The sequence below is a fragment of the Miniopterus natalensis genome, chromosome 18 (genome assembly GCF_054644295.1).
Source record: "Miniopterus natalensis isolate mMinNat1 chromosome 18, mMinNat1.hap1, whole genome shotgun sequence".
NCBI lineage: Eukaryota > Metazoa > Chordata > Mammalia > Chiroptera > Miniopteridae > Miniopterus > Miniopterus natalensis.
Window position 1 is genome coordinate 35,518,601 of NC_142098.1, and position 274,896 is coordinate 35,793,496.

Genomic DNA, 274,896 nt, shown 5'->3' on the forward strand with positions numbered 1-274,896 from the left:
CTTTGAGTCTCTGGGTCTCAGGGCCTTTCCCTGCCTTTGAGTTCCACTCTGCCTCCCACCCCTCTCTCTCTGTCCCTGTGTCTATGTTTCTGTATGTCTCTGTATGTCTCTGCCTCTGGGCATCTCTTTGTCTCTTTCCCTGCTTCTGTGTCCTCTGTGCTCCCTGCCCTCTCCCCTCTCCCCTCTCCCTTTTCTCTCTGTCTCTATCTCTGGATGTCTCTGGGTGTCTCTGAGAGTCTCTGGGCCTCAGGGTATCTTCCTGCCTTTGAGTCCCCCTCTGCTCCCTGCCCCCTCCTTTCCCCCCTCTGTCTCTTTCTGTATCTCTCTGTGTCTCTGTGTGTCTCTGGGGGTCTCTGGGGGTCTCTGGGCTTCTCCTTGTCTGGGTGCCCTCTTGTAATCCCGGCCCCTCTTCCCTCTCTGTCACTGTGTCCGTCTGTTTCAATGTATCTCTGAGTATCTCTGCGTCTCTCTGTCTCTGCGTATCTCTGTGTCTCTGTGGGTCTCGGGCCTCTCCCTGCCTCCGTGTCCCCTGCGCTCCCCGCCCTCTCCCTCTCCCTCGCTCCCCCCTCGCTCTCTCGCTCGCGCTCTCTCTCTCTGAGCATCCTTGGGCCCGGGGTTGCCATGGGGACAAGGTGGGAGCCGGGGATGGCGCGCGCCTGGGCTCGCGCCGGCAGCTCAGGCGAAGAGCAGCGGCCAGAGCAGCGCCAGCAGCAGGCAGCGAGCGGGCGCGGGAGCGGGAGCGGGAGCGGGGGTAGCGTTGGCGGCGGCGGCTCCTCCTCGGCCATCCCCTCGGAGCCGTGCAGCTGACGCGCATGGCGAAGACAGCGGCGCCTACCGATGGGAGCAGCGGTAAGGCAAGGCGGCGCGGCGCAGCCGGGCGGGCGGGCGGCGGGCAGCCTCCTCCTCTCCCCAGCTCGCCTGCGCGCCCGCTCGCCCGCCCTCCCTTCCTCCCTCTCCCCTCGCAGCCCCTGCCCGCCCGCGCCGCGCTCGCCCTTCCATTTAAAAATCTTTAAAACTTTGCATATTAATATCTGCGCTTTGCATAATCTGACCCGCGCTTTATTGATTGCAAGAAGCTTAATGCAGCCGGCTCGGCCTATTGCAGAGAGCTCTCCGGGCGGGAGCCGCGCGGGCGCCGCTCGCTCCGCACCGCGCTCCGGCTGCCCGCCGCCGCTGCGGCCCCGGCCTTCTCGGCTCCCGCCCGGCGCCCGGCGCCCGGGGTTTTGCCCCCTTGCTGGGTATTTTTATTATTTGGGGGTGAGGGGGTCGGCTTGCTGTCAATGGCAGCAAGGGAACCAAAGGAGAGATGTCGGGGGTGGGGGAGAAATAAGGACAGAGAGGAGAAGCGGGAGAGAAAACGGGGAGAAGGGGCGCGGAGGATGGGGAAGGGGAAGCGCAGAGCGGAGGCAGGAGGGAGAGGAGGGAGCCGTCGGCGGAGGACGGCACTGAAAGGACGCGGAGCGCGCGGAGACAGAAGAGAAAGGAGCGAGGCGAGGGGAGCGCAGACTAGAGAAAGAGCCGGCAGCCGGGAGCTGGCGAAGCAGACCAGGCGCTCGGCATTTTGTCGCTGCTGCCTCCCAGGCCAAAAAAATAATAATAATAATAAAGAAAAGGGGCAAGGAAAAAACAACAACCAACACTAAAAAGACGAAAACAAAACACATCGAAGCCTGGGCCACCATATACAAAAAAAGCGGGCGCAGAGAAGAGAGGCGAGGCGGCATCAGCTCAGGCTGGCTCCGCCGCTTCGGAGAGGCTCCCGGGGCTGGGCGGGATCCCCATTTTGGACCCTGCATTTTGGGAAGGGGCGACTGTGGAGAAAATGAAGCGAGAGGAGGGCAAGGCTGGTGCTAGTGCCGCCTGTTTTTTCCCCCCTTTCCTGGGGGGTGTGGGGGCCGGTTTAGTGCGATGATGGTGAGGATAATGGTTGGTGATGCTGTCTGAAGCTCCGAAGCAAGCAGGGTGCATGGGGGGGAGAGGTAAGAGGGTATAGGGAACTAGAAGGGGCTGAGGGTGTGGGAATGAGGGCCCAGAGAAAGAAACGGGGTGTCTTGGACTGTCGGAGGGTGGAAGATGGGGAGAAGGGGCAGCCGGGATGGGGCGCAGAGAGGCGGTGGCGTCTCTGGCAGCAGGAGAGGTGGACAGTGGAGCTCCAGGGTCCGGAGTGATGTTGGGGATCCAGGGCGCACCCCTCAGCTTTCTGGGCAAAGTCTGTAACTTGGGGGACCCCTCAGCGGCCTCCTTCCGCCTTTTTACTCCCGTCTCTTTTCTTCTTCTAGGCTCCCTTTTCTCCATCTCCTTGCCTGTTTCGTTTTCTCTCTGTTTTCCAGCTTTTCTGTCTCTTTCTGCTCTCAATAAAAGCTCCCCTGCCCCGGTTTTTCTTTTCTTTTTTTAAATATTCTTTCTCTTTACCCCTCCCTTTCTTTTTCTCTTTTCCCTTCCCCTTCCCCCTTCCTTTCATTCTCCCTCCTTGCCACTCATTTCCTCTGTGTTCCCATCCCTTCTGTCCCCTCCCTCAGTCCCATTTATTCATCACTTGGTAGCACTGGCCTTGAACAGTGTGCCAGGGAGAGGGGCTCCATGCAAAGACAAGAATCCCCTAAGTTCCATAAACCTAATCACTACTCCATACCTCAGTGTATTTCTACCCTCTTTTCTCTGCTGGGGCTTGGGTCTGCCCTTGGGGTTCTAGCACCACCCCCTATTTCCTCTGGCCTCCTAGAGGAGTCCTGCTGGCTGCTTACTGGGCCTGTGGGAGGGGGAGGGGAAGACCTTAAGTGAAGGCTCATGGCTATGGACTCAGCCCCACTGAGAAAGAAGGGTGTGGACAGAGAAGAAAATGACATGGATGGCTAGTGGGAAGTGAAAAGGGGAGGAAACTAGGGCTAGGGTCCACCTGAGAAGGTCCTCAGAGCTTTTGAGCCCCAGGTAAGTGATCCTAAGAGAAAGCCTCTGGCCTGCTGACCACTCCCCGCTTTATCCCTCCATCCTGAGGCCTGTGAAGTTGGGGAGCAGGTCTGGATTTAGAGAAAGACCCAGTGAGCCACTTAACTTGGTAGCTTTTAGTTTCTTGCCATACCGTCAGGAAAATTTGCCCCCCTCCCTCGGGGTACAGGGGAGAGTGCGCAGTGGGGGGCTGGTGTGCATAGAGCCCAACCATGGCAGCCATATGCATGTGCACAAGGCCTGTGTGAGTTGGGAGCGGTGTTCAGGACCGACTGACTGTGTGTAGGGCTTGGGTGCCTTGGCCGAATGAGGAGCCAAAGGCTTAGAGTCATGACGTGTGCTCAGCGGATGGCCGGGTACTGGGGTCCCCATTGTAAGCGACACGTTTGCAAGAAGGAGTTGGTGTGTGTATTTATACTGGACCTTCCGTTGTCTTGATGTTCACGGACTCCTCGCTGCGCGTACACTCGGCAGGCCCTCTCTGGCTCTGTGTGTGGCGGGCATCCACACGTGTACAGGTCTGTGTGCCACGTCTGGCATCGGTGGCGGGTGTGTGAATCTGGATGTGAAGCATGGTTAGAGTAGAGGCTCTGCCGTGCGTGCGTGTACTGGGTCTTGTGTGTGCCCATGAGGGTACACATTAAATAAAGTCACATATTGCAAGTACTGTTTCTGCATAGAGCTATTATTGTTTTTGTTAGGTGTCTCTGTGTATCCTGGGTCAGAGGGAGGTGGGCTTGTGTAGTGGGGTCTGGATGCAGTGATGAGAGATGTGCACAGAGGTCGCAGATGTATGGGTGGGCTTGGTAGCAGGCTTGCACAGCAACCTTGAAACTGGGTTCAAGGAAACAAAACTGGAAAAGATTCCCCCCTCCCTGAAGTCAGCCAGCCCAGGGAAACCTTCTGTGACTCTTCCATAGTAACATAGCGTCCTATGTCAGGACCACAGGCAGGATCTCCAGTTGCTAGTGACACAATTCTGTGTGTGCTCCCTGATTTCTGGATAATGCTGGACAGAGGCCCATTTGTTCCCATTGGAGAAGTCCAGATGCCCATCTCCCTTAGGCTGCTAGCCAACCCTCTGGCTGATTGCTATGCCATCTTTGGGGGCTTTGGTTGCCCTCACTTCCCTCTGCAAATCTTTGCAGGGAAAATGGAGGTGGCTGTGGCAGGGACCATGGTAGGGAAAGAATTCGGCCTCTGTGTGTGTGTGTGTGTGTGTGTGTGTGTGTGTGTGTGAGAGAGAGAGAGAGAGAGAGAGAGAGAAAGAGAGAGAGAGAGAGGAAGGGAGGAAAGGGGAGGGAGAGGGAGAGGTTAGACTATACATCCTAAACTGCCTGCTGGCCAGATTTTCTCCCAGTGGGTCCATCAGTGGCCACCCCAGGCCATCTTCAGTCTGGTTCTTACACACTGACTCCTTCCATGCAGGGGCCATAGGCCAGAACCCCCTCCCCACCAATGCGGCAACCAATCCAAGGGTCCCAACCTCTGTAACCCACTGGATAGAGCTTCGGAGAGTCCTGGTGCATAATCCCAGTGTGTGGGGGATGGCCCAGGAAATCGGGACAAATGGCCATGCCAGGGGCTGCTTGCACCTTAATGGGGGCAAGGGAGCAGTTTCCCTGTCTGGCATGTGCTGGTTAATTTCCAGGTTTTCTTTCAGGATTGAAATGGTTGAAATCGGTTGTGGAGAATTGTTGGAGGAGAGAGTGAGTGTGGGGTCTTCTTAGATTAGGGTCTGATTTTTCTTCTCAATAGATACCACTTGTCATTTTCCCCTTGGGTCCAACACCTCCTGATCTAATAATGATGAGGACTCCGACGCCCCTAACATCGGCCTAGCTCTTATAGCAGGCCTGATGTTGCCCCTTTCACAGATGAGGGTTTGAAGTCCACATGACTCTCCCAGCCCATAAGCCACCAAGCAGTGCTAGGGTCGAGGTCTTTGGACTCCTAGTACCGAGCCTGGTCTGTCCTCGGAGGTCTGCCCCTCTTTCCTTGGCTGTCCCAGCACCATTTCCTTTCTCTGGCTCTGCCCCTTCCTCCTCTTTTTCTCTGCCCCCTGAGATGCCCATCCACAGACCTGTCTTCCAGGACCTGTCAGGTGGATGGATGCCTTACGTGGCTCAGCAAGGGCTTCGAAGACCTGGATCTCACTTTGTATCCTGAAGGGAAAGCCACAAACGAGCCAGGTCGAGAGCTCACCGTGTCGGTGACATTTTGGAGTTGGGGCTGTTCAAAGACAGCGCTATGGATGAGCTTACATTCCCTCCAAAGCCTGCCGGGAAGCCTGGTTCTGTACAGCCCCTTCCCAGATGCAGGTGGTGGCCTCGAGAGGCAGGTGCACCGTCCTTCTCTTGCTCACAGCCCCACCTTCGAGAGATTATTGGAGCAGGCAGCTTTCCTAGCTCTGACACACTCAGAATGAGGCTGGAGGTGGTGGCCCCACATCCCAGGTCCCCGCATTCAATAGGTGTTTATTGAGTGGTGTGAGTCACTGAGCTCATGGAGTACAGTTTGTTCCCTGAGGTAATCAGGTGACAGTGGCATGAGCGCTCCCTACCTAAAAATTGTCAGGCACCAACCTCAGACTGGGAAGTGGATCCCATCCCAGCCTTAGACAAGTGTCCGAGCACAAAGGGAGCTTTGAGGTCACTGGGAATCCAGAGATGGAGGGAGGTGTGGGTTTAAACCGGCAAGTGGGTCTTTGAGGATGCTCAGGCCTTGAGGAAGGGGACAGGGAGGAGGGCAGAAAGATGGCCAAGCCCAGCAGGGAAGAAGCTGCCCAGGTAGGGGGTATGGCCCGAACAGAGGTGGGCACCGTGTGTCCTCGTAGAGCCTTTCTGTGGAGGCTCTGAGAAGTTTGGACTTGATCTGGCTGGGCCCCCGGGAGCTATCCCACGTGTGATCACTCACACACATGTGCATCTCATAACACTGCCTTGGGCAAGATGGACTAGTGTATGAGTGTGAGTGTGCGTGCGTGCAAGCACACGCAGAGCCCTGCACCCTGGCGTCCTCTCAGACAGTCTCCCTCGCAGAAACCAACAAGGGCTACCTTCACCCTTATTCCCGGGATCCTATACTGTTCAGGGCTGCGGCCCACACACTGAAGTGTGAGAGCAGGCTGGGGACCCTCCCCCACTGGGGTGCGGACTCATGTGGCATTCACAGACTTAATCCGCCGCAGTGAGGCCAGGGAGGCAGCATCTGTCACTTTCACAAACACAGGCAACGGAGTCGGAGAGACACAGTCCACTGGCTCACAACCGCTTGAGAAGCAGATGCCTGTACCGCACAGCCCCCTATGCCCAAGCCTTTCCTGGACCCCCACGCTGAGCCCACACCTATACACCTAGTCACCCCCTGCATCAAAGCACACACAAGTGTACTCACGCGCACACTCAGGTGAAGCACAGCCCGACATCCCAACTTCCTGTGTAGACAACCACACTCTCAGACTCTGACTGTAAGCACAGCTGCTGATATCCTAACCCCTTATTCATACACACACACACACACACACACACACACACACACACACACACACTCTTTTTGACTTAAAGCACAGCTGTAGCCATCCCACCAGCCAAACACATATGCCTACAAGAGGACTCCTACACTCACACACACACACACACACTCAAACACACAGACTCGCGATCCACCAGAACCACCGTGGTCAGCGGTCATTGAAAAATGACAGTCTGAGTAGTGTGCGGGGGTGAGGGTTGCCCTGAGGCATGGGCTGCAGGTCACACAGCAGGGGATATCGGACTCCCTTGAGGAGAGGGTCAGGCAGACCCTGAAAGGGCTTCATTGGTCTGGACGGTTCTGCCAGGTAAGGGGGATTCAACAAATGCAGGCCAGAGGCGGGAGCCAGTTAATGGCCGAGGCCGACGATGGCCGAGATGGCTGGTCAGCGAGGAGGGGAGGCTCGACAATTGATGTGACTCTGGGCTGGACAAATGATGGTGCATTTGGCTGGAGCTGGCTGGGGGGGCCTCGGGCCAGAGACCAGGCGGCCATTCTCGCCTCAGTAAGGAAAGGGCCAGTGCCGCTGTGGTGCAGCAGGGTGGGTTTCCCAGCTGGGCTCCACCACGTATCTTGCCTGGTGTGTGTGTGTCTTGGAGTCTTTGTATGTGTGTGTGTGTGTGCACATGTGTGTTTGCGTGCGCACACACACTTATCTGCAATTGTCAATGTGCAATTGACAATTCTACCTCTGTAGAACTTTGTGTCTTTGGGACTCTTGCTGTGCACCTCTGTGTGTCTTTGTGTGCGCTTGCGTGCGCACATGTGTGTGTGTATGTGTGTACATGCTCACCCATAAAGTGCTCAGGACCTTTCTCATTGGACCCTGTGCACCTTTGTGTCCAAGTGTGCATGTGTATATCGAGTGTATAGGGACCTTTCTTATTGTAAGATGCTATGCACTCTTGCGTGCTGGGTTTTTGTTTTTTTTTTTTTGCATTGAGGAGAAGGTTGGGGTGAGGGAAAAGGGATGGGTTTGGCTTTGGACTCCCAGCTCTCCATGCATCTGGTGGCCCACGAGGCTGTCTTTGTGCATCTGCTTGAGCCTCTCTCTGGGTATCGGCGGGCGTGGGCTTGTGTGCTTGCCTGCTCCAGAGTTTGTCCACAACAGCATCTCCCTCTGAACGTGGCTATGGGCAGGCTGGGCCAGACCAGATGAGGGGCCATCTCCCTGCATCTCATCATCTCTCTGGAGGGGGTCACACAATCCACGCTGGGCCTGGCTGGGACCCAGCAGCCCAGCACAGTGCAGGCCACCCCTCCTCCTCCTTCTCCCCCCCATGACCTTTGAGCACAGCAGCCCCAAATACATATTTATCAGAGGGGCTGTGGGGACCAGCCCCTCCCCCACCACTCCCCTCAGGGCCCAGGCTGCCTGGCTGCGGAGAAATTAACCTTGTGACACAGGAGCTTGCTGACACCCCGGCCCCCTCCCCATTCGCACAGCATATATGAGCATGGGTGGGTATATGAGAGAGAGACAGAATAGGTACTCACCAGACTGGGGAGGCAGCAGCAGCTAGGGGAAGAGAGACACACAGGTATACACGTGTTTATGTCACCCATCTCACACACACACACACGCACTCACACTCTCTCCCAACTACAGAAGCTACATAAGTCTGAACAGATACACAAAATTTGAAATAGATTTACATGTAGACATATACAGTGGTTCTGAAATAGACACACAGATTTTCAAACTCATGATAGACATGTGCACCGCGGGTCTTGAGACCCAGTACATGTACCTACAGTCAGAGATTCTCTGAGAAAACGTGGAGGAACTAAAGCCTGAAGATCCACACAGACATTTGTGCACGTATCTCCAGAGATGCTGAAATGAACACACCAGATGTGGAAACAGGGATAAGCACAGACTCACACACAAGCATGTATGTCCAGACGTCCACACATGCATATAGGTACTGAGACTCACAGGACAGAACAGATACCAAAACACCAGTATGCTCCTCATGTGGAGATTTTCTTTTCAACAAAAAAGATACAAAAAAGGTACAAATACTAAAACATGGCAGCACCCAGCCCACATGCCCATGCATGCACACGGGCCATGTTCAGAGGTCCCATGGGGAAGCCATACTGGAAGGGACAGAGCATCCCACTTACAGCAAAATGAAAATGAGTAGATGCTTAACTTTGAAAATGTTCACAGAATGAATTCACTCATCACACAGGGACTGAGCTCTGCATGCATCAGGCCCCATCTTAGAAGCTGGGAAACAGTGATTTACAGATGGACTTGGGCCTTGATCTCCGAGATCTGAACCAATAGGATGGGTGCTGATCAGACCTCAGCGAGTAGTTAGTTCTAAATGGCAGTAATATCTGGGAAGGAAAGGAACAAGGGGCTGTGGGAAGGTTTCATGGGACGACCCGGTTTAGATTGGTGGGTCAGGAGTAACACCTCTGAGGAAGTGACATTTAAGCTGAGTGTTAGACACAACACGCAGCTTGTTAAGTGTGCACACACACTCCTCCTAAAATTCACTGAGGCCACACAGGCATAGATAACGCAGGCCCAGATCCTCTGCCCCACCCTGCTGTGCCTCAGCACCCCTCTGGAGAACTCTTCTGGTGGGGAGTGGGATCTCCTTGGCTGGGCCCGACGTCTGGGGCTGGTGCCCCACTGAGCAGGGAGATCAAGCTGCCTGGGAGAGTCCAGGGGTTACGGCTGCATTGAGACAGTAACATGAGAAGGGCGGGCAGGGTCCAGAGGAAAAGGTGAGGCAGAGGGCTTTCCTAACAGAAGCACTTCCTATACACAGGCACGGAGGTGTGAACCAGTGTGGATGTCACTGGACCAGCAGGTGTGCTCAGGGAAGGGTGAGAGATGAGGTTTGACATCATGCGGAAGGGCCGTGAAGCACAGAGGGTTTTGAGGAGGGACTCCACAGGGCATGAGCTGGGCACTAAGTCAGGGGACCCTCAGAGTCTGGAGTGGAGGGGGGGCAGGAGGGATGGGGAGACTGCCCTGCCCATCTACTGTGGTAACCCTGGACAAGGCCTGGCCAGGGAGGGGGCGGACTGCCTTCCCCTTGCTCCCAGCCCCTTCTCTTGGCCACAGAACAGAACAGAGCAGGCTACAACTTGCCCCCATGTGGAGATTTGCTGGGAGCTGGACGTCAAGGGCTACTCTCCCCCTTAGTGACCACCGACATTCTATTATTTTCTGAGGCCTGTGGCCAGGCCTGAGCTGGATGCCAAGGTACAACGGTAAGCCAGACCCTTCCCTGCCCCAGAGGAGTCCCCAGTCTGGGCAGGCTGACCCTGACAAAGCCCTGTCAGGGACTACAAGGGTTTACTGAAGGCTTCTTGAGCTTATTCTAAGAAAATGAATGAGTCAGATGGCCCCACAGGGTGTGTGGGGAAGGAGTGAGGATGGAGCCTGGTTTTGGAAGATGAAACCAACCCTCATCTGCCACCGTGAGGAAGCCTGTCATTGCCCCATCACACTCAGGACATCTTCCTTACCCATAAGCCCTACATGAGCTGGTGCCCTCCTGCCTGTTCGACTTCTAGTCCTTTCCTCCTGCCTCCAAAAGTTTAGGCCACTCTGGCCTTCTTGCCCTTTCTCAAACACACCTTGTTCCTGCCTCAGGGCCTTTGTATCTGCTGTTTCCTTTGCCAGGAAAGCGTGTACCCTCATACTTCATTTGGGCTGCTGCTCAGCACCTACCTTCCCCGACAGGTCTTTCCTTACCTCTCAGTCTAAAGTAACGTCATCTTGTAACCTACCTCTTCACCTGCTCTATTTTCCTACTTAGCTCTTAAGTATATGTTCTTGTCTATTGCATCTCTTCCTCTACTAGAAAGTCAACACCATGAGGGCAGGGACTTTGCCTTGTTCATGGCTGTATCCCCAGTGCCTAGAACAGTGCTCAGCACACAGTAAGTGCTCAATGGGTCTTTGTCAGATGAACAGGAGCTGCCGGGTCCCCTGGCATCCTAGTTGCCCAATATAAAGGCAGAACTGGACATCTGCTGTGCTGTAAAGGGTGGAGGGATCTCACCTTCTGGGGACATCCTGTAGGGGCATCAGGCAAATCAGGCTACCTCCTGCCAGCGCCTTGAAGCAACCAGACTACAAACCCATCATCCAGGGTCTGTGTGCTCCCCTCTGACTCCGTCACAAAGCTCCCCTCACCCCAGCCAACTTATCCTGAACCCCCATAATCACATCTGCTCAGCCCTACTACTGCCTTTCCCCTCCTTCCCCCCAGCCATGAGGAAGGGAAGAGCCCAGGCTGTGGAGTCACACGCACCTGCTTGGAGTCCTGTCCTGGCTGTGTGGCCATGGGCAAATCACATCACCCCTTTTAAGCTTCAACATTTCTCCTCGGCAAGATAAGGTTTTGTGGGGATGAAGAGTGACCTCGTGTGTGATGATGATACTAATAATAACTGCTATTAATTGAGTACTTGCCAGGTGTTGGGCATTGGGCTGGGTGCTTGGAACTTTTTTTTTTCTTTTTCATTAAAAAGACATGGAGGGGGAACACCTGAGCATGGCGTGTCCCTAGAGTGTCAGGCCTGGGGCACGGTGCAGAGTCACAGAGGGGATGTAATCTGTACCATTCCAACATGTGCTTGCACACACGTGTACCTGTCGTACCGCACCGGTCAGGCAGTGGGGCTTGTGCTGTGCTCCGCCTGTCAGCAGACGCCCCCAGGGATAGTGTGGAGGCTCCTGAGGCAGCCACTTTCAGATGAGAGCCCAGCCCCAGCCGCCAAATCTGCTCACCCCTACTACTGCTTTTACTAACCCAGTGGGAACCTTCATCCGTCACATCTGGATTGTAGGGCCTGCACAGGGTCTAGCCTAGAACTGGTCTCAGGAAATACTTATTGACTGACTGATGAATGAATGAATGAACAAAAGAACATATTTAGCCAGGTGTTTTCATTGCATTTGCTCACACCAAGACATCACCAGGATGTGCTTTCTCCCTTCCCCTCCCCCTGCGCTCTCCCCCACCCCCTCACCCCCGAATCCTGCTCACATACAGCATTTATGGCTAATAAGCTTGATATCATTTCTATCATTCACTTGCCCCTTTCTATGTCAGGCCCCCTGCTAGGTTTGTTATAACTGTGGTTTTATTGATTCCTCACACCAGCACTGTGAGGCAGGTGCTATGATCTCCATTTTATGTTTGAGCAAACTGAGGCTCAGAGAGTAGGAACCACTTGCCCAGGGTCACACAGCAAGGCGGCAGCATAACTACTTTCTAACCACCGCAGAAGCAAAGTCATTAGTCCTCTGGCCTGCATGCACACTTGCTCTTGCAGTTTTTCCCCTTCCGGCAGTGGGATGGCAGGAGCCAGGAGCCCCAGCTTGGGTCCCAGCTCTGTCTCAACCAGTTGTGTGACTTTGAGAAAATCCTTTCCCTCCCTCTAGCTTGGCTTTCCCTCCAGCTGTTCTTCCTGTCTGCGAGCCCTCAGCCAAAGGCACAGAATTTGGCTTGGTCCTACCCTACCCTTTCTAATGGAGGAAACCAGAGCAGCAATGTTTCTCCACTTAGCACTTCAGATTCATTCACATTCCCAGGCACTGTACTCTGCTGGACTTGGACAGCTGGCTGGAAAAGGCTAAGGGGACAGAGAAAGGCCACTCATTGTGGGCCCACCAAGCACCTCTCCACAGGCCTGCCGCTGCAGGGTTTATTAGCCCCATTTTTTTGTAATTACAAACAAATGTTAACTGATGTGATATTGGTTCATTGTTTAAAAAGAAAAAGAAAATGCAGATATTCAAAGAGATAAGAAAAACCATGATAAATCAGTTAAATTTAAAAAAAAATTAACTTCTTGACGTCTAGCAGATAGCTTTGTAGATAGCTTTTTCTCAAACCGGAGTATGCCTGAAAATTTACCCAAAGAACGTATTAAAATTCAGGCGCCTGGGGCCAAACTCAGAATTCCGACTTCTGCTTTAAATTTTTTTTTCTTTGGGAAAAAAAATATGTGTGTGTGTGTTTCATAAAAATGGGATCATATACTACACGCCAGTTTATAACCTGCCTTTTTTTCTTCCTAACGATGAATTAGGAACATTGCTCCCTTGTCAATGGATGTGTTTCGAGCATATTTCCCACACCTTTGCAGTCCTTCTTTTGTGGTTGCTGTATCATCATTTACCGTACCAGACCCCTGTCATAGGACACCTAGCTGTTTTCTGGCATTCCTTGTTATAATTATTTCCAGTTAACAGATGAGGATACTGAGGCTCCAGGAAATCCCTCGCATGTGTGAAAAGCTAAGGCACCATCCAAAGGGATCTAGGGGTGGTGAGGGTGCTGGGGATGGTTCCCAGCCTCACTCAGGGAGGGACTGAGGGGCCCTAAGTGGAGGGAGGGGCTTGGGTAGAAGCCCCTGAAGTGAAGACCCCTGATCTGTCACAGGGGAAGCTGGTGCTTGAGGAGAGACAACCCTCTTCCAGGTCCCCAGACCCAGGCACGTTGTCAGCTTGAGCACTGCCCCATCAGGCTCCTTCAGCTCTCTCGCTGCCTCCCTCCCTGAGCCTACTTGCTGCCTGCTCCATCCTTGCCAGCTTATCAATAGGTTAAGTGGTCAGGTCAGGGATATTGACCATTTGATTAGGACCTTGTCAGATCAATCCCTGGCTCATCTCATGGGCCTCCTCCCCTGCGCGCACCCCCGCCTGCTCTTCTGTACCAGGGAGCAGGTGGCCTCGGAAGCCCCTGCCCTCCCCACACAGCACCCCAGAACCAGGAGCCCTTTGGCAAGTTCAGATAAAGTGAGAGCCAGCCTTGGGCTCATAATCTCCCGTCCTGGTCCTGCCAGGTCAGGAGCCCAGGATGCCATCTCCAGTTCTGCCCCTGCCTTACTCACCCTGCCCCCAGCCCCCCAGCTCTGTGGGGGCCCTTCCTGGTCCTCTGTCTAGGTGCCATGTTCCCGAACTCCCACCTTGCACCCCTCTCTCTTTCCTGCAGTCATTAGATCTTGTTTGTTTTGTACCCCATGCCCCTCAGAGTCCAGTCAGACAGATCTACCTCTCGGCTGTGTGACCTTGGGCAAGTGACTTCACGTCTCTGAGCCTCCATTTCCTCATCTGTATCTTGGGGATGATACTCACCAGATGGTTGTGAGGATTCTGTGAGATCACACCTGCAGAGCCACTAACCACACCCAGAGCTCAGGAAACACTGGACGTTCTCACCAAGGGCTACTCTGCTGAACTGATCCTAACCGATGTGGTTGTGAGGGCAGTCGCTCAGTCCATTTGTCCCTCAGTGGAGGTGTACGTGGGCAGCCTGTGTCTGTGTGGCCACGGGACACTGTCATTCTCAGGCCTGTCCTGGGCCCCAGCTCGGGGCCATTCCCTGATTGATGTTGGGGACCTCCAAAGGAGCTAGACCCCAGCCTATTCTCCTGGAGCCCACAGTCTGGCAGGCAAGTAGCAGATAGACCCTGGGACACAGCAAACCGTTGTAGCAGCTGTGAGGAGACCTGACGGGCCAGGTCCAAATGCTGAGCTTTCTTTCTTTCTCCAGTGACTATCACTGGTGAATCTTCCCCTTCTCTGTGGTGCAGCTGCAGGGAACGTAGATTTTGGCATTAGAGAAATCAGGGTCATGTCCAGGCTCCTCCTCTTTCTGTGCTAAGTCACTGTGGGCCAGCTGCTTCCCCTGCCTGTCCCTCAGAGTCCCCATCTGTGAAATGGGGAGAAGGCATCTTCTAAATAGCTTCCACTCCCACCTCCTGTCTCAGGCACTGCTGGCAAGACAGCTCCCAGCTGCCACTGAGCTGTCTTTCCCTGGAGAAGTTCTCTACTTGGGAGTGGGGTCTGTCAGAGAGCGAATGGGGACACGGGTCCAGGAAATGGGATGAGGAGAACTGGAGGCAGACGGTGGGGTGGTGCTGCCAGTGGGTATCACAGCTGAGGGGCAGAGGGCAGAGATGGGGAGGGGGGCCTGCTGGAGGGAAGAAGCCCCAGCACGGGCGCTGTCCCGGGGAAGACCCCAGCCCTAAGGCGCTGACTCCAGGCCCCTCAGAGGCTCGGGGATTCCCCGCCGCCCCGCCATCACTTACACCAATATTGACGGTTAATGCCGTGTCGCCACCGTGTTCAACACTCCGCGCGGCTAATTGTTTTGACTGGGAATCGGCAAGGCGATTAAACGCCATCGATTTTGCCCTGCGCGCTGCATCGATTTTTAAATTTCCTATTGATCCTGGCCCTAAATCTCCTTAACCAAGACCTCACCGTGGAGATGACAGCCGCTGATTAGCTCCGGGGAGGGGTGTGGGGGGGAAGACCCTGAGGGGGGAGAACCCCAGCTCCTTCCTCCCCCCAAGAACCAGGGGTCCTGGTCCCCTTCCAGCCCTGCAGATGGAGGCCCAGGTAGAGAGCCAGGCGTGGGGTGGAGTTGGGCGGACCCCTCGTTCTGTTATCTCTTGGTTCCTTCTCATTTGGGCTTCTCTCTGGTCCCCCTGCCTGTGGATCCCTCCATACCTTCTCTTTGTCCATCTGTGTCTCCCCATCTCTTCTCTTTCTCATCTATCTGTCCGACTTTCTGTCCATCCATTGGTTCGCCGCCTGTCGTCCGTCTGTCTCTTTGCTGTATTAGTCCAGTTTTTTCTCTTTCTCTTCTCTCCTCCTGAACTCCAGTCCTGCCTGTGTCTTCGGCTGGTCCTGGGTCTCACCTATGCTGCTGGATTTGCCATGAGATGGAAGAGTGGTCTGCCTAACCTCAGGGTCCATGGCCATTCTGCCCGTCCCCGTCTGACTTCCCTCCCGGGAGTGCACCCACAGGGACACAGAGATGTCAGTGTCTTGGCTTGTGACCTCGCCGACAGGGCTCTCCCTCTCCAAGCCACAGCTTGGGGTGTTGCTCACCGTTCACTCTTTAGTACTCACCTGGTGGGGATGTCTCCTGCAATCTTGTCTCGTCTGGAAGTCTGTCCTTATGCTGCAGCCCCTGTCCCTTCTCTGTACCCAGAGCAAGCAGGGCACGGGTGATCTTTGTGCAGGTTCAAGAGCTTTCCCAAGAAGACGACATTCTCAGAAGGCAGGACACCAGGGTTCAGGAGGAGGCACACAGGCCCAGGCTCTCTAACCAGCTCGGGCCCCGCCCAGGTGTACAGGATCCTCGGGAAGTCAGTCTCCCGGTAGCCTCACCTGCTGCATCTGCGAAGTGGGGATGCTACCAGCTGTCACTGCGCCTTCCTGCAGGGCTGTGGAGAGGCTCACAGACATTTTGTGGGGATAGCTCCCACCATGTCCTGTCCACCCCTCCGCCCTCTTTATCTTCTACACAGAGTACAGCGAGACCTTTCTAAAGGCAAACTGGACCGTGTGCCTCCCCCCAGGTGCTCGGACCAGGCTGTGCGGGGTGCAGTCCCTGCTGTCTCTTTGGCCCCATCCTTCCCACTTCTCCCGCTGAGCCCTGGGCAGGCGAAGGCCCGACATTCTGTTTCCTCCCAACCGCCCCTCTGCCTGACCAAAGTTGATTTGTCTGCCAGGCTGGGCTCGAGGGTTGCATCCCTCGGTCTTTCCTGGCCCCCTCTGAGACTTCTGCCACGCTCTCTGCCTTCCCCCAAGTGTTGGCACTGGCCCTTTATTCTGCCTCCCCAGCTTGCCCATGAGCCCCCGGAAGACAGGGCAGAGACCTTGTCTAATCCCTCACTGAACTCTCCACACTCGGTCCGGAGCCCGGCTCAGACAAGCCTCAGTATTTTGCTGATTAACTGAGTGAATAAATGAGTGAACAGATAGACAAGTCAGAAGCATCAGCTTGACTTTTATTTTCATCTCCCCACAGCTCGTAGGCACCTGATAATGAGTGACCCTTGAGACTTCTTCCTCATTTGATCTTCCCAGCATTCCTTTGAGATGCATAGTTTGTTAATGAATTAATTCCTTTACCCATCCATCCAGTCTGTCATCCATTAGACACTTATTGATACCCCGCTTTTGCTGGGCCTCTGCCAACAGCTAAAGCTGGGAGACACAGTCCCTGCCCTTGAAGGAGCTTCCAGTCTGATGGAAAAAGATGTTTCACAAGGGCAGGAGGCAGTATGCCCACTTATAAGATGGGAACACTGAGGCTCAGAGCCCAGGCATGATCGCCAGAGGCAGCAAGTGGGTATGAGGACCTGACTCCACATTCACCAACTGTGACCCCTGATGGTATAGCAGGAGTAGGGTCCCTCCACTTGAGGAGACGCTTCCTGAATTTGAAGGGTGCTGACGACCTTCTTCTTTCTCTCCAGGTTCTCAACTGGACCGGGTTGGTGGCCTGAATGTATTAACTTCGCTGCGTCTACCCAAGAGGTAAGGGCCATGGCCCAGAGCTCTGCGCCTTGCTGTGTTCTGGGTCTGTTTCCTCTCAGAAGCCCCTGATTCCCCATCCTAGTCCCTGCCGCATCCCAGAGGGTGCTGTCCTTCCTTTCTGCCTCTGCTCTCCATGAGGTTTTAATACTCTGGGCGTCTTGCGACTTTCTGGCCAAACCAGTGGTTCTGGGTGTTGGTGACTGTGAGGGTTTCTGCTGAGTGTCAGGGCTCAGTACGGTGTGGGGGAAGATAACCTGGTGGCTTAGATGACAGCTTGGGGTAAGACACACCCGTGTCTGGATCGCTTTTTTGTCCCTTCCTAAATGCAAGTGACTGGGGACTGTCTGAGCTTCCATTTCCTCATCTAGAAAAGGGAATAGTGATAGAAGCCACTTTACACTCTGTTCCTAGGACAGAAAGCTAATGAGGCCGTTCCAATTCCTGTCTGGGGCTAAATGCACCAGCTGTGCCCCACGCCAGCTGTGTGATCCTCAGTTTCCCCACCTGTCAAAGTAACAGCAGCCACCACCCAGGATGTGGGCATGAGAAGTAATTTTGTGAACGCATGTAGCCTCAGGAAGCGGGAGCTCAAGGTAGAGTTGGAAGCCCCCTGAACAAGTGAGGGTTGGTGAGACCCCTCCTTGGAGCCCACTGACCTCCCGTCCCCAGACATTGGTGGGTGTTCTCCAGCCGCTCAGCCCTGTTAGAGCAGTGGCTCTGGGCACCTACTCTGGTGTTTTCTCCACTCAGCTTGGTGAGGGCCCAGCAATGAGCATCATGAGTGGGGCCAGGACCCCTGGGGTGGGACTTCCATGCTGTGCTACCCCTATTCCAACCAGAGCAGCTTAACCCGCAGGCCTCAGGACCCCTGGGGAGTCCTCTGGCTGCCCTCATAGGCCTCTTACTCAGGCGTCCTAGCTGCACAAGGGGGTCACAGACTCACTCTAAGAAACAGGTAAAACTGTAGTCCAGAGTGTGCATCCTGATGCGGTGGGGACTGTGGAGGACTGAAAAATGCATGGGGCAGGGGCTGCTTTTCGGGTGTACTGACTGCCTCTTGCAGAGATGCAAGGGGACAAGGTTTCCCACTTGCGAGATTTTTTTATTTTCCCAAAGAAACCAGAAATCCAGACTTTTGTGTGAAATCTCCCAATTTTTAAATGTTGGCAACTAACAGAATTTCAAAAATCCACGTGTGGTCCAAACCACACATTTCTGGCAGTCTTTGGCCCATAGATTTCTAGTTTTAGTATAGACTTTCTCCAAGGAAAACACATCCCTACATCTACATGACTGTGTGCTCCAACCTCAGGATGCTCACAGGCCCCCGAAACTCATACATGGACCAGAGTCTGGGTACAGGTTGCCTGCTTTCTCCAGGGAACCAGACTGTAGCTTTCCCAGGAACTCGCACGTCCTCTGATACTCTTGACACTGAAAAGAGGGTCAGGGAGCTTCCAGGTTGCAGACTTTGTTTGAAGGCTAGAGGTTTTGAAGAATGCCTAAAAGTTGGCCTAAAGTAACAGAGGAGTTTAAAAGTAATTATGTTTCAGAGTTGGTGGAGGTAGCAGTAAGATCTATGATTTTAATTCTTTGTGGTCAAACAGGTGTTTGTTAAGTGTCCCAGTTTTCATAGACATATGAGTGACAGATTTGGTAACGTGCCCGAGAGCTGTTAAATCCTAATGAGGAAACTGGTAGTTGTCAGGGGGCACCTATGGGCCAGGGCCTCTTCTGGGCACTTTTCATTTAACCTTCACTGAAGCCCTGGAGAGAAGATGTTAGTCACCTGTTACAAGAGAGGGAAACTGAGGCACAGAGAGGGGTGGCAACTAACCTAAGGTTACTGAACAAGTAAGTAGTCTGAACTGGGGTCTGCCTGAACTTCAAGCTCTCTTCTTCCGCCTCAGCAAAACTCACCCCAAGTTTTGGGATCTCCTCGGGATGCCAAAGGAGCAAATTTTAAAAAAAATTCTCACCCAAGGATATATTTTTATTGATTTTATAGAGAAAGGAAGGGAGAAGGAATCGAACCCATGACCCTTCGGTGCACTGGACAATGCTCTAAACAACTGAGCCACACCTGCTAGGGCTGGGAGCAAATTTGATTTGGGGAAACACTTGGAATCTTACTTGGCGTCATCCTGATAAATCTAGCAATGAAGAGATTGGACAGTACAGGGGCGACTTGTTGCTCTTTTGGTAGAAACTAGAGACAAATCTACGACAGAGAGATGTTTGGTTGATAGAGTCTGAAAACTCACCTCGAAGGCCGTTGCCAGAATAGCTGAGTGGTTCCAGGGAAGGTTCATCTTGGCAGGCAGATGTGTTTGAAGGAGGCCACACTCTTTCAGGTCTATAATTTTGTTACAAACCACAACTGCCCCTCCCCCACCTTTCCTTTATAGCCACACTTGGAGAGCAAGTTATTCCCCAAATGTGAATGGAGCCCCGGTGGGAGCTGGAGCCTTAAACCCTGTCATGCATTATGTGTGTAGTGTCTCCCCACAGCTTCATGGTGAGGGGACTTCTCTATTTGTCCAATACGACCGCACCCAGCCTATGGCATAGTGTAAATGCTCAGTAGGCGGTTTGTTGAGTGAATAAGGGAACACACAGATGTACAAACTGTAGCTGCTCATTTATTGCTTCAGCCAACCTTTCCTGGGGTTTCTTGTGTGCCTCAATCTGGTGACAAAGAGGAGAGGCAACCTGTATGACCTCTGAGGGTCTCGGGCTGGTGGAGAGACAGGCACAAATGCTACGACTCCGAACTGGGGGGTTTGTAAGATACTGGGCCAGGGAGAAGTGGGATGTGATGGACCCGCCTGCGGGGCCTCAGCATTCTTTGGGGGGAGGAGGTGGTAAGGGGAGCTCCTGCAGGGTTAGGAGAAGCCTGGGAGTAAATGAGTGGGTCACTACTGGGGACCAAGGATGCTGGCCTGGCGTAGAGTCCCCATGACCAACATCCAAGGCCCTCCCAGTGCTGGACAGGAGCAGGGCTCTGTCTCTACCTTTTCTCACCCTCCCTTCTGTCCTTCCATCCTTCCTGGGGTCACAGGTGACCCAGACACAAGCCCAAGGGCATGCCTGGGTGCCCACACACAATGATTTGGAAGCAGGAGCTTAGCTGTGGATGACAGGCTTCCTTTGCTGTGTCTGGTGAGGTGACTTGGAGATAACCTAGGACTGCACAGGGAAGAGGGACATCTTGGGGGAGAGTAAGTGTGGTGGCGGAATGCTTCAGGACTGGCCTGTGGGGTAGTACAGGTGTTCTGCAGCAAGAACCAAGAAGCCAGCACGTGGGCTCAGGGACTTGCCCGGATCCTCCAGGTGTTAGCCACCCTTAGGATTGTGCTTTGGGCCTGGGCTTTGGTTACAGGAATAGGCTGTGCGCTGTTTGTTACAGATGTGGCTTGGGGGCGTGGAGTGGGCCAGGCGGGAGCTTCCGTGTGGGGACGGCTCCTTGGATGTCGCTGGCACGCTGTGGCTGTGGGATGGCCCACAGGGAGAGGCTGGGCGGCTGCAGGCATGTTGGCCGGGCTACAGGCAGTGGTGCTCCTCCCTGGAGTTAGGATGCAAGGGGCTGTTGCCGTTGAGGGTGCTGGGAGGTGGCAGGAGATCACTGGATTCCTTTGGCTGCCTTTGCCTTCCCTGGGTGGGTGCAGACAGCTGCCACCCACCCAGGACTGAGAGTGTCTGTCAGCCACGGGGTGGGGTGTCACACACGTGGAGGAGGGAACAGTATCTCAAGTCTCTTGGCAACTTCAGGGACTGATGGCTCCCTGGGGTCCGTGAGAGTACCAGAGTAAACGAAGGCAGCAGGGCCCACCGTCCTGGCAAACATGGAGCCCCAGGGGCCGAGGGCAGGCACTTGCTTGTGACTCCACGTAGAGGGCACTGGTAGGCAGAGGGCAGGCCACTGACTCTGACCCCACAGACGGACCCTATGAATGATGCGCCCACCCCTGCCCCAGCCTCGGCAGGCTGTCAGGCTCTGGTGGCCCTGCGGTGCCTCCGTGGTCTCCGCCTCTGGGTCCCTCCTCCTTTGCCTCGCCTGGGGCTACACTCGGTCCAATTCTCTTCTCCTTCGCTTGGGCTTCATCCGTGTCTTGGCCTCTCCCTTCCACCCTGGTTGCCTCCTTTTCCTCTGAGCTTGGATCTGTTTCCAGTCTTGCCTGGAGGATGTGTAGGGTCCACGTCTAGCTTTCTGCCTCCAGAGAGAATCACACAGAGACGTGGACCTGGTGGGGGCGAAGGGGGGCGAGGAAGAGAGAAAGGAAAAAAGGCTCTTGAGGGAAAAGCAAGAAAGGAGGTGTCCCCCCCATTCCAGTATGGCTTCTGAGGTTTGCGCACAGCCATCTGCCCTCCTCCTCGTGGGACACCTGAGAAAGGGGAGTCCAGAGATACACCAGAGAGGAGGAGAGTGGGAGCGAGAGACTCAGGGAGACACAGTGAACACCCCACGATGGACAAATTCCTGGAGAGAAGGAGCGACCCAGCTGAGCAGACAAAGAGACACGGGGATAGCAAAAAGTCCGCCGGGAAAGCGGAGCCGGAGACGCAGACAGTTAGAAAGGAGCAGAGTGCTGCGGGAGTGTGCCGGCGTGGGGGCGGGCAAGCTGCGGACGGATGGAAGCCGCTGGGCTTGGGCGGCCGGGCCAGGGCGAGAGGGAGCAGGGATGAGGAAGGTGGGCCTGTGGGGCAGGAAGGATGTGCCCCTGCCTGGCGTCTGGCGGCCGCGCCCCTCAGCAGGCCGCTGTGCGGGCAGAGTATAAGGAACTTGACCAGGGTGCCTCCCGCGCATCTGTGTGAGTGGAGGGAGAGGGTGCAGGGGTGAGGTAGGAGGCATGTACTGCTCCCACCTGCCCTTGTGATCCTGGGCCCAGTCTGCTCCGTCCCTCCCTGCTGCTGCCCAGGACCACCCCTGTCAGTCTATCTCCCCTCCCTGCCTCGGCTCACGGGGCCCAGAGGACCGTGGAAGGGCTTGGGCACCCCTGACTTCTGGCCTGGAGTGGGTGGGGAGAAGGCCCTGTGTGTGTGTGTGTGTGTGTGTGTGTGTGTGTGTCTCCCTCCAGTCCCTCTCTAGCTTTGCCATCTGAGACTCTCCTCCTCTGGCCGCATGTCCTTCAAGGCCCCTCTCACCAGCTGTCTCACTTCCCTTGTCTCCTCTCCCTGTCTCTCTGTCTCTCCACCTCCTCTCACTCTCCACGCGGTCTTTCAGCTCCTCTCTGTGTATCGCTCCTGGTTTCTCCCTATCTGCCTCTCGGCGCCTCCCCCCACCCCTTTCCCGGTTCTCCCTGGCCCTGGCCCCCATTCTCTCTTTATCTGCGCCTTCCCTGCGTGGCTCCATCACTGGCTGTTCGCTCCGTTGTGTTCCCGCTCTTTCTGTATCTTTCTGTCTCTCCGGCCTCCGCTTCTCTGTCTTTCCATCTGGTCCTCTCGTTTGTCCTTCCTCCGCTTTTTCTCTCCGCCTCTGCCTCCTGTGCCTGTCTCTTCTCGTCTCTTTCATCTTCTGTCTCTCCCCTCTGTCTCTCATACTCTCTGCGGGTCTCTACCTCATCCCTTGTCTCTCCGTGTCTCTGGCGTCCATCCCTGCCTCTGTGTGTCTCTCTCGCTCCCCCTCCCTTCCCCCCTTTTTTCTGTTTCTAACACCCACACTCACATCCTACCTCAGGAGTAATTGCTTTTGTCTGGGTTGGACTGGACTTGTGGTGGGGGGAGGGCGGGGGGAGCGGGTGGCGCTGGGGGGGTTGGGAGGGACGGAGGTCGCTTAGTGGAGTTGAGGTGGCGTCTGCCAAAGCAGGGGATGCTGGGGAGCAGAGGTCCAGCGGTGAGGGGGCAGGGGGAGGGGCCTGGGCCCATCCTGGTAGGGGTCTGGGCCTCTGGTTGGGGATGGAAGAGGCAAGCAGGCCCTTGCATGCGGATATGGAGGCGATATAGCAATAAAACGGGATAGCCAGCAACCTGTACTGCCTCAAAACCTCCCCCACCCAGAGACACCCCGCCAAACATCATCATGTGCACGGAGCCACCATGACACACACGGAAACACACCCAGAGCCTCCAGTCCACTCGTGGACACACTGGGCCATCGTCACACAGGGACACAGGGAGTCACGTAGACACACAGAAAGCACACGGATCTCTGACACTCGTAAAGGGAAAGGGTCTCTGATTGTGCAGGGACGACCACACCTACAGCTACCCACCAACACAGGCACAGAACCCACACACACGGACACATGGGGACTCACACCACAGTCCCCAGACCCTCGCAGAAACATCCAAGCTCAGACACACTCAGGTGGGGGCTGAACACACCAATACTCAGATTTCCTGGAACACGGGAACATGCGGCCACCTTGTTATCTGGGGACAGAGGTCATTGAAATGCTACTGGGACAGATGAATCTTCATACATTCAGACATTTGGGGACAACGAGAGTGGGGGAGCCACTCATGGAAGTACACGCAGGGCCACCCAGTCCCCTGATACACTCTCGCAGGCTGGTGGTCGCAGAGACATGACTCAATAGCTGAGCCATGCGGGGACACAGAGTCTCGGAGTTCCACAGCAGAGGCACACAGGGGGCGCACACACACCCTACACATATGGCACAGACAACCCTTTTCCTTGGAACCTCCTATCCTAAGCCTCACCCCCCCCCATACAGGCCAGGCTCTGGAGTGAGGCCAAGGCAGCTCTGCCCACGGAACCTCAAAGATGGAGCAGCCAGGGGCTCTGTGGGTGGGCAACAGGCTGCCTAGGGGCTGCCCCACTGTTCCTGGCATTCACTCACCCTAGCTTACTCCAATTCACCCCATCAGTTAGGTCTTCCCCTGCTCAGGGGCTCAGGACAGTGTCTCCCCAGCCCCCCAGGTACCCACTGCCCACCTCCCAGAGGTCCATCAGTCTCATACCTTCGAAGGGCCCCACCTCCCTGAGCTGCTCCCAACTGAGGGGATCCCTGCTTTGTCGCAGGGGACTGTCCCTCAATTTCTCCCAGCCCCCTCCCTGCCAGTGTGACCCCCATCCCCATCTATTCCCTGCCCACTGCCATACTCACCCCCTTCCTGGCTGTCCAAGCTCTCAGCTTCCCTAAGCTCTCCCGCTGTAGGGGGCGGTGATGGGGGTGGACCCTGGCCCCTCAGAGGCATGAGTAAGGGGTACCTGGGGGTGGGGGGCCTGGGTGCGGCTCCGGGAAAGGGAAGCAAGGCAAGCGGAGAGAGAGACGCAGAGGCAGGCAGGCAGCCAGCCGGCTTTATATCCCTGCCGTATTGATCCACCATGTCACAGCCCCGGTCGATAGCCAGCCGAGAAAGAGAGGGAGTGAGGGGAGGGGAGGTTTGGGGGAGGGCAGCGGGACCCCTATAGTCCTTGGCCCATCTGGGGCCTCCTTGGCAGGCTGTGGGGGCATACCCCAGCAGGCCCACCCCCCCAAAACAGGCCCATCACCATATCCTGCCCCTCTCCCTCTTGGCTGCGGCCCTCTCCCTGAGAACTGCTTTCGTAAAAGAATTTAAACACAGATTTGCCCATTTCTTTTTGTTTCTGGCGGTTCTTCATCCATTGTGGGCATGGGTGGGGGGCTCACAGCTGTTCACTGTCTCAGCTCCCCTCTGCCTTCCGCAGTTGGGCTGGGCAGGTAAGAGGCCTCGAGGCAGTGTTGTGTTGACTTAGGGACAGACATTAGTAGGAATCCTCCTGCTTTGCTGTGTGAGCCTGGGCGAGGGAGAGAACCTCTCTGAATGCCCTCTTCCCCAGTCATCGCTAGCCAGTTGCTCAGGAGGGATTGTTCACATCTGTTTCCTGCCCCCTCCAACTTGAGGTTCCAGCTTGAAGCTGTGCCACAGACAGACCACATTTAAAATCTTTCTCCTGTTCCCCTTACCCCAGTGGTCTGGGACAGAAAACTCAGCTTCCCCTTTCCTCAGCCTCCTCTTTCCTCTCCGCAGAACTTTCTACCACCTGTCCTCCCCCCATTTAAGCTTCCCTTGACCTGGGTGGGGAAGGGAGGATGTCTCCCTAGGTAGGAAGGGAGGAAAAGGGAGAGGCTCCTGGACCCGGCTGAGATCCCTGGCGCTGTGCTTCCATCCTGGATCCCAGCCCTGGCTCAGTCTCCTCTCTCTGAGCCTCAGTTTCCCTCCTACCCCCATCCAACCCTGGCCAAGCTCAAAGGTTCTGTGTGGCTCTGGGATCCACAGGGATTGATGCAGATGGGAGGCAAGGCTGTCCAGAGGGTGAGGGCAGGGCCAGAGGGGTGCCTGGTGCCCCTCCCTCAGCTGGGCTTGCCTGGGTCCCAGGTGTTCCCCCAACCCCCAACTCCCTGGGGCTTGGGTTCTTTGTCTGTCCAGATCCTCCTCCCCTTCCAGCCCAGCCTCAGAGAGGTTGAGGAATCACCTTAGCCTTGACCCCAGGGGGAGGGCAGAGGAGGGGCAGGCGGGCCCCACCCCCACCTCCTGCCCTTGGCCATCCCTACAACCCCTCTCCTCCCTGCTTTCTTGAGTACCAGGCTGCCCCCCCCACCTCCAGCTTCGGGACTGCTGTTCCCTTTGTTAGGAAGGGGGAGGGGAAAGAGAGCGGAGGGGACGTGCCTTGACCCTCGACCTCTCCCCTTCCCTCCTCCCATCTGGGTCCCCAGGGGCTCAGAGCCCCCTTGACGGACAGTTCTGACCATCAGCCAAATGGCTCTGGGAGTGAGCAGGGGCCAGGTAGGGGGGAGGGGAGGGAGGCCTGGCCAGGGCCCTGAGCCCATCAGAAGGAGGGTGTTTTACGGGTGTTTTTTGAGCAGCAGGGGGAGATAGGTACCCACGGGGGCAGGCCCTGGAGGAAGCCTGATTGCACTGGGGGATGTGGAGGCAAAGCGGGGCTCTACTCAGAGCTAGCAGCTCTGGGAGCCCTGTGGGTAGGGGCCTGGCCTGGGCAGACACCCCCCACCCCACCCAGCCTGCGGCATTGGGAGTGCAGTGAGTTTAAGAAAAAAAATTAAAAGAAAAAAAATAACAGGAGCAGGAGAAGCTGGGGGAAAAAATATATAAGAAAAAATATAATAAGAACTAAGCGGTGGCTGCAGGAGAGAGAAAGGGCAGGAGGCGGGGAGGGGGGCGCAGGGGGGAGGGCGGCTGGGCCCTGGTCGCTGCGGAGGCCCGGCCGCCGGCCTCTGCGCTGAGCCCTCCGCGTCCCCCCTGCCGGCCCCCTCCAGCCCCGATCGATCCAGTTTCTTGGCAATAAAGCATTTTTATTGTCAGCTGCCCTGAATGCCAAATGTGAGCCTGGTCCTGCTCCCCCCTCAAACCGCTTCCTTACCACCCCTCCCCCAGTCCTCCTCTACCCCCTCCTGCCACCCCCCACCGCAGCATCAGCACGGCCCATCACCAAGACCCCCTCCTCTTCTTCCTCATCTTGTCAGCCGCAGTCCCTCACACCCTCAATAATCCACCTAGCCCCCTTCCCAGCTAGGCCGCCGGGCACCCTCCCTAGCCCTAAATCTGCAGGGAGCAGAAAGGTGGGCTCTGGAGGAGTGGCCTTGGGGGGCACAGGGATGGACAGGAGGGTGCTTGGGTGGGCAGGCAGGGAGATGATGGCCACAGGTTGAGGGAGGCGTGGGCAGAAGTCAGGAGAGCAGAAGCTGTCTGCAGTGGCACAGGCTGGGGACAAGAACAGGTGGGGGAAGGCAGGCGGGCCTGTCTGGCCCCTGCCCTGTGATCAGCTGCAATCCTGCAGGGCCTGTCCTACCCCTTCCAACACTGAACTTGGGCCCCTGTCTTGGGGAGGCAGCCTGGGGCCCAGGAAAGAGAGAGGCTGGCGTTGGACGCCTCTTCCACTTACCCACCCATTTCAGGCCGGCCAGAGAAAGCCCCAAACTTCAGGGCCTGGGACACACCACTCAGTCCGCAGGACTGCTGGCGTAAGGGCCAGAGGAGAGGGTATTGGAAAGCAATTTACAGAGACCCTGGTGGCCCCACCTGGATTGCTCTTCTTCTCCCTCTTTCTCTTCCCTCTCTCTTTGTCTCTCCAATTTTCCCGTCTCTTTCTCTCCTTTTCTGCATCTTTCTGACTCTCTCTCTGTGGGACTCTCCTCTCTCCCCTATTGCTGCCTCCCCCTTCAGGAGTTTAAGAACCCCACAGGCTTCTCTGCTCTCCCCAATAGTCCCTGGCTCTTCATTCCCTACACCCCTCTTTTCCTTTCCTGCTACATCCTTTCTCCTCCGATCTCTCCTACCTGCTTGCCCCCCATGCCCTTGTCTTACTCCAGGGCTCTCTTGGTTTAGCCCCTCCTGCAGTTGTGAAAATAAACAGAGGCCCAGGTCCTGGAACCTGAGCAGGAAGTACAGAGAAAAGGTCTAAAGCCCCTCTTCTCTCTTCTCTGGGGGTGTCAGTGTCCAGAGGAGTTAGAACTCATCTACACCTGTAGAGAGAGCTGGGGAACTGGAGGCTGCAACCCGCCTGTGGGCCACAGGTGTGCTGTGTGGCTTTGCTCGACACACTTGCCTGCCCTGAGCCTCCGTTTTTCCCTGAAAAATGAGTTGCTCAGATGGCCTTATATCCTTCCCTGTAGGAAACCTGTGTCTTGAAGGGGCCACAATCCTCTCAGGTTCTAGGGGAGGGAGTGGGTGGCAGGGTCCTCCTTCTGGGGAAGGTAGTCACCCCTCCATCCAGGTGCTTTTATTACGGTGACATTTCAAGGCTGCAGACCTGCCCTGTCATCATTTCCTAGTGGCTTGGGATGGTGATGCTGGCGAAGCCTAGGATGCCAGACTGTCGTCTTGGGCTGGACAGGGGAGTGACCCAGCCAGGATCATGCTGTAGGGAGTAGGGAAGACAGATTCCCACCTCCATTGTCAGTTCTGGAAGGCAGGGGCCATGTCACTTATCCCTAGCTCAGTGTCTGACACACGGAGGTATCTGTGGAGGAAGAATCTATGCAATGGTTAGGCAGGAGGAACGAAACAGAGAGATGGCCGGAGATGGAGCAGGGCTGAGGGCCGGGGGGCAAGAAGCCGGAGTTCAGCCATCTCTGGGTTGAATCAATGGGAAATTAGGGGTACTTAGGAGGAGAAAGATTCAGGGATGACCCCAGGTCTCCTTTTCAGGCAGCCATTCTTCACCTAAGACTCAGTGACCCAGTCGACAAATCCCTGCATTGGTGCAGCACTCTCATTCCCTCCCACCAGGCCTCACAGCCACCTGGGTTTGGAAGGGGGGTAAGGAACTCTGTGCCAGATCCCTCTGGCACATGGGAAGATGAAGTCTGTGTTTAAAAAGTGGTGTATATGCCCTGGCCACTGTGGCTGAGTTGGTTGGAGTGTCATCGTGTATTGAAGGGTGGCAGGTTTGATCTCCGTGGGGGCACGTGTAGGAGGCAATGGATTGGTGTTTCTCCCTCTCTCTAAAATCAATTTTAAAAAAATTGTGCGAGGGGAAAAAGGTGGTGTATGCACATGCATACCTACCCACATGTCATGTGCTTGCTTGTGCCTAAAACAGTTCTTACCCTTTTCCGTCAGGGATTTTTTATGTACTACCTTCAGATAATAGTTTTGCAATTAGTAAAGGGCCTTCCTAACAGGAGAGAGAAAACTCCCTTTGGGCCATGCACTGGGACAGGGCTTGTGCGAAAGGGCCTGCCTGAGTGGGGCCAGCAGAGCCCTGGGATGGGGACAAGCTTGGCAGCGATTGAGATGTATGGGATTCTGGCTGAGGCCCAGGGAACCTGGGAAGAGTTGAGGGGTCTGAGGGTAGAGGGTGGAGAGATGGGGCAGGAGGGCAGCTTCCCACTTCCCTGCTTGACAGCTGGACGCAGACTTAGGAGTCCTTTCCACCTGGCTCCAGATGCCTGTCCTTGGAGAGGTCCTCTGATTGACCCTCTCCCCACTGGTCTCTTATCATCCGCCAAACCTGCCCCTTTGCTCATGCTGCTTCCTTGCGGGACTGCGTGCTGCCTGCTAGGCACTTGACCCGCGGGCTCTTGCTGAACCCCTGACCACCCTAGGTGGCAGGCATGATCATGATTCCCTTTGCAGATGGAGACACTGAGGCTCAGGGAAGGGAAGTGGCTTGCCCAAGGTCACCAGCCAGTGAGTGGCAGAGCCACGACTGACGTTCAGGCCCAAGTGACTCTGATTGGCTCTCTTCATTGGTCCAACCCATAAATGTTTATCAGGAGCTCACTGCTAGGGGTCAAGTTCTGCTTGGAGGTGCATGGGAAATGTGACTGCCTGGGTGAGGGGTTCAATCCCATCTCTGCCACGGACTTGCTGAGACACTGTGGGCAGGTGGCTTTTCCTCTTTGAGTCTCAATTTCCTTCTCTGGGTCATAGCCACCATCTCGCAGGAGTCAGTGAACAAGGAAATGCAAAATGTCCAGCAGGTAAGGTTACGTGACAGATGGCCATGCCCTTCTCCCTTGTTCTGTCTCTGACTCTTGCCCAACCTCTAAATTCCAAATCTTTTGAGCTTTTACATTTGACGAGCATTTTTTCCAAACCACTGTCAACATTCACTGTCTGCTTAGATTCTCACCACTACCCTGTGAGGGAGGAATTATTTTCTTGATTTTGCAGAAGTGGAAACTTAGGCTCAGAAGACTCGTCTTCTGCCTTGGGTGCTTGTCTCCATAAAGGATTCATTTAACTGACACATTCCACACGTCTGCTGAGTACCTGCTATGTGCTGGGCCCTGTGTTGGGCACTGGAGAAAAAGCAGTGGACAAAACTGGCACAGCCAGCTTCCATGGAGTTGAAAAACTGGAGGGGATGCAGATCTTTAAGTGTAAATGTTAATTAAATGCAAAGTCAGAAATTGTGATAAATTCCCCTAAAGTAGAGAAAAGAATAGGGAACCGACAGAGAGAGCTCAAGACATTTAAACTCAACTTTGAAAGATGAGTAGGATTTAACCAGGTAAAAGATGTTCTAGGCAGAGGGACAAGCACATGCAAAGGGCCTGGGGTGGGAAAGAGCTTGGTTTGAATGCTGCCTTTTCTTCAGGAGGCCAGGGAAGCCTCTGGGAGGCAGAGACCCAGGCTCTATCTATTTTATGTTCTCCACACAAACCTCAAGTTGCCTGGTGTTTTTGGCTCTGAGTTCACTGCCAGACAGAGGTCCTGCATGGAGGGGAATGTGACACTCTCCCATAGGAGACTCCTGTAAGAAGTGAGCTCTGAGCAAGGTGGTGCAGGGGGAGAGTGGGTCCCCTCACAGCCACCCCTCACAGAATGTCCCAAGGCACCAGGGACACTGTTCAGTGTGCATCCCAGCATTGCTGTGATTCAAGGTAGGTGACCAGAATGAAAACTCTTAGTGAATGGCTCATATTGGCAGGAGGCCATAACTGGGACAGGGATAGGAGACATGGATGTCTTAGATGGCAAGCTCAGGTTCAAGACCAGTGTTTCTTACCAAGCCAAAGGGAAGAGGTGGCAAGGGTCTGGGGCAGAGGCAGAGTGCATGGATGGCAACATGGACTTTGGATCCCAACTGCCTGGATGTGAATCCTGATTCCATCTGTGTGACTGCAGACAAATTATTCAACCTTGCTGAGCATCAGTTTCCTCATCTGTAAAATGTGAATGTTGACAATGATTCTCTCTTGCAGTGTTGGGAAGATTCCATGAGAAAAGGTGTAGAAAGTGTTTCTAACCAGTAGGTTCAGGGTTCCCCCTTTACTTGGAGCTTGGGCTTGGTTTGCAGGAATAAAAGCCAGCCTGAAAAAAGGGAGTGAGAGGTGGGGAGCAATAGGAGGTTATGTATTAGAGGCAGACAGAGGCCAGGCCCCATGGCAGGGTCGCAGGATGGTGGGTCAGGATTAGGAATCTGGAAGCTATCCTTAAGTACCCTGGACAGCGGCCTCAGCCCCGCAGAGCCCTTGCAGCCATGGGCGCACCCTACCGAACATGGACTTCTATTACGGTCTGCTTCTTGGCAGTGAATTGGGGGTGGGGTGGGGAGCAGATGATATTGCAATGCGTACAAATTGACCCTTGCCCACAGGAAGCACCATCATGTGGATGAGTCATAAATGTACAGTTTAATCAATCTTTATCGAGCGAACGTCAGTGTGATCACTCCCTAGGTCAGGATAAAGGAGGCAGTCAGCGCCCAGGAGCCCCACCCCTGTGTGTCCCTTCCCAAACACATTCCTGCCTCTCTCCCAGCTGGAAGCACGGCCGTCCTTACTTTGGGAGTAATCATTTCCTTGCTTTTTTCTTTGTGCTAGCCACCTGTGTGTCATGTAATATATTCCAATTTTAATTCAAAAAATGAATATAAGCTCATTATAAAAACCAAAACGATAATAGAGAAGGTTAAAATTCCCCTTTGAGTCTCCTCTGCTTTCCCACTCCTGGCCCCTCACCACCCACAGAAAATGTGTAGTGTTTTTGTCTGGGTTTTACATAAATGATATTAAGTTGTATAAATCATCCTACAACTTGCCTTTTCACTCAGCAGGTCTTAGAAAAGTTTCCATGTCCATATCCGTAGGTCTGTCTCATTTTCTTTTATGACCATATACTGACTATGAATATATTTATCTAGTCATTGTTCTGTTGTGATATCTAGGTTATTTGATGTTTCTCTGTTTCAAACTTTGATGTGGTGAACACTTTGTGAACTTTTTGAATTCCTTATGCATGGTGGCAAGTATTATATTTAATATTATGAAGTTCCTTCAGCCCATGTTACTACACAGATTTCACAGATGAGGTGCCTGAGGTTCAGAGTGGTAAAGTCACTTGTCCAAGGTCACAAAGCAAGGGAATGGAGGAACTAGTTCCCAAAGTCTTGTATGTCTGACTCCCAAACCAGTGCTTCTATATAGGTAATTACAGTCTATGGAACCAAAGTCCTCATTCAACAAACATTCCTGGAGCCCAGCAAACTCCACCCTGCCCTGAGGTCTTGCCCTGTGAGGACAGACTCATTGAGAAGTAATTACAATGCAGTAGGATGCTGCCTGGAGCTGTGGGAAGACTGGGGTCATTACTATTAATTGGGCCTCTGGTGGAGTCAGAGAAAGCTTGGGGGGGGGAGGAGAGGGGAGATTTGAGCAGAGTCTGTAGAGGTGGGTAGAATTTGGGCAACAAAGTAAGCATGAAGGACAGGCACATAAAGGAACCCAAGTGGAACAGAGGAAGAAGTGAGCTCTGAGGGCAACATGGTGAAAGGTTGGCAGGGGCCCATATCCACTTGACCTTGGAGAGCTAGCCTTGGACTTTGTCCTGTGGGCCATTGGAGCCTAGAGGGATTTATCCACTCAATGGATAGGGTTTGAGCACCTGCTGTGTGCTAGGTAGTGTTTTTAGATGTTGGGGATACAACAGTGAACAAGACGAAAGAGCACACCTGCTTTCAGAGCGCTTACATCTTAGAGGGAGAAAAAGGCAGTGAACCACGTCCACAGTAATTGAGTTCCAGAGGTTGCCTTGAAGAAAATGAAACTGGGTAATGAAGTGGAGAGTGATGAAGGGAGGGCCTCTCTGAGGAGGTGGCCTTCCAGCTGAGACTGGAAGAATCAGAAGAATGGGAAGAGATGGGAAACAGAATCCTAGGGGAAGGTCAGCAAGGGCAAAGGCCTCAAGGTGGGGACACACTTGGCTTCCCCCAGTGTGGCTGGCATGTGGTGCTCTTGTGGGGAAAAGTGAGGTCTTGCAGGACCTGGAGGCCATGGTGAGGAGATTGGGCTTGTCCTAGAGGCCACAGAAAGTTACCAGAGGGCCTCTGGACCAAGGACAAGGGCGCGTGCATTTCAGCCTTTGGACAGCTCCCTGTGCGGAAAGACACAGCGTGGTGGTCAGTGCTGGGCTGAAGTGGAGTGTGCAGCCTGGGGGCAGGTGCGGGCTCCTGGGCTGAGGGTGCAGCCTCATTAGGGAAGGGCCCAGGGTCCCAGTGGGTATGTGGTGAGGGATGCCAAGGACCCTGTTCTTGGAGGACCTACAGTCTGAGAGACACATACACGTCAAGATGAGGAGCGTGGAGCTCAGCACAGCAGTTAGCCTGTGCCTAGCAGGCTTTACTGTGAGAGACTCTAGGTCCACGCCAGCCTAGCTATGTGACCATGGGCCTCAGTTTCCTCATCTTTAAAATGGAGATAATATAAGTCCCTACTAAAAGGTGAGGGGTCGGTGGAACCCTGAGTACGCTCAGCCAGGCCCTCTTTAGACTAAGCCCACAATGCATTCTTTCTGTGTTTGTTCTCCAGCTAGTTCACCCATCTTGCCTGTTCTTGTTTCTTTCAAGCTGCAGAATGTTAGAGCTGGAAGAAGCCTTAGATTGCTCCTCCAGCCCCACCTCCCACTTATGGGTGGGGAAACTGAGACCCAGAGAGCACAGGGAGCTGGCACTAGGTCACCAGATGGCCAGTTTCAGAATGGGGATCTGGTTGGTCTTCTGACTTTTATGTTCTTTGAGCCATGTCACAATACTTCTCAATTTCTTCTTACTTGAGGTGAACTCCTGGAAATTCTGGTGGGTTTGGGAAATTGGTGGTGGTGGTGGGGATGCAATGAGGAGTGTTTGTGTCGATGCATTTATTAAGCACCTGCTGGCTTCCTGATGCGTACACCTTGCTGCTTCCGAGATGCCTCTTCCTGATCTTCCCCTTGGCACTGGCCCAAGTCTCTTTCCCAACCTGGTGCCCTTCTCACTGTCCATTGGTGATGTCCTCAGGTCCACCCAGCCCCCCCTGCCCAGCCACCCATGTGTAAGCTCACTAGAGTCCTGTAGACTCGCACTGGAATTTGTAGCCTCATTTGCATCCTCATGGCCCCTTCCTCCCCTAATGTCTGAGCCATTGTCCCAGCCTCCCCCCTGGTCATCCTGCCTGCAGATCCCCCACCAGCTGGTCCTCATGCCAGCCCCCATGGATCTCCTTTACACAGACTCTCCCTGCTTAAAAGCCGTCCACCTACAACATCAGATCCAACCTCAAGGCATGCAGGGTATCCTGCTGGGATATTTCTCATCCTGAGCTTGATCCCTCCTCCCCCGATCTTTCTATGGCAGGAAAGGCCCTCATTTTTTACTCTTCCCTCTTCCCCACATCCCACCTTCAGCCAGTCACCAATCCTGTTGGGTCTATTCTCAAAATTGCTTCTGGAGACACCTGCTCCTTTTCTACCCCCTCTGCCACCACCCTGGTCCCAGCCATCATCAGCTCTTATGTGGACATCACCCATTTCTTCATGGCTGACCTCCTTCATGCTCTGGCCCCTCCAGATTAGTCTCCCACAGCAGCCAGAATCATCCATGAAAACGTTCACAGAACCACGTCACTCACCAGCTTAAAACCGTCTCAGTTGTATCCCACTGTACTTACAGTAAAGGCCAAAATGCTTACCCTCACCTGCAAGGCCCTGTGGTCTAGCTCGCCTTCCTCTCCACCTCATCTCCCACGTCCTCTTTGTTCACTCTGGTCCAGCTAGATGTGCCTCCTTTTTGCTCCTGGAATTGCCATGTTGTTTGCTGCCTCAGGGCCATCACCTCCTCTGTTCCTATGGCCTGCATGCTCTTCCCCACACTTTGCCTTATGAATGGTCCAACTGCTGAGTAAGTGCTACCCTCCATCTTATCTCAGGTATGCTAATCCTGAAAGCACTTTTCCCAACCTGGAATTGCATATTTATGTGATGGCTTTTTAAAATTGTTCCCCCCCCCAAAAAAAGGCTGTAAGCCATCTGGGGGGGGGGGGGGAAGAAATTTCTGTTTTGCTTTTTCAAAAAATTTCAGCTTTACTGAAGTATAACTGATTGTTGTGCTTTTAACCACTGCATTCTCTGAGCTTAGCAACGGCCTGGCACATAATAGCGTTTATCGGATACTTACTGACTCAGTGATGGAATATCAGGGTATTTCATCAACTCCAGTCTTCCCCTTGGATCGTGAGCTCCTGAGGCAGGTTCAAGCTTGTCTCTGGGTCCTCAGCCTCCAGCCCAGGGCTTGTCACTAAGAGACACGTAGGAAATGTTTGAACTGAAGGAAATGGGGAACTGATGGGTTCCTTCAACAGAGAGAATCCAGTGCATTGCTGAGTATCAAAAATAGACTCTAAGGGCTGTGGGGGTTGGGCTGTGGGCTGTGAGGAGATTCTGGTGTCCCTGAGTGGACAGGGAATGGCTTTCTGCTGTCCACTGGAGGATAGGGAGCATTTCAAAGCTCTAAGGAGGCCCATGGAGGAGTAGAGAAAGAGCAAGCTATGAGGATAGGTTTAGTTTGAATACTGCTCCACCACTCACATGCTGTGTGACATGGGGCCAGTGACTTCACCTCTCTGAGATCCAATTCACCAGCAGAAAAGGGATGATAACAGACCTTATCTCCTGAGACTGTTGTGAAGGTTAGAAATAAAGTATTGGCTCAATTAGCACAGAACAGACTGTGCTGCTGCTACTGAAATGTTTCAAGTCCCTGGAGGCTGGGTGCTCCTAAGCAGAACATGGGGAGGATACTGCTTGACCTTGACTTAGGGCCACTGGAGAAGCCATTCTGAGGGCAGGCCCAAGGGTGAAGCAGGTGTACAAACAAGAAATGAAGGCTTGAGCCCAGAAGCCAGGAGGGTGGGGAAGAGGTGGGCAAGCAGTGCCCAGGGCGGGCCAGGCTGGGTTTGATTTGAGAGTATTGGAGGCCCATTGGAGGATTGCATGGCCATGTAGCAGGCAGGACCAGCGAGATATCCCTTTGTCTGTGTGTCTGTCTGCCACCCTCATCCTGTTTTCCCATGTGTTTAGGTCCCCAAGCCAGCTTTCCCTGTCCCCCCAGAGACTGCCCTGGCCTGAGCTCTGCTGAAGACAGATGTCCTGGGAGGTTGGTGTCAATGAGTCTTAGGCCGAGTTCATCTTCTAGCTCAGCCATCGACTCACAGCGTGGCCTGCAACCCAGTCTCCCTTTCTGTTGCCCAGCTGGGGGTCTGAGGGGCCTCTGAGCTCCCACACACTACTGGCCTACAGATTAGGCAGCAGTTACCGGGGAAAGACCCCTTGGGTCCCCACACAGCATTGAGACACAGCCAGGGACTCAGTGATGTTGCCAGACCACAGCAGCATCCAGAAAGAGGCTGGGGAACCGAGCTGCAGACAGGGTCCCCAGGGGCGGCTGAGAGGAAGAAGCCATGGCTGGGGGCCCTGAGGGGTGAAGAATCCTGCTCTGCTGTCCCCGGTGGGCTGGCTGCTCCCCCCACCACTCCCCGCCAGGCCCCCAGGGGACCTCGCTCTAATAATGTATTTGATCGACTCGCCGGCCGCGTACAAGCGATTATTGTCTTGTCGGGAGTCAAACGTATCGATCCGGTGAGAAATATGAGCGGAGCAATGGGGCCCGCGTGTCAGTTACCAGCCCTGCTGGCCCTGGGGAGCCCCCTGCGTCTCCTTTAATTACCGCTCAGCCCTGAGCCCAGCCTGGCCTCCCTGCGCGGCCTCCTGCCCAGACTCCCTGCACCCCCAGGGCCCCCCGCTGCTCCCCAGCTCCCATGCCCTACCTGTCTTGCTCAACATGGCTTGAGGCCTCTTCTCCAGCTGAGAGACCGCCATCCCCTGCCTGGTCCACCTCATTCCTGGCTGCCAGGCCCTACCCACCCAGTGTGCCCCAAGCTCTGCTCCCCTGCCCTCTTTCCTCTTTCAGGCAGGGGGACATCTCAAGCCCATTCTCCTTCCAGATTTCCTGAATTTCCTGACTCGGGAACTCAGTTCTGATCTGGCTGAGGCCATAATAGTGGAGCCAACGTGGGAGGCAAGTGGGGTGACTTCATCCCATGGGGGAGCACGGAAGGCTCTTCCCTGCTCTGTCCTCAGCTACAGGCCTGGGAGGGCAGCTCAGAAATGAGCGAAGCTTCTCTCCTTGCTCACCAGAAGGGGCTGACACCCGGTCATATCCAAAAGCTCACTCCACACATGGGCGATGGTGACTATGTCTGGGGTGGAGCATGGGTGTGGCTTGATGGGGTTTGGGCCCTCCATTGTGTCCTTATGACCCTCATTTCCAAATCTCCCAAAACATAAATCCTAAATCAAAACAAAGTGTGCTGGGCAAATGAGGCTTTAAGACAAGGCTCCAGTACCCCGCTGCCACTGGACTGCTGTCTGGCAGACCCTCATGTATAGAAATTCTGCATGAGAGATAGGGAGAGAGACAGAGACCAGAAGGCAGGAGGTCTGAGTTGGAGCCGGGATGATGCAGGGCAGTCTGGATTTCCTCAGTGAAATGGCCTTTACAACACGGGATGCTGTGGAGTATAGACAGCTGGAAACTGGCCCTTCTGTGTGTGCAGAGGTGAGGACTGCTGGTCATTCCCATCCGGTGGGCCTGCCTGCCTGCCTGGGCATGTTTGGGTGCGCAGGGCCCATGTGGCCCGAAGGGCACTCGTGAAGATCTGCTTGTGTGTTATATCCTGTATGAGTGTGCATGGGTGTGAGTGTGGGCGCACATGGCCAGGAGGCCTTCCTGGGCACACATGTATAGATATGTCCCTGTGCCATGTGTCAACGTGAGGGAGCAGAGGGGGTGTCTGAACAGGCGAATGGGCAGGGAGGGTTGGTTGTGGGGCCAGTGCAGAGTGTTCCTATGTGTCTGCGTGTGCACACGTGTGTGAAGTGCTGGGGTGCGTGTGTGTGTTGGGAGGGTGAGTCCAGGCTTCAGTGTGCGCGCATATTTTGGGGGGGTCCCCCAGCGTGGGGCGTAATGAGAACTGCAGGGCCCGGGGAAGGCAGGTGGGCTGTTTGGAGAAGCGAGGCAGCCCCGCAGCCTCAGACCTGGCACCGGCAGGAGGAAGAGGGCAGCTGCCTGGCCGCGCCTTTGTCTGCGCCGCCCTGCACCCGGGAGTCCTGCGCCTTTGTGTGACCCTCGCAGGTGTGCGCGCGGGGGCGGAGGAGGGGTGGGCGGGGAGGGGAGCCGAGGGAGGGGCTCCCTTCTCCGCAGCCGGCCCCGCCCTCCCGCCCATTGGCTGGGCGCTGCCGCCCTCTGGCGGGCGCGGAGGGAAGCGCTGGCCGGGAGCGCGGCGGCGCGGAGGGCCAGCCGGCAGCCTGGGGACCCGACGCTCCCCTCCAGGAGCCGCCTCAGGCGCCCGTATTTGCAGACTTCTTGCTGCTCCGGAGCAAAGTCCCGACCTGCCTCCTGCACTGCCACTGCCCATAGGCGCCGCTTCCTCTCAGTGGTGGCCCGGGACGCTTCACCTGCGGGCAGGCGCACGGCAGGGTACCCCCTCTCCACGGCCGCGCCGGAAACCCACCGCGAACGCCGCCTCCTGCTGCGCTTTTGGGCTCTGGGCTCTTGGGAAGGCCACCCCACCTCTCTGGTCCTCAGTCTTGTCTTCTGTAAAATGGGGCAAATAGTGATCGCCTCAAGAGATGACGCTTGTCAAGTGCGAGGTGCAGGGCGTGGCCTTGGAAAAGCCTCCCCCCCTCGCCCCCCAAATGACACTCCTAGCCAGTGTTTTAGTGATGTCCTTATGGGCCCACCTTCTCTCCCAGGCCCACTCGCCCTGCTCCAGATTTGCCCTGGAGGCAGCAGTGGGCTGGGGCAACTGTCGCAGGCCCCTCCTGGAGGTCCTGCCGTAGGAGTCAGCTCTTCCAACCTGCCCGTGCTCTGCCCGCTACCCCCACTTCCCCTACACACATGATTTGGGGTCCCTGCTGCAGGGGTGGGCCTTCCAGCCGGGGCATTTTCCCTTCCGAAGGGGGCGGACCCTGTGGTTTCCTCCCAGGGTGACTTCCGGCAGAGAGGACTTGGCCCCCAGAGAGGGCGGGGAGATGACACAGTTGTTCCCCCAGCCCTGTGGGGCGGGCAGCACGGTTCACTCCAGCATGGGGGCTCCAGGTAAGGGCCCGCGCCGCTGCCCAGAAATGTGGGCAACTCCTGGGCTTGTCCGGCTGTGCCCATCGCTGGCCTGCCCTGCCCCTCCTGCTTAGCTGTCTCCTCTGTCCTTTCGCCCTGTCCCTCAGCAGCTTCCCCCTTCCCACCCTGGCTCCCCACTCCCAGCCCCCTTTTCTTCTCCCCTCCCGCATCAGACACCTGGGGCTGCCGACCTCTTCTCCCCATCTCTGCCGCCTGGTCCTGAAGGCCCCGGGGGGAGGGACTCAACCCGGGGTTGGTAGGGGGCTCCTGTAAGGAGGACCGGTGGGTGGGCCATGAGTCGGGGCTGCGAACCTGTTGGAAGGCTGAGCGCCGTGCCGGCTTTAGAGTGTGTTTGCGTCTGTGTACCCTGTGTGTGAGGTCGCCGTGAGTCTCCTGAGTATGACTGTCGTGTGTCTGCGTTGAGGGAGCGTGGGGGGCTGCTGTGTGTGCCATTGTAAGGGTAGCCTTGGCAGTGATCTCTTGGCTCACTTCACTTCATTCGCCTCAGATGTCACCTCCTCAGGGAGGCCTTCCGTGACCTTCCCATCTGAACTGGCCACTCATCCTGCCATTCTCAGTCCCCTTGCCCTGCTTGTCTTTTCTTGATGGCACGTACCACTGCCTGAAAATTTATATGCTTGTGTGCTTAATAACTGCCCCCCCTCCCATGTCAGTCGGCTGAGTGAACACTGAGTGCCAGGCACCGTACAAGGAGTTTTGGGTTTGCTGTCTCATTTGATGTAGTGCTCTATCTCTGCATGATGATAGTTATCTCTCAGCAGTGCTGATGGGACAGTTAACTGAGCTAATATGTGCCAGTGCTTAACACGGTGCCCAGAACATGGCAAGCGTCAGTACTTCATGACTGTTTTATCTGTGGTCACATAGGTACGACTGTGGGTATGTGTCACATTTCTGGGGGACAGTGGGGATGAGTCTTGTTTGGTGTGTGCCATCCTGTGTGCATCAATGTATGTGACCCTCCATCAACATGTAGTTATTTGACAGCTCTGTGCTGGGTGTTGGAAATACAACCAGAAGGCAGCTTCAGCTCTGTCCTCCTGGAGTCCCCAGTCCAGTGGGAGAGACAGATGAGTCACCAGACAACAGAGGAGGCACAGGCAGGGGGCTCAGGGCTTGGAGGTGGAGGCACAGGGGGCTGTGGGAATCCAGAAGACTTGTCCAGTTTAGCCTGTGGGGGGTCAGGGAGGGCTTCCTGGAGGAGGGGATGTCTTGGCTGATATGTGAAGGATGAGTAGGTGTGAATAAGGTAAAAAGGTGAGGAGGAGACTGAAGTGGAAAGAAGACAGGATGGCATGTGGTTGCCTACTGAAGTGATCACACGCGCAACCATGCATGTGTGTGTGTGCATACTTTGTGCACACAGATCCAGGGCATCCACGTATGCAGGCTGTTTGCTCCCCCACTGACTCATCCCTGTCTGGGGTTGAATGAGGGCCTCATACATGCTAGGCACTGGATTACAACCTTGACTTGGGATTTCTCACTGAGTTTCCCTGCCTGGGAGGCCTGCCCTGGGTCCCCCCTCCCAATACATTATGTGGTTTGGGCAGGTCACTCACGATGCCTGGTCTTGTTGTTGTTGTTGTTAATCTTCATCCCAGGATACTTTTTCCATTGATCTTTTAGAGAGAGTGGAAGGCAAGGAGGGAGGGGGAGAAGAGGAGAGAGAGAGAAACATCTGTGTGAGAGAGACACATCAATTGGTTTCCTCCTGCACATGCCCTGACCGCGGCCGGGGATTAAACCTGCAACCCAGGTACGTGCCCTTGACTGGGAATCGAACCCGCAACCCTTTGGTCCGCCAGCCAATGCTCCAACCACTGAGCAACACTGGCCAGGGCTGCTTGGTCTTGGGCTGCACATCTGTGAACTGGGTTCAGGGGTCCGCCCTGGCCATCTCCCAGGATGAGGTGGCTCTGGACATGTGAGTGTGTGCATGTCTGTGTGTGCGTGTCTAGCTGAGTGACCTCGGTGTATCTGTGGATGTACATCTGTGTGTGAGTATATCTGTCTATGAGTGACTCTGGGGTGTGCGTGTGTGCACGTCTGTGTGTGCGTCTTAGTGACCTGGGGATATGTGTGCACATCTGTATCTAACTGCATTTCTGTCTGTGAGTGACTCTGGATGTGTGAGTGTGTACGTCTCTCGGTGTGACTGGGTGTGTGTGTGTGTAAGCAAGCGCAGGTGTGCATACTCATGTCTGGGTGTGCTTTGCATATCTGCCCATGTCACTGTGTCTGGGCCTCTGTCTTCATCTGCACACATTCCTGTCTGGGATCTGTGCACACCCATCCCTATGTGAGTTGCATGTCTCCATCATGTCTGGGACCCTGCCTGGCTGTGGCCCTGGTGTGCGTGCTGTGGCAGCTCTTGCCTGTTGTCAGCACAGTTGTGGGGCCACATCTCTTGTTGTGTCTGCCCATATCTCCATCCCTCCCTCCTGACAGCTCAGAAGTGTTCACTCCCTTGAGGCTGCCCAGGGACAGCTGTGGGGCTGTGGGGGTGTGAGGTGTGGTTCCTGAGGAGGCCCAGACTAGGCCAGCTGGGCGGGCAGAGGTTCCCGGCAGCGCAGATTCAGCCCAAAGGGGCTCCCAGGCCAAGCCTTGATTGAAGCAGTCTGTGGAGGCAGGGGACCCAGGGGACAAGCCAAGTGGGACCAAGAGGGGTGAGGGGCAGCCCTTGGGCCCTCTATATTTAGCCCCATTTTCGGTAAGTGCTAACGAGAAGCTGACCCAAGTCTGCTAAAACCGGCCGGGGGAAATGCAGAGGAGAAGTGAAAGTCGGGTGGGAGGGGCGAGGGAAGGGTGAGGAGAGGAGGGCAGCCAGAGTCCCAGGCCTGGGGCAATCGCCTGGGGCAAGCCTGCAAGTGGGTGTGAGGCCAGGGGCGTGGGCAGCCCTGGGTGGGTCTGACTCGAGGACGGGATGGTGGGAATCAAGGGGCCCTGCAGGGCTCTGCCTTGCTTTTCCCTGCCTGTTCTGTTCCGCTATAAACGTTCATAAATAAGCAACCAACTTTTCTGTGCGAAGGTGTCTTTGAGAGAGGCTTCAGAAGTTTCTAGGGGCGGGAGCACATTAGAATCGCAGGGACGGGGGCTTTTGAAAATCTGATATCCAGGCCGCCCCCTGTCCCAGTGAAATTGTGTCTGGGGTGGGAATAGCATTAGTATTTTTGTAGTTGAGAGAGAGGGGCGTGGGGCAGCCCTGCTGGGCCAGGTGCAGCCTGCCTGCAGGGTTGGTGGCTCAGTGCCCTCCAGTGTCCATTAGGTCATCCCGTGGCTTTGGGTTCATGGTGGAAATGGAGTCCCCTATTTGTCCTTGGCGGGGAAGGCCTGATGAGACCCTTTTCTCTGATGGGGCTCTGACGGAGGAGAAGAAGAGCTGGCGAGGCCTGGGCAAAGGGCAGCACTGGCCATTTTGCCATTTGGCCAGCCTGAGGAACAGTGGTGTGAGGCTGTGTGTGTGTGTGTGTGTGTGTGTGTGTTGGGGGGTGGGGTGGGATTAGGGAGAACAAAGGAAACAATGGTGGAAGTGTCCCCTCAGACCACTTTTGTCCCTCCAGCCACTATCCCTGCAGAGGGGCTGTTACCTTAAAGGTGTAGGTTGGAGTTGCTTAGGGATTGGGCGGAGGGTCGAGGTATCAGGTGACATCAGGAAGAAGGGCTCGTTTGGGACAGGATTGGGTCCTGGTCCCTGGGAGAGTCTTTCATGCATTTATTCATTACAAAGACACAGTCCCAGCCTGAGCCCACCTAAGAGACAAAGCTGCAGCGAGAGATGGTCAGAAATATTGATAACCTGTTCTTCTGAGATGGGTGATGCTAGTGATGAGTCTGGGCTTTAGGTCCATGCCCAGGTGGTCAGGGTATGTTAGGAGGCAGGGGCATCCCAGATGAGAGAAACAATGACCACCTGGGGAGTAAGGGAGGACCTCACAGAGGAGGTGACATGAGCTGGGGCCTTAAAGAGGAGCAGGAGCTTGCTGCTAGAAATGGAAAAGGTGGCCCCAGGTGGGAGAAGAGCAGAGGCAGAGGCCTGGAGGAGGAGATCTGGGCTTGGGACCACCCTCGTTCATTGGATCCACATGCCTAATGCTAGGCAGTGTCAGGCACCCTAAGATAAGTCAGACCTGCCCCTGAGGGGATCCTAGTTTAAGGGGGGGAGACATACTGGGGTCCAAATGGCTATAGCCTCTAAGACAGTGACAAGGGCAGATGCTGGGTCAGGGTGGAGGGAGCATGGGAGAGACATCTGTGAGTATCAGGGGTGGTGACTTCATAGAGGACGGAGCCTGTGCTGGGTCCTGAGGGATGAGTAGAAGGTCGCCAGTGGACAGAGTGGAGAACAGCATTCCAGGCAGAGGGACCGATCCGTGACAGTCTCAGGAAACATTAGTTAAATGGCAGAGAGACAGCAGCACAGAGGCAGAAACAAGGAAGAGACAGAGCTGCAGGGAGGGACAGTCAGAAACACTGGCAACCTGTTCTTCTGAGCTGGGTGATGCCAATGGTGAGTCAGATCCAACTTTGCATCCTGGTGTGGTGGGAAAGGACCGGGACACAGAGGGCCACGGCACTATGGGGTCGTGGCTAGGACAGTGGGAGGGCACAACTGTGGGAGGCCATATTCGTCTGCTAGGGCTGCTGTAACAAATAGCACAGCTGGGTGGCTTAAACAACAGAAATTAATTTTCTCAAAATTCTGGAAGCTGTAAGTCCAAGGTCAAGGTGTCAGTAAGCCTGGTTTCTTCTGAGACTTTTCCCTGTGTCTTCACTTTGTGTGTGTCTGTGTCCCAAACTCCTCTTCTCATAAGGACACCAGTCATATTGGATCAGGACCCACCTGACCCAATGACCTTTTTTTAACTTAATTACCTCTTTAAAGACCCTATCTCCAAATACAGTTGCATTCTGTGGTACTGGGGGGATAGGGCTTCAACATATAAATATTGGGGGACACAATGCAGCCCGTAGCAGAAGCTGAGGATGAGCATGGCCTCTCTGGGGTGGAGGTGAGGTCAGAGGCTGCCCTGGTCTGCGGCAGGAGGGGCATTCCCCAGCCAGGCGGGAGTAGGGAACCTTCAAGGTCTGGGCTTCCCATGAAGCAGAAGCCCCAAGCAGAAGGAGATGCCTGGTGTGGCTGCATGATGCATGAGTGGTTAGAGATGGCAGTGGAGGGTGGCAGGGGCCACACCCCAAAGGCCGGCCAAAGAGCCTGGGCTTTTCTTCGGGAGATGGTGAGCCAGGGAAGGGTTCAGGGCCAGGGTGTAGGAAGGATCTCCCTGGGGCACTGTGGACACTGGCTGAAGGGAGGGGACAGGACTGGGCGGGGTTTCAGGGATGCTAGGAGGGGCAGGATTTAAGGCTGTCTTAGGGTGAGATGTTGCCTAGAGCAAGGCCAAGGACTGGGTGATTTTGAGCCAGAATTAGACAGCACTCCTGCCTTTGGTGCCCCAGAGTCAGGAGCAGGGCCTCACCGCAGCTCCCTTTGCGTGAGTCTCAGGATCATCAACCACTCAATGCCCCATCCCTAGAGCCCAGAAACAGGGCCTGAGCTCCCGTACCATTCTGGGCTCCCGCTCCCCACCTCAGCCTCACCAGCCTATGCCTTAATGGAACTACATGCTGGTTTAGTCTGTTTTTGCTTTTAATTTTTCCCCTTTTTTTGTGTGAAAACTTAACTAACCTATAGCAAAGTACCCTGAATTTAAGTGTACAGCCTGATGATGAATTTTTACATGTGTATAAACTCATATTGACTACCAAGCAGATCACGATGCGAAACATTTCTAACCCCTGCAGCCTTCCTCATGCCCTTTCCCAGCTGGCACCCCCGAAAGGTACCCACCACCTGACCTTGATCATTTGATACCATCTCCCCTCTTTCTGAGCTTTGAGTAATTGGAGTCCTACTGTCTGTACACTTTTGTGCCTGATGTCCTCCCCTTGGCCTCAGGTCTGTGAGATCAGTGGTCTGTGATGCAGGAGTTCGTGCTTTTTCCCACTGTGGAGTATTTCCCTGTGTGGACATACCACAATTTGTTGATCCATTTCCCCGTGAAAGGGACCCATGAGTTACTTCCAGTTCAGGGCCTTTACTAAAGGCCTGCTGGGAACACGTGTGCCTGTGGGCATTGGTGGGCAGGATGCCGGGAGTGGGTGTGCGGTGGGGAAGGAGGGGGCACCTCTTAGCTTTCCTGACTTGTTCGTGTATCAATTTACACTCCCACCAGTAGTGTGGGACCTGCCTTCTTAATCAGGAATTTTAAACCCGAGCGGCAAAATTCCTCAGCTGCAAAATTCCTGGACTGTCTTTTTTTTCAGAGAGAGTGGAAGAGAGGGGGGTGGAGAGAGAGAGAGAGAGATACATCAATGTGAGAGAGACACGTCGATTGGTTGCCTCGGGCACGCTCCCCTACAGGGGCCAGAACAAACCTGCAACCAAGGTACGTGCCCTTGACCAGGAATCGAACCCTAGACCTTTGGTGTGCGGGCTGATGCTCTGTTCTAACCGCTGAGACCAGGGCAATTCCTGGACTTTTTTCAGTTGCTGAGGACGTCCCAGCTCTCTCTTTAGCTGGCCTTCTGAAATAATGGGCTCAGATCACACTGGAGTTGGACAGCTCCTTTGACAGGGTGGGATCACCGCGTAGGTGGGGATTTGGAGTAACCCGTGGGAGAGACATTTGGGTCATGATTAAGGTCTGAGGCCAAGTTGGGAATCGAGCCCAAATGAAGATCTTGGACTATCTGGATGGGAGTTGGGATCCAGGGTGGGTAAGGGGATTGAGAACGTGTCAGGCAGAAGCCTAGATTTGGGGGGGGAAAGTCCAAGACCAGGAAGGATTGGGCTGGAGTTGGTGTCAGGGTGAGCTTGGGCTGGGGTGACTGTTGGCAGTGAGGTGGGTGGAAGTCATGACTGGGGTCCATTAGCCTATATCAGTCCTGATTAAAAGCTGCACCCTGGAGTCACAAAGACTGGGGTCCAGTCAGGGCACCTCTGCCGTCTCACAGTGCTCTTGGGGAGGTGACATCCCCTCAGAGCCTCAGTTTCCTTCTCTGTGAAAGGGAGTAATATTAGCAACAATTTCTAACATGCGTTTGGAGTCACACCCAGCCCTATGCTTGGCACTGGTACGCACTCCACTTTCCACTGTCAGCATCAAAGCACTAAGAAGACAGGGCTGTCTCCATTGCACTGTGTCCCTGGTGCCAGCTTGCTGCCTGCCACCTCCCCTTGGTCACTGCCTTTCATTTCCAGGGTCGGTAGAACTATAGAAAGGAATTGTGTTTTAGGGGCCAGGTATCTCACTGGGATTTGGGCACGCAGTTGGAATTCAAGTCCCAGGAGAGGTCTAGGATTAGGTTTGAGGACAAGGTCAGAGCAGAGCCGGAAGGAGTTGGAGCTGGAGTTACTGAGATCAGAGCGGGGCTGCTACGCCTATGCACGGAATACACGAAGGGAGACCGGTGGGAGTGAGGTGTGGAGGGAAAGTAGTGGGCCGGGGGACCCGCTGGCGGTGGCTGAATCACACCCGGAGATCTTAAGACTCGTTCCTTTGGGGATGCTGCAGTCCTGTCACATCCCCCAGGCCCCGCTCAGAGTGGAAAACATGCCTCAGCTGAAACCTGGTGAGGCAGGACGGGCGCCTGGGCGGCACGCCTGAGCAGAAGCCCCGGGCTGAGTCTCTCCTTTGGAACATCACCCACCTCCTCCCAGGAAGCCGGGCAGCGAGGTCTTCTCACGACCACCGGCCACTGTCTACCTCCTGCCCTGCCCCATCGCCTCCCAGGGCCAACCCTCCCTGTGCACCTTCTGGAGGGTAGAAAGGATCAGTCAGGAGCCTCAAGGCCTGAAGGCCCTTCTCTTGTCCTCCCAGAGAAGGGCAGAGGCCCAGAACCAAGGGTGTGTCTCCGGAAAGAGACACTTGCAAGGTGGCAGAGGGTGGGGGGGGGAGGGGATTTGGGGAGAGGCTGGGGTGGTGCTGGAGGAAGGACTGAGAGCCTTCCTGGCTTCCCCTTCCTCACCCCACTTCCATCCCTCCTCTGTCCCCAGAAATAAGAATGTCTAAGCCCCTGGAGGCCGAGAAGCAAGGTCTGGACTCCCCGTCAGAGCACACAGGTGTGTGGGGAGGCAGAGGGTGGGCAGGGGGCAGGTGCGGTGGGGAGCTGCAGGGACAACTGGTGACAACTCACCTTTTCCCTCTCATTTCAGACACTGAAAGAAATGGACCAGACACTAACCACCAGGTTAGCAGGGAGTGGATGAGCGGAGGGGCGGGGAGGGGGAGAAGGGAGCAGCAGGGGGCTCTGTGGGGAAGGGACATGGTGTCAGAAGCTGCTTCATCTCACAGGTCCCATCCCCCCCCCAACTTTCTCTTCACAGAACCCCCAGAATAAGAGCTCCCCATTCTCCGTGTCCCCAACTGGCCCCAGCACCAAGGTAAGCACCTGTCAGAACAGCCAGGGCAGGAGGAAGGAAGGGGATGTCCTGTGAATGGTGGCAGTTGCTTTTGGGAGAGTGTCCCACAGGCCTGTCATGGGCCCAGGGCCTAAGGGGGCACCTAGCCCCGTACCTTGGTGACAAAGCTCCTCCCACCCCTTCTCACCCTTGGGCTCCCGCCCCAGGCCTGTGACTCACCCGGGCTCCTTCCCCTTCCCTGGGGGGTGGGGGTGGCCAGGGAAATCCCCCCCAGAGCCCCAGGGCGATGAACAACAGGAAGCCAAGGGCCCGCCCCCATCCCAACTTCCCTGACCGAACTGGGGCCTGCCCCACCCCATTTTCTGCCCCCCAACACACACTCAGGGGGTAGGGGACCAGGGGACATCAGACCCAGTGAAGATGGCTGGGGAATGAAGGGATGCTGGAGGAGAGGATGATGGGGAGGCCGAAAGTGGCCACCAGAGCAAATCCCAAATCCAGATGGGGCCCTGCTGCTGAGCACTGATGGGCTTCCTGGGGTGTCTGGGGCCCAGGTCTCCATCCTCCAGCCTGGTGGGGGCAGCCGGCAGGTCCAGAGTCCTAAAGGCAGCACGGGGGGGTTGGGGTAGGCAGGGCATGGGCAGGAATCTTGATCCTTACCAAAGGTGGCAGAGGGACTGGGTGAAAGGGCTGGGGACTGCTCTGTGACCATGGGAAAATCACTTCCCCCCTCTGGGCTTCTCAGTTTCCTCTTCTCTAACATGGGGGGAGGGGGACAGTCAGATCTGATGGCCTCGGAGGTCCCTTCCACAGCTAGCATGCCTTGATGCCACTTGGTGGGCAGGTGTGTGGTCCTGAGTGAGTTGGACAGGGCCCAGGGGACAAGGGCTCCCGCTTGGAGCTCCCTCTCTCTGATCTTGGTTTTGGCTTTGACCTGAGCCCTCAGAGCGTCCAACTCCTCCACACCCTCCTTCCTCAGCTGAATCTTTGCAGCCTCTCCTGGCCCCATGGCAGCCCTGTTTCTTCCTGGGGAAACCAGTGGGGCCCAGGGAAGGAAGGGTTCTCACTCCCTTTCCCAGGGAAAGCTCAAGGCCACCCCCGGCCTTGGCCTGTCCGCCCCTCCATCTCTCCTGTGCCAGGCTTTCTGCTACTGCATGCTCCCCTCACAATTTCAGACAAATCCACACACCACCGTGTACGATCATTTCCATCATACCTTTGTCAATTGGCTCAATTAAAAAAACAACACCAAAACATTTTATCTGGGGGAATGAGCAGATAAAAAAGTAGAGCATGACAAAAAGAACCCGAGCACCCGCCAGTCAGCCTCGACTCAGGAACCCGCTTGCTCTTTCAACAGCTGAAATAAATGTTTTTTAAAATGGAAATTTCACAAACGGAAAACCAAAATCACTTGCCATGGAAATAAATGCAATGATTATTAAAATGTACCCAGAGACTCTTGCCTGCCTAAGGGTCTGAGCCCCAGGCCTGCTCTCAGTTAGCAGGGGAGTGGCCAGCGCTGGGAGGTGTCCCACATCCTAGCACCTGACAGAGCCTCTCTTAGAGAACCAGAAGGAACGAAAGAGCTCTGCAGGAGGAGTGTTCTCGCCCTGCGCCAGGAGTGTCGATGTTGTTTTTTAAAACTTTTGATTGAAACATGACACACATACAGATCCTCAGTGTACAACTCTGGGTTTTCACAAACTGAGCAGCCGTGTCTCCAGCACCAAAGCCAGACGCAGAGCAGGACCCGACTCCCAGCAGCTTCTGGTTCCCCGCCGGGAATCCAGCCGCTGCCCTGACTTCTAATGCTCACTGTTGTTTCATGCTGCACCCTGTGCCCCTCAAACTTTCTCACATTTGCATCCCATACTTTGGGGCACGCCACTCACCTCTATTGTTTGCCCTTTTCCGGGCGTCTGTCTTTGCCACGGTCTGCATTCCAGATGCTACACCCGTGCCAAGCTGCAGTATCACCTTGCACAGTTTGCTTTTCCTACGCACCTTTTTTTTTTTTTTTTTTAGCAAAACGATGCTGGGACACTGGGCTGCAGGATGATCCCGAACGTCCCCTCTGGCCCCAAGAGAGTGATTCATCAAGCCATGCCTCCTCCCACCCCCACGTGTTCTTTACCAACAGACCCCCCAGGCGAGCCCACCAGTGTCTGGCTTTTTGTGTAGGAGAGGAAGGAGGCCAGGGCTACTTTATGCTGGTCTGCCCTACGTTTTTTGTTGTTGTTTTTGTTTTTTAAAAAAATATATCTTTATTGATTTCAGAGAGAGGAAGGGAGAGGGAGAGAGAGTGTTGAAACATCAATGATGAGAGAGTCGTCATTGATCGGCTGCCTCCTGCATGCCCCCATGCCCCCAACTGGGGATCGAGCCCGCATCCCTGGCATGTGCCCTGATGGGGAATGGAACAGCGATCTCCTGGATCTTAGGTCGATGCTCACATGCCTGGCTGTGTGGTGTTGTTTTTAATATGTTTTTATTGATTTCAGAGAGAGGAAGGGAGAGGGAGAGGGAGATAGAAACATCAATGATGAGAGAGAATCATTGATTGCCTGCCTCCTGCACACCCCCTACTGGGGATTGAGCCTGCATCCCCGACATGTGCCCCAGACCAGGAACCAAACCCTGACCTCCTGGTTCATAGGTCGATGCTCAACCACTGAGCCACACTGTCCGGGTTGCCCTACGTTTTTGATGCAAGATGCCTCCGCATCCTACAGAAAGATAAGGAGGAGCTGGGGGACTTGGGGGTGCAGGCTGACAGCTGGCAGCATCTGGGCCCACAAGCCTGCAGATGTGCTTTCCTTGTTCTGTAGCACTCTTGCTTTATATTTTAAAATCTGTGGCTGGCAGGAGCAGAGTAGGAGCCGGGTAGATCTCCCCTTTGGGCAGGCTGGTGGGCACAGTCTCTTCAGCCCACCTGACATTCTCTGCCCACTGCACCCATTTGTGCTGTCTGCCTGTTTCTGTTTGCATTTGAATTTGTGACCTATGTTCTAAAACAGTGAGGTTTTGTTTGTTTGTTTTTTACTATCCTAAGACCCTATCTTCCGATAAAATCTTACTCCATTGGACAAATAAGAGAGAGATGCACCTTTGGTTGAAGGAGATCAGGACTGTGAGACCCAGACCCCCTTATTTGAGGTTCCAGGGCCCCATAGTATCATCTCCCATTTTACAAATGGGGAAACTGACTCCCCAGAGGGGAAAGTGCTCCCCAAAGGTGGCCCTCTCCCGTAGGGAGTTTGGGTGCAGGGGTGTGGTAGCCCATCTGACTGATGAGGAAATGGGCCTGAGGGGTGGCCTGAGGCCTCGGTGAGTCAGTGCAGGTCTGGCCTCCATACCCTGTCCTGTCCTCCTGTGCCCTCCGGAGGCTGCTGTTGCCACACTCGTGCCCTCTCTTTGGTTCGCAGGTGGGCATTCTCTCTGGCCTCCACTTAACATTCTGGGGTCCCGGACCCTGCCTCTCTCCCCCCCAGATCAAGGCTGAAGACCCCAGTGGTGACTCAGCCCCAGCAGCACCCCCGCCCCCCCCAGCCGGCTCAGCCACATCTGCCCCAGGCCCAGCTCATGCTGACGGGCAGCCAGCTTGCTGGGGTAAGTACTTGGGAAGGACAGGGACAGGGTCACAGGCCGGTCACCTCCATCTGTTATAGGACCAGTGGCCCGGGTGTCCCTCCAGGGCCATGCCACTCTCTGTCATCTGCCTCTTGCCCTCCTCTGCCTCCTGGAAGACTGGTCCCCTAACCTGTTTGGCTCAGGCACTAACCCCTCTCTGCCTTCTCTGCTCCTCCCCGTGCCCCCTGCGTCCCGCTGTCCCGCCTGCCCCACAGCTCACGGCACTGATGCCAGCTCAGCAGCAGCTCCTCCTGCAGCAAGCGCAGGCCCAGCTCCTGGCCGCCGCCGTGCAGCAGTCCAATGCCGCCGCCGCCGCTGCTGCCGCCTCCTCCACCTCCTCCTCCTCTTCCTCCTCTTCCTCCTCTGCCTCCTCCGCGACCTCGCAGCCCCCAGCCTCCTCTGGGGGGGGCGACCTGCCACCGCCACAGCCTGCCAGCCAGCCCCCGGGGACCCCACAGCTCACCCTGTCCCAGCCCATCCAGCTCACAGCACAGGTAAGGGCAGCCAGGGAGCAAGGCCCCAGTGGACGCCCCTCAGGGGCTGACTGACCCTCGCGGACCATTCCCACCGCCAGCTACGTGCCAGGCAGTTCCCAGCAACCCTAGGAAGCTTTGGGGGATGCTGCCCCATCTCTCAGAGGGGCAAAGAGAGGCTCAGAGAAGGGGCATCCTCCACAGGACAAGTGCCTGGCCAAGCTGGCTCGCTCTTTCTTTCTTTCTTTCTTTCTTTCTTTCTTTCTTTCTTTCTTTCTTTCTTTCTTTCTTTCTTTCTTTCTTTCTTTCTTTCTTTCTTTCTTTCTTTCTTTCTTTCTCTCTCTCTCTCTCTCTCTCTCTCTCTCTCTCTCTCTCTCTCTTTCTTCTTTCTTTCTTTCTTTCTTCTCTCTCTCTCTCTCTCTCTCTCTCTCTCTCTCTCTCTCTCTCTCTCTCTCTCTCTCCTTTCAATATGTCTTTATTGATTTCAGAGAGAGGAAAGGAGAGGGAGAGAGAGAGGAACATCAATGATGAGAGAAAATCATTGATCAGTTGCCTCCTGCACGCCCCCCACTGCGGATCGAGCCCACAACCCAGGCATGTGCCCTGACTGGGAATCAAACTGTGATCTCCTGGATCCTAGGCCGATGCTCAACCTCTGAGCCATGCTCAGCTGGGCCCGTCCAAGCATTTTCTATGCATCTGGCTGAGGGGTCACAGCCACTTGGGAGGTTGGCATGTTATCCTCAATTTACAGCTGAGGAGACCAGGAGTCACCCCATGAATGGTACCTGTGTGGATGCAAAACGAAAGGCTGAGATCAGAATTAGGGCCTCATATGGTGTCCCTGGCTCAGCCAGTGAATCGCTCTTTCAGAAAAGGGGACTATGATCCTGAGGTAGGAAGTCCTGCATCCTTCCTCCCCATCCTGGAGACTTCTGGACAAATCCTGATTAGGGGCTGTGTCAGTTTCCTAGGGCTGCTGTAACAAAGTTCCACAAACTGGGTGGCTTAAAACAAGAGATTATTGTCTTAGATCAGAAGTCCAAAAGCAAAGTGTCGGCAGGGCTGCGCTCTCTCTAGTGGCTCCAGGGGAGACTCCCTCTTTGCTTCTTCTAGCTTCGGGGAGTGCAGAAATCCTTGTCTTGTAGATAGACTGCTCCAATCTCTTCCTCCGCCATTGTTTTTCTGTGGTGTCTCCCTCTGTATCCAAATTTCTCCATCTTATGAGGACACCAATCATCAGATGAGGGACCACCCCAATGACCTCACTTTAACTTGACTACATCTGCAAGGACTCTATTTTCAATAAGGTCAAGTTTACAGACACCAGGGGTTAGGACTTCCAACATATCTTTGGGGGACACAATTCAACCCATGACCGTCGCCAACAGATTTCCCATGAGGATAACCAGTGAGAGTAGAGTAGCTGGGCAGACTTGCCTTCTGCGAGGCCTACTCGCTCTGGCCCACCCACCCACATCTGCCCGCGCCACCCATCTATGCTATCTGCATGGTTTCCGTAAGCGTTTGAGCCTTCAGCCCGTGCTCCAAGGCGGTGAAGGTCCTGAGAAGTCCTACAGCAAGGAATCCTGTTTAACTTCCCTTAGCCCCGGGTTTTGCACAATGACTGCTCTGCAGGTGGCTTCCTCTCCCCACCCCCTTCACAGAACCCCTGGGCAGGTGCTGCTATGCCAGGGCGCTGTCCAGCCCACGAGGCTGTTCCCTTGACAGGGTTCTGCCTGTGCAAAGGGTTCTAGCACTAGTGACCAGCGCTCCCATTTGGGACTGTCCTTCACACCAAGCTGGTATCTGCCTCCTTAGAGCTTCCTGCCTCTGGGCCTGGTTCCCAGAGCCATCAGTGTCTACGGCTCCATAACGGTTTTTCAGACGTAGACTCCCAATGCTGGACTTGCCGGCAACCGTAACCAGAGCCTGTTTGGCACTGCCTTGGTTCCAGGCACTGTGCTAATGTGACCACCTTGAATCCACAAAGGCTCTGAGGGGCAAGTTGACGTGCCTGCCCCAGGTCGCACTGTGAGCATGAGTGGCAGAGTGGCCTAGGAATCCAGGGTTTTAACCACACAATCTGGGTCTGCCTTCAGCTGACCACGGGACATGTGTCCTGCCCCTCACCCCGGCCACCAGAGACCCCAGCAGCAGATGTTCCATTTCCTCGAAGCACAAATGGCCCTTCACAGAGCAACACCGAGGCTCAGGGCTCTGCACTAGGTCTTGAATCTTGGTGTCCCTGCTCTCGCTCTTCTTCCTACCTGGGAGTCGGCTTCCTCCCTTTCCCTGGACAGCTCCTCAGCATCCTCCAAGCCCCAGCTCCAGAGTCCACAGCTCCAGGAAGTCTCCCATGCTGTCCCTCCCTCCGGCTGGTCTGCTTTCCTGCCTCCTGCCTCCTCAGGGGACCTGCAGTCCAGACCCCTCTTTCTGCTCTCCAAGGCTGTGTCTCAGCATATGAGGAAGTATCTGTTGAAGGAACAAAGATGACAGGGAGGAGGAAGGACAGGGCAGCCTAGTGTAGACCCAGCCAGGCCATTATCCCCTGTGAGCAGCAGACACCCCTGTGTCCATACACCCCTAGAACCACGTCCCCCAGTCTCCCCGCGGACACCAGCAGCAGGCTGACCCCTGCCACCTGCCATCCCACCAGCCTGATTCTCAGGGTCTCCTGAAGCCCTTTCCTCTCCCTCCTCCCACCCCAGCTTCCCTCAGCTCTCATCTTCCCCTGTCTGTCTTCTGTGAGTGCAAAGCTAGGCCAGGTTTGTTTTCTGGGAGCTCTGTCGCCCATGATCTCTTCCTACAACAGACAAATGTGTATTCTGTTCTGCCAGTGTGTGGGCCTGGGCTGTGGCGGGGACCATGTTCCTCCTGCCCTGGCTGTCCACCGAGGTACGGCTGACCTGGCCCCTGGGTTTCACCTGTCTCCCATGTCCTGTGCCCTCCGATTCCACTCTCCATGCCTGCTCAGCTCTGTCCCAGGGTCATGTCACAGGCATATCCCACCTCCTGTGTCAGGCCCTGAGTGACTCAGACCCATCCTTTCCCTCGAGGTCTCCCAGTCTTATAGAGAAACAAACACACTGATGAACTATTAGGAAATGTTTTAGTTGAAAAATACTAGGAAAGTCAAAAGCACTCATAACCCTATCATTTAAAAGTTATAAAAAGTACGAAGGAAAGTCTCCGGTTTGTCCCTCTAATGCCAGCTTCCAAAGTAATGTTTTTTAAACCACTTGGCAGGAGCCCTCCCTGCGTTTTCTTAGTTTATACAGATAAAGGGACGATTATCACACCATTTTCTAACTTGTGTGTCCAGTGCTCGGCACAATGCTTGCCACCAAGAGGGCCACACATGTGTTTACTGAATCAATGAGGGATGTTTTGCTGCAGCTTTTCAATCAAGAGAGGGAAGACATCTCTCCAGGGGAGTCATTCAGAATGTCTGGGGTAGGAATAGGCATTGACTGAAAATTTACATTAACTGTTAAAACATCATTTTGTATTTGGAGAGTGAAAAAAAATCCCAATTTTTTAAATATGACCATGGCAAATAGAGCTTGACAAAACCTTTTAGGCTGGCAGGACTTAGTGAATAAAGGTTTCCCAGGGAAACCTACTGGGTGTGGTGGGAAAATAAAGGTGACCTATGTCTGAGAGAGTCAGGGAAGGCTTCCGGGAGGAGGTGATATCTGAACCAAGGTGGGACAAATAAGAGTTTACCAGGTGGATGAGCTAGAGAAAGGGGTTCCAGGCAGTGGGAACAGGGAATTCTAAGTGAGAGAGCAAGGTGGGCTCACAGACTTGGGAGGTGGGAACTAGTGTTGGAAGACAGTGAAAGATGAGCTGGGAGAGGGTGTCAGCCTGACCACCCCAGGCGACTGAGAAGAAAAGGGAATATTTGACTCGTATCACTGAAAAGGTCCAGCCTGTCCTCAGAGATAGGTTTCCCTTTTTGCTTTGGGGAGATCAAAATGGGTACCAGAACTTGTAGACTTGTAGCCACCCTGCCCAGGGAGGTAATACACCCAGTGGCCAGCTTTGAGTCTGTGCCCCTGACCCCTGAGAAGGTGGGGTTAGCCACACCTGGTCCAGGTGACCTAAGAGTGGGAGTGGGCAAGTACACATAAGGAAAAGATGGGTCCTATTGCTTGAAGAATGGGTAGTGGGTGCCAAGCCAGCCAAACCACCCACCTGGAGGGTGTTGTCAGTGCACCCACAGGCCCAGGAGCCAGGCCCACAGTTCTTGAGTTGGGATCTGCTAGGGCTTATCTGTCCTGGAATTTTAGCATGAGGCAGCATGGATGTGACACACAATGCACGTGCAGGTGGTTTTCCTCCCTGTGGAGTGGTTCTCTGTTCTGTCTCAATTGCTGCGACTGCCTGGGCTCCATGTGGCAGGGCCAACCTCTGGGGGACATTGGTGCATAGAAGAGTCCATGCTAGAGACAGGCCACCTCTGTTCACGCCACCACCCCTTTTAGAGCTTCTCCTAGTGACTGGAAAAATCGTAGTCATTTGTTCATTCAACTAACATTTATTGAGCACCATGTGTATGCCAGGTGCCCACTCATGGCCCAGAGGGGACAGCTATGAACAAGGCAGAGGTGGCTGCCCTTGAGGGCCTTATGTTCTAGTGGGGAGACAGATAGTAAACAATAAACAAACCAGCAAAACAAGACTGTTTTAGAGTAAGTGTAATGAAGAAAATGAAACTGGGTGGTGCCGTAGAGGAAGGAAGCCACTTTTAATAGGGTAGCCAGGAAAGGTTTCACTGAGAAGGTGGCCTCTGACAGCCGAGGCCTGAATGAGTCAGTTATGAAGAAGCCAAGGGGGAGAGCTTAGGAAAAAGCAAGTGCAAAGGTCCTGAGGCAGAAACCAGCTTGACTTGTTCTGGGCACAGAGGAAGTTGGTATGGTTAGAGCAAAGTGAGGGAGAGGAAGACAAGTAAGAGGTGAGGGGAAGGCAGGCAGGACCAGGTTTTGCAGGGCCTTGTAGGGCCCAATCAAGGGATTTGGAATGAATAATAAGTGTCATGGAAAACGGTTGGAGGTTTTTAAATAGGTGAGTGGCGTGACCCGATTGACCCTTGACAAAGCTCTCTCTTGATGCCGTGGGGAGAATGGACTATGAAGGACGGGAGTAGAAGCGAGGAGCCCAGTCCTTGCAGGCATCCAGGTGGGAGATGGGGGTGATGATAGGTGGCCAAGGGGGTGTGGATGAGATAGGTCAAGGGTGGCTCCTAGGACTTTGGCTTCAGCCCCTGTGTGGTGTTCAGGTGGTTTTCTGAGATGGCAAGTAGGGGGAAAGGGTTGTTTTGGAGGGCTGGGTAGGAAACCAGGAGTTTTGCTTTGGACGTGGTAGGGTGTGAAGAGCCTTAGTCATCCAAGGAGAGGCATCAAACAGGCAGATGGATATGTGAGGCTGGAGCTCAGCTAGAAGCTGTGAGTTGTCAGGAAGAAGATGGAATCCATAGCCAGATGGGTCTTCCACCCTCGAGAGCTCGTGGTCAGGTGGGGTGACGTGAGGGGATGACATGAGGGTGCAGGAGTAGCAAATGCTCGTGCTGGAGGAGTAGGTTGAGATTTCCAAAATGCTTTATGGATAATAATATTCCTCAGGCCTCAGAACCACCTGGTGGAGAGTTAGACGTTATTACCCCCATTCTGTAGATGAAGAAACTAAATCTCTGAGAGAGAAATGACTCAGTAATGATGACTGCCACGTGGGGAGGACCACGTAAGTGAACAGGGGTCAGCCTAAACATTCTCCCCATGTTGTCTCATTTAATTCCTTTAATGGGCCCCTGAGGTCAGAATTATTGAGGTGTCACCTGAGGAAATTGAGTCTTAAAGAGGGAAGGTGCCCACGGTCCTAGGTGTGTGAGGAACAGTCAGGTTTCGGGTTATCTCCAGAGCCCGGGTCTTTCCAGGTGCACCATCATCTTATCACTTAAGGTGGCTGCGGCCCAGAGAGAGTTGGCTTTCCCTGAAGTCACACAGCAAGAATCAGGCAAGAGGGCTGAGGTCAAGCCCCCAAGATTCTCAACTGGAAGGGACCCTTACACACCTCTAGTCTACTCTCTGCACTGTTCTGGGCAGATGGGGTGCAGTTTCACCCAGGTGGCCCTCAGGACAGGTGCTCACTGCCTTCCCAGGCAGCCCATCCACCACTGGGCAGACTGACACGAGCCTGTCCTCATTTGAACACAATCGATCACAACATAACTTATGTGGTGTCTAGAGCCCATCCCTTCCTGCCCTCCCCACTCTGGACTTAACTTGAGGCTGTCCATGTCTTAGAGCTAGTCATAATTCGTCAGATCAAGGGTGGCCAGTGAGTGTCCATGGACAAACAGCGTCCCATTGGTGGTGGCTGCCAGAGCAAGCGTGGAGACCTCTGACAGGCTGAGGGGAGTCTTCCCTGTGCGTGGGGGTGAGGCCCTGCACCTGGGCGGGGTACAGCTGGCTGCTCTGGGCCCAGGCCTCCCCTAGTTCCTTCCTCCCAGGTGGAACCAAGCCAGATGGGAAAATGAACAGTTATACTCCAGGTCACCCGTGTGTCATATAAACCGTATCTCAGTCTTTCTGCCCCCAATCTGTGGCCAACTGTAGCAAAGCATAGTCTGCCCCAAACAGCACTAGTCCTAGGTTTTACCTCCTTCATTCGCTGAACATTCCTTGGTGGCCTTTTGGGTGCCTGCACTGGGGTGGGGGTGACCGGAATACAGCAATAAGCAAGAATGAGTCTCTTCCCTTCTCGGCGTTCATGGGGTGTGTTTTGCTGTGTGCCAGTCTTTCTCACAGGTTAGGTCCTGAGCAGATGATACACTAAATATCCTGGCGGGGTCCCTTTCCACCACTGGCATCTCTGCGCTTCCTCTAGCTGCACCGCCTGAGTGGTGGTAATGCGTCTCCAAGTGGCTTCAGCTTGCATGCTGTTTCTAGATTGTGGAGAAATGGGGCCACCTACTGGCCAACCCCAGTCCTGAGCCAGCTCACTGCTCACCCAGAATCATCTTTCTCCTTGAATTCCTTTAGACAACAAACATTTAGTGAACGTTCCCCATGTCCAGGCACCTTTCTATGTGGGGGATACAGTGAGGAATAAGGGAGCCAAATCTGTGCCCTCATGGAGCCGGCACCCACTCTGGTTGGGGAGACAGGAAGCTGATAGTTGCTATGAAGGAAAGAAAAGAGTGTAATGGACTAGAGACTGACTGAGGGAAAGGAAGACTCCTTATCAGAGGGGTGGCCAGGGGAGGCCTCCCCGAGGAGGGGGTGTTTGATAGAGACTTGAGTGATGAGGAGGGGCCATTCATGTGCAGATCAAGAAGGGGAAGAAGGCACACAGCAACAGCTTGTGCAAAGGCCCTGAGGCAGGGACTTCTTTTTGGGTTCAGTAACAGGAAGGAGACCGGTGAGGCAGGATTAGAGTTAGAGAGTGAGAAAGTCATGGATGGCGAGGAAGGAGACACAAGCAGGGGGCCGGCTCGTGCAAGACCATGGCAACGAGTTAGATTATATTACAAATGTCATCAAACCCAAAGAAGGTTTTCTGGTTCAATTAATAATTTAGAACAGGAACCTGGATTCCACAGATCACCCCTCAAGGGGTCTGTGGATCGAATTCAAGTAGGTCCTTGAACTTGGAAAACGGTTATGTCTCAGTTTTCACTATCCTCTAACCAACAACATAGTATTTCCTTCTGTCATGAATATAGGCAGCAGACCACAGTGGCACAGCAGCACTTGGGCTTTGTCACCAATGGAATGCACAGCTGTTTCCATATCCTGTACAGTTGTCGCAGGTCTCTTAAAATACTGTTTCACTCACTATGGCTTTGAGATTACAGTAGTCATCAGACCTATTGCTTGATCTTAAATAATACTATGCCAACTAAAGAAGCCTATAGGTTACTATTATGACAATTCAAAATGCTTTTGATGACCGTATTTCAATATAATTGATTTCATTTGAAATCTTATATATTTTATCTTGTGCAATTTTTTTTTAATTCTAGGTTTTGTGAGACACCAAAGAATTCAGAGCACAAAAAGTTTAGAACTTTTGGGTGGGACTTGCAGTGGACTGGGAGGGGGAGGGGAGGGGGGAACCAAGGCTGACCTCCAAGTTTAGGGCTGAGTAGCTACGGTTAAGTTCTTCATTTGGACTCCTCACCGTGAGACCCACTGCAGATTGCACTTCATCTTCTCCATTCTTTTCCTCTTCCTGCCGATTCAGAAAGAAATCTGCAGACACCGCTCTTTCAGGCTTTAGGGGAGAAAGTGGGGTTTTTCGCTGAGTGTCAAGCTTGGGAAAGACAGGAGTCAAATATTTTAATCAATAAGCTAAGGGTTATAGGAAATCAAAAAAGTACTTGTAATAAGACTTTATTTCTGTTCTTATTTGATTCAATTCCGTGGGCATTTAATGGGGCTTACCAGGCCCTGTGAAGTTTTCAGGGGTGCAAGGACAATGAGACGTGCCTCTGCCCCTAGAGGTTCAGCCCAGCAGAGGAAAAGGGTCCACAGGCAAACGCAGTGCATCATGAGAAATGCAGAGTGGAGCAGGGTGGGTACAGTTTGGTGGGGTCTGACATTTATATGTACAATTTGCAGGGCCTTTTAGAGAAAAAGAAGACAAAATTATGAAACCAAAATTAGGTCCACGGTCCACTGTAAATGGGAGTGGGGGCTGAAGTCCGAAGCCCAAGCTTCCCTCATTCGTGGGAAGGGAGACAGCCATGCAGATTTTATTGATGGGGGGGCAGGGAGCGGGTCACAAAAGGGAAGGCAGAATGGACAGTTTCAAAGGATAAAGTGTTAGGACTCCAAACCCCTTCAGCCATAGTCTTGGATGATTAGCAGCAGGAGTGAGAAAGGTGAAAGGTTGGAGCACCCAGATACTCCATCCACTTCCCAAAGCACACAGAGAAAGCGGAGGCCTTCACAGGTGGACAGGGAGCAGCCTTGAATTGTGGCAAGATGAACGGTTGGAAAAGGAGAGATGCTGGGCAGAAGTGACTGTTCAACAGTTATGTCTTTAGCTGGACTAAGTAAAATGTTCAAAATCAAGAGGTGCAGAGGGTTTACAGTATTGTCAGTTCCTGGTGTAGTTTTCTAGATCTAACCCACGCACACCCAAGGAGAAACCTAGGTATAAGTTTTTAAAAATACAAACAGTAGCACATCATACCCACTGTTCTGCCTCTTGAGCTTTCTACTCAACAAGACATCTTGAAAATTGTTCCATATCAGGGCACAAAGAGCATCCTCATTATTTTTCATGACTGCATAATATTCGTTGCAAAGATCCACTCTAATGCACTCACTTGTCCCCTGCTGTTGCGCGCTCACCTCCACTCTTTTGCTGAAACACCACTTGCTGCTGGGACTATCCTTCTAGAGATGTTATTTTGCACAAGTGTGAGTATATCCCTAAAATAAATTCGTAGATGCGGAATGGCTGAGTTAAAAGGTATGTGCATTTGTGCCCTGGCCAGTGTGGCTCAGTCGGTTGGAGCGTTGTTCTGTACACCAAAAGGTCGTGGGTTCGATTCTTATCAGGGCACATAATACCCAGGTTGTGGATCTTCACTTTGTCTTCCTTCTGAGCGTGTCTGTCTTTGCGTCCAAATCTCCCCTTTTCATATGGAAACTAGTCATAGTGGGTTAGGGCCCACCCTAGTGACCTCATTTTAACTTGGTCATCTGCAAGGACCCTAACTCTAAGCAGGGTCACACTCTGGGGGTCTGGGGGTGGGGATTCCAACATATCCCCTTTCAGGGGGACACAGTTCAACCCACAGTAGTGCCAAAGATTGTGATTGTGCAATCTCCTCACCCGCTATGTGCTAGAAGTTCAGTCCATACATGATGCCATTTGCCTCGGAGTGTTTTAGAAGGAGGAAAGACTTGTTCTGATTTACATTTTTAAACAGTTCTATTTGTTCCCTGGGAATGTAAGACAAGGCAAATATTTCATTAAGGAAGAAAAAGTAAATAAAGAGTGAGCCCTCCTGGGACAGCCCAGTAGGACACTCCAGAAGCCTAGGGTTGAGACAAACCTCCCAGGTGCTCTTAGCTGAGGGATGCCAGTCAGAGATCCATGTGCCATCCCTCACTGCCTGGTGCCAGGCTACCCTGTGCAGCACCCCTTGGGGCTCAGGTGAGGTAGAGGGACTCAGGCTGTCTTTCTGTCCATCCCCTTCCCTGCCAGGACATACAGCAGCTCCTCCAGCTCCAGCAGTTGGTCCTTGTGCCGGGTCATCACCTTCAGCCACCTGCTCAGTTCCTGCTGCCGCAGGCCCAGCAGAGTCAGCCAGGTAAGGCCCCACCTGATGGCCTCCCTGCTGCCCCCACAGAAGTCCCCCTACTCCCTCACTTTGTGTGTCCCCCCTTGTCTTCCCAGGCCTGCTACCGACGCCAAATCTATTCCAGCTACCTCAGCAAACCCAGGGAGCTCTTCTGACCTCCCAGCCGCGGGCGGGGCTGCCCACACAGGTGAGTGTCCACCGAGTGCGTGAGGCAGGGACAGCTCCTTCTGGGAGTTTGCAGGCTGGGAGGCAATCTGCAGAGTTCCAGCAGTGAGAGGCCCCACGCAGGGCGGCAGAGTGCAGCCTTGATGGGAACTGGCAGCCCACTGTGAGGGGGAGGGGGCCTCTTGGGAGCAGGTGGAAGGGAACCTGCAGGAAGAGGCTGGAAGGCAGGGAGGGAGGGAAGGGGGACTGCCTAGCCATTACTGAGCCCCATCCTGGTCCTCCGTCCTGCATCCCACCCACCTGCCCACCCCACCAGGCCGTGACCCGCCCCACGCTGCCCGACCCGCACCTCTCGCACCCGCAGCCCCCCAAATGCTTGGAGCCACCATCCCACCCCGAGGAGCCCAGTGACCTGGAGGAGCTGGAGCAGTTTGCCCGCACCTTCAAGCAACGCCGCATCAAGCTGGGCTTCACGCAGGTCAGGGATCACCGGGAACCACAGTGGGGTGGGGGTGAGGGGGCCTGACGAGCTTGTGGACCCTTCGAAGTCAGAGCCATCTCGAGGGCGGGGCGAGGGGCGTGGTCACCTGATGGGTCGGGCCAGCCCAGTACTGAAAGCTCCACCCTGACCGCTGACTCTCCCTGCCCCAATGGCCCAGGGTGACGTGGGCCTGGCTATGGGCAAGCTCTATGGCAACGACTTCAGCCAGACGACTATCTCCCGCTTCGAGGCCCTCAACCTGAGCTTCAAGAACATGTGCAAACTCAAGCCCCTCCTAGAGAAGTGGCTCAACGACGCAGGTAGGACTGGGGTTCCTAGATGGGTGGCAGGCTCCCAGGTCGGGGGAGGCCCCCTCTCATGCCCCATCTCCTCTCCGGCACAGAGACTATGTCTGTGGACTCCAGCCTGCCTAGCCCCAACCAGCTGAGCAGCCCCAGCCTGGGTTTCGATGGGCTCCCTGGCCGGAGACGCAAGAAGAGGACCAGCATTGAGACAAACGTCCGCTTCGCCTTAGAGAAGAGTTTTCTAGCGGTGAGGCCCCTTCCTGGGCAGCGCTGAGGGCGGGTGGGAGAGGGGGGGCCCCCCGCTAATGAGCCCTCTGCCCGCAGAACCAGAAGCCTACCTCAGAGGAGATCCTGCTGATCGCAGAGCAGCTGCACATGGAGAAGGAAGTGATCCGCGTCTGGTTCTGCAACCGGCGCCAGAAGGAGAAACGCATCAACCCCTGCAGCGCGGCCCCCATGCTGCCCAGCCCGGGGAAGCCAGCCAGCTACAGCCCCCATCTGGTACCAGAGCCCGGGGGTGGGGCACAAAACTCTGCCACCTCCTTGCCCCTCAGCAGGCACCTTGTGTGAAGCACAATCTACCTGGTTGTCCACAGTGCCTAGAACAGAGGCAGGGAGACCTGGCACAGTACAAACACCCTTGCAGACAGGCTGTCACATGCATGGAGCACTGTCACACAGGGACAGTTTCCAGGGAACTGTGGTTTTATGTGGGGGATACAAGCACACACACATACCAACATGGCCAAACAGAGTTATCACAGGATGTAGTCACACAGGGATGGATACGGGTAAGAGATGCAGGCACCCTCCCCCACACACAGAGGCTCACAACCACACAGACACAGGCAGGACATTATTACACCCCTGGGTATGCACTCAGCTCTACAGCCTCATACATCCCCGTTGGGATCAGACACACTTGGACATCCCTTTGCTCCATCTAGAGTGGAAAGGGCTGTGACAGGACAGAGAGGAGCAAAGGGCCCAGAGGAGCACCCCCACCCATGATATGGAGAAAAGAGGGACCATCTGAGCTGGTCATGAAGGTCAAGAGAGAGTCAGCCAGTTACATGAAGGACAGGCAAAGGGACTTGGGTACACAGAGGCTTAGAAGCCAGAGTTTATCATGCCCAATTTGAGGAACTCCAGTAAATTTAGTGTGGTTGGAGCTGGAATGTATTGAATGAATGGGGGTAGGGTGGTAGAGGGTGGGCAGGGGCCAGACACCCAAGTTACATGCTGAGGAGCTTGAACTTGGGCAGCGTGAGGCTAAAGAGGAGTTTTGAGCTGGGGAGGGACAGGACACATTTAGAGTAAGGTTTCTGGGCTTATGGAAGGGTGAGACTAGAGGCAGGGAGGCCAAGGAGATGGGTGGATGTTCCCAGAAAATCAGGCCAAATAACATTCCAACACTCTGATGCAGAGACACAACTTACCCTCAGCCCCGCCCCCCCCCCCCCACACTTCAGACTTGCAACTGAGTAGTGTCAGAGGATAGGTGGGAGCCCCTCGATTGGTAATTACTGGTTCCTGCTGGTGGCTCAGGATCAGCTAGGGTACCGGTGAAGAAGGATGGTGGAAAGCACCTGGCACAGTACAAACAGCGTTGTACCCAGAGCCCCCCTTCCTCATTCTGGGGGCAAAGGAGTAGGCGTCATACCCATTGGGAGCACCACAGGGGTTGGTGGGAGACAGTGGCCTGACCATTGCCTTCTCTCCTCTCTCCCCAGGTCACACCCCAAGGGGGTGCCGGGACCTTGCCGATGTCCCAAGCTTCCAGCAGTCTGAGCACAACAGGTCAGGGAGGGCAGAAGATGGTAGGGGTGGAGTGGGGGGGGAGAACACAATGCAGGCCTGAGCCCAAGGGTCTCAAGTGGCTCAGGGTGTCCATGGGCCTCAAGGCTGAGCCTGGGGATGAGGGAGCAGGGAGAACAGAGGAGAGAGGGCAGATTCACCCCTCCTGGCCAGAGAAAAGCATGGGGTTGCTGAAAGGTGATGTACTTGGGTTCTGTTCCTGGCATTTATAAACTGTGTGAACTTCCAGAAGTGACTTTACCTCTCTGGGCCTCAGTTTTATAAAATTATCATGAATGTATAATACATGCAGAAGCTATATGCATGCATACAAACATACAAGTGTCACAAAGACACACACACACACTCTCTTTTGTACAAAGACCTCCTTTCTTGGGACAGGGCGTCATACACCATACATAAGAATACTATTTTTAAAAACCCACCATATTGCCCCTCCCCACATTAAGAAATAATAAGTGGAGGTTTAAAAAATAGTAAGGGTGTTGCCTGGCACTGTTCTAAATGCTTTATAAAGAATATTGACTCATTTAATCCTCACACTCATTTTACTATCCCCATTTCCCTGATGAGGGAACTGAAGGCCAGAGAGGTGAAGGCGCTTGCCCAAGGGCACAGGTGAGGCATGACAGAGCCAGGAATTGCTGCCTTGGCTGCCTGGCCTGAGTCTGGGCCCTGAGCCCTCTCAGCCTGCCAGCTCCTGAGCCAGTCAGCGCACAGCCGCACCCTCCATGCCTGACCCCTAGAGGGAGCCAAAGGGCTTTGTCTTCTGGGTGCCCCCTGTTCTTACCCCTATAAAAGGAGCCCTGGGATGAGGTTCAGGGCAGGGTACAGGGCATGGGCTCAGTGAGTGACCGCTGCTCTTACTTTGATGACTGTGATTGGCATCACCGTGGCAGAGCACGAAGAAACGGCCCCGGGAAGAGGAGGCAGGAGGCCTGAGTCGGCTCTGACTGAGGAGGTGCTGGGAGGCTGCGGCTGGAGGAGGCAGGCAGGAGTCGACCCAGGGGCCTGGGTGGAGGGCGAGTGGAAGTTGAAGTCTCCCTCTCTCTGTCTCTCTCTGGCAGTTACTACCTTATCCTCAGCTGTGGGGACGCTCCACCCCAGCCGGACAGCCGGAGGGGGTGGGGGCGGGGGCGGGGCCGCGCCCCCCCTCAATTCCATTCCTTCTGTCACTCCCCCACCCCCGGCCACCACCAACAGCACAAATCCCAGCCCTCAAGGCAGCCACTCGGCTATCGGCTTGTCGGGCCTGAACCCCAGCGCGGGGTAAGTGGGCAGCTGCAGGTGGGAAGACAGTGGGGAGAAGCAGGGTCGCTACTGCTTCCAGGGTGGGGAGCCGAGCCCCAGTTCTGCCGGCGGCCCTGACCCTGCTAATGCCCCTGCTTTGCCTCTTGCAGAAGCACAATGGTGGGGTTGAGCTCCGGGCTGAGTCCAGCCCTCATGAGCAACAACCCTTTGGCCACTATCCAAGGTGCGTGCTGCCTCATGTCACCCCCATGGTCACCAGCCCTGCCCTCAGGGGCCTTGGGCCCCTCCATTGCTGCTCCAGCCATGCCATCCTGCCCCTGCTCACTGCATTGCTCGCCTCTTCATACCCATCTCACCTTTGGGGAAGGTGTGAGGGCTGCTCATGGGGGTCAATGGGGCTGATGGGAAGACAGGGCACTGCGGGCAGGACGCTGGAAGGCGCCCGCAGCCCAGCCTCTCTCTCTCCCCGCCAGCCCTGGCCTCTGGTGGAACCCTGCCCCTTACCAGCCTTGACGGCAGCGGGAACCTGGTGCTGGGGGCAGCCGGTGCGGCCCCGGGGAGCCCCGGCCTGGTGACCTCGCCGCTCTTCTTGAACCACGCGGGGCTGCCCCTGCTCAGCGCCCCGCCCGGCGTGGGCCTGGTCTCGGCAGCGGCTGCGGCCGTGGCAGCCTCCATCTCCAGCAAGTCTCCTGGCCTCTCCTCCTCCTCCTCCTCCTCCTCCTCGTCCTCCACTTGCAGTGAGGCCGCAGCACAGACCCCTGGAGGCCCGGGGGGGCCGGAGGCAGGGTCCAAGCCCGAGTGAGGGCCCGCCAGGCCTCCCCTCCTACTCCCCTGACCTCCACTTTGGTCCCCGCCTAGAAGAGGGCGAGGAGGCCAGCAGTGGGGGCGTAGAAGGTCCTTGGAGCAGGAGTGACAAAGGAGGAAAGACCAAAAACATCAAACAACCAAAAAAAAAGAAAGAAAGAAAGAAGAGAAACCAACAAAAAAGAAAACCAAAAATAATCACAACAGAAACCAGCTGCCCCAAAGGAACCAGAGATGAAAACAAACAAAAAAACCAAAAACTCCCCAAAACCAAACAAACCAAAAACCAGTTGCAAGCCAGACCTCAGTGTGCTCACCCTCACAGCTAGGACACCAAATAAGAACCCCCAGCCAGGGGCCGAGAGACCTCGCAGGGCGGACCTCACCCTGAGCCCCAGGCTGGGGGGCTCACCTGCAACTTTGCCTCCCCCACTGGGAGCCAAAGAAGGAAAAAGAGAACTCGCCAGCCTCCCAGTCCCAGCCCCCAGCCCTGGGCCAGTGAAGACGGCACAGCCTGGGGCAGAGGGGTGGGCTCAGAACCACCCCCAAATGTTCTTTTCCAGAAGGTGAAAGAGAAAGGGCCTGAACAACCTTACACCAAATATTCAGTAGCTTCATCCAAAGGATGTACAGAATTTTTAGCGTTGAGCTCAACAGAATGTGTCCCTACCATGTGTCCCCCCCCAACCCCCAGCTCTCCCCATCCAGGCAGGGGGTCTCGCTTTAACCCCTCCCCCCCGCCCCCCGCCCCCAGCCAGGGGAGAGTGCAGGGGAAGGCCTGAGATGACTTTTCACCCCTGTACTTGCCCCTTTTCCCTTTGAAGGGTGGGCTAGGCCGTTTTTTTGCTAAGTTCTAGCTCTCACATGTCCCCCCACACCCGGTCACCCTCCTCTGCTCTGGGACCTCCCCCCTACCCAGCCCATGGGAAGGTGGAAGTTGCAGGCAAGAGGGCATCCGAGTTGTCTTTTTTTCCATCCTTGTCTGTCAGTTTCCCTGAAAAAAAAATTCATATTCCAGTGCCTATCCGTGGAATCCTTCACGTTCTTTGACATTGACCAGAAACCAAAAAGAGAACTCACTTCATGCCCCCCACCCCGTGCCCCTCTGATACTGGCCGATGCCTCTTCCTCCCCTCCCACACATGCAGACACACACGCACCCCAGTGGTGGGGTTCCTCGAGATGGCATCCCCATCAGGGTCCATGTGGCGGGGAGACAGTGCCATGACCTGTGGTCCCCATCTGAGAGGGCACTGTGGTGGCCACTGCTCCCATGAGACCTCCCTCTAGTCTTGGCTGGACCCTGTGTTTGCTCAGCCCTGGGCTCATCTCGATGACGGACAGAGGAGAGCTGCCGCTGGGAGCCACTTTGCCCTCCTGCTATTGTGGAGGCCAACAAAGTTTTGAACCAAAAACAAAAACAAAAAACCAAACAAACAATAAATTAAAACTAGAAAAAAGAATTTATATATATATATATTTAAGGGAAAGAAGACAAGGACTCTTCAAGTATAAGAAGGAGCCGCGAGGTGGAGCCAAGCCCTGCCCCAGTGGTCCAGGCCCTTGGTCCCCAAGGCGGATGGAAGGACGGATGCTTCTTTCTCTTCACAAATACCTCATGGACGTTGTCTTCGGGAAAGCCGGAGGTGGGCGGCTGGGGCAGGGCCTGTTCCTCAGCCAGGGAGGATGGAGGCGGGTGGGCAGGGCTGAGAGAGGGTGTCAGGGACTGGGGGAAAGAGCCCCATGCTCCCTGCCCCACCCCAATCAACTGAAAAAGCTTTAAAAACAAAACAGGAAAAAAGGAGTAAGAAGACAAAAAGAATGGACGAAGGAAAACTAACAAACTTTCGGGTGGTTTGATCCCTCCTTTGATTTCTTTCTCTATTCCATCTGTCCCCTCTCCTCTGTGTCCTTTCTCTCTGCTCCCCTCTGTCTCTCTCCCTCTTCCTTCCTTCTCTCACCTCTCTCAATCTCGTTCTTTCTGTGTCTCTCCTCAAACCAAAGTGTTGCTGTGAAGGACGAGAGCCATGGAAATCAGAGTGGCCCCGCCCCTCGCCGGGCAGAGCAGAGCAGAGCAGAGGGGGGACCCCAGGAGACAGTGCTGCTGGACACTCCGAAGAGAGGCAGACACAGCCTCGGATGCCACCCTGGGCCCCGAGGCCTCAGCGTTCTTTTTCTCGTCTCCCTTCTCCCACCCGGGAAATGAAACTGTTGGGCTGGGCCACGGAGGCAGCAGAGACTCGGCTCTTGCCGGGGTCTGGGATGCCTTGTCTGGGCAGCAGCGGAGTGGCCGCCCCTCTGACCCTGGCACCCATGATGGGGCCTGGCGTGCCATCGGCCCACCCTCGCCGGAATGTAAGCATCTCAGCTCCGCTGAACTGACTCCCTGCCCTCACCCTACCTCTGAGTTTGTCCATTTTTATTTCCTGAAGAGAAGAGACTATTGAGAGGGCCTGGGCCCCAGCCTGAGGGTGGAGAGGGGGGCCAAGGGCTCCTGAACAGACAGTAAGGACATTTGAGCAGAGCAAAGTTAAAGGAATTACAACCAAAAACCCCTCCGAGAACACAGGCAGCATGGAAGGCATGGTGGAGATGACTCAAAAACAAACAAACTATGATTCTAGACCAAAAAAAAAAGAAAAAAAAAAAATGGGGAAAAAAAGAAAAAAATTCCAGGACTCACCACCACCCACTTCATCCTGCTTCCTCCCCATCTAGTCCTGCCACCTGGGACCTCACCCCCTTCCCAGTGTGGGGGGAGTGAGGCAGACAGCAGAGGAGGAAGTAGGGGGCAGGGATAGGGCCTATGCCCTGACACTGGTGGAGGGACCCCCATGCAGCCCGGGGGTGGTGGGGACCCTCCCCATACAACCCCTATAACTGGGAAAAGAAAAACAAGAATAAAAGAAAATTCCTGGGAGGGGGAAAAAATAACCAAATCCCAAGCTTTAACTACAGCTGTGAAACCAAATATTGGGAAGGGGGTGGGAGGGAGGGAGGGGCAAGTGTGCCCCAGGTCTCCCCCCTGGGCCCCCCTCCCCCGAGGACTCGAGATAAGGCACCAAATACCTCATAGAACTTTAATGTTAAAAAAAGGAAACCAAATATCGTTGGCTGGGGGCCAGCCAGGGCAAGGGGCTGGGGGGCAGGAGGGAGCCAGGGTTGGGAAGGTGATGGGGGAATTCATGCCCCCCACCCCCCTCTTGCCCCTTCCACTCCAGTCCCCCCCGTCTCGACTCCGGGAAACAAAACTATCTCATCGTTTTTATTTTGTGGTCTGTACAGAGCCTGTGTCCGTGTGTCTGTGTGTGAGCGAGAGAGTTGGGGGGTTGGGGAACATTATATGGGGGCTGGGGAGGGAGACCCTAGGCCAGGCTCTGGGCTAGGTGAGATGTCTGAGGTGAGGGGCCAGGGGCCTGGGCTGGAGAGGAAGATGAATGGATTGGAGAAATGGGGCAGGGGGAGCCCTCTGAATTTCTCTTCTCCCCAGCCATGACCTCCTGCTTGAGGGAGGGACAGAGACTGGGTCTACCCTAACGGTGGGCCTTTTAATTGTGCCAAAAAAAAAAAAAGAAAAATGCCAGTAACTAAAACACCTGTCTCTGTTCTCTTCTGGGAGGGAAGGGTGGGGGTATAAGGGGGGGTGGGTGGAGATGGGGAACCCAGGCCCCTGTATGAGTTGGGGTTAAGATCAGAAGGAAGGGGAAGGATATGAGTTTCCCACACATCTCCCTGGGGAGGGCCAAGAGAGAGGGTCTCCAAGCTCCACACCCAAGCCATGTACAGGGTGACCTCCTGACATGACTAGATTTCCTCACCCACCTAGACCCTGGGTGCCTCTCTCCCATTTAGCCTAGGGTAAGGGGAACTGAGTGAGAGAGAGAGTGAGACAGACTGAGCAAGACTGAGACACGCGGGCCCCCACTGGCCTGAGTGGGAAAGGCAAGTGCGAGAGATAAAGGCCTCCAAGAGAAAAAAGAAACAAACCAAAGATTTAACCATTAAAAAAAAAAAAAAACCCACAGACAACTCCGCTACCTTTTTATACGTTGGAAAAAAAAGTGAAAAAAATTTAAAAATAAAAATTAAAAAAAATACACAAAACAAGCCGTAGTTCCTTCGTGCGGTTTGAACTTTGACCTCAGCAGTCTCCAAAGCAAGATGACGATGACAAAGGCGAAACAAAAGAAAAAGAAAAAATAATGTATATTTTTAAGTATTTGTCCTTGAGATGTTAGCTCCTTGTTAAACACAAAAAGGAGAGAAAAATCCAGACAGAAGTGTTGCTGGGACGGAGACAACTATTTACTATGTCTGTGACCCCTCCTCTCTGCCTCCCCCTTCCTCTCCTGTCCCCTTTCCTCTATCCCTGCTGCCCCCCCCCCCCAGCCTGTCCTCCAAGCCCAGGGGCTCAGTATTTATTTATTTATATAACTGCAGGGTGACTGGGGGCCTCTCTCAACAACTTGTAGAGAAGGCCTTTGACCATGGTGGGGTAGGGAAGGGGCAAGGAGTCTTTGGGGAAAAACAGGGGCCTGATCTTTTACCAACTCCTCTCTGCTGGCTCCTTCCCGGCTTCTTATTCCACTGCTGCCACCATCACCTCCCAAATCGTAGGCTGCGCTAGGGCAAGATGACCCCCCCACCATGTAAAACTCTGATTGGCTCAGCCCTTGCTGGGTGGGTGTCTCTCACCTACTCACTAGAACGACCAGGTTGGAATGGGGATGGGAGGAGGTGGCAGCTAGTGGGCATGGGAGACCAAGCAGCAGCATCCAGAAATTGACTGGGCCCTGGAGACCTTGTTCTCCATCCTCACCAAGTTAGCCCCCCCTTTCAGTTCTGTCTGACCCCTGTGTTGGTAGGCCCTCCCTTCCCATCCTGCACCCCCTTCCTGTCTCTTCTCGTGGTAGCGGGTTAGCGTTTCAGTGTTCTTAACTCCAATCTGCTTGTTCATTGTACAATGTGCTTCTTTTAAGGCCCCATTTTTGTAACTTGAGTGTGTCATTCATCTGAACAACATCAAAAAATAAAAAATTAAAAACTGTACAGAGAGAAATGCTGTCTGCTCTCCCTTGGTCTCCTCTCTGTCCTGGGAAGGGTGGTGGGGGGAAAAATCAGGGTATGTGTGTGCTGGGGAGGGGAAGGTTTCACTCAGAAGTAAGGCCTGAGCCCTGGTCTGTGTGGTTCAGTTGCCTGGAGCACTGTCCCCCAAAAGGTAGAAAGGTTCAATTCCCGGCCAGGGCACATACCCAGGTTGTGGGTTCAATCTCCAGTAGGGCCCTTACTGGAGGCAACCTGTGGATGATGATATTGATGTTTTCTACTCCCTCCCCTCTCCCTTCCTCTACATATCAATGAAAAGCGTATCCTCAGATGAGAATTTTAAAAAAAGAAGGCCCAAGCATTTTTTTTGTTTTTGCTAATCAGAAAACCAAGGTTCAGAGCTTAGGATGAATTCAAATTCCTGAATTCAAATCTCAGTTCTGCCATTTTATAGAAAAGTGAGCATCAATGTCCTCATCTGTAACAGGGACAATACCTACCCTGGGGTTGCAAGAATTAAATGATGCAAATCTTGGGCACACGGTCTTCAATAAATGAGAACCACAAAAAGCCAGGAAACCAGTACTCCATTTACATCCCCAGAGGACTAACAAAACCCTTTAAAAACTGAGTTGATTTTGAAGTTGTCTGGTGAAACAAGGTACATACCCTTCTTTTTCAGAGCAACATACTCTCAAATTTTGTGCCCATGCTAGGTCATTTGAAAGGAACAGCAGCTTCACAGGTGGTGTAGTCAGAACCAGAAAGACCCAAAAGTTGTCGCTCAGGTCATCCTGTGACAAGCACAGACGCCACACCTGAGAGCACTCTGGAGCTGAACTAGCATCTACCTGTAGCCCTCTGAATGTGCCCAACCACTCCACAGGCCCTCTCCTGTACAGTCATACTTGGGACTCCTATCAAAAACACATTGGGCACTAGAGGACCACTGTTCTGTCCCTTTGACAACTCTTAAGCAGCTTCCATATCCAAGTATAAATTGGCAATGCAAAGCTCTTAGAGGGGTCTGCAAGTCGCCTGCATCCGAACTCGTGTGTTCAAAATGTAGACTCCAGGGTTTCATCCACACAAACTTGCTGGATCCAAAGCCCTGGGGGAATGGCCTAACACACATTAACATTCAAGAACCTTTGCCTGTCCAACTCGAACTCCAGCTTCCAACAAGCATTTAGTGCCATCTTTTTTGACAGTGGTTAAATTGAGAACTGTGAAAATTTCAGCAGGGTGATGGTGAATGAGTCTTGTTCATAAACCTGTTTGCACATATAAATTTTTCTCAGGGTGGGAGCCCCAAATTTCCTTTTAGAGGCTCTAAAAAAGAACAATAGAGGAAGGGTGGTGACCCCACTGTCACAGAGCCTTTCTTCTCTACTGAAAGCATCTTTATCTTGGGGTCAAATAACACCTTGAGGTTTTCAGCCTGATGTTTAGCTGGTTTTACAAGCGTATCTTCCAATTGTTCTAAGTACTGATTTGATATGACTGTTAGGATAGGATGTTACAGCTCTTTGTGAGGAGGTAGTCTGAGGACAAATCTTTACATGGTAATTAAGGTGGGGGGTTGGGGGCTGTCTGGTATGCTGGGCTAACTTGGCTGAGTCCTTTCTGCAGGGTATAAGGTTACTGAAAGAAGGTGTCTAGGATCAACACACTCTGGTCGAAACTGCTTAACAGATAACTTGCTCTTCATCAGGAGATATCAAGATACCAAATGGGTGAGTGCTTTTTCTTTTCTAAAATGACTAAAATAAGCATAATGTAGCAAAATCTATTAACAGTGTTAGGAGGCCTTGTTTCTAGCCTGGCCCCACCACTTGTGTGGCCTTGGTTTCTTCCATCTCTTCCATCTCTCAGCCCTCATTTTCTTACCTGAGTAACAGGCTAACCCAGTCTGTGTTAGAGCCCCAGTGTCCAGAGGGCAACAGAAGTGCTGAAGGGAGTCCAGAGAAATGTGGTGGCCCAAGTGGGCAGCAGAGAATGACAATTTCCCTTTTACTTCTCATTTATTAGTGTTCCATAAGAATTCTAACAAAACGACTGGAGTAATCTTTGGGGGGGGGGGGCGGCTTGTTTTCCTTGGGGTGTGCCTCTTATGACGCAAGACTACCACAGCAACTGAGCATTCCCAACAGTCACACACTCACCATCTCATTTGCCCACCCTCACTGCCCAACTATGCAGAAGGCAGCAGAGTGTAAAGCATATGGGTGATTAAACCAAATGAAATTAAGCTTAAGTTCAAGCTCTGCCCTATCTGGGTTAAATGACCTTGGGCAAATCACCTCACTGCTTTTGACTTTGGATTCCTTCCCTGCATAATGTTCTCCTCGCAGGATCAGTTTGACAATTACTCCAAATGGCACTGGCCAGTGTGGCTCAGCTGGTTGGAGCATCGCCCTGTACAACAAAAGGTTGAGAGTTCAATCCCGTCAGGGCACATGCCTAGGCTGCGGGTTTGATCCCTAGTCAGGCACATATGGAAGGCAACTGATGTTTCCCTTCCTTCTTCTCTCTTTGAAATCAATAAAAACATATCCTCAGGAGAGGATTAAAAAAAGTATTCCAAAAATGTAGGAAAGTATTTGAGACAAACTAGACATGCAAACATGTCAGCCACACGAACCACCCCTCTCCCAACAAACATCTATTAGCTGAGCCAAAGACCAACTCCAGGTGGGTATCAAGGCACCTCCTCTTATGAAGCTTCCTCCCCCAGTCAACCCTTAGAATCAACTCCACAGCTGGGTCTAGTCCCAGGAGCCACCCTCCTCTACTGCCATGGAGATCATGCTTTTTCCAGACCTGAATGTGCCTTCAGGGATCCACAGTGGGAAAACCAGTTGGCCCTCAGAGAGCCGACTTACATCAGGCCAGGAAGTGGGGGATAGTAGTGGTGAGGAGAATCTGATTTCCCCAAATATTCCCACCACCAGTATTAACAGCTTTTAGGCTTTTCTATGAAACTGTGGGGACCTCTAGTGGCAAGTGAGCCATGCTGCCTCCATTTAGAACCAGAGTGAAATCTCTGCTCCCCAGATGCCATAGCCTTGGAATTCAGGTCTTCAATATAGCAAATATTTACCAAGCTCCTACTACTTGTCAGGCCCTGTTCTAGATGCTGGGAACGAGGCCATGAAAAGTACCAGGGCTCATGGCTCCCAAATTCCACTACACACAGCCAGGCTAGCCAAAAGCACATAAATGTCCAACTCAGTCTTTATTGACTATTTCACTTTGGGACCACCAGTGCTAACAGGTAGAAGGGTGAGGGGCACCCTTTTGCATTTCAGAGACCCCAAAACACCCCTCAGAACAAAATAGGTCCAGTTACAGAACTTACATAGCGGTAGGGGAAGGTGGAGGAAGGAGCACTGTATGTACAGAAATTTAAGGGGATGCTGGAGGGGGTTCTTCAGCAACAGGGCATGGCACTGCTGAAGAGGGAAACAGGCAGGGTCAGCCACTGATCTGGACCCCCTCAGCCTCAGCCAGAGGGTAGATCTCAATGGCCTCCACAAGGGGTAGCGCCTCCACTGCAGTCTCCATCACTGCCAGGCCAACAGCAGCCTCTGCCTCTGCCAGCTGCTGCCGCACAGCTGCCTGATGCTGCTGCTGGTGGGTCTTGCGGTGTTTCCATAGGTTGGAGAAAGAGCGGTAGCTCTTGCCACAGTCGGGGCAGGAGTAGGGCCGTTCACCCGTGTGAATGCGGCGATGTTCTGCCAAGCGCATGGAGATGGCAAAGGCCTTGCCACACACCTCACAGGCAAAGGGCCGCTCACCTGTGTGCAGGCGCCGGTGGTCCTTCAGGTGGGTACTCTGACGGAAGGCCTTGCCACAGTCTGGACACGGGTATGGCCGCTCACCTGTGTGGATGCGCCGGTGCACCTGCAGTGACGTCTCTGTGCTAAACAGCTTCTTGCACTCGCTGCACTCCAAGCCCCGGCGTCGGGTAGGGGCTGCAGGGGCTGCAGCAGCAGTGCCTGCAAGGGCCGTTGGGGGGGCAACTGGTGTGCGAGTGGCCCGTGGGGCCCGTGGGGCTGGGGGCTCCTTAGCCAGGACTTCTCCAGGCCCAGCAGCTGCATGGGCCGCCTCATGTGCCTGCAGCCGAGCAGCTGAGCCCACTTTCTTGCCACAGGTACCACACTCAAAACGCCGTGGGCCCTGGGCAGCAGCAGCTGCACAGCGGTGCTCACGGAGACGCAGTGAGGAAGGGAAGGCAGCACCACAGGATGGGCAGCGGTGGGGCTGGCGCCCAGCGTGGGCCACAAGCTGGTGTACCTCCAGTAGCCGGCGCAGCAAGAAGGAGCGGGGGCACTCACGACATTTGTAGGGGTACTCGCCAGTGTGGTGGTAGCGGTGCATGAGCAAGCGGTAGGGGCGGTGAAAACGCACTCCGCACTCCTGGCAGCGGTAGGGGAAATGCTGGGCATGCACCAGGCGGTGCTGCCTCAGTGTGGAGCTTTGGGTGAAAGCTTTGCCACAATCCCCACACCGGTAGGGCCGCTCCCCTGTGTGCGTGAGCCGGTGGCGGGCCAGGTTTGCAGGCGAATTGAAGGGCTTAGAGCAGTCTGGACAGGGGAAGGGCCGTTCACCCGTGTGTGTGCGCAGATGGTTTCGCACATGGGACTTCTTCTTGAACATCTTGCCACAAATGCCACATTTATGGCGCCGTTCTAGCCGGTGCACAAAACGCTGGTGCCGGGTGAGCTGTAATGCCTTGCCAAATTCACGGCTGCATAGGAGGCAGCGGTAGGTGCCTGGGGCAGCAGGTTCTGCTGAACTTTCCTCGGACACTGGGGGCTCTGGGGCCTCTGGCTCTCCAGTCTCTGCTGGAGCTGGCTCAGGGAAACCAATGACAGGCTCCTCTGGTGGGACTGGTGTTGTGGGTAGAGGGACACCTCCCACCCCATGGGTACGCCGGTGATAAAGGAACTTGGTGAGGTTGACAAAGTTCTTCCCACATGGACATGAATGCAGAGGATTTGGGGTGTGGGCTCGCCGGTGGGCCAGGAGGAGGGCCTCTGTCCCAAAGGCTAGGCCACAGTCCACACACAGGAAGTGAGACTCACTACTGTGGTCTCCAAGGTGTTGGTCCAGACTGGAAGGGCTAGGGAAGACACGACTGCACAGGGGGCACTTAAAGACACCCTCCCGGTGACTCCGCAGGTGCTGCTGTAGCTGGTGAGGTGAGAGGAAGAGCTGATCACAGGCAGAGCAAAAGAGCTCCTGGGTAGCTGCCCCGCCTGGCTCTCCACTGTTGTTCCTCCGGGCCTTCCGCCCCCGGCGATCGCGCCCAATGGCTTCACCATTGCGCAACTCATAACTGTGGTCAGAGGATGGCAGGGGATCAGGCTGAGTCACAGGCACCTCTGCAGGTGTTGGGGTCAGGGTCTCCTGCTGCAAGGCAGGCTCCTCAGACTCTAGGGCAGGAGCAGGGAAGTGGGTGGCCTGGTGCTCCAGAAAGTCAGCTGGCAGCTGGAAGAGCTGGGAGCACTCAGAGCACTTGTAGAGGAGCAGCTCCACCTCAGTCACCACCTCAGTAGTGGTGGCAGCAGCAGAGGGGACAGCTGCCCCTTCCCCACCTTCTTCTGCTTTGCGGTATGAGTGCTCCACGGCCACACGGGCCTGGCCCATGGGGGACCCCAGGACAACTGGGGACCCCAGGACAACTGGGGCTGAAGGCTTGGTGGGAGTGGCCCGGAGATGCGTCTGCCGGTGGTTCAGCCAGAGCTCTTGGCTGGCAAAGAGAGCCTTGCAATCAACACACTCATAGTGGATGGTACTGGAGCTCAGGGGAGGCACCTTGGGTGGCGATTCAGCTGGCACTGCCTCCTGAGGTGCCATCATTTTTAGATGCAGTTCCTGGTGCTCCAGGAGCTGGCTAGGTGACATAAGCAGCTGCCCACACTCCAGGCACTGATACTGGCTCTCCTGTACTACAGTCTGATAGAGGCCTGTGCCAGAAGCTGCCTCCGTGGCCACAGTGACTCCAGGCTCAGCCACGCCCACCAGCTCAAAGTGCTGCTGGGGCACGTGGGAGTTCTGGTGCATGAGCACCTCCTCCAGGGATCCATAGAGCTGGTTGCACTCAGAGCAGACAAAGCGATGCTCAATGTACAGGACTGTCTCCTCTGACTCCTCAGTCATGGCGGCAGCAAGGCCCTGGGCTGGGAAAGGGGAGATTTGGGGGCAAATCACAACTAAGCGATTGCTTCCTCAGTCCTCAGGAATGATTCTTTCCCTTTACCATCCCTCCACCTAGATCTATATCCCCTTCTGACTTCTTGCTTCCATTTTTCCACTCCTACCTGCCTTCCTAACAATCTTTCCTCTCCCCAAACTCATAAGAGCACCAAGCACAAAATCTTCCCAGCTGGCTCTTCCTGGTGAATCTACCCAAGTCTCACCTCTGAATCCAGTGGAATCAAACTCCACCCACCAGATCCTTCTAACCTGCCTCACAGCTGGCCCAAGGCCCCACCCATCACACAGAAACCCATGTCCTCTCCACTCAGACTTCCTTCCACTGATTCCTCTCCCTACCAACCATCCCATTCCCATTCCCAGGCACCCAGGGGAAGTCCACCTACTTCTTCCAGCCTTGCTCCTCTGCTCCCTCCCCCAGACACTCAACCTCTTTTTACACCTAAATCACTCAAATTGCCCAATGTCCCACACCTTTAAGCACCCTTACATTGTGCAACTCCTCTCCTATACACACAACCCTTCCTATCCACAATCTCTCCCTCCCTCTGGCGTCCAGGAGCTTCACATCAAACTATCCCTTCCTCCAGTTAACTTTTCTCACATTGGCCTAATCCACCTCCACACCTAGACTTTCCCACTTGACCACTTCCCCAAGATACCCACGTCCTCCTCTTCAAATAAAGGCCCTCTCCTACAACCCTTACCCCTTATCCAGAATATCCAGATCCATCTTCACAAATACCTAACTCATTCTTTATACCTAGACCCTTCCCATCACCCTAACTTGTGTCTCCAGGGTACCCAGATACTCTTCACATCAACCACCTTTTTTTTTTTTTTTTTGCATTGAGACTTCATCTACAATTCTAATTTCTCTCTGGGATACCCAAATCTCCTATTCGCGTTGATTAAAACCCCTTTTCATTTACAACCACCCTAACCTATTCAGGGATTCCTAGACTCCCCTTCATTATTGTATTAATCTTACTTTTTCTTTGCAAAAAGACCCCCTCCCACCTTAACCCATTCTAGGATGCTCAGACCTCCTCTTCATATCAACTTAATTCTCCTTCTTTGCTAAAAGATCCGGCACGCACACTAACCTAATTCAGGGATATCCACACTACCCTTCACAATAGCTTGAACCCCTTCACATATAGACCCTCCCACTGCCCAAATCCCCTTTAGGGATACCCAGATCCTCCTCCTCTTATGCAGAATCCCCCCGCCCCCCCAGCACAGCCAGATCCCTCTTCCTCACATCTGAACTCTTTCACCAGCCTATTATGTATTCTGCGGAAACCAAGACCCCCAACTACTTATCAACCTAACACATCATTCTCATCCCAGTAATACCCAGATGCCCAACACAGATCTCTCTCACCACCCCAAACCCCTCCAAGAACACCCAATTCCCACTCTTCACCTTGACCTAATTCCCTATACTTTTCCAAAGGACTACCTCCATCCAACCTATTCTAGAGGCACCCAGACACCCTTTTCAAGTAATAACTCTTCTTTGCACAGAGACCCCTTTCAACACATCCCAAGGGTATCCAACCCCACTTCACTTTGGTTTAATTCCTCTTCACACCTGGACCTCTTCCTCAGCTCTAAATCTGCCCTCTGGGAATGTCTGTTTCCTAATATCTTTTTAGGTCAAGACCCTTCTCACTGGCCTAATTTTTCGAAGTATAACTCAACCTTCTCTTTATATTAACTTAATTGTCTCCTTTCTCACGTCCTAAACTTCCCCCGGCACCCAAGTGACCTCTAACCGTCCACCCCCTTTCGGTTCTGGACGGTCCTACGGCCAAGCCCGTTGCTCCGAAATCCCCTGAAGCCCTGGAGACCCTCTGAGGACAGCTCTAATGTCTCCCTTTCCACAAAGGACCCTCCCAGGCCTCAACCCGAGCCCGACCCTCCTCACTCAGCTCCATTACTCGACTCTAGACCCCTTCCCCACCGACCGCCCCAGCCCGGCCCCCGCTCGGCTGCCCGCAGGCCCGGCTGGCAGTTGGTGCCGCTTGGCACTCACCGCCGGCGCGCGCGCCCCGCCTGCCGCCCTCAGCGCGCAGGCGGGGTGGCGAGAGCAGGCCGCAGGGGAGGGTGAGCAGCTGGGCCGACCCTTAGCGCGCGCGCCCGCCCGCCCACACTCACCCGCCTCTGCCGTCTCGCACGCCTCAGGCCCGGGCCCGGGCAGCCGCTTCCCTTGCGCGGCCACCCTACAGCTACGCTCTCTCTAGCTCCCGCAATCGTCACCTCTCGCCTGCTCCGTAGCCTCGCTCTCGCCCCAATCACCCTCAGCAACGCCCCTCCCACCTTCCTCTTCGGCCGCCGCGCGGACGTACAAACGTGCCCAATCATCGCCTGTCTAGCCCCTGCTGTTCGGCCAATAGGCACTTACGTCCCCAAGCTCTGGACCAATAGTATGGAGCGTCTGAGTTCTCTTCAGCACCCAACCAATCCTCTAGCGACGTTTCCTCGCCGGCCGGTCCCGGGTTGATAGTGCCCGCCCCCTTAAGTCCCCTGGAGGATGCTCCTCCTCCACCATCCCGTCGTCTTCGCTAGACGGCTCAGGAGGAGGGGGCAGCGTGATGACGTCAGGCAGCGGAGTCAGGCCGCGGGCGCCATCTTGGGGACACGGGGGGTAGTCGCGTGGGGGACGGGGGGCAAAGTCGGGAAATTGAGGCACGTGACACTCAGAGGGCTCGGGCAGGGGAATTGAGGCAGGAACTCCGGAGAGCGAAGGGAGAGAGTGAAGGAGCACGAGTCAGAGCGAACAGGAGAGGAAACTGCAGCACCAATTACAGAGAGGGAAGAAAAAGGGAAATCAAGGCTCCAGATTCATTTTGTTAGGAAGAGAGGAATAAAGGCAGCGTGCAGGAAGAGGAGAAACACTGAGGGGCTCTTGAGGGGGTAGGAGAAATGTCAGGGGAAAAGCAAGAAGAGAGAGAATCTGAGGGATTGAGGAAAACCTGAAGGAGAAAATGGGAAATGGAGAGAAAGGAAAAGCCGAGAAAGGCAGTTTCATTTGAAGAAACGGGCGGGGGGGGGGGGGGGGGGGGGCTTGGGAGCGAGTTGCCCCAGCCAGGACTGTTATAAATGTTTCTAGAGCTACTTGCACACCCAAGGAAGGGGAGCTGCAAGAGATTGACGTGGTGTCGTGTTGTGTGGCCCTCCCGCGTTTCTCAGATGAATAACTGAGTCTTAGAGGAACTGCCATTTACCTTCCAGAGGCCAAAAAGTTACTAGGGAACCTCAAACACAAACTAAGACCTAGGTGTGACATTTCAGTCATAATTTTGCTATGTCATACAATTGGTTTCTACCTGGTTGTCCTAATTTTCCACTTGATTAAACTCCCTAACACCGGGCCCATGTAATTAAAAACAGGCTGCTTGGCCTTAGCTCGTTTTGCTCACTGGTTGGAGCGTTGGACTGAAGGGTCCCTGGTTCTATTCCAGCCAAGGGCATGTACGTGGGTTGCAGGCTCAGTCCCGGGCCCAGTCTGCCGGGAGTGGGAGGCAACCAATCAATGTGCGTCTCTCACATCCATGCTCCTCTCTTACCCCCCCCTTCCACTTTCTCTGAAAAGCTATAGGAAAAATACCTGTGGGTGAGGATTTAAAAACAAACAAACAAAAAAAACAGGCTACTTGGATTGGATTGAATTGAATCTTGGCCCTGCCACTTCCTAGCTGTTGCTTTGGGCAAGTCAACTCCCTTGTACCTCAGTTTCCCTATCTGTGAAATGGGGGAATAATGGCCCCTGTCCCATTTCAGTTTAATCCTCTCAACAATCTTAGAAAGGAGGAACTATTATTCTCACTTTACAAAAAAACTGGAGGCTCAGAGAAGTGAAGTAACTTGTCCATAATTAGGAAGAGCCAGAGTCAGGATTCCAACCTAGGAGTTGACTCCAAGGTTTACACTCATGACCCCCAGGCTCTACTGCCTGGCAGGTGGGGACCCAGTGGCATATTGAATGGATAAATGCAAGAAGTAAAAGAAAGAAGTTGGTGGGAATCTGTGATCCCTAAAGCTGGTAATCTGGGTTTTCCCTCAGGGTGATATAACTTGGGGTGGGAGCCAGAGAGCCTGGAAGCTAGGTTCAGCTTTTGACAAATTCTGTGTTCCTGGGTAGGTTCTCACTCCTGTTGAGGCCTCCTCTTCCCACTTGAAATTGCCAGCCATCCCTGGCTGGTGTGGCTCAGTTGGTTGAGCATCCTCCAGGTTGCAGGCTCAATCCTCGGTAGGGTGCATGCAGGAGGCAGCCAATGGATGCTTTGCTCTGGCATCCATGTTTCTCTCCGCTACCTCTCTAAAAATCAATAATAAATGTATAAAGGAAAATGCCAGCCAGCTTTGCCTGTCAGGCCCATTTCTGCTCTGACCTGCTTGGACCTCCCAGCTTATCTGGGTTGGCTAGTCCCTTCTCTTCAGATGACTCAGGAGTAAGCTAAGGCCTGGATCAGTTATCCCAGAGGTGGTGGCACGGGATTAGGACTTCTGGGACAGATTCAATTTAGAGAGGCCAGGCATTCTATGTTGGAGTTCCTGCATAAGCAAAGGCCTAGAGGAAGGTTTGAGTCTGGGCTTTTAGTTCTAGCTGCAGCTGAAGATGGGTGTTGGGGGCCATAGATGTTGACCACGTAGGGTGAGGAGGTGTGTACAAAGTTGGTGGTCCTTTGGGGTGAGTTGTACGTGTCAGATGTATGTTGGGGATGCTGCACATGCCAGCTGCAGAGGACTTCCCATGCCAGGCCAGTGTGAGTTGCCACATGCCACATGTGTGCTCGAGGCATGCAGTCACATGTGCTGGAGTGCTGCACGTGAGTGTCAGTGTCTCCTCCCCGTCACGAGCAGTTGGGGGTGGTGGTGAGTCACAGACTCAGCCTTCAGCACCAACTGTCATGTTCCTTCCCCCCAAATTTCACCCCCCACCCAGGCGGGCACCACCCACCCCCACTCCAGGATCTGTATCGCTGCTTCTCTCCTCCTTCTCCCTGCCCTGCTCAGCTCCCACCTGAGGGGGAGGAAGTCTCCCACTTCAGTTGGCTTTGCCCTCCAGCTCCCTACTCTTTCCCACTGTCTCTCTTCAGGTGACTAGAGAATATAGGGCCTCTACTCCCCACCCACTCATCTCCATGTGTCCCAAGGATTTCTCTGTGCGTAATGGAGAATTTCCATACTTACCACCCATCCCTTTGCCACTGTGGGGCTATTTCTATTTCTGAGGGCTTCTCCCTTATCTCCATGGGCTGGCTGCTCCTGCTTCAGTGGGCCTCTTGTGTCTGCATCCTTGTCTTTGTGGGTTCCCTGGTGTTTGTGGGCCTTGCCCCCATTTCTGTGACCTCTTACTCTCCTTGGCCCTCCTCCCTTCTCTGTGATGTGCTGTCTTGTTCCCATTTCTGTGGGCCTCTCCTGCCCATGGCCTTCTCCTAACACCATGGACCACTCCCCGTTCCCAAGGAGGGCTTTCTGTTTCCATAGGCCTCTCTCCATCTTGACAGGGGCTCTCTGGTTCCACAGCTGCCCTGTTTCTGAGGTCCTTTGCTTGTCACTCTGGTTTGCTTCTTTGTCTCCAGGGGCCTTTTTCTCTGGGCTTTTCCCTATCCTTGTCCTTGTGGGGTTTGTGGACCTTGGCCCAACTCAGTGGGTCTTGATGGCTGTATTTCTGTTTCTTTGCATGTTCCTTCATCCCTTTAAGCCCTCTCCCCCCAGCAGCATGGCCTCCTCCTCAGGTCTCCCCTTCTCACCTCCATGATCCTTCGCCCAAGGGCTGCCTGGGTGGAGTGGTGGCATGGTGTGGTGGAGGGGGTGGCCTGGGGATGGGCCCTTCGTCCAATGCAGGGCCTTCTCCTCATCAGCATTCTCCTCGAGGGGGCCCCCAACCCCGACCAATACAAGCTCCCCCTCCTCCGACTCCCCTCCCTTCTCTCTTTCTGACTGCCTCCCTCCCTTCCTCCAGCCCGCCCTCCTCCTGCCTCCCAGCTTCCCTCATCTCTCCGCCCCCCCTGGCTCCAGGACCCAGCGCGGGTGGCTGGCTGGCGGGCGGGCAGCCGGCAGCAGCCTCAGCCTCTCAGCCTCAGAGGGGAGGAGAGGTGGCAGTGGCGGTGGCGGCAGTGGGCAGCAGTGACGGCCAGCAGCAGGGAGGCAGGCCCAGCTGGGGACCAAGAGCCAGAGGCTGATCCTGCAGGGGACCAGGAGTCGGTGGCCAGGCCCTCCCACCCAGGCCCTGTGCTGGGCACCCCCGGGACACCCCACCCTCCTCTGCCTTCTCTTCCACCTGCTTCTCCCCCCCCCACCCCGCTGTCCTCTCCCTCCTTCCCCTCTCTCCCCTTTGCTTACTCCTGTCTTGGCTCCCTGGGTCTCCCAGCACCCCATCCTCCCCAGCCCCTCCACTCCTCGGTCTCTCCCCACCCCCAGCATGCTTTTCCCGTGGGGGCTGAGGGCTTAAGGACTCCAGACCCTTGCCTCGTCCAGGGCAGGGCCAAGGCTGGGGGGAGGGGGGAAGGGGTGGCCCCCTCCCCCCCACCAAGCCCTCCCCTCCCCCACTTCTCCTGATGGCTGGCTTCCTTGTCTCCACCCAGTCCTCGCCCCCAGTGGCCCCCCCTGGGCGTCCCGGCTAGGGGAGGGGGCAGGGGCCCTTTCCTGGGCCGGCTTCCCCCTCCCCCGGCTTTGCCGGTTCCCCCTCCTTCCCATTTTCACCTTCCTCTCCTTCTTTCCTCCCTCCTTCCCCTCCATTTGCTCCTTCGCCCTCTCCTCTCTCCCCTTCTTTCCTCCATTTTCTCCTTCCTCCCTCCTCCCCTCCCTGGCCCACCCTCTCCTCTTCCACCTGTCCTTCCTCCCTGCTCCTGGGGAGCCCCCGTTTGGATTAGTTGGGGGCCACTGCCAGAGGCGGGGGAGGGGGCCCTGTGGACTGCCCTCTCCCCCCGCCCCAGCCATACCACCACCCAGTGCCAGAGCATCTCTCTGCCGCCGGTCCTCGGGCCTCGAGGGAGCCCAGCCCTCCGTCCCACCAGGATCCGTAAGTGTCTGCAGGGCAGGGGTTGGGCCGGGGCCGGCCGAGTCCTGGAAGACTGTACTCACAGCCGCGGGGTGAGGGGGGGAGGCACATTTCCCTGCTCTGGGGATGGCAAATACCCTCCCCCACCAGGGCCTGCCATCTCCCCAACCTCCATTCCCCTTGGCCCTTTCTCACCCCTTCTGGGTACACAGCTGGCCCTCGCCCCTCAGCGTCTAGGGTCCTGAGGGGCTGACTAGCTCTCACTTGTGGTTTCACTCCTCCGGACTCCTGGCATGTCCCCGCCCCTGCTCCCTCCAGCCTGGGTCCTCCGTGACCGGCTCTGCTCTCACTGTTTCTGCCTCCTTTCCTCGGAGCCTCATCCTCTCTACCTCCCATGGACCCATCTCCATTCCATCCGGTCTCTATCTCCTGGAAATGTCTTTCTGTTTCACATGGCTGTCGGTCATCTCTGACTCTTGTCTAACTTCTCTCTTCCTTGCCGGTAGCCTAACTATGTCTTTGTGTGTCTGTTGATCTCTTTCTCTCTCCAAACTCCCCTGTCTCTTGTCTCTTCTGAGGCTGCCATGCCACGTATAGCCCTCTTGCCACTTCTGTCTACTCTGTGCTCTGCCTGGGCCTCTGTTCACCTGGCCCCCTCAGTCTTTAAACCTGGGCTTGGAGGCTGGCTTCCATCTCTCAGTTTCCTGCTTTTCTCCTCAGGTTCACACAGCGTCCATCCCCTCAATGGCTCACTCCTTAGCCCCTGCCCCGCTTCATAGTCCACTTTGTGACTTTGTCTTGTCTTTTCCTTGATGGTCTTGCCATTCACCACCCCCTATCCTCTTCCCACTTCTGTCTCCCCTCCCCCACATACCCCAGGCACCCTGAGTGGATGCACCTTCATGCGGACTTGCTCCCCTCATATGGGTGCTTTGCCCTGTCCCTGCCTGTGCCCCTCCAGGTCACTCAGTCTTCCCACCTCAGTTTTCCTCCCTGACTCTCCCCTCTCTACGAGTTTGTGAGTCTATCTCTGTCCCTGTCGGCTCTCAATCTTGTGTCTTCTGCACACCCCTTCTTCTGTAGATCTGCTGTGTGGCTCTGATACATATTTTCTCTCTTTTCAAGGAGCCCTCTTTTCAGTTTTGTGATTTCTTTCCTTCCCACAATTCCTGTACCTGTTGTCATTTCGTTTGCCCTCTCACCCCATTTGCCTTCTCCAACCCATTTGCCTTCTCACCTTTCATGGCAGTATCTCGCCTGCCCACTTGTCCATCTCCCTTCCCTAGCAGGGCCCCTAAGTCAGCCCCTTCTGCTCAGTTGGCTGTTTCAACCTAAGTCTGAGCCCTGAGCCCTAGGGCACAGGCCTGCTAATTTCCCTGCTCCTCCTCTCTCTCATCTCCCTCTGGTCTGCCTCCTTTGGTGTCTTCTAGGTGATGTCTATGTGTTACTCTCTCTTATTTAGTCCCAGTTACTTCCTTTAGATCTGTCTGTCTTTCTGTCTGTGCCTTCCTGTGCATCTGTGTCCATCTTGCTGCCCCCACCCCTGACCCTGCACTCTGTCTCTGTCTCTCTGCTTCCACCTGTGTCGGCCACCCCTAGGCCCCTGCGCTTTTGGCCCTTGTCTCTTCCTCAGTCTTTCATCTTCTAGTCTCTGCTCCCTGATTTGCCCCAGAAGCCCCTGATGCCTCAGGATGACCCCGGCGATCCTGCCTCTCTCCTGCCCCAGCCTCCACTTCCCTCCCCTGTAAGTTCTTCTTCTGGGTCTCCCAGTTTTCCTTGCTGTTCCACCCTTGACAAGCCTTCACCTTATTCAAATTGCAGTCTGCAGCCCACAGCCTGTCCAGCATGCTCTTTTACCCCCCAGCCTATCTTCCTCAGAAGCCCCCACAGAGAGACAGACAAACAGACTTGCTGAAGGTCATGTGGAAGTCGGGGGTAGAGCGGGGACTAATGGAGTCTCCTGCTGCCTGCCCTAGGTTTTCCTGCCCAGAAGGGACAGTCTAAAGTGTTGTATTGTGTCCCTGCCCTCCCCCAGCAGGTTTCATTCTGCCATCTCGTCTGCTCAAGCCCTCCTTCCTTGGGGATTGGGTGGAGTACAGGGAGACCCCAAGGCTTACCTCCCAGTATTTTGGACCTCACAGTAACTCCCTCCCATGGGCCCCAATGTCCTTCCCTTGGGGCATGGCCCTTGTCCAGGGGAAGCTGCAAATCTGGCCCAACTCATCCCTGCCCAGTGGTCACCTTGCAGAAGGCTGGGGCACCCGCAGGAATCGCTGGCTCGCTGGAGGTGGGGAGCAAGTGTGGGAAGCAAAGATGCACTGTCTCCCCCGATCCTTAGCTCCCCAGAGCAGGGTGGGGCCGCAGTTTGGCACCTTCTTTAGCAGGCAGTGCACTCCCTGCCTTACTTTTCCCTCTGGCTCTCTCTGGTGGCATCTTGAGTGGGTTTGTGTATTTCCATTCTCTGTCTTCCTGTTCTATTCTATCTCCCTTGTGTCTTGACGTCCTCTCCTGCCTGCCCTGGCCTTTCCCTCTCCATCTCCATGTCTCCCTGCCTCCTGTCTCTTCCCTCCTCCTTTCTGCTTTGCTCTTCTTATCTCCCTGGAACTCTCCTTCTCTGTTCTCTCCATTTCTAGCCCATTTCCTGGTCGTCTTATCATCTTCCTGGTCCCTTGTATTTCTGCCTTTCCTGAGTTTTCGTATTTCCCCCCTCCTAGCCTTTCTTTCTCTTTCTGTCTCTTTTCCCCCTTTTCTTTCTTTACTCTTTTTAGCCCCTTAGCTGCCTTAGGTCTACCTCTGTGTCTCCATGTGTGTGTCTCTCCATCTTTTCCTCTCTCTCCAAGTTTCCTAACTCCCGGATACTCTACCCTCCAGACCCCGGATGTCCAGGCCTCTCTCCCTGTGGGATTGTGGGAACCAGGGACGTCAGGAAGGTGGCAAGTGAGGCCTGGGAGGGGTTGCTTAGCAACCACTGCATCCTCTCCAGCCGGTTTCTGTTGCCTAGTAACGGCTGCCTGCCCAGAGACAAGGGTGGGACTGGGGGGGGGCACTTCTTGGTTTCCTACTGGGGTGGGCATGGTCCCTGAAATTCCCCCTTACCTGAGTACCATATCAGGCCTCCCTCCTGGTTTGATAGCTGTGGATATTCTCTGGCAGTGGCTCTCCCACTCAATGCCTGAGTGCTGTGAGCTCCTCCCTGGCAGTGCTCCCCGAGCCTGAGCTTCCTTCCTAGCAATGCCTTCAGCACTGTCTTGTCAGCTTTTAACGTGGGCAGGGCCCTTCAGAGCTCACTCACAATGTCCCAGGGTCTGTGGCCACCACCCTGTCCAGCAGTCCTCTAGAGGGGCTCCGAGGCCCCCCATCAGCAATCTCCCCATGGTCGATCCCTGCAGGTGGCGAGTGGGGGCCGCGGCAGCTGCGTCCCCATGAGGAGGGGAGGAAGATGCCGGCTGAGCTGCTGCTGCTGCTGATTGTTGCCTTTGCCAACCCCAGCTGCCAGGTGCTCTCATCACTGCGCATGGGTGAGGCCCTGCAGCCCTGCCCCTGCCTCCTCAGAGACCTTCCCGTCGGCCTCAGGCTCCTCTTTGGGAACCCAGGCAGGCCATTTCCTCAGGACCCAGGGATCACGGCCTCTGGCCTCAGCTTTCCTCAGCATTGAGGAGCGGTAGCCCCGGTTACTTCTTCCCTGGACCCAGGAGTCCAGACCCCCAACTCTCTTCAGCCTCAGATCCAGGAGTCTAGACACCAGTCCCCACCCCCACTCTCACCTCAGGATCTCAGAGTCTGGTCCCCAACCCCTGTGTCCCCTCAGCTGCAATCCTGGACGACCAGACGGTGTGTGGCCGTGGCGAGCGTCTGGCCCTGGCCCTGGCCCGGGAGCAGATCAACGGGATCATCGAGGTCCCAGCCAAGGCCCGGGTGGAAGTAGACATCTTTGAGCTTCAGCGGGACAGCCAGTACGAGACCACGGACACCAGTGAGCAGGGCCACGGGGGTGTGGGCTGAGGCTGGGCAGGCTAGTGGCCTTCAGTGTGTCCTGGTGGCAGTATGGTCTCAACAGCTCAGAACTTTGTCACCAATTTAGCAAATCCAGTAATAATGGTAGCAGAAGACATGGGGAAGTCTCTCCATGGCCTGATGTGAGCCCGTCTCAGTCTCCAAACCAATCACTGTGGCCAGGACAATATGGTTCTGTGATCTTGGGTCGGGTGACAATCAATCCTGGGAACCACGTGGGTTCCCTGAGGAAAAGTTAGGGTTCTGTCTTGAGAATGGGCACTGGGCACCAAAGCAACAGCTTCTACCTTCCAGGCTCGAGACCCACATGTTTACGGGGAAGAAAAGTGGAAGAAAGAGGAGCTAGAAAATGCAGCAGAAAATGGCAATTAGGGGGTAGAGTATAGAGGGGACCTTGGCCATGGGTTCAGGGTACAGGTGGTGTTGGGTGCACCCTAGGTTGTAGCGTGGTTAGACAGGCTGAGGAAGATGCAGGCTGAGAACTGGGCACTGGATCTGCAGCCAGAAGGAGGCCCCTGGTATTTCCTCTTCATCCCTTCCTTTGTTTTTCTCTGGTTTGACCTGTCCCTTTGCTGCCATTTCTCCCTGTCTCTCTCTCTGTCTTGTGTCCCCTCCTTAAGCCCATAGGGTGGCAGGAATTGGGCCTCTGGGTCCCCATGGTGGAGGAGTTTCCATTTCACCCCTGGGCTGGGGTGGTTCCCAGGGCAGTGGGGATGGAGAGGAGGGAAAGGGTCCTTGACTCTGGTCTTTCTCCACCCCTTGCAGTGTGTCAGATCCTGCCCAAGGGGGTCGTGTCTGTCCTGGGGCCCTCCTCCAGCCCTGCGTCTGCTTCCACCGTGAGCCATATCTGTGGGGAGAAGGAGGTGAGGCAGGGTGTGGAGCGGAGCAGGGTGGGGGTCCCTGGGAGGTGAGGGTGAGTGGAGGGAGCAGGATAGAAGCAAAGGCTCCTTCTCTGTTCAGATCCCCCACATCAAGGTGGGTCCCGAGGAGACGCCTCGCCTTCAGTACCTTCGTTTCGCATCCGTCAGCCTGTACCCCAGTAACGAGGACGTCAGCCTGGCAGTCTCCCGAATCCTCAAGTCCTTCAACTACCCCTCGGCCAGCCTCATCTGTGCCAAGGCCGAGTGTGAGGGAGGAAACTGGATGTTTTGTTTTCTATTCCCCAAACTCCCTTCCCAAGTGATCTGTCTCCCACACAGTCATGGGTGCTCCCTGGTTAGAATGCCTGGGGGATCCAGGCACAGCCCTCCTGGTATCCATTATTCCTTCTGCTTCGCAAACCCAGAGCTCTGGTTCCACAGACCCCCTCCTCCCACTTCCCAAAGGGACCATTTAGCCCACAGATAGTGCTAAGCGCCTGCCAGGTGCAAGGCCCCTGCTAGGTCTAGGCGTGGTCCCTGACTTCAGGGGGCTGTGGGCCAGTGGAGGACACATTCACTGAGCAGTTGCGATGGAGTGACATGTGCTCTGTTAGGAGTTGAGCAGGGGCTGTCGGAGCACAAAGTCTGGGAGGTTCGGAGCCCGCATCCCCGAGAAAGGGACATTTCAGCGGGACCTGAAGGGTGGGGAGGTGGGGAGGAGGGTGGGAGCATGTTCTGAGCAGAGGGCATGGCAGCACAGGGTTGTTACCCAGGCTGTGTGGCCCCTTTGGGAGGCTCAAAGATGCTCCTTGCAGCAGGAGTGTGGAGCATGGGGTAGGATGTGCAAGTGGGGCATAGTCGTGCAGTGCCTTGCAGTCGTTTTATCCTAAAGACGATGATGGGTGGGACAGGGGGACAGGACCCCATGAGTGTTGCAGGAAGCAGTCTTGGGCTGCGGTGCAGGGAGTGAACTGGAGAGTGACACGAGAGGTAGCAGGAAGACCAGGAAGAGGTGGGGGATGGTGCTGGTTAGGGCCCAGGTGATGGCAGATTTGAGAAGAGTTGTGAGGGAGGAGAGAGGGCAGGGTCATGAATAGGTTCTGCCTTAGGAGAGGCAGACTTTTGCCTGTTTGAACTGTGAGCAGGTTCTGCCTTAGGAGAGGGGTACAGTTCAGGGGCACACGCTGAGTTGGAGGTATCTGTGACACTCAGGTGCAGCTGTCCGAGAAGTTGGTGGGCCTTTGGGTGCGCAGCTGGAGAGAGGGGGTGCTCAGTAACCTGCAGGAAGAGTTCCTGTTTCACAGTGGGTTTACTGAGCACCTGCTATGTGCCAGGGGTTATTCTTGGCATTAGGGACCTGGCAGCATGCAAGCCAGGCTAGAACCCCTGTACTTGTCAGCCTGACGCTCTAATGGGAGGAGTTAGCAGTGAGCATGAAGGAGGACATTGTGTAGTCAGAAGGAGTAGGTCCTGTGGACAGACAGATGAGGGCAGTGGAGAGTGGACTGGAATGAGGGGGCAATTAGAGATGGAATGGTGGGGTGGGGGTCATCGGGGGGGTGATATTTGAGTAAAGATCTGAAGGTGATAAGGGTGGGAGCTGTTCGGGGATCTAGGAGGGAAGTGTTCCAGGCAGAGGGAACTGCCAGTGCAAAGGCCACAGGGCTATGTGTGGGAAACGGAGGAGACCTGTGTGACTGAAAGAGTGAGCGACAGGGGAGATGAGGTCAGGAGATAATGGGGCGCGAGCAGATGGAGTGGAGCCTTGCAGGCTTTGGCCTTCGATCTGAGTGAACAAGAAGCTGTTAGAGGGTTTGGAGCAGAGAAGGGACAGTTCTGCTTTACATGGTTCTGGCTGCCGAGTAGGGAGCAGGCTCTCTGGGGCAAGTGTGGCTGTTGTAACAGGCAAAAGATGGCACTGGCTTGGGCCAGGGCAGGGATGGGGGCAGGTGCAGTTCCATGGGGTCTGATGTGTTTTGAAGGTAGAACTCAGATGGATTGGCATGGGTGCGCGAGAGAGAGGAGGCCAGGCTGCCACCTAGGGTTTGGGCCTGAGAGACTGGCGGGCTGGAGCTGTTCACTGACCTGGGAGACATGCTGGTTTTGGTGAGAAAAGTGGAATTTGGCTTTGCACGTGTGAAGTGTGAGGCGCCTGTCACACACATCAGTGGGAGCAGAAAGGTGGCAGGAGGCAGTCCTCTGGAGTGGGGAGGAAGTATAGGTTGGGATTTTAATTTGGGAGGATCCAGGCGTCAGGTCCAGTACCCAAAGACAGCTGCACTCTGGACAGACAGCTGCCCCATCTCCTGAGTGCACCCTCGTCCTCTCCCCAGTTTCCCCATGGTGGTGAGGAAGGAGTGTTCGCCCTGTGTCAGGCACACAGAGGGGCTCTAATCCGGACTGACCCCACCTCCAGGCCTGCTGCGATTGGAGGAGCTGGTGCGAGGCTTCCTCATCTCCAAGGAGACGCTGTCAGTGAGGATGCTGGACGACAGCCGGGATCCCACGCCGTTGCTCAAGGAGATCCGTGATGACAAGGTGTCCACCATTATCATCGACGCCAATGCCTCCATCTCCCACCTCATTCTCCGTAAGGTGGGTCGCCGGTCGCTGCTTCCCTACAGGCTCAGGGGCAGAAACATGGGGCACAGAGCACATCACACAGTGCCCACAGGCCTCAGTGGTTGCATGGGGGTATGGAGACCTGCTTCCTGCATGCAGACAATAATCATGAAGTTTGTCTCTCAGCTCAGCTGCTGCCCAGTTGCAGCCTTAGTCAAACCCTGGACTGTCACCTCCCCTCCCTGTGAATAGCTGTCGCCCTGGTGGGTTGCTAGGAGGGTTAATGAGTGAGTGGTAGGGAAAGTGCATGGGATCGTGCCTGGCCCGGACGAGGGGAAGCTCCCTGGTGTCCTTATTAAGTGCGTGTCCTGCTGTGTGCTGAGGCGCTTTGCACGTATTCTTTAGTTTGGCGCTCACCCACGCTGTGGGCGGGTATGATGATCATTTGTGGATGCAGAAGCTGAGTTCCTGTGGAGAACGGTCTGGCTCAAGGCCACCCAGGAGGGGCCAGTGCCAGACCTTCCACCATGGGCCCTCCACATGCCATCCACCAGTGACCCACATTCATTCATCATTTATTGCTTCCCTGCTCTTAATTTTTCCTCATAATCTAACCTGTAGTATTTACTTTTTCCAGTTTTGAAACAATTAAAACCATGTGTCATCACTTATTATAGCTTATAGGAAGAAGTGTGGGCAGAATCCATAGGGCTCTGGGGCAGGATGGCATGTAGAAAAGATTCTGCTCAGGTGGCAGGCTGGCCCAGGCTAGGGTCCTGGCTCCCGCTATGTGAGCCGAGGGGCTAGTGATCATTTTCCTCTAGAGACTGCATGTCTTGTGGAATGGGCTATAGCCCACGTGATAATAGCTCCTGACACTCAAGCAGTACAGGCTGGTGCCACTTAATGTTCTCATGACCACTGCAGGGACAGAGTTTGGTCATTCCTGGCCTAGAGAGGTCTTCTAGCTTTCTTCTCCTCAGGGACTATGAGAAAGGGGCTCAAACATAAGTCTTGAGAGTACATTGGCTGCCTTTGGTGCAAAGTGCTTTTAAAGGTTGCAGGGTGGTTTATCTGACCTGTGACCAGGCTGAGCCTTACACGTCAGCAGCCCCAACTGGCTTGGGGCAGCAGGGGCATCAAGATTAGGTTCTCTTCCCCACCTGCCCTGTTTCTGAGGTGTCCCTGTGCCTGTCTCCAGAGGGCAGTCTTTTAAGTGACGAAAAGAGGGATGCAGGCATTTCCGGGCACCATTCTCTCCTCCAACAAAACCTGTGTCCCACCTGGACCACCAGTCAGCACAGTTGGACGTGAGGGATCAAGGTCTCCCTCTTCCTGCATGTGCCTTCTTCTCCACGTCTCTCTCTGTCTTGGGGCGTTTATTACTGTATTTTCCACGGGTTGCCTTCTCGCCAGATTTGTCTCTAATCTCTCTTCCCCTCTTGGCTTCTCCCCATTTCTGCCTGTGGGTCTGCCCCTCTGGTCGCCTCTTTTCCTGCCCGTATTCTCCAGGCCTCGGAGCTGGGAATGACCTCAGCCTTTTACAAGTACATCCTCACCACCATGGTGCGTACCCCAGCAGCCCCTCTGGCCCCCATTCCCTCCCATGGCATCTGCACCAGTGGCCTGGCCCCGGGCCTCACTCCTCTTCTCGGTCCTAGGACTTCCCCATCCTGCACCTGGATGGGATTGTGGAGGACTCCTCTAACATCCTGGGCTTCTCCATGTTCAACACCTCGCACCCCTTCTATCCTGAGTTTGTGCGTAGCCTCAACATGTCCTGGAGAGAGAACTGCGAAGCTAGCACCTACCCAGGCCCTGCGGTGAGCATGCGCCCTCACCCCTGTGCACAGACACTCTGCATGCAGACACTCTGAGGCCCCTTCAAATCTCTGCCAGTTTGTGCTTGGAACCTCCGGTGCTCCCACTTGCTGAGTGCATGCTGCAGGGCCTCACTCTAAGTTTGACTCTGTCCTCTCCACCTCCCAAGCCACTGCAGTCACACTGGTCTCCAGGTGCCCCTGCTGCCCCAACACACCCACACCTCAGGGCCTTTGCACTTGCTCTCCCCCCTGCTGCACATGCACTTCTCCAGAGAACTGGTGACTCCCTACCTCATCACTGAGTCACTGCTCAAATGCCCCCTCAGTTGTAAGACCTTCCTTGCCCACCCTATTTAAAAAATGGGAATCTCCCCACTATATAGCCCCTTGCCCTGTTGTATTTCCCTCCATAGCCCCTATGTTTGCTTATCTAATCACAATGTGGCCTGCTCTATATTTTGCTTAGATATAGGTACAGATAAATTGTAAGTTCCCTGAGGGCAGGGGTTTCTCTCTGTTTACCATTGTATCCCAGCACCTAAAACAACCTAGCTCAGACTAGGTGTCCGATAATATATGTTGAAAAAATGCAAACATACAAAAGATGCATATTTATGTGTCTTTGTTCACAGACATCTGGTCACATGTCAAGTTACTGAGACAGTCCTGTATACACAGAAACTCACATGGACACGGAATGATGCATTCAGTCGGATGTGCATGCAGGGATATCACACATGGACACAGGCAGAGGCACATTCATATGTGCCTACCTTCACCTACCTGCATGGCACAAGATTCACACCTGCACACGAACCCAGCTAAGACACTGTCACAGACACACACACATCCTGTGCCGTCAGTCACAGTTCCATGACTGACCCACAATATTGAGCTCTCGCTGTGTGCCAGGCACTGTTTTGAATGCTTTACATGCATTATCTTGTTTGATCCCTACCCTGGTGCTCAGAGGCAGAGATGACTATTATCCCCACTGTACAGGGGAGGTTCAGTGGACTTGGCCCACTACAGGGATATAGAGCTGGGCCTCCAGCTCAGAGCTGCCTGCCTCCCAGGCCCGGGCTCACAACTATTGTGTGCTCCTGCCCCCTAACCACACCCTGCCCTGTGTATGGATAAACAGGTACATTTGCCCAACCCCACCTATATAGATGCCCCCCAGACACACTCAGAGAGGGGCTATGGCCATCGTCTACTGCCTGCATCGACCACACACACATGCAGATTCTCAGGCACACCCTCAGGCCAATGAATACCCCCCTGTGGGGGTGATACAGCTGGCCCTCCAGGCAAACCCTCTCAGATGTGCCCTTCCCCAAACAGACACATGGCCACGTGCCTTCAAGAAGAGATGCTTCCACAGAAGCCTGGGCAGCACCCACACCTTCCCCTGGCACATGCATTCCCGAGAGAGACACCAGAAACTTGTCCTCGCTCCTGACCTGCATGGTTTCACCTTCCCAGAGAAAAGAGTTGTCTGAGGGTGGGGGGTAGCACCAAGGGGCTTTGGAGCTTCCGTGGCTAAGCTGCCTTTTCCCTGTCCCGCCCTACCTCTGTTCCCCACCCAGCTGTCAGCTGCCCTGATGTTCGATGCCGTGCATGTGGTAGTGAGTGCTGTACGGGAGCTGAACCGCAGCCAGGAGATCGGGGTGAAGCCGCTGGCCTGTACATCAGCCAACATTTGGCCCCACGGGACCAGCCTCATGAACTACCTGCGCATGGTGAGCCGGGAGCGGGAGGGCTGAAGATGATCAGTCTGCCTCAGGTGGGGGACTCACTGTGTCCACCCTGTGGCCCCTCTGCCCTTTCCCCCAACCTCGACCCCACCCACCACCTCTTGCTTTCTCTGGGCCTCTTCCTCGCTCTCTCCTCCATCCCTTCTCTCCTGGCTTTCTTCTTCCCACCTGTACTGCTGTTTCCCTGTCTTTGTTCCATGGCCCCTCTTTTGCTGGTGTGTTGTCTTGCTTAATTGCTGTCCTTCCCGATCCCTCTCCCTCTCTCTTGTCCCCTCCACCTCTGTCTCTTCTCCTCTGGGCCTCTCCCACCCATCTCTCTGGGCCCCTCCCACCCTTCCCTCTGGCCGCCTCCCACCCTGCTAGGTAGAGTATGACGGGCTGACCGGGCGGGTCGAATTCAACAGCAAAGGACAGAGGACCAACTACACCCTGCGCATCTTAGAGAAGTCCCGGCAGGGCCACCGTGAGGTGAGCTGGCCCAGGGTGAAGCCAGAGCCCTGACCCGGTGGGGGTTGGGTGGAGGTGGAAGGTAGGGTAGGGCTGGGTAGGACCCCACCCATTAGAGTACCACACCCCTCTCCTCCCCAGATCGGGGTGTGGTACTCTAACCGGACCCTGGCCATGAATGCAACCACTCTGGACATCAACCTGTCGCAGACTCTGGCCAACAAGACGCTGGTGGTCACAACCATTTTGGTGAGTGGCCCTTGTGGGGAGGCAGTAGAGGAGGGGCCTTTCCTGAGTGGTGCCCAGCCCAGTCCTAGTCAGGAGGAGAGATGCTCCGCTGGCACACTGCACGCACCAGTGGGGACATGACTCATGCACCCAACAACCTTATTGGGACCAAGGCATTACCATCCTACTCCTTGCCACGGCAGGGCAGGCACAGACTCAGCCATCAGAGCCTGCCCAGCCCTGGACTCGGCCAGCCTGCCATTCATTGCACAGCGCAGAGGGGAAGGCCTGGCTCACAGGAGGGTGCTGCGAGCGTTCCACGAGGCTGTGCAGGCAGGGCGCCCCTTGGAAGGCCCATAAATCATGGTCACAGGAGTGGTCGTTTGTCACACTTGTTAACCAAGTGTGTTGACACGTCAACTTATTTAATATCCATCTTGAAGATGTAGAAACCGAGGCTCAGAGAGGTGAAGCGACTTGCCTAGGGTCACACAGCAAATAAATGGTGTCAGGATGGAAGCCGAGTCCCTAAGGCCCCAGAGTCTGTGCTCTGAACCTCCAGTCCTCTCATCCCCTTGTCCTGCAGCCCCAGGGGTGCTGCTCCTGCATTTTACCAGCCCAGAGCTAGCCTTCATGGGTCAGCGCACATACTGTTCTGCACGGGCCCTGTGCTGGGCCCTCTTTAAACTTCTCCTCTGCTTCGTGAGGTTTGTCTTATTTTCCTTCTTTTGGAGGTAAGGAAACAGGTCACACAGTAAGTCTCTGCTGAAGCTGAGTGTCAGTCTCTGAGGCCATGCCTTCTCCCCGTGCCCTGGTGCAGCCCAGTGGGCACAGTGGTCTCCAGGAGGTCGGGGGGCGGGTGACACACAGGTCCTGGTGAGCAGGAGTCTGTCTGGAGCAGCTGGGCCTAGAGGCTGGACATGCCAGGCAGCCATGCTCTTTGTAGCAACCAAGCCCCTGGCCCGCTGGCACCAGTTGTCTTTGGGGGTCCCTCAGTGCTTCTGTGAGCTGGGTTGGCTAATGCTGTGGATGCTGAGGTTGAAAGAATTACCACAGGTTCCACAGGATGTCAGAGGCCCCCAAAGCAGCGTGTCTCAGGGCCATTCCCTCAGTCCCTAGGGAACTCCTGATCTAAAAGTGGACTTCGAGTATCCCTGGAGAAGGGCCAGCGAGCCTGTTGGGGAGGGACAGATGGCCTGCAGACAGGAAACCAGACACTTTGTAACAGCCTTACTGAGAGGCCCTGAGGGCCAGGCTGGGCTGGGTGGCAGGAGTCAGACCTCTGTGCTTGTGGGAGTGTTATCAGTCCCAGGGCTTTCCTGGGGCCTGAAGAAACAGGGTCTTTGGTGGGCAGCAGGAGCCACAGGAGCAGGGGCCTCAGGAAGTGTTTGTCAGTTTGGATGTGGAGGCAGTGGGCTTGGTGTGCACAACCAGGTGTGCCTGTTGATTCATCAACATTTTCTGACTTGTGTTTCTGGACAGAGCCTGTGTCAGACACTTGGGGATTCAGACTTGAGTCAGCTTGGGCGCCTGGGGCAAGATGCAATCAGGACTTGTCTTGTTCCCTGCTCGGTCCCCAGGGCCTAGAATGGTGCCTGGCACCTAGCAGGCATGGAGGGGTGGTGAGTGCTGCAACAGAGGTGTGTGTGGGGGGGTCTCTGAAGGACTTATTTATGCTTACCCTGTACCTTGGAGTTGTTGGTGGAAGGAGCAGGACCAGACTGGGATGTCAGAATAGCTCCTGGGCCCATGAGGGAGGCTATAAGAGAGGGGGGTGCTCCAGGTGGGAGAGTACAAGGCTTGAGCTGGGCTGGGCTATGGGCAGGGAGGGGGATCTGATGTGGGTTGTTGAGAAGCAGCGAAGATAGGGTATGGTACCTGTGGTGCCCAAGGGCTGGGCTGAGGGAGGGAGCAGGAGAAGTTCTTCCATGGGGTGGAGGGTGGGGGTGTCCCTGGGGTGGTGCTCACAGGTCTGGAGCTGAGAAGGACTGACTGGTGCCAAGATTGAGAGAGGCCCCACAGGGAAGGTGGGGGTGTAAGAGAAAGAAGGCCCAAGGAGATGAGGCTGTGTAGGGGCCTTCCTCAGACCCTGCTCTTCCTGGAGGATTCTCAGGGCACTCGGTATCCATGATTCCCTTCATCAAACTGTGGTGTCTTATCCTGCTCTTTGGTGACTGTAGGGTTAGACAGACCTCACTCTCTTTCTTGGCTTTGCTTCCTACCACTCAGGTTGTCCATACTTTTATCTGTAAAATGGGTCTGTTAATCCCACTTTGAAGGGCTGTGGGAGGATTGCATGAGATCAGAAAGCTCCCCTGGTGGTCCCAAGCACAATTATGCTAAGCACAATCCCTTCCCTTGCTCTCTCCTGATCTGGCATCCTCATGGCCGATGTCTGAGCACTGTGTTACTCACTCAATGTTCATGGCAGCCCTGAGGTGGGTACCATTATGGCCCCTGATTTTCAGATGAGGGTTAAGTGACATGCCCCAGTCACCCAGCCAGAAGGTGGCAGAGCCCACATGCCTGTCCTTTGCACTACACTGCGTTGATTTGTCTCCATTTTTGCTTTTTTTCTGAGACTGTGAGGGCTGGGTTCTAGGCCTGGCTCCACCATCCACATGCTATGTGACCTGGGTGGGTCTCTTCTCTCTGTCCTCAGTTCCCCCTTTAAAGTGGGGGAATTAAAATATTCATAATAGAGTGAAGAGGTTGGACCAGGTCAGATTGTTTAAACACCACTCCAGGAAATCCTGCATATGGATTTGGGTCCTGGGTTCACACAAGGGTCCAGGCAAGCAGCTTGTGAGAAGTGTTCTAGAACCCACTCTACTTTAATTTTTTTGTTTTTTGTTTTAAGAGGTTTTTGTGGAAGTGCAACATGCATACAGAAGCTTGCGCAAATCCTAAATATACTGCTTACTGAATTTCCCAACACTGAACACACTTGTGGAACCAGCCTTCCTGCTCGAGCCCTCCTCCTGCCCCTTCTGGTCTCTAACCCCTCTAAGTAACTACCATCCCAACTTCCATCACCACAGATTAGCTTCTCCACCTTTGTACGTCGTGTAAATGGCGTCATACCCTATGTTCTGTCTTGTCTGGCTTCCTCTGCTTACATGTTTGTGAGATTTATCCACGTTGTGAGTAGTTTAGTCTCATCGTTGCATGTTCTGTTATATGAACATAGCACAGTTTACTTAGCCACCAAATGTAGATGCACTTGGGAGTTTTTTCTAGTGTTTTGCAATTATGAAGAGTCCTACTATGAACATCCTACCACATGCCTTCTGGTGAACACACAGCATGTCTGTTGAGTGTATACCCAGGAATTGCTGGGTCTTCTCAGCTTTAGGAGATACTGCCAAAGTGTTGTCCGTAGTGGTGGTACCACTTTGCACTCCCACCAGCAGTGTATGAAAGAGAATTTCAATTGCTCCTCTTATTTCCCATGTCTGGTGAGTGTATGCAAGACTCAGTCATACTGTGGTTTTCACCCCCATTTTCCTACTGATCAGGGAAGCAGACCACCTTTTTGTGTTTATTGGCTGTTTGGAAATCTTTTGGGAAGTCTCTGCTCAATTCCTTTTTATTTTTTAAAAATTGGGATGTATGACCTTTTTATTGATTTGTGAGTTACTTACATATTCCAGATACAATCCTTTGTTGAAATATGCATTATCGATGTCTTCTCTCACTTTATGTCTTGCCTTGCCACTCTCACTGGGATCTCCCCACCCCTCCATGATATCCTTTTCAGTCTTCACCCAAGGACATGTTTTTTATTGATTTTAGAGAACGAGAAAAGGGGAGAGAGAGAGATGTGAGAGAGAATCATCAATTGGTTGCCTCCTGTGTGCACCCCAACTAGGGATCACACCTACAACCTGGGTATGTGCCTTGACCAGGAATCGAACCCACAACCCTTCCATGTACAGGAGAATGCTCCAACCAACTGAGCCATACTGGCCAGGGCTCCCAATGATATCTTTTGATGAAAAGATTTTTAATTTTACTAAAGTCTACTTCATCAGTTTTTTTCTTTATGATTAATTCTTTTAGTATTTAATAATTCTCTGGACCAAGGTCATGAAGTCTACTTATTTTCCAAAGTAACAAATTTTCCTTTTATATTTAGATCTACAATCTACCTGGAATTTTTATGTATCATGTGAGGTAGGGGATCAGAATACATTTTTTTCCAATGTGCATGTTTAGTTGAACAGCGCCATTGATTAAAATCATCATTCTTTACCCCTTCACCATAGTCTTAACTTTGTCATAAATGTAGGTTTCTGACCTTCTATTCTGTTGTTCATATGTCCAGCTTTGCGCTCATACTATATCATCTCACATACCATAGCTTTAAACCAAGTGTTAATATCTGGTAGGGTAAATCCTCCGGTTTTCATGTTCTTTAGAATTGCTTTGGTTCTTCTTGATCCTTTGCATTCCTATCTATATTTAAATATCATACTTCAAAAGTTTTTAGTATTTTACTATTTAATACTAAAACTTTTAAACTGCGGGAGGGACAGAAATTAATATAAACCTAAATTAAATGGAATTAAAAGAGGGGGTGAAGAGTGAAAAATCAGTCTCCTTTTTTCTCTAGTTCCCCATTTTTTCCCACAGAGGCCACATCCTTCCAGAAGTGTCCATGCATATACAAGCACATCCCCTCTCTCCTTCACAGAGAATAGCATATTGTACACATTCTGTAGCTTGTTTTGTTCCTCTTAATAGATCTGAGAGAACTTGTTATTTTAGTAGTTGCCTGGGATACTTTGATGACGTCAACAATCTTTTTAACCTGCCCCAAATTAGTTACTTCAGTGTTTGTTCCCACTACAAGCAGTGCTGCCATGACTCTCTGGGACCTACATCTTTGTGTACAGGTGCACAGACATTTGTAGGATGAACTCTTCACTCAGACTTAGCAACAGCCCACTGTCTGTCTGCAATGCTTCTACAGAAGATCTCTTTGAAGAAGCCTGGAAACCTTGAATTAGAGGCTCCTTTAAGACCCTTAGTTCTGACGGTCTGGGGCTCTAGGTTGAGTCATTGTTTTCTGATCTTGAGTTCTGTTCACAGGCGCAGTCCCTGTTTCTGGCTCTATAACCTCAGACCCTGGCCCTGAGACCTTGACCCCAAATCCACAGCCCAAGTGCCTCAGTCTTGAATATAGGGATCAGCTTGGCCTGCTGGAAGGAACAAGAGAATTGGACCCCATAGCATCTGGGTTTTGAATCCCAGATCTTCCCAGTCTCCCCTTCCCATTGTCCTGCTTCCGCTGTGTGGCCTTGGGCAAGGCACTTGATCTCCGTGAGCTCCAGTTTCCTCCTTTGCATGTCAAGGGGCCTGTACCAGAGCCTTCCAGCTCTAACCTTGGGTGCTTATCTAGATAATTTTTGATTCTTGACCCTCCAGCTTTGATATTCAACCTGGGTCCCTATCTCTGTGTCTGTGGTCTCCCATGTTGCTCTTGGATTCTGTCCACTTGAGGTCAGTCTAGCGTGGGCCTTCAGAGCAGAGCTTTGGAGTCACACTGACTGTCCATCTCAGCCACGTGCTACTTCACTTCTCAGGACCTCAGCGTCCTCATCTCTAAAGCAGAGGTAATAATACCGACCTCCCACGCTGACAGAATAGCTGTCACACAGGGAGCCCACAAGAAACACTAGCTGCTGCCGCTATTATTAGTAGTATCTCACATTCCTACCCCCAGTTCCACAGTTTTGGATTCCAGGCAGCCTGGTTGAAAGAAAAAAACTGCTGACTTTCCTGCATTTCGTCGCCCCCTCAGCTGAGGGCCTTTGTGGGGTCCTGGAATTCAGAGCTCATAACAGGACCTGGCCTCATTGTACCTACCTGTGTGACCACCTCAAAACCTGGAGGCTCACAACAGTAATGACTTATATCTCACAATTTCGTGGGTCGACTGAGCAGTTCTGCTGGTCTCACTTGGCTGCTCTGCGTATGGTGGTTAGGCTGGGCTGGAAGGGCCGAGTGGCTGGGCTGTGGGTGTTGGCTGTTGGCCAGCGCACCTCGGTTCACTCATCCTTCAGCAGGCTGGCCTGGGCTTCCTTCCACGGTGGTCCCAAAAGGCTGCTCTGGGGGCCCAGGCTCTGGAATTCACACAGCATCACTTGAACCGCATTTCACTGTCCAAAGCAAGTCTTGAGGCCAGCTCAGAGCCAAGGGTGGGGAAATCGGCTAACCTCTCGATCAGAAAAGCTGCAAATTACTGCAGCCACTTTTGCCTCAGAACTCAGTAATGATGTGTTGAATAATGGGTGACAGGTCACTTGACCTCTGCGAGCCTCAGTTTCCCCATGTGTAAAGGAGTGTAATAACACTTCCTGAGTAAGGTCACTGTGAGGGGTTGAACTGATAGGATCCCAAGAACCCATGCAGCACAGGGGCTGTACTCAGCAGGCGCTCGGTACATGCTTGCTGTTGTGGCCATTTCCCAAGTCCTGACTCCTTTCGTTCCTCAGTCCACAGTAACACGGCACAAACAGCTGCTTAGACAATAGCTATGGCAAGGTAAGTGTCCCTTCTGTTACAGGCGTTTTCACAGGCCTTGTCTTGCCAGCACTTGGAGTATTCTCTCAGTGTTTGCACTTACTTGGCTTGATGAGAGTCAGTCAGATTTGCTCGAACCCCTCAAAAATAAGCATCATCGGAACGAATCAGCTCCAGGCCAGAGATTGCAAATGTCAGATGTTTGTTTAGCATGCACAGCATTAAAAAAAAAAAAAAGGTATTAGAATTTGAATTGTGGCTAACCTTCATAACTAGGAGATCTTACAGAACCACCGGGGTTTCCAAATTCTCTCAACGTGGGCCATCTGGCATCTCAGGCCCATTTCTTTTGTGGTGGCATTGGGCCAGAGCTAAATCCTGGTGGGGGGACCCTCTTTGGTTCTTTGCTGGCCCATGAAGCCAATTCAGTGGCTTACTACAGGTTTGTGGGGGGAAAATGTGGAGCAGAACAGAAAATACCAGGGTATGTTGCCATAGGCACAAACCTAAGGACTGTTTTGTGGAACCAAGTCTGGTTATGGCATGTGAGTACATGCCCATATATGTGTGTGACTTGGGTTGCAAAGTAAAATGAATCCCTTACTGTGGGTCATAGTAAAAAGTTTAGAAGACCCTGTTCCAGCTGGGCATGACCTCCATCCAGTCTGATTCACTCTTAGGTTGCCTACCTCCCTCATAGGCATTTGAGATTGAGACAAATGAATGCCAGGCTGGCCAGTGGAGATGAAAATGGCACCTGTGATGTGCTGGGGGCAGGTAGGGTCCTGTGCTTTGCCCCGGGCCTTCAGGCCTATTTCCTGCTCTGAGCAGATTCTGGATCTAACTGCCCAGCCTGTGCCCTAGGATCCTGACCCAGCCACCAGACACCTAATCTCTGACTCTACTTCTCCCCTCCCTCTCCAGGAAAACCCATACGTCATGCGCCGGCCCAACTTCCAGGCCTTGTCGGGAAATGAGCGCTTTGAGGGCTTCTGTGTGGACATGCTGCGGGAGCTGGCTGAGCTGTTGCGCTTCCGCTACCGCCTGCGGCTGGTGGAAGATGGGCTGTATGGGGCACCTGAGCCCAACGGCTCCTGGACAGGCATGGTTGGCGAGCTCATCAACCGGGTACGGCTGCACCGAGCTGGGCTACAGAATGGGTCACAGCCTATGGTGCTAGGGAAGGCGGGGAGGGGGCAGCCAAGGGAGGCTTAGAATTAGCCTGGCACATAACAGGAGAGGAATGAGTCCCTGGGGGCTCCTCATGCCCATGGCGTGCTGTGCACCTGTGCCCAGCGAACCCCATGGGGTGCATGTGGTGGGGAAGAGAGGCAGAGGGTCACCTCCTGTGTCCTAGTCATTTGCCTAATACTTCCCTATGCCACCATGACTTAGCTGGTGCTCAAAGATTTGAGCAAATGAAAGAGATGTGGAGTGGGAAGCAGGCAGAGGACAAGGAGGTCGAGAGAGGCTTCCTGTGAAAGGCAGGGCTTGGGCCAGGAGGGCAGGGACTGTGCCTCATTTGCGCACAATGCCCAGCACCTGCCATGAGGGCCTGGCACATTGCACACATTGAAGCTGCTGAATGCACAAGTCCTCTTCTTCAGTGTCTGTTGAGCACCTACTATGTCTTTGCACTATGCTGGCAGCATGGGACATAGTGGTGAGCACAGTGGACCTGGACCCTGACCCCAAGAGTTTGGTGCAGAAAAGTGAATGACCACAAGACAGAGCCCTTGGGACTGATGGGGGAAGTTCAGTCCTAGAGGAGGCTTCTTACCTAGCCAGGCATCCAGGGAAGGCTTCCTGGAAGAGGTGGCACCCAAGCAGATACTCAGAGGGTGTGGAGTCAGATAGATGAAGGGGTTATGGGAGGAGGGCAGTGTTTTCAGAGCTGAGGAGATGATATTTACAAAGGCTAGGGGATAAGAGAGTGGGGCACACTGGAAGTAGCAGCAGGCCCTGCATGTAGGCAGGATTTGGATGAAGGTGAGGAGGGAGAGGCAGGAGTCCCGGAGGTCACAGGTGAGGGCGCACCGGAAAGAATGTTTTGGAGTCAGACCAACCTGGATTTGAGTGTTCAAGTGCATTATTTCTCTTCTCTGAACCTGTTTCCCCTTCCTGGGATGGGATGATACCTGACAGGTCTGTACTGAGGGCTACAGAAAGTGGACAGCCCAAAGCACATGTCATTTGTCAGCAAGGGGGGGCCCTACATAGTTCCTCGTTTTATTCCAGGTGCTAGAAGCTCTGTGGGCAAATGCCCAGAGGCAGGACTGTGCCACAGGAGACAAGCCCCAGCTTAGGGCACACCTAGGCAGGTGTGCAGAGTAAGGTCTGTGACCATGAATGATCAGGGCAACCTTGACATTGGACTTGGCTAAGGACACTGGAGATTCTCATCCTCCTGCCTCTTCCATCCCAGAATTCACTGCATCCAAGCTCCTGAATGTCACCAGGGTAGAGTGGAGAAGGCCACTTTGCTTGACAAGGACATTTATCCCATAGGGCACAGGTTTTCAAAAGTTGTTTTGACTGCAGAACCTCTTTTCCAATTGAAAGCGCCTTTAGAACCCTGGACAAAGCAGAGCTGCTTTGGTGGAGGCGGAGGTGGGGGTGTCCCTGGGGTCCTGGCAGCTGGGTTTCCACCACCCCACCCCATGGGCAGCCCGAGGCACTGTTTCACAGGATGCCAGGGTTGAAAGCTTCTGCCCCAGGTGGGTTTAAAGGCCCTGAAGCTGGAACCTGAGGAGACAGGAGGGGAGGAGGGCGAAGCTGGCGCCTAACACTCACCCAACTGGCCGGTTTCCGTATGACCTCCATTTCCACGGCTCAGTCTTCAGGGCCCCAGAAATAAGTAGACTCCAGGGCAGTAGCCCCCAAACTGAAGTCACTAAACTGGATATCAGTTTGTTCATCAACAAAGAAGTAGTGGAATAGTCCTATTCACAGCTTAGTGACCTTGGACAAGAGTCTTAACCTACTGTGCCTTGGACCTGCCCCACAGGATTTTGGAAGAATTTGGTGGGATGGTGCCTGGGAGAGCATAGGACCGGTCAGTTGCTGCAGTTGTCCTGAGTCCTATTTGAATTTTGGCTTTGCTGTGCACTAGCTTTGTGACCTTGGACAAGTTACTTAACCTCCCTGTAACATCGTTTCTTCAACTGTAAAAGTAGGGAAACAATAGCTATTAGCACGCAGGGCTGTTGTAAACATTCAGCGAGTAGATCTGGGTATGGCCTTAGAACCGGGCTGGCAGGTGGTGGGTGCTATATGCAGGTGCCCTGTTTATATTATTGCTAATGTTATTTCTGTTTGCACAGTCAGCACATATATGTATTTATGTGTTTGTCAATTCTCCAGCCAGCTAGCATTTATTGAATGTCTACTGTATACCAGGCCCTGAGCTATGCCCTGAGGATACAGTGGCCAGGCCTGGCCCTTACTTAGTGGTTTAAAGAGTTTGGCTCTTAGAAGGAGGTCCATGGGATGTGCCCCCAAGGTTTGAGCTGGCTTAAGTGAGGAAACAGAATCAGTGGGGTTGGGGGGCAGCAGGAGTGGCAGGATGACCAGCAGGGAGATAAGGGGACAGGGGAGATGGGGACAAGGGGAGGCTGGAGAGTACCAGGGCTTGGTGACTGCCTGGGGTGGGGAACATAGGAGAGAAGACTCAGGCATTCCTCCCGTTTCTGTCTTGGGCAGCTGGGCGATGGTGATGACATTTAGGGAGAGAACACTGGAGGAGGAGCAGGCTGGCAGCGCCCAAGACAGGCGGGGTTTGGCCTTGCCGAGGCTCAGCTGCCTGCCGTGGGATGGCCGAGTGCGCTGAGCTTTGCAGATACTCCCCACCAGCCTCACAGCAGCAGAAGCAGCTGCGTTTATTGACTTCATACCATGTGCCAGGAACTTTCCAAGTGTTACCTCCTTCTCCTAACAATCCCTCCTGTCCCAGAGGGTCACTGCCCTCCTACCAGTGTAAGATCTGGGGCTCAGCAGTGAAGGGACTTCCCCTTCCCCACCCTCCGCGCTCACACACACATACACACACAGGGCAGCCAGGTGTGTCTGACCCAAAGCATGTGCCCTTTCCAGATATCCAGCAGGTACTTGGGAGTCTGCAGTGAGCAAGGTAAAGTGCTCACGCCATGCCAGGCCTTCGTCCAAGCTTTTTGAACTTGTGTTAACTCCTTGACTCTTCATGGCCACCCCACAAGGAAGGCCTGGTATTAGCACAGTTTTCTCTAATGGACAGGGTGAGACACCAAGGTACCATGTCCAGGCCACACTGCTAGTGCCAGGCAGAGCCAGGGCTGGCACCCCAACAGGCTGGCCCAGAGCTGATGAGTAACTTCCAGATGGAAGAGAGCCCAGGGCACCGGCATCCCCTGAGTCACCCCCGGCCAGTCTAGAATTATGGTCCATTTATTCCACCCAGTGGCCATGGCTGGAATTGGCCTCCATACCATCATTGCTGCGGTGTGAATTCAGGCCCCAGCCCCTCTCACCATCCACCTCACTGGCCTACAGGCCACCCATCTCTCTATTTGTGTGCCCTCCAGTGGAATCTTTCTACAATGCAAGTCTGACCTGGCATTCACATGCTTTAGCTGTAGCCTCCCAGGGCCTTCAGGATAAAGTCTAAGCCCTCCAGCCTGGCCCTCGAGGGCAGAGCACATGTCTTAGATTGGCAGGCAGCAAGGCCGGTTTCCACTATGGGAGGATGTGAGAGGAGCAGTTCGGTGGGGTCAGGGCAGTAAGTTATCTCTGGACATGGACCCTCTGAGATGCCTATTTGAAATTCAAGTGGAGAACTACAGATTTCGTTGTGCGGCTGAGCGGGCAACATTTAACTCACCCCTGTTGATGGATATTTGGGCGGTTTCCAGTTCTCACTGGTACAGGCAATGCCATCGGCTAGGCCTGTGGATTCGTGGGTGTGTTCCTGAGGGCTGCATTCCAAGCAGTGGAAGCACTGGGTCAAAGGGTGTGGATGTTTTTTAAGTTTCGACTGCCAAATGGCTGTTCAAAAAGGTTCCACCAATTTATATTTCCACCAGAAGTGCACAAGAATGTCAGGCTTCCTACGCTCTTGCCAACAATGGGGATTATCAGTCTTTTTAAAGTCTTTGCCAATCCAAAAGGCTAAAAAAGCTCTTATTGTTTTCACCTAAATGGAATGTTATGTGACTGCATATTAATCCCTGCGTGGATGAACTGTAACTAGTGAAACATTTTTTATATTTAGTTCTTTCCAGGTATATTTTGTTGTTTGTGCTGTTATAAGCAACTGTAAACAAACACCTTTAGGCACAAAAGCTTTGATTGGTTCTCTTACTAGAATGACTGTGTGAAAGAGGAAGACCCTCTGTATGGCTTTGGCACACACAGTCGAACTGCTTCCTAGAGAGACTACACCAGTTTCTAGACAGGCTCCTCAGCACAGAGGGTTTTGATTGGCTTTTAGATATTCAGACAACCCCCATCATTTTTAGTCATCAATCTTTTTTTTTTTTTTTTTTAAATATATCTTTATTGATTTCAGAGAGAGGAAAGGAGAGGGAGAGAGAGACAGAAACATCAATGATGAGAGAGTCATTGATCAAGCCCACAACCCAGGCGTGTGCCCTGACCGGGAATCGAACCCTGATCGCCTGGATCCTAGGTCGACGCTCAATCACTAAGCTACGCCCGGCCGGGCCGCCATCATTTTTAAAGATGGCATATCAGTCTGATTTTTCCTGTTTTGACTGGTGGACCACAGTCAAAACTGGAGCTTATGTGGTCAGGTGATATAGATGGGGTGTGAGCCCAAGTTCAACTCAGAATGGGTCTGCTAGGCCTGTGGACCCACCCTGTGTTTTCCCAGGTCTTGGTTGTATCATTGGAATAGATGCATGTGGCAGCTGGCAGAGCTGACCCGTGGAGTTAGGGCCATTATGGTAGCAAGGAAGCCCCTAGAATTCCCCATCTTTCCCAGGATAGTAATCCAAAAGCAATTCTGCATCCTTTGGGGGAATTGCAGCGATTAGTGCCGCCATTAATGGCTTGAAAGAAGCAGGGGTGGTGATCTCATCCCCATGCAACTGAAGGCAGATGGGTCTTGAAGAATGACTGTGGATTATTATAAACATAATCAGGCAGTGGCTCCAATTACAGTTGTTGGCCCAAATGAAGTGTCTTTACTGGGGCAGGTCAACACAGCCCTTAGCAGCTGGTACGAGCTACTGATTTGGCAAATGCTTTCTCTCTGCGCTGCTTTCCCAGGACCACCGGAAGCAGGCGCATACCTGTGCTTTCAGTCTTGCCTCAGGGCAACTTCAGCTTTACTGCTTCCTGTCAACGTATAGGCCACAGAAAACAGTCCACACAGCATCAGCTGGCCCAATACACTGAGCAGGAAGTAGCCTTTAGGAAGGGGGTGGCAGTAAACCAAACTTGCTGTTGACATCCGTCAGTCAGGCTCCAGTCTGGAGACGAAAAGCAGAGAGAATTCGATGTAATAATTGTTAACTAGGTGGAAAGTAGTTAACTAGTTGGCTGAAGAGTAAAAAACCAACAGTGAAGGGATCATGGAGGTGGTAGCTGTAGGAAACCTGAGGGGACGGGAAGAAGTTGGAAAGATTAAAACCTAGGAACACAGAGGGGCCCAAGCCAAGCTGGAATGCAGAGCTCAGAGGCTGTACTGGTGATGTTTGGTGTGTGTATTGGATTTGGGCAGCAACTTTTACCTGGGTCTGAGTTAACTGTGCTACTTCAGCCCATTTACCATGGAGCCTGGCACAGAGCAAGCATGTGACAAATGTCACCTGTTTAAGACAGAAGAAACCAAGATCCCAAGAGCAGGTCAGCATGCAGGCATCTCAACTCCAATCCCAGCTTCTCTCCAGGGCTCTGGAGTGGTGGTGGGGGTGAGGGTCAGTGGCATGTTTTATAAAGTAGCATGTTAATGATGAATTTGATGGGGGGGTGGGGGTGGGATTGGATAGGAGAGGCAGCCAGGCGGAAACAGGCCCCAGGAGCCTCTTATAGCAGACATGAGGTGACGAGGCTCCAATCTTGGGCACTCCTGGAGCTAGTCCAGGCTCCTGACCCCTCCTGCCCTCTCTTTGCCTCATCGGCTTCTGATATTCTCCTAGTTGCTCTGTGTGCGTTTCTCCCTAACCGCCCGTCTGTCTCCTTGGCCACCCCTCTGCCCCTGCCCTGCTTCCCCTCCAGCAGAAGGCGGACCTAGCTGTGGCTGCATTCACCATCACAGCGGAGCGGGAAAAGGTCATCGACTTCTCCAAACCCTTCATGACCCTGGGGATCAGTATCCTCTACCGAGTGCACATGGTACGGTTCCCGTGGAGACAGGAGGTTGGAGGCAGGGACTAACCGTGGGGCCCAGATGCCTGCATCCCCAAGGGAAGTAGAGGCTGTGGGCTGGACCTAGGAAGGGCCAGTTGGGCTCAAGGGCCCCTGGTGGGGAGGGGCCAGGAGTTGGCATTCAGCTCAGGTCAGGGTAGCTCAGGGTCACCCTCTCCCCACAGGGGCGCAAGCCTGGCTACTTCTCCTTCCTGGATCCCTTCTCCCCTGCTGTGTGGCTCTTCATGCTTCTTGCTTACCTGGCCGTAAGCTGCGTCCTGTTCCTGGCCGCTAGGTGAGTCCACTGCCTGCTGCCTGGGAAGAAGAGGCAGGAGGAGGCCTGAGGCAGGGCCCATGACTGACCTGCACATTCTGCCATCTGTCTGGACCATCCTCGGCCTGCACTCAGGACCTCGGGTTCCCTGCATCATCCCTTCTCCCGGCTGGCCCGACTCTGCATTTCACCCTGTGGCTCTAATTGGCTCTGTGGGTCTCTCTCTATCTCTTTCTACCTCTTCTCTGTGTCTCTCCATCTCGGTGTATGTCTCTCTGCCTCTTTTTTACCCATGTGTTTCTCTTCCTGCCTCTTCTCATGTGTGTCTCTCTGTTCATCTCTTGGTCTCTTTTCCCTCTGTTTCCTGTTTCTCCCCCATCTCTCCTGATCTCGGTGCTGTGTCTTGTTATTGTTTCTCTTGTTTTTCTACCCTCTTCGGCCCTCTTCACACTCCCCCACCACGTCTCTCTGCAGGCTGAGTCCCTACGAGTGGTATAACCCACACCCATGCCTGCGGGCGCGCCCCCACATCCTGGAAAACCAGTACACGCTGGGCAACAGCCTTTGGTTCCCTGTCGGAGGCTTCATGCAGCAGGGCTCAGAGATTATGCCCCGGGCGCTGTCCACTCGCTGCGTAAGCGGAGTCTGGTGAGAGGCTTTCTGTCTGCCTACCTGGGGCTGGGAGGGGCTACTCTGAGGCCTGGGTGGATCCCTGGTCCCCACTGCCAGCTGAGTGGCAGGGAATGGGGTGGAGAGACCTGAGCCCCAGCTCTGCCACTCACTAGCTGTGTGACCTTGGGTAGGACACATTCCCTCTGCATGCCTTAGTCTTCTTATCTGAAAAATGGGGATAAAAATGCCCATGGCTCAGGTTGTAAGGATTCAGTGAGGCTGTTACAGAAAAGTGCTTCTGCTGACACAAGGGATCACAATCAGAGTGACCAATGCTGTTGCTGTCACTGTCTCCGATATTGCTCTGGTGATCACAGAGGCTTAGAGTCCTTGAGCCAGGACATCCTTCACTGGCCTGAGGCCAAGGCCCACACAAAGACACTTGTTCCCTCAAAGTCCCATGGGGACCCCATAGTTTGGACAGAACTTATTTTGCTCCATGACAACCTCCGAAAAGCTACATGTCCAGAGAGCAGACAGTAACTCATGGTGTCTGGCCCCCAGTTTAATGCCAGGTGGAAATACCAGCTGAGAGTCACCAGATCTCCTGAATTTTCTAGAAGAGAAATCTGGACTTGTAAGTGAATTTACCCAAAGTTACAGAGATGTGGTTTCTGGAGATTCTAGGTCTCTGTGTGTTGGGTTTTGGTTTCTGATTGCAAGAAGCTGTATTATTCACCTCTTATCCTCCTTTCCACCTCCACCCCACCCCAGTGCCTTGCACAGTGCTGTGCATGTGTGCTCAGCAAAGGATGGCAGCTAGGGTTTTTTTTAAAGAATAGTTTATTGATTTTTAGAGAGAGAGGAAGGCAGGAGAGAGAAACATCGATGTGAGAGTGCAACATCATAATGGTGCCTCCTGCACACCCCCTACTAGGGATCAATCCTAAAACCCAGGCATGTGCCCTTGACTAGGAATCAAACCAGCAACCTCCTGGTGCATGAGACGACGCCCAACCAACTGAGCCACACTGGCCAGGGTTGTTTTCATTATTATCTGCTAAAGGAGGTGTGGCCTGGGAGGCCCTCTGTCTTCAGGCCCCAAGATCTGTACTATCTGCAGGGAGCCTGGCCTCTCACCTGCTAGGCGCTAGGACAGAAAGGGCCAAGGTAAGAAAGACAGTGGCTGCCCTTGGGTCCCATAGGTAGGCCACTGATCACATGTTGGTTCTGAATCACCTGGATAGTGAGAATACACACTTACACAGATGTAAGTAAGCCTTAAACAACAACCCTGTGAGGAGGGGCCTACTACTGTACTTATATCTCACTGGTGAGTCCAAGGTCACACAGCTAGGCAGTGATGGAGCCAGGATTTGGGGATTTTCCAGAGATCTTTCTATTATTGATTTCTAGTTTAGTTCCATTATGGTCAGAGAACATTCTCTGTAGAATTTTAATCCTTTGAAATTTATTGAGGCTTGTTCTGTGGCTCAGCAAGTGGTCTTTCCTGGTAACTATTCTGTGCGCACTTGCATAGAATGTGCTGTTGGTGGGGGCAGTGTTCTATAAATGGCAATCAGGGCCAGTAGGTTGATAGTGTTATTCAGGTCTTCTGTATCCTTACTGATTTTCTGTCTACTTGTTCTAGCAATTATTGAAAGAGGCATGTTGAAATCTCCACCTGTAATTGAAGAGAAATTGTATCTATTTTTCTTTTCAGTTGTATCAGTTTTTGCTTCATGAATTTTGAAGCTCTATAATTAGATGCGTAAGTGTTTAGGATTGGTATGTCCTCTTGATGAATTGATCCCTTTGTCATTATAATGTCCTTGTTTATTCCTAGTAACAGTCCTTATTCTGAAGTTACCTTTAATATTAATATAGCCATGCTTTCTTATGCTTAGTATTTGTATAATTACCTATATGTTACCTACATATTATGTTTAAAGTGGGTTTCCTATAGGAAGCGTGTACAAAGGCCGTGGAGCAAGGGTTGGCAAACTTTTTCTTTATTGGGCCAGATAGTAAATATTTTAGGCTTTGCTGGCCATGCAGTCTCAGCTCTAACTGTAGTGCAAAAGCAGCCTTAGACAATACGCAACTGAGTGAGTGTGGCTGTGTTCCAATAAATCTTTATTTATGGACACTGACACTGCAATTGGGATTTTATATGTCATGTGTCATGAAATATTACTCTTCTTTTGCTTTCTTTTAAATTATTTTAAAATGTAAAAACTAGTCTTAGCTTGTGTACCAAAACAGATGGCAAACCAGATTTGGCCTGTGGGCCATAGCTTGCCAACCCCTGATTGAGACCTTTCTTGTAATTATTGGTATGGTCAGGTTTAAATCTGCCAGCTTGCTGTTTGTCTTCTATTTGTCCCATCTGTTCTTTGTTCCCATTTCTCTCTTTTTCCTCCCTGCTTTGGATTTATTGAGATTTTTTAAATTCTGTTTTATGCCTGCTCTTGACTTATCAATTATACTTTTTTGTTTTATTTTTCTTAGTAGTTGCTCTGGATTTACCATATGCATCTTTAATTATTACAAAGTACTTTCAAGTAACATTATGCTACTTCACATAAGATGTCATGCCCTTACAACGGTGTACTTCCATAACTCCCTTCCCATCCTTTGAGCTACTGTTGTCATATTTTTACTTCTACTTATCTTATGAATCCCATAATACATTAGGTTTTGTGTGTGTGTGTGTTTACTTCAACAGTAAATGTCTTTTAGATAAATTTTTAAAATGAGGAATATGTCTTTTATATTTACCCACACATCTACTATTTCTGGTGCTCTTCATTAACTTCATAGACATCCAGATTTCCATCTAGTATTTTCCTTTTACCTGAAGAACTTCCTTTACCATTTCTTGAAGTACAAATCTGTTAGCAATTAGTTCTCCAAGCTTTTGTTTGTATGAAAAGTTCATTAGTGTGTTTTCTTCTTTGAAGGATATTTTTTCTGAATATAGAATTCTAGGTTGGCAAGGTGTGTTTTTTTTCTTTCTTTCAGCACGTTGTCGTGTTGTCTTCTGGCTTGCATACTTCCTGAAAAGAAGTCTACTGTCACTCTTATCTTTGATTCTCTGTGTGTAGTGTATTTCCCCACTTATGGCGGCTTTTTAGATTTTCTCTTTATCACTGGTTTTTCAGCAGTTGATTATAATGTGCCTTGGTGTGTTTTGTATATATGTCTGTTTATCCTACCAGGATTTATTGAGCTTCTTGGATCTGCACATCTATAGTTTTCATCAAATTTGAAAGCTTTTTGGCCATTACTTCTTCAAATATATATTTTTCTGTTATCCTCTGCCTCTCCTCTCTTTCTGGAATTCCAGCCACATTTGTAAGACCACTTGATATTATTCCCCAGGCCACTCAGACTCTTTGCTCATTGTCAGTCATTTTTTTCCTTTATGTGCTTCATTTTGGACAGATTCTTTCACTTTGTTCCAACTCCCTGTTCTTTTCTGCTGCAGCTTCTAATGTATGTAATCCCTTCTAGTAAAATTTTCCTCTTAGGTGTTGTATATTTCATCTCTAGAAATATCAACATTTCACTTCTGCTTCATGTCTTCCATTTCTCTCTGCATTATGTTCATATTTTTCTTTATATCCTTGAGCATTCTGAACATTTTTATAATAGCTGTTTAATGTCCTTGTCATCTCTGTCAATTCCGGGTCTTTTTCCATATGAGTGTTTTTACTCTTGGTTACAGTTTCCTTTGTTTTTTTATATCTGGTAACTTTTTTTTAATCCTCACCCAAGGATGTTTATTAATTTTAGAGAGGAAGGAGAGAGAGAGAAACACTGATGTGAGAAACATCAATCAGTTACCTTCCATAAGCGCCCTGACTGGGGAGCAAACCCTCAACCTTTTGGTGCATGAGATGATGCTCCAGCTGAGCCCCTGGCCAGGGCTGTCTGGTACTTTTTTTTTTGGATGACCCACATTGTGATTTTACACTGTTTACGTGGTTGAAAAGACCACTTCAAAGAGCCTTGGACTTTTTCTGGCAGGCAGTTAAGTTACTTTTAGATTATTTTTATCCTTTCCAGGCCTGTTTTTAAGTTCTTTTAGGGCAGATCTAGAGTAGCCTTTATTCAAGGGCTAAGCTAACTATTTCTAATGTGTTGTCCTTTTGGGTCTCTACTGAATGTCTCATGAATCCAGTGAGATCTCTCTACTCTGACTGGAGGGAGCTCAGAAGATTTGCAGCCCTGGGACTTGTTCTGTCTTTGAACGTTGTTCTTGTCTGGCTGCTGGAATCTCACCCTGTGCGTGCACAGACTCATATTCAGCCAAAGACTCAAGGGGACCCCGTGCGGACTTCTGGAACCCTCTCTCTGTGCAGCTCTCCCCTTGGGTACTCTCTCCCACAAACCCCAGCTGTCTTGGCCTTCCTGATTTATGGTCTCCATCTCCACAGCTTAACCAGGCTGCTAGACTGGGCTTCCCTTCCTTCCCAGCACTGCAGTCTGTAAATTAAACCCAGTCGACAGCCTTGGCAATGGCAAGGCTCACTTCATTTATTTTTTCCCTCAGGGATCACAGTCCTGAAATACCCGTTGTCCTATGTATTTAAATGGTTTTCTATATGCTGTCTAGTTTTCTAGTTTTCCTTGATGGGAGAATATTTCTATCTTATTCTCCTGTGTCTGGAAGCGGAAGTCTCTGGAAGCAATATTTAAATCCAGAGAGTCTGATTCCAGAATCTATGCCCCAAGTCTCCACTAACCAGCAGTCACTGAGCCTCCTAGGTGCCAGGTCACTGAAGGGGGCACCACCAGTGGGGCCCATGGGTGGGGGGCAGGGGAGCTCCAGCCTGTGGCTTACCCCTCCCACCCCTCAGGTGGGCCTTCACCTTGATCATCATCTCCTCCTACACGGCCAATCTGGCCGCCTTCCTCACCGTGCAGCGCATGGAGGTGCCTGTGGAGTCAGCTGATGACCTGGCAGACCAGACCAACATTGAGTACGGCACCATCCACGCTGGCTCCACCATGACCTTCTTCCAGGTAGGGCCCCTGAAGCCGCCTGGGCTTGATGTCGGGATCTCCACTGTGCAGAGCAGCTCAGGGTGGGCTGGGCAGGGCCTCCTGGGTCAGAGGACCTGAATGTCCTGAAGGTTGGGGAGGCCGGGGAGCAGAAGACACGCTCATACTCTCGTGAGGAGTCTGGCTGGGGAAACTGAACTTTCACCCAAGGAGTGGGAGAAAGGAGGCAGGTGTGGGATCCAATGTCGAGTCAGTGCTGGACAGGCCAAATGGAGTCCAGGAGGCTGCTATAGTCCAGTCTGGCAAAATGGGCCAGCATAGAAGACGGGAAGGCCCTTCAAGGTGAAGGGAGCTTGTCCATATGCATTTTGGGGTGGCGGGAAGCAATCAAAAGGAAAGCAAGCCTGGTAAGGAGGTTTGAGTGAGAAACTGCAGAGGCTTCAAATGCCAGGATAGGGCTGAAATTGGACCCTGTAAGTGGGGATGTGGGAACGATTGAGGGGTGACCCCTTTAAAAGCTGGAAGCTCCCTCTGGGGCAGTTAGAGGTAGATGAGTGGTCTGGAGAGGAGGCTGGAGCTGGGCAGAGGCAACTGGCTGAAGGAGTAATCAGGAGAGGAGGAAGGGGATGAGTTCCCAGGTCTCTCAGGTGGGTGGCGGAACCATTTCCCAGGTGGGAGACCATTGGAATAGGATTGGGAGGTTGCGGAGCCTATGGGGTACTTAGGAAGGGCAGAGTCTAGACCTCAGATCAAAGAGGGGGAGGTGGTGCGGAGGGCGGGCATCAGGTGGCAGAGGAGGGGTAGTAATTCCCAGAAGGTTCCCGCAGGGCCTGTGGGAAGTAAGCTGTCCTATTCGGCATGGACTTGGGTCTTCCTGAACCAGGCTGGGCCCTGGGTAGACTTGAGGGTTGAGCATCTGCTCCCAGGTTCTATGAGTAAGGCCTGGGAGCACTGCAAAGTCAGGGCTGGTGTCAGGCAGAGCCAGGCACAAGGATGGAAGGGAGGAGAAGGGTTGAAAAATAGACTTTGGCCCCTTCCTCCCAAGCCTTTGGGCCTCAGGGCTCTCGCTGGGCTGGGGGGTGTGGGATGACTTCGACCTGGCCTTGAGCCATCTATCCATCTGTCTTCTCCTCTGTCTTCCTCTGGTCTCCTTGTTCTCTCTCAGGCTGAGGGAGACTTGCTGGAGGGCAGGGGACAGGGTTCAGAGGAAGGGCAGGGGGTGGAAAGCCCCTCACCCCTTCCCCTGTGCCCACTCTGCCCAGAATTCGCGGTACCAGACATACCAGCGGATGTGGAACTACATGCAGTCGAAGCAGCCCAGCGTGTTCGTCAAGAGCACAGAGGAAGGCATCGCCCGTGTCCTCAACTCTCGCTATGCCTTCTTGCTCGAGTCCACCATGAACGAGTACCATCGGCGCCTCAACTGCAACCTCACCCAGATCGGGGGCCTCCTCGACACCAAGGGCTACGGCATTGGCATGCCGCTGGGTATGGTGGCGGCAGGGCTGGGGGCTTGGCAGACAGGCCAGGGACAGGCCACCAAACCTGTAGCCTGGCTCAGGACAGGTGCTCAGAAAATGGGTGATGAGTATTGCTGAATGGATGGAAGGGAGGGAGGAAGGATAGAAGGATGGCTGGATCTGCCAGAGAGACTGGACATGCCTCTCGGGGCTCATCGCTGGAAGCTCACCACCAATTTTGTCACCAAATTTTGGCATTTTAGCTTTTAAACCCGTCCGTGTGCTGATGGCTGCAGCTTATAGTTAACGTATTACTGTGTAAGAAGTTACTCTAAGTCTTAGCTGCTTTGTGGCAGCGTCGGAGCTGTGCCAGGGAAGCAACGTGGCCTGGTGCTTGGGGGGACAAGCTCTGAATTCACAGCTAGGTCCAAATGCCCATCCCCTAACCTCCAACTCAGCTAGAGTCACCTGCCAGGGAGTTGGAAATACTTGCCTCACGGGATCACTGAGAGGCTTGAATACATTTCTGTAAGCCAAGGGTCTGGCACACAGTAGGTGCCTGATAAATACTAATCACCCCACTCGCTCATATGCCAAGTTCCTGGCACTCGTAGGTGCTCAGGAAGTATCGCAGAGAATGAAGAATTGAGCACAGGACAGGGTAGGTGTGAGGTGTTTGGGCGCAAGGCTGGTCTAAGGGAGGAGAGAGGTGATCCAGGGTTGGGGCCATGCAGAGGAGAGGTGTGGCTGGAATTCTGATGCCCAGCTCTGTGCCAGGCATGTGCTGGATGCTGGGACAACACAGCAGGAAGCTGCAAAGCTCCATCCTCCTGCCTTCTTCTAGAGGCACAGACAGCAAACCAGCAGTGAACCCAGCTTTATAATGCGACGTCAGGTGGTGACAGCTGCTCTGAAGTAAATTAAGGGGAAGAGACTGACAGGAAGTAGAGCGCTTAGTGTCATTTTAAATGAAGTCAGAGAAGACCCCCTGAGGAGGCACCAGTGAGCAGAGCCCTGGGTGAATTGAGAGAAGGAACAGTCCAGGCCGAGGGAAAGCTTCCAGGATGGGATGACTCCTGGAGGACTTGGAAGAGCTAGGAGGCCAGTGTGGCTGGAGCTGAGAGCCATGGGGCGGCGGAGCCCCAGGCGGCTGGGCCAGCGGCTCGGAGCTTGTAGGCCAGGAAAGGGTGCTGTTCTCATGGCATCTGGGAGCCACTGGAGAGTTTTAAGCATGAGAACGGCATGATCTCTGACTCTGTTTCTGAAATTGTCCTTTTGTCCCTCTGGCTGCTTGTGGAGAAAAGTCTGTGTGGGGATGAGAGGAGGCTGCAGGGAGGGGACCGTGACAAATGTGACATGAGGTGTAGTGGGGCGTGGCCCTCATGGTTGCAGGGGAGCAGTGGTCAGGGCAGACCCTGGGGATGTGGCAGAGACAAGAGGAGGGCCCAGGGTCAGGGAGCAGTGGGGTTTGGTGGGCAGGGCTCTGGGGCCCGGTGGCCAGTGTGCCCCTTGTGTGCCCCGTCCAGGTTCCCCGTTCCGTGATGAAATCACACTGGCCATCCTGCAGCTTCAGGAGAACAACCGGCTGGAGATCTTGAAGCGCAAGTGGTGGGAGGGGGGCCGGTGCCCCAAGGAGGAGGACCACCGAGCTAAAGGTCAGCCGCCCCGCACGCTGTGCCCTCCTGAAGCCCCCCACAGCCCCTATACCTGCACAGCCAACCCATCTCCCACCCCCAGGTCTGGGCATGGAGAACATCGGCGGCATTTTTGTTGTGCTCATCTGTGGCCTCATCATTGCTGTCTTCGTGGCCGTCATGGAGTTCATATGGTCCACACGGAGGTCGGCGGAGTCCGAAGAGGTGAGGGAGTTGGCAAAGGGTGTGGGGGAAGCTGTGGGACCCCAGGGCAGGGGGGGCATGAAGACTGCGGCACTGTGGGCATCACTGGAGGAAAACAAGTGGCAAGGAGGGGTCAGGGAGCCAGGGAGGTGAGGGGATCTGGGAGGATCCAAGGGTAGAGGAGGCGGAGGAGAGAAGAGGAGAGCAGACAGATTGGGGGAGAATCCACAGGCATGAGGACAGAGGAGGAGGGGCAGAGGTAGTGACGAGGAGTGAGGGGGCACAGTGAGAAGGATGTGGGGAGAGGCAGAGCAAGGAGAACTAGGAGGGGAGGTGATGAGAATGCGGCTGACCCAGGCTGGACTGCTGATGGGCTCCCACTACGCTCGGGCCTCCCTTGCCCAGCCGTACTCCTCCACTGCCAGACCTGTCCGGGCCCCTGCACTCTAGATGGTTCTGGCCTTCCCCTCTCCCTACTAGCCCCCAACCCCTCCTCCTGGCCCTCACTTTTGGCTAATGACCTTGTTTCTACTCCCCTGAGCTAAGCAGGAGTGAGGAGAACATGCAGAGCCCCACCTCCACATCTAGCTGTCTTGCACTTTCTCCACTTGCCCTGGTAGTTACTCCAAGAAGGTCCACACTCCTAGCTAAGGCACCTCCATCTGGCCCCATCTCCTCCCTCTTGCCTTCCCCAGGACATCCCTCAGCAGTTCCCTCCTTGCCTCCACATCGCCAGTTCCCCTTTACTGAGTCAAGGCTGGCAACATAGGAACGTGCTGTCATTTCTCCCATCTTCCAAAATCCTCTCAACCCCATTTCCCTCCCAGCCACCACCCAACCTCTCCTTCCCTGACTGCCTTGAGAGACTTGAGTCTCCCTGCTGTTCCCTATTCCTCTCCTCCCATTCGATCTTGTACACACTCCAATCCAGCTGCTGTCCCCACCTCTCCGCTGAAGCCACTCTTGTCACCAGCAGCCTCTATGGGTGAAATCCAATGCAGGAGGCTCAGGCCTCATCACATGTGAGGTAGCAATAGGCTTCAGCCCAGCCCATCATCCGTTCTCAAAACCCACTCTTCCCTGCACTCACGTCGGTTTCCTCCTACCTCCCTGGCCACTGCTTTGTGGGGACTCTTGTGCTCAGGCCTGGAATTTCCAGACTCATGGTTTGTAAGACCATCTCTATGCTGAGGACTTCTGTATTATCTATTGTCACATGACAAACTGTCCCCAAATTTAGCAGCTTTAAAACAGCAAACATATCAATTCACAGTTTTTGTGGGTCAAGAATCTGGGAGCAGCTTAGCTGGGCAGTTCTGGCTGTCCAGGGTCTCTGGTAAGGTCATGGTCACAATGTTGGCTGAATGCTCAGCTGGGCTGGAGGAGCCACTTCTAGGATGGCTCACTGTCTCAAAATGTACCTATGGAGTTTTAATTTATGGAGGTGACTGAGCAATGACACAGAGAAACCAGTCCATTGAAGGAAGATTTTTATTACTTACGTTTCCTGAGAGGAGAGGTCTGCCACACCACACAGGGCCACATGGGGAAGCACCGGGTTTATGCAGGAGCAGGAGGCGGGGGAAGGGAGAGGCAGTCTCTCCCTGGTCACCAAGATTTTAAAGATGTCAAAACATCCTCAGGTACAGAAAATAAAGAACGTGATGAATACACACATTCACATGGCAGCTGGCTGGAAGCCTCGGTTCCTTGCACAGGGACCTTGCCACTGCGCTGTTTGTCTACGCCATGGCCACACCCTGAGTGAGTGATACGAGAGAGCCAGTCAGAAGCCAGCATGTCAGCTGAGCTGGCGTGTTCTGGTCATACAGCTGCCTACTGTAGCCCCAAATGTGTATCTCACAGGGACCTGTCCCTGAACCCAGGGTCTATAAATACAGCTCAATACTCGACATCTCCACATGGATGTCTAACAGCACACAAAACGCAGGTGTCTAACATGGAGCTCCTGCCCACCCACCAGGGAACACCATCATTCCGGTTGCTTCAGCCAAAATATGTGGAGTTACCCTTCACTCCTCCCTCTCACACCCTCTGTCTGATCTGGCAAATCCTGTTGGCTCCACCTTCAAAATACTGTACCCAGAATCCAACCCCTTCTACTTCCTCAGTGCCCTCAGTGCCTCCCTGCTCTTGTCCTTGGCCTCCCTACTCTCAGCACAGTTCCAGAGTGATCCTGAGAGCACAGCGTCCCCTACTTCAAACTCTCCACTGGCTCCCATCTGACTCTGAATAAAAGCAAAATCCTTACAGTGTCCTGGCCTCACATGAGCAGGCTCCCATTGCTCCTTTGACTTCCTCTACCTCTCTCCCCCTGCACTCCCCAGTCTCAGGGAGCCTGAGCACACACCACTTCCGCCTGGACACCTCCCAGCCCCAGGCTACCTGCTTTTGCATCCGTATTGTTTCGCCTTCAGCACACTGGAATATAACCTCTACAAGGGCAGGGATTGCTGTTTGTTTGGTTCTCTGCTGTATCTTCAGGGCCCAGAACAGTGCCTGGCACACAGTAGGTGCTGGACAGATAGGCCTAGCAGTAATGACAGCTTGACTCTGAGGCAACAGATGGAACACAAGTAGGCGGGGAAGGACTAGAGGCAGTCAGAAAATTTAGAGTGAAAAGACGAGAGGAAGCAAAGGGCAGGTTCAGGAAGAAACCCACAGAACGGAGACTGGAGAGATAAGTGGAGACAGGAGCTGAGAGGTAAGACAGGAAGAGCAGGGAGAGACAGAGGAATGGGAGGGAAGAGAGGAGGCGAAAGGACATGGGGGTGGGGCGGGGAGAGCAGGGGTGCAGAGGGGTGGGAAGAGGAAAGGACGGGGTGTGGGGAGAAGCTGGGGGCGGCCGCCAGGAGAGCCCAGGCAGGTGACCCCCAATCATTGCCCGCAGGTGTCCGTATGCCAGGAGATGCTGCAGGAGCTGCGGCATGCGGTGTCCTGCCGCAAGACGTCGCGTTCCCGCCGGCGCCGTCGCCCCGGTGGCCCGAGTCGGGCCCTGCTGTCGCTGCGTGCCGTCCGCGAGATGCGTCTCAGTAACGGCAAGCTCTACTCGGCCGGCGCGGGTGGGGACGCGGGCGGCGCTCATGGGGGCCCCCAGCGCCTCCTGGACGACCCAGGGCCTCCTGGCGGGGTCCGGCCCCTGGCTTCCACCCCCTGCACCCACGTGCGCGTCTGCCAGGAGTGCAGGCGCATCCAGGCGCTGCGGACCTCTGGGGCCGGAGCGCCCCCGCGTGGCCTGGGCGCCCCCGTGGAGGCCACCAGTCCTCCCCGGCAGCGAACCGGCCCTGCTGGGCCCCGCGAGCTCACTGAGCACGAGTGACGACGGACGGGGCCAGGCAGATGCCCAGACTTGGCCGTAGGGACCGGGACCGGGCCAGCCCCAGACCCCTGTCGCCCCCGCCTCCCCATGCAGCGAGGAACAGGACTTGTGCCCCGGCGGGCCGGACGCCACGCTTTTGCCTTGGATTACCGGTGAAGTCCGAGGCCCGGCTCCAGAGCCTGCCTGCGCCCCCTAGTGGACTCGCGAGAGGGTGCCGCGGATCCGCATTCTGCCCCCCCCACTGCGGACAGGAGGAGCGCAGGAACCGAGGACTCCAGGGTCCGAGGGCCACAGGACTATTCCCGGAAGCGGAAAGCAGTTAGCCAGGAGAACCTCATCCTGGGACTGCTCAGGCTCCCAAGACGACGCAACTCCCCACTTCTGGAGGAGGGCCTCCGGGCAGAGGTGTCCCCTGGGGCGCCCCTCGCCTCTTTTTTCTCTCTTTTTTGGGGGGAGAAACTTCGGAATTTCTATGAGAACCCCCCCAGGGAGGGGGTCAGTTGGGCCCTCATCCCTCCCCCTGCCACACCCCAGTCCCGTTGGAATAAAAAAAGAACAAAACCCCCAGACTGGGGATAGCCCTATCTCATTTCCTGGGAGTGTGAGGGCATTAGAGGATTGGATCCCCCGCCCCCAGGGAGTCTGCTCAGAACCACATACTGGATGGTCACTTTTGCAGTCAGCACCCTCGGCCCTGCCCACAACCAGCAGGTCAGCCCAGGTCCCGACAGCTGGCCCCTCTCCGCTGACCTTCGCTCAGGACAGAAGGAGGCTGCGACAAAGACCCTGAGACAGATGGAGAGAGATGCGGGAATCTGGAGAGGCGGAGACACCAGGGAAACTGACACAGAAAGACAGAAACCAGAAGAGGCTGGGGGAGGGAAGGACAAGTGAACTGTTTAGTGTGGTGGTGCCTGGGTGGCCGGTGTGGTGGCAAGTGTGTGCCTGGGAAGGGATGATTTGGCGACTCTGTAATCATGTGCATATGTGTGTGTATGTACATCTATGAGGCCATCTTCAAACGTCTGTGACTGTGACCCTGTGTTTCTGCTGAAAATGTACCTCCCAGCCCCCAAGAGAGGAATACATAAATCCCCATAGAGAGAGAGAAGGGTGGGTCTGCTTTGTGTCCTACCCTCTCCCGCCCTGCTGCAGGTTTCTGTGGAAACTGCAGCTGAGAAAGGATGAGTGAAGGTCACACAGCAAGAGCCAAAACGAGGCCGAGTAGAAGGGTAGAGATGGAGAGGTGGGGAGAGAGAGACGGAATGGGAAGAGAATGAGAGGGGCAGAGGATAGGGAAGGAGTTAGGGGCAAAAAGGGGGAAAGAGAGGGAGCTGGCTGTGATGAGACAGAATGGAGAGGGGCACGAGAGGGATGGGCAGAGGGGGGAGACAGACAAAGTAGGGAGGGTAAAGTACCCGGAAATTGGGGCTGAGAGAAGCAGGCATTGAGGTGGAGCAGAGACAGGTGAGAGACAAGAAGCCATAGAAAACTAGATGGTGACGAGACGGCTGGAGCGGTGAGTGAAGCCAAACAGGGACAGAGGGTGAGGGTGAGGCTGGGCCTGCCCATGTGGCCTGTGGCCCAGAGCAGGGAGCTGTCCGTTCAGCACCGGACCGCCACAACGTTGCTCTGGCTCCCCTGCAGTGCCTGTCTTTGTAGAACCTGGGCGGGCCACACCCCAGGAGACCTGCCTGTCACACAGCACCCCGAGTGTCCATCCAGCCCCTACTGTGTTTCAGACACTTGCCCTCAGGGACAGGTGTGGGGGTGAGCTTGTGTCTCAATGGTTCTGTTCTCTCCACATCTCTTTTACAGACTAATCGATGTCTCTGCCCTTGGGCCATACTGTGTCTGTCCAGTGACTAGAATATAATTGCAGACATTTCTGTTCTCCCAGTTTTGGTCCCAATACCTCACTGCTAATGGTCTCTGGATTCTCTCCCCATTTCTGAGTCTCCCCTCCCCCCTTTCCGCTCTGAGTCTCTAGAGCCTTTATCTCAGAGTCTCTCCAATTTGTTAAACATTTGTGTCCCTGTGTCCCTGTCACCTTCACTGAGTGCTTCTGTTGCTCTGTCTCCCTCCATCCATTTTCTCATCTCTGTTTTTGCCGGTCTCTCTGTCCATTTGTATCTGCCTCTCTCTGGTTCTAGACTGTGTGTCCATGTCTCCTCTTATGTGTGTCTGTCTCTAGTGCTGAGTTCCCCTGTTGCTGTCCATCACTGTGACCTTCCTAAGTCTGCCCCCACCCCCAACTTCTGCAGAGCCTCTGGCTGGGAGCATGATGCACAGTCATCAGTCTCACCAGGGCTGTGTCTGAGTAGGGAGTGCATGTCTAGGGTGGGGTGTGGGGGACCAAGGTTTTCCCGAGCCCAGCTGGAGAGCAGGAGGAGAGAGCCTAGAATCTCCTGGGATCCAAACATCCCAGGCTTTTCTGCCTCTCAATCCCCTTCCCCATGGTCCAGGCTCTTCCCTGCAGGTCAAGGTGTCAGGAGAGGGAAAGGATATGTTGACGAGTCCTCTCTCCTCTAGGAAGGGTGCAGAGTTGGGGAGAGGGGCCTGGGAGCCAACTACCTGGCTTAAAAAATGTGGCTCCCCCCCTTCCCCAGTCTCCATGGAGACAGGCCAGGTCTGCAGGCCCAGCCTCCTTTGCTGCATAGTCGGCCTTCCTGTTACCATGGCAACAAGGGACAGCAGAGAGGGAAGGGGATGGGTCAGAGTACAGGATTGGGCGGAAGCTCTGGGTGCTGGGGAAAGCCACGGAACTGACTCCCTACCTCCTCCTACTCCCTGGCCCCATCTCCCTGCCCATGCCCATCTCTCTATGCCTCTGAATCTCTGCCTCTGTTTCTGTGTCTCTCACTCTGGCCTCCAGCCTTTTACATGTTTCTCAGGACAGGTCCCTAACTTTCCCACCCACCACCCACACACCAGGCTCACAGCCTGCTCCTTGCCTGTGTACCCAACACAAGCACTCCCCTAAGTGGAGATAATATGCACATTCTGAGAAGGCGACAGGGCCAGGCCCTCTCTCGCTCTCTGCTCCTACTCTCCCCAGGGAGAGTCTAGAGCATTCCTCATGGAGCAAGGGGGTGGGGTGGGGTGGGAAGCCATGACTCCTCAGGTGCCAGTGAGTGGCTCTGGGGTGTGGGTGCCAGCTGTGTGTGTGTGCATACACATACCAGTATGGGATGTGTGTGGCGTATGGGTGGGGGTGTTGGAGTGTGTTTGGAGGTGCAACAAAGGTATACACGATAGCACCCCAACAGATGATGTGTACAGCTTGGGAGGTGTGTGGGATGGCATCAGGGGATGTTTCTGTGAATTACTGTGCCGTGAGTCCGTGGGCACCTTTTTGTCTGTCATTAACGATTAGCAACCATCATTTGTCAATTTTGCACTGTAGGCCTTTGCTCATGCCCAGGTATACTGGGGAGGAGCCTATGTGATGGTGTGTGTGTTGTGTGACCATGCAACAGCATCCACAAAGGCTTCTGTGTTGTCGGGAAGCAGCGTGAGGCCTGTAGTGCACAATGGCACTGAGCGTGGATGTGTGTTGGTTCTGAGGTCTGTGGGTGGCATGGTTTTGAGTCTCCGTGAGATGGAACAAGGACAGGTATGGTGGAGTGTGTGATGTGTGTGTCTTCAATGTAGTGTTCTGACGGGGGGTGTTCATCTATGTGGCACTTGATTATGATTGTGATCGTGTGGTGTGATGGGTGTGTGAGGTATGTGCTATGTGCATTTCATTCCTACATGTTCGTGGGCCTCACTTGGGGTTGTGTGATGGGGTAGTGCAGTGTGTGGAAGGGTCCTGTGATTGTGAAACTGGTGGGGTGTGATGCAGTGGTGTATGTGTGTGTCCCCAGTATCTGGACTACCTGGATGGTGGTCACAGGTATGATGCTGAGCGGTCTTCTGGCTGTGATGCGTCTCCTGTGTACCTGTGCACTTGCGTCCTATTGGGTGGCTCTGCCATGGCTCTGGGTAGGGAGAACACACACAGTGAGGGGGCCTCAGGGCTCCTCCCCCCTCTGCAGCACCCTGTCCTCATTGTGGGGTCTATCTCCCCTCTTGTGAACTCTCCAGCTCCCCCTCCAGAGCAGAACCCATGCAGTCTCCAGCTCCCCCTCCCTCACTGCGGACAGAGGTGCTCTGGGCCCCCTGCATCGTTGCGGTGGTTTACCCGGCTTTCCCCCACCCGGTGTCCACCTCCTGGAGCGCACCCCTCTCCTGCCTGGCACCCCCCCAAAGTGAGGGGAATTCCAGGGCTTTCCCTCCCTCAGCGCCCCCTCCTCGGAGGCGCCCTCCACATTGTAAGGGTCTCCAGGTTCTTCATTGCGGGGATCTCCGGGATCCCCCCTCCTGCAGCGTCCTCCCCTGGCAGAGGCTGGGGGCGGGGAGGACAGCTGCAGTACCGGGGGCGGGGCCCCGTCCGTCCGTCAGGGCGCCTGCGCCCCTGATTGGCCGGCGCCGGTCCTCCCCGCGGGCGCGGGCATATGAGACAGCGGAGGCGGCGGCCGCCGCAGACCCTGTGCAGTCGGGCTGACGGCTGACGGACGCGCGGACGGCGCGGGCGCTGCAGAGGCCCCCCCAGCCCGAGCCCGCGCCTGAGCCCACCCCGAGGCCCCTGCCCCGGCCCCCTTCCCGCCCGCGGGCCCCTGACCCCCGAAGCCGCCAAGATGGGGGTAGGTGCTCTGTCGGCCAGGGATGCGCGCGCGCGCGCGCGCGCGTGTGTGTGTGTGTGTGTGTGTGTGTGTGTGTGTGTGAGACATAGCGGGTCCAGTGACACTGGGTGTCTGCGGGGGTGGGGGCTCCGGGACCCCTGCGCCCCGCGACCTGGTCTGTGGACCCCGTGAGCCCGCGGAGACGGCCCCGCTTGTTGTGTGTCTGGCTGAGTGTGTGCTCGGCCGCCTGGGTCCCGGGCGTCTGTGTGGCACGTCGGCGTGTCTTTGTGCGCGGGGTCCGCGGGGCAGGGGCCGGCCGCCGCATCCGCGCCCGCCTGCTGCTGTGGGATGCTCGGCCGCGTGCGCGCGCGGGCGCCGGGCTCCGCCGGGCCCTGGGAGCACCGTCTCCCTGCGGTTGTGTAGCCCGGGTGGTGTCCTGCCGTCTGCAGCCGTGTCTGGGTGTGTCTGCGAGCTGGCGTTTGTGTCTGGGGGTGTCCAGGCCCCTCCGCTTCCCTGGCCGGGTGGGGACCAGATGACCTCTCTTTCTCCTTCCAGGCCTGAGTGGGGGGGCTCTGCAGTGCGGTGCAGCGCGGCCTGGGGCTGCGGCTGGGGCCAGCCCCTCATCTGGGGGGGCAGGCATTGGGGGCTGGGTGGAGCGGGACCAGCGAGGGGAGGCTGAGTGAGGGCGAACGTTTGCAAATGCGCGGTGGGGGGGGGGGTATCGTGCATGCCTGGCTATGCCCTTGCCTCAGTGTCTGTGTGTCCTTGTCTGTCTGCGAGTCTCTCCAGCAGATGCCGCCTCCTATCCTGGCTGACCACCTGACCCCGCGCAGCCCTGGATTCCTCCCCGCGTGTCTGGGGCGGGGCCACGGGGGCAGGAGTGGGAGAGGCGGGTGGGCTGGGCTGGGTGGGGTGAGGACAGAGGGTCCGGGTGAGAGAGGCCAATGGAAACGGGGTATGAGGGATGGGAGGAAGATGGCGGATGAAGGCTGCCGGGCCCAGGGATGGAGGTGGGGGATGGGGGTTCAGATCTGTGGATTGGGGTGGGTGAGGGGGGATGGGGAGAAGAAATGGGTGGACAGAGGACTAGGAGAGAGGAAGGGGGAGGTGGGAGTCAGTGATGCTTCCAGGTAAGTGGGATGGGGGAGGGGACGCCATGGGCAGATGGAGGAGAGGACTGAGGCTAAAGGCCTCAGAGAAGGAACTGCAGGGAGAGGGGGTTGGGGGTACTTAGAGAAAAAAGTGGGGACAAGAAGAGAAGTGAGGTGCTTTAGACACAGGAAGCAGAGACAGAGACATGGAAAGATGGAGAGAAATGCAGAGACACAGAGATGCTCTACAAGAGACAGGGAGAAAGAGACAAAGAAAGAGACACGGGCAGAGAGACATGAGAAAGACAAAGAGAAACTGAGGCAACCCAGGGACAGACATTTGCTATCCAGACACAACCCAAGTCAGCCTGGGTGATGGGAAGAGAAGGCAGAGGGCAATAGGGGAGGTTGAGGGAGAGATGCTCAGAGATGATGCCCCAGACACCCTGAGGGGAGGAGGGGCAGGCTGGCCAAGGCACAGAGGCCATGTGAGCTGAGGGCATCAGGGGGAGGCAGACAGCACAGGAAATGGCAAGGAGCCACACAGGTGGGCTGCAGCGAGGCAGGCGTGCCCCCCACTCTCAAAGGTGCTCTCACCCTGCAGTGCACCTACCTGGGCTTCCTGCCTTCACTGGGAAAGCCTTGGCTATCCCCCCCCCCCCCCCACCACCAACAGATAGAAGGGATTCCGGTTATGGCAAGGGCAAGCAAGAGCCAAAGTGTCCTAGCCCCTCCTCCTTCAGGACAGGAGTCCAGATCCCCAGCCCCTCCTCCTTCAGATCCAGAAGTCCAGGCCCCCAGCCCCTCCTCCCTCAGGCCCAGGAGTCCAGGCCCGCAGCCCCTCTTCCCTCTGACCAGGAGTCCAGGTCCCACTCCTAGGCCTCATAGGGACCCAAGCATCAGCTACCAGCCTCCCCTAAGGCTTCAGGGGTGAGCAGCTGGTTTTCTTCCCCACTCCTGCCAGGCCCCCATCTCTCTTTCCTGCCACCCCCTTCCCATCTCTACCTTAACCCCATGAGCTTATATCTCCGCATCTCTCCATCCACGGGTCTACCTCTCTGAAGAGGCAGAGACCCCTGGGACGGGATGGAGCAGTGTCCTCACTGTCCCCCAAACCTCTGTGCTTCATGTCAGACGCAGTGCTGCTGCAGGGCTGGCCCAGGGCCAAGCCTCCCTCCTGCCCCCTGCACTCCCTTAGAGGCTCCAGGCTACAGCCCCTCCCAGTAGCCCCCCAGCTCAGCTTCGGGTCTGGGGGCAGATAGCAGGCAGCTCAGCCCTCTACAAGGTCACGAGGAGATTATCGCTGAGCCTCGCTGAGCCTGGGATCCTGCCTTGGCCATGGGCCCATAGGATCTGTCAGCAACCCTCTACCAGCACCCAGTCTCTCCCCACCCCCTCCCATCACCATCCCAGGACACTGCCTTCCCCATCTGCCTAGGCCACCAGACTGGAGCTTCACTCCCCTACACACCGCATCCAGTCAAGCCAGGACCAGGGCTTCTGCACCCTAAATCCCAGCCAGCTCCCACTCTGTCCTCCAGAGACCTGACTGTGACCACCCCCTGTTCCAACCTGTCCATGGCGCCCACCAGCCCACAGGAGAGAGGTCAGGGCCCACAGCTTGTTCATCAAAGCCGTCAGGACTAACTGTCTCCTAAGATCTGCTGGATCTTCTGAGAGACAGAGACCGAAACATCCATAGGGCTGGGGAGTAAGGCCCAGGAAAAGAGACAGGTGGAGATGACAGGGAGAGAAACATATAGGAGAGCAGGAGCTGGAGGGACAGGGATGGCGAGATGGACGCAGAGATAGACACAGAGATAGAGGGAAATATGGCAGAGTGAGATGGTGAGAGACAGATAGGGAGAGACACCGAGCATCACAGAAAAGAGATAGTTTGAAAGATGCAGAGACACAAGACAGAGAGAGGCAGAGGTAAGGATGGAGAAAGATGCAGAGACAGAAAATACTGACTCAGAGAGTCTGCGATCCTAACACATCAACTTGGAGATAGGAACCCAGAGAGATAGACTCAGCTGGACTCAGCAGAGATAGTTCAAAAGATGGAGACATTGCATGAGAGACAGAGAGACATAAATATCCAGAGAGGGAAACAAAAGTCATAGAGAGACACGTGCAGAGAGACTCAGAGACACAGAGAGAAGGACAGACAACATTAAGTGATGAGGGAGAGAGACCAGAGATAAAAGTAGCCACAGAGATACAGAGATGGAGAGATGAAGAGATAGAAAGAGACAGAGAGACAAAACAGAACAAGACAGACACAAACAGAGACCCAGACAGATCGAGAAACAGACAGACATAGTAAGAGACAGACACTTGGAAGGTTGGACAAGCCCAGGGAGAGGAAGAAAGAGACAGAGGGAGACACACAAAGATAACAAGATGCAGAGACAGAAGGGAGTGACCCACAGATACGGGCACAGAAACAGAGAGAGAGAGAAGCGCAGACTGACCCAGATGGAGACCCTCAGGGACAGACACCCAGCAGCACATGGAGCCAGAGCCGGTGAGGCCAATCGGCAGAGATGAGGCTCACGGGTGTGGGAAACACCCAGAGCCAGAGAGGACCCCCCCCAGAAACACAGGCTGAGACCCCTGAGCCAGCCCCCTGCCCAGAGACACAGGGCAGGGTGAGGGTGGGCTCGGAGGGCCGGTGTCCCCCTGTAATTCCTTCTCGCCCGCAGTCTGGTGACTCTGACAGCTATCGTGTCGCCACCTCGCAGGACAAGAAAGATGACAAGAGTTCGCCTAAGAAGAGCAAGGCCGCCAAGGAGCGCCGGGACTTGGATGACCTGAAGAAGGAGGTGGCAATGGTAAGGACCCCCCTCCCCCAGCATCCAGAGCACCTTCCCCCCCCTCCCAGGCACCACACTCACATGCCTGCCCCCCCCCCGTTCCTCAGACCGAGCACAAGATGTCAGTGGAGGAGGTCTGTCGGAAGTACAACACGGACTGCGTGCAGGTGCGGCGCGGGCCGGGGGGCGGGGGCCGGGGCCAGGCCTGCTCAGGGAGGGTTCTGTGTGAGTCCTGTGCCCCCAGGGTCTGACCCACAGCAAAGCCCAGGAGATCCTGGCCCGGGACGGGCCTAATGCGCTCACGCCGCCGCCCACCACCCCGGAGTGGGTCAAGTTCTGCCGCCAGCTCTTCGGGGGCTTCTCTATCCTGCTGTGGATCGGGGCCATCCTCTGCTTCCTGGCCTACGGCATCCAGGCGGGCACCGAGGACGATCCCTCTGGGGACAATGTGAGTGTCCTCCATCCTGCCCTGCCCAAGGCCACTTCTCCCTGTCCCTTTAGACTTTTCGAAGCCCACTCCCCTCCTTTTTCTCACCTAACTTTCACAATCATCCCATGAAAGAACTGGAGAAGGTACAAGGGAAACCGAGGCTCAGACAAGCCAAGTAACTTACCCAAGGTCACACAGCAGGACACATAGCTAGATCTCCATCCCAAGACTGTGTCATCTCAACGGCCTTGGGGACATACACTACCAGGTGGTCATGGCCTGAAAGATACCCAAAGAGAGAGTGTACTCATGCAGAGACCCAGGCACACACCCCTACGGATCTGTCAGGACCCATCCACCAACACAGCGGACACACACAAGGACAGTCTCAACAGACAACATGCCCATAAACAGTGATTACATATAGATTCCTGCCTGCACACACACACATATACACATATGCAGAGTCAATGCAGTCACACTTGGATCCGGTCACATGGCCACCTAGTTCAGACACACAGGTACAGAGAGACAGACTGATGGAACTCAAAGACAGACACAGAAGTTCAAACACACACAGAACTGCAAGCGGACAAATATGAGGATCAAGCACAGACAGACAGTATTCCCATAAATTAAAACCTAAACAGGAAGACAGACAGAGATTCCCACATAGACTCAAACACAAACAGTCCAGTAAATTTAAAGCCAGACACGCAGACAGCCAACACACAGACAGACACATGGACAGGCAATAGTACACTCCCAGATTCTCTAACACAGACAGAAAGACAGACAGATAGATGCACAAAACAGAGAGATGGACAGACCCAGACACCCAAACACATCCATACTCAGAAAGAGGGACTCAAACACAAAGAAGCAGACAGTCTCACAGACGAGAGACTCAGACACACAGACCTTCAAATGGACACAGCCCTGGGGTCAGACACACAATTACAGACCCCCACTGACACACAGCTCCCTTCCCAGATTCCACAACCCGGGTGGGGCTGGGAGCGTCTGGGCAGCCGTGACCCTGCCTCTCCCTGCAGCTGTACCTGGGCATCGTGCTGGCAGCCGTGGTCATCATCACCGGCTGCTTCTCCTACTACCAGGAGGCCAAGAGCTCCAAGATCATGGAGTCCTTCAAGAACATGGTTCCCCAGGTGAGGGGAACCCAGGAAAGGGCCAGGTGGGGGTGGACAGGTGGGTGGGGACTCTGCCAAGTGACTCCAGGCAGAGAGAGTCCAGGAGGTGACTCTTTTCCATCCCACCCCAGCAAGCCCTGGTGATCCGGGAAGGTGAGAAGATGCAGGTGAATGCTGAGGAAGTGGTGGTCGGGGACCTGGTGGAGATCAAGGGCGGGGACCGAGTCCCAGCAGACCTTCGGATTATCTCAGCGCACGGCTGCAAGGTGGGCCTGGGGCCCAGCTCTGCCCTTCCTAGAGTTGGCCCAAGAGTCCGGGACCCCAGCTCCTTCCTCCCTCAGACCCAGCTGTCCATGCTCCTGGTCCCCACACCTCAGACCCAGGAGTCCAGGCCCCTGGTTTCCTCCTCCCTCAGACCCAGGAGTCCAGGCCCCCGGTTTCCTCCTCCCTTAGACCCAGGAGTCCAGGCCCCCAGCCTCTCCTCCATCAGACCCAGGAGTCCAGGCTCCCAGCCCCTCCTCCATCAGACCCAGGAGTCCAGGCTCCCAGCCCCTCCTCCCTCAGACCCAGGAGTCCAGGCTCCTGTCTCCACTCCTCAGACCCATAGGTTCCTTAGACCTTAGCAGGAAGCCCTGTACCCTCCCCATCTACAGGAGCCGAACCTCTGGCCTTTCAAACACCACTCACCCACCCAAGCACCCAGGCTTCTAGCTGTGACCTCAAGGGACGCAGACTTCAGCCCCAGCCTCCTCTGGACAAACAGCCCCTGATCCCAGGCCTGGGGCTAAGCCCTCTCTCCTCCGCACCCACCCCCAGGTGGACAACTCCTCCCTGACCGGCGAATCAGAACCCCAGACCCGCTCTCCCGACTGCACACATGACAACCCCTTGGAGACTCGGAACATTACCTTCTTTTCCACCAACTGCGTGGAAGGTGAGGCAGGGTGTGGTGGGGGCACCAGGCTGGGGCAGGGCTGGTCCAGATGGGCATGTACATCAGGGGCTCAGGTCCTTCTGAACCTCACTGAGCGCCCCCTCCCCCACCTCAGCTTAATCCTCTCTGGCCCCACAGGCACGGCTCGAGGGGTGGTGGTGGCCACAGGGGACCGTACTGTCATGGGCCGCATTGCCACCCTGGCTTCAGGGCTGGAGGTGGGCAAGACGCCCATCGCCATCGAGATTGAGCACTTCATCCAGCTCATCACGGGCGTGGCCGTCTTCCTGGGGGTCTCCTTCTTCGTGCTCTCCCTCATTCTCGGATACAGCTGGCTGGAGGCTGTCATCTTCCTCATCGGCATCATCGTGGCCAATGTCCCAGAGGGCCTGCTGGCCACTGTCACTGTAAGGCCCGGACCTCTACAGTGGGTCTGGGGGAGGGAGGGCTGGGGGTCCAGACCCCTGGGTCTGAGGGAGGAGGGCCTGGAGCTTGGATTTCAATGTTGTTGATCAGGGTAATTTGGGATTAGGGGCCGAGCCTCCTAAATCTTAAATGGGGAGGGTCCTGGGACTCCGAGATCCTCATTAACAAAACAAACAAAAATCTTGAGAAACACTCAAGGCATAAAGGGCTAACAATCCCATCACTTTTTAAAGTTAACTTACAGATTTTAGAAGTGTACAGTAGTGGTGGAAAATCTAAAGAATACATTAAAATAGTTTAAAAATAAAACAATGGCCCCCTTCCCTCCGCCCAGCCGGCAGCCCCGTGGCGGGATCCGCTCTCTGCTCTCCTCCCCGCAGGTGTGGGCACGTTGCAGCGTGTTAGTAAGCTTTCACGCACGTAGAAGGGACCGTCCTAGGCATACTAGTCTTCCCCTTGATCTTTGACTTCATATATCAACAACGTTTTCCATTTTAGCATATTCGAAGCTACTCTGGGTCAAAGGCTGTTCATTGACATAAACATATAATACACATACACAGCATTGCACATGTGAATGTACAGCCTGAGAGCCTGGGCAAATGAAACACACGCACATCGGCTGCACCAGCCTCAAGTTCCCCAGAAGCCCCTTCAAGACCTCACCCAGCCCCTACCCCCACCCCCAGGGTAACCCCCACATGGGCCCTGCTGAAGTATAGTTTTTTTCTGCTTCATATCAGTTGGAATAATTCAGTGGGAACTCTTGTTACTGGCTCTTTTTTGCTGACATCATGGTGGGGTGTTTTTTTCTTTTTTTTATTGATTTTTAGAGAGGAAGGCACAGGGAGAGAGAGAAAAAACAACAACATTGATATGAGAGAAAAACATTGATTGGCTGCCTCCTGCACACCCCCAACTGGGGATCAAACCCACAATCCGGGCATGTGCCCTGAGCGGGAATCGAATCGATGACATTTCGGTGCACAGGAAGACACCTAACAATTGAGCCACACTGGCCAAGGCTGGACATCATGTTTCTGAACTTCATCCATGCAGTTCCCTGCAGCAGTAGCTTGTTCTTTTTCACTGCTGTATAGTATTTCATCTTTATTTCACAATCTATTTATATTCTCCCTGGGCTGAGCAATGGGCTGTTGGCATTCATGTTGTTGGGCCAATCCTGCCACCTGGCTCTGCCTGTGACTTGCCTGTCCTTGTGTGCCCAAAGGTGTGTCTGACACTGACAGCCAAGCGCATGGCCCGGAAGAACTGCCTTGTGAAAAACCTGGAGGCTGTAGAGACCCTGGGCTCCACATCCACCATCTGCTCGGACAAGACAGGGACCCTCACCCAGAACCGCATGACAGTTGCCCACATGTGGTTCGACAACCAGATCCATGAGGCCGACACCACTGAGGACCAGTCAGGTGAGAGTGGGGCCTAGGAGGGGACCAAGGGGGCCTGGCCCCAAGATGTCCCCAGCTGTGACACATGCCTTCTCCAGGAACCTCGTTCGACAAGAGCTCGCACACCTGGGTGGCCCTGTCCCACATCGCCGGACTCTGCAATCGGGCCGTCTTCAAGGGTGGTCAGGACAACATCCCTGTGCTCAAGGTGGGTCTGGCCGCTCGCCTGGCCTTGGCCTTGCCGGTGCCCATCCCCGCTGCTCTGCCCTGATAGCCCTCTCTCCCCAGAGGGATGTGGCCGGCGATGCCTCCGAATCGGCCCTGCTGAAGTGCATCGAGTTGTCCTCCGGGTCTGTGAAGCTGATGCGGGAACGGAACAAGAAAGTCGCCGAGATCCCCTTTAACTCCACCAACAAATACCAGGTACGCGGGGCTCTCGCAAGACCGGCCTGGACCTCACTTTCCCTATGAAGCCTTAGTGGTCACCTCTACCCCACTGCCCTGCTTTCCCCAAGCCCTAGGCAGCCACTCATCCACTTTCTGTCCCTTGGGTTCGCCTGTTCTGGACTTTTCACATAAAAGAGATCCTATGGCCTTTTGTGTCTGGCTTCCTTCACTCAGTGTGTTTTCAAGGTTTCTCCATGCTGTAGCGTGGATCAGTGCTTCATTCCTTCTTATGGCCGAATAACCTTCCGTTGTATGTGTGGACCGCAGTTTGTGTGCTCCTGTTGGCTACCATGAATAACGCTGCTGCGAAGGCCATGTTACAAGTTTTTGTGCGCGTGTAGTTTGCATGTCTCTTGCGGGAATACCCAGAGATCGCTGGGCCATATGGTAACTCTGCATTTAAACTTCTGGGAGCTGCCAGACTGGTTTCCAAAGTGGCTGCACCATTTTCCATTAACTCACATTGTTTAAAGGACCCTCTTGGCTGCTGTCGGGGGAAATGCTATGGGGCAGGGAAGGCCAAATGGGGGTTCGGCGTGGAGGCTGCTGAGATGTTCCACGTGAGAGATGGTGGTGGCCAGACAGGGTCCCTGGATGTGGGAGGTGAGAAGAGAGGAGAGTCTAGGTGTATTTCAGAGGTGAGCCGACCAGATTTGGTGATGGATCAGATGTGGGATAAGAAGGGGTCGGGGGAGCAAAAGGCAGGGAGAGAGGCCCATGTCTTATTGGCAGCCGACTTTTCTGTGAAATACACAGAGGGGCAGAAGTTCTGTGGTACAGAGAGACAGAAACAGGCAGAGGTGAGCAGAGATCTCTGCAAGAGTCTGAGAAACAGACGATCTCTCAGGTCGAGATTTAGACAGCACCCTCTGGGGAAGCTGACTGTGCTGGCGCCCATGGCTCTGGGCAGGGCTGGGGCCCTCTGCCAGCCTGCGTGGGCAGCTTCCAGGCCCCTGTGAGATTCAGGCACACCCACCCTCTGCTCTGTCCACAGCTCTCCATCCATGAGACCGAGGACCCCAACGACAACCGGTACCTGCTGGTGATGAAGGGCGCCCCTGAGCGCATCCTGGACCGCTGCTCCACCATCCTGCTGCAGGGCAAGGAGCAGCCGCTGGACGAGGAGATGAAGGAAGCCTTCCAGAACGCCTACCTTGAGCTTGGTGGCCTGGGCGAGCGTGTGCTGGGTGCGCACCACGGGTGGGGCTGAGCTGGGCAGGGGCAGGGGCAACTCCGGGAGCAAGGAGGGGGTGATGCTGCCCAGAGCTGGCTCAGAATAGGGCCTCCCACAATGCACACGAATGAATGAATGAATGAATGAATGAATGAATGAATGAATGAATGGAGATGGGATGGCATCTTTAGGAAATGAATGTTGGCTGACTGTCCGGCCAGCTGGGAGATGACTGCTGGGACTGGAAGGCCAGGAGCTGTGGGGCAGGAGGCCCGGAGGCCCGAGGCTGGAGCCCTCATGCCCCGCTGGTCTGCCACAGGTTTCTGCCATTACTACCTGCCTGAGGAGCAGTTCCCCAAGGGCTTTGCCTTTGACTGCGACGACGTGAACTTCACCACAGACAACCTCTGCTTTGTGGGCCTCATGTCCATGATTGACCCGCCCCGGGCAGCCGTCCCCGACGCAGTGGGCAAGTGCCGCAGCGCAGGCATCAAGGTGTGGCCTGGGACCGCTGGGGGGGGTGTGTGTGCAGGGCCAGTGCCCCAGGGGCCAGTGTAGAGGCTGGACCATCCCCAAACAATGCCCACAGGTCATCATGGTCACAGGCGATCACCCCATCACAGCAAAGGCCATTGCCAAGGGCGTGGGCATCATCTCTGAGGGCAACGAGACTGTGGAGGACATTGCTGCCCGGCTCAACATTCCGGTCAGCCAGGTCAACCCCCGGTGAGCGGCGCCCAGCTCAGCCCTCTCCCCTAGACGGCTGCCGGTCCCCCTTCCTGCTGACTCAGCGCCTGGTTCTGTTCCCCCTCCACGCGCGAGGACTGGCAGGCTGCTGTGTCTCCACATCCCAGCTTTGCACTCATGGGCTGTGTGACCTTGACCAAGCCGTGCAGCCTCCCTGAGCCTCGGCCTCAGAGCATGGTCCGTCCTCTGCCTCTCCTGTCCGCGGGTCTAGTCTGCCTGGCTCCCTGTCCATCAGTCACTGCACACGTCCTGACCACTCTCGGCTCTTCCCAGGGACGCCAAGGCCTGTGTGATCCACGGCACCGACCTCAAGGACTTCACCTCCGAGCAGATCGACGAGATCCTGCAGAACCACACCGAGATCGTCTTCGCCCGCACATCGCCCCAGCAGAAGCTCATCATCGTGGAGGGCTGTCAGAGACAGGTGGGCTGCGGCGGGGTCCCGCACCCGAGGGGCCTGGCCGGGCCTCGGGGCGGCCTCCTCACCCCCTCTTCCTGCAGGGGGCAATCGTGGCAGTGACTGGGGACGGCGTGAATGACTCCCCCGCTCTGAAGAAGGCCGACATCGGGGTAGCCATGGGCATCGCCGGCTCTGATGTCTCCAAGCAGGCAGCCGACATGATTCTGCTGGACGACAACTTTGCCTCCATTGTCACCGGCGTGGAGGAGGGTGAGTGGCCAGGTAGCCCTGGAGACCAGGGATCGGGCCCTCAAACCAGTGACCTTTCAGTGCATAGTACGACGCTCAGTCAACTGAGCCATGCGGGTCAGGGCTGGGGCCTGTTCACATTTATTCTGATCACCAAAGTAATGTGATAATTATATAAAATGTAGAAAAACATGAAGAAGAAAGTTAGAATCACCTGTAATCTCACCATCCAGAAGTGGTCACTGTTGGTGCCGTGGTCTCTCTCTTCCAGTTTCCCTCTCCCCATCTGAAATGTCCCCGGTGTGGAAAATAATGCACAAGAGAGAATTCAAAAAGGAAAGCCAAGCCTAAAGTGACAAATTAAATGCCCTTTCCCTTGTCTCCTACCTCCCAGAGGACACTATGGTTAACACTGTTACCTCCCCACCCAGGCATCTATGCATATGCAATACACAAATGCGTGTTCACGCCTTCCAGACATCTACTGGGATCCTACCTTGTGCATCACACAGGGTGCTGGACATATAGCTGTGAGCAGAGCAGACATGGTGCCTGCCCTCAAGGAGCTGGGAGAGGCAGCCTTAAGTTCACAAATAAATACATAATTGCAAGTTGCAACAAGAGCTAAGAAAGCAAGCAGGGTGCTGTGACAATAATGGAGGTCCTTCCTACCTAGAGAGGGTGGACAAGGAAGGCCTCTCTAGACTGACAAAACCAGTTTAACTTCCAGGAAGGGAAGTTCCAGGTATACCCCAAAGCAGGGTGAACAGCATAGTGGACCCCGCTGCCACCATCGCCCAGCTGACAGTCACAGCTCGTGCAGATCTTGTTCCCACTCCCCTCCCCCACCACACACTCTAGATCACGTTGAAGCACGTTTCAGTCACCGTTTCATCCATAAATATTTTAAGATGAGGTACCATTAGTTTGTGGAGAGCAGTGCGTGCATTAGAGGGAAAGGGAACAGCAGGGGTGAACACGTAAGCATCTTATCTTCACACAAAGGTGATCAAACCATCCATACCTACATGCAGCCTGCCTTCCTGTTCCTTCTTCACGACATGCCTTGTTGCTCATGTCTCTTAGCACAGGAGAGAAGGTAGAGGGAGGGGCTGGCTGAAGTTGTCTTTAGTTTCTCTGTGCTTTCTACACGCTGTACTGATAGAATTTTTATTGGGCTGTGACACGTACGGTAAGGTGAGCAGCTCGATGACTCTTACGCATGTCCACATCCATGCAGCCACCAGACTCTGACTAGGAGAGCATTTCCAGCCCCGTTAGGGTTTCTCCAGGTCCCCTCCAGTCTGTATCCCCCCTCCCAGAAATAATAGCTATCTTGACTCTTGGCACCATAGATCACTTTCAAATCTCATCTAAATGGAATCGTGTACTATGGACACTTTTGTATCTGGCTTTTTTCACTGTGTGACATCTGTGAGATTCAGCCATGGAGGTGGGTGACACAGCCTGTCGTTTTCCCCGCTGAGTGGTATTCCACGGTATGGATGGACCAGTTTACTTACCCACTCCTATTGATGGGCACCGGGTTCAGTTCTGGTTTTTGCTCTTGTGACTAAATGCTGTGATGAGCATTTGCACTTGCTTTTTGGTGGGCATAAGTACTGATTTCTCTTGGGTATAAACCTAGGAGCAGGATTACTGGGTCAATAGGGAAGGAGATGTTTAACTGTAATAGAAACTGCCAAACAGTCTTCCAAAGTGGTGGTATTTCAAGAACGGTTGGCCAGGGACGACATGGTTAGGTGTTTGTGTGGACAGGTGGGCGGGTGAAGGGATGGATTAGAAAGGATGCGGGAACTGGGCAGAGAGGGGACAGAGGGAATAGGGTGCCATGTGTGGGCACCTGAGGTCTGAACCTGTCCCTGCCACAGGCCGCCTGATCTTTGACAACCTGAAGAAGTCCATCGCCTACACCCTGACCAGCAACATCCCTGAGATCACACCCTTCCTACTGTTCATCATGGCCAACATCCCGCTGCCTCTGGGCACCATTACCATCCTCTGCATCGACCTGGGCACCGACATGGTGAGCCCCCAGCCACACCCAGGGCCCTGGGAGGGTAAGGCCCCTCACTGCCCTGCTCACCTGGCCTGTTCTGCCCAGGTCCCTGCCATCTCATTGGCATATGAGGCTGCCGAGAGTGACATCATGAAGAGACAGCCCAGGAATCCACGCACTGATAAGCTGGTTAACGAGAGGCTCATCAGCATGGCCTACGGGCAGATTGGTAAGGATCTGGGGACCCTGCCTCAACTACAGCTAGATGCCCAGGACCTAGAGCAGTGCCTGGCTCACTGTGGGCACCCAGAAACCTTGTGCTGAGCGAGTGGAATATGAGTAGGACTTGATGCTGGAGGTTTGGAAGGAGAGGCTTAGAGATGGGTGATGGTCACCATGGTGGGGCTGGCACAGGTGGAGGACAGGCCGGGGTAGGGGGCAGCGCAACCTGGGAGCACATGGGACACCGAGGAGCAGATTAGAGTTGGCCTCAGGCTGCTCCCCCATCTCCATGATGGGAAAGATAAGACCAGCCTGTGAGCTCTGTCAGGGCTGGAGCGAACCCCTTCGCATTTCTCTCTGCACCCCCAGCCTGCTGCTGCAGGTGATGTGAGCTGAGCCTTAGAGGTGCTGAGCTCCCCGTCACTGGGAGTGTCCCAGTAAGCAGAGGCTTCATGGCGGTGATCAGAAGCCTGGGGAGGTCGTTCTTGCATACAGGGGCCCATAAGACTCAAGCCCAAGGGTCCTCAGGGATTTCCTGATGTTCAGGTGGCCTGGGTCAGGTGGGAGGGAACCAGCAGGTTATCCATCTGGAGAGAGCCCTCTCCCCGAGGCTTCTGTCCCAGACGACCCATCTCAGGCGCTCCCCACCAGAGTGCCCTCTGGGAGCCCAGCGCCTGCTGATGTTCAAGCAGGACTGAGGTGGCCCACCTTCCTCCGGGTGGGGTCACAAGGGGCCCCAGAGGCGCAGTGGGCTGGCTTTCAGCCCCAGCCAGAGCTGCCACTCATCTCCCTCCCCCCTCCCAGGAATGATCCAGGCTCTTGGCGGCTTTTTCTCTTACTTCGTGATCCTGGCAGAAAACGGTTTCTTGCCCGGCAACCTGGTGGGCATCCGGCTGAACTGGGATGACCGCACCGTCAATGACCTCGAGGACAGTTATGGGCAGCAGTGGGTGAGTGGGGCTGGGCCCCACAGCATGGTCGCATCCCCCAGGCAAGCTGTCCTGCTTCCTACGACGGCCCTTCTGCCCCAGGTCCACGTGAAGACCTCGCTGGGCACTCAGGGCCTCCCAGTGCTCTAGGCCCAGCCTGTCCTGGGCCTGGTGTCCCCCGGCCACACTCTCTGCCCTGTTAGGCAAGACGCCCCCACTGCTTTTTCCCCCATCTCTGTCCCTTCAAAGTTCACTGGCCTCCATCCCCTCAGGAGGCCTGTGGGGTCCTTGACCTCCTCTCACTTCCCTCCATGTGAGAGGTGTTCCCCAGTCCCCAATTGATGACTGAGGTCTCCATTGACCTCCCCTTCCTGGTACATCCCTGACTTCCCAGGGGACTATGAGCCTAAGACGGGAGACAGTTCTGCGGTCCTGGGGGACCGCCTCAGGACAGAGTCCCTGCTCTGCCCGGGGCGCAGACAGGGAGCCTGGGGCGGCCACACTGGCTGCGTCCAGCGCTCTGGTCCTGGCTCTTGCAGACCTACGAGCAGCGGAAGGTGGTGGAGTTCACGTGCCACACGGCCTTCTTCGTGAGCATCGTCGTGGTGCAGTGGGCCGACCTGATCATCTGCAAGACCCGCAGGAACTCGGTCTTCCAGCAGGGCATGAAGTGAGGGCCGGGCTGGCGGTCCTCTGTCCCCTCGGGCCCTTCCCTTTATCCGTTTTTGCCTCTGAGTTGATTTTGTCTCCAGTGACCGTGTGTGTGTGTGTGTGTGTGTGTGTGTGTGTGTGTCTCACTGGTCCCTCTCCGATCTGCTTGACCTCGTCACACCCCTGCCTGCCTGTGTGCTTGTCACTGTTTCTATCCTGCCTTTATCTTTCATTGTCGCCGCCTGCCTGGGTCTGTCTTTGCCTCTCTCTTTTAGTCTCTGTCTCCCTGTGTCTCTGTGTCTGTCTCTCCGTCTGCCTTGGCTATGCCTCTGTCTCGTGGGGGGGTGAGGGCTGCCTGGGTCCAGCCCTGCCTGTGCCTCCAGGAACAAGATCCTGATCTTCGGCTTGTTTGAGGAGACGGCCCTTGCTGCCTTCCTTTCCTACTGCCCTGGCATGGACGTGGCCCTCCGCATGTACCCTCTCAAGTGAGTGCCCCTCCCCTCTCCCAGGCCCCCCCACCACCTTCAGGATCCCACCAGGAATTTTCCCAGTGGGCATCCTCACAGGCCCCACCTCTCCCAGTGTCTCTTGAAACGCCCTTCTTTGTGTCCCCCACTGCAGTCCCTGTTTTGATGCCACCAAATCTCCCCCGTCCCCTGTGGGACATCCTCACAGTGGGTGCTCTCAAGACCTCAGTCCGCAGCCATGGCCAAGGCACCCCTTGCTTGTGGGCAGGAGAGATCAAGGGAGAACCCCCCTCAGCATGGCCCCTCCTGTCTTCTGGGACTGCCGGCTGTCCCCACGCAGGCCCCACACTGACGCCTCCTGTTGTCCCGTCTCCGCAGGCCCAGCTGGTGGTTCTGTGCCTTCCCCTACAGCTTCCTCATCTTCGTCTATGACGAAATTCGCAAACTCATCCTGCGCAGGAACCCCGGGGGTGAGGGGCCAGCGGGGCAGAGGGACGGGGCACAGAGGAGCCTGGGGGGACGGGCAGGCCCAGTGGGGGTGGGGCGGGGCGGCACCCCAGCCACTTGTCTGATGCTAACCTCACTCCGTCTCCCCGCTTCCCTTCTGTGTCGTCTCTCTGCCCCTTCCCACCTCTTCTCTCCCTGTCTCCCTGGGCCTCCTCGCCATCTTTCCACGTGTGTCTCTCTCCTTTCTGGTTTCCTTCTGTGTCGCACACTGTCGCTCCATCTTTGTGCTTCTCTCCATGCCTGTCTCTCTTTCTTTCCTCTCCAGGTTGGGTGGAGAAGGAAACCTACTACTGACCTCAGCCCCAACGCCTCGGCCATCTCTTCCCTGCCCCCAAGCCCAGGGCAGCCCCCTCCAATCCCCCCCATTTTGTATTCTCTGGGGAGGGGCCCTGTCTCCCCATGGCCCCCATCTTGGCCCCACCCCTTCTCTCTCCCCCCACCCCTCTGGCTGGCTTCTCTCCCCACCCCACCCCTGCCCCCGCCTCTCCCCTCTCTTTTCTGTGTCTCTGGTTCTTTCCCTCTCCTCACCCCTACTTCCCAGCCCCCTCCCTGGGTTCTTTTTTACTCCCTCTCAACGTCCCCCCACCCCGGCTGATGCCATCTCTGGTTCTGGACAATTATCAAATATATCAGTGGGGAGAGAATCAGTGTGTCGTGCTTGCTTTCTGGACGGGAGGTGTGGGCGGGAGGGTGTCCCCAGTGCTGGCCCACGTGGCCGGGGGCTCACAAAGCCAAGACTGTGGACAGGCACCAGCTTGGGAGCCGCGGAATCTCAGGGTCATCGAGTCATGGGTTTTAGAGGAACTAAAGTTAGAATGAAAGCAGCTTGAATTCACCAGGCGATGGGATTATGGGATCAGACTGGGGGAGAGGAAGAGAATCAGACTCGGGATCCTCTATTAGACTAGGACCCAGGGAGGTGGTGACAGTGACAATCAAGATGATGTTGATGGCAGTGATTCACTGAGCATCCACTCTGTGCTCTGCCCTCTTCTAAACTCTATGTGTATAAACATATTTAATCTTCACAGGTATGAGGCAGGGAGAGGGAATGTGACTTGTTCAAGGTCACACAGCTGAGAGGTGACAAATCTGAGATTTGTAGAGGCTGTGCAAGCTCTAAGTCACTGTGCTATTCTCTCTCTTTTTAAATTGATTCTAGAGAGAGGAAGGGAGAGAGAAAGAGAGAAACATTGATGTGAGAGAGAAACATCAATTGGTTGCCTCCGGCAGGCACCCCAACCAGGGATCGAACCTGCCACCTTTTGGTGTACAAGACGACACTCCAACCAAGCCACACTGGCCAGGGCTCTCTCTCCTTTTATTGAGATAAACTTTCATACAGTGAAGTGCACAGATCTTAAAGGCACAGCTCAACAATTTAAAAAATTACATCTGCCCTGGCTGGTGTGGCTCAGAGGGCCTCTCCAACAATGTCCTTGCCTCGGGGCCCCACCGTCCATGGCCCATGCTGCCCAACATCTCCAGGCCTTTGCCCGTTGTGCCCGCTGCTCAGAACAAGTACTGGTGGGTTATGGAGTAAAATCACTTTCATTGAGTTCCTATAAGGAAATCCAACAGCTCTCATAACAAGAGTCAACCCCAAATTTCCCAAGGTTGGCCAGGGAGGAGGCAGCTGCTGGACCTCAGCCTCCAACTCTCAGCTCCCCAATACTTATCTTCCTCTTGGGGGCTCTTTTACTGGTGACCCCTGCTGCTCCCATCACTTTGAACTCAGGTGCTGCTCCCCCCTTAACACTCTGGGCTACATGTGCACTCAGTGTCCTCCTTTGATTTCCTGAAGCCAAGTGGGAAATCTGAACAGGATTCTGCTAAAAGCCTGGGGCTGGTAAATAGAAACAGCCCATCTGATCTTCAAAGTGTGTCTCATTCAGCTTCAGTTTAAGACCCCCCTCTGGGGGCCTCCCTGCCTATTGCTCCACTAGCCCCTTTGGCAGGGGAGTGTCCCCCACCTCCTGGGAGTGCCCTCCAACACCCTCCTCCCAGCTCCTCCTGGGTGAGCGCATGGATAGAGGCCTCTTAGGGTGCAGTCGCTTCCTGCCTCCCCAGATCCTCCTGCCTCGTGCCAAGTCAATCGTGAAGTTTGTGTCTTGCTCCCTGGCTGACTGGCTCTTTGCCACCTCAAAGCCCAAACCCAAAAGGGACATGGACCTTGAAAGACAAGAGTTGGGGAATCCCACATGGGAATTCCCCTTCAGCCCCTCCCAGCCCTCAGTCCAGGCTTCCTGCCACTTCCCCATAGGTGCCGGGGCTGATCTGTGCACCCCTGTAGAATGGCCATCATTTCCCCACAGCTCACCCAGAGGGGGTGGGGCAAAGACAGAGAAACACCGCTGTGGGAACTAGGGAAAAGAAAGGCCCCGGTCTCACACGCCAGCCACACTTTGGGACATCCAAGGGGCCAGCAGCCCTTAATGCATTACAGTTAAGTCTGAGAAGGCTGAACTCTAGAAATAATCATGACATTCATACTAGAGCAGCAATAACATCCACTACCATTTATTGAGCAGTTACAAAGTACCAGGACTCAAGCACTTTACATGAACCGTGTAAATGAATTATCATAACCCCACTGAGTGGTACTATCAGGAGCCCCACTGTCCAGATGAAGACACTGAGGTTCGGGAAGCTGACGGGGTCAATGCAGCCTGGATTTTCACCTCTGACTCCAAAATCCCAGTTCTTTTGGTTACAAATTCCTCTTAAAAATTCTCAACCCTTCTTTCTTTCCTATTCACGGGGGGGGGGGGGGGGGGGGCAGGGGGCAGGGTGTCTCTAGGTTCCCAGTTCTAATCCGTTCATCCCTGGGAGCCCAAGGGTTGGGGGGAGATTTGCTCCGCACCTCAGATACCCCTTCCAGCAGCCATGGCCCCTCACCAGCCTCTGCCTCTTGAGGAAGGAATAAGATTTCCGTGAATTCTCTACAGTCCCTCTATTCAAAACGTAGTCTGTGCACCAGGAACATCAGCGTCACCTAGGAACTTGTTAAAATGCAGATGAATGGGTCCCACCCCAGATGTGCTGAATCAGTGTTCCCATGAAGCCTCCAGGTGTTTCGTATGCCCCCTAGAGTCAGAACGGCAGCTCTACACTGTCCCCACCGTACCCGCAAAGGGAGAGAGTACCTAACACCTGCTTCTGCCTTTGGAGCCCCCTTAGCGGCGACTCGTGAAAACCTTCCCGGCGCCGCACTCCCGGCTCCTAGAACTTCAACTCCCACAATGCCCAGAGGCGCTCGTCGTCCCTTTACCCGACTACATTTCCCAAGATGTTTTGCGAGCCAGACAACCATCATGGCGTCCACGCTCCCCGCCATAATAGAAACTACAACTCCCACAATGCTCAGCGGCAGAACTCGGGTCCCCAGGGGCTCCGGAACAGCGCCACGTAGGCTCGGCTGGGTGGGGCCCCGCTCCTGAGGGGCTGGCGGGGTCTGCAGGACCCGGGGATAGTTGTAGCGGTTCTGCTCCTCACGACGCAGACATGGCAGCCGAAAAGGACCAGCAGAAGGATGCCGAGGCGGAAGGGCTGAGTGCCGCGTGAGTAGACCTGCTGTAGCCCCCCACCCCCAACCCCGATCGGGAGTCCTGGCCCTCCGGCCCTCCTCCCTCCGGCCCCAGGAACCCAGGCCCCCAGACACCAGAGTTTAGGCCCCTGGCCTCTTCGAGGATTCTGGAGTCTGGGCTCTCAGCCCCCTCTTCCCCTAGGATCCAGGAGTCTTGCACCCTTACCCCCCAGAACCCCGGAGTCTGGCCCCCCTCAGCCTCCTGTGGCTGGGGGTCCGGCCTCCATCGCCGTCTACCCCTGACCTGGCCTCCCCCACCAGCACTCTGCTGCCGAAACTGATCCCCTCCGGAGTGGGCCGTGAGTGGCTGGAGCGGCACCGCGCAACCATCCGGCCCTGGGGCACCTTCGTGGACCAGCGGTGTTTCTCGCGACCCCGCAACCTGGGCGAGCTGTGCCAGCGCCTCGTACGAAACGTGGAGTACTACCAAAGCAACTACGTGTTCGTGTTCCTGGGCCTCATCGTCTACTGTGTGTGAGTGCCTCTCCGCCCGCCCCCGCCCTACCGACCAGGCCCCGCCCCACCGACCAGGCCCCGCCCCCCAAGCCTTGCCTGTGGGCCCTGCCCTCAGCAGCCAGCCCCTCCCCTCACCGGCCAGGCCCCGCCCCCATGGGATAGCTCTGCCCGTCTTTCACCCAAGGTCTGGTCCCTACTTCCCAGTCAGCCTCGCCAGTGTGACCAAATGGGACCTGAACTTGGCTAGCCTCAAGGACATAGCCTGCCATCCGCCTGTGTAGAAGGTTAGGGTCCCCCTAGCTGGGCCAGCCCCGGCTACCTGACCTGTGCCTCCCTGCCCTCCTCCAGGGTGACGTCTCCCATGCTGCTGGTGGCCCTGGCTGTCTTCTTTGGCTCCTGTTACATCCTCTATCTGCGCACATTGCAGTCCAAGCTTGTGCTCTTTGGTGAGAAACCCCCTGTGCAGATGGATCCCTGAACCCTCAAATCTTGGTCTTTTGGACAAAAGCCTTAGACCCCAAACCCAAGTCTACCCATGTCTAGATATACACCAGATCCCCCAAACCTTATCCCTTAAAATCTCAGACTCACCAGATGTTCCCACCTAGTCTCAGCTGCCCGCATTTCTGTTCCCCAAACCTAGAATGAAATACCCGGGAACCCACTCTCTACTTAGTTCCTGTCCATTAAACCTGTTCCTCCCCTTACCCTCCTCCCTAACCTCTTTGGGGAAAGCATCAGCTGCAGATACCCACACGGGACACCAGGTGGCGATCTTACTCTGCCTTGGATCTGTCCCCATCCCTGTCTTGTTTCCTGGGGTGGGATCAGAAGGTTCTTGGGACTTCCCAGAGAGGGAAGCTGAGGCCCTGTGGCTCATGTGGTCCCAGACTGACACCAAGCACTACTGGGAAGAAAGAGGCCCCTAAGTCCCCACCCAGGGGATGCTCAAGGTTTGGAGTGGGGACAGGGAGGAGTTGGGATCAGATAAGTAGGTAGTCTTTCAAGGGCCTGCAAGTTATGCACATGACAAAGGTGACCTGGTGGGGAGGCATGGTGGGCAAGCACAGGGCGTGGAGGGAGTGCCTGGAGCACAGCCACAACCTGGTTTCAGCCGCTGCCGCCCCAGGGGCCTGCACACCTGTTCTTCCACTCTGCCACAGGAGACCAGAAATCTGTACTGTTCCATGAAATCATTTGGTTTCTCTGTCAGCCTTAAGTAAAATTCTTGGGGAACGTTGTGCAGACTCAAAAAACATATTTGCAGGTCAGACTTAGCCCTTGGGCCACCAGTTTGAGACTCCTAGTCTACAGGAGAGCAGGTTGGAACAGGAGAGACCTAGTCTGGGGGAGTGGGGGGAGCTGGGAGCTTCCTAGAGGAAGTGGGTTAAAGGCAGGGGGAGGGGCCGAGGAAGGTGTGCTGTATTCTGGCAGACAGTGAGGATACTGGAGAAATGGGTGGGGCCTAGACTGGAGGGCCTAGCGTGAGGAGTTTGGGTGATCCTGAGGCTCCCAGAGCTTGTGACACCAGACTGTTGGGGGCATCCAGGGTTACCCTGGGAGAGGGCACGCATTTCTGAACAGCTGCCCCAATGTCACCTGCCCCCCAGGCCGAGAGGTGAGCCCCGCCCATCAGTATGCCATGGCTGGTGCTGTCTCCTTCCCCTTCTTCTGGTTGGCTGGTGCAGGCTCTGCTGTCTTCTGGGTTCTGGGTGAGTACAGGGTCTGGGTAGTCGGGGTGGGTGGTGGGGGCCAGGTGAGGGAGCAAGGCCCTCGACTGTCCATTTTCCTGCAGGAGCCACCCTCGTGGTCATTGGCTCCCATGCCGCCTTCCACCAGATCGAGGCCATGGACAGGGATGAGCTACAGATGGAGCCAGTGTGAGGTGTCTGCCAGCCTCCAGAGCCAGCTGCCCCATCCCTGTCCTGCATGACTCTCCAGCCAAAGGCCCCCTTCCCATCATAAGCCCAGGGAACCAGCTTTGGAAATAAAGCTGTTGTAGTCATCATTCAGCACATATCATACTCTCCCAGGATCTTTTGTGGGTCTGTATGGGCTGATGCTGGGATACTATGGAGACCGAGGCAGAGGGGGGCCCTGCGGTGGGGGGAAGACAATAAGATAAATAATTAGAATATGAGAGCATCGCCAATGGTGGTAAGTGCAAGGAAGAGAAAAGAATTGGGAAGGGAGACCATGCTAGGAGGACTCGATGCACAGCTGGACTCACAGCTGCGATTTATTATCAAATGATACAAAGCTAAGTCAGCAAAGGATAAAGGCACATGGGGCGAAGTCAAGAGGAAACCAGGCACAAGTGTCCCAGAGTCCTCCCAGGGAAGTCACACAGGACGTGCTTGCTTCTTCCAGCTGTGAATTGTAACAACACGTGTGAACTGCCTGCCAGAGAAGCTCCTTAGGGTCTCAGTACCCCGGCTTTCTGTTGGGGGCTGGCCACATAAGTACCCTCTGTCCAACAGGGACCAGAATTCTAGACTCTCAGGAAGACGGGGAGTTCCGAATGAACAAAACCATTCGCACAAACAGTTTAGCTATGCGAGCCACTCTTACCAGGGCATGGTGGGAACTGTCCTGAAATGCAAGTCCCCAGATGCCAGCCAAGGCCAACTACACAGGCAGGCCTCGGGACACCTCTCAGGCCTGCTATGTTAACTGCATAGAGAAAGTTCTGGAGATGAGTTACAGTTTAAAGAAGGCCTCGCTGGGCTGACATTGAGTCAGGGAGCACCTGCAAGCCCTTGGGAGGAAGAATGTTCTGGGCAGAGGGAGCAGTGTGGGCGCAGTGTGTTTCTGGAGGTTTGAGGAATGGTGAGGAGGCCGGTGTGGCCAGAGTAGATGAGCTGGGAAAAGTGGGAGACTTGCAGGCTTCAGTGTGGGCTCCAGTTTTACTCTGAGTGAGGTGAAAGGGACACGAATTGCTTCTCATTGCAATGTGAAGACTGTCCTGTGGACAAGGGTATAAGATGTCTCAATAACTTTTTATATTGTTTATGTGTTGGAAGAATAATGTGTTAGATATACTGGTTTAAGTTGTTTTCTCCTTTTTAATTTACTTTTTATAACTGGTTAAGTAGCAAATATAAAGTTACACTTGTGACTCGAATTCCGTTCCTACTGGACATGCTGGCTAAGGTGCTGGGGAAACATCAGAGCCACAAACAGACAAGGCCCTGCCCGCTCAGGGCTCACATCCAGTGGGAAAGGTGCAATACGCGGGCCAACCACCAACAAGAAAGGCTCAGTCGTAAGCACTCCGAAGCCAATAAAATGGGATTGAGAGAGGCTAGAGTAGTGGAGGAAGGGCAGGGCTCACTTAGGGTGGTGAGGCAGGGCCTCGCTGGGCAATGAGGGGGAGATTGCCCTTGGAGGTCTGGGAGAAGAGTATTCTAGTCAGAAGGACCAGCAAGTGCAAAGGCCCTGAGATTGGACCTGCTCAATGACAAAGCCATGTTTAGGAGTGAGGGGACAGCCTTAGCGGACAATGGTGGGCAGGATGTTGGGGGCCAGGTCATGCAGGACCTGCAAATCCTGGTAAGGTCTTTGAATTTTAGCTTAAAGTCATGTGGAACTATGGAAGGGTTTGAGCAGGGGAGGGACAGGTTCAAGTGTGAACACTAGAAATACCCCTTTGGGATGATGTGGGGATGGGCTGGAGGGAGGGCGACCAGGGAGGATGGTACAAGCTGGGGAAGATGAGGCGGAGACATGGAATGAGGAGAGACAGGAAAGGTGGATTCAGGAGGAGAAGGGTCAGGACTTGGCGACTGAGCCGAGTGGGAGGGAGCAGGCAAGGATGACCCGGTTTTCAGGCCTGCAAGATGCAAAGGCCAGGCGGCCTTGGTGTCTGGGTTCACACCTACACAGTCATCAGGGGTGCACTTCCAGAGGCAGCCACCAGAGGACGGGAGCGTGCTTCCTCCAGACCTCCAAGGAGTGAGCCAGAAACGCTCTTGTCCTGGGAGGTGACACCTGGGGTGCTGGAGTCCCAGAATCAGGCATCTGGGTTACTCTGAGGCCAGTGTCCCCATCCCAATTTGGGTGTAGCAGGGAGCGTTTTGTTTGTTGATTCAGATACCAGTGTTCCTAGGGGAGACCGCGTCTCCATACCCATAGAGGTGGGTGGTTGTGCTTCCAGTTCAGGCTGCTGGGCCTGGAGTGGTCATGGTCAAGTGATTTGTTGGTGACTGAGACTGGGGGCCCAGGGACCTGGAACTGAGATCACGGAGGCAAGCAGTCAGCAGCCTGGGGCTAGCGGGCAGTGGGGGCTTGAGACTGAGTCCAGAGGCCTAATCTGGGGGTGACTGACTACAGATCTCTAATTCTGATGTTGAGTTATTGAGATGCTGAGACCAGAAGATTCCATACAGGGTTGTCAAGACTCGGGGTCCATTTTCCCTTTCATCCCTGCCTGAATGATGCTGGGGTTGAGAGGTTTGTGTGGGGGTAACAGAAACTGGAGGCTTGGTGTCTTATCAAGGAGATAGAGACCAAAAGTCTGGTTGTCAATTTTGGTGACCAAGGCTGATTGGGAGTGACACATTAGGGATCTGGTTGTTGACTTCATGATTAAAGAGCCTGTGGGCCCAGTTTTGGGTTGACAGGGCAAAGGATCCAGTTGTCCAGTGTGGAGTGACAGAGCCAGGGAGTGCCTGCACCTCATTGGGTGTCAGACTGGGCATCTGGTTGTCTTGTTTGGGCTGAGAATCCAGTTTCTAGTTCGGGGTAATAGAAGTTGGGGATCTATTACCAACTTTGAGATGACAGTCATGGTCATTTATCTAGCCAGGGGTGACAAAAAAAGGGATTCTTTTATTTTATATTGATTTTTAGAGAGATAGGAAGGGAGAAGGAGAGAGGGAGAAACATCAATGTGAGAGCAAAACATGGATCGGCTGCCTCCTGCACGCCCCCTACCAGGGATCAAGCGCACAGCGCTGGAGATGTGCCCTGACCAGTAGAACCAGCAACTTTTTGGTGCATAGGATGACGCCCGACCAACTGAACCACACCAGCCAGGGTGAGAAGGGGATTCTTGAGGCCTGGGTGTCTAGGTGGCAAATTTGGAGTGATGACACTGGGAGTCCCAGGACCTAGTTTAGGATGACATGGTAGAGTATCCCCTTGGCTAGAGGCAAACTGATTGGGGTCTGGTTGCTTCCTTGAGGCACTAACACTGTCTAGTTGGTGGTGACAGAGCCTGGGGGTCCTGTTGTATAATTTGGGACAATGGGGATGGGGGAATCTCTTTGCCTAGTGTGAAGTGACAGTGACCGGGAGGATCATGTTGTTTAGTCTGGGGAATACTTGCTTGTCTAGTTTGGTCTTTAAAACACAGTGGGTCTAGTTCTCAAAGTTTAAGTGACAGATTAGGGATTCTTTTCTAGTTGAGAGTGACAGGGACCAGAGTTGTTTAAGGTGTCAGAAATCAGGCTTCTTGTCAAGGTTGGGTTAATGGGGGCTGGGATTCTAAGATCTAGTTTGGGGTGACAGGCTGGGGGTCTGATTGTCTAGCTTTGAGTGACCAAGACTGATATTCCTGGAGCTTCTTTAGGAGTATCAGAATTGGGGCCTAGTCTCTTTTGGGGTGACAGAATGGTAGTCTAGTTGCTGGGTGAGGTACCCAAATTTTAAGGTTTGAGATGCCAGACTGAGCATTCAATTACTAATTTGGAGTGACAGAAATTGGGGGTCTGGTGGGTTTGATGGGGTTGTCTAAGACTTGTCTCATTTTGGATGCCAGAGACTCAAGGCCAGATGTCTTGCTTGGGGTTATAGAGTCCAAGGGACTGGTTATCTAGGTTGGGGTGATGAATGACACTGGGGTCAGAGCTTTGGTTTGGGATGAGAGACAGTGGGTGGCCACTGGGCCAGGTTGAGGCTGGTTTGGGGCACCTGACTGTGGGGGTCCACATCCCTAGTTTTGGGGGGGTCACTGAGTCTAGGGACACAGAGGCTTGGTTTGGGAGGCTGTTTCCTGTGATTAGTAACAAACTGGGTTATAGAAGCAGAAATGTATTCTCTCCAAGTTCTGGAGGTCAGAAGTCCAAAATCAAGGTGACAGCAAGGCCATGCTCCCTCTGGAAGCTCCAGGGGGGCCCCTTTCTCACCTCTACTAGCTCCTAGTGTCTGCAGCACCCCTGCCTCTGTCTTTACATCGGCTTCTCTTCTGTCTCTAACAAGGACACTCATCATTGGATTCAGGGCCTGCCCAGTTAATCCAGGGTGAGCTCATCTTGAGACCCTTCACTTAATTACATCTGCAAAGACCCTTTCCAGTAAAGTCCAGGGTTCAAATATGGACTTTTAGGGGTTACCATCAACACACTACAGGGGTGTTTGAGGCAGGCACTCTAAGTTCTGAGTTTGAGTCTGATTGTGGGGTTCTGAGAGTTTGGCTTAGCATGACCAACCTTGGGGGTCATCTCCTGATGCCTGATTTGGGGGCACTTCACTTGATTTGCCCACTTTGAGGGGGGTAACAGCCTATGAGGTCCTAATGGTTAGTATGTGGGTCACTGAAGCTTGGGGACCAGAGGTGGAGTTTGGGCAACATTAAACTTCAATGTCACTTAGGGGGGAGTTTGTGACTCATGAATGGGGGTGACTGAGGGGGAAGCTCAGATGTGTATTTTAAGGGCAGCTGATGCTGAGGTTCCAGATGCAAGGTTTGGGGGTGATTGTAGAGACTTAAATTACTAATGTCAGGGTCACTTGCTGGGGGGTCCTGATCTTAGTTTAGTGGACACTGAGTCTGGAGAGCCAGATATCTAGAGAGTTTGGGGAAGTCTTAAGCTGGTGGGGCCCAGATCCCAAGTTTAGATTAAGTCTGGGGATCAAGATTGGGGTTGCCTAGTTTAGGGGTGACTTTCAGTTCTACTTCCTAGTTTGTACTGAGAATGGAGGTCACATGCTGAATGGGGTTACAGCTGCCAGGGCTCATTTGACTAGGTAATAGGTGATTCATCTTGGGGTCCTGATGTTTGTTTAAAAAGGGTTCAATGAGGAAGGTCTAGTTTGGGTACCTAATTTTGGGGTAACTAATTCTGGGGTGCCTACTTGGGGAGTGACTTGTGGAATTACTACCACTCATTTTGGGGTGATTGAGCTAAGGCCCTTATCCTATCAGTGTCTTGGATTGGAGGTTTAAGGTTAATAGTGCCAGGGCCCAGAATCCTCATTTTGGGGTATCTGGGGCTGGATTGAGGGCACATCCCTGGTGTTTCTGAGTCTGGGTTACTATTCTTGTGGTCTGGCATGACCCAACCCAAGGTAAAGGTCAATCCTAGGGATCTCCTGTCTGCTTGGGAGTTTCTGAGGAAGGGTGGGGGCTCACGTGCTTGGTTTGTGGGTACCTAGATGCCTTCTTTAGGGGGAACTGAGATGGGCCCAGAAATGCTAAATCAGACCCCAAGGCTGTCTCCAAGACTTGGCCCCTGCCCGTCCGACAGTCCATTTCCGTGGTGACGGACGTGGGGCCCACACGCCTGGAACACGAGGTTCTGGCCAGGACTGAGGGGGCCAGGGCGGGAGGGCGGCGGCGCGGGGCCGGCTGCACCCCCTGGCCGGCTGCGGCGGGGTTCCCGCGGGAAGCAGAGCGCGGCGGGGCCGCTGGCGGCGGGAGGGCGAGCGCCGGAGTGACAGGAGAGGAAGAAAAATGGGCCGAGAAATCAGAGTGGACGCGCGGGGGGCGCGAGTCCGGGAGCCGGCGGCGGCGGCCGCGCCTCTGCCCCGAGGGACGCCGCCCGCCGCCCGCCTCCTCCCCAATTCCAGTCCCCCCCAGCCGCGCCCGCCCGCCTCCTCCCCAATTCCAGTCCCCCCCAGCCGCGCCCGCCCGCCTCCTCCCCAATTCCAGTCCCCCCCAGCCGCGCCCGGCCCCCTCCTCCCCAATTCCAGTCCCCCCCAGCCGCGCCCGGCCCCCTCCTCCCCAATTCCAGTCCCCCCCAGCCGCGCCCGGCCCCCTCCTCCCCAATTCCAGTCCCCCCCCAGCCGCGCCCGCCCGCCTCTTCCCCAATTCCAGTCCCCCCCCAGCCGCGCCCGGCCCCCTCCTCCCCAATTCCAGTCCCCCCCAGCCGCGCCCGCCGCCTCCCTCTCGGTCCACAGGCTCCCGCCCGAGCTCCCGCCTCTCCGGGGCCCGCGCCCGCTCGGGTGCCAGCGCGCTCCCCGCGTCCCAGCTCCCGCTTCCCCGACGCCCCCTCCCCCCAGGACACCCCGTCCCTCTCCGGGTTTGAATCGGAAATAGGGCGCCGCTGCGGCGGGGGAGGGGCGGGGCGGGGGCGGCGGCCAATGGAGCGGGAAGCAGGACAAATGAGGCCCGGCCCGCGCGGCCGACAGGCCCCTCCATCTTCCCATTAGCGCCTAATGGCCCCCCCGCCGCTTCCTGATGAAGATTTATCGGCCCCGGAACTCCCGCCCCCTCCGCCCCCTCCGCCCGGGGCCTCCCCCGCCGCGGCCTCCCGCCCCGCCGCCCGGACACCTGATGAAGCCGTCAGCCGGCGGCGGGGCGGACACCCAGCGACACCGCGGGACAGACGCTGCGACGACCCAGAGAAAGTTCCGGGACGCGGAGCCAGAGACGGGGAGGGACTTGAGGGAGGGAGTGACCCGCGGCCCAGGGAGCCCCCCGACGCTGATGGGTCCTCAGCCCTGTGCCCAGGAGCAGGGAAGGGAGGGGGGCTCCGGCCGCCGCTGGGGTCAAGCGAGGCCTTCCCGGGCCCGCGGGGGTCCAGAAACCGGGGTGTGAGAGAAGTGGACTCGGGACCCGAGCTCCGGGTCCCGAGAGAGGAGAGGGTTGGGGCCAGGGCTCCTGGGTTCTGGGAGGCAGAGGGGGCTGGGAGCCTGGCATTGGGGGGGCTGGGTTGGGAGCCCCCTGATTGATTTCTGTTTACGGCTGTCCCCGCGGGCGGAAGAGCGAATCGCGCCCCATCCATCAACAGGCTCGCAGCCTCCCTAATAAAAACATTTTACTCCTAAATGATCTCGAACTAATTAACTCAAAGTGTTAATTAAAGTTTGCGCAGACAGCATTGTCATCAGGGAGGGCGGTGGATCCATCTTCCTGAGAGAGAGACAGGGTTGGGGGGGCATCTGGAGGAGAAGGCGAGCTCCCCTCCCCCTCCCGCGCTGGTCCCTGCCCACTGCGGGGCCCAGCACCCCCGCAGCCTCCCTGGCTTCTCTGCGTCTGTCCCTCCTGAGTGCTTCTCTGCTGCCGCCTCTACCTGCCTGTCTCTCCCATCTCTGTCACTAGGTGGGTCGCTGTCTCTGCTTCTTACTATCTCTTGCAGGAACACTGTCTCCCCAAGTTGCTCCCACCTCCCCTTAATGTAGGGAAGTCTTTATCCCTGTCTGTGTGTCCGGGGACTTATGTGTGTCAGAATTTGTGTGCACGTATTTGAATCCAAGGGCATGTGTGGACACGTGTGCCAGGGTTTGTGTGTACACAGGTATTCGTGAGCCCAGGGGTATGTGTGTGTGCACATGTGTGTCTGGATGTGTGTGACCAGTGCCAACAGATGGGCTGTGGGACTCTAGCAACGTGTCCCTGAGACAGGGAGGACCTCTGAGGGCCCCTGCAGGCAGAGCCTGGGTCCCCTTCCTGTCTGCCTCTGGCACAGGCAGGCAGGAGCAGATCTGCAGGTATACCAGGTGAGTGACCAAGCGTGAACTCAACTGTAAACTCTGACAAACTCATGCACACGTGTGTGTGCAGCGCCTCCCTCTGCCCCTGGACATTGCGCCTCCTCTCCAGCTCCACTCAGCACATCGCCCCTTCCCCCTCTTCGGCAGTCCTGGGCTGCCGGCGGGGCAAGGGAGCTGGGGCCAGGACAGGCCACCAGGCCATGGGCATCTGTGGGGTGGCTGGCTGGGCGGCCCGGTGTGAGCTCATACATCAGGGCTGACAGGCTCCGAAAGCCCCGGAATTAAAACCTAAATCGAATATTGATCACCCGCTCCAGCTCTGGCCGTGGCGCCCACTACTGCCCCCCCAGCTCCTGCTCGCGCTCCCTGCTCCCAGGCGTCACTACTGTCCTGTCTTTCTCTTTCTTGCCTCCTCTCTCCCCTGCTTCACCCCACCCTGACCTCACTTCTGGTGACTTGTCCCTGGCCCCAACAGGTGCCCTCTCAGTCAGAGACAGAGAAATAAACACCCAGAAACAGAGGTAGACACAGCTACAGAGACACGTGACTGCACAAAACAGACCCAGACATGAAACAGTTAAATGCACACGGCAGTCAGACCCAGAGCAAGCAACACAAGGACACAAACCCAGGCTGACAGACAGACAGACACAGCACACGGGCACCCACAGATGAACACAGGAAGTCACGAAGTCACACCCTGAAAGTCACGCACATACTACACACAGGATGTACATAGAGAAAGTTACACTCAGACACGGGCAGACAGACATCCACAGGCCCATGGAGTTACAGGCACACATACAGATCACATATGCATGGGGTTAGTGACACAGAGAGGCAGGCGTAGTCACAAAGCAAGTTACAAGATAGGCAGGGAGAGACAGAAAGTGCAGTCATCCATGCAAGAGAGACACACTGAGCTCTGGAGTGGCAGAGGACACACCCGTCTCCCCATTTCCACTTATCCTGACATAACGGCCACCTCCCTCTGAGTCGCCCCCCAGATGCCACCCCCACTGCTGGATGCAGACACCGGGAAGACCCTCTGCACAGGGAGGATGCTCTCAGACCTCGCTTTCCCCACCCCAAACCCACTGAGCAGTCCCCTCCATGCCCCAAGGTCTTGGGCCCCAAGGATAGGAGCTGGAGAGGTGGACCCCAGAGGGGGCAAAAAGGGATCCCCACCACAGAGGGGTAAGGACAGGGCCAATGTCATGCTGCCTAGGCTGGTCCAGGGATCTGGGGTCCCAGTTTCTGAGACCACCTCCACAGGTGGGACGGAGGCCAGACAGCAGGAAGAACTTCCTTAGGCCATGAGGGCTGGGGCTCCACAGAGTGGGCAGGGGTGCGGCCCCACCCCCCCCACCCCCACCCCATGGCTTCCAGGCTGGGGTGGGTGGCGGTGGAGGCAGGCGGTGGAGGCTGCCGGGGAGAAGATGAATCTTTCATGAGTGATTTGCGGCCGCCTCTTCTCGTCCCGTGTTGTTTAATGTTTCAATTTGGGCGAAAGCAAAACATTCAATCAGGCGGATTAAGTGCGTAATGCGTCTCATCGCTCAATCTGTCGCCTCCGCCGGGCAGCCCGCCGGGTGGGGGGGGATAGGAGGGGGTGGCGGGTAGAGACCCCAGCCAGGGGAGCCCCTGTCCCCAGCTCCACTCCTAAGCTGCGCCTCTGGAAAACCCTCAGCCTGGAACCCCGGCCACAGTCTCCCCTAGTCCTGGGTCCAGCCTCACCCCACATACCACTTTCTGCTCCATCTCGGGCGTCCATTTGCCTTTTGGGGCCCTGGCTTCTCTGTACGCCTCTGTCCACCTGCCTTTGCCTGCCTGTCTTTTCGCATGTGTCCCGTCTTTCTCTGCCCACCTCCGTCCTGTCTCTCTGAGTGTGTCGCCTGTTTCTTTCCCTCTGTACAGCTGTCTCTCCAGGGGTGTCTGCCCATCTTTCTCTGCCCTTCTGTCTGCCTGTACCTCCTGCATCTCTGCCCACCTGTCTTCTCTTCTCGCCGCCTGCTCCCCGCATTTCCTCTGCTGTACGTCTCCCTCTTCTCCCTTCTTTACATCTGCCATCCCTCTGTCACACTGTCCTTCTGTCCACATGTCCCAGTCTCTCATGCTATCTGAGCCTGAGTCTTTTCACTAGCCCAGGCTCTCTCTGCCCTACAACAGCCTCCCTGTCACCCTTACTCTCTGCCCCTCGGTCCCCCATCTTTCCCTGCCCCTCTCTGACTTGGTCCATCTCCATGTCCTCTCCCCCCATCTCTCTTTCAACCAGGGTCTCAGTCCCGTCTGCCTACTTCTCCGCCCCCTGTTCATCTCTGTCCCTGTATGTGTCCGCCTGTCTCCCTGTCCATATCTCTCTGTGTCTCCGTCTCTGCTCCCATTTGGGTCTGTCCCTCTGCCTTCCCTTCCCTGGGTTCCATGACTTGTCAGTTCCCTGTCCCCTGGCTGCCCAATCTCCGTGCCCGCTAGGGGGCAGCAGGTACAGGCTTTCCAGGGGGGAGGCCGGCTGGGTGGCTGAGGAGCTTCCCTGCCAGCCCGCCAGCCCTGTTGCCTCTGCAGACCGGCGTTCATGAGAGGAGGTGCCAACCAGCTCCCTCTTCCCTCAGACCCAGGACTCGGTCCCCTGCCACCCTCTCTTAGAATCCAGGGGCCTTATCCTCCAGCCCCCTCTTTCCTCTCTTCCAGGCAGCCTGTGACCTGCTCGGGGATAAATAGAGATTTCAGCTGGGGAACTGACAGGCACTAACCAGAAATGTTGTCACCACTGCCTGCTGCTGAGACCCATGGGGCTGCAAGGCCAGGGCCCCACCGCATGTGCGGGCACAGGAAAGGGGCACACACAGATGGACTCCAGTAGTCACCACGTGCAAGAACACAGACAACAGTGACCACACACACACCCCTGCCCTAGACAACCCAGCACACTGGATCAGACCCCTTGCCCCCCGGAGAAGCTCAAAGACACGCAACACGCACTCCCACTCTGCCTCCGCCAGCCCTGAAGTCTGGACTGAGACGCGCACACTCCCCCCCATTCAGAGGGCCTTTGGGGGACAGCACAGGTTCTCCCCAGACCCCCATCTCTGTGTGTGCCCTCAGCCCGCGCCCCTCTCGTGGGAGCCCTTGCCGTCCCCTCCCCCCACCTCTTCTCCCCTTTCCATGTTCTCTGCTCTCTCGCTCAGATCCCCTCAGTGTCTCTCCCAGCTCCCCAAGTTTCTGCTCCTCCGTCTCTCACTCGCAGTGTCTCTTCCATCTGTCAGTGTCTCCTGCCTCTTTCTCCATCTCTGTCTTTGTCCATTTCTGTGCACCTCTGGCAAGTCTCTAAGTCTCTGGGCTGCTCTGTGAGACGCGGTCAGTTTGTCTCTGCTGCGCCTCCTGAGCCCGACCTGTCTCTCTATCTCTGAGCCTCTCTCGGGATGTCTCTGTCTCGTCTCCGCCCTCTCCATAACCCCAGGCTCTAGCGTGTCTAAGCTTCCCCGTGTCTCCCCGTCTCTGCAGATCTCTGTCCCCCCTGCCCCGTCTCTCTGGGCCTCTCTGTCTGTCCCTCTCTCTGTCTCTGTCTCTCTGTCCATCCATCTCTCCCAGCCCCGCCCTCCGTCCCCCGCTCTCCCTCTCTGTCTCACTCTTCGCCTCTCTCTTTTCTCTCTCAAGTGTTTTCAATTTTATTCTGAGTGGAATTAACTACCCCTGATGTCAAATTGCCGCCGAAATCGATAATAATATCTTTACAAAAGAGGATATTCTTCTCTCGGAGAACGGCCTCTGAAAAATGGAAAATTTAGTCGAAATTGATTCATTACTTGACACTTTATAGAACGGCTGCGTATTGATCGCACCTGTCATGTCCCATCTCCCCTAATCGAAGCTGAAGGCCGGCTCCGATGCCTGCTATTTTTCATAATTCCACCGCAGCCGACAGCTCCACAAACACCGCGCTCCCGGCCTCGCCTCCCGCGCTGGCCGCCGCCGCGCCCTCGGCCTGCCCCGCTCGCGGCCGCGCGGGCCCCGCCGGCCCTCCCGCGTCCGTCTGTCCGCCAGCTCCCGGGCCGTCCTCTGTCCGTTGTCCCTCACGCGTGACGTTCTCCGGCGGTCTCCCCGTCCTCTCCGCCCTAAGTCCGTCCGTGCTTTTCACGGGACCCCCCACCCCACGTCTGTCCGCCAGTCTTCCCAACACCCCGCCCTTGTCGGTCTGTCTGCCTCCCCCCACCCCACCCCCCGCCCAGGGGCATGCCCTGACCGCGCCTCCCGCTTAGGCTCTGTCTGCGTGGCCGGCTGTTTGTCCTGCCTCCCCGGGCCAGACCTTCCCCCTTCCTCGCCCTTCCACCCTCTCCCCGGGGGGGGGGGGGTCGGGGGGGAGGGGTAGTGGGGGGAGGGGTGGGAAAGCTGCCCGCTCCCCCTCCCCCGGCTCTGCATTTCCTCCGCACTCCCCCGGCTGTAGCCCGGCCCTGCGCCCTGCCCTCCCGCCACCCCCCTAGTAAGCTGCTGCCCCTCTCCCTGAACCCCTCTACTGCTTCTTCCCTCCACCCTCCCTGCTCTCTTGACCGTCCTCCCCCTCGCTCCCTCCCTGTTCCTACCCAGGCCGCAGAGACCCCGTTCGCCCTCAGTGTAGACCCCTGGAAAAGTCGGACTCGGGCCCTGCCCTCAGGGAGCCTTGAGCCAGGGACCACCTCCCATCCCCACAGGTCAGACTGTGCCCCAGGAGGTGCAGAGAGCCTGGGGAGGGGGCTGGGACGGGGGAGTCTGCTCGGCGGGGCGTCAGTCAGAGGTGGGGAGCAGAGTCTGATCTGAGGGGGGTGGGGGGTGTATACAGCAGGGTAGTATTGCCCGGTAGTTAGGAACACAGCCCTACCCCTAGGGCCAGGCTGCCCTGGCTCCGGTCCCACTTCCAACACTACCTAGCTGTGTAACAGTGGACAAGTGGCTTCTGTGCCTCAGTTTCCTCATCGGGAAAATGGGGATAATACCACTAGCACCTACCTCATAGGGTTGTCCTGAGAAGGAAATGAGTCCATCTTTGTATAGAGTTTGGGCGAGGGCCCCATCCAGAGCAAATACCATTGAAAAGTTCATTGTCATGGTCATTCTAACTAGGCCAGAAACTGCCCAAGCCCACCCACCCCACCCCCACCCCTGTGATCCTGTGATTCAGGGGGACCATTGAGGGAGTGGGTTAGGGGATGGATTCTTAGGTAAGGGGGTCAGCTCACACCCATCCAGGTTTCACTCTCTGGTGTTCAAAGCAGTCGAAAGGGAGGCGTTAGCCCTCTGGGAGGGATCCTCTCACTGCTCGAGGGTTTGTAAAGAGCCTGATGGAGGTTACAGACCCCAGAGGTGTCCTCTCTCCTTCATGAGTAATAAACCTAGTCCCTTGGGCAGTAGAGGCTGGTGAGGGTGTCCTCCCCCCCACCTTTTCCAGGAGGCATTAAACATCCTGAGGGTGTTCTCTCCCAGGGGGGTCTTAACTACAGTCCTCAGCTATTGCAGCCTCCCTGGGGATATTAACTACAGCTTAATGGTCCCCCTCCTGTGAGAGGCTTCCTTCAGTCAAGTAGGTGTTGGCTGCTACTGCTAATGAGTGGATACACAGCCTCGGTGGGTGGTGGTCCCCCCTCCTCAGGAAACGCTGTGTGGCGCCGACGCTCACTTTTATTGAGCGCCTTCTGTGTGTACAGGGCATGGCACACTCTGACCTCCACCTTCTCACGACTCCTCCCAACCACCTCGGGCTCAGAGAGGGAACGTAGATGGCCCAAAAATGCACAGCCCCAAAGGTGTTACAGAAATCAAGGAGGTGTCTCCTTGGGGGGTGTTATTCTGAGCAGTCATACTGGTGTTTGTCACATGTCCACTGGCCTGCTGTCTAGTCTACCAGGTCCTGGCCACCAAAGGCATCAGAGCTCTCCCTGGGGGGCTTCTGTACCTCCACTGGGCATTGTAAGCCTGTCCGCCCCTCACAGGTGTTGCCTATAGTCTAACAAGTATACTGACACTCTGGAAAGGCTCCATCTCTCCCAGAGGTGGGGCTTGGAAATAAAGAGGGGGGAGCTCTCTTTGCTGATGCTCTTGGCTGTCTTATGGGCGTCACTAACATTCCGAAGATGTTCTATTTTCCGGAAGGGTGTTGTGTACAGTGTAATAATCGGTATCTTCCCAGAGGGTGTGCTGTGTCACCGAAGGCTGTTACACGCAGCACTCCAGGTTCTTTCTGCTCAGGTGTTTTCTCTCTTTGCAGATGTCCTCTTGCGCATTTAATGACCATCAAATACATTCCAGTTGGTTGGTGTTCTAGCTCTCCGGATGGGTATCGTAGCCACCTGGAGGGTGTTTTCTCTCCCAAAGGGTGCTGTGTGCAGGTGAGGAGTCCTACTCGGCAGAGGGTGTCCCAGAAGCCCCTCCTTGGCATTCAGAGCCACGAACTGTGAAGGTGCTGGAAGAATGTTCTCCGCAGGCTGGTGGGTGTCACAGACTCCCAAGGGGCATAAATGTCAGAGACTGTCCCACTGGTGAGCTACCTTTAAGGATGCTGTGTGCAGTCAGGGTTGCTGTAGATACCAGAGGATTGTGGCTCTCCTGAGGGGTCTCAGGTACCACCTAATGAAGGGGCAGAGACACCCAGTGCAGGGACTTCTTGCTGGGTCCTTGAAAGAGTGTACCATGTGGAGCTCAGTGAGGGAGCTCTCGGTTTCTGGCGAAAGTTTAGTAGTTTTAATGTGGTTAAGTTGAAATAGTAAATGCTCAGAGTGAGTGTGTGTTTATTTGGTGCTTGGAAAATGCCAAGTGCACTCCCTTGTCCTGCTCTTTAACCCTCCCAGCAACTTTAGGAAGTAGTCATCATTGTTGCTCCATTTTACAGATGAAGAAACTAAGGCTGGGGATGCTCAGTGATTTGCCCAAGTGAGGGGGGAGCGGTGGTAGAGCTGGAGCCTGTCCGAAGTCTGCTCATGCCCTCAGTGCCTGGCAGAGCTGTCCTGACCCTGGCATACCCGCTCAGGGACTGTGGTCCTGCCCCAGACTCTTTCCCCTCCTGAGGCAGGTGATGCTAGGGGTGGCCCCAGAAAATGTGGCTTTGGGACTTGGTGGAGGGCAGCCTGACCTGGGAATGGGAGAGGGAAGTGAGGAGGGGGGAGAGGGAGAAGAGGTAAAGGGAAGGCGCCAGGGAGGGGGTAGGAGTGTGAATGTGAGGATGTGGGTTAGTCTGGGCCAGGGAGTCAGAGTGGAGCTGAAGTCCAGGGCTAGGGGCTGCTGATCTCAGGGCCGGAGGCCAGGGGACATTGCTGGTGATTTCAGTGGGAGCAGATGTGCGAGGCCCTGCCCTGTCACTGCACCTGTGCCCTGTGGTCCTGCGACTGTGTGGGCGTTGGAAGGGGTGTGTCAGTGTGTCTGTCTACGCCGGGGCTCATGAGTCAGTGAGGGTTTTGTGTGTCAAGGGATGGAGTGTAGCTGTACGTCACCATGGGTCTTGTGTGTCCAGTGTCCAGTTTGTGGGTCAGGATGGGTCAGTGTGTGCGGGCTTTCTGTCCACGGCTTTGTGTACATGCTTCTCCGTGTGTGTTCCTGAGTAGGGTGGTGTCCATGTGCGCCCTAGGCTGTCCTGTGTGAGTGTGTTTGCACTGTATGTGTTACCGTACCCGTGTGTCCTTATGTCCACGTGTCTGCTACCCAGGCTGTGTGTGCACGTGTGTGCCCGGTGTCCGGGTTCGGTTTTGCGTGTCCAGCAGGGGTTCTGGCCTCCACTTCACGCCGGGCCCGTGTGTCCAAGGGCGTCCGCCTCGGGAGCGAGGGGAGGGGAGGGGCGCTGAGGAAGGGGAGCGGGGTCTCTCCACCTCTCCCCCACCCCCGCCCCGCCCCCACTCTCTCAGTCCCGGGATCGAACCTTATTTAGAGTCGCGATTCGACATCTGTTTTCAAATTTGATCAGCTCTGAACTTTATTTTCCGAGTTTGAGGAAAATTATATTCCATCGATCGCGCTCCCGCCCCCTCCCCCGCACCGCCCGCCGCCGCCGCCGCCGCCTCCATATATCTGCGCGCGGAGAGGGGCCGGGCGGCCGCGAGGGCGGGAGGCGCGCGGCGCGTGGAGGAGCCCGGGGAGGAGGAGGAGGAGGAGGAGGAGGAGGAGGAAGGGCAGGAGGCGGAGGCGGCGCAGGAGGCCGGCCCCGCGCCCCCCGCCCGGCCCCGCGCCCCGACCGCCGCGCCGCCGCCCGCCCGGGGCTCGGTGCCCAGCTTCGCGCGTCTCCGTCCCTCTCGCGCGTCTCTGTTGAGTGTCTCTGCGTCTCCCCGTCTCTGCTCGGTGCCGTCTCTGGCCGTCCCTGTGTTGCGTCTCCCTCTGCCCCGTCTCTCAGAGGCTCTCCTCCCCGCCCGCGCCGCCCGCGCCGCCCGCCGCGCCCCCACCCCTGGGGCGCCTCCCCCGCCCCGCGCCCCGCGCCCCGGGCCCCCTCCGCAGGACGCCGCGGGGCATGGCCGCGGTGCCGGAACTTTAAACACTTCTCTCCGGACCCGGCGGACGCGCAACCCCAGCGAGTGAGTGAGCGGCCGGCGGGGGGCGGGGATGGGGGGCGGGGATTCCTGCCCGGGGCGGGGGCCGGGCGCCGAGGGCTCCCCGGAGACCCGGTCCCGGAGGCGGAGGGGTCGCCGGTCCCCGGGGAGGTGGGAGGGGGTGAGGGGCTGGAGGTCGGGGGCCGGGCCGGGGGTGAGAGGGCGGGAGAGGGGCCGGGAGAGCCTGGGTCTGAGTGCTTGGGAGTGGGGCTGGCGGGCCGGCCTGAGGGGGAGTCTGGTGGGTTTAGGGGGCTGAGAGCTTGAAATTTGGGACCTGGGGCCGCAGAGCCAGGAGACTGGATATTTGGAGTTGAGAGCTGACTGGGGCTGGGGGTCAGGCCTGAGTGTGGATATTTGGGGGTGGGTCAGCAGGGGGGGCTGGATTTGGGGCGCTGGGAGGTCTGTTATTTGGAGCTGGAGTTCAGGGCCGAGGGTCTGCAAATTTGGATCTGGATATTTGGTGTGAGGGATCAAGGGGGGTGTGGGAAAGACATTTGGGCCAATTTTGGGTGTGCACAGCTCGGGCTGGGAGCGCAGGCCCGGCCCTGACTTCCGAGGGGCCTGTCCTTCTGGGTCAGGTGGCTTACCCTGCACACCTTCTCTGTCCCAGCCGTTCCACAGCCGTCATGCTGGGCCACCTCTGCCATCTCCCCCCTGCCTGCATCTCTCCTCACCGTGCTGTCTCTCCCGGCATCTCTGTGCCCACCTCTACCCTCCCGGAATCTCTCTGACTCTTGATCTCTGTCTCTCGCAGCGTCTCTCTCTTTGGGTCTAACTCTTGGACTGTCTCTCAGAATCTCCTTGCCTATCTCCCTCTGTATCTTTCTCAGCATCTCTCAGCCTCGCTGTCTCTCCTCTGTCTCTCACTATCTCTCTGTCTCTGTCTCTCCCAGTGTCTCTGTCTCTGTCTCCCCCTCGCTGGTTTCCGCTCAGATTAAGCCGGGGACCTAATTCCAGGCCCAGGATCGAATTTTCTGGCAACAAAGGGAAATAGCGAATCGATCGGTCGCTCCGGAGATTAAGAGACAAGCGGCGCGCGGATCTATCACGGCTAAACGGCCCCCCCTGCCCGTTCCCCCGCCCTGCCGGCCGCTGAGGCCCAGACGCGCTCCGCATAGCCAAGCAGCCTCAGGAGCACCGCTGCCGGCGGGCCAGGCCTTACCGAGCCCAGAACTGTGTGCCCTGCCGAGGGTCAGAGCCAGGGGAGGGATGGGAGAGCCAGAGCTGACCCCTGGGGAGGGGAGGAGAGGGGAGTGAGCGAAACCCAGGCAGCAAACCACCTGGAAGACTCATGCTGCACACACCTGTGGCCTCAGGTAACACCTTTTATCCTCACCTGTCTATAAACATACTTGTCACGTCAGTGCCCCTCTTCAGTTCCCCACATCTGGACCTCCAGGTAACATTTCCCTTCTTATACCTGCCCCTTGCAGGTAACACCTGTACTGTGCACGTTTCCTTCTTCTGCCTCAGTAGGTATCACCGAATTTCCTCTCACCCGCCCCGTCCAGGTTACACTGGTGCCCTTGAAACCTGCCCCAAAGACACCCATGATCTCTCATACCTGAGCATCTCCGCCTACCTGCCCTCCAGGTAATACCTGTTCTCCAGATTCCGCCCTTTCCACTCGAATCCCTGCATCTGTGTCATTTCATATCACTGTCCCCTTCCTACCTGCACCTGCACCTGCACCATCCCAAACTGTGGACACGCTTGTTTCTTACACATTCAGATTTCTTCACATCTGCCTCCCCTCAAGGAGTACCTGTTTACCATATATTCTCACACACACACACACACACACACACACCCCTACACACCTACCTTCCTTTGCACAGGTGCATCCTCCTGGTCTGTTCTGGGGTGACACCTGTCCTCTCCCACCCTCCCGGCTCTCACCCGTACTCCTCCCTTGCAGTGCTAATCTTGTCCGGCCTCTCACCTGTCCTTCCAGAAACACTTTTCCCACATGTGTCTCCAAAGAACACACCTGCTTCGCGCCCCGTCTGCCTGTTCCTAGCTTCCTCACACTCCATCTCCCATCGGGTTACATCAATATACCTACTTCCGAGGGATTGGCCCACACCTGTCTTTTCCCACTTGTCATTTCAGGTGACTCATCCCAGACAACACATGCACCGATCCCACCTGTCTCGTAGCCCAACGCCAGCTGATTGCTCACACGTGCCTTGGTCCTTGGGTATCACGTATACCCTCCTTCCTCATGTCTCTCTCCTGCCATGATGTCTCTTACGAGCCCTTGGCCTCTGAAAGTCCCACCTGTCCCACCTGCACACTTGCTGCTCACCTTGTGTCTGACTCCTCACTGTCTCTCTGTCTCTGCCTCTCTGTCTCGCTGCCTTTCCCAACGCACGGCACCACTTCACACAAACACAGTTTGGGGCAGGGAAGCTGTCCTTGGCAGAGGCACCTGCCCCACCTGCATACCTATTTCCCCACACCTGCCCCTCAGGTACCATCTGTCCACTTTTCTTTTCCCGCGTTCCTAGGATCTCAGGTCCTCTTTCTTGCCTCACAAGCTCGCACCAGTATCTCCACACACCTGTCCGTTCCTCCCCTGTCTGCCTCTGGTACCACACTCGTTCGTTTCTTCAGCAAATAGGTACTGAAAACTCCGCATGGCCCTCCTTAACCTCTCTCTGCGTTAGTGGGTCTCTGCCCCAGGCCTGGCCTTCCCATCCTGTCCCCAAAGGGAACAGCCATTCCTGGCCACGCTCCTGCCCCTCAGACATGCACCTGACTCTCAACACCGGGTCCCCACCTATCCCCCCCCCCCCCCCCCCGCGCACCCATGTAACTCTTCACAGCTTTTTCAAACCTTGTGTGCCCATAACCACCTTGTCTCAGCTATGTTTGTCTTCACTACCTGCTCGTGCAGCCTGTCACTCCACACCTTGGGAGACAAATCTTCAGATCCCTCACACCCGTCCCCAGCCTGCTTCCCTCTGGAAATCCCTGTTTCTTTTCATGGAACATGTCCTCAGCCATCTATCTCCTCAAGGAACACCTTTTTGGTGAGCATAGTAACACCTGTAGCATTTGTTACACATGTCACTTCTGCTCCCAGCCGTCCACACACCTGCCCGCTGCATCGTACAGAATCCCTTAGGTCCGAGGTTCTCAGACTTCAGCGGGCGTCAGAAACACGTGGAGGGCTTGTCGGAACACGGAGGCCTGGGCCTCGCCCCCCAGGTTCAGGTGCAGCAGGTCTGGGGTGGAGCCCGAGACCCTGCATTCCTCACCAGCCCCAGGTGCTGCTGCTGCTGCCCACGGACCACTCCTCGAGCAGCACCTACTCATAGCATGTCGCCAGCTACCACCTTATTACGCCTGTCCCTGTGACAGGCACTGTTCACTTCTTCACACCCATCGTCTCATCTCATCCTCACGAGACCCTTATGAGGCTGGTGCTTATTCTTGTCCCCACTTTACAGAGAAGGAAACTGAGCCCAGGCAAACAGAGTCATTTCTTCAAGGTCTCAGAAACTGGTAAATGTTGGAGATTTGAGTCAAACTGAGGCCATCTGACTCCAGTCATCCATGTGTCCTTGCCTCGCACACCTGCTTAGCACACCGGCGTCTCTGTCCTTCTTCCGAAGACTCTTTGGCCACCTAGTCACTGGGGGGGGGGGGCACGCTTCCTCCCCTGCCAGCTCTCCAACACCCCAACCTCACATTCTCCCTCCCCTCCCTGCTCTCAAACCTGCCCCTGTCTGACTCCCAGCCAAGTTTGTCATCTGAGTGTTCACCCCTACCTGCCTCCCGCGCGCCCCCAGCTGCACGGAGCCAGCACAGCTGCCTGCCACCCTGCGCCTGTGTCCCAGACACACCTTGGTCTCCGGAACTACCCAGCTCTACAGGCACCTCTTTACCTGCTCATGTTTCCTATGCGCCCACCCTGCCTTTATTCGCTTCCACGTCTCCCTCTGCCATCTCCCCCTCTGCCCATCTCTGAATCTGAGTCTTTTTCTGCGTCTCTGTCTCTCTTTGTCTCTTTTTCTCCCTCCCAGTCTCTGTCCCTTTGTTGTCTGTGTTTCCCCATTTCTGTTTTTTTTTCAGTGTCTCTGTAGCTCTTCATATCTCTTAATAGCTCTCTGACCCTGTTTCTGAGTCCTGCCCTGTCTGTCTCCACTCTCTCCCTCTCTCTCCTTCCTCCTCTCCTCTGATGGCACAAATATTTGGGGGAGGCGCTTGAAGTCATACTGGCCCCCATTTGAGTCCAGGCATCAACATTCACTCCTGTAAAACTTTGGCCAAGTTACTTTCCCTGTCTGAGCCTCAGTTTCCACATCTGTGAAATGGGCATCATGACAGTTGCTACCTCCCAGGTCATGGTGAGGATGGGGTGCTGAGGGCAGTGAGAGGACCCAGGATAGGTTGGGGCTGATCACCCATCTGTAGGTCCCTCTCTGTTCCTGTGTCTTCCCAAGGGCTGTGGCCCCTCCTGGCTGTCAGTGGGAGTGCGTGTGGTGGGGGGAATGGAGAGAGAGGTGGGCAGAGGCATCCTGGCCGAGGCCTGGGCACGGGACCAGTGTGGGACTGGGGACAGGGATCGATCCACTCGGCGGCAGTGCGCGGGCCAGGATTGCATCTTGTCACAATAATTTATTGCTCTCATCCCCTCTGATCGATGGCGCTGAATTAGCACCGTGCAGTGCCCCTGGAGCCCCGAGCCTCCCCAAGCCCCCTGGACCCTGGCCCTTCTCTGGCCCTGTGGGATCCCCACAGCCCAGCGCCCAGCTCCAGCTGGCCCAGACCCCATAACCGGCCCTGGGCAGGCACTCGGGCCCTGTCCTCTGCCTGCGGTTTCCCTCTCCCCCTGAGTCTCTTCTCCCTTCACTGTGCCCCCGTTACCCCTCATGTTTGCCTCCTAGGCCTTTGCCCCCATGTGCCTGCTCCTCATTTTCTCTGACCCTGTCACCCGCTCTGCCCCATTTTCCAGTCCTTTTCTTCATCCATACAATTCCCCGTTCCTCTGTTTCTGTGTCTCAGGCCCCCACCTACCTGTCTCTCTGTCCCCCGTCCCTCTGGTTCTCTGCACCGTTCCTATTTGTCCATCCCTGTCTCTCTGCCCTCTTGTCCCAGGTCTTGCTTCCCCACCTCCATTTCTGTCCCTTGTTCTCTAGCTTTCTGTCCCTTTGACTCAACATCTGTCTGTTTCTCTTTCCCGGCCTTGCTCCATTTCGCCTGAATTCCATTTAAACAATCTTTCCTGAGCACATACTTGGCACCAGGCCCCATAAACAGGACACACAGCGCCCCTGCCCCTTGGCCATCCCAGCCAGTGCCCGCCTGTCACTCGCTGGTGGAAGGCTTGGGGGTCAGAAGGCCCAGCCAAGGCAGCCTGGTGGGCCTGGGGTTTGGGGATGAGGCGGTGGGGAAAGGGCTGCAGTGGAGGGAGAACTTGCATGGGGAGAGGCTGGGGTTCAGGATGAGGCAGGTTTGGGGGTGAGGAGGAGGGGGAGGGTGGGCTTTGGAGCTGGGGTGGTAGCCCTGAGCTGACCCCCAGGACTGCTGAAGGGCCAAGGGGGCACCTCAGTGGCCCTGAACCCACAGTGAGATCAGCCGCGCCTGCCAGGCTCTCAGGCCTTTCCTGTCCCTCTGCCTCCGCCCTGCAGCTGTGGCTCTCCCTCCACTCCTTGCCTCTGCCCTAATCCCTCAATTTTCCGCATCTCTGCCCCCCTCCTCTTCTAACTCCCTGACCCCAGGTCTCTCCAGGGCTCTCCCCTTAACCTCCGGCTCTTTAATTCACTTGGTCAAGCCTCTCTGACTCACTCGCCTCTTCCGGTTCCCCTGATTTGGATCCCCCCCTTCTCTGGCTCTGTCTCTCCCCGTCTCTCTGTCTGCCCCCCCAGTCTCTGCCCCTCTCTGGGTGTCTCCCCTTCTCTCTGTCTTCCCCTCCCATCCTGGCCCTTCATCTTTGCGGGTCTCTGAAGGGAGGGGCAGGGCTCCCCCTGCAGGGGTTGGAGGAGCAGCCCGGTCCGCATAGCGGTTTTGCCTCCGCCTCCCGCTCCCCTCTCCCAGTGCTGTTTGGTAGGCGGGGTGCGTGGCACTGCGGCTCCCACCTCCCTGGGGACGCTCTCTCGCCGCCCCCCCCCCCACTGACACCGTTCTGCGTGCTGGCCACAGCCCAGGGACATCTGTGCGGAGACTGGGACTCAGGGCGAGAGACAGAGACCCACACAGAGATGCCAGCTAGAGGGAGAGCCTGGAAGAGGGGTGGGCGTGAGGTCTCCATCTCTGCCCTGGCTCAGTGCCTCCTGACCGTCCTAAGCCATTGTCACAGCCACCTTCTCTGGGCTGGGAGCCTGTGCCCTGATGTCTGTCTGCAGTCTGTCCTTCAGTCTGTCTTGCACAATGCAGCCTCAACAAAGGTCCCTGTGTGTGTGTTGCGTGTTGTGTGTGCATGTGTTGTGTGTGTAAGCTATGGTGACTGTCTATGTGTGTGTCTGGGATGTGTGAAACTACATATGTGTGTGGAGGCTTCTTGGCTGTCCTCACGTGACTGACGTGGAGATGTGTGTGTTCCTGGGCACAGGTGAGTAAGCCTGGGTGCCCAAGTTAAAGCCACGGGTGTTGTGTTGGTGAGCGTGTGACTTGTGTGCAGAACCCAGTGTGAGCGGCTGGTGTGACTGCCCACACTCTGGAGCTGTGCCGTGTCTAGAGTTCCCAAGTCAGGTGGCCAAGTGGCATGTCGGAGTGACCAGGACAGGACGGCCCATGTTTCTGAGGGCCAGGAGACTCTGTCCACGGGAGCTGGGGGAAGGCCTGAGTGTCGCCCCTGCAGGACCCCAGGAGCCCGGCTGCTGAGGGCGGGTGTGAGGCACTCAGTGGAGAACGGCCACGGAAAGGCCTCAAAGTCCCCCCGAATCCGAGATCAGAGGCGGCTCTGGGAGCTTGTGTGGCGCGCGTTTGTGTCCCGGGGCTGCTGTTGTGTCTCTGAGCCTGTGGCGCGTTTCTGAGCCTGGGATCAGACATGAACAATGTTTTGTGCGTGTGTGTGCATGTGTGTCGTCATTTTGGGGAGCGGAATGTCCCGGGCTGGGTAAGGAGTCTGAGCACTGAGTGAACGACGGCGTGTGACCAGCCTGAGCCTGTGGGGCTGTGTGTGTGGTTGTGTACATGTGACTGTTGGGTGGTGCACGTGTGCACTCCTAGTGGGAGCTGCTGCCCTGCGATGTGTGGGGCTGTCCCCGTGCTGGTGTGTGAGCTCGGGCACGTGTGTGGTGCCTCTGTGTGTGTGCTGGGTGCCTGGGCGGGGATGAGCCAGCTCTCAAATGAACCAGCCTGTTGTGGTGACAGTGTGTGGCCTGGAGAGAAGTAGTGAGGGGGGTGTGTGTGAGTGTGTGCGTGTGTGCCCATCCCAGGCACAGAGGCACCCTCACCCAGAGTCAGGCTAGAGCATTTGGTTGATGTGGGCAGGGGTAGGAGTGGGGGTGACCCGGGGGGGGAGTGTAATCCTGGCAGAAAAGTCCCCGTCACCTTCCTGACCCTGTCCTCCCCTGGGTCTCCTCAGTGCCTGTGATGGGACAGCCCCTGAGCCCGGGTTGTGTGCCCATGGACGTGGCCATAATTTATATGGACTGGCATGCGTGTGAGTGTGCACACTTATAGAGTGTGACAGCAGCAGCCAGGCTGTGTGGTGTGGGACGTGTGCCCACGGGTGGGTGTCCACAGAGTGTGTGCAGGGGGATCCACTGTGTACGCGGCTGTGTCCTGCCCGGATGTGTGTTGGAGGGAGGGGTGTGTCCCCCGGGTGGGTGCAGGCGGCATGTCGGGGTGTATGTGTGTGCCTGTTGGTGTGTGTGGGGGTGGCGGAGGGAGAAGGGTCTTGGGCCGCATCTCTCTCCTCTTTAGACAGAGCCCTGGAGAAGATATGAAATTTAAAAAAAAAATCAATTTTCATTCCACTTGTGCAGATTGTGTTAAGGGGAGCTGGGGGGGCAGGGTGAGGGATGAAGGGGCTGGATGGGGGTGTGTGAGGCCCGAGGCGGCTCCCGAGGCCGCCGGAGCAGCTTAGAGAAATCAAAACAACTGGTTAAACCCCGGCCCAGGGGGCCCCAGTGATGGGAGGCGAAGAGAGACAGGGAGAGACAGAGAAGGACAGAGACGCCCGGAGACAGAGACAAACAGAGACACTGGGGAACAGATATTTGGAGATAGAGGCAGACAGAGAGATGGGGCTGCAAGACCCTCAGTGAGAGAGACACTGATACCCAGTGGGGTCTGAGAGAGGCCAGGAGACTTGTCTCTGGAGAGACAGCACCAGAAGCAGGCCTGAGACAGTGCACAGCTCACACTCATGTGCACACACGCAGAGACCTGTACACCTCACACATGAGACATGCTCGAGAAAAGCGGGTGGGTGGATGGACAGGCTGCCGACTGGGCAGATGGCGGCAGGAGCAGTGGGGTCCCAGGTGGGGTCCCCTCTGAGTGTCCACCCCTGTCCCAACCCAGCCCCTCACCCAGATGGCCAGAAGGTCTGAGTGTGCCACTGCTCAGACACACCCGTGTGTGTGTGTGTGTGAGTTGGGATGTGTGAGCTGGTGTGTGTGCATCGCCGTCCCCCCGCATGACGCAGCACATGTGCTCACGGGGTCTCTAGTGCTTGCCTGTGTGACTCTGCTTGTATGTCACTTGTGTGACTGGCTGTGCTGGTGCATGTGCCTGGGTCACTGTAGGGCTGTTTATCTGCGTTGGTGTGGACCTTGGTGTGTAACTGTGTCTGTTAGTGTATGTCTGTGATTTGTGATTGTGGGTCTTTGTTTATGTGGGACTGAATTATCTGTGCATAACTGTGTCTTTGTTTCTGCGTGAATGTCTGTGATCATGATGTGTGTGTGTGACTGTTTTGACATACCCGTGTGTGTGTTGTGTTGACATGGGGTATCCGTGCCTGATTGCTGTGTGGGTCTATGTGATGTGTGTTGGTTCTAACAGTCTTTGTGCGTAGGGTTTTGTTGACTCGTGCATCACACATCTGTGTGGTATGTTGTGTGTGATGTTGTGTGTGTTGCTTTGCTGACATGTGTCTGTGTGTTGTGTTGTATGATAGTGTGTGCATTGCTTTGTTGACATGTGTCTGTGATGTGTTGTGTGACTGGGTGGGTGTTGCTTTGCTGATATGTGTCTGTGTGGTGTGTTGTGTGACAGTGTGTGTTGCTTTGCTGACCTATGTGGTGTGTTGTGTGACGTGTGTGTTGCTTTGCTGACACATGTCTGTGTTGTGTGACTGTGTGGGTGTTGCTTTGCTGATGTGCCTGTGTTGTGTTGTGTGGCCGTGCGGGGTGTGTGCCTGTGGTGTGTGGGTCTGTGCAGCTGCTTGGCAGGGATGGGAGGGAGGCAGCCCGGCCTGCGCGGCCCCTCCACTGCCGCGTGCACACGCACACGCACACGCACACGCACACACAGTCGGTGCCGTGGCTGCGGGCGGTGGAGGTGGGGGTGGGGGGTGGAGGAAGCAAAATAAAATTAAAAATTAAAGCTTGCCCGGAGTCCCCATCCGCACAGCGCAGGCCGGTGGGGAGCCGCAGGGGGTGCAGCAGCTCCCCCTCCACAGCCACCCTGGCTGGGCTGGCTGTCTGTCTGTCCCTCTGTGTGGCTGTCCCGCTGGCCCCTGCCCGGCCCACAGCCCCGGCCCCACAGGCCCCGCTCCCTCCATCGGTCGATCAGTGATCAATGGGGCCAGGGGGGCGCCAGGGGCAGGGCGAGATCAAAGGGGCCCCAAGAGATGGACATGGGACGGAAACAGAGACCCAGAGACAGATGGAGCCGAGGAAACAGAGACAGAGACAAGGAGCAGAGAGACGTGGAACCAGAGACATGAGAGAGAGAGAAGTGGAGACACAGAGACTGGGGGGCACGACCCAGAGACAGAGAAATGGGGACCCAGAGACACGGGGCTTCAAACCCGGACACTCAGGGCAAAAAAGCAGGGAAGGGGACAGAAGGGAGGGAGCAGGGACCCAGCCCCGGTGGGCCTGACAGGATGGAGGCGGGAGACAGAGACGGGAGAGGCGGCAGGCAGAGACCGCGAGACGGCAGAGACGAGGAGAGACGCGGGGGGAGCGTGGGAGCAGGGCCTGGAGCGCCGATCCCACGGCTCCTCGTTATAACGTGTCCGGAGGAGGCGGCGGGGAGTTGAAAGCGTCGGGAAGAGAAATCAAAACCAACACGGAAATGAGAGGGGCCAGGGGGGGCGACAGGCGGAGGGGGCGGGAGGGGCCGGGAGCGGAGGGGGGAGAGGTGGACGGGAGGCGCCGAGTCGGGAGTCGGGGTGATGGCGCGAGGTGGGGAGACGGACGGGAGGGGATGGAGGCCGAGCCCGGGATGGGGGCGCAGAGACCCCGAGATGGGCGAGTCCGCGAGGAGGGGAGAGATGGGGAGGGAGACAGAGATGGAGGGACTGGGGAGAGGGGGAGAGACAGAGGGATGCGGGGACAGACGTGGAGAAGAGACAGGGGCGGGCGTGGAGCACAGAGAAACAGCAGAGATTGAGCGAGGGAGAGACCGAGAGATGGAGACAGTGACAGGGAGGGAGACCCCCCAGGTGAGGGGAGACACGGGGAGAGGAGAGACAGGAAAATGGGAGAGATGATGGGAGGAGACAGGAGAAAAAAGAGGGGCCGAGTGAGGAGAGAGAAAGGGGGAGACAGAAAGTTGGGCAGGTGGGGGTGTGGGAATAGAGGAGACCCCAGGGGCAGATGAGGTGGGGGTGGGACTGGCCCCCAGAGGCCTGCGCGCTGCAGGGGGACGTGGGGGAGGAACCCCAGTAGACACTGGGCCGTAGGGGCCCGGCGAGGGTGTCCGTGGGAGACTGGACACGTCTGGGGCAAATGGGCTGACAAGTCCTGTCTGGTGTCCAAGGGCTGAGGTGGGGTTTATGGGGGAGCAGAGTGTCTGTGGGTTTCTGAGTGGTGTGTAGGATCTTTGGGGAGCAGTGGGGTGTCTAAGAGGATTGGTGTATTTGAGAGTATTCGGAGCTGCTGTGTGTAAGGGGAGGGGTGCCTGGGGTGGTGTGTGAGGGGGAAGGGCTGTCAGGAAGGGGAAAGGTGCTGAGAGGGCGAGGAGGGGATGCGGTGTCTTAGGGGGACGTGTCTGAGGAGAGGGCTGTCTGAGGGAGTGGGGGTCTGAGAGGGAGGACCTGTCTGCGAGGGGAGGCAGCTCTAAGGAGGAAGAGGCAACTGGGGAAGCAGGTCCGAGTGGCAGGAGTCCTCAGGTTGCGCCGTGAGCCGCAGGTTGAAGGCGGGGTGTCCGTGGGAGTGCACATGCGGGCGCTGGGGGCTGGGCCTGTCCCCTCCCAGCCCGTTGGGCGGCACCAGGTTCTGGCCAGCTCTGGGCAGACAGATGAGAGCGCGGGGCTTCGAGGGGCTGGACGGACCAGCCTGGGGGTCAGCTGGGGGGCCGGGGTGGGGGTGAGGCTGAGTGAGATAAATCTGGGGCAGCCACAGAGAGAGACAGAGGGAGACCCAGAGACGCACCGAGGGAGAGGTCAGGCGCGAGAGGGGGACAGGGAGACGGCGGCAGAGCCGGTGTGGGGCGGGCGGGCGCCAGAGCCAGCGAGTGTGAGCGAGCGAGAGGCGAGGAGCGAGGGGGAGGCTGGGAGCACCCTGCGCCTAGTGACCGAGGCAGAGTAAGGGGCTGCCAAGGCGCGGCGGGAGGGAAGGCTCGGTGGCACAGGGTCTGGAGTGGGACCAGCACAAGGGGCAGAGGGGTGCCAGGGAGGGCTGAGATGTGGGGGAGAGGGTGCGGGCGTCAGGCTGGGCAGGGTCTCGGCACTGACCCCTCTCTGTCTCTCCCACCCGCCCCGTCCTGTCCCCGCGTGTCTGTCCCGGCCTCTCTGCAGGGCCGGCTCCACCATGGACTGTAGCTGCGTCTCCGACCTCCTCTTCGCCCCGCCTGCCCTGCCGGCTCTCTGGACCCCCGGTAACTGGCCTGCATCCCCCCCATTTCCCAGACCTCGGGCCTTCCCAGCAGCCCCTCCTTTCTGATCTCTCACTCCCCTCCCTCTGCCTCCTGGGTCTCTGTCAGAGTCCCCTGAATCCAATCCCTTAATGAAAAACTTGGCTAAAAACTTCAGTCAGATGTCCCTGCCACCTGCCTGCTGGGATGTGAGGGTCTTTGGGAGGGTGGGTGAGGTCGGGATTGAGGCCCGAGAGGGACAAGGGTTCAGGCGCCTGAGGTCCTAGGGTATCTGCTGTGCACATCTCAGCCTGCGTCACCCAGGACCTGCGGGCAGAGAGTAGCGGGGGGACTGGAGACCAACAGGCACTAATGGAGCAAGGATGGGGACCAGAGGGGCCACTAGGCCAGGTGCTGGTAGACAGATGGACAGATGGGACCATCCAGACAGGGGGACTTGGTGACCTGGCCCAGCCAGCCGGAGCCCTGGGAGAGAGGACGGCTTGCTCAGAAGTGGACATTCAGGAATGGGCATGTGGACAGTAAGACCGGCTGGGTGTGCATTTGAGCCCAAGTCACACGCCCCACAGATGGGTTGTGTGTGTGTGCGTGTGCACACACTTCTGTATGTTTGTGCAGACTGAGACCTGTGCCTGGTTATTTGGGGCCGTGGAGTGTCACTTGAGTGTTTCTGGAGGAAGGGGTCACACTGGGAGCGTGTGTCTGTGTTCGTGTGAGCTGGTGTGCCTCCTTGTGCGTGCACAGCTGAGGCTACCTCAGTGGCTCTGGGCTGGGTGTGTCATGTTTCTTTGGGATGTGTAGTGTGTCTACATTTTAGGACTGGGGGGGTGTCTGCCAGCTTGCCAGGTGTGCACCTGCCTCGGTGGGGTAAAGACCCTTCGCCTGGTCCTTACCGGCCTGTCGCATGGTGTGTGGCATTCCTAATGGATGTCTTGGTGCTGTGAGGGTGGGTGGCCCTTGGGCATCTGGGTTGGGCTGCTTGTGTTGGCGTGTGTGTGAGGATTTCTTGCATCTGTGTGTCACTGAGTGTGACAGTATTGGGGGCTGCCTGTCACAATGTGAGTCTTTGTGCTGAGCTTTTAGGTCTCTCTCTAGTTGGATGTGTGTCTTAACAGGTACCACACATTTGAGGACGTGCATCTGAGGACAGGTGGTGATTCTGGGTTTGGTTGTGTACCTGCATGCGTGCGGCCAGTTGCGTTGTCGTCTTTTGAGTCGTGTGGATGTGTCTGTGATAGTCGCCTCCCCACTAGGATGTGTTCTGTGTGTGGAATGTGCCAGAGCTGCCATGTTGATGGAGCCCTGTGGTCTGAGGTGAGAAATACCCAAAATGGAGTTGAGAAAAAAACTCTCCCTTTGGGGAGGAAACTGCTTGGCCTTCCTTGGCCTCAGGCAGGGAGGTGTTAGTACCCACGTTTATACACCAGGCAGTCTGGGCCAGACCTTGCTCTGAAATTCTAATAAGCCAGAGAGGGCAAGGAACTGTCCTGGGTCACACAGCAGGTGGATACAGGCCGGTCTCCCAGCTCGGCGTTGCATCCTTTGCTGACCTCCTTCCCTTTCTCTCTCGGCTCTCAGCTCTTCATGGTCCAATTCTGCCTTCTGTTTTCATGCTGGGGTCTGGGGTCTCTGAGGAAAGAGACGGGGGCAAAGGATGTGGCCCTGGAGTGAGTACAGAGGTGGGACCCAGGGCCTAGGGCTTTCTGGACGGTGGGGTTTAGGGGTGAGCAAGCACACCCATTCCCCCCCAGTGTCTGGGCATATTTGGACAACGGGGTGCGGGATGCCGAGTGTGGACTGTGGGATGCTGAGTGAGCTGTGGGTGTCACAGTGTGGGGGTGTCTGTGGGTAGGTAGGCGCTGTTCTTTCGTGGTGTCACCCTGCGTGGGCCGGTCAGGTTGACACGTGTCCTGATGCTGCCTCACCTTCTCTGTCTCCACCACACTCTGTCTTATTTGGGTCTTTGGGGTCCTGAACGTCTTGTCGTGTGTACAGTTCTGAGGGGCCCAGGAGGTGTGTAGTTGTGTGTGTTGGATGGGTGTGTAGCGTTGAGTGTCTCTCTGGTGTGTCTGCTTTGGTGGTGCATGGTGTTGGTGTGTTGTGCCCCAGGAGTGTGCCAGTCTGGTGCATGTGTCCCAGGGTGTAGCTGATGTCCCTCAAGGGTGAGTGGAAGTCTGTGTGACACATTGCTTACTGTGGGTGTCTGCAGGCACACCGCTCTCAGACCAATGGCACGAACGCAGGGAGGGTGCCCAGGGGCGTGAAAAGCATAAATAGGTGACAGATGTTGCTAAGTGTTCACACAGGCCCAGCCTGGATGTGCCAGGGTGGGGTCAGCTGGTGGGGGGAGCTTTGGGGAAGAGGTTGAGCAGGGGGGTGGCACAGAAATCGGGGCTGGTGAGAATGCAGGAGGGACTAGAGACCTCTGGGGCAGGCCAGGGCAGGAGTGGGTGTGCAATGGAGAGAAGAGCTAATGCTGTGGAGGGTGCCTCCCCTGCAGGCTGGCTCTTCCCAGCTCCTCCCCACAGTCCAGGACGCAGGAAACCGGGGCCTCCTACCCTGCACCCAGGACACTGAGCCTGGGAGAGTTGTGCCAAGATAGGGACCTGATGCTGGATTCTCTCCCATTGTTGGGACAGTTTGTGGGGTATGGCGGGTGGGAATGAGGTCCCTAAAGATGCCTGAGGCTGGGCAGCTGCTTATCAGGGGGAGAGCTGGGTGCCTCCCCGGTTCCAAGCAGGGGCCACTTCCCTGCCTCCTGTCCCCAGGGTTTGCCTTCCCGGATTGGGCCTACAAGCCGGAGTCGTCCCCTGGCTCGAGGCAGATCCAGCTGTGGCATTTCATCCTGGAGCTGCTGCAGAAGGAGGAGTACCAGGGTGTCATCGCCTGGCAGGGGGACTACGGGGAATTCGTCATCAAGGACCCCGACGAGGTGGCCCGGCTCTGGGGCATCCGCAAGTGCAAGCCCCACATGAACTACGACAAGCTGAGCCGGGCCCTGCGGTGAGGGCCGTGGCCTCGCCCCTTGTCCCCTCATTGTCCCTCCGGGCTCCGCCCCCGGGAGGTTTTCCTGGGCTTCCCCGGGCAGAATCCCTTTCGAGCACTCGCAGGGCCCTCCAGGGGTGTAAGCACTTCCTCGAGTGGAAGGCAGGCGAGGAGGCAGGACCCGTCTCTGGGCTTTGGAGCCACAGCACGACCCCAGCCCCTGCCTCACCCCTTCCTTGGTCAGGGGGCTTCTGAGCCTCTCTCCCCAGCTGTGCTGTGGCTGGCGGAGCGTGGGCCGGGCTCTCCTTTCACCCCTGCCCGCCTTCTGTCCCCGCAGCTACTACTACAACAAGCGCATTCTGCACAAGACCAAAGGGAAGAGGTTCACCTACAAGTTCAACTTCAGCAAAGTCGTGCTCGTCAATTACCCGCTACTGGACGTGGCGGCGGCCACCACCGGCTCCCCGCTCTTGCTGACCCCTGGTCCCTTTGGGGGGGGCCCTGGGCCAGATGCTCCTCCCCTCACCCCTGAGGTGAGTTAGGGTGCTGGGGTCTCAGAACTGGGGCATTTGGTGTCCCCCAGCCATGGAGCCCTGGGGAGGGGGCGGCCAGTCTGAGCAGCACTGCCTCCCTCACCTCCCTCTCCAGACCCTGCAGACCCTGTTCTCTGCCCCACGCCTGGGAGAGCCTGGTGCCCGGGCGCCCCTGTTCACCCCCGAGACGGACAAACTGCGTCTGGACAGCCCTTTCCCATTCCTGAGCTCGGGTAAGGGCCGGGGCTCGAGGGCTGCGGGGAAGAGGGGACGCTGCACGTGTTGGAGGGAAGACAGGCAAAGATGGAGACAGGATGCGGGAAGGAGGCCGGGCAAGGCTGGGGTGTGTGTCTTTTAAGCTAGAGAAGGATTCGCAGGGAGGAGGGAGACTGGAAAGGTGGGTGGGCTGGAGAAGGGCTTTCTGGGGCACTAAAGGAATGGGGAGAGTGGGGGAGACGGAGATGGGGAAGCCTCGTGAGGGTGGGGAGACAGGCGTGGGAGGGACAATGGGGAGAACCGTGCAGGCGAAATACAGGTTGGTGGCCCAAGCAGGCAGCCGTGACTGTGGAGCAGTGGCTCAGCCTGACGCATCCCCTGTGCCCTCTAGGTGCCACCGGCTATTCCAAGCCCCCTGGCCTGCTGGGTCCTTACAGCCGAGCCTTCCCAGAGTACCCCTGGAACTTTAACCCCTACCTTGCCGGCCCCTTCCCCAAGCTGCCCCCTTCTCTCTATCCCCCTCACTTCTACCCCAACCCTCTGGCCAGCTCCCTGGGCCACCTGCCCTCAGCAGGGGCAGGCCCCACCGTTGCACCCCTTCTGGCTGCCGCAGGGGAGGGCCTGGGCCCTGAGCGCCCCTCGGGCCTAGCAGCAGCCCCCCGCCTGGCACTGCCAGGGGCTGGGGGTCCAGAGGCTGCACTGGGAGGGAAGGAGGACAGCGACTCTGAGTTGGAGATCACAGATGTCAGCGGCTGCAGCTCTGACAGTGAGGGCGATGAGGGCCTCCCTGTGCCCCCCAAGGCCAAGGCAGGCAAAGGGGGGCTGGGCAGCTGAGCCGGTGTGGGGTGATGGATTCTGCTGGGGCAGGGACCAGGGTCACTGCCTGTGCAGCCTCTTCCATTGTCTGGTCTGCCCAAGATGTCCTGCCAGAGGCCAGGGACCAGCCCTCAGCCCCTTCCAGGGCCGGACACATGGCTGCCCCATTCTTCTTCCTCAACCCCAGGTTGGGGGTCTCACCTCCCCCTCCAGAGGGGCGAGGGAACACGATGGCCTCCAGCCTCCTCCCCAGGCTCCAGTTTGAGGGGGTCCCCACCTGGCCCCACTCCCAAAGTGCAATATGGCGCCCAGCCTCCCCTGCCCGCCCCCACCTCCGTGCTGTGACCTGTGTGTTCGTGTGGCCGTGTGTCCCCTGTGCCGGCCCAGTCCTGACACCCTCTCTACACAGGCCCCCTGGGGACAGGGTGCTCAGAGCAATAATCCCGCCCCCAGCCCCCGCCCAGGAGGGCTCCCCTCCCCACCAGCTCCCCACGATTCCCAATAGCCACCTCCAGAGTTTACTACAAAAATAAAAGAACAGAAAGGAGCGTGGATGTGGGGTGCCCAGCATTGTGGGTGACCATGGGGGTATGCGGGTGGGAGCTGGGAGGGCTGTTTCGGGGTGCTGGGAAAGAGCTATTAAAACATGGAATGAATGAACAAGTGGAGAGAGCAAGAGGCACAGAGGTGACGTGGTGGGACAGGCCCAGGAAGGGGGTGCCAGTCAGGGAGGGTTCCAGACACCACTCCAGGGCCCATCTTCATAACACAGACCTCTCCTTAGATAATATATATTAAAAAATAAACCTCCAATCCAGGATATAAAAACAACAGAGCAAAGGCACTTAGGGGTGGGAGATGGAGGGGTGCCCCCCCCCAGGCAATACTGAGATGGCCCGGGAAATGGTGATCATGGTGGTGCCCCGGGGATGAAGCCCTGAGTCCCCAAAACAGAAGGCCAAGGCCAACGAGAGGTTGGGGGAGGCAGTGATCCCAGCTGGACCCCTCAGACACGGCCCCGAAAGCCCGGCTCCCTCTCCTTGGGCCCGTGGGGTTGCAGACGCTACGGCAGCTGTGCAGTAGTGGGTGGGTGGTCCTCACGTCCTCTCCATCTTGCAGGAGGCCTGGGGGGATGCAGGAGAAAAGGGAGATCGGGAGAGAGATGGAGAGAGAGACACAGGGAAAGGGAGGAGAGAAAGGGGTGGGTGGGGAGAAAGCAAAAAATGGCCAGAGAAACAAAAGCTGACAGATGGAGAGATGGGAGGTAGGCTGGGGAGATTCGGAAAGATGAAGACAGAGGGAGAGAAACGGATGTAGAGAGGGGGTCCCTGAGGGGCTGACTCTGGTTCCCCCTCTCTGGGCAGCCCTTGGACCCCCTAGCTCCCCACTCACCTGCCTGGGGCAGGGAGCCTCAGGTACAGCCAGACTGGGGGACAGTGTTCTCTCTGAGCTGAGACAAGATGAGTCGCAGGCGACAGAACTCCTCCTCCACCTCCTGGTTGGGGGGGTCATCCATGAGGGGTCCTCACTGAGCCAGCCCTCCCGCCCTCCCACCCACCCACCTGCCCACCACCACCTCCAGCTGTTTAATGGTGTCCTCCAGGCCAAGTAGCTCCTCTCGGATTTCCTGGGTCTGTGTGGGGCTCAGGGGGCTGCCCCCTGGAATTCCATCCCCTTCAGGGGGAGGCCCTGCCCCGCTGTCTTCCTCTGAGGGGAGCAGGAGCTGCTTCAGGGACAACACTAGTCAGGGACAAGGGGACAGAGTCAGAGGTGGGGCTGGGGCTGAGATGGGGGGTTCAGAGGGGAACGGAAGGGGCACAGGCTGGGAGTGAGGGTGGACGTCAGGCCAGGCTGAGCTTGTGGTTAGCCAGGCCTGCAGATAGAGCTGGGGATGCAAAAGGGAGTGCAGAGGCGAGGCTAGGGCTGGGGCAGGGTGGGAGGGCACCACGCTGGAGAGGGGTCCAGGGAGACTGAACTGACGGTCAAGGAAGGGATGGGAGCTGCAGAAGAGGGGGTGGGGCTGTGCGCGGTCGCGGGCGCACTGTTTGTGGTGGCTGGGCATGAGGCACAATGGAAAACACCAGTCTGGGCTGGCCACAGCTCTGCAAGGGGTGGGGTGGGCTACCTTTCTGAAGGGCTTTGGCAGCGAGCTGGCCCTCAGGGCCTGGCCTGCAGAAGGGCAGGAGGGTGCTGAGGGTTCTCTCGATCCGGCCTGGGTGGGGAGCAGGATGGGTGGTGAGATTCTGCCTGGTCTCCTGTGGTTTCCCCCGCCCCCACTCGAGGCCCTCCAGGCTCACCATCAGCCAGGGGCATCTCTCGGTTGCCACCGTTGCCATTTTCAGAGCTGCTGAGCAGGGGTTCACGGGTGCTGGGGGAGGAAGTGCTGGGTGACCCCCACACCCCTGACCCTGGGGGGGTAGCAGGGGCAGGGAGAGAGATAGCTGGAGGTGGGGCAGTCCAGAGACAGAGACAGAGGTCAAGGCTGGGAGACAGGGAAACAGAAGCCCAGCCAGTGGAAGACAGAGAGGCCTGAGTAGGAGACAGGTGGGCCACGGTGGGGGGCACACACATAGGCATGCACACTGGCATGACGTGGACCAGGGCTAGAGCTTGAGTTCTGGGGACACACAGGAAGCCAGGCCCAGCCTCCCAGCCTTCCAGTTCCCTCCCTGGCCCCCCTCACCTGCTGGGGCTAGGCCGGGGTTTGGGGCGGGAGGCAGGAGCGGGGACCTTCAGGGATCCTGCGGTCTCAGTGATAAGGGCACACCAGCTGGGAAGACAGGCCAGCCCCTGGTCAGTCAGAGCCCCCAGATCTTGTGCCAGGGCCTCCCACCCTCACCCTATCCCCAGGGACCCAGGGATCTGGCCTGTTTGTGGAACTCAAGCCCCCTTACTTCTTCCGCTCTGACACGGTCTGCGCCACCAGCTCGTATATCTGGGCCTCCTGGTCCCAGGTAAAAATGACATAGAAAGCTTTGTGATCTGCAAGGGGAGGGAGAGGCGGGGCTCAGAGCCAGGGTGGCCCTCAGGATGGTGGAGCTCTCAGGACTCCCTGACTCAATTCCCCATCCTGTGTCACTAATATCCTGCCCCAGGTGCCCCCTACTAGCCTTCCCTCTCAATGCTCCCGCATCAAACCAGGCAACCCAACTCCAACACCATGGCCCTGGGGCAGCTTCTCGGTAACAAATCCCTTGTCACTGGGCTCCTGGCTCCCACCCCTGCATCCCTATAATCCCCAAGGGGCAGCCAGGTGTCTTAAAATTAGCAGGCAGACCTGGCTGCTCCTCTGTGCAAAACCCTGGGGCAGTTTCCCATCTCACTTAATAAAATCCACACACAGCCTGGGCCTGCCCAGTTCTCAGGCGTCCCTCCCACAGCCCTGGCCTCGGGACTGCCAAGTCTCCCACTTCTCAACCTCTGCTGTGGCCTCCCCTTTGCCAGAATGTGAGTTCCCCGGCTCTTGGGAGGGTTCCCTACCCACTCCCTAGGCAACCATGCCCTGAGCCACTGGGGCCAGAACTCACCGGTGGCCACCTCACGGGTCATGGCAGACGTGAGCCGCAGCACCGGCCGCAGCATGGTCTTGCCGTCGGGCGTGGGCGTGAGCGTCCGGCTGTGTGATTTGAGCAGCAGCCGCTCATCCTGGCGCTGGAGCAGCAGCAGCAGGTCGTCCAGCAGCAGCACATGGACCTCTGCAAGGGCGAGGCCAAGTTCAACACCCCCTACCTGAGCACCTGCCCCGAGGCCCTGGCTCGCAGCCCTGGGGCTCACCAACAGCCTTGTCCTTTGTCACCCTCCACGTCAGTGGGCCCTCGTGGACCAGTTTCTTCTTTGTGATGTCTAGGTTCTGGAGGCAGGAAGGAGTGACTATCGGTGTAGCCCAGGGTGGGGCAGGGGAGGGTGGAAATGACCATGGGGCGGGGCTGGGTATCATAGTCAGGGGTCAGGATGGGCGCTGGGTGGGGATGGGGAGGGGTCAGAGCTGAGGGGCCTCTCTGGCTCCTGGGGAGCAGTCAGAGAATGCCTGGGCAGCAGGGCTGGGCCAGTGGAGAGGAGGTGAGGGCAGGCAGGGTCACCTTGAACTCGCTCAGCATGGGGTCACTGCTCTGCCTCAGGTGGGACAAGTCCAGGCGCCTCTGATAATCCTTGAGCCGCTGCAGCAGGGAACAGAGTGTCACAAGTACAAACCAAGAGCTGGGGCCATCCCAACAGTGACCCCCAAGTATACAAGCCCAGGGGGAGGCCTGACCTCCAGTAACCCTGAGAGGGAGGAGCTGAGGGCCCAGGTAGCCCCTGGACAGGAGGTAATCCCTTGGGGTCAAGCTGAGGACCTGGCCTGACCTGCAGAGTAGAAACGGCCCTGAGATGGAAAAAGCCCGGCTCACCAGCAGGTCCTCCATGTCCCTCACAGCCTGGTTGACGTGGTGCAGAATCTCCCGGCAGCACTCAGCTGCCAGCTCCACTTTCTCCCGTTCTGCTGGCTCTTCTGTGGGCAAGGGAAGGACCAGCGCTGGTGAACTCCAAGCCTAGACGCTGCTGGTCCCGGCCAGGGTGGGAGATGGGAGCTCTGGGGCCCAACAGAGTGGGCCAGGCCATACCTGTGTTCTGCCCGATGCTCTGCAGGAGCAGAGGGTACTTGGTCAGCCTCTGCATCTCCGTCGGGATCATGTCCTTCAGCTGCAGGCGGCGGCACCGTGGGCGGCTCTCAGCCTCCTAATGGGACAGCAGCACTGAGGTGGCCCATGCTTGGGGCTAGCCTCTGGGTTAGGGACATCAGCCCTTCCTCCCTGGGACTCTGGCACAGAACCCCCAAGCCCTGCCCACCTCACCTGCACGAAGGCGCAGAAACGAGGCTCCTTGCGCTGTTTGGCTTTAAGCTGCTCTAAGGCAAAGGACTGGCGGCTGCAGAAGCGGGAGGAGATTTTCTGGAACCAGGCGCCCTCGGCATCATCAAACTATAGCAAGATTCAGATTCAGGCCAGGGGGTGTCTCAGGTGGGACATGAAAGCCTAGGCAAAAGGACAGGGCTGGGGGCCTAGACCCCTGGCTAGGAGGAGGGGTGGGAGCTGGGCTGGGTGCCCTCACCCGGGCCAGCAGCACATCTCCGATCTCCTCAATGAGGTAGCCGCTCTCCTGCCTCCGCTTCATCAGACGATCAAGGAACAGGGCTGTGCGGGGGGGTGGGGGTAAGGATAGGGGGTGCGGTCAGGACCCTCAAGATTGTATGTAGAGCCTGGTTGGGAGCTGGCGGGGTGGGGCTACAGGTGTGTCTGCCTGATCCTTGGGGCTAGTGGGCTGTCCCCCCTGGAATGTGAGCTCTAGGGGTCCAGGGTGGGGTTGTCCCTAGTGCTAGCACAGAGGCTGCCCGTGATGGGTGCTCCAGGAGAACATGCTAGACCCCAAGTCTAGACACCAAGGCCTCAAAGGAGGGAGTCAGTGGTGGGGTGCGCAGTAGGGCCACAGCCCTGCACTCACAATGCACCTCGATGAGCTCGTCCAGGCTGGGGAAGATGTTCTGTAGCTCCTCCAGGGGGAAGAAGCCCCCGTCAGCCATGGGCTGGTAGAAGAGGTCGTGCAGCACCCGCAGCATACGCACATGGGCCGCCTCCGTCACCAGCAGCTCTGCAGGGCGACCAGGAAGAAAGCATGGTTGGGGAGGGTGCCAACAAAGGGGGGCAGTCTTAGAGGCAGGCTGGGGGGAGGGGGTGAAAGGGAGAGGACAGGGACAACTCTCTCTGGGTTGAAGTCATCTGCCTCTGAGACAGCCACTGAGAATTCGTTGACCCGCTGCCTCTCCTTTTCAGCAGCCAGGGCAACCATGTGTCCCAGTCTACCTGGCACAACGGACTTCCCAGGACATGAGGTTTTTAGTGCCCAAATGGGGAAAGTCCTGGGCAAACCAGGACAACTCGGTTGCCCCATGGCCAGCAAGCTTGCAGCTGTGTTCAATGCCTAACTGTCCAGCAAGTGAATGAGCTTCGGTTTCAGGGATGACGACTCCCTCCTCACACAGGGTGGCAGCCTCAGATCCAGGGCCCACAGGGTGCATGCCTGAGCTCCAAGGGCTCCGGAAGTCCCTGGTTTTGTGTGTTATGCCTATTTTTCTGGTGCGAGAACTTGCTATGCTTCCGAGATAACAGCCAGTAGCCACATACAGCTCTTCACATGTTAATTAAAATGAAATGAGCCCCGCAGGGGTGGCTCAGTGGTTGACTGCCAACCCATGAACCAGGAGGTCACAGTTCAATTCCGGGTCAGGGCACATGACTGGGTTGCAGGTTCGATCCCCAGGAGGGGGCGTGCAGGAGGCAGCTCATCAATGACTCATCATTGATGTTTCTCTCTTCCCCTCTCCCTTCCTCTCTCTGAAATAAAAACATATAAGAAAAATGAAATGAAACACAAAATTCGGTTCTCAGGGCCCTGGCCAGGTAGTTCAGTTGGTCAGAGCATTGTCCCTATGTGCCACAGTAGCGGGTTCCATCCCCGGCCAGGGCACAGACAAGAAGCAACCAATGACGCGTGAATAAGTGGAACAGCAATTCCATGTTTCTCTTTCCCTTCTCTCTAAAATCAGTAAATAATAAAAAAGTAAAGCTTAAAAAAAATTCAGTTCTCAGGTGTACTCGCCATAGCTCAAGTACTCAACAGCCATTATGTGGCTGCTGGTTACTGAGTTGGACAGCGCAAACATCGACATTTCCATCATTCGGGAAAGTTCTGAGAGCACTGCTTATGTTTTGATCGTATCCTTAGAAGGATCTGTGACCTAAAAAGCACTCATGTACTGCTCTCAAAATTCTGAATGAGGACCTTCTTCAAGTGGACTTCAAACCAGCTTCCAAAAGCATCTACTTTTGCCAAACCCCCTTAACACACACACACAATTCAAAACCATGAAAAAGAATTAAGACGAAAATGATACTCCCATCACCTCTGCCCAGAAGCAAGCGCTGCTAATACACCGACTGGCTTCCCAGGCTGCTCCCCAGGGGGTCCCCCAGTGGTTAAGGTCGCAGGAACAGCCCGGGCGCTCGACTGCTCGCTCTGTGCCCAACACTGTGCGAGGCGCGTCTGTGACCCGTCTCACCCTCGGGACAGCCCTTTGACACAGAAACCATTGCTGCCCGTGTTTCACAAACAGGGAAACAAAGGCTGATGCCAGATACAAGTTCACGTACATTCCGTGCTCTTAACATCAGCACCGTCTCGCACTGTTAGAAAGTCGTCGGGAACACCGCCCTGCCAGCAGCACTCCTGGTCCGCGGAGTGGCTGTCCTACAGTTTATGTACCAAATGGCCCTCGGCCTACTCGCTCTGCCTGTTACAGCGGGATGGACATGTCCCTGCCTCTGGCTCCATCTCTGCCAGAGCTGGGTTGTGTCCTTGGTCACAGTGGGCTGGAGAGGATGGCACTCACCGCTAATGACCTCCTGCCGCTTCACCTGGCTCTTGGGCAGGCTGTGCAGGGTGTCTGGGGGGATGAGCTCCCGCCAGCCGGGGGGCTCTTCTGGTTCCAGCTCTAGTCCCGACCGTCCCGGCTCCCCCTCATCTCCAGGCTCGGGGCTGTGGGACAAAGGCCTGGTTAAGGGCCTGGCTTAGGGTGTCCCAGAGAGGAGACTTTGACTTCTAGTGTCCAATCCCCCTCTGTGGCTTCAGCATCCATGACCCCAGGAGGCCCATGCTGTAGACCAGCCCCCAGATTTCTCGAAAGAACCGTCCTACCCCTCTCCTGCGACCACTATAGGCCTTCAGTGACCTCAGCATCCAACACCCAGTTCTCTGTGACTCTGTCAATGTCCCCTCCCCTCTCCCCCATCCTCCCTGACTCTCCAGGCTGAGTCAGTGGTTGGGGGGGTTGGAGTGACGTACGTGGCTCGTCGGGCAGGGCCAAGCACGGCCGTGGCAGAGCTGGGGTCCATGTCCACGTCGCTCCGGGAGCGGCCCCCACCCCGGCCCTTAGCCCCGAGGCTGCCCCGGGAAGGCCGGCGGCGGTCACTCACCCGCAGGCTCTCTGAGCGCCCCAGACGCCCCGATAGCCTGGACCCCGAGGCCAAGGATACAGTCAGGCAGAGGCCAGGACAAGGACAGAAGAGATGGGGAGAGACCAGGACAGGGACAGACCACGACAGGGATAGGGACAGACCAGGACAGGGACAGACCACGACAGGGACAGACCAGGACAGGGACAGGGACAGAGAGAGACCAGGACAGGGGCAGAGACAGACCAGGACAGGGACAGGGACAGACCAGGACAGGGACAGACCAGGACAGGGACAGGGAGAGACCAGGACAGAGGTCAAACATGCAACAGAATAGAGAAGAGTCAGAAGGAGCAGTGGGATCTAGGGGTGCTGGGGCAGTAGGGGGTGGTCAGGAAGGATACTGAAATTTGGTGGGGGCAGGGAGGGGAACCCAGTGTGGAGCACAGGACTGACCCCTCCCTTCCCTGAGGTGGGGATGGCGGCAGAGCCAGGAGTCAGGAGTGGGAGAAAGGGGATTTTAATACTTAGCTCTTTGGCTGGGAGGGTGATGTCCCCACCCACCCCTCTCAGGGGTGAAGGGGAGTGGGGAGAAGGGAGGGGCTGGGAGAAATGGGGGAGGGGTTAGCCCTCCCCCAAACCCAGGGCCCAGGCACCCACCTCTTCCACCTTCTGGGGAGAGAGGGGCACAGGGTCAGAGGTGGACCAGATGGAACCCAACTCACCTCCCCCACCCACCAAAGGGTCCCCAAAGCAGCGGCACAAGGACAGGCAGGGGGCAGAGCCTGCCCCCCTAACTATGAGGGGGACAGGGCCCCCAGGCATGGAGCACAGAGGACTGGGGGGCTGAGGGAAGGGGCACCAGAAGGCAGGAGCAAGGCAGCTGGGCTGAGGCTTAGAAGAGAGAGGGATGGAAGCGGAGGGGTGCAGGGAGCAGGGTCAGGAGTTGAGGGGTGAAGGGCATGGGAAGCAGGGAGAGGGAGAGGGAGAGGGAGAGGGAGAGGGAGAGGGAGAGGGAGAGGGAGAGGGAGAGGGAGAGGGAGAGGGAGAGGGAGAGGGAGAGGGAGAGGGAGAGGGAGAGGAGAAGAGACGGATGGAAGAAAAGAACGGGAGCAGAGGAGAAATAACTGTGAAAAAGAAGAAAAGGGAAAGGAGGAAAAGGAACCAGAGAAAAAGGGGAAGGAGGAAAGAGGGAGCAGGGCAGAGGGGCGATGGCTTGGGAACAGCAGATGCACATGGCAGCAAGACCCCAACACACACCCTCCCAGCCCTGACTCCTGTGCTCAGCGCCCCTGACCCCTGCCTGGGTACCTCTCTGTCTCAGGACCCTCCTCAGTGCTCTCCAGGGGCGCTGGGGGCTCCAGGCTGGCCGGGCCCTGCAGGGGCAGGTCCCCCAGCTCCGGTGAGGCATCAACACCTGTGGGAGCAGCAGGGAGAGTGGGGCTGGCTGGGAGGCCCCTTTGGCACAGGGACGCCACCCATGGGGTTCTTCCACCAGGGAATGCCAGTGCCTGCAGACACCAAGTGGCTCTTCTGTATACTCATGGGGGACAGACAAATGGAAAGACCTCTGAGAACACAGCCATGGGCAGCTGGGGCGCACAGCACTGGTGGGGAGGCCGGATGCGCGGCTCGGTGCCTCCACATCCATCTGTGCTGACCCTCAGCCAGGACTTTCAGGAAGGGGATACACCCCATTCACAGATGAGGAGACTGAGGCTCTGAGAGGGAAGTGACTGCTTACATGTAACAAAAGGAAGCTGCAGAACCTGGGCCTGGCCAAGGAGCTGAGGTCCCAGGGGCTGAGGGCCACACGACGATTATGAGAAATGAAGTTAACGTGGCTGGTGTGCTCACCACCTAAGGGGGCTGACTGGCAATGCACTCAGAGAGGGTTCTGGGAAATGAACCCGTGGGGTGATGGGAAATGTAGTCCAAGGGGGTGGGAAACACATCACCAGGACAGAGATCAGAGGCTGGGAGGAAAGCCGTGGAAAGGGTAAACTGAGAAAAGGGGTGGTTTTATGAATAACACTGGTGACCAGGAGCAGGGAGGGACATGCAGGGAGAACCAAGGGGTGGTCTCGCCATGGGGACCAGGAAACGCTCACCTGGTTCCCGGTCAGGGCTGTCTCCGGACAGAGGCTGCAGTGAAACTCCAGGGGAGTCCTGCCCAGGGGTCCCAACATTCCGGGAGGGCACCCCCAGGCCTCCCTTCCGTTCTATGAGGCCTGGCTTCTCCACTGGGAAGACATTGAGGGAGAAAGTGGGAAATGAGAGTCCAGTAACTCGAATCCACAGGCCCTGGGGGATCCGAGATGCTGTGCTCTAGCCCTGATTTCTCCATCACCCAGGATACGCCTCCTCCTCCCTCAGACCCAGGAGCCCAGGCCCCAGTCCCCTCCTCCCTCAGACCCAGGAGACCCCTTCCTCCCCTCTTAAGTTCCCAAAATAGATGCTCTGGCTTCAGGACCATTACCATCAGCCTCTGCTTTGAGATGTCGAAAATCTGGGGCTGAAACGAGATGGGACCAATAGGATCGTGAGGTGTCTGGGGGGGGCAGTAGAGAGAAGTCCGGGGGGGGCAAGGCCAGGAACCTCACCCTGGGGCTCTCCCCGGTTCCATCGGGCGGCATCCAGGAAGCTGCTCAGTCCTTTCTTGGTCTTGGTTGGCTCATCTGATCGCCGGTTCCCCATTACCTGTGAGAGGCGGGGGGAGGCCACAGGGGGCTGGTATTTCTGAGCCACCAACACAGAGAAACTGGACCCAGGGACACAGAGTCATGCAGCTCCCCATGGGGTTTCTGGGGTGGAAAGGTCTGGGTTTGAGCACTCAGGGAAGCACCTTTTTTCGGAAGAAATTCCTCCCCGACTTCTTGTCCCCACTCTTGGTCCGCACCCCGAGGTGGCGCATGTACAGGCTGATGGCACTGACCACAGCGGCACTGTGGAGAGGGGACGGTAAGGACCCCACACACAGACATGCACACTGCTCCCCCACAGTCTTCCCCTCCACATTCACCTCCCACCCCAACCCCACAACCACTTCCTGCTGTGTATCTCAGGAAAGAGGAGAGGGCTCCAGGGGACAGGACCAGAGACACTACTGAACGCAGGACCCCACACCCCCAGCGCCTCCTCCCTGGGGCCCAGGAGACTAAAAGGCCTGTCTTGCTGTCCTCTTTGGTTCCATCACCTCTTTTCTTCATCAGTAGAGATGGTATGTCTGTAAGAAGAAGAAAGACAAACTGGCTAAGCCTGGGGTCCCTGTCCACCCAGCACAAATGTCCAGTTCCTGTCCCTTTGAAGCTGGGACAGGACAGAGGAGAGGCAGAGAGGGCACTGCTGAAGCAACTGGGAAGGAAGATCATGGGAGAGAGGAGATGATCTCATCCGGGTGCAAACAGGAATGACATGCCTGAATGCAGTCCTTGGACAGATCTAGAAACTGGGAGACCCCAAACCTGGGAAGAGAAGACGAAAAAAAACCCAGACAAACTAAAATGCCAGGGCTGCCTGGCCGGCGTGGCTCAGTGCTTGATCACTGACCTAGGATCCAGGAGATCTCAGTTTGATTCCCCAACAGGGCACATGCCCAGGTTATAGGCTCGATCCCCAGTAGGGGGCGTGCAGGAGGCAGCCGATCAATGACTCATCATTGATGTTTTTCTCTCTCTCCCTCTCCCTTCCTCTCTCTGAAATCAATGGAGACATTTAAAAATAAATAAAATAAAGTCAAGGGAAGTAGCTAAAGAATGAATGTGAAGCCACAGATGGGAGCCTGGAATACAGGGGGTGGCTGGGGAGGGGCTGGTCCACTCACTGCATCTCCTCCAAGTGGGCCAGCAGCCGCTCTGCCACGTGCCGCTCCCGGGCCTCGAAGCTGGCGCGGTCCCGCCCCACCCAGGCCTCCAGCTGAGCCAGCTCCTGCTCCCAGGGTGTCATGCCCATGAGCCGCTTGGAGCGGAAGTCCTCCAACTGCCGGCTGACAGCTGCCTGCTGGCTCTGCACCACCTCCTGCACAAACTGCCGCTGGACATCCTCGGAGATGAGGTCAGGCCTCGTGCGGTCTGCAGGGATAGGGGTGCGGGCTGGGGGACAGTTTCCTGGGCCCTGGTTCCTCACGCACCCTCGGACTCTAACAGTCATGCTTCCTTCTGGGCTGCTGCGGCCAGAAGGGAGAAAGGAATCCCCACTGACCAAGGAGCGCGGGTACATGGCCTCCCACCCTGGGCCTCCTGGGAGGCCTGGCCCCTGCTAGAGACCTCCCTCATCCCAAAGTCTCCTCTCTCCTTACCAAGTTCAAAGGCGACTGTGGAAGGGACAGAGACTCGCAGAACCTGCTCAGGAGAGAGAATGGAGTGAAGGGCAGGACTCAGCAGTGATGGATGACAGCCTAGGTGCCCCTGGGAATGGTGGTCTGAAGGGAGGAGCGGTGGGAGGAAGATCAGGCTCGCACAGGGGCTCCCTAGGCCAGGCCGCCCTTCATGCTGCCCTCAGCAGGGTGGGGTTGGGAGGCACAGGTGGCTCTCCAGGGCCAAAGGCAGAGGGACTGGGTGGGGGGAAGGTGCCTCTCACCGCGGTTTTCTCCAGGAAGCTGTGGTAGAAGTCGAGGAAGGCCTTCTTGGCCTCCTTGGGGCCCAGAGAGCCCAGCATGTCCGCATGTAGGCAGCAGAGCTGGGGAGACAGAGAGTGACCTGTCCTCCCTCCCAGCCACCCAAACCACACATCCCCCTGGAAAGCCTCTCGGGGCAAATCCTCTCTCTAGGAAGCGTGCTCCCTGATCTACACCATCCCCACACCCAGGCCCTGCCTCTCTCAAGGCCTCCGGGGGCCACCACGAGCGGCTGGTAATTTTTTATCCTGTGGAATGGTTCTCTGTGGCCCTGTTTCCCTCCTGCTGCCACTACCACCAGCTACACAGGCATATACCAGACGCCTTCTAACCCCTTTATACACATGACCCTGTTAGCTCATAGGGACGCCGTTATCCCATTCCACAGATGAGAAAACTGAGCTCAAGAAGTCTACTCAGTCACACAGCTAGTAAGTGGCAAAGCTGGGATGGGAATCCAGGCAGCCTATCTTCACTACGCTCCGTTGCCTAGAAATACAGCCAGCAACTTGAGTGTTGGGGTGGGGTGGAGGTTCTGATTCATCTGCGTCTCAGACAGGGCCCAGGGCCCAGTGCATGGTAGGTAGATAAGTAGGTGAGCAAGTGGGGCTCACTTATTCATTCGTGAAGCATTTCCTGGGACTGCCTACGTGCCAGGCCTGTGCTGGGTTACGCTGGCAGTGCAGGGGGGAACCCAACCTGTCCAGACTCCCGGGGGGCTCTCGTCAGGTAAGGGACATAGTCTCGGTCTCAGTGTGCTAAGGACTCAGCCCAGTGGGGGTGGGACTCTGTAAACACTTTCCACAAATATGTGTCAGCCCCCCACCCCCACCCCAAAGCAAAAACTCCATGGAAGGTCCTTGGGAAGCAGCCCAGGGGACCACAACTACCCTCCACTGCTCCCCCACCTGCCGAGGTGAGGGAGCAGCATAAGGACAGATTTCAAAATGCCGGAGGCCATCTGGGTCCTCAGCCAAGCCCTGGCCCTTTTAGGCCTCAGGTTCTACATCCCTGGAAGGACATAACAGTCAGCACCATCCCTGGGCTGCGTCCCAGGTACTCGGGTTCTAGAAAAACCCCAGGCTCAGGAGGGCCAGAACCTCCATGCACCACAGGAAGGTCTGCCACACTTCTGGAGAGAAGGCAGTTTCCTACTTTCCTGCCAGTTTCTGAAGCTTCAGCATCAGTCTACGTGCCTTTCTCTGCACGCCCTGGGCGCCCTTCCCTGGCATTTCTGCCAGCCTCTTTGTCTTCTGGAAGGATCTGCTGTGCATTTCTAGCACAACCCAGTGCCCTGGGCTAACCCTGCTCTCAGCCTGTGCTGGGACCCTTCCCCACAGAGCTTCTTCCTTCCTACATCACCCACTGGGTCCTCTAGACTCCCAGGTGTTTTGCACAGCATGGCTCTGCACCTGCAGCTCCCGGGTGCTTTCTGTCTGATACAGGTTTCTGGATCATCGATTACGGTCCCTCTGTCTTGAGGGCTGCTTATGGCGGTTGCTTGTTTCTGAGTCAGGGCCTGGTGCAACACCTAGACTAGATCGGAGGGGGCTAATGGTTTCTCCCAAGCACCAGCCCTTAGTGACTCACTGGTGGCACCTGCCAAGGCCACGGAGAGGATTTGATTTCCAGAGTCCACGGGAAAGTCTGTATTGATGGGTGACGCTGCCATAGGCGCAGGAGGGGATGGGGGGCATGGTTTCTCCCAGGCTTCTGGAATCTGTTGCTCTCTGCATGGCCCTGCTGTGTGTGTGCTCTCCCGGCCTGCACTCACAGATTCATATGGACACCTGCAATCTTGTCTGGATCACATGCTGGTCCCTCTGGCTCTCTAGTTCCAGATCTGCCTTCTGGATCTGTTTTCTAGACCCTCCTGGCTCATCTTCACTGGCCTAACACACTGACCACCCTGGCCTGGCCCCACCCTACCCTCCTTGTGCCTACCCAGCCCCACCCTACCAGGGGTCCTGGCTCGAACTGCAAGGCCACGTGCTGCAGGAGGGCCATCAGGTGGGCTGGGCGCCGCTTCACCTGCTCCAGGCTCTGGAACTGGCTGTTTTGCTCCTCTGTGTTCTGGGGGTGGGCGTGGGGGTGGGGGTGAGACTGTGGGGAGCAGAGAGGGGCCTTGGGCTTGACCCGCCCCCTCCCCTGGTACTTCCTGATGGATCCAAGCTGGGAGGATGGGGATGATGATGGTGTCTATGCTGTAATGGAGGCAGCAAGGCAGGTATCAGGGAGAACAGAGATTTAACGTTATAATGAGAGGTGACGACAGAAATTCGGAGATGGAATGGGGATCTATGCTATAACTGGAGGGTGGTGATAAAAATCGGGGTTAGAGTAAAAAGGGTGGGATCAAGAATGGGGTGGGGGATGAGGTAGGAGGCACCCGAAGATGAGAGAGAGAAGGGCATTGAGAGGACACAGTGAGACAGCATCTGAGGATGGGACTTGAGGGGGGGCCCCAGGGAGCTGGGGACAGCAGCTTTTCCACGCCACCTCCCCCTCACCGTCTCCAGTTCGTTCTCGAAATCCTCGTCTTCAGCCCCAATGATGCTGACGGGCACCAGGCCAGGCCGGGGGGGCCCTGGGGCCTGTGGAAGAGGGTTGGCTTCAGCCCACAGTGCTCCCCACCTCACAGCCCCCCCAGTCCTCACCCTTTGGCTGTCTCCACTCACCGCCCCTCGGCCCACGATGCTGTCTGCCTCCATGGGCTCCGGGGGCTGCGGGAAGAGGAGGGGCGGTGGTTAGGGAATGGGAGGAGGCACAGGGCAGTTACTCACAGATTCCTGGCCCAGGTGTGAAGGTGAGTAAACAGCCTTCCCCCATCTGGGCCCCACAGCTCAATGGGGCCTCTGTGTGGCGACAAAGAGCCCTTCAGAGGCCAGCAGGGCGGGGAGCCCAAGGACAAGGAGACATGTTGGGGGGAAAGCTGGAGTCCCAGGAGTCTGGGTCCATGAGAGAGCTGTGGCAATGACAGCCTGCAATTTTGGGGTCCCTAATGCAGGAAGGGGCTGCTTCTCACACTCTGGGATCCCAGGGAGGAGGGGCTGGGGGCCTGGACTCCTGGGTCTGAGGGAGGAGGGGCTGGGGGCTGGGCCCTGGGGAGGCAGGGCCTGCAGAGTTGGGAAGGCTACAAGGGAGGTAAGAGGGATATAACTGGGGTGTGTGGGGGCTCTCCTCCGATCTGTGACAGGCATGGGGCAGGATGCTGCCTCTGAACCTACCAGCCCCACTTCCTGTGACAGGAAGTCACAATGGCAAATCCCCCAACCCCCAACTCTCTCCACATAAGAAAACAAAACTCTGAACCCTCCGCCCTCAGAGACCAAGAGTCCCCTGACCCACAAGTTCTTTCTCTCAGCAATCTGATATCTTTCTGGCTTCCAGTCCCACAAAAACAAAGTACAGTCCTCAGACAGCTCATCTCCAAGGTGTGTCTGTCTCCCTCACCTATGTCCCCGTCCTGCCGGCTCCCTGGCTGTCCCTCCCTTGAATCTTGAATCTACCTTGTCTTTGCCTCTCTTCTCCCTGTTTCCTCATTTTCGCTCTCCCTTCCTTCAGACCTGTCTCATTTTTCCCACTGTCTACCTCCCCTCCTCCTGCTTTCGCCCTCAGCTCTACCCCATCCCTGCTCCGTTGCTCCCTGCCTTTCCCCTCTGTCTTTCCTGCCTCTGCTTCTGTCTCCCCACATTGGTTTCTGCAGCCTCTCTTCCTGCACCTCTCTGAGTCGCTGTCTCATATCTCTTTTTCCCATGTCATCTCCCTTAGAGTTTCCACTTCTCCCTGTGTCTTCCCACTGACATCTTCTGTGTCCTTAATTAGTCTGACTAATGACACACTAGCCCATGTCAGGCGGGAAGAGCTGTGGAAACAGGAGTGGGGTGGACCAGTGTGGGGGAACTCTCCCCACAGCCCAGAGCTATTTATAACCCTAGCTGCCCAGACCCCCCCTTCTTCCTCTTCCACAGGCCTCCTCCCTAACACTCAATAAATAGTGGCTATGACTTTGATTATGATCATTAAACAATGATGCTTTCTGGAGTGTCCAAATGCCATCCCCTGGGTTCACCCGAGCAGGCATCATTTTTATTCTTTTCCATAAAGGGTATCTGTCCAACATCCAAGCTCGGGTAATGCAAGATTTGAGCATTAGTTAAATGTTCACATAAATAAAACTGCAAAGCAAGGCAGAAAAATAATAGTAACTATTTATTACGGGAGCTAAACTTCCACAGCACTTACAGGGGGCCAGGCATTGCTCCAAGTGCTTCTCACACAGCAAAGCGACGCTCACAACCACAAGCACCCCACGCTACTGCCATTCCCACCGGAGATGGAAAACCTGCACTGGGCTGCCAGATGCACTTCTGGGCTGGGAAACATGACCACGAACATGGCGAGTCCATGCTCATCCCACTTAGGAGTGGACAGGTTCAACAGAAGCAGGGAGATCCCAAAAGAGCAAAGAAGACACAGGTTCTCTGAGCAAATGCCCCAAAATCATGCACTTGGCATGCATCAGCTCCTTATTCCTAGTTGCAATGATATGAAATAATAATGCTTAACATGCACTGAGCGTCATTAAGTATGTGCCAGGCACAGCATGACTGCTCTATAGTATTAACCAATATAATCCTCTAAGTGATTCCATGAGGCCATCATCATCATTATTACCCCCATTTTACAGCGGAGGAAACTTTTACATAAGGGACAGAACCGGCATTCAGACCCAGGCAGTCTGGCTTCAGAGTTTATGCAGTTAACTACCAGAATGTGCTGCCTCAGAGCATGGGGAACCTCGACCTTAGGCAACTAAAATCTGAACCAAAGCTGAGACACATCAGGTCTCCTTACGGGGCATGGGAAAGTCAGGGCTATGTGGGCACTGCGGCCTGGGCAGGAATGCAGGCTGGACTCTGCTGGCCACAGAGGGGTGGGGCTGAGGGAGGATGGGGGTAGGGAGACTGGCTGCTTAGAAGATGGGGGCAATGAGGCCCTGCCACAAGGGTTGAAGCTGTCAGATGGATCTGTAGGCAACTGAGGAGGCCTGAGGTCCAGCGGGGCGGGGATGGGATGGGGGTGCTATGTGCATAGGGCTGAAGGGGGTCAGGGCAGGTTTAGGGGTGGGGATCCTAAAGCAAAGCAGGCACATGAGGGGCAGCATGGGCACCTGGGTTCTATGCAGGACTCGGGGTCTATAAGATATTGAATGGATGATCCTGGTCTCTAAGAACCTCTGGGAGCCTTATAGAACCTAAAATAGAGTAGTCAAGGTGATTCCATAAGGAGACCAGGATCCACTTGACACATGGTGGGCCTACAGGGATCTGAGAGTCACACATGATCATGAAATCACAGAGAAAGTAGCCAGTCTATGGGATCTCTGGAGACTTAAAAGGGGACTAGAATTCTATTGGGGCCTGTGGTGGTCCCCAGACTCAGGATCTACAGGGTCCTGGATTCTAGGGGATGCTACTGATCGATGGGGGACCGCACGTCTGTAAGCAGCCAGGTCTCCAAAGACAGCTAGCAGAAACCTGGGTAGTCTGTAGGACCTTGTATCTACATGGAACGTGGCGGGTCTTCACGGGCCCCAAATCCTACAGGGAGCGTGGCGGGGTGCATTGCCAGGGATGCTGGGGCGGACGTGCGGAGTCAGGGTCTGACGCCCGCCGGGGGCCGCGTCCCTCACCTGCTGGAGGTCGGAGAAGCCACCGCAGCTGCCAGGACCGAAGCCTCCGCCCGCGCGCCGGCTCTGGCGCCCCCAGTTCCCCCCTTCCCAGCCGCTCTAGCCGCCCTAGAGGCCACCTTAGGTTCTAACTCCACTCCTCCCGCCAGCCGCTCTAGCCCGGCTCCTGCCAGGTGACTCTATTCCTCCTGCTGGCCGCTCTAGCTTTCCACTGCGCCACGCTGGCCACATGGGGCCGCTCTGGCCTGCCTTGGAGGGCTGCCGTTTCCGTATCTCGACTGCTCCCGTCACTCCCCCGGGTTCAGCCCCCTGCTCCCCCCCCACCCCCTCTACCGCCCGAGGTGAGGATGGTCCCATACCCTCAGCCAGGGCTCAGCCTGAGATCTCGGAATCTCCTCAGCCCTTTAGTTCCCGGACTGGGCTCCTCGCCCTATCTTGCCTCCCTAACTCGGGGATGAGTTGAATTCCCAGCGCTTGTACATTAATTCTCCCCGCATCCCCGCCCCCACCCCGGCACACTTTCCGCTGGGCCGGGGAGCAAAATTCCTGGGTTCGAGCAAACCTTTCCCTCTGACATGCGTTGTAACCTGGAATAAGCAATTACTTCTTTCCGAGCCTCAGTCTTCCCATCTATACAATGGGGGGGGGGGAGATCGCCAGCTTTGTCCCCCCCACAACCCAGCTCTCAGGGTATAATTAATGGCTCAGGAAAACAGATTTCCCAAAACGCGTTCAAACGCTGTCTGCAACTTTCAGCTTCGCAGCGGCCTAGGACGTGGTTAACAGGCGTTTTTCTTTCCAGGGGGCCCTAAGCACGAGGGGGTGCAGGACGGCGCTCGGCGGAAAGCACCGCGAGCTCGAACCCCAACTCCACGGTCCCACGCGCGAGCCTGGGGGAGTCCGCCGGGCCCCCCGGCCTCAGCTTCCCCGCCCGCACAGTGGGAGCGACCATCGCCCTCCGCGGGACAGCTGGGGGCCGCGCCCGGCCGCACGCCTCAGCCCCCCGGGCGCTCGACAGGTCTCGGCCCGCCCCTCGCAGCCCCTTTGACAGACGGGAAGACTGAGGCCGGGAGGGCGGCGCCGGCTCGGCCCGCGGAGGCCCCTCCGCGCCGCCGCCCTGCCCGCCGAGCCGCCGCGGGGAGGGGCCGGGCGGGGCCGCGGGCCGCGTACCTGGAGTCCGCGCGGGGAGGTGGCCGGCGGGGCGCGCGAGGTGGGGTCGGCGGTCCCGGCCTGCGTCCCGGCTCCCGCTTCCTGGCTCCGGCGGGGCAGGAAGTTGGGGCGTTTTTCCGGAGGCCCCCGCCCCGCCGCCCCTCCCCGCTTCCTGCCCGCGCCCCGCGCCCGCCCGGCACCTCCGCTTCCTTCCCCTTCTCTCCGCCCGCCGGGCCCCGCGCCCCGCCCCGCGCCCCGCCCCTGCCCCCGGCACCTCGGCCCGCAGCCTCCGCCGTTCCGTCTTCCCCTCCTCTGCCCCCGGTGCTTCTGCCTGGGTCCCGCCCTCCTTGTGTCTGTCTGTCTGTCTGTCTGTCTGTCTCTGGCCATTTCTCCATCGGGGTCTCCCCGCCGTGCCCCCGCCGCTGTCACTTTCTCCCCCCTCGGGGGCTCTGCCCAACCACCTCGGCCATGTCCCCACCTGCTGCTTCCCTATGTCCCTGTCTGTGGGTCCTTCCTTGTCTTCCTACTGCCTCTGAGTATCTCATCCCTCTGATTCCCTGTCCTTTTTAAGATAGATAGATAGATAGATAGATAGATAGATAGATAGATAGATAGATAGATAGATAGATAGATAGATAGATTGATTTCAGAGAGAGGAAGGGAGAGGGAGAGAGACCTCAATGATGAGAGTCACTGATCGCCGCCTCCTGCACGCCGCCCGCCGGGGGTGGAGCCCCAAACCCCGCATGTGCTGGACCAGGAATCCAACCTCAGCCTCCTGGATCCTAGGTCGATGCTCAACCGCTGAGCCACGCCGGCCGGGCCCCTGCCCCTCTGCCTGTCCCTTCACTTGCTGTCTCTGTCACCATCTCTGTGTCTCAGTCTTTCTCCCGTCTCTGCCCCAGAAGCTCTGCCCGTCTGTGCCTCTGTCACTGGCCGGCGTTCTCTCCCCCTTCCCCACGTTAGGGCCACGGACTCTCCAAATGTCCTGCCACAAGTCCACTCCCAGAGGACAGGGCCGGCCGTAGAAGAAATCAGTTTGGTGCTAGCCCCACCGGACAGTCCCCTGTGATTCTGGGACTTAAAGAAAAAAATACGGTCACCTCCATTCCTGCCTGTGCCCCCCCCACCCCTGCTCAAGGAAGGCATGGCCTGGGGTGGAGCCTTCCCCGACACTTCCCGTTCCTCTAAGGAGGCAGCCAAGGCTGGCTACCTGGCCCCAGGGAGTGGGAGTGGGCAGTGGTGAGGGCAGCATCCTGGGTCTGAGCGAGGCGGGGTCTGGAGGCCTGGACTCCTGGGTCCCAGGGGAGGAGGTGGACAGTCCCCATGAGATCCATGACTCCTGCCAAGGTCTGCAGTTGGGAAGCATTTATTACCACTAAGTGACCATGACAGAGCAGGGAGGGGGGAGGTGACACTGAGGCTGCTACAATCAGTCCCCTAGAGGCAGTGATTAAGGGCTCATTACCAGCGGGGCTGGCGAGTGGGTGCGGGCTTGGGAAAGGCAGCTCGGAGAGGACTAGTTAGGGTGTGTGGAGGTGATGAGCACAGTCTAGACAGACAGAGGAAGAAGGGACACTCCCAAGGGGGAAGTTGATGCAGGACACTCCCAGGAATGATTGTGAAAAGAGCTGGTTCCAGGGAGAAGCCGGAGCTGGGAGCATGGCAGGCAGGGGCTGGTCACGGCTTCTCCAGCTGGACGTCTCCAATGTGGAGGCTGCCCACGTCCTGGTAGGTGCCCTGGAGGCCCCGGGAGATGTCCTCGTACATGGAGCAGTCATCAAGATTCAGGCCCTAGGTGCAAACAAAGTGGTGGTGGGCCTCAGTGTCCTGATGCCTGCGTGCCTGCCCCCAGCCTACCCCAGAGGACCCCCATGAGACCCCCAACACACTTGCTCCTAACCTGTCCCCACCCTCCACTCACCTCATAAAGATTTTCATCCTCATAGTCATCCCGGGTGTCCACCCCGAACTTCACGTTCTGCCATCGTTTCTGTGGGGGAATTGGGAGCCTCAGTGGGGGTGGGGGAGCATGTTTTTGGGCCCTTCTAGGTGCCAGGAGGAGCTTTACCAGAGCAAGTAAGGGACCTTGCTCAAAGCCACATATTGGGTCAGTGGCAAGTCTCTCGGGGTCCGAGCCGGCGTCCTTTTGGCTGTCTCACCCCCTGAATGCTCTCCATGGATAACCACATCAATAGTAAATAGCTGTCGTTGGCCTGTGGCCTACAGAGCCCGCAGGTCAGAGACTCTGGCAGGACCCCCAGCCCCCATCTTCGCTGGCCTTGGCCATATCTGGAGGGCCACAGTACCCCTGGGTCCGGGAGAGTAAAGCAGGGATGTGGGGGGGGGGGTGTTAGAGTGAGAACAACCCTAGAGAGGGATGAAGACAGGCACGGCCCCCAGCACCGTGTAAAACCCTGGCACCCTATTCATTTGTTTACCCCCCATGGCCCCTAGGGGGCGGCGCTGCCACTCTCCCCAGCTTTGGGTGGGGACCCTCAGGCTCCAGGGCCTGGCCCCAGGTGGCTCACCCTGAACAGCAGCAGTGTCCCGGGCACCACAGCGCAGAACAGCAGGATGATCCCCTCGGCTGTGATGATGTTGTTCTTGGTGCCCTCGCCCATGTCCAGGAAGGGCCTGGGGGTTGGCTCTGTGAGGAGAGGGGCGCTGCTCAGAGCCCTGGCGCCCGGCCCCACTGAAAGCCCGCTCTGCGGCTGAGAGGTGGGTGGGTGTGTGGGAGCCGGGACTGGGGATGCCCCTGAGGCAGCACCGGCCCCTCCGCACTTCCCAGCGGAGCCGAGAGGCCCCAGCTGCCCAGCGGGGGGGCCCTGGGGCCCGGGACCCGCACTCACCGCGCACACGGAGGTAGGTGCCGCAGGAGCTCAGTACCGTGCTGTCTTCCTTAACGTGGCACTTGTACAGGCCTCTGTGGCTCTTGTTCACCGACGAGATGACCAGCTCACCCACGTGGCCCTGGCCCACGCCCTGGAACTGAGGGGGCCACGTAAAGTTGCCCTGGATGATCCGCCACCAAGTGATGTTGGGGCTGCTGCCGGGGCGGCTGTAATTGTGCAGGCACGGGAGGCGGGCCTCCTCTCCCACGATCACCGTCACTGAAGGCGGGCCCCAGTGCACCCACAGGGTCTGGACCCCTGGGCCTGCAAAGAGGAAGATGAGGCAGGCGCTGGGCATGAGGACGCAGGCTCCGGCCGGCCCCTGCGGCTGCAGCACTCCTGGAGGTGTGGGGGGCTATGAGAACACACCTGGGGGAGAGGGAGATGTGGGGGACAGAGGACACACAGTGCTGGGACAGGGGGTGAGGGGGTACCTAGGGGAGGAGAGAGAGACCCCTGGGAAGGGAGAGAGGACACACCTTGGGGGAGGGTGTTTGAGGACATCTGGGGGAGGAAAGTAAGACGCCTGGGTGGTGACACACCCCTAGGGGTCCCCTCCTCTACAGTGCCATCTCTTGCATTCGGATACTTGGTTCCTTGGTGCCAGAGTGTCCCTGCCCAGGCAGCAGCTTCCAGAATCAGTTTGGGCGTCGCCTCCTCCTGAAGGCTTTCCTGGTCTCCTTTCCCAGCCCCGGCCCTGCCCAGCCCTGCACCTGACACTATCTTACATAATTTTCACAAAACCCTTAGAAGAAGGTTCTTTCCTTTTGCCATTTTTCAGGTGGGACAGCAGAGGCCCAGGGCAGCAGGAGTGGTGGTGGGGGGGGGGAGTGGCTCAGTCCCCAGGCCCCCTGGGCAGCCTCCTGCCAGTCTTTGGGTCTGCCTTGCCCCCTGTCCCTGAGCCCGCCCCTCATTCTCTGTAACTTGCACGTGTCAACCTGGGGGTCAGGGTGGGTGGTGAGAGGGAGCTGCGTGGCCCAGCCTGGCTGCTCCGGGGAGCCCCAGCTTTCAGCGCCTGGGCCAGTCCACGTGGCTGCTCTGCCTCTTCTGGAAAGGAAAGGAGGGAGGTGAGGGAGGCGAGGGAGAGACCGGGAGGAAGTGGGGAAAGAGGCAGCAATCTCAGGTTCTTGGGCTCCATTCCGGGCTCCCAGTGTAACCTTGTGTGATCAGCTGCCACTCTGAACTCCTGGGTCACAGCCCTGCCAGCTGGCATTGCTGAGGGAGGGGAGGGAGGGCGGTGTCCTGAGGCACACCCTCCCCCAGCACTGAGAAGGGTCTCCTTGTGCAGGGGGGAGACTGGGAGTCAAGGCAGAGAGAGGGAAAGCTTTTGCCCTCTGAAGCTGAGCGCACCCCCAGGGCCCTTCTGCCCCAGCTCCGAAGCTCAGGCAAGGGTGACCCTAGTTCCTCATTTTGACCTGTGGCTCCTGCCTCCCTCCGTGGGGTGGCAGATGCCCCTTTCACTTGGCTGAGCCCCCTTCAGCCTCCCCTAGGCCTGTTTGGGACAGTCAAGCAGACAGACAGACAGATGCAGTTTCTGCGGAGGCCTTTCCCAGCTCCCCTCCTGCTGGCCCCTCTCTGCCCCCTATCCTGCAGCCCTTCTCCCTGCCTGGGCCTTCTCTCCAGCCTCTCCAGTCCCCCCTTCTCTCCCAAGTACCGGCCTGTTAGCACATACCCAGGCCAGCAACAGAGATCAGGAGGAGGAAGATCGCGCCAGGCGGGGCTTGCGGGACTCCCGGACCCCCAGGCATCTTCTCCCGGTGGGTTGGTTCGTCTGGGTTGTAGCAGTCCTGGGGTACCAGATCCCACCTCGGCGGGCCCCAGACTCCGCCCCACTTCCTGCCCAGCCCTGCCGGAGATGGGCTCCACTGGCCCCACTGCTGGGCCCTTCGGCTGTCAGGCCAGGAGTAGCTGGTGCCAGTGTGCTTCAGGACGTGAGCTGAGAGGAACTGCTCCCTGCACCTGCGGTGGCCACAAGTCCCCTGAGAGGAGGTTGCTTGGGTGGGGGAAGAGGCTAGTTCAAGGCCTGGCCCCTCACTGGGTGCCTGCTGTGTGCAGGCGGTCAAAACAGTGACTCGGAGCTCCCTTAGCCTTAGTCCCCATTGGCCTTGGCAAAACCTGTGCCCCGTGCTCGCTTTGGCAGCACATATACTGAAACTGGAACGATACAGAGAAGATTAGCATGGCTCCTTCCAAAGGGCGACATGCAAATTCATGAAGTGTTCCATAGTTTTAATATCAATCAGAATCTATGCGCCCCTATGTTCATAGCAGTACAATTTACAATAGCGAAGATCTGGAAACAGCCCAAGTGCCCATCAGTAGGTGAGTGGATAAAAAAGCTGTGGGACATTCACACCATGGAATACTACGCAGCTGTAAAGAAGGATCCCTTACCCTTTGAGACGGCATGGAGGGACCTGGAGAGTATTATGCTAAGCGAAATAAGCCAGGTGGAAAAAGACAAGCATGACATGATCTCACTCATATGTGGAATCTAATGAACAAAATAAGCTGATGAAAAAAATAGATCCAGAGACATAGAAGCATGGGACAGTTGGAGGAATTTCAGAGGGAGGGTCGGGGGGGATGGGGGGAAGTAATCAAGAACTTACATGCATGTGTACATGACCTATAGACACAGACAATAGTGTGGAGAAGACATGGGGGGGAGGGCCTGGATGCAGGGTGGAGGGGATCAATGGGGGGAAGGGGACATCTGTAATACTTTTAACAATAAAGATAAATTTTTTAAAAACCCAAGAAAAACCCTGTGCTCTGTCCGAGCCTCTGTGTGCCCGCCTCATGGGGTTGGAAGTGAGGATTTAAAAGCAGGGCGTTGTGAGTGCACAGCACTGAACACAGCACCCGTCACACAGTGGGTGCTCAGTACACGTTGGTTACGATTAATGCTCATGAGGAATAAATGAGGCAGGTCAGCTGGCTCTATGACTAAGTGGTGGCTTTTTTTTTTTTTTTTGGTTAATTCTCACCCTAGGAGGATATTTTTTCCATTGATTTCTTTAGAGAGAGTGGAAAGGGAGGAAAGGAAGGAGGGAGGGAGGGAGGAAGAGAGAGAGAGAGAGAGAAAAAAACATCGATGTGAGAGAGATGTTGCTTCCCACACGCGACCCGCCCAGGGCCAGGATCGAACCTGCAACCCAGGTAGGTGCCCTTGACCGGGAATAGAACCGGCAACCCTTCAGTGTGAGGGCCGACACTCTAACCACTGAGCCACAGCAGCCAGGGCAAGCCTTGGCATTTAAAAAAATATATATCTTTATTGATTTCAGAGAGAGGAATGGCGAGGGAGAGAGAGAGAGAAACATCAATGATGAGAGAGTCATTGATTGGCTGCCTCCTGCACGCCCCCGACTGGGGGTTGAGCCCGCAACCCGGGCGGGCATGTGCCCTGCCTGACTGGGAATTGAACCGCAATCTCTTGGATCCTAGGTTGATGCTCAACCGCTGAGCCACGCCGGCTGGGCCAGCCTTGGTATTTTTATCCAAGAACCGAGGGAGGAAAAGAATATCTCCCTGGTGTTGTGACATGAGATATCCCCGGTACCCAAGGAGTTAAGAGCCACAAAGGGCTCTTCCTTGGTGTTCTTTCATTTCAGCCTCCCCACAAGTAGGCAAGACCTCCTACTTGAGGTCCAGAGAGGGAATGCCATCACGGTCACTCGTCTGGTGTTTTGAAGTCTGGTGGTGGAGCAGGGATTCTGTCACTATATGTGCCCAGGTTTCTTTGAGCAAGTTTTAGGTGAACTGAGAGAGGGAAATGAGGTCTGAGGGGTGGGGGTGGGGAATGATCCAAGGTTGCTGAGGTGTTGCTGAACAGGAGGGGATCATCACATACACACACACACACACAAGGAGACACATAGGAAAAACATTTATTGCAGGGAGATTTTTGGTAGCAAAAACTGGGAAACAAATAACAAGCCCATGCACAGGAGAATGGGTGCATACGTTGTGGTGCGGTCAGCCAATAGAGAAGTACACAGCAGGAGAAAGGCAGGACCTCACGTGTCAACAGGGCTGTAGCTGAGTAAAAAACATGAAAATGAGAAGACACGGTAGCATGATACAGTTGACTTGTTTTCAAAAGGCAAAAACAAGGCTGTGTGCTGTTACGGATATGTGTGTCTGTAGTAAAGGTGCAGACCCGTGCAGGGGAGTGACATCCAGTTGCCGAGAAGGGTTACCTCTGGGGGAAGCCAGGAGGTTGTGACTAGGGAGGGTACACAGTGGGCTTTGTCCATTTCTATTTTGTCTTATTTTATTTCTTAAGTTGGGTGGTGGGCTCACGAGTCTTTGTTACACTATCACGTACAGTTTTGCTTGCTTGCAGTGTTTCATAATTTTTTTAAAAAAGCAACTGTTACACTCACAGAAGAGCATGACCTTCAAGAATCACCATTCCTAGGTTTGAATCTCAGCTCTGCCAACTGACTGGTCATCTGAGCCTCAATTTCTTCTCCTGTACTCTGGGCACAATGCCCCCACCTTGTGAGGCTGTGAGAATATCAGTGTGCTTAGCACAGTTCCTAGGACGAGTTCCTCTTCTCTGGCTGGGGGAGGGGGCCCTCTCCCCTTTCCTCCAGCGACCCAGGAGTTCTGTTGGGACCCTGATGTATATAGCAGGTCATTAGCTCCTTGTGCTTCAGTTCCTCATGATCCCCCTCTTAAGGAAAAAGCCTGGAATCAGAGGCTACAGCCCTAGAAATTCCCCTCCTTCCTCATGTCAGTGGCTGAGCCGGTTTCCAGGCCCGCGGCTGCCCTCCCGCGGTGGAGAGGCGCGGCCGCCGGGTTGCCGGCCCTCTCAGGCCCCGCTGGCCTGCCTGGGCACCTCCACCTCCCACTCACGCAGCACCCTTGGTGTGTGGCGCCGTACATGGGAACCAGATGCTTGGCGTTTCATTCTCATAATTCGGGGAATGTCTTCAAATCAGTTGGACAAAAGAGGTGACTGGGGCCAAAATGAGACTTTGGGCCTCATCTCCCCATTTCCCTCACTTCCGAGGGACAGCACACTGCAGTAGATAGTGTGGGGCCAGAGCCAGGTTACCTGGGTACAGGTGCTGGCCTTGCACTCCCTAGCCATGGGACATCAAACTACCCAACCTGTGACTTTCCCCTTCTCTAAACTGGTCTTTTTGGCACCTACTTCACAGGGTTGCAGTATAAATGATACATAGTATTTATAAAGTGGCTGCATGTGGTAGGCCCTAGAGTTTAAGTACAGTTTCCACACTGACGACTAAGCTGAGAGGGATGACAACTTCATTCCTCACTGGATGTAGGATTTGGATTTTTTGATTTTGAACATCTTGCTCTTAAATTGGGTAACGCCGATTGGCTGCTCTGAGCCTAGGCACCATCTACATATTGTACCCCAGAATCCCTCGGGAGTAAGTAGTGCTTCAGGCGAGGATTGGAAGGCTCAGAGGGGTAGTTACTCGGGGTTGCACAGAATTAGGGGCAGAGTTGGAATTTGAACCCAAATTGTTTGGAATTCAGAGTCCAGGCTTGACATTAGAAGGAAATGGGCCCATCCGAGGAGTAAGTTGGACTGGGGCCTTGTGCAGGCCAGCTCAGCATTTGTTCTCCCCAACCAGGTGTGGCTGGTCACACGTGGGTAGTACACAGGGCCCTTTCTAGGCTCACCCCTGTGGCTTGGTGTGTGCCCACTGGGTATCCTTTGGTTCTGCCACACACCAGGGGCCCAAACACAGGCAGAGCTCCTCTCCCCTTGGTGCTGAGAGCCAATCACCACACAGGACTAACTGCGGAAGCTGTGCCACGAGGGGACTGGGAACTCGGCCTCTGCACAGGCACCACAGCACCCCCCCCCACCCCCGTGTGGCAGTCAGGTCCCAACCTGCTCTGTGCCACCTCTTTAGCACCCATCACAACTCTGGGGCAGGTACACCTAGGTCCATTTCACAGCAGGTCCCCAAGGCCACAATGCAAAAGTGAAGGTTCAGGCAGGACCACCCTGCCCAGGTCGGCCAGGGAAAGGTGGTGCATACCAGGTACACAGCTCAACCTGAGCTGAAGGAGGGCTCAAGGGGCCACAGGGAGTCAGGGTTCTGTCCCTCCCCACCTCCTTCCCAGGAAACATCCAAAGCCCAGGGCCCCTGCTGCTGTGTTCCAACAGGGACCAGAGTGCCACTTCAGCAACACAGGCCCAGCTTCTTTGTTTCTCATTTCCTGAGAATTGCACAGGGAGGATGAGAGGGAGGTGCAAGAGCTTCTGGGTCCTGGCGCACTCACCCACCAGCCCAGTCCGGGCATCCTGCCCACTCGGGGCAGAACTGTTTGAACTAGCAAGGTCGGGCCTCAGGCTTTGGCAGCCAGATCCCCAAGGAACCTTGGCTCCTACTTCCTCACGCCCCCAACCAGAAGAGGAGCAGACAACTGAGAGACCCAGACCAAGGCTACGAATGAGGCAATTTATTAACCCAGCATTTGTTCTAATGCTTCTTGTTGGCAGCTGCCACCTGTGGGAAAGATGGAGAAGTTAAGCTCAGTCATGGGGTCCATGTTCTGGCACTCGGTAAGAGCTACCCACTGCCCAGAGGACACCAGGCATCCCTATTTGTGGTCTCACATGCATTTGCCTTGTCTAATGCTCACAACCCCAGGTGTTTCCCCACCTTACAGAGGCGTCAACTAGGGCTCAAGAAGAGTGCCCGAGTGAGATTCCAATAGTGCTGGGTGCCCTGCCACACACACTGATGTCTGTGCCACGCCTGCTTTGGAAGAGCTCCCCTTTCAGGCCACTCAGCCCTCAGAGGGTGACACTTTCCATTCCTTTCTGACACTTGACTAAGTGACTAAACACTCCAAGGCTCCTAGGAGGCTGAGTCAATGATACAGAAAGGAGGAAACCAACAATGGGTTCATGGCAGGCCCTGGGGGCCTCCGACTGCTTAAAACTCACTGAATCCTCACCACCCCCCCCGCCCCCCCATCGCTCTACCAACAGGTAGAATGGCTCTAGCTGAAAGGACTCTGCCCCCTGGTGTCCAGTCAGTCAGTCATCGGGATAGAGACCTGAGTTCTGAGCCACCCCATTGGATGCCCAGTGAGCATGAAGAGTGAGGAAACACTGAAGCCAGAATCTGTGCAAGGCTGATGCCCTGCAGGAAAAACCACCCAACTGCACCCTGGGCCTGGGTTCCCTTCAGCCCAGGACCAGCAAGAAGCCAGTCAGAAATGCTTTCTCCCGCCTGCTCCCAGGGAAGCCCTCCCCTGAACCCCACCAGCCTGGGCTATGCCCTCCAGGGGAGGAAATTCTGATCTGACAAAGCCCAGACGTAGTCCACACCCAGGCCTCACCTGTCCAGCGATTCTGTCCAGATCTCTCTGTCCCTGAGGTGTCAATTTGCGGCCCCTGGGGGAAAGAAGGATCATGCAGCCCGTGGTGAGTGCAGGTTCAACGCCCCTCCCTGCCAGGCCTCTCCCAGATGTGAGTCAGGCTTCCCTAAAAGGCCATGAAACCATGTGCTACCAGCCAAGTCCCATTGAGGGCCTCAGGGCACTGCATTCTAAGGAGCTTGGGGCAGGAGTGGGAGCCCCCCCGAGCTGACAGGGTGTCGTTTGCACAAGCATTAGATCAAAAGCCCCGAAAAATCAATTGGGCAAAGTTAACGAGCAGGCTAATGAAAGCGGACAGTCGCTAAATTACCTTCCTGGAGCCCAGGGTAGTCAGCTAGAGAGGTTGGGGTGAGGCCCTTAGTGGTTTGCTTTTCTGCAGAAGTCCCTGCCCACCCGAGGGTCAGGTATAGACAGTGCAGGGACAGACCCGGCTCCTCTCTGTGTGTGGGGGAGTAGAACAGCCCTTGCTAACTTTATTATAGATGACTTAGCCCCAAGGCTCCTCCATTACCCCCCTTTCCCAGCTTTCCCTCCCTTGCTTACCCATCCTGGTCCTTTTCCACCATTTTCAGCCCCTCCAGGGCTTGGAGGACCCGACGAGCCACACTCTTAGAGCCTCTGCTAAAGTGGCTGGGCATGACACCATTTCTCTGCCGTCCTCCATAGATCTTGGTCATGGAGCCAACCCCAGCGCCGCCCCGGAGGTACAGGTGCCGTGCTGTGGAAGCTGGGTGGGTGTGAGGGAGACTTGAGGACCCTTCTCAGGCAGAGAATAAGCCTCTCTGCAGCTGAGCAAGGGCCTTGCCACACAGTCTGTGTGTGGCAGCTAACTCTCACATTATAGCCAGGGAAAATGAGCACACACACTAAAACCTAGTATCTGAACCCCTCTCCCACCATGGCCAAGCCATGATGAACCCTGGGCCCAGCCCAGGAGACAGGGACACTCAGTGGAGGATCTGTAGGTAAAGCCTAACAAATGTTTAAACCACAACTGTCAGCTCCATATGCCCGAGGGGCAGAAGAGTAGAGATGGGACCTACTGCCACTTGAGTGCTGCTCTGAGCCCCCAGCCCGAGAAAGCTTGGGTTGGGTGTGGGGGGTAGGGATGCAGGACGAAGACCCCATGTAGTGGATGTTCCCAACCTGGCATGTGCATTACCCCATCCATGGGCACAGGGGTTAATGTCCTTAGACTGACTTGTGTAAGTCCCTGGTCCACCCTCCTTGGAAATGCTCTCACTCCTGTCCATGTGGAGCACTGGCCTGTATGCCTGCTTCTATCTTCTTCCATGAGGTACTAGGATGGCCTTAGGAACTAGCCTAATGGTGTGGCCCTGGCAAGCCATCTGCCCTCACCCAAGAACCAGGAGTAACTGTCCCTCAGACGAGGGTTACTGTGAGGAGTCCATGCAAATGTGTCAAGTGCTGTCGTTCTTTACAGAAAGGAAACAGGCTCCAGAGGGTGCTCACTGGCCTCCTGTCACACAGCTCTGGAGGAACAGCTCCTCCAGACTTTTTGGTTTCCTACCTCAGGGGGCCACTGAGGTTTAAAGGAATTGCAGCTAAAGTGCAAAGTGCCCAGACTTCCGTCATTAAATGGCCCTGCCTGGCTGAAGGGTAGGGACTCCAGGTCCTGTTCCTTCCACTCACACAGCATGAGTTAGGTGCCCAGCCCTGTGCAGTGATAGGGCAGACCAACATCCATCCTATAATAAAATGCACTCAGGTGCCCCAACTTTGGCAGCTGCTCACCACCAGAAGCCTAACAAGACACACTGGATCCTCACCTCCCTCCCAAGTGGGGCATTTTGGGAATTGAGAGATCAAGAGGCTTGTCCAGGGCCACACTGCACCACCCCTTTCACAAGTGGTCTTCCCTTGACACTGTTCCTCCTAGCCCTACCTCACCCCTCACCCTACACCACCGCCTGCAGACTCCTTATTCCTACAGCTCTGCCCCTCTTCTAGACAACCCTCAGAAGGGCCCTGCCCACCCCACAATGGCTCCTTACACACCTCCAGAATTTATACCCCCCACTGCCACTGCCCCAAAACTGAGGGGGCAAAACAGGCCAAGCTCCCATGATCCAGAAGAGGAAAAAAGTAAACAAAGCACAAACCCTATTGTGCCCTCTGGTAAATGAGAATCTCCGGTAGTGCCAACTTGTTGAGAATAAGCTGACCACCAAACTAGGGAGACTCTATAATAGAAGTTGGCAAACTTCTTGTAAAGGGTCAGACAGCAAACATCTTAGGCTTTTGTAGGCCATGCACTCTGTCACAGCTGCAACTCTGCCTCTGCTGTGGATATAGACAGGCATGACTTTATCCCCAACAAAACTGTACACAACAGACCTTAGTCTCGAACCATCACCCTGTCCCAACAGGGCAGCTGGAAACCCTAAGGGAGACCAGGAAGTAGGCAGAGGATACACCCCTGTATGAGATGTTGGGGAAGGGGCATGTTGGACAGAAAAAGGACACAGCAAACAAAAATTACACAGGGCCTTAACCCAGTTTCCCATTAATCCCTCCCTGCCTGAAAAAAAAAGGTATGGAATGCTGCCAGGTAAGAGAAGGTGCCTGGCCCCCCACCTGATGATGACAGGGTGCAGTAAACTGTGGTATCAAGAGCTGGCAGACCCCAAACATGTTATTTAACCTCCCTGACACCAACTATAAAGCAGAAAGTACCAGCCCTGTTTGGGAAACTTTTGATAGGTGCAGATAAAAATGGGAAAACTATTAGATTCTTTCTCCTAATCATAGATCCAAAGCTGCCTGACGTACGGGACTCTTGGGGCATTAGCAAAAAACATTAAGGACCAGGTAGCTTTGCTTCCCAACATGGGTGAAGGGATGGTGGTTTTGTCCAGGTGCAATCACTGTTGTGTGCCCAGCAAAGTCAAGTCACCTTCCCTTCACCACTCTTCCCACCTCACAAAGTTGACCTTTTAGCCCTCGGGGGTTAGAGACCATGGCCGAGTCATACTGGCACCTGTGCCCAGTCTAAGGCCTGAAACAGAGCAAACCCCATGGACATCTGATGCACGTGTGTATGACCAATCTGCAAAATACATGATCTGAAGCACTGGGCTACTGGTACCCAGGACAACTCTTCTCAAGGTCATTCTAAAATTTCGTCAATTCCAAAACTCTGCTTTCCACCAATTTCCCATCTGGAGACAAGCTTTAGCCAGGACAGAGCCCCCACTTCACAGAAGAGGAAGGTTGGGGGTGACAGTTTGGACAAGAACAGATGAGAACTAGCACTGTAAAGTCAGGGGTTACACTTGCAATCCTTCCAAGTTGCTATTCCTGGAAGATTAATAAGAAAGGGGCTGGCAAATGGTCACAGGATGACTGTAAGGTTTTCTTTTGAGCATTTGGGACTTGTCAAGATTTGGAGCAAGGGGTACCCTGCCAGATCCCTAACCACTTAGGAACAACTTGAAGAGACAGGGAGGGAGCCAGTGTGATGATCTGAGCAATATAAAGAAAACAGCCGACCTTTCTTCAACTATTACTCTGCAACAGACAAGCATATTTTAAAGTAGTTTGACTGTATTAAGCTCATTTGATCCAACAATAATCGGCACTGACATATCATTTGCTCCATTTTAGAGATGAGAAAACAAAAGGCAGAGACAAATGGAAGTGACAATTTAAGCATAGAGAAGGATTTGAGCTCAGGGAGCCGGGACCCCATGGACATAAAAAGGGTAAGACCCGTCTCTAAAACAAACCACCTCCAAGCAAAAGATGAACAATCATTTGTCCCTGGGTTTCCCTTGAGGATCAGAGGAAGCCATATCCTCACACAAACTTCTTACAAATGAAGAGTCAGAGTATGAAGTCACAAAAAGCAGTGACAGTCAAAGAATTCTGCCCTTGCAATCTTGGGGGGCAAATAAGCGCTCACAGAGGGTACAGAAGTATGGTCTGTGCCAGGGGTCACCCAGCTCCCCACTACCCAGCCAAGGCCCCAGTTCCTCACCAGCTCGTGTGTAGAACCAATTTTCATCGTAGGGAGCAAGCTCTTTATGCTTGGCCAACTTGACAGTGTCCACCCATTCAGGGACTTTTAGCTTCCCGGACCTGGGACCAAGACAGCAAGAAAGGCACAATTCAAGAGTCTCCACAAACCCTCTCGTCCCCTCCCCGCAACAGGACTGTGGGTTAGCAGGAGCCGGCTATGTCTCAGAATTGCAAATACAACCCAGGCCTCACGTATAAAGGGTGGGCTCCACACTGAGGTCCTCCAATAAGTCTCCCCTACCGGAAGGGGGCACTGCGGGCCGAGGGGTCAGCAAGGACCACAGCCTCCATCCTCCGGGAACCCGTCCCCACACTCACTTTTTGAGGAAGGCTGCCAGAGCTCTGACGAACTCCTGCTGGTTCACGTCTTTTACAGTAACTCCGGGCATCTGCGAGAAGGAATAAATATGTGAACACGAACTGGTGGAGACCACCGACGGGGGCCGGGGCCGAGCCCCAGCGCGACCTAAACCGCCGCCCGACCCCGACTTCCGAAGGCCCCGCTACAACTCCGGGCCCTAACGGCCCCGGCGGCTGTGGGTCCTACAGTTCACCGGCGCCCACGGTCTTTATCGGCCGCACGAACACAGCCCGCCCGCATTTGTGGAGACACTGCATGCCCCGAGCCCCTGACTCTGGGGGTCCCCGCAAGCCTGGCTGCCCACCAGGCCCCGTCTCGGTTCCCGGACCGCGCCAAGCCGGCATGTCCGGGCCTGCCGCTCGCACGTGGCTGCGGCTTCAGGGGGCGGGGCGGCGCCGCGCGGACACCCCGGAGCTCCGAGACATGCGCTCGGGGCTGGGGAGTCGGGCGCCAACGCTCCGCGTCCAGCCTGAGCCCGAGCGCCCGCCTTACCGTGCGGCCTCCGCGCTGCCAGCCAGGGGAAAGGGAGCAACGGGGTTTCCCGGGCGCACAAGTCGGGCGTCGGGTCTCGCGAGAGTCCCGAGAGCTCGCGAGAACAGAGCTAGAAAAGGCAGCTCCGCCTATCTTAGGGCGAATGCGGCTTCGCTTCCGCTGAGGTGCGTAGTGACCCCCGGAAGGCAAAAGAGAAAGCTATGGGGTCGGACGTGGAGGCCTTTTTCTTCCCCTTCCCTCCTTCTCCCTGAGCGTAATAGAAAGAGGAGAGAGTTCTTGTCTTGAGCTGGGGATATCTGGTTTCGTTTGCGTTGATCAAAAGAACGGCGGAGGCCACTGATGGCGGAAGTTATGAAGTTCGGTGGGCCGGGAAAGACCGAGCTACTTCCGGCGTATCCAGATGGACGACCCCCCCACGCGTTCCAAGTGGAAGTGGCTTTACTGGCCGGAAGTGGGGGTAGTAAGGGCGGAACTGTGATGGGGAACCCAGAGGAAGTGCTAAGAAGAAATGTGCCCACTACCTTTCCTGTTTCGACCACTAGCACTCGCGAGTGCCGGAGACGGAAGCCCCACCCTTCTTAGGGCGGAAATTGCTTCACCAGAGACCAGGCGAGCGGAGTGGGAATGAGGCAGTAGAGGCAGGGAGGAGATAAGGGAAGGGACAAAGAGGCGGAGGCGGGGCCTGCGAGAAATTGGTTCAGCTCTGCCTCCCAGTGTCTGAATCTGTTCTCTCAGCCCTTAGCTTTACTTGCCCATTTATATTTATTTATCTGCTTTACCGACCTGTGCAACTTTAGGCTGTCCATTTGCCCTGTCTCTCCATTAAAAAAAAAGGGACAAATTTTAAATGGAAATACCGAGGTCCTGATTATTTGCCTCTTTTAGGTAACTGCTTCTGTACATGGTACATCGCATACGAATTACAGCAACATTTTTGTGTGCGTGTGTGCGCGCGCGCGCGCGCCTACTCGGTGCCAGGCGCAGGTAAACATTATGTATTATTATTACGTGGACACTCTAGTTTAATCTTTATAAGGTTCAGGAACAAGAAGGACACACCTATGGTTTGTTGAAACTGTTAACTTACTGCAAAAATGGAAACATTTAAATATGTGTAGTTATTTGCTTATATTTAAAAGACTGAGAGTTTAAAACATCAGAGTGAACAATAACTTTTTTCCACAGTGAGCTACTGTGTATGTAAATGTATCCCTCTGGTGTGGCTTGCTGTTAACTGGGGAGGCTGTGCATGTGTAGGGCAGGGGAATATGGGACATCTCTGTACCTTCTCACTTTCGCTGTGAAACTAAAACTGCTTTAAAAAATAAACTGTTTAAAAAAATGGTTTGAAGGCAGGAAGCTGTTCATGTGATGAGGAGAGGCTGCCGGCATCATAGTGTGTTAACTGGATAGGAAAAAACCTCAGTTCTAAGGAATCAGACAGAATGTATTTACTTGAGTCATTTATTTTGAGCCCCCAGAGAGGAACGGAATGCAGGTCCTACCCTGCAAGAGCACCTATTCTTAGGTGGGGAGACATAGTTGGACAGAGATGGGCACAGCTCCGGGTGAGCTGTGAAGAAGGGGCGGAGGGCTCCTAAGGAATGTTGAGAGCTCTGCCTAAGGGGCATATCAGAGAAATTATTTTAAGGTAGATGAAAAGGATGAATCTTGCTTTTGGGAAGAACTCAGGATCTCATGGCAGGGGTTTGGCAGGGCATGTGTCTACGTAAACACATGTTGGGGGCTGCAGACCCAGCTACACAATGGGACAGGGGTGCAGAATGAGGACTATGGACCAGGCAACCATCATCTGAGAAGAAACTGGATGGAGATGATGTCAGTTCTGCATTGGACAAGGAGTATGGTCAGGACCGGCCCAGGTTCACATAGGGCTGAAGTGAAAGCACAAATTCCCAAAGGGCAGAATTAGAAATGAGCTCCTGAAGTAAAACCTGGGTGGCTGTTGGGGAGAAGTCTTGTTTGGATAGAGGAGCAGGGATGGTGCTCCAACTTTGGAATCTCATTGGTTATTTCTGCAGAGCATCAGGATGGTATATGAAGGAAGCTTAGAAGAGATATGCCCTATTGGACCTAAACACCTTTCCTCGCCTCGCAATGGGAAGTGGAAAAGAGGTGGCATATGAAACAGTGCTCACAGTCCATTGGCTATAATCTCTAGGGGCTGGTTAGAGGCCAGGAGCCCATTGGCTCCCTATAACTGCAGGCTAAGGTTGCTGCACCCAAAGAGACAGGGACATAGGAGCATGAGCAATTCTTAAATCTGCCCTTTTCTCCAAAGCCGACCTCTGCAGAGCCTATTCCCCCTCCCTTAGGCACCAATAGGAAGCCCTAACACTTTGATAGACGCGTAGGCCTAGCCAGTGGTGTGAAAAGCCCTGCCAGGTCTGGCAATAAAGGGAGGTGGGCTGCAGAGAATGGCCTGCCCTTAGCTCCTCACCCCCACCCCCCAGTCTCCATCACTTTCTCTTTTCGCTCCTAATGTCATCCTTTAACCCCCAACTATACTTTCTCTTTTACTCTTTCCAGCTGGGTCCTGGGTACTGGGTGTACAGGGGACCTTTGGTCAGCCCCGAGTAGCAAGGTCTTAGCCATGTTGCATATTGCAATACTTCCTTCCTCTGTGACTATGTGGACTTGGTCACTGGGAGAGCATGGCACAGCAACATTAAGGCAGGTGTATTACAGGACAATCATATATCTAAGTTATAACAAGAGGAGGGAAGTAAGATGTGAAGCTAACTTTCATCTTTGATTATCTAAGACGGAGGAGTGTTGCAGATTTGTTATTCTGTAATCTGTTAAGGAGTAGTCCACCTTCCCAAGGCCCCAAACAAGAAAGAACAAGTTGTAATTGGATGCCATTAACACCAATCATCTTGAATAAAAAGAGGGGTGTAGGTAACGTCAGGAAAAAGAATCAGTGATCAGGCATGTCCCCTGCCCTTTCTACAGGTGGGCATGGGGATGGAGGTCCCAGGTCTTCATGTCTTTGGAACGGCTCAACAGGTCTTCATACACTTGGCAAGGTTCAAGGACTCCACACCAGAGGACTAAGAAACAAATGCAAGTAAGGTCTTAGTATTACTTAATGATATACTGAGTAGAAAAATAAAACACTTTTTGAAAAACCCTTGGGACTCGTGTCTGTCTCCTGGAGTCCTGAATCTTTCACTCGATGTCTTATAAAAATTACCTACTAATTGATTTCAGGCCTGGCAAAGAGAAGGAAACTTCCCCCAATATTTGCCTAGACATTTCCCCTAAAATACTTGGGCAAGAAAACACTTTATCTTTCTAAGCTTGTTTATTTGTAAAATGAAAGTAATCATGCATAGTTTACCGAGTTGCTGTGAGGATATATGGGAATCACACACAGTTGGGTACTCAGTAAATGGTAATAATTGTCTCTAACCTTTTACAGGTCCTTCAAAACTCAAACAACATGAACCTTCCAAGTTCAGGAAAAACCCTTGATAATGACTAACTTGATTCTTCCTGTCTTGCTTGGCCTCAGTTTTCTCATTTGAAAAATGTTAGAATAGCATTAAATTGACATTCCATTGGCCAAAGCTGGCCTGAAGGTAAGTTTTGTTTGGCCCATGTAGAACTTAAGAAAACTGAGCTAACATTTGAAAATTAAGTTATTTTACATAGAAATCTAGTTTTCCAGATTCTCTTGAAAAATCAGAAGATGTGTCAATACTGAACCTACATTCCTGCCTGGCAATAATCTGCTAGGGCCAAAAGGAGGCTGTCCTGTAAAGTAGGGCATGTTTTCTCAGTTTTCTAGGGTTCACCTGGCCTTCTTTACTCATTTATATGATCTGCTTGGCCCTGTAGGCACTTCAGTTGGTGGCCCTCTGGACAGCTGAAAACTGTCTATGCCTGGCCCAAAGCAGGCACTTAATTACTGAATCAGTGAATCTCCCATTGTCTCCCTCTACCACTCTTATCTGTCCATAAAATCCATGTTTGTATTTTGTCTGTGGTAGTTACTGAATAACCATTTTTCACTTTGAGAAGTGAAATGAACAAGTCCTTTCTGTCAGGATAGACTAGGTTTGGATGCTGTAACAAACAGTCCCCAAATCTCAGTGGCTTAAAACAATACAGCTTTATTTTTTCCTTACTCACACAATCCTAGACACACAAAATGAAACCACTCTCCTGTTCGCTTGCATGGAAACAGACATAAGTGCACAGGTATGTACAGAATGGCATGTCAAATAAATATCCTGGAACATGAATTCATGCAAAAACCTATTGAGAAGCTTAAATTGCACAGCTCTATCTTTGCTGAGATATTAAAAAGGTCCCAAGATCCAAGGGGGTAAGAGAATATACACTGTTGGCCAAGGAAATGCCCACGCTGCAAAAGGAACCAAAAGATAACAAAGCACCTGAAGGCTTAAACAGAGCCTGAAGCTTTTACTACATTAAATTCCATGCATAAATCCATAAGTAAAATACCAAATATGCAGTGCCTACAGGCTGTTTCACCCTGCCCCAGTGAGGCCCCCACCTCTGGGCTTCTAACTTAGAAGGGAGATGGAACCCAGGCGCCCAATATGCAGAGCAACGGAGGGTGCTGGGCTGGGTCGGAGAGAAGGGCCAACAGGCTGGAATCCTCTTCCTCCAGCAGGAGCTATAGGCAGGAAGAAAGGGGGCAGGACCAGGTCACATCCATTTCCCCTCCTAGCAACCCCATCTTTTTACCCCATCCAATCCAAGTCTCACCTTTGTTTACCTGGATTATAGCAAATACTTCCTTCTCACTCATTTTCCCACCTCCTGTCTTGTCTCTCCAATCCCTCCATCACATCCACCTTACTTGTCTTTCAAAAGCTCGGGTTCTCTGAGTATGTCCCTGCCTAGCTCAGAAACATTCTCTGGCTCCCCTTCATGCACAGTTGCTGGGCTGGACTCCTAAGACTGGCATGCCAGACCTCCATGACCAGAAAAGCCTCTCCAGCCTCATCTCCTCCTGTTCTATCAGCTTTTCCAGGACAGTTTCCTCATTCACACACCATGCCCAAACTACTGTTTTGGACAGGAGAATTCTCAGTCTTCCCTCTCTGTCCCCATAGGTGTTTTTCATTCCTCAAGATTCCTGTAGTTCTCTCCAGGTTTGTCACTGAGCTTTGTGAAGGCATCCAGTTTTCCCAAGTAGAATGGAAGCCCCCCTCCGCCCCTGCAGACCCTTGTTACCTCTTCAGCTCCTCTCCAAACTTTGAGCAGGGAACTTGTGTAGAGAGAGCCTTGGCCTGGAGTCAGGAGACCAGACTCTGCCACTGTCTTATTTTATTCCCTTAAGCAGGTCCCTGCCTCTCCCAGGGCCTCACTTTCCTTGCCATCAGGGGACTGGTCATTTGCTTTTGAGCATAAAACTGATAAAACTGATCCACTGAATAACTCTCAGCTGCAATCCCTTGGTGCTAGGTTGAGAAGCTTGGGGCCTGGGCCTGAGGACATTCAAACTGCTGACCTCCTGATGTCCTTGGTTAGTCCCTGCTTACTCCAGTACCTCCATTTCACAACCATCCCTACCCCATCCTTTCCTTTCAAGAAACAGGTTACCTGGTGGGCCACGGGGGTGGAGTAGGGAGATCCAGGCAGAGTTGGGTGGGACAGAAGGGGTCAGGCAGGGAGCCTGGGATGAATCTTTCAGCCCCACAAGAGCCTCAGCTGCCTCCCGCTGCAGCTGCCGCTCTGAGGAGGCAGAGGTCCAGGCCAGGTGAGAGGCTCCGGGGGCCTGCAAAGGCAAGGGAGAGAAGCAGACTGGGAACCCTCATTTCTGCCCACCCTGCAAGTGCTCCCTTAGCTCCCAGTTACTTAACTATCCCCTACTCTCCCCTCCCCAGGTGAACGTCCTCCCAGGGTCCTGGATCCCACTTCTTTCCCAGGACCTGTGGTTGTAGCAGAAGAGGGTCTGTGGTGCTACAGGGCTGAAGTATCAAAGTTGAGCATCTAGAAACAAAAAGAGAAGATGCCAGGAATAGTAAACACATGGATAGACACATACACATGGAAAGAGGAGCAGGATTTTGTTATACAGCTATGCACCACATAACAATGTTTAGGTGAATGATGAACCACATATACAGCGTTGGTCCCATAAGAGTATAACGGAGCAGAAAAATTCCTATTGCCTCATGATGTTTTAGCCATTGTAACATCATAGTGCAATGCATTACTCACGTGTTTGTGGTGATGCTGCTGTAAACAAACCTACTGTGCTGCCAGTTATGTAAAAGTATACAATTATGTACAGTACATAATACTTGATAATAAACCACTACGTTAATGTCTTATGTGTTTGCTATACTATACTTTATAGTGTTCGCTTTCTACTCATAAAGCTTGCTGTAAAGCACTATGCAGCGTTACACAGGCAGCAGCCTCATACATCTCCTGTTTACCACAGCATTTTCTCTTGGCCTTGATTTAATCTCATTTTGTTTAATAAATTTAGTGCAGCCTAAGTGTGGAGTGTTTATAAAATCTACAGTAGTGGACAGTAATGTTGTAGGCCTTCACATTCACTCACCACTCACTGACTGACTCACCCAGAGCAACTTCTAGTCCTGCAAGCTCCATTCATGGTAAGAGCCCTATACAAGTGTACCACTTTTTTTTTTTTAGCTTTTATACCATATTTTTACTGTACCTTTCTATGTTTAGATACACAAGTATTTATTACTGTACCTTTTCTATGTTTAGATACACAAATATTTATTACTGTGTTACAATGGCCCACAGTCTTCAGTACAGTAACACGATACACAGGTTTGTAGCCTACAATAAATCGCCTACACCACATAGTCTAGGTGTGTAGTAGGCTATGCCATCTAGGTTTGTGTAAGTGCACTCTGATGTTCGCACGATGACAAAATCGCCCAGAGTGCATCCTGTTGTGAAGTGACTCATGACTGTATTCTAATCTGGGGATCTGGGTTACTGCTGGGTCATTAGGCTTTGTGGTCTTGGACAAGTCCCTTCCCTTGTGTTAGCCCGCTTTGTTTTCCGTAAAATGACAATCCCTGCCAGCTTTTTTCTGCCAGGGCTACTCTGAGGATTATGGGAAAACACTGGTGTCAATTTTTAAAAAACTGACAAAACATCTAGAGGAAATGGGATGACTGTTCCTGCCCTACCAGAGTCTGGTTTCCCTTCCTCTAGTTCCATAATCCCCGTGGAACTTGAGAAGCAGCTTGGCCCACCGTTAGGAAGCTTTCTTTAATGGCCTCTGACCTGTCTTCTAGGCCTCTGAGGCTCTCAACATCATGCTCTCCCCATTTCAGCGGCAATTGGACTTCATATTATCTGTTTTATTGGATCTAACAGCTGCTCTCTGTTCAAGGCTAGGGCCTGTGCTACCCGTGTATTAGATATTATTATCGCTAATTCTCATGACAACCTGAGAAGTAAGTAATAGTGTCTTTAGTTTACTGATATAACAAATAGGCTCAGAGAGGTAAAAGTACTTGTACAAAGGTTCACAGCCAGGCAATGGCAGAGCTAGGAGAGCTCCGCCTCACCCATTAGTCAGTCTGAGACTTTTTCTTCTTCCTTAATCATCTACTGTAGTATTCAGCACAGGGTTAGGCACATGATAAGCACATTATCTTCTCTCCCTACTCACGTGTGGGGCAGGGTAGAGGGCCCTTGGGATTCTCCAGAAAGAGAAGCTGTCAGTATTGGGCGAGATCCTGGGCAGGAAGGACGCGGCCCGTGAGTGGGCAGCCGGAGGGAGGTGCCAGGGTCAAAGCCTAATGAGGGGGAGAGAATGCAGAGTGTATAGGGGTCAGAGGTCATGGCTTCTGTCCTCCGTCTTCCTAGCCTGTAACCTCTTCCTCTTCTCTTTCTGATACAGGGGTACACTGGCATTCAAACATTTGTTGAATTCATCTTACCAGGGAAGGGATGCAGAGGGACAGCAGGTTTTTGGCATAACAAGTGGCACACCACGGGGGGTGGCATGGAAAGGCCTGGAGGCAGCCAGTGTCCAGGGGTCCAAGCATCTGGAGGCACTGGAGTCCACGGCAAAGGCAAGGCTTCTGGGGGACGGCTAAGCAGCAGAGGCCCCTGGGAATTCTCCTGCAAGGGCAGAGTACACATGGACTCAGAAACAAGGCTGGGGAAGGAATGGGTATATTCTAGGATGAGGGTAGCTTGGAGGGCCATAAAGTCCCACCCCTTCATTTTGCCCATGGAAGAGAAGAGATTTGCCCAAGATGATATAGCAAGTCAGGGTTGGATGTAGAGCCCAGGTGTCAAGGACAGAGAGGAAGGGGTCTGGGCAGGGGCCAGGAGAGGAGTGACTCCCTCAGGGCCCAGGCTCTCCTTACCTTCCCAGGGGGTGTCAGTGCCAGTGGGACTGCCCCATGGAGGGTGTGAGGCTGAGGTGCTATGTTCTCCTTTCCAGCTGCGGGGGACCAGGGAGAGCTTTGGTGAATCCTTTCTCCTGACACCATCCCACGCAAACTGAAAACTGAGCTCTCAGCTTCCCATGGGCTCTTTTGTATCCACAGGTCTCAATGCAGCCTCCTAACACTTGATCACATTTTAAGGGGGGGGGGGGGCGAGGCCCAGAGAATAAAAACACCTTGCCCAAGGTCACATACCAATTCAGTGGCATGTCTGGGACTCTTCCCTACTCAAGCTTTCTCCACCCAAATCCCTGTCCCATTCCGAGCCAGAGACACTCACAGGGGGAGACACTCACAGGGGACCCCTGGCCGCGTGGCTCCCTTCTTGACACGGCTGTGAGCTTTGGGAGAAGCTGCCCCTCTCATCAGCCCCTGAGCCAGGTGCCTCTTCAGCTGCGCCTCCTGCTGCCTACGCAGGGCCACCTGGGCAGCCATGACCCTTCGGCGCTCCCTAAAAGGGGGCTTGTGAGTCAAAAGTCAGCCACCCTTGACACGGAACCCAACCTCCTCCCTTCCCTGGATCTCCTACTCACAAGATGAGGACACATTTGTGACACTCGCAAGCCTGAAAGAGGCAGAGGCGCTTGTGGCCCTTGAGGTGGGCAGTGACACCGTGGTTGCGGCAGCGGGCACAGGTTGGAGAGCGGCTGACAGCTCTCTTAGGGATAAGCTCTGTGCCCTGGGGGACTCGGGCCGCATCCCCTGTGGCAGAGTCTGAGGGGCAGTGGTGGACAGCAAGCACTTCATTAGGTTCCATGGATCTGGGGGCAGGAGTGGAGGGTCAGGACGGCCACGTGAGCCCTCTTCTGACCAGCCCTCCTGCCCCTGGAAGGCCACTTGGGCTGGTTCTCCGCCCTGACCTCTGGGCTCCGCTGTCACCCTTGCTTCTCCCTTCGTCACCCACTGCCTTCCTCAGGCACCCTCCTTCCCAGTGTACCCTCTTCCCAAGAACCCCACTCCTCTGTCCTTTCTTATCTATTCTTTCAACCCAAGCAGCATTCTCTTCTGCTCACCTGTACCTTCCTGAGCACAAACCCGGTCTCAGGCATACTCACGAACTCTCATGGCCCCTGCAAGGAACCCCCCATCTCCTCTCCACAACCACCCTGTTCCAACAGTTTTTTTTCTGGCATTCTCTTCACAATGATTATCCTTCCCTCCCGCGTTTATCCAGCTCTTACAAATATTTGATGCTTTACCTTTCAACTCATGTACGGCCTGCAATTCAATTTCCCCTTTTGACTAGATCACTCTCTTGCACCCTCATGAATCCCATTACTCTCACGGATCCCTTGCCCCACTTTCAGTAATTATCACTCACTCAACAAGTGCTTTCTGAGCCCTTTCCACATGCAGGGCCCTGATCACTCTCCTCCCGGGAGGAATCCTGCTCTTGCACCCAACACGGCCTCCAAACTCAGATGCAAAAACCCGAATCGCTGCGGCCGTTGCTCACACCCAACAATTGGTGTCTGGCCCACCCCACCTCCCACAGTACGTCCCCTCATGCAGCTGTTACTCGATGCACCCCCTTTCAGCGGCTGTCCCTTCAAAAGCTGTGCCGTGGCTGGTTCTAGGGTCTCAGGGAGGGGGCGGGGCACGCGGAGCTCGCAGCGAGGCCCAGGGGGTGGGGGAAGGGAGGGGAGGAGCGCGAGGGGGCGAGTCCCGGGTAGGCGAGGAGATTGGGGGGCGGGGAGCGGGGTCCAACGCAAGAGAGAGGGAGGTGGAACAGGGAGGGGCGGGGTCGTGTTCGCGTCCTCAGCCCGCGGTTACCACAGTCTCGAGCTGGGTCAGACTCAGTCAGGAGGAGGCAAAAGGCCGCGGTGAGGAAGTGACCTAAGGAACGGCTGCGCTCGCGCCAGTTTTCCCGCCTCATCTGAGAAGAACCAATGAGCTTCAAGTGCCGCTTCTTGCCTCCGAGGCAACCGACCAATGAGTTTCAAGATCCTTCCCTGACGGCCCACCCTTTACTTTCGGTCCGCTTCTACTCGCGCGGGACTAGCAGGCCAACCAATAGCGCGTCGAGTTGAGACTCGCGCCTCTTTCCCCTCTCCCCTCTCCCAGTGGCTTGCCTTTCCAGATTGTTCTTCCCGTTTTGGGCAAGGTGGCCAATGGGGCTTCGAATACGGCTTTCAGGACGAGGCTGGCCCCACCCCCCAGGAACAGCCAGCCCAGCCCACCCCCTCCCCTGGCGTTGACCCGGGTGCATTTGCGCAGACGCGGTCTTGCCCTCTGGCCTGGACTGCGGCTCCGCGCTTCGTGTGCTCTCGGCCTCGGTGCTGGACGGCTCCTCTTCGCTGCGTGGACTCACGTGTTTTCTCTCATTTCTCTCCCGGTGCCCCAGCTCCCGACCCACCCTCTCCTTTTGTGCGCTCCCCACCCTGTGAGCTCCCTGTTTCCTTCCCGAGCCTCCCCAGACTGCGCCTCTTTCCTGTGTCTCTTCTGGCCCGCGTGGGTGCTGATTTTCCTAACCTGGTTTTCCAATTCTCTCGGAGTCTCTGCTTGTCCATAATGCTCACTTTCGGACTTCCTTTCTCCTCAGGCCTCAGCCCCTAACGGCCCGGCCCCGTCCGCACTGCCTCCACTTCCTAGCCGCCTCCGGAGAGCGTCCATCTTTTCGGCCCTTGCCCCCCTTTGTGTGCGCCTCCCTCCCAGGTGGCCCGCTCCTCGGCCCTCCACCCTGTAATCGGGTGTCTCTGTTGGACCGTCTCACACTTCCCTTCCAGTCCTTGCTGCGCTGTCCACGCTTCTCTGTGTTCTGTCCCGTCTCCTTTTCTCTCTGCCACCCTCAAAGAAGGCCTGCGCCTTCCCTCGCCCCTGGGACCCTGCTCTTCGTGCCCGCTCCCCGTTTGCTCTCTGCTGGTTCTCCTGTCTCCCTGCAAGCTTCCATTCTATCAGCTGCTCCTCCGTACAGTTTCCCTTCCTCAGTCGCCTCCAACCGCCACTTAATCCCTTTCTCCTCGAGGATTTCATTCCAGTTTTTTTTTCTTTTCTTTTTTTCTGGTTTTGTCCCCGCTTTTGCTCAGGTTGTTGGCACCTGTCGTTTTGCATTCGGGGCTGGTGTGTGCTGTCTCCTCGGATTGGCTCGATCTCTTTGTGTGATCCTTTGTCAGCCTTCATTTCTCATCCCTGTGTCCCTGTTGTGTGTGTCTTAGTCCTTTCATTTGCCAAGATTTCTGGGAGACACAGCCTGTGTGTCAGGCATTCTGGACAGAAAAGGGTGGCAGTAGGGGACCTCTAGCTGGACTCCTGTGCAGGCCTGCAGTCCTGGACAAAGTTAGAAAGGTTGTTTGGGACCAATCTAGGGGCCACGGTGGGGTGGGGGTGAGTGGGAGGCTTGAAACCAGCTAAAGAGCTTGACTTTGATTCTTTAGATAGTGGAGGGGGGGAGGGGGAGAGAAGACAGGTGAACCACTTATGGAGAGCTTAGCACTTGCCTATTTATGTTAATAATTTTATTTTTTCAACAATGACCCTACAAGATGCATCATTAATCCGCTTTATGAATGTGCCCAACAAATTGCACAAGGTTGCACAGCTAATAAGTGGAGGGTGAAGGTTCAAACCTTGGTCTATGGACTTTGTACCACCTACATTTAAAAAAAAAAAAAAAATCTTTATTGATTTCAGAGAGAGGGAGAGAGAGATAGAAACATCAATGATGAAACAGTCATTGATCGAGCCCACAGCCCGGGCATGTGCCCTGACCGGGAATTGAACCCCGATCGCCTGGATCCCACGTCCACGCTCAACTGCTGAGCCACGCCCGGCTGGGCCACCTACATTGTTTTAGTTATTTCCAGTAACCCCCACTCCTTACTCTCATCCCCTAACCCTTCCATAGGCACTCATTTCGGGTGGCCAATGCATGCCTTTTGGTTTGTGTGTGTTCTTGCAAGACTTGCAGCGTTTTATGTGCATGAGGCTTTGATTTATGCAAGTGACAGTTGTATTGTTTACTATTTAAAATAATTAGCACTGTGCTTTTATGATCCATCCTGTACACGTTATGTGTACATATAATGTGTTTCTTCTAACTGCTGTGTGACATTCCGTGGTGTGCATCCTCTGTGTGTTGAGTGTTGACTAGGTCTCTGGGAAGGGTGCCCACATTGCCTTCAACTTACTGCCACCACAACAGTGCTGCAGCCTCGTACGTGTTCTATTGTACACGAAGGCGGAAATCTGTTATGTACACCTAGGATACACCAGAAATGGGTATTTTTAAACCTAATCTAACTGATTATTGCCAGAGTCCTCCCTGCAATGGTGCTTAGGGCCTGAGACACTGATCAGAACTCTCCTCTGGTCCTCAGAGTCCCTATTCCACCCACCCCCTAACTACCCAATGAGATGCCACGCACCGGGACCTCTGTACCCCTACATTCCTGCCAACGCTTGTCTGCTTCCAGCTTTCTGATCTTTTGCCAGTCTGATGGATGTACAGTTTGGTATATTTCACTTCTCTCATTATTGTGGGTTCGAGTGTCTCTTCGCTCTTCTGAGAACTGCCTCTTCGTGTGCTTGGCCCATTTTCCTGCTGGGGTTGCTCTGTTTTTCTTGTCAATTTGCTGGAGTTCCTTGGTCATTCTCATTGGTTTAAGACATTGCATTTACTCTCCTCTGCTTGTTCTGGCATTTCCTATCATTTTAGAAATTATCTACTTCATCTGGGTTTTCACATTTATCAATGTAGAGTTATTAATGATGCTTTTATTATTTTTAAAACATCTGGTGCCTGCCACTTCCTATTTTTCATTCTGCATTTTATTTACATGTTCTCTTTTTCTCTTAATTGGAATGGCTGGTGAATTATTTTAATTTGTCAAAGAATGAATGCTAGTTTTTTGTAATAATTTGTTGTTTTCTATTTTATTGATTTCTGCCATCTTTATTTCTATCCTTTTTTGAGGACCGGGATGCTTTGTTGCTTCTTACATAACTTTTTGAGTTAATTCGTGAACTTTTAAAAAAATCCTCAGCTGAAGATATGTTTTTATTGATTTTTTTAGAGAGACAAGAATGGGGAGAGAGAGAGAGGAGGGAGGGAGAGAAACATCGATGGGTTGCTCATGGTACATGTCCCAACTGAGGATGGAACCAGCAAACTAGATATGTGCCCTGACCGGGAACTGAATCTGCAACCATTTGGTGTATGGGATGACGCTCCAACTAACTGAGCCACCCGGCCAGGGCCATGAACATATATATATATATATATATATATATATATATATATACACACACACACACACACACGTATATATATTTAAATATATCTCTATTGATTTCAGAGAGAGCACAGGAGAGGGAGAGAGAGATAGAAACATCAATGATGAGAGAGTCATGATTGATTGGCTGCCTCCTGCACTCCCCTGACTAGAGATCGAGCCTGCAACCTGGGTATGTGCCCTGACCGGGAATTGAACCCCGATCGCCTGGATTCTAGATCGATGCTCAACCGCTGAGCTATGCCAGCCAGGCCATGAACATATTTTTAATGCTTCTTGTTTCTTGATAAATATAAAGCATAAATTTGCTTCTAAACACTGCTTTAGATCTGGCCCAAATTTTGACGAGTAGTTTAAAGCAAACATTTGATGTTGAAATTATTGGGAACTCACAGGAAGCTGCAAACGTTGTCGATACAGTCCCTTAAACACTCCTCCTTCTTCCCCACAGGGACGTCTTATACAATTGGAGTTTATAAGAAGGAAATTGACATTGGTACAATACTCTTAACTAGACTACAGACCTCAATTCAGTTTTACCAGATTTTACAGGTACTTGTGTATGTGTGTGTGTGACATGTAGTATGTTCAATAGTGTTCAGTTCTAAATATTTCTAAATTTCCTTTTTGAACCAAGGATTATTTAGTAACATGTCAGTCAACTTCCACATGTACATTTGTTGTTCCGATCTCGTTGTCTCTGGAGAATAGCGATTTTTGAATAAGCCAGTATCCTCTGCTCAACACCCGGTCTAATGGGAAGGACCTAAGCAGGGGAGTGAGAAGCTAATGTGGTGGGTCCAGGTTAGGTTGGAGGGGAGACTATGGAGATGAGACCTGTGTCCCTGAAGGCCTCAGGGAGCCTATGCCACAGAAAATGATAATCAATTTTCTGCTCGAGAAACAGTGACCCAGAGGCAGGTGACAGAGAATCCAGGGACTGACAAGAAGCAAGCTTGAGACCTAGACTGAAACTGGTTCCAGACTGATCTCTGTGGCATCCAGGACCCTGACACAGCACCATGGGACCTCAGCGTTTGAGACCTGTGCAGCTACTCTGCCTCCTCGGGGCCATCTCCGCTCTGCCCTGTATGTTCTATGGTGCCGGATGCTTTGGGACCCCCAGAGGGATGGGGGTGGATATCTGTGTTCCTCAGGGGACAGGATCTGTGTAGGCTGAGCTCTTGCTTGGCAGTTCTGGGGCGGTGTAGGTATTGTGAGGGACAGATAACTGGAAGATCGTTCTCCGTTTAGGGGCTGGGGCTCTTTTGTGCTATGAAGCAACATCCTCACGCTTCAGAGCTGTTACTTTCCGTGACTGGAAATGGTTACTGCTGCGGAACACGGTGTGCAGGCTGAGTGAGGGCTGCGAGGAGACGCTGGTGCTCATTGAGACAGGTGAAGGGAAACAACTTTGATGCTTTTTTTGGTGGTGGTTCTGACTCCTAGCTTTATTCCCAGCACCGAGGGACTCTGGACTAGAGTTCCAGATATTTACCACTCTATATATTTGGGAGTAATGTCAAGACACTGGTAGGAGTGGGGCAGGACCCAGCTGGTTGTGGTGTTGCTGGACAGGAGGTAGGCAGATCCCAGGAGGAGCAGGGCAATCTGGGGGTGAAGAAAGGATGGGGCACAAGGGGAGAGGAGCAGAGTGGCTCCTGTGGGGAGAGGAGTGGGGAGGAACAGATGGAGACCCTGACGTCTGAGCCTTGTGCAGCTGCAGTGAGTGGACTGGAGGAGGGGCGAAGTCGGCGACAGGGCGTAGCGAGTAGGAAGAACAGGGTGGAGGGTGGGAGAGTGAACTCTGGCTGTGGACAACACCACTGATCTGAGCTCTCTAATCTCTGCTCCTCAGGGAACAAAAGAGGAGTCGTGGGTTTTAAAGGCTGCAGCCTATCGCTGTCTTACTCCCCACGTGTCTCCTACCTTGTTTCACCGCCTGGATTGTCCATTGCCTCCTATAGCCGTGTCTGCCGGGCATATCTCTGCAATGATCTCACCAACTTGGATCCTTTTGTGAAACTCCAGAGCACTCCCAAGCCGACAACATTTTCTTCCCTTAGTTGCCCAACCTGCGTGGGTGGGCACTCTACGGATTGCCTCCCAAATTTTGTCACCACAGATTCTTGCCCCCACAATGCCCATGTGTGTTACAGTTCCACCATGACATTTCAGGCAGGTGAGAAGAGAGAAACTTTACCAAATGCCTGCTCTGTGCCAGGTGCTGTCTGGTACCTTCCCATCTCTGAGAGAGGCTGGTGGGATCTGGAGAGGGGATTGGGGTTGCGGGCACCAGGTACATGAATTCCCAGGAGGAAGGTGCCTGGTGCCCAAGTCTTTGGTGGGAGAGCAGGTTTCCTGGCTTGTGAGGGGTGTCTGGAAGGAGGGGCAGGGCACCTGAGTCTTGAAAGTGTCCCTGACTCCTCCCTCTCTTCCTTGCAGGGTTTCTCAATGCCACCTTCCTCCTCATGGGCTGTGCTCGTGAACATCACAGACTGTTAGCAGATTTTCACCGTATTGGGACCATCAGAGTGACTGAGGTCCTCAACATCGTACAGAAGGCCCAGATGGCTGGTGCAGAGCCCTCCATTCGGGGTCCTGATTGGGCCATCCTCTCAGGCCTCCTGCTTGCCTTTAGGGATGGGTGATTTGGCTGGACCGGACAAATACCCAGACCCTTTTACATAACCAAATAAAGTCACAGAGTTGCCTTTGGGCTTTGTGCTGTGGTCCATGAGGGTTATGGAAGTGTAGAAGGTGTGAGGAGGGCCAGACATGACCATGGAGGTGGGGGGGTGGGGGAAGCAGTGGGCGGTGCTCATGGTGAAGGGAGCAGGAGCAGGGGGTGGAGGGAGGCGGCTGGCTGGCTGGCAAAGTGACAGTGTCATGCTCGGCAACCAGGAGGAACCCAAATACTCCTTTTCTCCTCCCACTGCCTCTGGGGACTTGAGAGCTAGCCTGGGTTCAGCCACTGACTTAGAAATCCTGGCCAAATCCCTCTCCTTTTCTGGGCCTCAGTTTCCTCCCCTTTAAAATAAAGCACTTTATGAATGAGAGCTGAGTCTCATCAGGATGATTTAAGAACATGATCACTTATTGTCTACTTGGTATGTGTCAGTTACTGTGCTAGTATTAGGATCTCATTTAAATCCTCACAAGACCTCAGTGAAATGGCTTCTATCCCCATTTTGGGAGGAAGAAATTGGTCCTTGGAGGTTAAATTATTTGCCCAGAGTAGAATCTCTCTTGCCTCCCCTGCAGATCTCTTTTCTTGCTGAGGGAATTTTGAGAAATGTGGAGATCTGAACTGCTTTCCTCTGCCCAGTAGTTGTTTCGTTGTGTAAGTTGGCAAATAAGGGGGAAAGAGGAAGAACAGTGCTGGGGGCGGTTTCTTTCCACCCAAACTTCAGGTTACCAAGCTCCTGAGAGGATGGTAGTGTAATTCCCATCTCTGGCCATAAGGGGGCAACAGATACACCACATTGCAATTTGATGCCTTCAAACTAGGGGTGTGTGTGTGTGTGTGTGTGTGTGTGTGTGTGTGTGTGTGTGTGTGTGTGTGTGTGTGTGTGTGTGTGTGTGTGTGTGTGTGTGTGTGTGTGTGTGTGTGTGTGTGTGTGTGTGTGTGTGTGTGAGATTGTGGGCACACAGGTGCCAGTTATCACTATAACAACATCCCCCTCGTTGTGTCTTTCTCCTGTAGAATAGAAACAAATGGCCTTTCCCGCAGTCCCTTCTCATTCATTGCCTGTGCCCCGCTGCAGTCCGAGGGAAGAGCATCTCTGGGACCCTGTGTCTGCGGTGCTGACGGACCACCAGCTGGGGCTTGTGAGCTGTGAGCTGTGGTCTCGGAGCTGTGAGTTGCATCTGCTTTCTTTTCGTTGTTAACAATGAGCATGACCGATGAGGAGGAGATGGCAAGGGCTGCGGGAGTGTGGAGGGGCCTCTGCCTCCATCACAAGGGGCGTGAGGGTGCCGTGGGCATCACTGCAGGAACTGAGCCCACAGTCAGCATGACCAGGTCCAGGCTGCCCACAGGCCACTCCTGGGAAGGAAGCTGATGGACGCGCCCTGAGAGGTGTGACTGGGACAGGCCCCGAGCCGTCCAGTTCCTTGCCCCCAGAATCTGTGAATATATCACCTGAGGAGGGAGCTTAGAGATGAAAGGTCATGTGACCGAGAGATTTTGGTGGCTCATCGGTGGGCCCATGAGGATCGTAAGGGTCCTTTCCTCATGAAGGAGAGAGGAGGCAGGAGAGGCAGAGCCGGGGAAGGAGGTGCAATGAGGAAGCAGAGCATGGAGACTTCAGAAGGCTGTGCTGCCGGCGTTGAAGGTGGAGGAGGGGCCACGAGCCATGGGATGCACAGGCCTCTAACAGCTGCAAAGGCAAGGACGCCAGAAAGAACCTACAGAAAGAACCGGCCATATCCACACCTTGATTTGCATTGTTGGACTCCGCTAAGTTTCCTACAGCAGCCGTAGGAAACCAATGAGAGGTGTCACCTTGCCTAATCCAACCCTGTGTGCATTGGGATAAGGAGTGACTTAGAGCTAACTCAGGATGTGAAACTTTGAAGGTTTGTTACTGTCTCTCATCTAATGACAGACAATGCTCCAGCAACATGGGGCATCCTCCTGGACTGTGGCTTTGTGCCTGGGTGTTGGACCAGCTTTGTTTGTGCGAATGTGAGCACCCTGATCCAAGTGAACCTACAGGGGAACAGCACCCATCCTGGGCTCCCAGGGAAGGACTGAGAACTGCTGGCCTAGGTGTGCAGAGGGGGCCACCCATGAGGCATGGATGGGGGAAGCCCATGGGCCAGGTGGAGGAGGGGACACTTTGTCCCATGGCCATGGGAGCATGGGTGAGAGTTAGTTTGGGGGAAGACCTGGGCTCTCATTTGTGGAAAAGAGGCCTGTTTCAGTGAGATCCGAATCAAGTAGGAAAGTGGAAACTGATGGGAAGGTGGGGCTGGAGGTCATGGATCAGCCAAGGAGAGCCTTGCTTGGGGCAGCCATCCTGGGTCCTCCCCACCTTGGTTACTCTGACAGACTCTGTGTCCCCCAGATATAATGATGTCCTGAGGGCTAGCCTTTGGGTCAAAGCAGAAACTCATAGACAGAGCCCAGCAGCCTGGATCCTAAATTTGGGGATAGGTAAGTTTATCTGTGGAGACCACTAGTTGAGGCCACCAGGGCCTGGGTGAGGAAGGAGGACAGGCAAAGGATACTGGGGGACTCAGAGGGGCCCCACCCACGATATGTGCCCTAACCATGGGTACAGGCAATGGCTGCAAAGAAGGATCCTTGTTTGTCTTTGTGAGGACACGATATGGCCCCTTTTCTGTGCTCCTGAGACCAGTGCCCAAGTGCAGAAGGGCAAACCCTGGGAGGTGTCCATGTGAGGACAGCCAAGAGCTCCCATGGCTGGGTTGCAGCCTCTTATCTCTGCCATTCCTTTAGCCTGGCCCCCATCTCCACACTCACAGCCCTCCTCTCTCCTAGGACACAGACATGGGGCTGAGGTAGCTTAGAGATAGTGTTTCCCTGTGTGACCCTGGAGAGAAAGGACCCCGAGTTTCAGGTGAATTTCTGCTACAAGAAGTTCCCATTAGTAGAAAAAGAGCAAAGGAAGGGAAGGTCCCCATTTATTCAGATCACTCAGGTGGTCCACGGTGGCTTATAGGCCCTGTCACTTTCTGGAAGACGGGAGCATTTATCCTGGTTCATCAGGGCTCAGGGGGCCTGTCAGGGTGTCCAATAATCAGAAGAGACCCTGACCTTGAACCCAGGTCCTGAATATCTTCAGGGCTCAGAGCTGGTTCTCTGGCTCAGGCTCCATCCAGTTCCCAACCTTCCCCACAGGGTCTGGGGTCTCAGGTTGTCCCTTCCCCACAGCACTGAAGGAGCAGGTCCTGGAGGAACTAAGAAGCCCCGTCTGCCCTGGGGTTGATCCTGCAGTACACGTCTGTGTTAATGTGTAGTAATTCCTGTGAAAGAAAGTAGAGACTTCTGAGCCCTGCTACCTTCTCAGAACCAGTGCAGCTTTTCACAGGTGCTGTGGGCACCTGACTGTGCAGGGGGTGTCTGTCCCCGGGCACCTCCCTCCTCCCTGCCCTCTGTTCTCACTTTTCGGTGCCCTTTCCTGAGCCTGGAAGCACAGCCAGGGCTGCGCTGGCAGCAGGTCCTGGGCCCCTGAAACCTGCAGGACAGAACATTCATCTCCCACACTCACCTCGTAGATGGGGCTGGCTGTCCTGGGGCCGGGTAGGGGTCCCTGTGCAGGGGGCAGAGAGAGGGCATCAGGGGGACAGGGAGGGAGGGTCATTTCTCCACAGGACTGATAGCTCTGCCTGGGGCGCAGCTGTCTTCACACCTGTAGCCCTGCACCAAATTCCAGTCCATTCTTCACCCCTGTCGCCTATGTTAGCCCAGGATCCCTGACTGGTGTTCCCAGCGCCCACTCTTCTCCAGGCTGGACTCCGGGGGGGTTCTCCTCAGGCCACCAAGGGGCCCAGGGCAGACTCAGGGCAGGGCATCTGCCCCCAGGCCGGGGCGGGGCTCAGCTTGTGCTGGCTGTTTTGGGGAAAGGAGCTGTGCTGTGCTGTGCTGCACAGCTGGCTGAAGGGACAGGGAGGGGAAGCACTTACCGGGAAGGAGGAGGTTCCAGAGGGACCCTGGCCTGGGAGCAGAGACAGGAGGAGTTAGCACCCAGGGGGTGAGGAAGCTTTGGCCCATTTTCCCTGGAGGGGATGGTTCCTTAGCTCCCAAGAACAGGGGTGAAAGAGTATATCCAGAGCGAGACCCTCTGGCCATTTTAGGGTCCAGGGAGGTGGAGGTGATGACACGTGACACAGCTCTTCAGGTCAAGTTGACTGGTGAGTCGGGGTCTCCTGGGCTGTGTGGTTGATGAGAACCCCTTTGAACCCCAGGGAAGGGCCAGAGCCTGAGGGGGGAGAGCAGGAGTGGACACTGGGGTGCAGGCCCATGGCCTCAAACCCCTCCCATTCTGAACAGATACTCACCAGGGGTGGACGCTGGGGGTGGGTGTTGTCTGAGGCCACTCGAGTCACTGGCCCTAGGAAAGGTCAGACTTATTTGTGAGGGGTGTCAAGGGGGAGCTTTGGTGTCACAACAGTGGACAAGGAGGGTCTCCTTTTCCAGCAGAGGGTGGAGGCCTCGCTCCCTTGTTTAGGAGGGGGAGGGCCCAGGAGAGGGGAACTGAGGTAAGGCCTTAACAATCCAGGGCTGACCTGGGCCCAGAGGGGAAGGACCCACAGGCAGGTGGGGGTCTGGGAGGAAGTTACTGGGGAAGGGACTGAGGACCCAGGACAGGAACCAACCCGAGGGACTGACTTAGTGGAAAGGTCAAGGCTTTGGGGGGAAGCTGGGCCAGCTACAAGTTGCATTCAGATGCATATGGTGTCCTGCTGTGGCCAAACCCCCCCCCCCAGGCCACCACAGCTAAACTGTGACAGTGGCCTGCCCTGTCTCATTCTGCTGAACCAGAGGCAAAAAGGACACCACAGACACTGGTGTCCTGTCTGGGCCCAGGTCTCCCACTTCCCACATCAGGGTTGTGGCTACAAAACCGGCCACGGGGGGGGGGGGGGGGGGGGGGGGGGGCTCGACCCCACCCAGCCTGTCCAGGCTCTTCCACCCTCAGCTGTGTGACTTTGGCCAGGATGACCTTCAGATCCTGAGGCAGCAGGTCCTCCTCACCCAGGAGGCTGGATTTAGATAAACAAGAGGAGGTGCCTTACTGAGCACTGACCACCTGCCAGCACCGCAGCAGGTTTGTGGAGAGAACCAGGACAACCGTGAGGGGACAGTTCCTTAATTGTGCCTAATTTATAGGTGAGGAAGCTGTCGAGGAAACGCCCTGGTCAGCAGGTGGTGAGGGAGGGGCTGGATGGGGTGAGTGAGGAGCCCTGTGGGGAAGCCCGGAGGCCACAGAGAGCCAGCCCAGGGTCCCAGGGCGGGGACTTCCTCCTCCCGGCCTGGGTCAGCTGGGGGCCAGCCTGGGGCAGGGGACAGGATTAGGGTGAAGGAAATGCCGTTGTACCTTTTGGTCTTCCTCAGGTACAGGAAACACCCCAGGGAGGACCCCATCGCCACCACGACCAGGACCCCAATCACGATGCCAGCAATGGCCCCCTCAGAGCAGCAAGTGCGCTCTTGTTCTGCTGAAAGGAGAGGGAAGGGGGAGAAGGCCCAAGTCCATTCAGGGGAAGGAAGGGGGGCCTCGCAGGGGGGAGGCCTGGTCAGGGAGGAAGGGACCGTCCCCTAGTCTGTGTGGTTTGGGAGTGCCGTCCACCGTCTCCCGGACACCCCGCTGCCGGCGGTTGCGCCAGTTTCTGTTTTGCACGTTGGGAACCTCGCTTTGCTCTAACTGCTGTGTCCCCACAGCTCCCATTGCCACATTCCGCTCACGTTCCTCTTAGCTCCTCTTCCCTCTCACGTCTGCCCCCCTGTTTCTTTCCTCAGTCACTGCTGACAGTCTCAGAGGGCAGCCCTACCTGTCACTCAGTGCTGATTAGGAACAAGAATGTGCTGGCTGTTTTCAGTGGTCCACGCAGGGTGGGAAATACTTTCCCTTCCTGCCATCTGATCCTTCCACCCCAGGAGGGAGGAGGTGACAGGGGGGGGGGGTCACCCCCACTGAGCACACACAGAATCTGGGGCAGGAAGTGCTTAATCACCGGAGGTCACAGAACTGTTAAGTGACCAACGACATTTTCACCAAGTTCTGCTTGACTTTACAGCTAATGACAACAATGTTCATAAAAATAACAATTCTAAATAATCAACAGCATCGACTGAGCCCTGGCTGAGGTTCACCCTCTCCAAGGGCTTCATTCTCATTAACCTCATAATAAACATCCCAACAATGGTCCTAAGGTCCGTCTGTTTTATTCCAGTTTACAGACCCGGCAACTGAGGCTCAGGTGTGTGAGTCTTGCCCGAGGTGAGACAGCTCATGGGCATAGAACGACAGTGACGAGATTAGTCTAATTCTGGGGTTCTTACCCACTTGCTCTATAGGCTCTGAAGGAGGCTCCCACCTCCTCAAGGCTTTCATCCATCTCACTCCCCCTGCCCACGAAATATGCAAGGGAGCAAATGGGAGAGGGCAGCGGTCACTTACATTGCACATCCAGCCTGAGCGGGTCACTTTTCCTGGAACTGACGGGGTTGAAGACCTCACACTGATAATACCCAGCGTCCTCCCTCCTGACAGGGTCTATGGTGAGGATGCTGTTGTCCCGGGACAAATTCATCCTCTCTGTGAGCAGGAGACTCTGGTTACTGAAGAACCACCTGATGGAGATCCCAGTGTCATCTGTGAGGCAGGTCAGGACTACAGTGTCCTTATGTGCTGTGACTGTGGTGTTGCTGGCTCGGATGGAGGGCTTTCCCACGGGCTCTGTGGGGAAACAGGAGGTGGCTGACTGAGAGTGGGCTCCTTCCTCAGAGATCTCAGCCACTCACCGTCCACAGTGAGCTCTGTGAAGGTCACCAGAGGATGGCCCTGACCTCTGCAGGATGAGTGTCTTTGTTCAGATGACAATCTGTAAGGAAAGGGCTATATCTACCCCTTTATCTCTATATTACCTTGGGATGACCCCTGACTTGTCTCCCTGGATATCCGTAGCATCAGCACCAGGAACCTCTTAGCCTATGTGTCCAGCATCTTCATCTTCAGGTGGAATTTTCTACCCACTGACTTTTGTGAGGCTCTTTCCTATAGTCGCCTGTGATTTTCTAAAAGATGAGACCTCCTCTCTAGTATGGTAGCTTTACACAGAGATGGGAAGGCATTTCGTTTTTGTTAAATAATTTATAAGAGAACATAGCCCAGCCAGTCTCCATGAACTTAGGACCCAGAGAAGTTCAATCTAAAGGGTTTCTCAGTCTGAAGGGGACTTTCCCTTCCTGGCCTGCGGATTGAATATCAAGGAGAAGGAAATCTCTAGAGAGAAGTAGCCACAGTTTTAATAAAAGGCTGGTGCTCTTAGCCTCCTCCATAAACTACAAACTTTGTGGCACTGCTCCTTCTGTCCCATGAAGGGACTTCATGGATGAACCTACCCATTTGTCAGGCATGCACCATGGTTCACTCCTCCTCTTTGGAGTACCTTTTTTTTTTTTTTTTTTTTAAATGTCTTTACTGATTTCAGAGAGAGGAAGGGAGAGAGAGAGAGAGAGAGAAAGAGAGAAACATCAATGATGAGAGAGTCATCGACAGGCTGCCTCCCGCACTGGGATCCAGCCTGCAACGGGGCATGTTCCCCACCCAGAGATCGAACAGCGATCTTCTGCATCATAGGTTGATGCTCAACCACTGAGCCACCCTGGCTGGGCCTCTTTGGAATATCTTATACGCTGGTGACTTCAGAGCCAGGACACAGGTTGGAGGAGTCTCCCCTGTGGCTTGCTCTCTTCCCATTTCCATGCAGCCTGGCCTGAGGGAGGCTGTGCTGTTGGTGAGTGACACAATTTGACCAGATTGAGGACAGGCCCCCCCATGCACCTTCTGCACAGACCCCTGTCCCAACACACATGGCATAGAGCAGAGTCAGGCCTGGAGCAGAGCAGAGAGCAGGGGTCTGTCCTGCTCACCCCTCCTCAGAGGTGGTTTCCTCCTCCTGTTAGGAAAACAAGAACTGAGACTGATTCAAAGCCCTGTAAGTTCCTTGTAGCACACGGAGCAAGTAACAGAAAAGAGGTGACAGAAGGAAGGCATTAGTGACAGAAGAAGCAACTTGACCCTGAAGACCTCAGTTTCCCCCTGTGAAGCCCCCTCCACCATATGGGGCTTTCTGGGGCTGAGAGAACCCCCTCCTCACTTTCCAAGGCTGGACCCCTGCTCCCCCATGAGAAATCAGAACAGCCAGGGGAGGAGAGTCTACAGGGCTGTAGTGGGAGGGCTCAGGGGAAGAATTTGTGGTTTGCTTTGTCCATGGCCACAGGATGGGAGACAACATCTTCTAGGCTCTTTTCTGAAAACTAGACAGATATGCACCCTACAGCCTGGTGCCGATGGTCCAGGGGGCACTTAGCAGAGACTGTGATAGTCTTGACTGTGGTCCTATTGAGGCCAGTGACATTGTTACGGGCCAGGCAGGTATAGGATCCACTATCATTCTCAGTGATGTTGGGGACAAAGAGCTCCTGTGTGGGTGGCTGGGGCTTCCCATTGATAAACCAAGAATAGTGTGCAGGTGTGTTAGAGGCCGCGTGGCAGGAGAGGCTGAGGTTTGCCCCTGTTGGGTAATGGGAGTCTGAGGGGAAGTGGTGGGGTCGTCTGGGCCATCTGGAGCAAAGAGAACAAAGCCACACATGATGCAATCAGAGGGAAGGGGAAGTCTCTGGTCTGTGTAAGGGCCACACTGTCCCTCTGAGCTGGGTCCCAGCCTTGTTTTAAAGAGTCCCAACCAGAACCCCCTGTGTGCACTGAGCCTGAGTCTGACACATTAACCCCTTTGTCCCATAATAAGTTGTTGACCCAGAGCCTCTCCAGACAGGAGCAGCCCACTGACTCCTAGTTTTAACCCAAGGCTGGACTTGCCTGGGACAGGAAGTCATGGCCACCTGGATGTTCAGAGTGAGGGTCTGTGTCCTTGGACCTGAGAGGGACAGATGTAGCCTGACCTCTGCCAGTGTGGATTTGGGGTCAGCCTGGCCCAGGCAGGGACAGAAGTTACTCACAGAGAACATTCAGGGTGACTGGGTCACTGCGGCCGACACTCACTGGGTTCTGGGTTTCACACTCATAGGGTCCTGTGTCATTCCTTGTGACACGGAGTAAAGTGAGAGTCCTGTTGTCCTTGGACAGCTGCAGCCTGGTGCTGTCCGGGAGACTCTGACTGTTGATGAACCACAGGTAGGTGGTGCCCTGAGTCTGAGGTTCACACGTTAACAGGACAGGGTCCTTGTGCTCCTCGGGGTTGGAGTTGTTGCTTGTGATGTGGGGTTTGGGTAACATCGCTGTGCAGGTAACAGAGAGAACATTGCCCTGTGTGGTGCCTTTGACTCCTCCAAAGGCGGCTTCAGTCGGCGCTGACACCTCTCACCCCTCAGCCAACCCCAATTTTTAAAAGAATAAGGCAGGTCTGTGTATCACAAGACAAATAAAAGCATGAGGACCCGAGCACTCAGAGATGGAAGGCCACCTGCTCTATGTCTGGGGGGAAGCACAGACTTTCTCAGGTGTCAGGGAACTATCAGGGTTTGTTCATGGAAAGACGTAGGACTGGGAGCCAGAGGCCACCCGGCGCCTGTCCTGGTTCCTCACTGACCAGCTGACTGCCTGGCCGACCTTGGGGCCTCACCTGGAAGATGCGGGTGCTGAGTCCCTTCCAGCTACACAGACCCACACAGCTGAGGCCTCACATTCAGGGTTATCCTAGAGATGAGGAATGATGGGCCATCCCATAGTCCTTAAACCCCGAGAGGACTGGGCAGCGTGGCCTGGAACTGGGAGTCTGAGCAGAAACAACACATGGGAGACCAGAAGCAAGTCTGGCAGTCAGTTCAGTACCCAGGCTGCAGGGCCATGAGGTGGGGCTGTGTGCCCAGGAGGTCATTGGTGACGGACACGAGACAGTGACCCCAGAAAGGATAGAGCAGAGTCCAGGAATGATTTAGAAAAGAGTGAGGGATGGAGGGAGCTGGCAGGCTTTGGCAGCAGAGCCATGCTCTCTGCCCTTGGTCTCATTTACGTTTGTCAGCTATGAGATAGATTTTGAGTTAAATTGTGAAAGAATATGTGAAAATCATTACTCATGCCCCAAAGATCTAAGACCAGTTTCTGGAGGAATCTTCTCTGGAGAGCACTGCAGGTCATAGACCAAGTTCTGCAGCCCAACCAGGTCACATGTGACCAAAGAAAGACCTACAGTGGGTTTGAAATCTGACTCCCTGGGGGGAGAGAATGTGAGTCCTGCTAAGAGAACAGAAGTGATCAGAGGGCACGTTGGGTGTCTCTGTTGTATAAAGGGAGGAATGACACCAAGCTGGGGGAAAGACGTGTTATATTAGTAAAGTTAGGAAGAAGGTCCCTGTCGCCAGTTTCTATGGATGGTCAGGCAGATGGGGAGGACCCTCACCCGGGCATCTGACATGTGGTCTTCCTTTTCTTTCTAACTCAGGAAAGAGAACTGGAGTTTGGTCAAATTCATTCAAATTGGGCAGCGTCTAAGAGAAAGGACAGTGGCTGGTGGATCTCACCGTCTGAGAGGATCCTGCTCTGTGGTCAAGGTGTCAGCCCCTGAAAGGACAGGGAACTGGTGTGGCCACAACCTCTTACTACTCTGCATGCAGGTTCCAGTCTCTGAAGAGATTATGAATCATTCATTCATTCATTCATTCATTCATTCATTCATTCATTCAGTGACCATCATTCCTTCCCCCCTTCACCGAAGAGCATGCGAGTGCTGGCCCTGAGCCGGCTGCAGGTATAGAGCAGGGAGTGGGAGGACAAAGCCCTTTCCTTCATATCCAGTGGCAGTGATGCCAACACATCAGGAAACAAATAAGTGATTTCAAGTCCAGGGCAGGGAGGTGGGGACTGGCCACCTGAGGGGAGGCCGGGGCGTTCCCAGTACTGACTCTGATTGTCACTGCAGGTCATTTGGTTCTTGAGGTAAAAAATCAATTCTCCACTTGTTTTCACTTCCCTGACTAGAAAATCTGCCTTGGACAGCTAAGAACAAAGGACTGAATGAATGGCTGGTCTCGGGGTGCACAGACACCTGATAAGACCCCCGAGTGGAGGAGAGGCAGGGCTGTGGCTCTACAAGGGCCTTGCTGTGTTTGATCTGCTGCTCCTGGTCGGCATGACCCTGATTCAATGACTGTGTCACACTGTGCTTAGTTTCCCCAGAATAAAAATTGAATAAATGATAAATGGACTCCGGATTACCATGATGTCTGTGAAGTAACCTTAAAACATCCCTAAATACTTGACCTCAAGCTTAGTATAGATGAGCTGCCCAAATAAATGGCAACTACCATTATTTGCCTCCATGGGAGAGATCCCCTGGGCTGACCCCTGGTGGACGAGAGGCTGCCAGGAGCATCTTCTCTCCTCTGTTCCTTCCTGGGACCTGACCTCCCTCTGGAGTCTCCTAGGTCTCTCAGGGCAGTCAGCTAATGATCCAGGGACCTTGTCCATCTGTGCTCTCCCTACGCAGTCTTAAGTGAAGGACCAGGCTCTGTTCCTGGCTTGATGTGGCTCTTGGGGTTGAACCCTGGCTGGTGAGCAGTAGAGCAGCCAGGAAAGCGTTGCTCCCACCCAGCCCTTCTAGGAGGCCAAATGCAGCCTAACACAGGCTCCCCAGGGTCCCTGGAGTCAGGAGCCCTGGGACAGGGGACTGGGGAGGGTTCCCAGGCTGAGCTTCTCTGTGAGGATCCCAGGGTCCCTTCAAGCCAGTCCCTGACCGAGCCCTGCAGGTCTTTCTCAGGGTCATGGTCATGGGGAGGGGCCTAGGGGGTGGACTGAGACTGGTCTCCCTCTGCTGAGTCACCCCCATGAGACTGGTCCTTCTCTCTGAGGTGGTGAATGTCTGCAGGGCTGGCATCTGGGAAGGGAGCTCTGATCTCAAGAAGTTTGTGTCCACTGTGTGTGACCTGCACTAAAGGCCCAAACCCAGCCTGGGACGTGATGCAGAGGGAGACGGAGGAGAGTCCAGGGCAGTCAGTCCTGTGTGTGAAGTAGAATTCACCCCACCCGACACCCAGAGGCCGAGAACAGTCACTCACGGTATACACGGAACTGTCCAGTTACTTGTATATGCTGAAAACTTTTGTCTGTGGCTTGTATGGTGTAGTTTCCTGTGTAGTTCAGGGCGACCTTTTGGAACAGCAGGGATCCATTGGGGTATATTATCTCTCGACTGCTGTATAAAGGTCCGTAGGAAATATTATGACTGTCTGTTAAATATGATATAATTTCACGGTGCTTCTCCACTTTTTCCCCTTTGTACCAGCGATGGGCTCCAATATTCCCAGGCAGACTGTGGACTCGGAGAAGCACATCCTTCCCTTCGGCAACATTGGGCGGCACTGATTCAACCCTGGGTTGGGCCTCGGCGGGCGGGCTCCAGAGGGTTAAGAGTGAGACTAGGAGGGAAGAGAAATGGGTCAATATTTGGATCTGTGTGTTGGGATGGAGAGATGAGGCCCTGGGTCCTGAGCAGGTCTCATCTCTCAGCCTTGGGGTGTGTGTGTGTGTGTGTGTGTGTCTCCCATGGTCAAGGTCAGCAGCATGGCCACCATGACTTCAGCACATCTGAACTTTTTACTTTTTCTGTTTTGAAAACTCCCAGGTGCCTGCCTGGCTCACCCCCTCACTGCCCTTAGATCCCTGCTGACACTCAGGGGTGTCCCTGGGAGACACCTTCACTGACCACCTCCTCTAAAGACCCTCTGTCCCTGCTCTGTTCCCTACATGGCCCTTGTGGGTCCCTGACATCACATGTAGATCTTGCCTTGTCTGTCTCCTCCCCATAGAAGGTGAGCTCCCTGGGGCCGGGGCTTGTCTGACCTTGTTGCACCCCCACTGCCTGCAACAGGCTGCAAAGACCTGGGGGTGAAGGAGTGAGTGCTCCCAGGGGCCTGCAGCTCCTGGGGCGTATGTGCCCATTTCTGAGGTTGGAGGTGAGGACAATGTTTAGTGCCCTGGTTAAATTTTCTACCTCCTCAGATAAATTGTTATTATCAAAAGTTTTTAGCAGTCAACTCTCAGTGATGAATAATTTGGGAAATGAACAGCCATTGAGGTTTTCCGGCCCCTCACCACTTCCAGATCATGAGATTTTCCTGTTGCTGAGTCCCCTCCCCCACCCTCCTCTGCTCCCTTGTCCTTTCCCCTCAAATCCAAACAGAAGCCCACTGTCCCCTCTAGAGCCCTGTGCTCCCCAGGAGACCCCAGCCAGCCTCTATCTCCCCCCCTCTCATCCACCACCAGGTAATTGTCCCCTCTCACCAGCCAGCAGGAGCCCCACCCAGGGGACACGCCCTCTGAGCCCAGGGCCTGAGGGGGACTCCATGGTGTCCGCTGCCTGCTCTGTCCCTCCCTCTGTGAGAAGAGCTTGGATTCCACAAGTGCTCACAGGCACTGCTGCTCTGAAGAGTGGGACCTGCTGTCCCTCCTCCCTGGGAGCTGAGCCTCCTCCCGGGGAAAGATCACTTCCCCTGTCACGTGGGCCAGGGCGGGGTCTGTGCCCAGGAGCCTCCCTCTCCCTCCCCTTATTACTGCCCCACCTGAACCCTTCCTCCCCTTTTCTTTCCTCTACATTTCTGTCCCCTGTAACTGCCGAGGGCTCTCCCTTCTTTTCAGTGACGCCTCCCCGTGTACACACACACAGACCCCTTGTTTGTGTGGTGGGCAGTTAGACAGCCGTGAGCAGGGCAGGAAGATAGGCCAGGTACAGAAGGTCACCAGAGTGGAAAGCCCCGGGTACCTAGGGCTGAGACCTTGCCCCCAGGGGGACCTTCCTCCCCTAGCATATCCTGGTCGTGATCCTGGTTTAGACCCCTCAGCTTTCACATCACTGGTCATGTGGTTCAGACCCGCCCCTGGCCTCGCCTCCTCTGGCATGTTGCTAGTCATGTGGTTTCGACCCCCTTAGAGGGGGGACGACAAGGGGAAGAGCCCTTAAGCATTAAGCTCCCGGGACAATGGGATTCTGACCACATCAAGATACACCTGGGCCTCAGTTGTGTTTCAGCTCCAGGCCCAGAAAAGCAGCAAAACCAGATAAGTAAGGACACTGCTGACATCGGGATCTACTGCATTGACTGATGGCCTTCGACCCTGAAAGGACACACCTGCACTCTGGGCAAATATTTTATTAGGGTCCTCCCCTGAGCCCTGCAGATAAATACCCTCAAGGAGGTGTGGCTGTTGCTCTGGAGCAGGCCCGGGCCCCTCCCCCCCTTCTTTCCTCAAGGTCGGGGGGCCTGGGCTCTCCTCCTGAGCTCCACAGGCCTTTCCTTTGCCTCTGTAACTACTTTTCTGAGCCCGCTTTTTCTACAGCTCATTTCTTCTACCTCTGTGACTTTCCAAATAAACTTTCTCTTATGACTGGAGTTCTTGGCTCTGAAGTCTTCTCTTAGCCAAAGTCAAGTACCGAGGCTGCTGAACCGAGGTTGGGTCTAACTCTGCCGGTTAGCACCTGCTGCCGTCCCACAGCCGGGCAGGCAGAAGCTTGGGGTGCAGGGCGCTCCCCACAGCTCTGCCCGGGGTGCCCAGCAGCCTCCACACCGCCCTCTCTCCTCCTTCAGAGCAGGAGCCCGGGGCCACATCGGGAATCCTTGTCACAGGGCTTTCACCCCGCTGCCCATAGGACGATCTGTGGAATTTCCGAGAGATTTCAACGCGCAGGTGACACCTTAGAAATGCTGCTTCAGCGGCTGCCCAGCTAAGGTGGATGCCCGGCCAGAAGGAGACCCTGTGATCTGGGGACAGGGAAGCCCCCCACCCCCTGTGCACAGGGAGGGTCTGCAGATCTTGTTAAAATGCAGATTCTGACTCAGCAGGTGTTTGGTGGACCCCACAGTCTCCATCTGACAAGCTGTGCGGGGAGCTGATTATACTGACCTGCAGAGCACTTTCATTGGCAAGGCTGATGGGGACCCCTGCTCCCTAAGAGCATGACCCTCTCACTTAACCCCGCCCGTGGCTTGTGCTGTGCCCTGGCCATTGGTCTTCAGCACCACAAAGGGAGTTCCAGGAGTCCCCAAACCTGGGGATTATTTATGTTTGTGACACAGAAACCCAGCTGGGCACTGGGTCTTCCCCATGTTCTCAAATGCTCTGGGAAGTTGGATTTCTTCCCAGCAGGAAGGCCACAGAGGGTGAGAAAGGGTCAAGCTGGGCGGTGACTGGTGAGGGGGGCCCTCCTCTATCTTTGGGTGTCACCAACCTGGCTTCTGCTTCCAGGGCCAGAGACCCAGGACCAGGAGTCTCAGTAGACCTGCAGTGAAGGGGAAAGTGTCCTGTGTGTCCTGGGAAGAGGGGCTGTGGTGGGAGGTCAGGTGGCTATGAGTTCCCTGGTTTTGAGGGCCATGATTTTAGGGAGAGCCTCCCTCTCCGCGTCAGTTGGCTGAGCCTGTCCTTGGGCTCCCTGACCATTGGGGCAGCCTCTGTCCTCTGCCTGGGGGGACTTTCCTGTGGTCAGCCTGCTTTCTCCACGGGTGGTGCCAGGCAGGGAGTGGGGAGCAGCACAGACACCCCTAGAGCAGGAGTCCCTAGGCCCCTAGAGGGAGCAGGTGGGACAGAGCAGAAGCCTGGGAGGGGCCTAGAAAAGCCTGTGATATGGAAATCAGGCTTCTGCCCCACCTCAGCCGAACCCAGGTTTCGAGCTAATTTCCTGTTTTCTCTGTGTCCAATGTCGGCCCCGGGAGGGCATAAGGAGACCTGTGGCCAATGTCAGGGCTGCACCAGGGATGCTCACCAGGCTCCAGAGCATGTGAGCTGACCCTGAGCCCTGGGCAGAGGCCAGGCCCTGACCTCCAGTCGCCCCAGGTCCTGGTCGCTGTGGATCCCAGGCTGCCAGACTTTCTCCCTGGGCAGGGTGAGCCCAGGAAGAGAACGACGGTTGTCCAGAGAATTCCCCATCCAGTGTGAGGAAAACTGTCGACCCGGGCGGAGCTCTCTGTCTCTGAGGTTTCAAAGGAAGGTCTTGGTGAGGGGGGTCCCGTGAGGCCTACAGGAGAGGGTGCCTGCTTGGGGCTCTGATGCCCAGAATGCCCCGTTTTACCCATCACAGCATTGGCGTGTTGCGTCCAAGTCATCTGTGTCCCTGTGTGTTTTCTGCTCTAGGCCTCCCCACGGGACCCAGAAGCTGAAGCAGCTCCACGTGGAGACTCAACCAAGGGACCCTGTGGGTTCCTCTGTCAGGGTAGGGCAGGCCCCCATGGGACCATCGGCCCCTCTGAGATGGAAGCAACCGCAGATCCTGGGCTCTCCGTCCCCTCCTGCATGGGAAGTTCCCCGTTCCCCTGGACATCATGGGCTGGTGAGATGTCACTCAAGTGTCCCCACAGACCAGAGCCCCTGGGCACAGGGATTTGCCCCCTTACTTCCTCTGAGGTCAGACTGGGCTCCTTCCTCCCCTGGTAGTAACTCCACCTGGGATTGAGAGGGCAGAGTTTGTGCCAAGTCGGGTGTCCCTGAGAAGAGGAAGGACACAGGCTGTCACCAAGGCGCACCTGGGAAGGTGAGATGTCACTCACAAGGCAGAGATGGGGAGGGCTGTGATTCAGGGGGATGAATGGGGTCAGACCCCTCACTGTTAGGAGACCCCGGCCTCCCTCCTGACTGTCTGAGGGGTAAAGGCTCATTCCTGGGACAGCTGCGGGCACTTGCTGGCCTCCCCCTGTGCTGACAGCAGGCCCTGGTCTGCAAGGAACATGCTCTGACCCCAGGTGTCACAGGGGTGACATGCTTCTGTTGCGGTGTCCCTCATCCATTTAACCGTGTTTGAGATGCATGTGTGAGGGCGCAGACAGAGCTGGGTATCCGCCTGGTCTCTCATCCTCACAGACACTGTCGCCGGAGGGAGGCTTCTGTTGAGTCCCTGCTTGGGCAGAAGGACTGTCTTCAGGGGTGGATCCCAGACACCAGCGCCCTGGCTCCCCCTCACGGCAGGCTCCTAGTTAGCCTCGGACTGCAGACTCCGAGGCCTCAGCACGGCGTCTCTGGCACAGGGTCCGGGCGCTCAAGGTGCCAAGTGACCAAGCCCTGTGCCTCAGTAACCCTCCCGGTGCCCAGGTGATGGGATCCCCGCCAGGTCGTGGGAAGGTGACTCCATGTCTCAGTGACTGCTACCTGCGGGCCCTGGCAGGTCCTTTCACTGCGGGTGGCTTGAGGGGGCGGGTGCACCCAGGAGCTGCACCCAGGAGCTGCCCTGAGAGCCGAGAGCGCCTTCGGTGCTTTCCCGCAGGAGCTCGGTGTCCAGACCTTCCCCCGACTCTTCCAGCCGCCCGCAGACCCGCCAGTCAGCGCACCACCGACACGGGACGTCGGGGCCGCCAGCAGGGCCCCCCCCCCCCCCCGAGGGCTGGGGGCTCAGCACTCAGCTCATTCTGCTGCGGCCGGAGCGCGCTCAGGGGAGGCCCAGGAGCCGCCTCTGGTTTTGCTGTTCAGATCGAAAGGGGAAATGGGCAATCACTCCTGCTAGGTCTCGAAATGTAAGTAGCCTATTGTCAGAAGGGCACTCTTACGTCATTGTAAAAGGAAAACAACACACTGGAATAGTCTTTAAAGGAAAACAACCATTTCCAATTTGTCAGTAACGGTGATGCATCTTGTATTTTTCTAGTTCAGCGTTAATGTCACTTTTTGCAGTTTAGCTCTGAGGAAATGGTGCCACCCATGATCCGTGTTTCAGCTCAGAAACGTGGGTTTTATGTGGACGCTCCTGTGATTTTAAGCTTCATTAAGTTCATTCAGATCATCTCCCGTGAACACTAATGCGATTTCTGTGTCCATTTCTGTTCTTGTCCCTGTACACAGAGAGCCGCGTGTTCCTCTAGAGCTGGAAAGCGTCTGACCACCATGAAAAGAAAGTGTCCAAGTGCTGCTGGCAACGATGACGGCTCTCAAGGTGGAGGTGTGTTCAGGGCGGGCGAAGGCAACTGCTTTTGAGAACTTTCCCCTCAAAATCACATACAGAAGACACCTGCTGGGCCTGTCACATGTTGGGATGGATGAAGGACAGAAATAGAGGTCAGTCATTTAAATATCACATCCAAGATTGGACAACACATTCTGCCCAGAGTCTGAGAGGTGGAGGGACGAATGGTGAGGACACTATGAAAACCTCCCTGTGCCCTAATGAGGGGGCATCAGAGGCTCCTGTGGTTCAGAGAGGGGCCCAGGGATGGGGACAGGGCCCTGTCAGCCCACAGGTGCTGGGAAGGAGCCCCAACACTGTCCATTTGGGGAGCATAGATTCATATTTAAGGAATGATGCTACAGTGTGTGATTCGGAAAATATAGCGAATCTTGTATGATATCATTTTCTTCTTAATAAGATGTTTCTTCCAAATGATTAAAATGACTGTATTTATTGCTAAGACGCTTAAGACGGTAAGAACATCAGAGAAGAATGTCAAATGGCCTGGCAGATAGATTCATTACCGTGTATTATCTCTCTCCGGTATCTACAGAACTTTCCTCACTGGACTTTGTACAACCCAGTGGCGTCATTCTGATCTGCGGTGACACCCTTTCGCAACCCAGTCCTCCAGCTGGTGAGCTACAGGCAGCCATCAGCCACGCACCTCTAAATATGCCTCTTTCTGAACCGGAAGGTGCCCTTTGTCCAAGGCCAGCCCCAACCTTTCAACAAGCCCAGCCCTTTTGCTCCGCTTCTAGCAGGGACAATCCACTAGAGGGTGGTGACGCTCCTCCTTGAACTCCTGGGGACCGGTTCCATCACCTGAGACAAATAAATGCAAGTGTTAGTACTATCAGGGCCTCCAACCCTCACGTACCCTTTAGAGACCAGAAAGCCCCGAGGATGAATTTTTAGAATGAAGAGAGCACAGAGAAACCCCTAAAAGCTTTGTGGTGTCATGTTTTTGGTCACCGGCACCCAGGGAGCCTGGATCTGCCCCCCTCTTTAATTTATCTTTATTGTTGAAAGAATTACAGGTGTCTTGCTGTTTTTCCCCCTTCGCCCCGAACCCACCCCCAGCCCAGGCCCTCACCACACTGTTGTTTGTGTCCAGGGCTTATGCAAAAATGCATGTAAGTTCTTTGGTTAATCTACCCCCACCCCCACCCCCCACCCTGTCAGCTCCAGTGACTGGAAGAGCCATGAGCCACATGCTCCCGGTGGAAAAGTCCTGAAACCTGGCCTGATCCCTGCGCGTTCCTTTAGGAGCACAACTGCTGAGTCCTCGCAGGCTCAGCACCCAGCCGCCCTTAGGGAAACAGTGCGGGGGACATGCCCAGGGCAGGAGGGGCAGCCCAGGACGGGCAGAGGCCCCCATGGACCATGAGCCACAGGTGAGCAAACAGCTCTGGCCCCCAGGGAGGACCCTGCCTCAAGCGGACGGCAGGCATCCAAGGTCCTGGGCCCTAAGCCTCCCTCACCCCTTCCCTGCTCCCCGGGGCTCAGCAAGCTCCTCGGGCACCCCCTTTCTGCCCCCCCTCAGGCAGCCCGGCCGCCAGGCTGCTCCCGGCCCCCTCTCGCTGCCTCCTCCCTGAGCACTGACCCCCAAGTCGGCCTGGGGATCAGAGGTCTTGGGGTACTGGGGAGGAGACAGCTTGGGTTTCTATGGCGCTTCCCGGACAAGCTGAAATGACAGGACCCAGCCCAACTTTGGGGTAGGAGCAACACCAGTGTCACCCTTGTGGGTGCCAGCCTCTGAAAGCCCTGGCCCTCAGTCTGGGAACCCTGATTGCTGGGGACAAGGCTGCCACCTACAGCCAACATCCACCAGCCTGCCTTTTGCACCCTTCCTCTAGGCGGGAGTTTCGGAACCTTCCTCAGATACGACACCTATTCCCACTTTCTTCGCAACTGGAGTCTCTTCCTTCCTTTTCTCCAACGCCTGGGATGTCCACAAACCCTCCCACCCCCCTTGCTCTCCAGACTCCCCATCTCCCAGTGGCCGCCAGTCTCCCTCTCACACCTCTCCCAGGTTCCCGATGCTCCTTCCCCGGGGGCCACCAAGGCCTAAACCTCAGGCTCCTGAGCCTCTAGTCATAAGTCCCCCGTGTTTCTATGGCTACCTGTGTTCAGTGTTGCATTCTCTCCAACATTCTTAAATCAGAAGCCCTCCCTTCCTTCCTTCCTTCCTTCCTTCCTTCCTTCCTTCCTTCCTTCCTTCCTTCCTTCCTCCCTCCCTCCCTCCCTCCCTCCCTCCCTCCCTCCCTCCCTCCCTTCCTTCCTTCCTTCCTTCCTCCCTCCCTCCCTCCCTCCCTCCCTCCCTCCCTCTCTCCCTCCCTCCCTTCCTTCCCTCCTTCCTTCCTTCCTCCTCCCTTCCTTTCTTCTTTCTTTTTATTGAATTTATTGGGGTGACATTGGTTCACAAGCCATACAGGTTTCAAGTGTATAATCCAATGAACCATCGCCTGCACATTGCATGGTGCGCCCTTCACCACAAGCAAAGCCTCCTTTTGTCCCACAGAAGTTTTCTACTGAATAAAGTTCTTGTTTGGAGCAGACAAAATTGTTCCAGTGGAGCCTGAGTTGGCAGAATAAGTGAGATGGAGTACAGAACAGAGTCACCCATCGCGGTCACAGATAGTTACACCAGAGAGAAAAAAACGAACAAAGCAGGGACAGAGTCCAGCTGCCTAATCTCCTCACACAGCCCCTGGGTCTGAAGCCTCGGAGCCCATCCTGTCCTCACCTCAGGGAGTCACCGAGGGAGATGGGACAGTTACATGAGCCCCTCAGAGGGCTGAGTGCAGAGAGATTGCAGGGGAGGGAACCAGAGCAACTGCTTCTTTGAAAACCCATCCTCATTAGCAACAAAACCACGGACAGAAGGTTGAATACTGTCCAACTGTCCCTACTATCCAAAGCAATCTACAGGTTCAGTGCAATATATTCTAATCCCAATGGCATTGTTTTAGAAATAGAAAATATCATTCTCAATTCATATGATATCTCAAGGGACCCTGAGGAGCCGAAACAGTCTTCAAAAAAAGCAAAGTTAGAGGCTTGCATTTCCTGATTCAAAACACATTACAAAGTAAAGTAAAAGTAGAGTTTTATTGGCATAAAGACAGACATATAGACCAATGGAACAGCATAAAGAGCCCAGAAATAAACCCTCGTGTATATGGTCAAATGATCTTCAACAAGGGCGCCAAGACCACTCACTCAGTGGGGAAAAGACAGACCCCCACAAAAGGTGTTGGGAGAGCTGGATATTCACATGTAAAGAATCTCATACAACATACAAAAATTAACTCAAAATGGATTGAAGATCTCAATGTAAGACCCAAAACTATACAGTCACAGGAGAAAACAGGGGAAAAGCTTCCTGACATGTGACTTGGGAATGATTTCTTGGATATGATACCAAAAGCTCAGGGAACAAAGGAAAATAGTGCTGGGGGCGGTTTCTTTCCACCCAAACTTCAGGTTACCAAGCTCCTGAGAGGATGGTAGTGTAATTCCCATCTCTGGCCATAAGGGGGCAACAGATACACCACATTGCAATTTGATGCCTTCAAACTAGGGGTGTGTGTGTGTGTGTGTGTGTGTGTGTGTGTGTGTGATTGTGGGCACACAAGTGCCAGTTATCACTATAACAACATCCCCCTCGTTGTGTCTTTCTCCTGTAGAATAGAAACAAATGGCCTTTCCCGCAGTCCCTTCTCATTCATTGCCTGTGCCCCGCTGCAGTCCGAGGGAAGAGCATCTCTGGGACCCTGTGTCTGCGGTGCTGACGGACCACCAGCTGGGGCTTGTGAGCTGTGAGCTGTGGTCTCGGAGCTGTGAGTTGCATCTGCTTTCTTTTCGTTGTTAACAATGAGCATGACCGATGAGGAGGAGATGGCAAGGGCTGCGGGAGTGTGGAGGGGCCTCTGCCTCCATCACAAGGGGCGTGAGGGTGCCGTGGGCATCACTGCAGGAACTGAGCCCACAGTCAGCATGACCAGGTCCAGGCTGCCCACAGGCCACTCCTGGGAAGGAAGCTGATGGACGCGCCCTGAGAGGTGTGACTGGGACAGGCCCCGAGCCGTCCAGTTCCTTGCCCCCAGACTCTGTGAATATATCACCTGAGGAGGGAGCTTAGAGATGAAAGGTCATGTGACCGAGAGATTTTGGTGGCTCATCGGTGGGCCCATGAGGATCGTAAGGGTCCTTTCCTCATGAAGGAGAGAGGAGGCAGGAGAGGCAGAGCTGGGGAAGGAGGTGCAATGAGGAAGCAGAGCATGGAGACTTCAGAAGGCTGTGCTGCCGGCGTTGAAGGTGGAGGAGGGGCCACGAGCCATGGGATGCACAGGCCTCTAACAGCTGCAAAGGCAAGGACACCAGAAAGAACCTACAGAAAGAACCGGCCATATCCACACCTTGATTTGCATTGTTGGACTCCGCTAAGTTTCCTACAGCAGCCGTAGGAAACCAATGAGAGGTGTCACCTTGCCTAATCCAACCCTGTGTGCATTGGGATAAGGAGTGACTTAGAGCTAACTCAGGATGTGAAACTTTGAAGGTTTGTTACTGTCTCTCATCTAATGACAGACAATGCTCCAGCAACATGGGGCATCCTCCTGGACTGTGGCTTTGTGCCTGGGTGTTGGACCAGCTTTGTTTGTGCGAATGTGAGCACCCTGATCCAAGTGAACCTACATGGGAACAGCACCCATCCTGGGCTCCCAGGGAAGGACTGAGAACTGCTGGCCTAGGTGTGCAGAGGGGGCCACCCATGAGGCATGGATGGGGGAAGCCCATGGGCCAGGTGGAGGAGGGGACACTTTGTCCCGTGGCCATGGGAGCATGGGTGAGAGTTAGTTTGGGGGAAGACCTGGGCTCTCATTTGTGGAAAAGAGGCCTGTTTCAGTGAGATCCGAATCAAGTAGGAAAGTGGAAACTGATGGGAAGGTGGGGCTGGAGGTCATGGATCAGCCAAGGAGAGCCTTGCTCGGGGCAGCCATCCTGGGTCCTCCCCACCTTGGTTACTCTGACAGACTCTGTGTCCCCCAGATATAATGATGTCCTGAGGGCTAGCCTTTGGGTCAAAGCAGAAACTCATAGACAGAGCCCAGCAGCCTGGATCCTAAATTTGGGGATAGGTAAGTTTATCTGTGGAGACCACTAGTTGAGGCCACCAGGGCCTGGGTGAGGAAGGAGGACAGGCAAAGGATACTGGGGGACTCAGAGGGGCCCCACCCACGATATGTGCCCTACCCATGGGTACAGGCAATGGCTCCAAAGAAGGATCCTTGTTTGTCTTTGTGAGGACACGATATGGCCCCTTTTCTGTGCTCCTGAGACCAGTGCCCAAGTGCAGAAGGGCAAACCCTGGGAGGTGTCCATGTGAGGACAGCCAAGAGCTCCCATGGCTGGGTTGCAGCCTCTTATCTCTGCCATTCCTTTAGCCTGGCCCCCATCTCCACACTCACAGCCCTCCTCTCTCCTAGGACACAGACATGGGGCTGAGGTAGCTTAGAGATAGTGTTTCCCTGTGTGACCCTGGAGAGAAAGGACCCCGAGTTTCAGGTGAATTTCTGCTACAAGAAGTTCCCATTAGTAGAAAAAGAGCAAAGGAAGGGAAGGTCCCCATTTATTCAGATCACTCAGGTGGTCCACGGTGGCTTATAGGCCCTGTCACTTTCTGGAAGACGGGAGCATTTATCCTGGTTCATCAGGGCTCAGGGGGCCTGTCAGGGTGTCCAATAATCAGAAGAGACCCTGACCTTGAACCCAGGTCCTGAATATGCTCAGGGCTCAGAGCTGGTTCTCTGGCTCAGGCTCCATCCAGTTCCCAACCTTCCCCACAGGGTCTGGGGTCTCAGGTTGTCCCTTCCCCACAGCACTGAAGGAGCAGGTCCTGGAGGAACTAAGAAGCCCCGTCTGCCCTGGGGTTGATCCTGCAGTACACGTCTGTGTTAATGTGTAGTAATTCCTGTGAAAGAAAGTAGAGACTTCTGAGCCCTGCTACCTTCTCAGAACCAGTGCAGCTTTTCACAGGTGCTGTGGGCACCTGACTGTGCAGGGGGTGTCTGTCCCCGGGCACCTCCCTCCTCCCTGCCCTCTGTTCTCACTTTTCGGTGCCCTTTCCTGAGCCTGGAAGCACAGCCAGGGCTGCGCTGGCAGCAGGTCCTGGGCCCCTGAAACCTGCAGGACAGAACATTCATCTCCCACACTCACCTCGTAGATGGGGCTGGCTGTCCTGGGGCCGGGTAGGGGTCCCTGTGCAGGGGGCAGAGAGAGGGCATCAGGGGGACAGGGAGGGAGGGTCATTTCTCCACAGGACTGATAGCTCTGCCTGGGGCGCAGCTGTCTTCACACCTGTAGCCCTGCACCAAATTCCAGTCCATTCTTCACCCCTGTCGCCTATGTTAGCCCAGGATCCCTGACTGGTGTTCCCAGCGCCCACTCTTCTCCAGGCTGGACTCCGGGGGGGTTCTCCTCAGGCCACCAAGGGGCCCAGGGCAGACTCAGGGCAGGGCATCTGCCCCCAGGCCGGGGCGGGGCTCAGCTTGTGCTGGCTGTTTTGGGGAAAGGAGCTGTGCTGTGCTGTGCTGCACAGCTGGCTGAAGGGACAGGGAGGGGAAGCACTTACCGGGAAGGAGGAGGTTCCAGAGGGACCCTGGCCTGGGAGCAGAGACAGGAGGAGTTAGCACCCAGGGGGTGAGGAAGCTTTGGCCCATTTTCCCTGGAGGGGATGGTTCCTTAGCTCCCAAGAACAGGGGTGAAAGAGTATATCCAGAGCGAGACCCTCTGGCCATTTTAGGGTCCAGGGAGGTGGAGGTGATGACACGTGACACAGCTCTTCAGGTCAAGTTGACTGGTGAGTCGGGGTCTCCTGGGCTGTGTGGTTGATGAGAACCCCTTTGAACCCCAGGGAAGGGCCAGAGCCTGAGGGGGGAGAGCAGGAGTGGACACTGGGGTGCAGGTCCATGGCCTCAAACCCCTCCCATTCTGAACAGATACTCACCAGGGGTGGACGCTGGGGGTGGGTGTTGTCTGAGGCCACTCGAGTCACTGGCCCTAGGAAAGGTCAGACTTATTTGTGAGGGGTGTCAAGGGGGAGCTTTGGTGTCACAACAGTGGACAAGGAGGGTCTCCTTTTCCAGCAGAGGGTGGAGGCCTCGCTCCCTTGTTTAGGAGGGGGAGGGCCCAGGAGAGGGGAACTGAGGTAAGGCCTTAACAATCCAGGGCTGACCTGGGCCCAGAGGGGAAGGACCCACAGGCAGGTGGGGGTCTGGGAGGAAGTTACTGGGGAAGGGACTGAGGACCCAGGACAGGAACCAACCCGAGGGACTGACTTAGTGGAAAGGTCAAGGCTTTGGGGGGAAGCTGGGCCAGCTACAAGTTGCATTCAGATGCATATGGTGTCCTGCTGTGGCCAAACCCCCCCCCCCCAGGCCACCACAGCTAAACTGTGACAGTGGCCTGCCCTGTCTCATTCTGCTGAACCAGAGGCAAAAAGGACACCACAGACACTGGTGTCCTGTCTGGGCCCAGGTCTCCCACTTCCCACATCAGGGTTGTGGCTACAAAACCGGCCACGGGGGGGGGGGGGGCTCGACCCCACCCAGCCTGTCCAGGCTCTTCCACCCTCAGCTGTGTGACTTTGGCCAGGATGACCTTCAGATCCTGAGGCAGCAGGTCCTCCTCACCCAGGAGGCTGGATTTAGATAAACAAGAGGAGGTGCCTTACTGAGCACTGACCACCTGCCAGCACCGCAGCAGGTTTGTGGAGAGAACCAGGACAACCGTGAGGGGACAGTTCCTTAATTGTGCCTAATTTATAGGTGAGGAAGCTGTCGAGGAAACGCCCTGGTCAGCAGGTGGTGAGGGAGGGGCTGGATGGGGTGAGTGAGGAGCCCTGTGGGGAAGCCCGGAGGCCACAGAGAGCCAGCCCAGGGTCCCAGGGCGGGGACTTCCTCCTCCCGGCCTGGGTCAGCTGGGGGCCAGCCTGGGGCAGGGGACAGGATTAGGGTGAAGGAAATGCCGTTGTACCTTTTGGTCTTCCTCAGGTACAGGAAACACCCCAGGGAGGACCCCATCGCCACCACGACCAGGACCCCAATCACGATGCCAGCAATGGCCCCCTCAGAGCAGCAAGTGCGCTCTTGTTCTGCTGAAAGGAGAGGGAAGGGGGAGAAGGCCCAAGTCCATTCAGGGGAAGGAAGGGGGGCCTCGCAGGGGGGAGGCCTGGTCAGGGAGGAAGGGACCGTCCCCTAGTCTGTGTGGTTTGGGAGTGCCGTCCACCGTCTCCCGGACACCCCGCTGCCGGCGGTTGCGCCAGTTTCTGTTTTGCACGTTGGGAACCTCGCTTTGCTCTAACTGCTGTGTCCCCACAGCTCCCATTGCCACATTCCGCTCACGTTCCTCTTAGCTCCTCTTCCCTCTCACGTCTGCCCCCCTGTTTCTTTCCTCAGTCACTGCTGACAGTCTCAGAGGGCAGCCCTACCTGTCACTCAGTGCTGATTAGGAACAAGAATGTGCTGGCTGTTTTCAGTGGTCCACGCAGGGTGGGAAATACTTTCCCTTCCTGCCATCTGATCCTTCCACCCCAGGAGGGAGGAGGTGACAGGGGGGGGGGGCACCCCCACTGAGCACACACAGAATCTGGGGCAGGAAGTGCTTAATCACCGGAGGTCACAGAACTGTTAAGTGACCAACGACATTTTCACCAAGTTCTGCTTGACTTTACAGCTAATGACAACAATGTTCATAAAAATAACAATTCTAAATAATCAACAGCATCGACTGAGCCCTGGCTGAGGTTCACCCTCTCCAAGGGCTTCATTCTCATTAACCTCATAATAAACATCCCAACAATGGTCCTAAGGTCCGTCTGTTTTATTCCAGTTTACAGACCCGGCAACTGAGGCTCAGGTGTGTGAGAGTCTTGCCCGAGGTGAGACAGCTCATGGGCATAGAACGACAGTGACGAGATTAGTCTAATTCTGGGGTTCTTACCCACTTGCTCTATAGGCTCTGAAGGAGGCTCCCACCTCCTCAAGGCTTTCATCCATCTCACTCCCCCTGCCCACGAAATATGCAAGGGAGCAAATGGGAGAGGGCAGCGGTCACTTACATTGCACATCCAGCCTGAGCGGGTCACTTTTCCTGGAACTGACGGGGTTGAAGACCTCACACTGATAATACCCAGCGTCCTCCCTCCTGACAGGGTCTATGGTGAGGATGCTGTTGTCCCGGGACAAATTCATCCTCTCTGTGAGCAGGAGACTCTGGTTACTGAAGAACCACCTGATGGAGATCCCAGTGTCATCTGTGAGGCAGGTCAGGACTACAGTGTCCTTATGTGCTGTGACTGTGGTGTTGCTGGCTCGGATGGAGGGCTTTCCCACGGGCTCTGTGGGGAAACAGGAGGTGGCTGACTGAGAGTGGGCTCCTTCCTCAGAGATCTCAGCCACTCACCGTCCACAGTGAGCTCTGTGAAGGTCACCAGAGGATGGCCCTGACCTCTGCAGGATGAGTGTCTTTGTTCAGATGACAATCTGTAAGGAAAGGGTTATATCTACCCCTTTATCTCTATATTACCTTGGGATGACCCCTGACTTGTCTCCCTGGATATCCGTAGCATCAGCACCAGGAACCTCTTAGCCCATGTGTCCAGCATCTTCATCTTCAGGTGGAATTTTCTACCCACTGACTTTTGTGAGGCTCTTTCCTATAGTTGCCTGTGATTTCCTAAAAGATGAGACCTCCTCTCTAGTATGGTAGCTTTACACAGAGATGGGAAGGCATTTCGTTTTTGTTAAATAATTTATAAGAGAACATAGCCCAGCCAGTCTCCATGAACTTAGGACCCAGAGAAGTTCAATCTAAAGGGTTTCTCAGTCTGAAGGGGACTTTCCCTTCCTGGCCTGCAGATTGAATATCAAGGAGAAGGAAATCTCTAGAGAGAAGTAGCCACAGTTTTAATAAAAGGCTGGTGCTCTTAGCCTTCTCCATAAACTACAAACTTTGTGGCACTGCTCCTTCTGTCCCATGAAGGGACTTCATGGATGAACCTACTCATTTGTCAGGCATGCACCATGGTTCACTCCTCCTCTTTGGAGTACCTTTTTTTTTTTTAAATGTCTTTACTGATTTCAGAGAGAGGAAGGGAGAGAGAGAGAGAGAGAGAAAGAGAGAAACATCAATGATGAGAGAGTCATCGACAGGCTGCCTCCCGCACTGGGATCCAGCCTGCAACGGGGCATGTTCCCCACCCAGAGATCGAACAGCGATCTTCTGCATCATAGGTTGATGCTCAACCACTGAGCCACCCTGGCTGGGCCTCTTTGGAATATCTTATACGCTGGTGACTTCAGAGCCAGGACACAGGTTGGAGGAGTCTCCCCTGTGGCTTGCTCTCTTCCCATTTCCATGCAGCCTGGCCTGAGGGAGGCTGTGCTGTTGGTGAGTGACACAATTTGACCAGATTGAGGACAGGCCCCCCATGCACCTTCTGCACAGACCCCTGTCCCAACACACATGGCATAGAGCAGAGTCAGGCCTGGAGCAGAGCAGAGAGCAGGGGTCTGTCCTGCTCACCCCTCCTCAGAGGTGGTTTCCTCCTCCTGTTAGGAAAACAAGAACTGAGACTGATTCAAAGCCCTGTAAGTTCCTTGTAGCACATGGAGCAGGTAACAGAAAAGAGGTGACAGAAGGAAGGCATTAGTGACAGAAGAAGCAACTTGACCCTGAAGACCTCAGTTTCCCCCTGTGAAGCCCCCTCCACCATATGGGGCTTTCTGGGGCTGAGAGAACCCCCTCCTCACTTTCCAAGGCTGGACCCCTGCTCCCCCATGAGAAATCAGAACAGCCAGGGGAGGAGAGTCTACAGGGCTGTAGTGGGAGGGCTCAGGGGAAGAATTTGTGGTTTGCTTTGTCCATGGCCACAGGGTGGGAGACAACATCTTCTAGGCTCTTTTCTGAAAACTAGACAGATATGCACCCTACAGCCTGGTGCCGATGGTCCAGGGGGCACTTACCAGAGACTGTGACAGTCTTGACTGTGGTCCTATTGAGGCCAGTGACATTGTTACGGGCCAGGCAGGTATAGGATCCACTATCATTCTCAGTGATGTTGGGGACAAAGAGCTCCTGTGTGGGTGGCTGGGGCTTCCCATTGATAAACCAAGAATAGTGTGCAGGCGGGTTAGAGGCCGCTTGGCAGGAGAGGCTGAGGTTTGCCCCTGGTGGGTAATGGGAGTCTGGCGGGGAAATGGTGGGGTCGTCCGGGCCATCTGGAGCAAAGAGAACAAAGCCACACATGATGCAATCAGAGGGAAGGGGAAGTCTCTGGTCTGTGTAAGGGCCACACTGTCCCTCTGAGCTGGGTCCCAGCCTTGTTTTAAAGAGTCCCAACCAGAACCCCCTGTGTGCACTGAGCCTGAGTCTGACACATTAACCCCTTTGTCCCATAATAAGTTGTTGACCCAGAGCCTCTCCAGACAGGAGCAGCCCACTGACTCCTAGTTTTAACCCAAGGCTGGACTTGCCTGGATTTGCCTGGGACAGGAAGTCATGGCCACCTGGATGTTCAGAGTGAGGGTCTGTGTCCTTGGACCTGAGAGGGACAGATGTAGCCTGACCTCTGCCAGTGTGGATTTGGGGTCAGCCTGGCCCAGGCAGGGACAGAAGTTACTCACAGAGAACATTCAGGGTGAATGGGTCACTGCGGCCGACACTCACTGGGTTCCAGGTTTCACATTCATAGGGCCCTGTGTCATTCCTGGTCACACGGAGTAAAGTGAGAGTCCTGTTGTCCTTGGACAGCTGCAGCCTGGTGCTGTCCGGGAGACTCTGACTGTTGATGAACCACAGGTAGGTGGTGCCCTGAGTCTGAGGTTCACACGTTAACAGGACAGGGTCCTTGTGCTCCTCGGGGTTGGAGTTGTTGCTTGTGATGTGGGGTTTGGGTAACATCGCTGTGCAGGTAACAGAGAGAACATTGCCCTGTGTGGTGCCTTTGACTCCTCCAAAGGCGGCTTCAGTCAGCGCTGACACCTCTCACCCCTCAGCCAACCCCAATTTTTAAAAGAATAAGGCAGGTCTGTGTATCACAAGACAAATAAAAGCATGAGGACCCGAGCACTCAGAGATGGAAGGCCACCTGCTCTATGTCTGGGGGGAAGCACAGACTTTCTCAGGTGTCAGGGAACTATCAGGGTTTGTTCATGGAAAGACGTAGGACTGGGAGCCAGAGGCCACCCGGCGCCTGTCCTGGTTCCTCACTGACCAGCTGACTGCCTGGCCGACCTTGGGGCCTCACCTGGAAGATGCGGGTGCTGAGTCCCTTCCAGCTACACAGACCCACACAGCTGAGGCCTCACATTCAGGGTTATCCTAGAGATGAGGAATGATGGGCCATCCCATAGTCCTTAAGCCCCGAGAGGACTGGGCAGCGTGGCCTGGAACTGGGAGTCTGAGCAGAAACAACACATGGGAGACCAGAAGCAAGTCTGGCAGCCAGTTCAGTACCCAGGCTGCAGGGCCATGAGGTGGGGCTGTGTGCCCAGGAGGTCATTGGTGACGGACATGAGACAATGACCCCAGAAAGGATAGAGCAGAGTCCAGGAATGATTTAGAAAAGAGTGAGGGATGGAGGGAGCTGGCAGGCTTTGGCAGCAGAGCCATGCTCTCTGCCCTTGGTCTCATTTACGTTTGTCAGCTATGAGATAGATTTTGAGTTAAATTGTGAAAGAATATGTGAAAATCATTACTCATGCCCCAAAGATCTAAGACCAGTTTCTGGAGGAATCTTCTCTGGAGAGCACTGCAGGTCATAGACCAAGTTCTGCAGCCCAACCAGGTCACATGTGACCAAAGAAAGACCTACAGTGGGTTTGAAATCTGACTCCCTGGGGAGAGAGAATGTGAGTCCTGCTAAGAGAACAGAAGTGATCAGAGGGCACGTTGGGTGTCTCTGTTGTATAAAGGGAGGAATGACACCAAGCTGGGGGAAAGACGTGTTATATTAGTAAAGTTAGGAAGAAGGTCCCTGTCGCCAGTTTCTATGGATGGTCAGGCAGATGGGGAGGACCCTCACCCGGGCATCTGACATGTGGTCTTCCTTTTCTTTCTAACTCAGGAAAGAGAACTGGAGTTTGGTCAAATTCATTCAAATTGGGCAGCGTCTAAGAGAAAGGACAGTGGCTGGTGGATCTCACCGTCTGAGAGGATCCTGCTCTGTGGTCAAGGTGTCAGCCCCTGAAAGGACAGGGAACTGGTGTGGCCACAACCTCTTACTACTCTGCATGCAGGTTCCAGTCTCTGAAGAGATTAGGAATCATTCATTCATTCATTCATTCATTCATTCATTCATTCATTCAGTGACCATCATTCCTTCCCCCCTTCACCGAAGAGCATGCGAGTGCTGGCCCTGAGCCGGCTGCAGGTATAGAGCAGGGAGTGGGAGGACAAAGCCCTTTCCTTCATATCCAGTGGCAGTGACGCCAACACATCAGGAAACAAATAAGTGATTTCAAGTCCAGGGCAGGGAGGTGGGGACTGGCCACCTGAGGGGAGGCCGGGGCGTTCCCAGTACTGACTCTGATTGTCACTGCAGGTCATTTGGTTCTTGAGGTAAAAAATCAATTCTCCACTTGTTTTCACTTCCCTGACTAGAAAATCTGCCTTGGACAGCTAAGAACAAAGGACTGAATGAATGGCTGGTCTCGGGGTGCACAGACACCTGATAAGACCCCCGGGTGGAGGAGAGGCAGGGCTGTGGCTCTACAAGGGCCTTGCTGTGTTTGATCTGCTGCTCCTGGTCGGCATGACCCTGATTCAATGACTGTGTCACACTGTGCTTAGTTTCCCCAGAATAAAAATTGAATAAATGATAAATGGACTCCGGATTACCATGATGTCTGTGAAGTAACCTTAAAACATCCCTAAATACTTGACCTCAAGCTTAGTATAGATGAGCTGCCCAAATAAATGGCAACTACCATTATTTGCCTCCATGGGAGAGATCCCCTGGGCTGACCCCTGGTGGACGAGAGGCTGCCAGGAGCATCTTCTCTCCTCTGTTCCTTCCTGGGACCTGACCTCCCTCTGGAGTCTCCTAGGTCTCTCAGGGCAGTCAGCTAATGATCCAGGGACCTTGTCCATCTGTGCTCTCCCTACGCAGTCTTAAGTGAAGGACCAGGCTCTGTTCCTGGCTTGATGTGGCTCTTGGGGTTGAACCCTGGCTGGTGAGCAGTAGAGCAGCCAGGAAAGTGTTGCTCCCACCCAGCCCTTCTAGGAGGCCAAATGCAGCCTAACACAAGCTCCCCAGGGTCCCTGGAGTCAGGAGCCCTGGGATAGGGGTCTGGGGAGGGTTCCTAGGCTGAGCTTCTCTGTGAGGATCCCAGGGTCCCTTCAAGCCAGTCCCTGACCGAGCCCTGCAGGTCTTTCTCAGGGTCATGGTCATGGGGAGGGGCCTAGGGGGTGGACTGAGACTGGTCTCCCTCTGCTGAGTCACCCCCATGAGACTGGTCCTTCCCTCTGAGGTGGTGAATGTCTGCAGGGCTGGCATCTGGGAAGGGAGCTCTGATCTCAAGAAGTTTGTGTCCACTGTGTGTAACCTGCACTAAAGGCCCAAACCCAGCCTGGGACGTGATGCAGAGGGAGACGGAGGAGAGTCCAGGGCAGTCAGTCCTGTGTGTGAAGTAGAGTTCACTCCTCCCAGAGGTCAGAGGTCAGAAGTCAGAGGTCAGAGAACAGTCACTCACCGTACACATGGAACTGTCCAGTTCCTTCCTCACTCTTAAAACCTTTCTTTATGGCAAGTACAGTGTAGTTTCCTGTGTCATTCAGGGTGACCTTCTGGAACAGCAGGGATCCATTGGGGTATATTGTCTCTCGACCGCTGTATGCAGGTCCGTGGGAAACTATTTGAGTGTCTATTACATATGATGCAATTTTACGGTTGCTGTCCTCACTTTCCCCCTTGTACCAGGCATAGCCTATGAGACTCCCGGGCAGACTGTGGACTCGGAGAAGCACATCCTTCCCTTCGGCAGCATTGGGCGGCACTGATTCAACCCTGGGTTGGGCCTCGGCGGGCGGGCTCCGGAAGGTTAAGAGTGAGACTAGGAGGGAAGAGAAATGGGTCAATATTTGGATCTGTGTGTTGAGATGGAGAGATGAGGCCCTGGGTCCTGAGCAGGTCTCATCTATCAGCCTTGGTGTGTGTGTGTGTGTGTGTGTGTGTGTGTCTCCCATGGTCAAGGTCAGCAGCATGGCCACCATGGCTTCAGCACATCTGAACTTCTTGTTTTTTCTGTTTTGAAAACTCCCAGGTGTCTGCCTGGCTCACCCCCTTACTGCCCTCAGATCCCTGCTGACATTCAGGGGTGTCCCTGGGAGACACCTTCGCTGACCACCTCCTCTAAAGACCCTCTGTCCCTGCTCTGTTCCCTACATGGCACTTGTGGGCCCCTGACATCACATGTAGATCTTGCCTTGTCTGTCTCCTCCCCATAGAAGGTGAGCTCCCTGGGGCCGGGGCTTGTCTGACCTTGTTGCACCCCCACTGCCTGCAACAGGCTGCAAAGACCTGGGGGTGAAGGAGTGAGTGCTCCCAGGGGCCTGCAGCTCCTGGGGCGTATGTGCCCATTTCTGAGGTTGGAGGTGAGGACAATGTTTAGTGCCCTGGTTAAATTTTCTACCTCCTCAGATAAATTGTTATTATCAAAAGTTTTTAGCAGTCAACTCTCAGTGATGAATAATTTGGGAAATGAACAGCCATTGAGGTTTTCCGGCCCCTCACCACTTCCAGATCATGAGATTTTCCTGTTGCTGAGTCCCCTCCCCCACCCTCCTCTGCTCCCTTGTCCTTTCCCCTCAAATCCAAACAGAAGCCCACTGTCCCCTCTAGAGCCCTGTGCTCCCCAGGAGACCCCAGCCAGCCTCTATCTCCCCCCCTCTCATCCACCACCAGGTAATTGTCCCCTCTCACCAGCCAGCAGGAGCCCCACCCAGGGGACACGCCCTCTGAGCCCAGGGCCTGAGGGGGACTCCATGGTGTCCGCTGCCTGCTCTGTCCCTCCCTCTGTGAGAAGAGCTTGGATTCCACAAGTGCTCACAGGCACTGCTGCTCTGAAGAGTGGGACCTGCTGTCCCTCCTCCCTGGGAGCTGAGCCTCCTCCCGGGGAAAGATCACTTCCCCTGTCACGTGGGCCAGGGCGGGGTCTGTGCCCAGGAGCCTCCCTCTCCCTCCCCTTATTCCTGCCCCACCTGAACCCTTCTTCCCCTTTTCTTTCCTCTACATTTCTGTCCCCTGTAACTGCCGAGGGCTCTCCCTTCTTTTCAGTGACGCCTCCCCGTGTACACACACACAGACCCCTTGTTTGTGTGGTGGGCAGTTAGACAGGCATGAGCAGGGCAGGAAGATAGGCCAGGTACAGAAGGTCACCAGAGTGGAAAGCCCCGGGTACCTAGGGCTGAGACCTTGCCCCCAGGGGGACCTTCCTCCCCTAGCATATCCTGGTCGTGATCCTGGTTTAGACCCCTCAGCTTTCACATCACTGGTCATGTGGTTCAGACCCGCCCCTGGCCTCGCCTCCTCTGGCATGTTGCTAGTCATGTGGATTCGACCCCCTTAGAGGGGGGACGACAAGGGGAAGAGCCCTTAAGCATTAAGCCCCCGGGACAATGGGATTCTGACCACATCAGATACACCTGGGCCTCAGTTGTGTTTCAGCTCCAGGCCCAGAAAAGCAGCAAAACCAGATAAGTAAGGACACTGCTGACATCGGGATCTACTGCATTGACTGATGGCCTTCGACCCTGAAAGGACACACCTGCACTCTGGGCAAATATTTTATTAGGGTCCTCCCCTGAGCCCTGCAGATAAGTACCCTCAAGGAGGTGTGGCTGTTGCTCTGGAGCAGGCCCGGGCCCCTCCCCCCCTTCTTTCCTCAAGGTCGGGGGGCCTGGGCTCTCCTCCTGAGCTCCACAGGCCTTTCCTTTGCCTCTGTAACTACTTTTCTGAGCCCGCTTTTTCTACAGCTCATTTCTTCTACCTCTGTGACTTTCCAAATAAACTTTCTCTTATGACTGGAGTTCTTGGCTCTGAAGTCTTCTCTTAGCCAAAGTCAAGTACCGAGGCTGCTGAACCGAGGTTGGGTCTAACTCTGCCGGTTAGCACCTGCTGCCGTCCCACAGCCGGGCAGGCAGAAGCTTGGGGTGCAGGGCGCTCCCCACAGCTCTGCCCGGGGTGCCCAGCAGCCTCCACACCGCCCTCTCTCCTCCTTCAGAGCAGGAGCCCGGGGCCACATCGGGAATCCTTGTCACAGGGCTTTCACCCCGCTGCCCATAGGACGATCTGTGGAATTTCCGAGAGATTTCAACGCGCAGGTGACACCTTAGAAATGCTGCTTCAGCGGCTGCCCAGCTAAGGTGGATGCCCGGCCAGAAGGAGACCCTGTGATCTGGGGACAGGGAAGCCCCCCACCCCCTGTGCACAGGGAGGGTCTGCAGATCTTGTTAAAATGCAGATTCTGACTCAGCAGGTGTTTGGTGGACCCCACAGTCTCCATCTGACAAGCTGTGCGGGGAGCTGATTATACTGACCTGCAGAGCACTTTCATTGGCGAGGCTGATGGGGACCCCTGCTCCCTAAGAGGATGACCCTCTCACTTAACCCCGCCCGTGGCTTGTGCTGTGCCCTGGCCATTGGTCTGTCAGCACCACAAAGGGAGTTCCAGGAGTCCCCAAACCTGGGGATTATTTATGTTTGTGACACAGAAACCCAGCTGGGCACTGGGTCTTCCCCATGTTCTCAAATGCTCTGGGAAGTTGGATTTCTTCCCAGCAGGAAGGCCACAGAGGGTGAGAAAGGGCCAAGCTGGGCGGTGACTGGTGAGGGGGGCCCTCCTCTATCTTTGGGTGTCACCAACCTGGCTTCTGCTTCCAGGGCCAGAGACCCAGGACCAGGAGTCTCAGTAGACCTGCAGTGAAGGGGAAAGTGTCCTGTGTGTCCTGGGAAGAGGGGCTGTGGTGGGAGGTCAGGTGGCTATGAGTTCCCTGGTTTTGAGGGCCATGGTTTTAGGGAGAGCCTCCCTCTCCGCATCAGTTGGCTGAGCCTGTCCTTGGGCTCCCTGACCATTGGGGCAGCCTCTGTCCTCTGCCTGGGGGGACTTTCCTGTGGTCAGCCTGCTTTCTCCACGGGTGGTGCCAGGCAGGGAGTGGGGAGCAGCACAGACACCCCTAGAGCAGGAGTCCCTAGGCCCCTAGAGGGAGCAGGTGATTAAGAAGCCTGGGAGGGGCCTAGAAAAGCCTGTGATATGGAAATCAGGCTTCTGCCCCACCTCAGCCGAACCCAGGTTCCGCGCTAATTTCCTGTTTTCTCTGTGTCCAATGTCGCCCCCGGGAGGGCATAAGGAGACCTGTGGCCAATGTCAGGGCTGCACCAGGGATGCTCACCAGGCTCCAGAGCATGTGAGCTGACCCTGAGCCCTGGGCAGAGGCCAGGCCCTGACCTCCAGTCGCCCCAGGTCCTGGTCGCTGTGGGTCCCAGGCTGCCAGACTTTCTCCCTGGGCAGGGTGAGCCCAGGAAGAGAACGACGGTTGTCCAGAGAATTCCCCATCCAGTGTGAGGAAAACTGTCGACCCGGGTGGAGCTCTCTGTCTCTGAGGTTTCAAAGGTAGGTCTTGGTGAGGGGGGTCCCGTGAGGCCTACAGGAGAGGGTGCCTGCTTGGGGCTCTGATGCCCAGAATGCCCCGTTTTACCCATCACAGCATTGGCGTGTTGCGTCCAAGTCATCTGTGTCCCTGTGTGTTTTCTGCTCTAGGCCTCCCCACGGGACCCAGAAGCTGAAGCAGCTCCACGTGGAGGCTCAACCAAGGGACCCTGTGGGTTCCTCTGTCAGGGTAGGGCAGGCCCCCATGGGACCATCAGCCCCTCTGAGATGGAAGCAACCGCAGATCCTGGGCTCTCCGTCCCCTCCTGCATGGGAAGTTCCCCGTTCCCCTGGACATCATGGGCTGGTGAGATGTCACTCAAGTGTCCCCACAGACCAGAGCCCCTGGGCACAGGGATTTGCCCCCTTACTTCCTTTGAGGTCAGACTGGGCTCCTTCCTCCCCTGGTAGTAACTCCACCTGGGGTTGAGAGGGCAGAGTTTGTGCCAAGTCGGGTGTCCCTGAGAAGAGGAAGGACACAGGCTGTCACCAAGGCGCACCTGGGAAGGTGAGATGTCACTCACAAGGCAGAGATGGGGAGGGCTGTGATTCAGGGGGATGAATGGGGTCAGACCCCTCACTGTTAGGAGACCCCGGCCTCCCTCCTGACTGTCTGAGGGGTAAAGGCTCATTCCTGGGACAGCTGCGGGCACTTGCTGGCCTCCCCCTGTGCTGACAGCAGGCCCTGGTCTGCAAGGAACATGCTCTGACCCCAGGTGTCACAGGGGTGACATGCTTCTGTTGCGGTGTCCCTCATCCATTTAACCGTGTTTGAGATGCATGTGTGAGGGCGCAGACAGAGCTGGGTATCCGCCCGGTCTCTCATCCTCACAGACACTGTCGCCGGAGGGAGGCTTCTGTTGAGTCCCTGCTTGGGCACAAGGACTGTCTTCAGGGGTGGATCCCAGACACCAGCGCCCTGGCTCCCCCTCACGGCAGGTTCCTAGTTAGCCTCGGACTGCAGACTCCGAGGCCTCAGCACGGCGTCTCTGGCACAGGGTCCGGGCGCTCAAGGTGCCAAGTGACCAAGCCCTGTGCCTCAGTAACCCTCCCGGTGCCCAGGTGATGGGATCCCCGCCAGGTCGTGGGAAGGTGACTCCATGTCTCAGTGACTGCTACCTGCGGGCCCTGGCAGGTCCTTTCACTGCGGGTGGCTTGAGGGGGCGGGTGCACCCAGGAACTGCACCCAGGAGCTGCCCTGAGAGCCGAGAGCGCCTTCGGTGCTTTCCCGCAGGAGCTCGGTGTCCAGACCTTCCCCCGACTCTTCCAGCCGCCCGCAGACCCGCCAGTCAGCGCACCACCGACACGGGACGTCGGGGCCGCCAGCAGGGCCCCCCCCCCCCCCCCCGAGGGCTGGGGGCTCAGCACTCAGCTCATTCTGCTGCGGCCGGAGCGCGCTCAGGGGAGGCCCAGGAGCCGCCTCTGGTTTTGCTGTTCAGATCGAAAGGGGAAATGGGCAATCACTCCTGCTAGGTCTCGAAATGTAAGTAGCCTATTGTCAGAAGGGCACTCTTACGTCATTGTAAAAGGAAAACAACACACTGGAATAGTCTTTAAAGGAAAACAACCATTTCCAATTTGTCAGTAACGGTGATGCATCTTGTATTTTTCTAGTTCAGCGTTAATGTCACTTTTTGCAGTTTAGCTCTGAGGAAATGGTGCCACCCATGATCCGTGTTTCAGCTCAGAAACGTGGGTTTTATGTGGACGCTCCTGTGATTTTAAGCTTCATTAAGTTCATTCAGATCATCTCCCGTGAACACTAATGCGATTTCTGTGTCCATTTCTGTTCTTGTCCCTGTACACAGAGAGCCGCGTGTTCCTCTAGAGCTGGAAAGCGTCTGACCACCATGAAAAGAAAGTGTCCAAGTGCTGCTGGCAACGATGACGGCTCTCAAGGTGGAGGTGTGTTCAGGGCGGGCGAAGGCAACTGCTTTTGAGAACTTTCCCCTCAAAATCACATACAGAAGACACCTGCTGGGCCTGTCACATGTTGGGATGGATGAAGGACAGAAATAGAGGTCAGTCATTTAAATATCACATCCAAGATTGGACAACACATTCTGCCCAGAGTCTGAGAGGTGGAGGGACGAATGGTGAGGACACTATGAAAACCTCCCTGTGCCCTAATGAGGGGGCATCAGAGGCTCCTGTGGTTCAGAGAGGGGCCCAGGGATGGGGACAGGGCCCTGTCAGCCCACAGGTGCTGGGAAGGAGCCCCAACACTGTCCATTTGGGGAGCATAGATTCATATTTAAGGAATGATGCTACAGTGTGTGATTCGGAAAATATAGCGAATCTTGTATGATATCATTTTCTTCTTAATAAGATGTTTCTTGCAAATGATTAAAATGACTATATTTATTGCTAAGACGCTTAAGACGGTAAGAACATCAGAGTAGACTGTCAAATGGCCTGGCATATAGATTCATTACCGTGTATTATCTCTCTCCGGTATCTACAGAACTTTCCTCACTGGACTTTGTACAACCCAGTGGCGTCATTCTGATCTGCGGTGACACCCTTTCGCAACCCAGTCCTCCAGCTGGTGAGCTACAGGCAGCCATCAGCCACGCACCTCTAAATATGCCTCTTTCTGAACCGGAAGGTGCCCTTTGTCCAAGGCCAGCCCCAACCTTTCAACAAGCCCAGCCCTTTTGCTCCGCTTCTAGCAGGGACAATCCACTAGAGGGTGGTGACGCTCCTCCTTGAACTCCTGGGGACCGGTTCCATCACCTGAGACAAATAAATGCAAGTGTTAGTACTATCAGGGCCTCCAACCCTCACGTACCCTTTAGAGACCAGAAAGCCCCGAGGATGAATTTTTAGAATGAAGAGAGCACAGAGAAACCCCTAAAAGCTTTGCGGTGTCATGTTTTTGGTCACCGGCACCCAGGGAGCCTGGATCTGCCCCCCTCTTTAATTTATCTTTATTGTTGAAAGAATTACAGGTGTCTTGCTGTTTTTCCCCCTTCGCCCCGAACCCACCCCCAGCCCAGGCCCTCACCACACTGTTGTTTGTGTCCAGGGCTTATGCAAAAATGCATGTAAGTTCTTTGGTTAATCTACCCCCACCCCCACCCCCCACCCTGTCAGCTCCAGTGACTGGAAGAGCCATGAGCCACATGCTCCCGGTGGAAAAGTCCTGAAACCTGGCCTGATCCCTGCGCGTTCCTTTAGGAGCACAACTGCTGAGTCCTCGCAGGCTCAGCACCCAGCCGCCCTTAGGGAAACAGTGCGGGGGACATGCCCAGGGCAGGAGGGGCAGCCCAGGACGGGCAGAGGCCCCCATGGACCATGAGCCACAGGTGAGCAAACAGCTCTGGCCCCCAGGGAGGACCCTGCCTCAAGCGGACCGCAGGCATCCAAGGTCCTGGGCCCCAAGCCTCCCTCACCCCTTCCCTGCTCCCCGGGGCTCAGCAAGCTCCTCGGGCACCCCCTCTCTGCCCCCCCTCAGGCAGCCCGGCCGCCAGGCTGCTCCTGGCCCCCTCTCGCTGCCTCCTCCCTGAGCACTGACCCCCAAGTCGGCCTGGGGATCAGAGGTCTTGGGGTACTGGGGAGAAGACAGCTTGGGTTTCTATGGCGCTTCCCGGACAAGCTGAAATGACAGGACCCAGCCCAACTTTGGGGTAGGAGCAACACCAGTGTCACCCTTGTGGGTGCCAGCCTCTGAAAGCCCTGGCCCTCAGTCTGGGAACCCTGATTGCTGGGGACAAGGCTGCCACCTACAGCCAACATCCACCAGCCTGCCTTTTGCACCCTTCCTCTAGGCGGGAGTTTCGGAACCTTCCTCAGATACGACACCTATTCCCACTTTCTTCGCAACTGGAGTCTCTTCCTTCCTTTTCTCCAACGCCTGGGATGTCCACAAACCCTCCCACCCCCCTTGCTCTCCAGACTCCCCATCTCCCAGTGGCCGCCAGTCTCCCTCTCACATCTCTCCCAGGTTCCCGATACTCCTTCCCCGGGGGCCACCAAGTCCTAAACCTCAGGCTCCTGAGCCTCTAGTCATAAGTCCCCTGTGTTTCTATGGTTACCTGTGTTTAGTGTTGCATTCTCTCCAACATTCTTAAATCAGAAGCCCTCCCTTCCTTCCTTCCTTCCTTCCTTCCTTCCTTCCTTCCTTCCTTCCTTCCTTCCTTCCTTCCTTCCTCCCTCCCTCCCTCCCTCCCTCCCTCCCTCCCTCCCTCCCTCCCTCCCTCCCTCCCTCCCTTCCTTCCTTCCTTCCTTCCTTCCTTCCTTCCTTCCTTCCTTCCTTCCTTCCTTCCTTCCTTCCTTCCAGGAGGGCAGACACAACCCACAGAAGTGATACTCCTGGGTCACCCAGCTTGGGTGAGCAAGGAGACTGTGCCGAAACACTTACTATGTAAGACCACCCAGCTAACACTGGGAGACATGGCAGACCCACCTAATAAATAGAAACAAACACAGAGAAACAGTCAAAATAAGGAGACAGAGGAGCATGACCCAAATGAAAGAACAGAACAAAACCCCAGAAAAAGCTAAACAAAACAGGCAAGCAGTCTACCAGGCGCAGAGCTCAAAACACAGGTTATGAGGGTGTTCAATGAACTTAGGGGACTAATAGATTAACTCAGGGAGAACTTCCACAAAGGGACAGTGAACACAGAGTAGCAGAAAAGACCCAAGCAAGATAGCGAAAAGAGAAAAGAATTAAAAATGAGGGGAGTTTAAGGAACAGCGTCAAGCTTACCAACATTTGCATGATAGGGGTACCCGGAAAAAAAAGAGAGAGAGAGAAAGCAAAAGCCTGAAAACCTATTTGAAGAAATAATGACTGAAAACTCCCCTAACCTGGTGAAGGAAGGACACACTCAAGTCAAAGAAGCTCAGAAGGTCCCCAGCAAGATGGACCCAAACAGACCAACAACTAACTACACATGTCATAACTAAAATGCCAGGTCTCCGGATCTCAGTCTATCTTTGTATCATGATACTGACATTGTCAAAGAGCTTCCAGCTGAGATTTTGTTGAAGATGCTCTGGTTTGGGTTTGCTATTATTTCCTCATGAATTGATGTCGTTTATCTATTTTGGGCAGAAATGCCAC

The 274,896-nt window shown here is 55.2% G+C and overlaps 12 protein-coding genes and 1 non-coding gene across 20 annotated transcripts; 7 read left to right on the forward strand and 6 right to left on the reverse strand.

Annotated features, from left to right (window-relative positions):
• Positions 1-38,542: 38,542 nt before the first annotated feature.
• Positions 38,543-66,322, forward strand: POU2F2 (POU class 2 homeobox 2). Its single transcript, XM_087827239.1, is given in 17 exon segments — positions 38,543-38,609; positions 46,705-46,770; positions 46,864-46,898; positions 47,035-47,091; positions 50,565-50,621; positions 50,623-50,682; positions 50,919-51,197; positions 61,404-61,509; positions 61,596-61,687; positions 61,982-62,143; positions 62,325-62,466; positions 62,550-62,698; positions 62,776-62,952; positions 64,185-64,251; positions 65,337-65,538; positions 65,670-65,743; positions 65,994-66,322. Coding segments are annotated over 17 exon segments (2,121 nt in total).
• Positions 66,323-74,589: 8,267 nt separating this feature from the next.
• On the reverse strand, positions 74,590-79,859 carry ZNF574 (zinc finger protein 574). Its single transcript, XM_016209264.2, has 2 exons — positions 79,759-79,859; positions 74,590-77,558 (listed from the first exon to the last, which is right to left on the reverse strand). The coding sequence occupies exon 2, from the start codon at positions 77,536-77,538 to the stop codon at positions 74,848-74,850; it is 2,691 nt and encodes an 896-aa protein (XP_016064750.2). The 5' UTR covers positions 77,539-77,558; positions 79,759-79,859; the 3' UTR covers positions 74,590-74,847.
• Positions 79,860-84,548: 4,689 nt separating this feature from the next.
• On the forward strand, positions 84,549-123,274 carry GRIK5 (glutamate ionotropic receptor kainate type subunit 5). Of its 2 annotated transcripts, XM_087826724.1 has the most exons (20): positions 84,549-84,631; positions 88,000-88,128; positions 88,419-88,583; positions 89,390-89,487; positions 89,585-89,750; positions 91,901-92,079; positions 93,559-93,612; positions 93,708-93,869; positions 95,459-95,611; positions 95,990-96,094; positions 96,215-96,322; positions 103,754-103,957; positions 110,048-110,161; positions 110,359-110,468; positions 110,922-111,095; positions 115,925-116,090; positions 117,332-117,557; positions 119,056-119,184; positions 119,267-119,388; positions 122,279-123,274. In XM_087826724.1, the coding sequence occupies exons 2-20, from the start codon at positions 88,050-88,052 to the stop codon at positions 122,705-122,707; spliced, it is 2,943 nt and encodes a 980-aa protein (XP_087682850.1). In that variant the 5' UTR covers positions 84,549-84,631; positions 88,000-88,049; the 3' UTR covers positions 122,708-123,274. The 2 variants fall into 2 exon arrangements, with proteins under 2 accessions (XP_087682850.1, XP_087682851.1); XM_087826725.1 differs by lacking the exon at positions 93,559-93,612.
• A 7,706-nt stretch (positions 123,275-130,980) lies between these two features.
• Positions 130,981-143,741, forward strand: ATP1A3 (ATPase Na+/K+ transporting subunit alpha 3). The gene is made up of 23 exons (XM_087827434.1): positions 130,981-130,995; positions 131,174-131,302; positions 131,392-131,451; positions 131,529-131,732; positions 132,770-132,883; positions 132,997-133,131; positions 133,682-133,799; positions 133,938-134,206; positions 135,457-135,655; positions 135,733-135,842; positions 135,923-136,057; positions 137,076-137,268; positions 137,575-137,750; positions 137,845-137,981; positions 138,276-138,426; positions 138,504-138,672; positions 140,544-140,698; positions 140,777-140,900; positions 141,698-141,843; positions 142,362-142,492; positions 142,857-142,958; positions 143,319-143,410; positions 143,713-143,741. Exons 1-23 carry the CDS (start codon positions 130,981-130,983, stop codon positions 143,739-143,741), a joined length of 3,093 nt encoding a protein of 1,030 aa, XP_087683560.1.
• Positions 143,742-146,899: 3,158 nt separating this feature from the next.
• RABAC1 (Rab acceptor 1) lies at positions 146,900-150,613 on the forward strand. The gene is made up of 5 exons (XM_016209179.2): positions 146,900-147,007; positions 147,295-147,507; positions 147,838-147,935; positions 149,100-149,201; positions 149,285-150,613. Exons 1-5 carry the CDS (start codon positions 146,952-146,954, stop codon positions 149,371-149,373), a joined length of 558 nt encoding a protein of 185 aa, XP_016064665.1. The 5' UTR covers positions 146,900-146,951; the 3' UTR covers positions 149,374-150,613.
• A 12,849-nt stretch (positions 150,614-163,462) lies between these two features.
• On the forward strand, positions 163,463-182,197 carry ERFL (ETS repressor factor like). Its single transcript, XM_087827241.1, has 6 exons — positions 163,463-163,502; positions 177,553-177,632; positions 180,398-180,632; positions 180,952-181,147; positions 181,263-181,386; positions 181,755-182,197. Exons 2-6 carry the CDS (start codon positions 177,566-177,568, stop codon positions 182,195-182,197), a joined length of 1,065 nt encoding a protein of 354 aa, XP_087683367.1. The 5' UTR covers positions 163,463-163,502; positions 177,553-177,565.
• A 759-nt stretch (positions 182,198-182,956) lies between these two features.
• ARHGEF1 (Rho guanine nucleotide exchange factor 1) lies at positions 182,957-201,685 on the reverse strand. Of its 2 annotated transcripts, XM_087826728.1 has the most exons (30): positions 197,458-197,502; positions 197,290-197,373; positions 196,739-196,852; positions 194,743-194,841; positions 194,462-194,504; positions 193,988-194,234; positions 193,361-193,390; positions 193,010-193,109; positions 192,768-192,864; positions 192,644-192,679; positions 192,276-192,407; positions 191,476-191,581; positions 190,825-190,836; positions 190,055-190,222; positions 189,603-189,748; positions 187,658-187,804; positions 187,268-187,350; positions 187,012-187,137; positions 186,781-186,895; positions 186,568-186,668; positions 186,259-186,336; positions 185,954-186,029; positions 185,707-185,874; positions 185,074-185,161; positions 184,863-184,949; positions 184,477-184,547; positions 184,305-184,391; positions 183,756-183,919; positions 183,572-183,674; positions 182,967-183,303 (listed from the first exon to the last, which is right to left on the reverse strand). In XM_087826728.1, exons 1-29 carry the CDS (start codon positions 197,488-197,490, stop codon positions 183,591-183,593), a joined length of 2,922 nt encoding a protein of 973 aa, XP_087682854.1. In that variant the 5' UTR covers positions 197,491-197,502; the 3' UTR covers positions 182,967-183,303; positions 183,572-183,590. The 2 variants fall into 2 exon arrangements, with proteins under 2 accessions (XP_087682853.1, XP_087682854.1); XM_087826727.1 differs by lacking the exons at positions 190,055-190,222; positions 190,825-190,836 and adding an exon at positions 201,642-201,685 and having other exon boundaries at positions 182,957-183,303.
• Positions 201,686-203,047: 1,362 nt separating this feature from the next.
• RPS19 (ribosomal protein S19) lies at positions 203,048-216,887 on the reverse strand. Of its 5 annotated transcripts, XM_087826730.1 has the most exons (7): positions 216,792-216,887; positions 216,257-216,327; positions 215,898-215,998; positions 204,473-204,778; positions 204,152-204,270; positions 203,545-203,613; positions 203,286-203,414 (listed from the first exon to the last, which is right to left on the reverse strand). In XM_087826730.1, exons 2-7 carry the CDS (start codon positions 216,325-216,327, stop codon positions 203,301-203,303), a joined length of 780 nt encoding a protein of 259 aa, XP_087682856.1. In that variant the 5' UTR covers positions 216,792-216,887; the 3' UTR covers positions 203,286-203,300. The 5 variants fall into 5 exon arrangements, with proteins under 5 accessions (XP_087682855.1, XP_016064667.1, XP_016064668.1 ...); XM_087826729.1 differs by lacking the exons at positions 215,898-215,998; positions 216,257-216,327; positions 216,792-216,887 and adding exons at positions 205,981-205,988; positions 206,183-206,301 and having other exon boundaries at positions 203,048-203,414; XM_016209267.2 differs by lacking the exons at positions 203,286-203,414; positions 203,545-203,613; positions 204,152-204,270; positions 204,473-204,778 and adding exons at positions 210,956-211,017; positions 211,859-211,913; positions 212,441-212,624 and having other exon boundaries at positions 216,792-216,883.
• LOC148091061 (U6 spliceosomal RNA) lies at positions 206,639-206,745 on the forward strand. The gene has a single exon (XR_015716056.1). It is a non-coding gene; the product is annotated as a U6 spliceosomal RNA (small nuclear RNA).
• A 4,460-nt stretch (positions 216,888-221,347) lies between the features above and the next one.
• DMRTC2 (DMRT like family C2) lies at positions 221,348-226,001 on the reverse strand. The gene is made up of 8 exons (XM_016209184.2): positions 225,778-226,001; positions 225,541-225,695; positions 225,164-225,240; positions 224,729-224,909; positions 224,458-224,584; positions 222,722-222,782; positions 222,393-222,567; positions 221,348-221,460 (listed from the first exon to the last, which is right to left on the reverse strand). The coding sequence occupies exons 1-8, from the start codon at positions 225,999-226,001 to the stop codon at positions 221,348-221,350; spliced, it is 1,113 nt and encodes a 370-aa protein (XP_016064670.2).
• A 5,496-nt stretch (positions 226,002-231,497) lies between these two features.
• On the forward strand, positions 231,498-233,126 carry LYPD4 (LY6/PLAUR domain containing 4). The gene is made up of 4 exons (XM_016209153.2): positions 231,498-231,564; positions 231,730-231,873; positions 232,334-232,657; positions 232,921-233,126. The coding sequence occupies exons 1-4, from the start codon at positions 231,498-231,500 to the stop codon at positions 233,124-233,126; spliced, it is 741 nt and encodes a 246-aa protein (XP_016064639.2).
• Positions 233,127-236,403: 3,277 nt separating this feature from the next.
• On the reverse strand, positions 236,404-246,534 carry LOC107534185 (cell adhesion molecule CEACAM6-like). The gene is given in 11 exon segments (XM_087827436.1): positions 236,404-236,469; positions 236,715-236,756; positions 237,130-237,161; positions 237,505-237,557; positions 238,545-238,665; positions 239,628-239,896; positions 241,533-241,776; positions 241,779-241,796; positions 242,192-242,470; positions 245,246-245,605; positions 246,471-246,534. Coding segments are annotated over 11 exon segments (1,548 nt in total).
• Positions 246,535-257,023: 10,489 nt separating this feature from the next.
• Positions 257,024-267,164, reverse strand: LOC148091062 (cell adhesion molecule CEACAM6-like). 2 transcript variants are annotated; one of them, XM_087826732.1, is made up of 9 exons: positions 267,101-267,164; positions 265,872-266,231; positions 262,803-263,081; positions 262,143-262,397; positions 259,153-259,273; positions 258,125-258,177; positions 257,750-257,781; positions 257,335-257,376; positions 257,024-257,089 (listed from the first exon to the last, which is right to left on the reverse strand). In XM_087826732.1, the coding sequence occupies exons 1-9, from the start codon at positions 267,162-267,164 to the stop codon at positions 257,024-257,026; spliced, it is 1,272 nt and encodes a 423-aa protein (XP_087682858.1). The 2 variants fall into 2 exon arrangements, with proteins under 2 accessions (XP_087682858.1, XP_087682857.1); XM_087826731.1 differs by having other exon boundaries at positions 262,137-262,397.
• Positions 267,165-274,896: the final 7,732 nt, after the last annotated feature.

What these genes read in the sequence shown, in the direction of transcription:
- GRIK5 (XM_087826724.1), top strand. Translation starts at nt 88,050, where the DNA reads ATGCCGGCTGAGCTGCTGCTGCTGCTGATTGTTGCCTTTGCCAACCCC. An exon ending in ATATCTGTGGGGAGAAGGAG is followed by an intron (nt 89,488 to 89,584) that starts GTGAGGCAGGGT and finishes TTCTCTGTTCAG; the next exon opens with ATCCCCCACATCAAGGTGGG. An exon ending in TCATGAACTACCTGCGCATG is followed by an intron (nt 95,612 to 95,989) that starts GTGAGCCGGGAG and finishes CCACCCTGCTAG; the next exon opens with GTAGAGTATGACGGGCTGAC.
- ZNF574 (XM_016209264.2), bottom strand. Translation starts at nt 77,538, where the DNA reads ATGACTGAGGAGTCAGAGGAGACAGTCCTGTACATTGAGCATCGCTTT.
- ARHGEF1 (XM_087826728.1), bottom strand. Translation starts at nt 197,490, where the DNA reads ATGGAGGCAGACAGCATCGTGGGCCGAGGGGCG. An exon ending in GACAAAGGACAAGGCTGTTG is followed by an intron (nt 185,875 to 185,953) that starts GTGAGCCCCAGG and finishes TCGCCCTTGCAG; the next exon opens with AGGTCCATGTGCTGCTGCTG. An exon ending in TGCCAAAGCCCTTCAGAAAG is followed by an intron (nt 183,920 to 184,304) that starts GTAGCCCACCCC and finishes GTCCCTGACTAG; the next exon opens with TGTTGTCCCTGAAGCAGCTC.
- DMRTC2 (XM_016209184.2), bottom strand. Translation starts at nt 226,001, where the DNA reads ATGGAACCTAATGAAGTGCTTGCTGTCCACCACTGCCCCTCAGACTCT. An exon ending in CACAAATGTGTCCTCATCTT is followed by an intron (nt 225,696 to 225,777) that starts GTGAGTAGGAGA and finishes GCCCCCTTTTAG; the next exon opens with GGAGCGCCGAAGGGTCATGG. An exon ending in CACTGACACCCCCTGGGAAG is followed by an intron (nt 224,910 to 225,163) that starts GTAAGGAGAGCC and finishes CCCTTGCAGGAG; the next exon opens with AATTCCCAGGGGCCTCTGCT.
- ATP1A3 (XM_087827434.1), top strand. An exon ending in TCTCAGCGCACGGCTGCAAG is followed by an intron (nt 133,132 to 133,681) that starts GTGGGCCTGGGG and finishes ACCCACCCCCAG; the next exon opens with GTGGACAACTCCTCCCTGAC. An exon ending in ACTCCACCAACAAATACCAG is followed by an intron (nt 136,058 to 137,075) that starts GTACGCGGGGCT and finishes CTCTGTCCACAG; the next exon opens with CTCTCCATCCATGAGACCGA.
- LOC148091062 (XM_087826731.1), bottom strand. Translation starts at nt 267,164, where the DNA reads ATGGAGTCCCCCTCAGGCCCTGGGCTCAGAGGGCGTGTCCCCTGGGTG. An exon ending in ATTCACCCTGAATGTTCTCT is followed by an intron (nt 262,398 to 262,802) that starts GTGAGTAACTTC and finishes TCTTTGCTCCAG; the next exon opens with ATGGCCCGGACGACCCCACC. An exon ending in TGTCACAGTCTCTGGTAAGT is followed by an intron (nt 259,274 to 262,136) that starts GCCCCCTGGACC and finishes CTCTCCTTTCAG; the next exon opens with CAGAACAAGAGCGCACTTGC.
- LYPD4 (XM_016209153.2), top strand. Translation starts at nt 231,498, where the DNA reads ATGGGACCTCAGCGTTTGAGACCTGTGCAGCTACTCTGCCTCCTCGGG. An exon ending in GCTGGTGCTCATTGAGACAG is followed by an intron (nt 231,874 to 232,333) that starts GTGAAGGGAAAC and finishes TCTGCTCCTCAG; the next exon opens with GGAACAAAAGAGGAGTCGTG. An exon ending in CACCATGACATTTCAGGCAG is followed by an intron (nt 232,658 to 232,920) that starts GTGAGAAGAGAG and finishes TCTTCCTTGCAG; the next exon opens with GGTTTCTCAATGCCACCTTC.
- ERFL (XM_087827241.1), top strand. Translation starts at nt 177,566, where the DNA reads ATGGACTGTAGCTGCGTCTCCGACCTCCTCTTCGCCCCGCCTGCCCTG. An exon ending in GCCGGCTCTCTGGACCCCCG is followed by an intron (nt 177,633 to 180,397) that starts GTAACTGGCCTG and finishes TCCTGTCCCCAG; the next exon opens with GGTTTGCCTTCCCGGATTGG. An exon ending in ATTCCTGAGCTCGGGTAAGG is followed by an intron (nt 181,387 to 181,754) that starts GCCGGGGCTCGA and finishes TGTGCCCTCTAG; the next exon opens with GTGCCACCGGCTATTCCAAG.
- RPS19 (XM_087826730.1), bottom strand. Translation starts at nt 216,327, where the DNA reads ATGCCCGGAGTTACTGTAAAAGACGTGAACCAGCAGGAGTTCGTCAGA. An exon ending in CACCTACCTCCGTGTGCGCG is followed by an intron (nt 204,271 to 204,472) that starts GTGAGTGCGGGT and finishes CTCTCCTCACAG; the next exon opens with AGCCAACCCCCAGGCCCTTC. An exon ending in GGACACTGCTGCTGTTCAGG is followed by an intron (nt 203,614 to 204,151) that starts GTGAGCCACCTG and finishes ATTCCCCCACAG; the next exon opens with AAACGATGGCAGAACGTGAA.
- RABAC1 (XM_016209179.2), top strand. Translation starts at nt 146,952, where the DNA reads ATGGCAGCCGAAAAGGACCAGCAGAAGGATGCCGAGGCGGAAGGGCTG. An exon ending in GCGGAAGGGCTGAGTGCCGC is followed by an intron (nt 147,008 to 147,294) that starts GTGAGTAGACCT and finishes CTCCCCCACCAG; the next exon opens with CACTCTGCTGCCGAAACTGA. An exon ending in GTCCAAGCTTGTGCTCTTTG is followed by an intron (nt 147,936 to 149,099) that starts GTGAGAAACCCC and finishes CCTGCCCCCCAG; the next exon opens with GCCGAGAGGTGAGCCCCGCC.